Below are 256,414 nucleotides of genomic sequence, written 5' to 3'. Positions count from 1 at the left end.
TCCCCATGAGGGAGAGAGGGGGTTGGGTCAAAGATGATTAAGAACTGGGGGTGAGGAGGACAGATTCTGTAAAAACTATGGTCATGGCTTCCTCCACTATCTTTGTGGCAGTCTAGCTGGGGACTTTACCCCAGTACCTTTGAGCTTTCTTCAAAAGCCAAGGGGTGTGGACAAGGGATTTCTTTTCCCTTCCTTCACAACAAAACCCCCGTGAGGCAACAGATGCAAAAGAGACTTAAGAAATTCATGGAAGCTCAATCTACACTTTCGTAGTCAAGCTTGAGACAGCACTTCAAGTCCTTGGTTGCTCTCTTCTGCCATTTTCCATCCCTCAAATGACCAGAACACTAAGAAATAGCTATTCTCCTTCCTTTTTAAGCATGGAAGGACATGCCCTGGCTGTCACTTAATCCCTATTTGCCTCAGTTTCCTCAACTGTAAAACGGGAAGAATAATAGTATCTACCTCACAGGGTGGTTCTGAGGATCAAATGAGATATTTGTAAAATGCTTTACATGGTAAATGGTGCATAGTGGGCACTTAAAAATGTTTTTTCCATCCCCCTTTTCTCCCCTCAATGACTAGGGACTGGATCCCACTAATTTTTGTACACTCTACTGTCTAGCACATAGGAAACACCTAATAATATCCATTGAGTCAAATGTTCTCAGCTAATGAATAAATCTATTTATATTTACAGAAATGGGAAATTCAGAATTTCTAGAAGCCCAGAATTCAAAGCAACCTCCAAGGCCATCTAGTTAACCCACATCTGACTGAGAATCTCCTCTCCAATGTCCCCCTCATACAGCCTTTGCCTGAAGACCTTGAAGAAAGGAAGATGAATGGCACTTCCCAGATTTTGCATTTTTTACAAATTGAAGGTTTGTGGCAACCCTGTGTGAGCAAGTCTATGGGTGCCATTTTTCCAACAGCATGTGCTCACTTTGCATCTGTATCACATTTTGGTAATCTGCCCAACATTTCAGACTTTTTCATTATTATTATGGTGATCTGTGATCCTTGACGCTACTATTAAACTCATTTTGGGGTGGCACCAACCACACCTATATCTGTCAGGGAACTTAGTCAATAAATGCTAAATGTGTTCTGACTGCTCCATCACCACCACCCCTATCCTTTCTGTCTTCTCCTTCTTCACAGACCTTCCTATTCCCTGGGACAGAACAATATTGAAATTAGGCCAGTCAGTAACCCTACAATGGCCTCTAAGTATTCAGATGAAAGAAAAAGTCAATCTGATGAAGCAAACTGGATTGTTGTCTTATTTTAAGAAACTGCCACAGCCACTCCAACCTCCAGCAACCACTGCCCTGATCAGCCAGTGGCATCAAGGCAAGACTCCTCACCTGCGAAAAGATTACAACTCACTGAAGCTCAGATGATAGCATTTCTTTTAGCAATGAATTCTTTTTTAATTAAGGTATATATGTTGTTTTATTTTTTTAGATACAGTCCTTTTGCACACTTAATAGAGTACAGTATAGTGCAGGGGTGGGGAACCTGCCATCTTGAGGCCACACATGGTCCTTGGGTGAGGCCTTTTGACTGTGTCCAAGTCTTACAAAACAAATTCTTTAATTAAGGGGATTTCTTCTGTGAAGTTGGGATTCAGTCAAAGGGCTGCTCTTGAGGACTTAGAGGGCCCCACCTAGAGGTTCCCCACCCCTGATATAGTATTATCATAACTTTTATATGCACTGGGAAAACAAAAAAAAATTGTGTGATTTGCTTTATCAAAATATTCACTTTATTGCTTTGGTCTAGAACTAAACCCACGATACCTTCCAGATATGCCTGTTTCTCCCTCAACAACCTCTTTCATTCTGGATTATCTCTCATTGGTAGGAAGCTTTTCCTTATGTCAAGCCTACATCTGTCTCACGGCAACTTCTGCCCATGGTTCTTGGTTGGGGCCTCTGGGGCCAAGCAGAAAAGGCTCATTTCCCTTCAGTGCCTTCCTCGATGGATGAAAGAGAAACCACTTCATCTTTGGCCCTGAAAGAACTGAAAAGTTGCCTGCGCAGCCATCCCTCTGCTCAGTCATGGAGTAGGTGTGCTTGCTTGGCCCTGTCTTGGAGAACTCAGTTTTGACAGCCTACATGTTGCTTTATTTAATTTGTTCTAAATTGGTGGTTGGGCTGGTTGTCTTTGTTATTGCTCTTAAATTGGGCCAAGATATAGAGTTCGGTTGCAGACGGCACAGGAGATGCATTCAGTAGCTCTTTAATCAGCATCATGGGATCATGGATTTAAAGATGGGTAGGCTAAAGAGATCATCCAGTTCAACTCACTCATTTTACAAAAGAGAAAACGGAGCGCCAGACAGGCAAGGACTTGTCCAGGCTCATGCAAATAGTAAGTAGGTGGCGCCACATTTTGCTAAAGACATTGATAAGATAGAGCACAGCCAGAGTGAGAAAGAAGTATGGGCCCAGGACACTGGGGCACTGTACCCCCTCCCTTCTATGCTAAGGAATCCCTCTGTTCTGAAGAAGGTTCAGTCTTAGAGGAGCCTGCCCTCTAATGAGAGGAGGGATAGTCTACTTTTTCTCTTATTTTGGGGGTCATCAATCCCCCATCCTGGAACACCAGGGAGAAATTATTTAAAACTTAGACTATAGTTCGTGTCTAGGTTTCTCCAAAGTGGAGAGTAAAAAAGTATTCATTGCTCAATATGAATCAGGCATGGGACAGTTATTTATTTTCGACACAAAGACAAAAAATTCCCAGGCCTCATTGACAAAACAATTTAAGATGAGATTTAGTAACTTAACTGGTCCAGTCTCTCAGAATACCGATGCCTCAAAGTCATCAGAGCTTAAAACAGTTTTCAGAACTGCTGTTTAAATATTTTAAATCTCACCTAATTTCTGCACCGTATCCCTCAAAATCCATGTCTTCTAGCAAGCCAGGCTAATGTCTGGGCCCATTCTGTCGCTCGTGGTCATTTTCTCCAAGAATACTGGAGTAGGTTCTAGGGATTCTTTTCCATGCTACCAATCTACTCCTACCAAAGGACCCAGACCTCTGAATTCATGAGGTTACCACCAAGGCTAGACATAGCCATATTGGGAGAGAGAGTTGTTCACAAGATTAGGAAAAGAGATACCCAAACCCAGAGTCAACCTTGCCTAGACAGGACTTGTATTTTATCTGCAGTGTCCTCCCAGCCACATGGTGGCAATGGTGGGAGATAGGGCAAAGGGCCCCACTCTCATCCTACATACTAGAAATTATCCTGACCTGAGCCATAGCCAAGAGGGAAAAGAGCAGTGAGGGGAAGGTCACTCACTTTTAAATATCCATTGAGTTATCGGCTCTCTCTATTCACCAACCAATGAGGGGACTGCCTCGTCATTTCAAAGTCCAGGTCCCTCAATACCAAGTCGCATATTGGGAGAAGTCAATGGGTCATTATCTGAAAGCACCAATTCCCCAGAGGGCTTAGTCATGCACATGGAATTGGACAGAAGCAGGCAAAGAATCTGCACACGCTCTATACATCCCTGATTATATAAGATTTTGGTTAAAGAAGTGGGGGTGTTCAGATCTGAACAAAGACAATTTCAGAGAAGCGTGATAGCTGCCTTGCAAAGCCTTGAAGCAGTGCATCAGTGTTAGCTGTTATCATTATCATATGCTTTACATATATTAAATTGCTATGTTGTCGTTCAGTTGAATCTGACTTTTCATGATCCCATTTGGGGTTTTCTTGGCAAAGATACTGGAATGGTTTGCCATTTCTTTCTCCAGATTATTTGATAGACAGAAATTGAGACAAACAGGGTTAAGTGACTTGTCCAGGGTCACACAACTAGCGAGTGTCCAAAACCAGATTAGAACTCAGGTATTCTTGACTCCAGGTCCAGCATTCTATCCACTGTGACACCTAGCTGGCAGAGATGCTAACTTGTTATATAAATGTCAATTATTGTTCTGATGGTGATGAGTCAAAGTTCTGTGTTCCTAGGGGGTAAACCTGAATGGAGTTTTGAGTTAAAGAGATAATTATTAAGAAAATTTCAAAGATTAAAGTAGGTCCTTGGCAGTTCAGGGCTATGGTTTTAAGTCACTAGTTTCAAATAAAATACAAAAAAGCTTGGACTAGAGACATCTCCAAGTTCCTCTGACTCTAAGATGGTAAGATTCCTGGATAAAGTTATTTTGGATTTTAACTATCAGTCTCTGAATTTTGGGGCTTTTTTGTTTGAAATTCACCTTTGTAAACCACCAGCTGCCTTTCTGATTCAACAGCTAAAAATAGTAAGGAGAAGGATTCTCTGGGGCTGGGGTGAGCAGCCCTAAAGAAGGCCAGAGGCATTTAAAAATTATAAATGCTGTTTAAATGACCAAGGCATGCATTATGGGAACATAGGGCAGGAACCTCATTAAAAGCTGACTTAGAGGGAGAAGAAAATTGTTCAGAGAATCTGTTGACCCTTCCTTCCACTGCCCAAAGGGTAGGCTCCCCCAGCAAGAGTCCAATCTTACAAATTATCATGTCTCTATATGCCTAAGGCTCAGAGGAAAGAAGTCAAAGTCGTTTTAAAATAACTCTTACTAAACTCTGCCTCCCCTTAAAAGCAAAACAAAACAAACAAAAATAGCCACTAGGATTTTTGTGGGAGTTAGTGGGTAAGTTTCTGCTTCTATATACTCCATAATTATGTCTTGTATTAAGGTTTACAAGTTATCTCATCTGATCCAACCTCACTGGACCTCAGTTTCCTCATCTGTAAAATTAGAAGGTGGAACTAAATGTCTTCTAAAGTCCCTTCCAGCTCAAAATCTATGACCCCATGGGTGACTTTAGACAAGACACTTCATAAAGTTGGGTCTATTTATTCAAATATAACATGAGGTTCTAGATGACCTTTGAGGTCCCTTATAGCTTTAGATCCAGGAGAATATGGGCCTCATTATAACCCTGTGTATTACAGATACTACTATTTCTCTAGTTTTCTATGCCCATGTTGTCTCTCCCTTCCCCCTAATAGGATGCAAATTTCTTGAGGGTAGACCCAGTATATTTTTCTCTTGGTGTACCCAACACCAAACACAGTGCCTGATCCAGAGTAGGTGATTAATAAATGCTTGTTGAATGAATGAATTTTTGTGCTAAAGACCAAAAGGTCTTTAACCAAGGGTGGGGGGTGGTTAGGGGATTTTTCCATGGTCCCACAGCTAAGGTCAGAGATGGAAGTAAGGCCAAGTAACTCCTGAGTCTAGTCCTCTTTGTATGCTATGTCAGACCACATTTGCCACAATGAGGACCATGAAATTGCCACCTCCTCCAAAGATAGGAACAGGCAATTTGGGGAAGAATAATCACAAATGATCAATTGTCAAAAGAAGAATTCAGAGAAATTCAAATTTCTTGTTTTCTTCTTGTTGCCTATGCCAAGGATAATGTCCTTTGGCTTAGAGTGAAAATGGCTACTGAGTAGTTGGTACCCAGGATAAGTAAAGAGAGAGTAAGAAAATTCTTTTGATGATTCTACTCACTTGGCTCAGATGTGCAGCAGTGGGTACCTGGACCCTGTTGCCTGAAGGTCTGGTGTGTTTCACTTCATCTCCCCTACAGGATTCTTGGAACCTTTAAGAGGGTGGGTGAGTATCTAGGCTCTCTCTCCACCAAGGTGCTATCCTAATTATAAGAAGCCCTCTGCACCCCATTTCCACTTAACACTGAACAGTCGAATTAGTTTTTACAGAGTAAGATTTGCTTCAAAAGTCCAATTACAAATATGCAAATATACTCCCCCAACATATGAGACATAGCCCCCACCCCCATCTTCTGCACTACCTCATGCTCTGGAGAGATGAAGGATATTAAGTTCCCAACTTATCTTGGTTCCTATATAGCAGAGTCCTAAATTCCAAGTCCAAAACTTGCTTTGGGCTCAAGCCCCAAATATTCTGGTTTCTCCTGGGCTGGTTAGCTATACATCCATTCTAGGATGGTGACTTTGAATGCCTCCAAAGTCCCAGGTCTAGTTTGAGTTCCATTATTTGTACTTGTAAAATAAACCAAAACGGAAACCCTAGGTCCATTTCTTCGCACCACCCAGAGACTAAAAGGGGAGAGGGGAGGAAGGAAGCTCTTTTCCTCATGCATTCAATTCCTGGTGGCTGTGCTATTGGTGATCTTGTATCCTTGCCCTTTCTGGATCACAGAGTGGGGAAAAGAAAGTGAGACTGTCCCATTCTGGGAGTCTTCAAGATGCAGCCTATTCTGGCTCTGTAGTCCATGGAAAGAGGTCCCTCCTATCACCTGGAAGGAGAATCTTCTCTCAGAAGCAGGAAGCCTCCATGTTAGGTGACCTGGGCACGGACAAATGCCCTTGTTACAAATAAAATACATCCTTGGGTAACTGAAGAACCCGGTGAATATGATTTCTAAGCCATTGTCCGTAATCTTTGAAAGACAACAACAAAAAGGCCATAGATTGGGAGAAGGACAAATGCTATAGCGGAATTGATTCCAAAATCATATGTCAATGAGCTTGACAGAGATCCTTGAGGACGTTCCAGAACACACTATTAAGGAAATGGTTGGTGAACCACTATAAAGAAAAGCAGTGGTGACAAGGAGCCAGCATGGCTTCGTCAAGAGCAGGATGTCCTAGGCTTACCATGTTTCCTTTTCTAACAGGATTACTAGACTAGTAGATCAGGGAAATGCTGTAACTATAGCTTGGCATTATCTCAGGGCAAAGACTCTCATGCTATTCTTGTGGATGAGATGTGGGTTGGATGGTAGTACAATTAGGTGAATTCAAAGTTGGTTGAATATCTGAATCCAACAAATAATTATTGGTTCAATATCAGCTTGAAAGGAGATCTCCAGGGACCTGTGTGTGACCTGCTGGCATTTGTCATCAATTTTATCATCAATCACCTAGGGGCAACTAAGTGGCACCATAGTGCAAAGAGTACCAGGGCTGAAGTCAGGAAGACTCATCTTCCCAAGTTCAAATCCGGTCTCAGACACTTACTAGCTGAATGACCCTGGGCAAGTCACTTCACCCTGTTTGCCTCAGTTTCCTCACTTGTAAAGTATGAGAAGGACATGGCAAACCACTCCAGTAGCTTTGCCAAGAAAACCCCAAATGGGGTCTTGATGAGTCAGAATCTAGAACACAAAAACAAAATACATGGCATACTTACCAAATTCGCAAACGACATAAACCTAAGAGGGATTGTGAGCACACTAGGTAACAGAGGCAAGATCCAAAAATACCTCAGCAGGCTAAAACATTAGGTCAGATCTAATAAGGTGAAATTAAATGTAGATAAATATAGTCTCAGGTTAAAAAATTGATGTCATTACTACAAAGTGGAGCATGGGTAAATATTAGCTTGTCTGAAAAAGATCTGGGGATTTTAGTGGTCCACAAGCTCAATTTGAGTTAACACTGTGATACAGGGTGGTATGGTAGCCATAAGCTTCCTGAAGAGAGGCACAGAGTTCACAAAGAACACAGTCTTGCTGCGTTCAGCTGGTCCAACTACACCTGAAGTATTCTTATCAATTCTGGGTTCCATTGTTGAGCGAGGGCATTGGTAAGCTGGAAATGACAAATGGGAGGTAACCAGGGTAAAGGAAAGATCCTGAGTTCATGATCTTCTGCTGTTGCATTCTCAAAGAGGATCAATGACATCACAGGGAAATGTTTTGATCTGCACACAAATGGATTTAAGTGGGGCAGAGTCATCAGCCTCACTTTCTCTTCCAGTCATAGGAAGATGACAGATGGCATTTAAGAGTCAGTTGAAGAAACTGGGGATAAATTGGGAGAAGAAAACAGTGAGAGGTCATGTGCCAGCTCTCTTCTAGGATTTGAAAAGTTATCACATGAAAAAAATAATGAGCCTTGTCCTATTTGGATACACATTGCAGAAAAATAGATGACAGTTTCGAAAATACAAATGTAACCTTCCTATCAGTAAAAATTCCTAAGAACTGTTGGTCAGTCATTCAGTCATGTCCAACTCTTTGTGATCCCATAGATTACCATCCATCTTGGCAAAGATGCTGGATTCCTTCTCTAGCTCATTTTTACAGAAAAGAACTGAGGCAAACAAGGTTAAATCATTTGCCCAGGATCAAAAAGCTAATAAGTATCTGAGGCCAGATTTGAACTTGGATCTTTCTGACTCCAAGCCTCGTGCTCTAGCCACTGCACGACCTAACTTCCTCCTAAGTACTAGAGTCATCCTAAAGTGGAATGGGTGACCTGAGGAGCTAGTGGCTTTCCCTCTCGTTGGCTGTCTTCAGGGAAAAGTAGGCTGAGTCTTTGCGGGGGGAGGTCTTGTGGAAGAGATTCCTATTCAGGGATAGGTTAGACGAGATGAGCTCTGGGGCACCTCCAGACTCCAAGGCTCTGTGAAATTAAAACAACTCTGCATATTAAAACAACCCCTTTCCATCCTTTTGATTGACAAAGACACAGAAAAACACTCCAAATCAACTCTGGTGGAACTGAAGAAATCTATTATGCTGCTGGAGGGGTTCTGAATGGTATCATCTTTTTGCAAAACAATCTAGTAATATTCAAGGAAGTTCCAAGTTTCTTCACATCCTTCAGCCTACTGATTCCACTATGGGGACTATATCCAGGGAATGTGCTGGAAGGAGAAGACCAAGACCCTAATTGTGCAAAAAATAGTCAGAGCAGCATTATTTGTAATGGCAAAAACACAACACAGCAAACAGCCCAAATTTCCAGTGGTGAGGGAACAGCTGGACAAACTGCGATATGTGAGCACAATGGATTGGTATAGTACTATAAGAGCGATAAATATGAAGACTACGAAGCAATATGGCATCCCTTGTAGAAGCAATGTAGAAGGGAGAAAGGAAAATCAGAACAACCTTATAAATGCCCATTCTAATTATGGAAGCAATCATGATGATGACTGATGAAGATGATGAAGATGATGGTGATGATCCTGGAAGCTCTGGGAATTCTTGCTCCAATTCTCACTCTTACAGATGAGTTGGGTCCCCTAGGACTAGACTAGGATACATCTTCCCCTCAAGGTGCTAGGAGTATTCTGAAGGGTATGAATGGGGTCCTTTCTTTAATACAATTAACTTGAGCACTCATTCTGGTGTATTCTCTCCAAGATTAATCGCCAGTGATTGCTGCAATGGTTTCACTTGACCTCATAACATTAATTACCTTCTTTAAAAGAATATGTATGGAGGAGATGACTCTTGTCCTGCCTCTGGATTTCGATGACTCTGGAGGAAAGGGAGAGTCTGATGATTTTGTGCAGGTCTGCCTCACTTAAATCCAAATCATGCACAAGTCAAGACATCACTGCTGAAGTCATCTGCCCTCTTTAAAACAAAGGAAGAATAATGTCTAAGAAGATATGTATGGCAAGAAAAAAAGTACAAAGATTTCCCTCAAAAACCAAAATGTACCTAGACCATCTTGGTCCCCAGAAGCAATACAGTTTCTGCTGTCCTACCAAGTTTGCATCTGAACCGAGGACAGTTGATGGACCCAGTTGCTCTCTTAATTGTAGGGCATGGCATTTTAGATTTGAGGGGTGGGGGCAGCTAGGTGGTACTAACTAGTGGATAGAGTGCTGGGCCTGGCGTCAGGGAGATCTCAGTTCAAATCCAGCCTTAGACATGTACTAGCTATGTGATCCTGGGCAAGTCACTTAACCCTGTTTGCCTTGGTTTCCTCATTTGTAAAATGAGCTAGAGAAGGAAATGGTAAATCACTCCAGTATCTTTGCCAAGAAAATCCTAAATGGGATCACAAAGAACTGGACACAATTGAAAAATGACTAAACATCCCATACCATGCTGTGCTTTTGCCCTAGATTTGGCATCAATCCTAGTTCCAGGCTTTAAGTAGCTCATCATTACAGTCTTTCAAAGATCACAAGGTCCTAGCTTTCTCTAATACTCCTTCCCCTAAATTCCAGAAAGAACAAACAACAAAGGCCACATTTTGGGCCTGGGTTGGCAGGAAGGAACAATGTCCTCTCTCCATCCAGAGGCTTAAAGGACATATCTGTCATCTGAACAAAACCAGGCAAAAAAGAAGGCTGGCCTGGGCCAACTAGTGCTTTTGAATGCATTCTCAATTCTGGTTCAGCAGCCCATTAAAAAGCTTGCCTTTTCACTACTACCTGGGTAGCAGACCACAAAGAGAATGCCTGAGAATGCTCTGAACTGGGGAGCAGTGCCCTCTAATTATACGTCATCACACCTTTTTGGAAGCAAGCTCCCCAGCATCTTCCACATGGGTTCACAGCAGGAAAAAGATGGGACACCACTAGCTATTATCTTCATTATACATAATAACAGTAGCAAAGTCTGAAAAAAATTCACAGAAGAAAAATGGTTTAGTATCAATCAATCAGAAGTAATTAAACAAACACCTGCTAGATGCTGAGCATACAAAAGTAAAAACAGTCCTTACCCTTAGGAATCTTCTATTCTAATGAATGAGATAACATAGAAAGATGATAGATAAATGGAGATATAGATAGAGAGATAGACAGAAAGATAGATGATAGATAGATGGAAATATGAAGATAGATAGGAAAATAGAGGGATATAGACGACAGGTAGACAGATGGATGGACAAAAATAGAGATGTCTAGACATAGGCATAGGCATAGACATAAACATAGACATAGACATAGACAAATATAGATATATAGCTATAGATATAGAGGAGCTAAGTGGCCCAGTGGAAAGAGCACCAAGATTGGAATCAGGAAGACCCATCTTCCTGAGTTGATCTTGGGCAAGTCACTTCACCCTGTTTGCCTCAGTTTCCTCATCTGTAAAATGGACTGGAGAAGGAAATGGCAAATACTTTAGTATCTCTGCCAAGAAAACCCAAAATGGGGTCATAAAGAGTTGGACATGATTGAAAGATGACTGAACAACAACAAGATAAATACAGATATAGAAATATACACAAGGCATTCTGTGATGGGAAAATGCCAGAGCCTGTCGGGTTTGGGGGGAGGGCAAGGACGAGCAAAGTTTTCCTGTAGAAGGTAGCACTTGAGCTGAGTCTTGAACAAAATTAGATAGTCCAAGAAGTGGAGGTGAATTCCAGGCTTTGAAGGAAGCCACCACAAAGGTCCAGAGATGGGATATGGAGAATTAGTGTGAGGAACCACAAGTGGGCCAGGATGATAGGTCCATAGCCAAGGTGTGGCTTTAATGTGTATCCAGACTAGAAAGATAAGAATGGACTAGGTTGCAGAGATCTTTTAATACCTAGCAGAGGAGCTTATTTTTTATCCTAAAGGATGATACGGAGTCCCTGGAGTTTATTGAGTAGGGAAATGAATGGTCAGACCCACATTTTAGGAAAATCACTTTAGAGGTGACATGGAGGATGGACTGGAGAGGGAAGAGACTTGAGGCAGGAAGATCAGTCAGGAGGCTATTGTCTGGAGAAGAGGTGATGAGGATACTCGCCATGTAGCCTGGGTTTGGGGCTTTCCTCTGACCCATATACTGGTTGTGAGATCCTGGACTAATTGCTTTGGACAAAGTGATCTTGGATCCTGGACAAACCTTTCAGGGCTCTCTCTAGGCATCTCACTAAGACCATAGCTTGCAGAAAAGGTGCAGCTCTGTTTAACAGGTAGAATCTCTCCACAGGTTAAGTCAAAAAACAAAATAATTATGGTTTTTTAAATTAATTCCATTAAATAATGATTTCTTCAATGTTTCGAGGGACCTGTGATTCCTTCAACATACAAGGGGGTTGAGAAGAGATTGAGAAGAGTGGAATTCAACCTGGCCTCCTCATCCTAACTTGCAGAGTCAACCAGGATCTCAGTACTGGAAAGGAGGTTGGAGTTCAGCCTATCACTGAGTCACAGGTCTCTTGATAATGTCCCTTCTCCCTTACACTATTGCTCTAGACTCCTCACCGCTCCCTCTGCATCTGGTCTCTCTGTGTTTCATACTCTGCTTCCTCTAGCTGCCAGTACAATGTTCCTAAATCATGGGCCTGCCTACATTACTCCCCGTCTCAAGAAGCTTGTGGTTCCTTATTGCTTCAAGGATCAAATACAAACTTGTCTCTTTATTAGCTCAGTGGCTGGAGGGCTGGACTTGGAGTCAGAAAGACCTGAGTTCAAATCCAGCCTCAGACACTTACTAGTTGTGTGACCCTGGGCAAGTCACTTAACCCTGATTGCCTCCAAAAGGAAATCAACCTCAACTCAAGCTCTATCCCCTACATGAGGTCTTTCTTTCCTCTAGCTGCTAATGATACCACCCTATCTCAAAACACTTTGTATATGCTTGGTTTTCTTTGTCACCTTACGTATCTTATTTAATGCATTTAAAAACATTTTTTCTGAGAGTGGATCCTGTGTTTTACCAGTCTGATTAAGGAGTCTATGACACCAAAGAAAAAATTAAGACTCTCTTGATTGTGGGGATGCCAAGTGGGCATGCAGTCTGTCCACTGGCTCTCCCATTGCTCTTGCCAGATGGCTGGCCCGCTTCCTTCACTAGTCATGCATGCCTCGGATGAGATCCTCTATACCATTTGTCCTACACAATTGCTAATATGCTCCAGCCTACTCACACCTACTGCGTGCCTTTCTATCGCCCTTTGAGTGACATTCTAAGAAGACAAGTAGGTTGATCCAATCACTGCCTGCACTCAAGACTGTCTCAAGTCCTGAATCATACAACTGACTATGGAACACAAAGGCATCGCTTGATTTGCTAACGGGTTTCTTACTGACAGTAGTCAAAACAAGAATGAGTTTTGCTTCTTTCTAACTCGAGAAGCACAGTGTTCGTGATTCAGTTCCAGAGAGAGAGATCGCCTACCTTCCTATGGTTAACTATCTCCTAAATTGCTCCTAGCCCAATGATCCAGTTGGTGGAATGATCTGCTTCTAGTCTCTGGCTTTTCTTCCTATGCCCACTGCTGCCCAGGTTGTCGCCATTGATTCCTCAGAGGCAGCTCCAAAATAAGATGGTAAGAGTAAGGGAAGGAAACAGAAACTAATTCTGGGGCCAGCTTTCTGCTCACTACATCATATTGCCTCTCTTCTAGACATTAATGCACAAAGCTGACCAAGTTGAACAGCTGAACAATATATTGAAAAAAAATGTATTTATTGAATGTTTACTTCATGCAAAGCACTGTACTATGGATACAAATACAAAAGGAAAGACAATGCCTGCCCTCAAAGAGCTTATAGTCTAACAAGAAAAGATTATATATAATATGTATACACACACATATGTATGTGTGTTAGTTCTCAAAGAGAACCAAGACATCAAGAAAGTGATGTCGTGACCTACAAATGAGTTGGATTTAAGTGAGGGTGGGCTCCGCAAAGTCACCATTTTCACTTTCTCCTCCAGAGTCATCTTGATTCAGCATGAGATACAGGTCAGGACAACTGGAGATGATATGTGTGTGTGTGTGTGTGTGTGTGTGTGTGTGTGTGTGTGTGTATGCCCGGGGATGGCATATATATATATATATATATATATATATATATATATATATATATATATATATATATATATATATATATATATATATATATATATATATATATATATATATATATATATATATAAATATATATATATATATATATATATATATATATACATATATATATATATATGCTATTGTTAATTAGAATATTTTTTGTCCCAGAGCTAGAGGAGAGACTACATAGATTGTGAGTGAGACTGCGTGGTGAACCTCACTTGGGCTAGAAATTCCATTCCAACCCAGAAGTGGCACATGGCAAATCCAGCTCATTAGAATAAGACCACAACTGCTTGTTGTTCTTTCTGTAGATGGCAAGGAGCAGGTAATTGGACACCTAGAATAGACATTGCTCTCCCCTGCCCCTTGACTGATGAGGAGATGGTACCAAATCCTTAGAATTAACATGATAGAACTTAAATTGTAATCCTGGTCACTAACTGTGTGACCTTGGACAAAACGTTTAACTACCTCAGTCATTAGTTTTCCTTATCTAAAAAATGCATGGGTTGGATTACAATCTAATCTAATCATTTGTTCCTTCAAAGGTCTCTGCAGATTAGTTTTTATAGTACTATGATTCCATAGGTCACCATCTTCCTGAGCCTGAGTTTCCTCCTTTATAGGATGAGGGGGTTGGATCAGATAGCCTATAAAACACTTCCAACCCTAGATGTATGACCCTGTAATCTGCACCTGTGCTCTGGATGAATGGAGGGAATTCACACATCAGAATGTGGATCCAGGGGGGCAGAGCCAAGATAGTGAAGTAGAAATACAGACTTGCTCTAGCTCTCCCCCCATAGCCTATAAAATACCTGTAAAAAAATGACCAAACAAATTCTTGAGCAGCAGAAGTCACAAAATGACAAAGTGAAAGAGATTTCCAGCCTAAGACAGCCTGGAAGGCTGACAGGAAAGGTCTATCACACCAGGCTTGGAGCAGAGAACAGCCCAGCCTTGGCCACACAGCATAACATGGACAGGACTGGAGCAAGTTTCAGGCCATGGAATCATGGGTAGTAGCTGTGGTTCCCAGATTTCTCAACCCACAAATGCCAAAGGCAGCTTCAGAGGTCAATGAGAAAGCTCTTTCACCTGGGTGAGAGGAGTGTGCAGTCTGGCCCCAGCTCCAGCCCCAGGGCAGCAGCAGTCACTGTGACAGTAGTGTTCACTTTTGGAACCCTTGGCCTAAAGACCCTGGGGGAATCAAGCAGCCAATCTGGGTCTCAGTTCTGACTGGCAGTCCTGGGGTGAGGAGGAGCACTGGAGTGGTGAAGCTGGTGGGGGCTGTGGAGAGGGACTCCTACTTGCAGATTCTGGGCAGATAAGAGTGCTTGTGGTTGCTCCCAGACCAGAGTGCAGGCCAGGAGAGGAGTAAACTCCTCTCCCTTGATTGTGCCACCTTGGAGGAACTGAGAACTTACAGGTCCCTAGAGTATACTCTCCACTTAATAAAGGACTCAAAAGTCAAGTAATTGGCTGGGGAAAATGTCCAAAAAATGGAAAAAAATAAGACTAGAGAAGTTTATGTTCTTGGTGAAAAGACATTTTCTTTCGTTCTTTCGAATGAGGAAGAACAAAGCATACCATCAGAGGAAGACATAAAAGTCAAGGTTTCTATATCCAGAACCTCCAAAAAAAAATATGCAGTGGTCTCAGGCCATGGAAGAGGTCAAAAAGGATTTTGAAAATCAAGTAAGAGAGGTGGAGGAAAAATTGAGAAGAGAAATGAGAGAAATGCAAGAAAATCATGAAAAGCTAGTCAACAGCTTGCTAAAGGAGACCTCAAAAATGCTGAAGCAAATAACACCTTTAAACAGAGACTAACCCAAATGGCAAAAGAGGTCCAAAAAGCCAATGAGAAGAATGCTTTAAAAAGAAGAATAGGCCAAATGAAAAAGGAGGTTCAAAAGCTCACTGAAAAAAATAGCTCTTTAAAAATTAGAATGGAACAGATGCAGGCTAATGACTTTATGAGAAACCAAGAAATTATAAAACAAAACCAAAAGAATGAAAAAATAGAAGACAATGTGAAATATCTCATTGAAAAAACAACTGATCTGGAAAATATATCCAGGAGAGATAATTTAAAAATTATTGGACTACCTGAAAACCATGATCAAAAAAAGAGCCTAGACATCATCTTCCAAGAAATTATCAAGGAAAACTGCCCTGATATTCTAGAACCAGAGGGTAAAATAGAAATGAAAAGAATTCACCAATCACCTCCTGAAAGAGATCCCAAAAGGAAAACTCCTAGGAATATTGTAGCCAAATTCCAGAGTTCCCAGATCAAGGAGAAAATATTACAAGCGGCCAGAAAGAAAAAAATTCAAGTATTGTGGAAATACAATCAGGATAACACAGGATTTAGCAGCTTCTACACTAAGGAATTGAAGGGCTTGGAATATGATATTCCAGAGGTCAAAGGAGATAGGATAAAAACCAAGAATCACCTACCCAGCAAAACTGAGTATAATACTTCAGGGGGAAAAATGGAGTTTTAATGAAATAGAGAACTTCCAAGCATTCTTGTTGAAAAGACCAGAGCTGAATAGAAAATTTGGCTTTCAAATGCAAGAATAAAGAGAAACATGAAAAGGTAAACAGGAAAGAGAAGTCTTAAAGAACTCATTAAAGTTGAACTGTTTACATTCCTACATGGAAAGATGTCATTTGTAATTCATGAGACCCTTTTCAGTACTAGGGTAGTTAGAGGGAATATATGTGTGTGTGTGTATATATATATATATATATATATATATATATATATATATATATATATATATATATATGTAGGAGTATGTGGGTGTGCATGTATGTGCATATTATATGTGTTTAGGTACATATATGTACATGTGTATGTGTACATATATGTGTGTGTATATGTATAGACAGAAAGCACAGGGTGAGCTGAATATGAGGGGAGAATATCTAAAAAAAATTTACTGTTGAATGGAATGTACTAGGAGTAAGAGAAAGGGAGATGTAGAATGTAGCAAATCATCTCACATACAAGAGGGAAGAAAGAACTTTTACAATGGAGAAGAAGAGAGGGGAGATGAAAGAAAATAATTGAACCTTATGGGATTTGGCTTAAGGAGGAAATAACACACACTCCATTGGATATAAAAATCTATTTTACCCTGCAGGAAGGCAAGGGGAAAGGGGATAGGAGAGGGAAGATAATAGAAGGGACAGCAAATTGGGGATAATCAAAAGGAAACGCTATTGTGGGAGGACAGGTCAAGGGAGAGAATGAAATAAATGGAGGGCAGGATAGGACAGAGGGAAATGTGGTTAGTCTTTTACAACATAAATATTATGGAAGTGCTTTGCATTGTTATGCATATATGACCTATATTGAATTGCTTGTTTTCTCAATGAGGATGGGTGGGAAGGGAGGGAGAAAATATGGAATTCAAAACTTTAAGAATGAATGTTAAAAATTGCTTTAGCCTGCGACTAGAAATTAAGCTATATAGACAAAGGTATAGAAATCTATTTTGCCCTACATGAAATAGAGGGGAAGGGGAATGGAAGGAGGGTTAGTAATAGAAGGGAGGACAGACTAGAGGAAGGGGTGGATGGGGTGTATGCTGTCCTGGGGTTGGGGGTGGGGAGAGAGGAGAGAAAATTTTGAATTTAAATTCTCATGGAAATGAAAGTTAAGAACTGAAAAATAAATAAATAATATATATATTTACACACACACACACACACACACACACACACACACACACACACACACATATATATGTAAAGAATATGGATCCCTTGAAACATTTTACCTAAAAAATGACTCAGTCCTCTGCATCTCATCCCCATCTCTCAGGCCATTGGCTAGAGAGAGCAAAATTGTTCTGTGAGAAGCCTTCCTTTATTCTGAAGTTGGCCAGTGGTCATGAAGGGTGGAAATGAATGACCTTGGTGAAGCCAACATGGAAAAAACCATCATAGCCTATGATGAATTCTCCCTTGAAAGCCCAGCTCTGGAAGTCATGAGAAGGCTCCAGGGGAAACTTGCTCTTTGCTGCCATCTGGTGGTCAGGATGGCAGAATTGCCCAAATCCCTAGATGTGGTTTCTTTTTAGTGGGTGGTGGACACCGCCCCCGCTTCAGTTAGGCATTCTGGTAAAGCCTATGGAACCCTTCTCAGAATCATATCTTTAAATGTATCGAATAAAATCACAGGACTACACAGGAAACAAATTATGTTGAAATACAGTTTATATATGTATATACACACACTTTATAAGCATACACACACAAATATATATATACACACACACATATATATACAGGTGCGTATACACATACGTGTACACCTATATCACACACAGATATATACATACATGTGTATGCACACATATGTATATGCACACATGTGTGTTGTGTACATACTTTCTAATACACAAGTTCTCAGGACTTCTGTACCCAGACTAAGAAATGAGGGAGCTGGTCCTACTCTCTATTATAAATCCAATAGGGAGAATTTGTTAAGCACCTATTGTGTCTGGGGATATTAGTACAAAGAATGAATCAATCCCTACTTGCAGGGAGTTTACAATCTAAGAGAAGACAATCATGTATGTATATATTATATGCAGAATTAATATAAAGAGAATAAATGCAAGGTATTTTTGGAAAGAAATGCTAGCTGTTGAGGTAATCAGGAAAGGATTTATGTAGATCATATTACTTGGGTCATGTCTGGAAGAGAGGGATTCTGTGAGTTGGAAGAGAGGAGGGCATGAATTCCAGGCACGAGGACTGCTAGTGTAAAGGCAGAGATGAGAAATGGAGTGTTGTGCAAAGGGGAAAAAGGGAAAACTAGTTTGCCTAGACCATAGAGTGGGGGAAGGAGAGAAATAAACAGTGAGGTTAGAAAGGTAGTTTGGGGCCAGGTTGGGAAGAATTTTAAAAGTCCATCGAGTGGTCTTATCAGGGGTGTGCTAGTGAATGGCGGGGCGAGGGGAGTATGAGCAATATACTTTTAAGTTTAAACTGTAGTAATATTTTCTGCTGCTTCTGTTATTTGTCCTCGGTTCTTGAAGAGGACCATGACATCAAGAAGGTGATGCCATGACATGCAAGTGAATTGGATTTAAGTGAGGCAGGGCTGTGCAAGGTCACCAGCCTCACTTTCTCCTCTAAAGCCATCTGAGACCAGTGGCCAGATATATATATATATATCTCAGGATGTCTGGAGATGGCCCCCCAACATTTTCTAGACAATCAACAAAACAATAAGTTAGGCTCTGATTTGTGTAAATGCTCACACTGAAAATTTAATTTGTCCTTGTGAGCCAGTCTGAGCTGGCTCCAGCACATACCTGGTCTTGCTTCACTCTTGCTTTTCAGGATAGGGTACACATAACTTACTGTGGATCCTGCTTCTGGACAGCACCTTCAGTATCTCTTTTTTCCCTCAAACACACAGACACAGATGGACAAATGAAACAGAATCATCTATAAAATGAGAAGGTTGGAACAGACATTCTCTAAGTCCACTTCTAGCTTTTTACCAATAAATATTGTCACTGGAGGCCATCTAGTCTAACCTCTTTATTTTACATATGAAGGAAAATGAGGCTTAGAGAGGGAGACATATTGACTTGCCCAAGGTCACAAAGGTAGTGAGAGTAAACCTGGAATTCAAACTCCAGATCTCTTGATTCCAAGTATTGTGTTCTTTCCATTGTAGAAAGAAGGCAGCTCAGCTGGTCATCAGGATAACTGACCAACCAACAAAGATTTAATTATTTTAAAACAATTAATTAATTTTTAGTTTACAAAATTCAGTTCCACAAGTTTTTGAGTTCCAAATTTTCTCCCCCTCCTTACCTTCCCCCTTCCCAAGATGGTATGCAATCTGTTATAGGCTCTACATATACATTCATATTAAACTTATTTTCACATTAGTCATGTTGCAAAGAAGAATTATAACCAATGGAATGAACCATGAGAAAGAAAAAGACAAAACAAAAAAGAGAGAGGGCAAATAGTACGCTTCAATCTGAATTCAGATTCTGTAATTCTTTCTCTGGATGTGGATAGCATTTTCCATCATGAGTGAGCCCTTTGGAGTTGTCTTAGAATCTTGAATTGCTGAGAAGAATCAAGTCTATCAAAGTTAGTCTTTGTACAATGTGACTGTAACTGTGTGCAATGTTCTCCTTTTAACAAGCATTTATTAAGCACTCACTATGTGCCATGCAGTTTGGTAAGAGCTGGCCATACAAAGACAAAAAAAGAAAATTAAACAATCTCTCCCTTGAATGAAACCTTGTGAGCAGGAAAGATCAGAGCACCTAGGGCCCACAGTCAAGGTCAACTGCCTGTGGGAGTTGCCCCCTGCATCCCTGGCAGCACTTCTTGGAGAAGAAAGTGACCAGCAGAAAGTGAGCCCTGGCTTTTCAGAAGACATGGATGTGGAGGAAATGATTTGGACAGTGCAGAGGAGAGGTGAAATGCCAAATGCCTATTCAGCAGTTCTGCAGGAGAGTATAAAAATAGTTGTAAGTTACTGTCTTTCTGTCAATGTGTTCTTCTGACAGACAGCCTTTTGTGTTTAATATTTCTTTGGTGTGTAGGAAATAAATAGCTGTCCCATACCTAACCTGGATGGTGTATTGAGAATCTTTCCACTCTTTCTTTGCTGAGTACTTTGACTCCAACATAGTGATGTCATTTTGGTCTTCTTCAAGAACAAAGGACAACTCTGCCTGCCTGCCTGCCTGTCTGTCTGTCTGTCTGTCTGTCTGTCTGTCTCTCTCTCTCTCTCTCTCTCTCTCTCTCTCTCTCTCTCTCTCTCTGTCTCTCACACACACACTTTTAGGAGGTATTACACATGAGTCAAACCTAAGCTTTAATTAATTTCACCCAAGGTTTCTTGGTATAGGAAGGGGAGAGGGATATAATATGCCAAAAAGTCTGACAAAGAGTTTGACCCTTCTTTCTGATGTCTCTTGGGGTCTAGGGTCTCCCAGGACGATAATCAGTTCATGCCCACTTACATCCGGAGCAGAGGCATCCCTTAATGGAATTTCTGACTTCACTTTACTTCTGCTGACCTGTCTGGTTTCAACTTCATGGAAAAAGATACCGGCTACACCCCTAGTGTCCAGTCCCTCCTCCTCCTCCTTCCTTTCCTGCCTTCTTTTGTGTGTTTAGATTATAAACTCCTTGAGGGCAGGGACTGTCTTTCTTTTTATTACATGTACCCCCAGTTTAGCATAGATCCTGGCAGGTTGTAGATGTTTAATACATGTCTGTTGGATTGGATGGGTAGAATTACCCCAGCCCCTTAATTTGTCAGTGACTTCTATTGTTAGACAAAAATGTAACAGAATAGTCCCTGACTTCAAGGTGCTTCCAATCCACATAGAGAAGAAAATGAGTTAACTATTTTGCACATTTTAATTTATCTTAAATAAAGCTTCAGACTAAAAAACAAAAAAGTGGGAAACAAATCATGTGTCCACAATGGGCACCTTCTGGTAGAAAAGGTAAAAAAAATAAGGACAGGAGACGGGGCTGAACACAAACCTTTTTTTCATATTTTGCAACTTGACCAATTTTTCTGGTCCTGCTAATAAATACTTAATCACACACCACAACCTGCTAACCACGGCTTGTGCCATTACTTTCCGAATGTCAAAATACAAATGAAGCAAAGGTTGGAGGCCTGCCCATTAAATCTTCAAGAGGCACAGATTCTTATTTTCTAAAGCCATTCAGATGTCACCCTGAGACAAATTGTTCTATTACCTAGAATAGTCAGTCCTCAGAAGGTTCCACCTGGGCACGCTGGCAGCCCTTACCTGCTACATTTCATGCCAACAGAGATGGGAAGTCAGGCCCCCCCAGGTAAGGATGCCAAGATAATCTACAGTACTCCTTGCCTAATTTCCTTCATCCTGTGTTTTTATGGATTACATAACCACCTCCACCATCTCCTTTACAGCCCCAACACAGTGCAGAGCTTTGCCTCTGAGGGTACAAGGGGCCTTTAATCCAACATGCAATCAGAATGCCTACAGTTGCTACCTCAAGGGAACACAGATTTATGGAACTGCTGAAATTGTGTTTTCCTGAACAAATTTGCTCTGAAACTCTGAGATTATTGTTAGAATATCTTTTACTTGTTCCATCAATTCAACTAGATACAAACTAGAATGTTCCAGCTTTTCAGTAAAATGAAATTCTTCCCACTGAAGTAGAACTGAAATTCAGAAAAACTGACTCAGTCAACAAGCATTTATTAAGCACCTACTGTGTGTCCCAGTGGAAAGAATGCCCACTGTGAATCTCAGAGGGAGGCAGCTAGGGGGCATAGTAGATAGTACTGAGAGCCTGGAGCTAGGAACACTCATCTTCCTGAGTTCAAATCTGGCTTCAGGCACTTACGAGCTGCATGACCCTGGGCGAGTCACTTCATCTCTGTCTGCCTCAGTTTGATCTGTAAAATGGGAATCATAATAACCCACTTTCTTGCTTCCTTTTGTATGTTGTCTCTTCCTTAGGATTGTAAGATCATTGAAGACAAGGACTCTTTCTTTTTTTTAATCGTATCACTAATGCTTAGCACAGCGCCAGACATGTCATTGTAGAAGCCTAATAAATGTTTATTAGGATGTCAGAGCTGAAAAGAGAATGTTAGACCTGAAAAGAACCTCAGAACATAGAATGTCAGAGCTGAGAACATAGAACATACTCTGTTAAAACACTGGAAAGGACCCGCTCTAGTCCCTTCTCATTTTAGAGGTGAGGAAATGGAGAGGACCCCACTGCAAAATGAAAACAAACATTCTGGAAAATAAGATGCACGAAAATGAAGAGTTTTGATGATTCATCCCTAAAATGGATGCCTTCCAGGTTGGATTTACCCAGGCAAAGAGAAGATGATCATTTTTGCAATTACCCGAAACAGTAAGTAAAATATTAACTTTTGCATTGCCAAAAAAGTAAAATTACCCTGCAAGCAGATAGATGTACATGCTTCTAAATTATTTCTTCACACCCAAGCATGACCCTTAAGAAATGTCAAAAGCTACCACTGCCTTTGCCTATTAAAAGATATATGAGTAAACAGCAGCAATAAATATAATATCATAAAAAATAAAGATAATATCTTAATGTATTCAGTTTCTTTCTACTTTTCCAAACACTTTCACACATATATTATCTTATTTAATTCCCATAAAATCTCATGTTGCTCCCAGCATCATCCTCTGACATAGAAGGTGAGTGTCTTAACAAATGGATCCACAACCACTAAAACCATAGCTCATGAGCCCCCACCAATGTGTTTAGTCAATCAGAGGACAAGATTAGTTAAGATAATAAGAAAAGTAGCAAAAAAAATTCCCCTATAAACCTGAAGGAGACTCTCCCCAAAGTAGATGTAGTATCAGTGGTGAGAGTAGACATGTTTAAGGAGCCCATAGGGAGAGGCATGTATGTATAGAACACATAAGGTCAGGGTATATACATATGGAGGCAGGTATACACACACACACACACACACACATATATCTGTAGGGAACACATGTGACCAGGACACACGAAGGGCGAACTCACACCTCTGACACTGAGGATGTCTTCTAACGATTCATCATGCTACTGTCATCAGCAGCTAGAGTTTCCACTAACTTTAGTTTCTGTCAGATGACCTTGTTGGCTATCTGGTTCTTCCTCAGAGAAGAATGGGTATTGCCAAAGTTGTTTAGCTTAAGGCCTATGGGTTTTCTCTTAATACTTTGAGAAAAAAGGTAGAAAGCCTTGCCTGGGTACCACCTAAAAGCCTCCCTTGTCTTGTTGTTCCAGATTCTGGACCACAAGGGCCTTCTCCCCTAAGATTCCCCTCTAAAGGCACCAACTCTTTAGAACAGAGAACAGGAGCAACATCCTTCCAGTTCTCCAATGCCCTTAGACTTACTCTTTGGTTTAGACTTGTCCCAGACCAATGGGCTTCTTTCCATTTCTCAGAGAACACACCCTTGTTTATGGTGATCATTGCATATATCACCCAGTTTTCAGTCCCTAAAGCCCGGACTATAACACAGATAGTAATTTGCCCATTAACTACCCAGCAACTCAGGGGTTCAGAGATCTGAAGTTTTCAAACTCAAAAGCTCTTTGTCTTGTTCACAGCAATGACTAACTGAAGAAAAACACCTAGAAAATTAGACTTGCTTTTCTTGGGCTCAAATGGCAGAAGTCAGAACAATGGGTAGCGATTATAAAGGGATAGATTTAGACTCAAAGAAGGTATAAAATTGCCTCACAATTTGAGCTGTCCATAAGTAGAGTGGGCTGCCTGCAGAAACAGTGCTTTCATTCATTCATTCATTCAGTGAGCATTTGTGAAAGACTTACTATGCACCAGGCAAGAGACAGCAAGATGTAAAGTTTAAAGAGCTAGCCTCAGTGTGAGGGAGTCTTGGGTTCAAATCCCATCTCTGGCTAGGTAACCCTGGGCAAGTTACTTCATCTCCACCAGGCACCAGGCAACACTCTGGGACTCTAAATTGCCAAAAAGATGTTGATCTTTACGTTGGTAGATGGAATTTCCTCACTGGAATGTCCCAACACCAGTGAAAGCACATCTAGTCCAAAGAATTTTGGCCAGAAGTGGCTCTGAACACTTGGGCACACAAAGACAAATGAAACTGACCTTGGATTATTTTCAGTCCCTTCTAATTGGTCTCCGGGCCTCAAGCCTCTCCCCTCTCCACAAAGTGATGTTTCTAAAGATGGTTCTGATCTTGCCACTAAACTTCAGTGGTTCCCCGACATTCCTTATGCTTGGTATATAAAATCTTCCCCACCTGGTGCAACCTGACTTCAAGACTTTTTTCTGTATGACTTCTTGTTCCTCATACATGACCCTCTATCTCTCATGTTTGTGCCCTTGTGCTGGCTGCCCAGGCCTCCTCTTCCCACTTTCCTACTCTCTTGATTATAATATACTCCCTCATCACCTTTACCTCTTATAATTCCTGGCTTCCTTCAAGAATCAGCTCGAGCGTTTTTTTCTTCGGGAAGCCTTTCCTGGCCTCCTCCCATCCTACCCCTGCACCTATTAGTGCATTTTCCCACTTCCAAATTACCTTGTATTTATTTTGCATATTATTGTCTCAAATAGTAGGTAGCTAGTTACTATTTGGCTGAGGTGAAGGTGGGGGGAGGGGGCTGGTGACCTGGCTCCAATGTCTGTCTTTGACCTTATTTGCTCTGGATTCGTTTTTCTGGAGTTGTCTTAACTCCTTAGAAGAGGAAATGGATTCCCCAATTCTCACATTCATTGACTCTTTAACACCCACCCTGGCTACTCTTAGGAAAGTTGCTATTTATAGATCACTAATTGTAGAAATGGTTATGGTCCTTTGAAGAAATCCATGAAAACATCCATGTTACCCCAAGGAGAGCAATACAAGCTCACCTGAGTCTTCACTCACCTCCTCTATCATTCAAGAACTGCTGGCCCTTTTAGAAAAGGCCTGATTTAGTTCTAAAGACCATGGATTTATAGCTGGAAGGTCATTTATTCCAACCCCTTCTCCCACTTTACAAATGAGGAAACTGAGGCACAGAGAGGTTAAAGGAACTTGCCAAAGGTCATACACATAACAAATGAGAAAACTGGGATTTGAACCCAAGGCATTTGATGACAAATCCAGTGTTCTTTGCACCAACTACTGGCCTTTCCAACATCTTACATCCAACAAGCCCTTCAGGCTTTCTCTCTTAAAATTTCTATCATCTATACCAAGGATTGTTAACATTTTTGTGTGTTAGAGACTACACTGGCAATCTGGTGAAGTCTATGGACCCTTCTCAGAATAATCTTTTTAAATGCATAAAATAAATACACAGAGTTACAAAGGAAATCAATTATATTGTCTCTCCTGCTATCTCATCCTAGAACTTCCCTCCCAGACTAGGACCTCTTTACCTGGGTACATCCTACCTTCTCTTGTGGCCTTTGCAACATGAAACATCTCTCTGCAAGATCCACTTCCTTCTCCCTCCTGTGGGTGAGTTCCTCTTAGGGCCTCCATTTTGTACACCCCCTTTCACTCCCTCCTCAGCCCTTTTCCCAGCTTCCAGATTTCAAAATCACTTTTCCCCCTCTTGCTGGACACTTTTATTCCATCCATCCCACCCTCTATTTCTACTTTTCAACTTCCTTTAGAATATAAGATGTCTGGTACACAGTAAGTGCTTGATATATGCCTGTTTGCTTCCTTCCTTAAACTGAAACACAGTTATCAAAATGTATTTTTTTTGAGTTAAGTGACTTACCCAGGGTCATACAACTAGTAAGTGACTGAGGCTGCATTTGAATTCAGGTCGTCCTTACTCCAGAGCCAGTGCTCTATCCATTCTACCACCTAGCTGCCCCTTCAAAATATGCACTTTTTAAGTTCACTGACTGCAGATTAAGAGCTCCCTTCTATACCTTTAGATTACCTGTTGGTATATTATTAAAGACAATCCTTGAACTCTTCCCCTAAGAATCATGTTATAGGGGGAGAATATAAACACCTGCCTGTGGCAACCACTGAAAGAACAGTCTTCTTGCTTCATAGGATGCACAAGTTTCTTAGTTTCCAGCATCCAAAGATTCATTTGGGAATCTATTCCTGACACCTGTTCATTTTTTCCTTTTAGGCATGTTATTAAGAGAAGTATAACTAGACACCTGAAAGCAAAAATGAGCTTCATAAACAGACTCATCATCAGGGATTGTCTTTAAATAGTCCTAGACTCATCCCACCAGCCATAATCATCTTTAAGGTTTCCAGCTACCCAGGAAGATCACAAGATGCTAGAATCTCAGACTTGGACAGCTCCTCAAAGTCATATCTATCAGCCCAGACAGAACACTAGAATCTCCACTTCAACATCCCTGGCAAATGTGCATCCAGTCTCTGTTTGAAGACTTCCCATGGGGTGGAACTCATCACCTCCCAATACAGCTCATTCCACCTTCAATAGTTTGAATTGTAAGGAAATGTTGACTTTACCTCAAGTCGAACTTTGTTTCTGGTCAACTTCTATTCATTGCAACCAAGATGGTAAAGGATGCCTCAAGTTTATGCTACTCAAGACTCTATTAACAGAACAAGGCTGCTCATCTTTAATTTTCATTTTTAATAAAATATTTGTAATATTTTTTATTTTCCCCAATTATATCTAAAAAACCATTTTAAATATTTTTTTTTTAAAAAATTTGAGTTCCAAACTCTCTCCCTTCTTCCCCTTCTTCCTCATTGAGAAGGCAAGCAATTTGAGATGGATTAGATATGTGCAGTCATGCAAGACACATTTCTGCATTAGTCATGTTGTGAAAGAAAACACAGATCAAAAAAACAAAAACCAAGAAAAAAAAGAAAGTAAAGAAAAAATATGCTTCCATCTGCATTCAGACTCTATCAGTTCTTACTCTGGAGATGGATAGCATCTTTCATCTTTGGAATTGTCTTGGATCATTGTATTCCTGAGAGTAGCTAAGTCATTAATAGTTGGTCATGTATTGCTGTTTCTGTGTATAATGTTCTTCTGGTTCTGCTCATTTCACTTTGCATCAGTTCATGGAAATCTTTTCAGATTTTTCTGAAAGCATCCTGCTCATCATTTCTTACAGCACAATAGTATTCCATCACAATCATATACAACAACTTGTTCAGACATTACCCAATTGATGGATAATCCCCTCAATTTCCAATTCTTTGCCATCACTAGAAGAGCAGCTATAACAATTTTTATACATATAGATCCTTTTCCTTTTTGTTTTTTATCTCTTTGGGATACAGACCTAGTACTGGTATTTCTTGGGCAAAGAGTATGCATGGTTTTATAGCCCTTTGGGCATGGTTCCAAATTACTCTATAGAATGGTTGAATCAATATACAACTCAACTTAATAGTGCATTAGTGTCTTATTTTCCTCCAGTCCCTCCAACATTTCTCATTTTCCTTTTCTGTCACATTAGCCAATTTGATAGGTGTGGGGTGGTAGCTCAGAGTTGTTTTAATTTGCATTTCTTTAAATCGCACAGATTCTGTTTTTGATTTTCTTTGTATCACAGGTGCTTAGCACAAAGCCTGGCCCACAGCAGATGTCAAACAATGTTTACTGACTGACTGATGACTCAGATTCTCTGACCAGTTCTCCTGGCTCTTCCATCAGGCTGCCTCTCTCCTCCTGGCCCTTGGCTGTGTTCTGGATGGTGGAAGTTACCTGACAAGGGAAGTATGTTACGCTAACCCCAAAGTAACACCCACTTGTTTGCATATCCTGTTTCAGAACATTTGCCCTGTTCTGTGTAATGCTAAGAGGTGGTAGTTGTGACATGCCTTCGAGGTGAACAGTAGAAAATTATTGAAACACCACCTGGGTGTTGCAAAAATGTCATATCTCCATTTCTCACTGAGTAACAGCATTAGGCTGCAACTGTTCACATGGTTAACCCATCTTGGGCAACAGATTGTGAGGTTAGGTGGGTTTCTAAGTGTGCTGTGCTGATTTAATGACATTTCCAAAGAGCAGGATTTAGCAGGAAAGTTTGTGATATATCCATTCAAGAGCATATGGTTTCAGGCATCTCCCTTGTACCCTTATTCCCACTCAGAGTCAGACAGAAGGTGCCCTCATGCAGATTAGGTAGCATAGTGAAGAGGAATGAGCACTGAATTAGGAGTCAGAGGCCCTGGGTTCAAATTCTATCTTTGTAACTCACACTATATGACCTTAGACAAGTCATTTTTCTAGGTATGACTCTATTTCATTATTTTCAGGACACTGTATACCATCTACTGTGGTCCCTTCCAGCTCAAAATGACACAATCCTCATTCTAGTGGGCATTTTCTTGGAAACAGAAGATAGAAAGATCTTTGAACCTCAGCAGACTTTTTTTCTGATGGACCAGAGTTACCAAGGACCCATGACATTTGAACTTGGAGCTGCATAAAAGGACTCAGAGAAAATATTTTGGCCAAACAAGTGGAGAAGCAGGGGTGACCTGAGAATGGGAGTAATGCATCTGTCACTAGTAACCCAGTGCCTTCTCCCTCAGGACTCTTCTGGGTTGCTGTTGAAAATGATAGTAATTGGAGGTGAGAGGCCCAACCAGAGAGATTGCCAAGAGGTGGTTGGGTGGGAGTAGTGAGACAAGAGAAGAACCAGGGTGGGCATGGTGGAGTGTAACCCAAGAAATACACTGGTAGGAAATGAAGAGTTGGTGACCCCAAAGCCTTCTTGCAATGGAGGCTTTGCTCTGCCCTTTAGCCCTGCAATTAAGAAGTATAGAGATATTCAGGAGGACTCTGGGTGTGATGACTTGCTGAGCCCTTTTCAGGGCTGCTCATCCACTTTTCATGTCTACCTGTAACCCAACTCTCACCTGTAACTACAAGAAACTGCAGCATGAATGGCGGTCACATTCCAGCAAACCACCTTGGCAAACAAGCTAAATCAGGTTGAGGGCAACCAATAGGCCTCAAACTTATTGGTGAGTTATAGGGATGTTTACCCCAAGCATGGGAAGACTTCCCCGCATTGAATAGGTGGATGAGAACAATGAAGGTGGCTGAAGAACACTGTGGAACTCTTAGAGCTTGGTTAAATGCTCAAAATGCCAAGGTCATCCACTTCATCTCCAACCATCACCAGTCATCTTGACTTTTGTCTTGCCACTGAACTTCAGTGACTCAAAAAAAGAGAGGGAGGCTGACAACTTTGTGCAAATCTGCCTCAAGTTCATGTGCAAGTCAAGACATCACCCTGTGATGTCATTGTTCTTCTTTAAAAGCTAAGAACTCATAACAACTGCCCTATAATCATAGCTCCTAGAAAGGTGTAAATACCAAAACTGATATAATCTCATAGGATGGTGTGTTTCCTGGTGCTGAAGTTTACTGGGAATATCATCGTGATGGGATATAGTCCAAGGAGTTCATTTAACTGCCTTGGCTTTATCTGTGAAAATAAATACTTTTTTATTTTATATAATCAAAATTGTCTACTTTACCTCCTGTGAATCTCTCTATCTCTTGTGTGGTCACAAACACTTCTTGATCTTTGATTTGACAGATAATTTCTTCCATGTTCCTCTAACTTGTCTATGGCATCACCCTTTATTTCTAAATCATGTATCTATTTGGAAATAAGCATTTGTATAGCTTTTACTACAAGCCAGACTCTAGACTAACACTTTACAAATATTCTCCCATTTGATCCTCACAACAACTCTTCAGTGTAGGTGTTATTTTTACCCCCATTTTACAGTTGAGGAAACTGAGGAAAACCAGGGTTACACAGTTAATAAATGCCTGAAGTCCAATTTTAACTCAAGTCTTCCTGACTCCAGGCATAGTGCCCTATTCACTGCACCACCTAGCTTCCTTTTAGAACTTGTCTTCATATGTGGTGTGAGCATTCAAACTATGTTTCAGAGAGCACAACTCTGATGGACTGGCCATGTTGTTCGAACACAAAATATACGCTTGCCAAAAAGACTATTTTATGGAGAACTCACATGGAACAGGTGATCACATGGTGGTCAGAAGAAATGATACAAAGACACTCTCAAGGTTTTTCTCGAGAACTTTGAATTTGACTGTGCAACATGGAAGACACTGGCACGGGACCACTCAGCATGGCATGCCCACATCAAAAAGGGTACTGTGCTCTATCAGCAAAGCAAAATTGAGACAGCCCAAACAAACATAGGATGCACAAATTTAAAGTATCCACCCCAAATATTCACACAGACTATCTGTGCCCAACCTGTGGTAGAGCATTCCAAGCTCATATTGGTCTGATCAACCACAGTTGGACACATTAAAATTTCACTTTATCATGGTGATGTCATTTTGGTCCTCTTCGAAAATGGACAACAACCATATGGTGTGAGATATAGTTTTTTGCTAAATTTACTTTACAATTTTCCCAATAATTTTTGTGAAATAGTGCATTTTGGCTGCAATAATTAAGGTTTTTTTGTTGACTACTGCTTCTGAATGTTTTATACCAAATCTATTCCACTGATCAACCTCTTTATTTCTTACTCAATATCAAATTGTTTTTATGATTATGATTTTGTGGTATAGTTTGTTTTTTTATTTCAATTATGTTAATCTCTCCTTTGATTTTCAGGATTACTATTTTTGTTTTTAATTAAGGTTTTAAAAAAATTTGTTGTCTTTCTAGCTTTTGTTGCTGTTGTTGCATGCCAAATTCATTAATCTGCTTTTTCTTACTTTTATTGATAAATGAGTTTAGACATGAAATTCCCCCACCCCAAGTACTTCTTTGACTGCATCCTGCATTTTGGTATGTTGTCTCATTTTAATGGAATTTTTATGAAGTTTATGAAACTTTAATCAAACTATTGATTGTTCCTGTGATTTTTTTCTTTGACCTACCCATTCTTTAGAATTAAGTTGTTTACCTATCAGATTGGCTAACATGACAAAAAAGTAAGATGATAAATGTCGGAGAAGATATGATAGAGTTGGAACACTAACCCATTGTTGGTGGAACTGTGAGCTGATCCAACCATTCTGGAGAACAATTTGGAACTATGCCCAAAGGGCTACAAAAATGTGCACACCCTTTGACCCAGAAATACCACTTCTAGGACTGTATCTCCAAGAGATCATCAAAATAGGAAAGGGTCCCATGTGTACAAAAATATTTATAGCAGCTCTCTTTGTGACAGCCAAAAACTGGAAATCAAGGAGATGCCCATTAATTGGGGAATGGCTGAACAAGTTGTTGTATATGAATGTAATGGAATGCTATTGTGGTATAAAAAATGATGAACAGGAAAACTTCAGAGAGACCTGGAAAGATTTATATGAACTGATGCTGAGTGAAAGGAGCAAAACCAAGAGAACTTTGTACACAGAAACAACCACAGTGTGCAAGGAATTGTTCTGGTAGACTTAGTCATTCACAGTAATGCAAGAAACTAAAAAATTTCCAATGGACTTTTGAGGCAAAACGCCTTCCACATCCAGAGAAAGAACTATGGAATTGGATTGCAGAATGAAGTAGACCATTTTCTTCTGTATTATGTTTTGTTTTGTTTTATGGTTTCTCCCATTCATTTTAATTCTCCTATTCAACATGACTAAGGTGAAAATGTATTTAATAGGAATATATGTGTAGAACTTATACAGTATTGCATGCCATCTCAGGGAGGGAGTGGGGAAGGGGAAAGGAGGGAAAAGGAGGGGGAAAAAATCTAAGATGTATGGAAGTGATTGTAGAGCACTGAAAACAAATAAAGTAAAAAAAAATAAATAAATTGTAAAGGAAGAATTAAGTTGTTTAGTTTCTAATTAAATTTTAGTCTTAGCTCTGAATGTCTTTTATTGAATGAAATTTTATTCCATTATGATCAATAAAAATGCATTTTAATATTTCTTCTTTTCATAATTTGTGTATTTGTGTGCTAGTACATGATCAATTTTTATATAGGTTCCATGCATATAAATATGCATATTCCTTTCTATTCTTATTCAATATTATTAAAAAGTCTATCATATCTAACTTTTCTTTAAAAATTTTCAGGTCTTTAACTCCTTTCTCATTTATTTTTGGTTGGATTTATCTAGGTCTGAAAGGGATAAATTGAGGCTTTTACTACTATATTTTTACTGTCTATTTCTCTAGGTAACTTATTTAACTTTTCCTTTAAGAATTGAGATGTTTACAACACCCACTCCTATGAAAAATGCTGGAGAACATAGGAATAAAGGGAACTTTCCATAAAATAATAAACAGTATCTACCTTAAACCTTCAGCAAGCATTATATGCAATGGAGATAAGCTAGATGCATTTCCAGTAAGATCAGGGGTGTGTTGGGGGTGTAAGCTCAGTTCCATGTGGACAGTCTCAGGAGGGTAAAGGTGAGAACTTCTAAACCTTAGAGTTCTCATGAGGCCCCCCAGGAAACAGCAGGGAATTGAGGAGTGATATCTCGTGCATTTCCGCCTCTTCCCGTGAGAAAAGTGCTGGGAGAGAGCATCCCTGCCCTCGAGACTGGCCCAGATCTGGGCACACCTATTGTAATCTAACAGGCACGGTATTCAGGTGCAAACTATGCGGCAGGAGAGCTTAAGTAGGGTCAGGAAAGCCTGAAGGCGCTCTTAGCGCTGAGGGGCCCTTACAGGACAGAAGGCCCCTCTTCCTTCTCTCCTCTCTTCTTTCTTCCCTCTCCCCTCTCTCCCCACTTCCACTTCTGCTTTCATTCTCTTACTGTAAGATCTTTGCCTCCTTGGGAGACCCCTCTCTCCTAAGGAAGAGTTCCCCCTGCACATGTAACCAAGACCCTGAATAAAGCCTAACCCTTGTTTGACTCTGGAAAGTCTCTTCTCTCATACGTTTATCTGGTTTGGCCAGCCGAAGACCTGCGATAGGTAAGGTAAGACTCGGGTAGCCCTCAGGCCTCTAGGCCTGCCAGGGGTGAAACAAGGATGTCCATTAACACCACTATTATTCAATATGGCACTAGAAATGTTAGCTGTAGCAATTAGACAAGATAAAGAAATTGAAGGAATAAGAATAGGCAAAGAAGAAACTAAGTTATCACTCTTTGCAGATGATATGATGATATACTTAGAGAATTCCAGAGATTCAAGTAAAAAACTACTTGAAATGATAAGCAACTTTGGCAAAGTTGCAGGTTACAAAATAAATGTGCACAAATCTTCTGCATTCCTATATATTAGTAACAAAGTTCAACAGCAAGAGATAGAAAGAGAAATCCCATTTAAAGTTAGGGTAGATACTGTAAAATATTTGGGAGTTTACCTGCCAAAACAAACCCAGGGACTATATGAACACAATTACAAGACACTTTTTGCACAAATAAAGTCAGATCTAAGTAAGTGGAAAAACATCAGTTTCTCATGGGTAGGCCGAGCCAATATAATGAAAATGACAATTCTACCTAAATTAATTTACTTATTTAGTGCCATAGCAATTAAACTATCAGGTAATTGTTTTCTAGAGCTGGATAAATTAATATCAAAATTTATCTGGAAGAACAAAAGGTCCAGAATTATCAAAGGGACTAATGAAAAGAAATGTTAGGGAAGGTGGCCTAGTGCTACCAGATCTCAAACTGTATCATAAAGCAGCAATTATCAAAACCACTTGGTACTGGCTAAGAAACAGAAAGATAGACAAGTGGAATATGCTACGTACTCAAGACACACTAAGCAAAGAATATAGCAATCTCCTGTTTGACAAATCCGAGGACCCCAGCTTCTGGGATAAGAACTCACTGTTCAACAAAAATTGCTCAGAAAACTGGATAACAGTGTGGTGGAAACTAGGCATAGACCCATGCCTGACACCATACACAAGAGTAAATTCCAAATGGGTACATGACCTAGGTATAAAGATTGATACCATAGACAAAGTAGAGGAGCAAGGAATGGTGTATTTATCAGATTTATGGAGAAGGGAAGAATTTTTGAATAAAGAAGAGATAGAAAGCATTATGAAGTGCAAGATGGATAATTTTGATTACATTAAACTGAAAAGTTTTTGCGCAACCAAACCCAATGCAACTAAAATTAGGAGGGATGTAGTATATTGGGAAAGAATTTTTACAGCTAATCTCAGGGATAAAGGCCTCATTTCTAGAATACATAGAGAACTGAGTCAAATGTACAACAATACAAGTCATTCCTCAATTGATAAATGGTCAAAGGATATGAACAAGCAATTTTCAGGGGGAGAAATTAAGGATATCTATAATCATATAAAAAATGCTCTAAATCACTTTTGATTAGAGAGAAGCAAATCAAAACAACTCTGAAGTACCACATCACACCTATTATATTGACAAACATGACAGAACAGGAAAATGATAAATGTTGGAGAGGATGTGGGAGAGTTGGAACACTAATTCATTGTTAGTGAATGTGAGCTCATCCAATCATTCTGGAAAGCAATTTGGAACTATGCCCAAAGGGCTAAAAAAATGTGCACACCCTTTGACCCAGCAATATTGCTTCTAGGACTGTATCCCCAAGAGATCATAAAAATGGGAAATGGTCCCACACGTACAAAAATATTTATAGCAGCACTCTTTGTAGTCGTCAAAAACTGGAAATCAAGGGGATGCCCATCAATTGGAGAAGGGCTGAATAAATTATGGTATATGAATGTAATGGAGTACTATTGCGCTATAAGAAATGATGAAGAAGAAGACTTCAGAGAGGCCTGGAAAGACTTATATGATCTGATGCTGAGCAAAAGCAACAGAACCAGGAGAGCTTTGTGCACAGCAATGACCACAATGTGCAAGAGTTTTTTCTGGTAGACTTGGATCTTTATAGCAATGCAAGGACATAAAAAAAAAAAATTCCCAGTGGTCTTCTAAGGCAAAATGCCTTCCACATCTGGAGAAAGAACTATGGAATTCAATCGCAGAATGTAGCAGATCATTGTTTGTGTGTGCGTGTGTGTGTGTGTGTGCATATGTGCATGTGTGTGTGTGTGTATTATGTTTTGGTTTGTTATATGATTTCTCCCACTTATTTTAGTTCTTCTACACAGCATGACCATAGTGAAAATGTATCCAATAGGAATGTATGTGTAGATCCTGTATAGAATTGTATGCTGTCTTGGGGAGGGAGGGGGGTGGTGGGGGATAAGTAGGGGGGGAAAATCTAAGTTTTATGGTAATGATTGTAGAATATTAAAAATAAATAAAATGAATATATATATGTGTGTGTGTATATACATACATATATATATATAAGTAAAAATTCACCAAACCTTCATTTCATCTACCTTTGGGTTTGCTGTTCATACAACAATTCTATTTTCTTTAAATAAAATATAAATTCTGCATTCCTCAAAAAAAATTGAGATATTATGCCACTTGGCACACATATGTTTAGTACTGATATTAATTTATTGTCTGGAAACTTTTGGTTGATTGGTTGTTATCCATTGTTCTTGAAGAGGACCAAAATGACATCACTACGACAGAGTCAAGTTACAGTGTGTCAACTGTGACTGCTCAGACCAGTATGAGCTACTGTTCTACCACAGATCAGGCACAAATAGTCCATGTGGACATTTTGGGTGGATCCTCCAAATATGCTCATCTTGCATTTCTTTTGAGCTACTGCAATTCTGCTTTGCTCATAGAGCACAGTACCTTCTCTGATGTGGGCACTCCATGCTGAGAGTCCCTTGCCAGTGTCTCCCATGTCACAAATCAATTCCAAAGTTCTTAAGAGAGACCTTGAGAGTGTCCTTGTATCACTTCTTCTGATCACTATGTGAACACTTGTCCAGTGTGGATGCTCCATAAAATAGTCTTTTTGGCAAGTTTAAGTTTTACATTCAAACAGTATGGTCATCTCATCAGAATTGTGCTCTCTGGACTACAGTTTGAATGCTTGGCAGTTTAAATTGAGAAAGGACCTCAATGTCTGGTACCTTATCCAGCCAAGTGACCTTCAGAATCTTCCTAAGACAATTCATATGGAAGTAATTCAGTGTCCTGGCATGGCACTGGTATGCTGTCCAGGTTTCATAGGCATATAACAATGATGTCAGCACGATGGCTCTGGTAGTCAGTCTAATGCCTCTTCTCTCTCATACTTTCCTTTGGAGCCTCCCAAACACTCAACTAGCTCTGGTAATATGTGCATCAACTTCATTATCAATGTGTACATCCCTGGAAAGTACACTACCAAGATAAGGGAACTTATCCACAGCATTCAAAATTTCTTAGGAGTGGAGCCAAGATGGTGGAGTAAAACCAGGGGTTTGATTGAGCTCTCCCTCAAATCCCTCCAAATACCTGTAAAAATGACTCTAAACAAATTCTAGAACAGCAGAACCCACAAAATGACAGAGTGAAATAAATTGCCAGTCCAAGACAACCTGGAAGGTCAACAGGAAAGATCTATTTCACCAGGCTGTGATAGGAGTGCAGTTCAGTGTGGGCCACACTGGCACAGACAGGATAGAGCAGGTCCCAGTGCACTGAATCACTGGCAGCTGTGGAGGTTTCCTGATGTCTCACCCCACAAACACCAAATAAAACTTAGAAGGTCAGTAAGAAAGGTCTGCTGGACCTGGGTGAGAGAGGAACACAGTCTGGCCCCAGTGGTGGAAATAGAGATGGTAGCAATGGCAACAGAAGGTTCTTCTGGAGCTCTTGGCCCACAGACAGTGGGGGCATCAAGCAACTGAACAGAGGAGGATTGCAGAGATCTCTTGGCTGGCGCTGGCAGGATTCTCTTGCTTTGCCTATGGCTGGATCTGGGTTGCAATTCTGGGCAGCAGTCCTGAGGTTAGGAGGGGTGCTGGTGTGGTGAAGCTTGTGGCAGTGGTGGAGAGGGAATCCTCCTCACAGTTCCAAGGCAGAAAAGAGTGCTTGTGGTCACTCACAGACCAGGAGAGGAGTAAAAACTTCTCCTTTGATCATACCCCCTTAGAAGAACTGAAAATTTACAGGTCTATAGAAGTAGCTCTGAAAACAACTGCACAAAACCCCTGAAGCTTGGGACAATATACCATCCATACTGGAAGCAGAGTTCTACCTTAACAAATAGTTAAAAAGTCAAGTAATTGGCTGGGAAAAGAGCAAATCACAGGAAAAAAAAACCTCAGACTATAGAATCTTACTTTGGTGACAAAAAAGATCAAAACTTACAATCAGAAAAGGACAACAAAGTTAAAGTATCTACATCCAAAGCCTTCAAGAAAAATATGAATTGGTTACAGATCATAGAAGAGCTGAAAAAGGATTTTGAAAGTCAAATAAGAGAAGTAGAGCAAAAATTGGGAAGATAAATGAGAGTGATGCAAGAAAATCATGAAAAATGAGTCAATAGCTTGCTAAAGAAGACCCCCAAATATTGAAGAAAATAGCATCTTAAAAAATAGACTAACCCAAATAGCAAAAGAGTTCCAAAAAGCCAATAAGAAGAATGCCTTAAAGATCAGAATTGGCCAAATGAAAAAGGAGGTCCAAAAGTTCACTGAGGAAAATAATTCCTTAAAAATTAGAATGGAGTAAATGGAAGCTAATGACTCTATGAGAAATCAAGAAATTATAAAACAAAACCAAAAAAATGAAAAAATAGAAAATAATGAGAAACATCTCATTGGAGAAACAACTGAAAAAGAGATCTGGAAAAGAGATCCAGGAGAGATAATTTTAAAATTATTGGACTACCTGAAAGCCAGGGACAAAAAAAAAGAGCCTAGACATCATCTTTCAAGAAATTATCAAGGAAAATTGCTCTGATATTCTAGAACCCAGAGGGGAAAATAGAAATTGAAAGAATCTACCAATCACCTCCTGAAAGAAATCCCAAAAGGAAAATTCCTAGGAATATTGTAGCTAAATTCCAGAGTTTTCAGGTCAAGGAGAGAATATTGCAAACAGTCAGAAAGGAACAATTCAAGTATTATGGAAACAATCAGGATAACACAGGATTTAGCAGCTTCAACATTAAGAGCTCAGAGGGCTTGGCATCAGATATTCTGGAGATCAAAGGAGCCAGGATTACAACCAAGAATCACCTACCCAGCAAAACTGAGTGTAATCCTTCAGGGTAAAAGATGGATATTTGATGAAATAGAGTACTTTCAAGCATTCTTGGTGAAAAGACAAGAGCTGAATAGAAAATCTGACTTTCAAATATAAGACTCAAGAGAAGCATGAAAAGATAAACAGGAAAGAGAAATGATAAGGGACTTATTAAAGTTGAACTGTTTATATTCCTAAATGGAAAGATGATATTTGTAACTCATGAGACTTTTCTCAGTATTAGGGTAGTTGTAGAGAATATATATATATATATATATATATATATATATATATATATACAAAGGACATAGGGTAAGTTGAATATGAAGGGGTGGTATCCCAAAAATAAAATTAAGCAGTGAGAGAGGAATGTACTGGGAGATGGGAAAAGGGAGAGGTAGAATGGAATAAATTATCTTCCATAAAAGAGGCAACAAAAAGCTTTTACAGTGGAGGGAAAGAGGGGGAGGTGAGAGGGAATTAGTGAACATTACTAATTGGGTTTAGTTTAAGAAGGGAGTAGCATACACACTCAATTGGATATGGAAATCTATTTTACCCTACAGGAAAGTAAGGGGAAAGGAGATAAGAGAGGGGGATGACAAAAGGAAGAGCAGATTGGGGGAGGGGTAATCAGAAGCAAACACTTTTGAGGACAGATAGGGTCAAAGAAGAGAATAGAATAAATGGGGGGGCAGGATAGGATGGAGGGAAATATAATTAGTCTTCCACAACATGACTGTTATGGAAGTGTTTTTCATGACTACACATGTATACTCTATCAAATTTCTTGCTTCTCAATTGGGGTGTGTGGGGAGGGAGGAAGGGAAAGAATTTGGAACTCAAAGTTTTAGAAGCGAATGTTGGAAGTTGTTTTTATATGCAACTGGGAAATTAGATATACAGGCAATGGGGTATACAAATCTTCTTACCCTACAGGAAAATAGAAGAGGAGGGGTAAAAAAAGAGAGGGTGATAGAAGGAAGGGCAGACTGGGGGAAGAAGTTATCAGAATGCACATCATCTTGAGGTGTGAGGAGGGGAGAGATGGGGAGAAAAACTGGAACTCAAAATCTTGTGAAAGTGAATGTTTAAAACTAAAAATTAATTGATAAAATAATTAAGTACCATTTCTGAGAAAAATAAAAGGTGAAAACAATATATCTGATATAATCTGATATAAATCAGTTAGTAAGGCAGAAACTTATTAAGAAATGAGGCTGACAAGAAAGAATAAATACAACAAATCAGACTGACTTTTTAAAAGTTGTATTGAGGGAAAAGGGAATGACCATATGTTGGGGGTGTAAGCTCAGTTCCATGTGGACAGTCTCAGGCGGGTAAAGGTGAGAACTTCTAAACCTTAGAGTTCTCATGAGGCCCCCCAGGGAACAGCGGGGAGTTGAGGTGTGAGACCGGGATATCTCGTGCATTTCCGCCTCTTCCCGTGAGAAAAATGCTGGGAGAGAGCATCCCCGCCCTCGAGATTGGCCCAGATCTGGGCACACCTATTGTTATCTAACAGGCACGGTATTCAGGTGCAAACTATGTGGCAGGAGAGCTTAAGTAGGGTCAGGAAAGCCTGAAGGCGCTTTTAGCGCTGAGGGGCCATTACAGTACAGAAGGCCCCTCTTCCCTCTTTCCTCTCTTCGCTTTTCCCTCTCCCCTCTCTCCCCACTTCCACTTCTGCTTTCATTCTCTTACTGTAAGATCTTTGCCTCCTTGGGAGATTTTCCTCACTCCCCAGGAAGAGTTCCCCCTGCATATGTAACCAAGACCCTGAATAAAGCCTAACCCTCGTTCGACTCTGGAAAGTCTCTTCTCTCATACGTTTATCTGGTTTGGCCAGCCGAAGACCTGCGACAAGTAAGGTAAGACTCAGGTAGCCCTCAGGCCTCTAGGCCTGGCAGTTGGCGCATCCAAACAGGGACAGGCGCAGATATCCTGGGTGGTTGGGACACCCGGAAGGGGCTGTGAAAGACGCGAGTCCCGAATCCTAGATTCGGAAGGAGAGAAAGAGTGAGTAGCTTCCCACACCCTTGGGAAAAGGGCAGGGATGGGGAATCAATTGCCAGTAATAAAGCCAGAGGAACAGGAGGTCTGGGCTGAGATACTTTACAGGGAATGCAGGGAGGAGGGGGTCACTATAGAGTTAAACGACCTCCGAGAATTTTGTAAAAGGATTTGGAAGGTCTCTCCCTGGCTCGAGCAGACCGGAATATCAAGAGAAAGATGGGGAGCGGTCGGAGAACAAATGACCGCTTATGAACAACAATGCCCCAGGGAGCTGGAGGATTTAGATTTCCTGATATTCGGTGTGATTAAAAGTCTTTTGGAAGGCCCGGAGAGACCAGGGCGGGATTGGAATGAGAGTGGAAGCGGAGAGAGGGGAGGGGAGAACCCTGGCAAGCAGAAAGTTAAGAAGTGTAGAGAAAAAATAGGTTCGGAGCTCCATCTAGCAGATGGGAAAGGCGAGGCAGGAGAGCATATACCGTGTCTTCCCTCTGCGCCTCCTTATAGCACGCTCCATACTGGAGCTGATAGGACCTGCCTTAGAGGTCGCTCAGTACCCCGGCACTGGAAGCTCAAAGAAAGCCAGAGACCAGTGTGGGGAATAGGAGGGTGCCAAAATACCTTAGAAATAAAGACAGATAACGGTCCTGCCTACACTTCTCAAACCCTTACACACTTCCTCCACGATCTAGGGATTCGACATGTTACAGGAATCCCCTACAATCCACAAGGCCAGGCCATAGTGGAAAGGGCCAACTTCACCATAAAGGCGATCCTCGCTAAACAAAAAAGGGGAAGAGGTCGCCTAACACAATCAGAGCTTGATACAGCTGTGTATACACACAATTTTTTGCATATCTCAAAAAACTCACATACTACTCCAGCTATGAGACATTTTGTGACTATTCCACGACAACCCCGCAAGGAAAGTAATACCCAGGCTGGAAATAAGGAAACATGGGCCATGGTAAAGGATATGGCCTCAGGGAAATGGCAAGGTCCATATAAGATACTAATATGGGGTCCAGGGTATGTTTGTGTCTCCACAGGAAAAGGGAATGCGTGGATTCCCATTAGAAGGATCCGTAGGTGGAAACCGGTGTCGGAGACGACCGAGACGCCGGAAGCGACGAGCCCGGAGACCCCGGAGAAGGACCATGCACCACCTGAGTCTGCTACTGACAGCTTTGACCCTGCTGCCCAGAGAGGAAGCAGCACTCATCCCAACCACTGACATTGCTGCCCACTCCATCTAGGCATCTCCTTTAAGCTCAGTTCCATGTGGACAGTCTCGGGCGGGTAAAGGTGAGAACTCTAAGGTTTAGAAGTTCTCACCTTTACCCGCCCGAGACTGTCCACATGGAACTGAGCTTACACCCCCAACAACCATATATTTCTGATTGGAGATGATGTAATAGAAAAAAATAAATTATAGAAATAAAGCTCAAAAAATGTAAAAAACAAAGAGAAAACATCTCCATTTGCTATAACCAATGGTTCTATGTATGGATGGTGTGGTGGTGGTTGATGGAGCACCTGTATTTTCTTGGTGTTGGAAACCTTTAGCAAATTATAGTTTCCCTGTTAGTCTTTTTAAATTCAGTCTATTTTTGTACTGCTGTCTTTCTCATCATCGTGTTCTCACATTTTTCTTTTTCATTTTTCTTCATCCATTCTTTGCATTCATTTTGCTTCTGACCAATGCCTCCTTTTATCTCTTCCTTATTCCCTTCCTTTTCTTTATTCCCTTTCTCTCCTATTTCCTTTTTGGATTAGATGGATTTGCTTTTGGAACTCATTTCTTGTTCAGTATCCATCCAGGGCTCATTCTCTGGACTGCTCTTTTCCACCATGGATCTGTGACACATAACTGGGCACTGAGTATGGAGCTGCCAGAGCAATGAAGCACACATTTCTACATCCTGCACTAGTTCAGAGATCCTTTAGGGCCTCTTTCTGCCTCAGTGCTTCCCATCCTTTCCCAAGTCTCAGTTTTTGTTCATTAAATGGGTGTTGGAATACTCCACCTTCACCATGCTCCTGGCTAAACCCTGTGCCCAGTGTCTAGAAGAACTCTCTGTCTCCCTAAGCCACTCTTGTCTGGAAAAATGACTCACTGTGACTTTATCTTGACTTTCGAGATCAGAATTTAGTCTGGTGTATATTGCAGGTCTTTGTGAAGGAAGCTTGGTGTGGAGGCTATACTGTTTCCTCCCACTCTACCATATTGACTCTGCCCCTTTCAAAATAAAAAATCTTAAGAATAAACATCTCAGAGCAATGAGGTGAATAAATGAAATGACTAAATGAAAAAGCATTTATTAAACACTTATGATGTACCAGGTTCCATGCTAACAACTGAAGAGAAAATAACCCATAAAGCAGTGGTGGGCATGAAATTAGAGAGTCCTGTGATAACATCTGCTACTTGGTAGGTATATGACCTTAGGGAAGTTACTTATTCTCCTGGGGCTTTGACTTCCTCATATACAAATTAAGGATTTTGATTGGATGTTCTCTAAAGTCTCTCCTTGTCTGTTTTCAAATGAGATAATGTATAAAAAGCGTAATTCTCTTAGTGGCTAGTGCTTGCCTAGTGCTTTAAGGTTTTCAAAGCACTTTTACATATGTTAACTTGCAAAACACTTTGTAATGCTTAAAGAACTATGAAAATTATAGCCACCACCACCTTCTTCTTTTTCTCCTTCTCCTTCTCCTTCAGCCTTATCATTATTCCAGTTTCTGAGCAAGACAGTAAAAACTATTCCCCAAAGTTTCATTTAATCTTTCCTTTAAATTTAAAAATCTTATTGTAGGATTTTGGATTTAGATCTGGAAGAGACTTTAGAGGCCATTGAGTCCAACTGCAACATTTATAGGTAGGACAAGCTGAGGCTGAGATTGAGGAGACTTGCTTAGGCTCACCCAACTTGTGTCTGAGGCTGGATTTGAACTCAGATCTTCCTGTCTCCAAGTCTAGTATTCTCCTCTCTTTCCACTATCACAACGCTGATATCTCTTATGCCTCAGAATATATCTCAATATATCTTACCTAAATTCCACCTCTTTGCTTTTCATTTCAATCTAACAAGTATTTATTAAGTACCTACTGTGTGTATATCACCATGCTAATAGTTAGGGATGTAAAGGGGAAAAAAAGGAAAATAATCCCAGCCTTTAAGGAGCTTACATTTTTTACATACACAGTTGTAAACCTTTAAAAGACCAGGGAAATATGAGCTATCACAGGCAAGTACAAGGGACATAGTACAAAGTCACGTAAAGTCATTTCAGAAGAAGATCATGAAAACTGAGGGATCAAGAAAGGTGTTCAAGGGAGGCAGGGCTTCAAAGAGATGGAGAGAGGGGCAGGAGGAGGACATTCCAAACATGGGCACAAGCCATGCCAAGGCAAGAGAAGGTCATGTCCAGGGAACAGCAAGTCAGCCAGTTTGGCTGGGACATGGAGTGCGTGCAGACGATTATTGCAGATGCTGTGTGGATGATGAATTGGAGAGGGAAGAGATTAGACGCAGGCAGGGAATATTTTGATGATCATTTTCCTCTGATGTTTTGTTGCCTTAGATAACATTTATTATTTTAAGAGGGCCATTTATCATGAAATTTCTCTTTAACATTTTCAGTGTTATCTGGATTCATCCCAGTCTGATCATACACTTTATAGATTAAATTGGCCTTCAGGTACTCCTTTCCCCCCTCCTCCTCCTTGTCCTCCATTTCTTCTCCCTTCTCTTCTTTCTTTCCCTCCTCCTATTTTTTTTCCTCTTCCTCCTTTCCTCCTCTTCTTTTCCCCTTCCCATTTCTCTTACAGTTCCTTCCCCTCCTCCTTCTCCATCTCTCGCTTCCTGCTGCCCATCTTGGGACTATTTGGATATTTTTGTACCTTCATCTTAGAACAGGTGATGTGGAGGAAGAAAAGGGAATGAAGCTTGGGCAATGGTTCTGCTTTTCCCCTGTCTTGTTTAATTCTCTTTGGTAAGGAAGAACACTCAGATCTTTCTTAAAGTTCTTATGACTTGTTCAAATTGTAGCATGCTCCCTGATCGAGGGCCAAGTGATTTGATCATAACAATGATAGTTAGCATGTATATAGCTCTTTAAGCAGCATTTTACAAATTTTATCTTATTTGTTCCTCACAACAATCTTGTGATGCATTATTATTTATTCATCATTCATCCATGTCAGACCCCACATGCACTAGCACCCTGATCCTTCCTTCTCTTGATGGGCACAGTGTGTCCCCTGAGGAAAATGCTGGTAGGGGCCAGCCTAAGTATCTTCCATCTGCCCCAAAGCAACCACTTTCATCTGGGCAAGCGCAAGGCATCTTCTTCCTCCTGCTACTAGCCCAGTTTCCCAACTGGGATGTAGAAAGTCTCCAGTGCAAAGAACAGCCCTCCTTTCAACTTCAAGCCTCCATTCCCTGCTGAATCTGTCCTTTAAAGGTAGAGGAGTAATGTCTTCTTTTCAAGAATGAACATTCTCATGGCTGATTATACATTCACATCTGAACTCCCATAGATCATCATCCAGACCCTATTCCACACCCTCTATCATCTGATTCCTCATTTCCATTCCTCTTAACCCTCCTACCCCAAAGTTTCATACTAACTTCATCAAGTCCTTCCACTGTGCCCTCTGGAATGCCTTGTTCATTGGCAACCAATTTCCTTTCATCTTTTCTTCTCCAACTCCTTTATTCTAGTAGCTCTTACTGAAACCTGGCTTCCCCCAATGATATAGCCTTCCTGGCCACCCTTTCCAGTACTGTCTGCACTTTAACTCATTCTCCTCAGCAAACTTGTCAAGCTGGGAAAATTGGAGCACTCCTTGCTCCCCATGGCCAATTTAAAGTTCTCACTCTTCTTTTAAGGTTCATGTTATTCATATCTACCACCCAATCACGATCCTGGTAGCTATGGTCTACAGACCCTGAGTCACTCCCCTTCCTTCTTCAATGAGTTTAATATCTAGCTTACAATTTTTGTCTCCTCCTTAAATGTGCCCTCATACTATGGGATTTCAGCATACATGTTGATTCTTCCTCAAATACCCTACCTATTCAGTTCTTCAACCTATTTACTTCCCATAAACTTCTCTTCTAACCTTCAGCCACACTGAGATACTCTTATTCTTGTCATCACCTGCAAATGTACTACCTCTATATTAAGAATTCTGAAGACCCTTTTTCCATAACCTATTGACTTTTCACTTCTCCCTCCGCCTTCCTTCATATAATCCTGTTCTTTATTTTTACTATGATCTCCAATCCCTTGACCCCTCACTTCTCTTTCAGGCCATCTACCCTGCATTAGTCACTCTTTCCTCTTTTCCCCATACTAATTCCTTGGTGAGCCAATTCAACTCTACACTGCCTTCCTCTCTTGAATGCCTAGCCATCTTGTCCCACCACCAATTATGCATAGGCAAGCCTCAGCCTTGGATCCCTCCCGCCATTTGTCACTGTCACTCCTACATACATGTTATTGAATGAAGGTGGAGAAAATCATGCAACCATTCTGACTGGGTCCACTGTGAATTTATGTCACATAACCTCTGCTGAGCCTTCGTTGCAGCTATTATACCTCCCTTGTGAACTCAGCCCCAGCCACCCTTCCAAACCTTTCCAGCCCTCTTCAAACTTCTGATGGCTCAGTCAAAAACATTGCCTTGATATTTTATGGAATAAAATGAGGGCATTTGCTGTGAACTCCTTCTTCCTTATCTCCTATCACTCAGATCCTCTCTCTCTTCCTTCACCCCTGTTTCACATAATGAAGTAGCTTTATTCCTTACTGAGGCCAACTTGTTCAAGTGATCCCATTCTACCCTGTCTCCTCCTACAGACTGCTCCCTCTGTCATTTCCAATCTTTCATTTATTTTCAATTTCTGCCTGTCCACTGACTCATTTATACTTCCTACAAACATTCCCATGTCTTCCCCCATCTTGACAAAAACCTCACTTCCATCCCCGCCTTCTTTTATCTCCCTTACCCTTTATAGCTAAATTCAAAAAGGCCACCTACAATAGGTACTTTCACTTTCTCTCCTCTCTCTTTCTTCTTAACCTTTTACAATCTGGCTTCCAATCTTATCATTCCACTGAAATTACTCTCTTTAAATTGCTAATGATCTCGTAGCTGCCAAATCCAATGGCCCTTTCTTAATTCTCATTCTCCTTGATCTCTGCAGTCTCTGACTCTGTGGATCACTCTCTGCTCCTCGATACCCGTTTTTTCTCTAGGTTTTCAAGACATGACTCTCAGTTTTCCTTCTACCTTTCTGACCATGAGGTGCAAGTGAATTGGATTTAAGTGAAAGAGGGCTGTGCAAAGTCACCAGCCTCACTTTCTTCTCCAGAGCCATCTGGGTCCCCAGGATGTAAAGGGGGACCTTGACCTTTTGAAACTAAGCTCTTTAACAGATCTCAGTTTGACTGAGACAGCGCCCTTTCAGTGACTGAGGCCCAAAACAGAAGATCTGGGAGGGGAAGACTCTCAGGGTTTCTGTTTGATCCAGAAGGACACAGGGCAAGAGTTCACATGGTAATCAGAAGAGGTGATACAAGGACACTCTCAAGGTCTCTCTCAAGAACTTTTGATTTGATTGTGCAACATAGGAGACACTGGCACAGGACTGCTCAGCATGGCGTGCCCACATCAGAAAAGGTGCTGTGCTCAGTGAGCAAAGCAGAATTGAGGCAGCACAAAGGAAATGTAGGATGCGCAAATTTAGAGTATCCTCCCCAAATGTTCACACAGGCTGTCTGTGCCCAATCTGTGATAGAGCATTCCGAGCTCGTACTGTTCTGATCAGTCACAGTCTGACACATCGAAACTTGACCTTATCACAGTGATGTCATTTTGGTCCTCTTGGAGAATGAAAGACAACAACCAATCAGCCTTAATGTGGATATTTCTATAAGGCTTACCCCATTAGAGTGTGAGCTTGGGAGGACAAGGATTGTGTTTGTTTTTTGTTTTTGTTTTTGTTTTTTTTGTATCCCCAGAACTTAGCATGGTGCCTGGAACATAGAAAGTCCATAATAAATATTTATTGAATGATTGATTGATTGATTTAAATATCGTAGTATGAAGTGATCTGCAAACTTTAAAATGCTACATAAATATTAGCTATTATTATTTTCAGCTTCTTATGGTTTCTTCATCTGTTAAATGAGGGGTTCAGATTAAAAAATCTCTAAGGTCCTTCCCAGTTCTAACTCAAATCTCCTAACCTTCTGTCTAACACAAGGGTGAGGACTGTTTTTGTGACATGAATGAATGAACGAACCTGCTAAGTGGCAGGCACTGTACTAGACACTAGGGATGTAAACACAAAGGGGAGATGGTTACTGACCTCAAGGAGTTTATATTCTGATAAGGGTGATAATACAGACTATGAATAGTGTCTAGGGAAGAGAGTTTGGGTCCAGAGAGTTACAGGGATGAGGGTGGTGGAGCCATAGATAATGAGATAATATTTATAAAACATATAGCACAGTGCCTAGCATACAGTAGGTGCTTACTAAATGCTTATTCAATTCCATTCCAAATTATTTTATTTGATATGATAGACCAGAGGAAAGTTGAACAAGTGAATATTGGTGGACTAGAAAGTTGAATGCAGTAGCAAAAATAAAACCACTGTTGCCCCTAGGAAAAACACTTTTTTTGGCCTTTAAAACCCTTCACTGTCAGGCTTAATTTCCAGGTTAGCTATATGTTATCCCTCCTGACTCTTTATTCCAGCTAAACCAGTCAACTTCATATTCCCTGTACAAGATCCCTCTAGCTCTCCCAGCTGACCTTCGGAGAGTCAAAGTACTATCATGGATCGAGTGTTGGGGCTGGACAATCATCATGGAAGCCAAGAAATCAGGCCAATTTCCTTCTTTTACATATGAGGAAACTGAGGACCAGAGAGGCAAAACCCAGAGTCATATAGAAAGCAGGGGTCTAAAACAGGACTGAAGCTCCTGTCTTTCCACGTGACCTTGGACATATCACTTCACTTGGTTCAGCCTCAGTTTCCTTATCTCTAAAATGAGTATAAGAATAGCACCTTCCTCCTACGGCTATTGTGAGCACCCACTGAGATCGTATAGGTAAAGCTTAATGGAAATACGAACTAGTCTCACTGCTCAGGGCACAGTTGGGCAGGGATAGGAATAACTCCTATCTTTATATAGGCTTTTTCTTTTATAAAGTCAAGCTTTTAAGGAAGAAAGCAAGTGTTTATTAAGCATCTGCTATGTGCCAGGGACTTGTGGCAAGTCCATTACAAATATTTCATTTGATCTTCACCCCAAACCTGTAAGGGAGATGATGTTATCCTCATTTTACAATTGAGGAAACAGAGAGATGATAGAAGTTAAGTGACTTGCCCAGGGTCACACAACTAGTAAGTGTCTGAGGCTACATTTGAACTCAGGTCTCCCTGACTACAGGTTGAGTTCTCTATCCACTGCATCACACAACAGCTTCAGATATTAGGGTTAGAAACAGAATTAAGGTTACAGTAAGGATTTTGCATACATTCTGAGTCTATATTGGTGGTGGTGGTTGTTGTTGCCAAGGAAGACTCTCTGGGTTGGTAGGTGGGTGACTGGGGTGGTGGGGTATATATTTAGAAATGTCTGTGAAATAAAAGCAGAACTTTTTGTTTAAAGGATGATAGGAGGACATGTTCTTTTAATTCATTAAAACAGATCAAAGCTTTCTGGACCAGTATGTAAATATTGTTATGGAACTATTCCCCTTTAATGGATATTTATGCAAATACTGGAAGGATCTGTGATTTTATTCTGCCTGGGGAATTCCTGGTCTTCATCATCTCCAGAAACTCATCATGCTGCAAGATGAAATCAACCTGGAAACCCACACCTCCTCAGATCATTACCCACACGATTTTATCATGTCATCCTTCCTCCCTTTGCTGGGTAACCTCCTTCACCTGGGTAACTCATCCAGTTTTTCAGCTTTTGCATATTGTCTCCTTCATTAGATTGTGAGCCCTTGAGGGTGGGGACTGGCTTATGTCTTTCTTTGCATCCCCAGTGTTTATCAGAGTGCCTGGCACATAGCAGGCTTTAATAAATATTTATTAACTCTATTGATTGAGGAGCTCTTGGTGTGGCAACATCCTCCACCAATGCAGATCTCTCCTCTGCCTATGACTCAGTAATTAAGTTCAGGGAGTTGGCTGACTGATTTGGTGAGGATCACACAGCTAATAAGCAGCCAGAAGGCAGGATCTGAACCTAGGTCTTAATGACTCTGAGCCCAGCACTCTATCTATTATACTGCACTTATTTCCAGTACTTGGTTCTAATTAAATCCCAAACTGAATGATGCTAACTAAGGAGGTAGATAGCACCAGGTGTCTCAGGAGCCTCATTTCATCCCAGACTGCCAGGCAGAACCTGCAAAAGATGAAAGCAAATTTCAAGGGCAAAAATCTGTTTTTCTCAAGAAACTTAAGCCTCTGAAATTCACCCACACAGAGCTGTGTACAGGCAGATAATTGATACTGAATACAATAAGAAACCTGCTTCATAAAAATAGCAAGAGAAGTCCAGGTTGGCAGGGGAAGACCCTTTAAGAGATGCAGCAGGGGAAAATTACAAAGGCCAATCTAGTACTAAGCCTTTATTGTTGGTCATCATGACCCAGGCCCTTAATGAGAGTTCCTGACTGCAGTCACAGAATCCTCAAAGGAAATCAGTCTAACAATCCACATAGAAAAATCTGAATGGATGAAAAATGCTATTTAATGAGACAATGACATGCAGCAGGAAGTCCAGTCTATGGGTGTATGTGAGTCCATGTATCAGGGACAATGTGGCAGTCTGGGAAAATCTTAGTCTAATAAATTGTCTATGTGCTAATCCACATTCAGGGAGATGAGCAGGGGACCAGACACTGAGAGAGTACTGAATGGCAAAGGATGGAAGCAGCTGAGTTTAATGATAATAACAAGAATGGAAGGAGATTTTTGTTGGAGAAGTAAATCACCTGATCATCTCTGATCCTGGACCAGTCTCAACCCTCAAGTTGTCCTAAACCCAGAACTGACTAAGCTGCCCTGAAGTGTAGACCAAGAGTCCCAGCATAAGGTTGGTTTAGCCATGTTACCAAGTTCTGGGCACAGCTTCTATTAAGAATATCATATCATAAGCGTTGAAACTATTCTCCAGACTGAGATAGTCTATGAGAGTAAGACCATGACCAACTTCCTGATGGTCTTCCTAAATTGAAAAGCTAAGACATGAGGAGTTAAGGTCCCTCCTTCAGGCTTCTGAAGACCAGCAGGCCAGCTTCAACACAGAAGCAGGAAATCCGTGCTGAAATGTATCAATACTGTATCCTTGCTGAATATCCTTTCCATGCTAAATAAACTTCTCTTTGTTAATTGTTAGATGGTGTATATGGGGTGTTCAGGGAAGACTAGCACCTCTGGTGTGAGGACTTGCTAAGCCCTTTCAGGTCTACTTATCCATCTTTTGTGTCCACCTCTCACTCAGCTCTCACCTGTGGCTCCGGAAAGTTGTAGAATGCACAACAGCCACACCCTGGTAAACTGTCCTGGCAGAAGGCCTAAACCAGGGTGAGGGTAACCCAAAGGTCTCACACCCATCAGTGAGTTAGGGGAATGTCTACCCCAAGCATGTCAAGACTTCCCCCAGCAAAATGGGCAGATGAGAATAATTTGTTCCAAAGCTGAAGTAGATGCTATGGAGTGCTTAGAGTTTGATCAGACAGAAGACCCCAAGGTCTTCCCCACTGCATTTTGGGCCATCATCCATTGTCCTGACTTTTGTCTTGTCACTGGACTTTGATGACTGAGAGAGTGAGGCTGATGACTGTACAGCTCTGCCACACTGATGTCCAGTTCACACACAAGTCAAGACATAACCCCATGATGTCATTGATCCTTTTCAAAATGAAGAATGAATGATGTGAAATGGTCTGTAAGTGTCTCAACATATTCCATCCACCAGTCATGCCTGAATTAGGTCTGGCTTCCAACATGCCACCCCCCATTGCATAACCCTATCTTGTTAAGATAAATGTCCCCCTGGTGCTGTAGGGTTACAATTCTTAAAACATCATTATCTCCAAAGAATCAAAATTGCAAGAGGACCTAAGGCCACATGGAGAGTGCAAGTTTAGCATATTCAAATGATAACTGAGGAGAATTGTAGCTGAGGGAATTAGAACAGCAAGTGGTCATGGGGATTGAGTGAATAATAGTGACTCCATCTTGTGACTCAACTCTGGATCTAGCTCACTTTCTTTTCTGTACAATTATGGGTCTAGTCCAATTTCTGTCTTGTGAGAAAACTGTATTCAGTTGTGGGAATTGTGAGAGGACTTTGTCACATTATTTGCCCCATGTGGCTGGGAAGCTGGACCACCTCTACCTGTTGCTTAGAGACCCTTAACTAAGGACCTAGGTACTGCTGATCAGAAACCCAGTCATATCCAAAGATTGATACAAGGAGTTTTCTCAGAATTGTACATCTCAAGAAACCCATATGTCTTATCTGAAAACTGGCCTGGTATTGGTCAAAGTTATGGTTTCCAAGTTCCTTTAGTTGAATAATGACACTTGGTGGGGGAAGGAGTGGGACACTTCTTCTTCTGACTTCAGGGAATCGCACCTGTTTGCTCTCCCCTACCCAACTTGGGAAACCCCTAATCTTTCCTCCAATTAGACATCAGATTACCTAATTTGTATCCGGGTTAATTGTTTTCTTTTACTCAGTTGGTCTTATTTAATTAATTGTTCTTCACATGTAAAAATCCATCCCTGTGTTCAGGGTCCAGCTCTCAACTGAGGAAGGTTACTGGTCCCAATTTGTTATGCAATTGGCATGCATGGTTAATAAATCGATATACTTGGAAGTATAAACCTTTGTTTCCTCAGTTATTTCATCTTTTACCTGCCATATGATCTAAGCATAAGAAGGGAAGTAAGGGACATTATTCAGAAAATGGGTGACCAGAAGAAGAGGTAAGTCTTGACTATCCCTGATTTCTCCTGTCTCTCCCTTGTTTGTCCTGAGTTCTCTCCCTCATTAGATTGTGAGCTCCTTGAGGGCAGGAACTGTCTTTTGCATTTTATATCTCCCCAGCACTCAGCACAGTCACTAGCATAGAGTAGGTCCTAATAAACGCTGTTGACTACTATTGGGAAACCAATGGATAACCAATGGACAGCCTCTGTGCACCTCTGGTCCTTATGTAGAAGAGAAGATTCAAAGAGTGAAGACTCCAGAAACTGCCGGAAGTGGCTCTGCTACCCCAGAATTTTAACAAGCTATTGGTTTAACGACCAATAACTTTCAGTTTCACTTCAGCAAATGTACTTTAATCTCTATGTGAATGAGTGGCTCTTTTGAGTGGCAACACAGTGAAAGGGGAAAGTTAGAGATTAGAACCTGAAAGAAATGGGTCAAAACAGACTAGGCAATTAAACATTTTGAGGAAAATAATTCATAGGGAGGAGGCAGTATGATGCAGTGGTAAAAACAAGGGAACTGGCTTCAATCCCTGAGTTCAGATCCCACCTCTGATATTTACAATCTTTGTGGCTTTGGGCAAGTCACCCAACATCCCTGGCCTCAGTTTCCTCATCTGTAAAATGAGTTGGAGAAGGAAAGATCAACCACTCCAGTATCTTTGCCTAGAAAACCCCAATGGAACCACAAAGAGCTGGACATGATTGAAACGACTGAACAAAGAACAATGATACAGTGGAGTCAGAGGACCTGGGTTCCAAGCCCATCACTGCTGTTACTTATGTGACTTTAGGTAAGAAGATCCCTTAACTTCCTAGAGCCTCAGTTTCCTCATTTGTAAACTAAGGGGGTTATACTAATTCATTCTGAGATTCCTTTCAATTCTAAATCTATGATCCTACAAATGTTGTGTTTATTTCGTGTCAATGTTAAATCTCCCCCACTCTGATATAATATACTCTAAGCTCTTTCATTAATGTCTTTATGTTCCTGCCACATAAGTACTTAATAAATTATTGATTGATTAAATGCAAGCTCCTTGAAGTTAGGGACAATTCCATTTTGTTTTCTGTATGTCCCGCACCTTGAACAGAGTCCAGGTGTCATCTCTTGGTCACTCGATAATAAATGCTTGTTGAATGAATAAACCTTTCTGACCCGATTTCATCTATAATTTTAGTCTAATGAACAGATCTGTCTGCTAATACTAACTCCGAGCCTAGAGAGACCTCTGTTTTCCTCTTTTTCTTGAAGATAGATAAATTCCTTTCCTATGCCAATGAAGTCACTGGCATGATTTTATTTTTTTCTCTCTAAGGTTTAATTTGCCTTTGTTATGCAACTGTATCTTTCACTTCTTTCACTTTCAAAACTTCACTTTGCAACACAAGAGAGCCAGATCTGTTTTTAGCTACTTTGTAGAAGCTCTGTTCCCATAACAACTCGATTGTTCAATGGCTGGGACCCAGAGCTGCTCATGATTGAGAGACAGCATAAACAATCTTCAAAGAGTGAATGAGATGGTGTCAACCTAGGCCTTGCTTTTTATCCACTGGGTAGAATTGGAAGCTGGAAGGGACCATAAAAGGGACCTCCGTTCTTTCATTCATAAAGTCATTGAATGCTGGTGGCAATGAAAACTTGGGCATCCTTTCTGTTTAGCAACCTTTGAAAGGTAACACTTGAAAAGAAAATGAAGTTGGAAAGATTCTGTGATAGGGAGATTAGAGGGGTTCCATGGTTTTAGGAAGGACATTGATAAGTCAGAGGGTATCCCCAGCAGAACAAACAAAATGATTCACACTAGAGATGGGGGTGAAAGAACTTGGAATGTTTGGAAAGAGAAGAGTTAAGGCGCAACTCCTCTGGGTTTGTTTCCTTATCTACAGATGGCCTCTAAGGTTCTTTGGACAAATCCGTGATCCTATGAATCTTTGACATGACAGTTGTCATGTAGTCAGGTAGTATGTAAAGGACTGTCTCAGGGAAGGACTTCTGCTAGGTCCCAAAGGGTGAAACTATTAACAATGTAAATTGAAGCTTGATGTAAAGAAAAGAATTCCTAATCCATTTATCAGCCAGACATTCCACAAGCATTTAAGTGTCTCCTGTGGGCTACTCACTGGGGATTCATATAAAAGTCAGGGTCCACTCTCAACTGAGGAAGGTTACTGCGCCCAATTTATTATGCAATTGGCATTCATGGTTAATAAATTGATATACCTGGAAGCATAAACCTTTGCTTCTCCTGTCATTTCATCTTTTACCTGCCACTTGATCTAGGCATAAGAAAGCAAGTAAGGGACATTATTCAGGAAATTGGTGGCATAATCACATAAGTAGTAGCAGTGATGGGATTGCCATCCAGGTCCTCTAACTCCACTGTATCATTATTCTTGAGTATCTTTGGTCATGTGCAACTCTTCATGACCCCATTTGGAGCTTTCTTGGCAAAGATACTGGAATGATTGCCATTTCCTTCTCCAGCTCATTTTATAGATGAGGAAACTGAGGCCCAGGGATGTTAGTTGACTTGTCCCTCCAAAAATACCTTACTGGGGATTCATATAAAAATATGAAAGAATACCTACCCTCAAAGAATTTTCATTCTATCCAGGGACTAAACAATGAGAGCTGTCCAAAAGTGGAATGACAACCTCAGGAGGTAATGACTGGAGGTCTCCAGGCAAAGCCTTGGATGTCTATTTGTCAGGTACATTATAAAATTAATTTTTATTTAGGGAAGGGTTATATTAGATGTCGTTCCAGCTTTGAGATTCTGTGACCACATTTAGAGAGCACTTTGTATCTCCCTTACACTCTACGTTCTTATCTTCAGTGTTGTTATTGTATGATTATTGTACAGCTGCATCTTCCATTAGAGCCATTATCCTCTGATGCCTCAGTGTGGTATGGATGTGATCCTGGACTCTTAAAAGCCTTAGTGGTGGAGTAAAAGTTCTGGCAAATCTTACTCAGCTGAGAAGGCTTTGTGTAAGGGCTTGGCAGTGGACAGTGTGTCTGTTGCCTGAGGACTAATGTAGCTCAAGTTAGAGAGGCTCATTACCGGGATGGCCATAGGGAGTTGTATTTTTCAGCCATGAAAACTCTCAAGCAGTCTCCCAAATCAGAGAAGACTTGTATCAATGAAACAAATCTCTACACTGATAAAATGACAAATCCTCGAACTACCAAATAATTAGATAATACATAAGATACATGCTACCCATGTAAGATGTATATACCCATGGAGGATATCTATCTATCTACATACATACATACATACATACAGGTGGTTCACAAGGTGGCATAGATAAATAACTCTGGAATCTTGCCCATTCCTCCTGAGAGGAGACTGGAGTTTGTTGAATAGAGTGAGGGGATAAGGGTATTGACATGGTCAGACCTGTGTTTTAGAAAAATTATTGTAGTAGCTGAATGTGATCTTAGGTTGCTGTCAAGGAGAAAGAATCTCCAGGGCCAGGGAGGCTATAGTCCTCTTGACCTCTGCCCTAGTCAGACCACATCCATAGCATTGCATTCACCCAGAAGTACCACAGTGACAAGCTAGAGAGTCCAAGGAGCACAATCACCATGGAGAAGGGGATTGGAGTTCATGTCATATGAGGGTCATCTGAAGGAGTTGAGTACATTTAGCCTGAAGAAGAGAAGAATCATGGATCTTCGCATTCTTGAAGGACTGATTGCCATGAAGAAAAAGAATTGGATTTGTCTGGCTTGGCCCAAGACTCAACTCAAGCACCACTTTCTGATGGAGTCTTCCTGGTCTTCCCTCTCCCACCACCCCACCCCACCCAAGTTGTTAGTGCCTTCTCCTCTAAGCCTGTCACATGGCTGCTTTGTATATGTTTTGCATGAACTTAGGTGAAAGTTGTCTTCCTTTATTAGTGTATAAGGTCCTCACAAGTAGGGACCATTTCATTCAGTCAATTAATAAGGTGGTGCAGTAGATAGAGCACCAGTGCAGGAGTCAGGAGGACCTGAGTTCAAATCTCACCTCAGACACCTGACACTCACTAGCTATGTGACCTTGGGCAAGTCATTTAACCCCTATCTCCTCATCCTGGGTCATCTCCAGTCATCCTGATGAATATCTGGTCATTGGATCCAGATGGCTCTGGAGGAGAAGTGAGGCTAGTGGCCTGCACAACCCTCCCTCACTCTAAACAAAGTCAAGTGCAAGTCATGTCATCATTTCTCTGATGGCATGGTCTTCTTCGGCAACGAAGGATGAACACACACAAAAATTGCCCAGAATTAGGCACATCAAGAAAGGTACAAACAGTTCCCACCTGCAAAGAATTTATATTCTAAAGGGAGAAGGGGAAGAAGACATGTAAATTATGAGGAAATATATATATTCTGAATGGAAGGTAATGTCAGATTGGGGTAGCTAGATGGATAGAGCACCAGGTGCAGTCAGGAAGACTTATCCTGAGTTCAAATCCAGCCCCAGACACTTATTGGCTATGTGACGCTGGGCAAGTCACTTAACCCTGTTTGCCTCAGTTTCCTCATATGTAAAATGAGCCAGAGAAGAAAATAGCAAGCCACTACAGTACCTCTGCCAAGAAAATCCCAGATGGGGTCACAAAGAGCCAGAAGTGACTGAAAATGACTGAAAAACAATGTCAAAGGGAAAGGTATGAGGAGCTGGGATGACAGGGGAAAGACCTCTCAAAGAAGGAGGGACTTGGGAAGATCCAGCAACAGCAGAGTTAAGGGGAACATCATTTCAAGAATGGGAGACAGGTGGCACAAACTCGGAGACAGGAGATAGCATGGCCTGTGGAAGGAGCTCCCAGTACAATAATGTAGCTGGATCATGAAGTGTGTGTAGGGAAGTAAAATATAAGAAGATTGGAAATGTAGGATAGGGCTAGGTTCTGAAAAGCTTTGGATGCCAAACCAAAGAGTTTATATTTGATCCTGGAAATAATAAAGCCCCACTGGAGCTTACTGGAGGTGCAGAGGGAAATTGAAATGATCAAACCTGTGATTTAGAAAAATCCACCATGGCAAGTGAGTGAATAATGAATTGGAGTAAGGAGAGATGGCCTGAACCAAGGAGAAAGCTGTATGAGTGGAGAGAAGGGGATGTATGTGAAAAATGTGGTGAAGCAGAAAAGATAAGATTTGACAATAGATTGGATATATAGGATGTGTGGGAGTAAGGAGTTGAGGATAACACCAGGGTTTTGAATGTAGGCAGCTGAGAAGATGCTGGTGCCTTCCACAGCAACTGGGAAATTAAGAAGAATGGAGTGTTGACAAGGGGGAGGTATAATAAGTTCTGTTTTGGACATTTAAGTTGGCAGTTAGTGATTTATGATTTTGTATGTTTGTCCTTTGTTTTCATAACATCAGAGAAATGATGACATGACTTACAGTTGACTTTGTTTTGAGTGAGGGAGGGCTGTGCAGGTCACCAGCCTCACCTCCTCCAGAGCCACCTGAATCCAGTGACCAGATATTCATCAGGATGACTGGAGATGACCCAGGATTCAATGAGAGACCTTGGTCTGTTAGGCTAAGACCTTTTCAGGTACTCACTTAAAGTGAAGTAATGCCCATTTAATGAATAGGCCTCTTTAAGAAGTAGTCAGGGGGTGGCCCTTTAAATAGAAAAGAAAATAAATAAATAAACAAACAAATAAATAAAGCTGGAGGGGGGGTGGGGGGGTGGGGGGGGTGGAGTGCGTAGCCTGAGGACCCTCAGGGTTGCTGTTTCAAAGAGAAACAGTTACTATTGACATTCACTCTAAGCCAGGAGGATCCAAAAAACAGCCATTGAGTGGAGCCTGGGCAGGGACCCATGGAAGAAAGGAAAGAAGGAAAGAAGGAAAGAAGGAAGGAAGGAAGGAAGGAAGGAAGGAAGGAAGGAAGGAAGGAAGGAAGGAAGGAAGGAAGGAAGGAAGGAAGGAAGGAAGGAAGGAAGGAAGGAAGGAAAGGAGGGAGGGAGGGAGGGAGGAAGACATATGACTAGAGCTCAGGAAAGATGTAGGGCTAGATACATAGATCTGGTATTATCATTCCCATAGAGAAAACAACTAAACCCATGGGAGCTGATGAGATTAGCAAGTGAGATGGTAGAACTGATGCAAAATGAATTGAGCAGAACCAGAACATTGTACATAGTAACACTGTGTGATGATCAACTGTGAATGACTTAGCTCTTCTCAGAAATACAATGATCCAATTTCAAAGAACTCGTGACAGAAAATGCTATCTGCTGCCAAAGAACTGGTGGAGTCTGAATGCAGATCAAAGCGTTTTATTTTCACTTTCTCTATTTTTTCATGGTTTTTTCCTTTTGACCTTCTTCCATAGTATGACTAATATGGAAATGTTTTACATGATTGCATATATGTAACCTATATCAAATTGCTTACCATTTTAGTAAGGGGGGAGAAAAATTTGGAATTTAAAAAAAATTTTAATGAATTAAAAAATGTCTTAACATGTAATTGGAAAAAATAAAATGTTACTTTTTTTAGTGAGATAGTATAGAGTGAAAAGGGACGAAAGTGCAGGGTAGAGGTTTGGGAGATGTTCGATTGTTTTAGTCATATATGACTCTGGGGATGACTCTAGGTCTGGTGTTATATCCACTGTACCACCTACAGTGAGTGAACCTGACATAAATAAAGATCCAACAAAGGAAACTGAGAGGGAACAGTCAGAGAGGTAGGAGGAGAACCAGGAGAAATCAGGTTCACAAAAGCCTAGGTAAGAGAAAGTTCACAGGAGAAGGAAGTCATCAACAAGTGTCCAAAGTTTCAGAGAAGTCAAGAAGGTTGAAGACTGAGAAAAGATAAGGAGTCAAAGAAGCATAGGAAGACACATGAATTGATGTGGCAGTGAGAAGAGAGAAGACTTGTGTCAATGCAGTTGGTGTCCAAAGCAGGTCCTTGCCAAACAAGAAGCAGGAAAACTATGTCCTCAAAGACTACAGTGATGTAAATAAGTAGAGAAAGCTTGGCCCCCCAAAAGAAATCCAAAAATGTTCCTTTCTTCTTTCTTTGCAGAGGAGAGGGGACTATGGTGGAAATAGAATTCATGCACAAAATTTTGTAGTTTTGAAATAAACACTTAATTGGTTTTTATTATAAAGGTTACTTTTTTAAATGAGGTTTTCAATGCCTTTAAAGAGCAGTTTTAGTTAGATGATGAGGTCTGAAGCCAGATTACAGAGGGAATAAGAGAAAATAACAGCAGAAGTGGAGGTGACTGGTGTAATTGACTTTCTCAAGGAGTTTAGTCACTTGTGACTAAACGAGAGGTGAAATGACAGGGTGAGAGCTGGTAGGTTTCAAGTGAAAGGCAATGTGGTTCCCCAACCTCTCTCTTCGATTGATGGAATCACAAAATCAATCAACCAATCAATCAATATAATCTCAAAGTGCAAAGTAAGTGTTAGGGAATTTTTTATGTGAATAAATCCTTAATCAGTTTTACAATTGGTTTTTTTTTCAGTCATATCTGACTCTTTTTGACCCAATTTGGGGTTTCCTTTGCAAAGATCCTGGAGCAGGTTGTCATTTCCTTCTCCAGTTCATTTTACAGATGAGAAAACCGAGGCAAACAAGGTTAAGTGATATGTCCAGGGTCACATAGCTAGTAAGTGTCTAAGGCTGGATTTGAAACCAGGTCTTCCTGACACTAGGCATGGTGTTCTATCTACTGCATCACTCATCTGCCTTAGTTTTAGCTGCTTATAACACTATAACCTCTTTCCCCTCTTTCCTCCTTTTTCTTCCCCTGTCCTGCCTTATATTTAATACCTTCTGATGATATTTCTTGGTTTTCTATGATTACGTTAATTAAGAGGGTGGAGCCTTCTCCCTTACACATATACAGAAATAAACATGCCAGGTTAATGCAGATCTAGATGAATGGTCTAGGGCAAAGTAAGTGGCAGCTTAATATAATGCAAAAGACACTGGACTAGGAATCAGGAAGACCTAGACACAAATCACAGTCAGATATTTACTCTGCTTGTGTCCCTGGGACAGTCACTTAACCAATCTGTATCTCAGTTTCCTCATCTCTAAAATGAGCTCTAAGGTCCCCCCTAGCTCTAAATTGATGGTCCTATGAAGATCACTTTCAGATTTGGTGTGGGGATGGAAGATATTTCAGGAAGAACCAAGGTTACAGAGTAGATGGAAGTGAGGTTTGAAGGAAGAGGATTTTGAAATGATAAGGTGAAAGTCTGTTCCAGGCACAGAGGTAAGAGAAGGCAAGGGTAAGGATGGAAATCTGTCTTGTTCTGCTGTATCCTAGAAGGCGAGACTAAAAACAAAGAATGAAAGTTAGATTTCATCTCAAAAGAAGGAAAAATTTCCCTAAGACTTCAATCCATCCCAAAGTGGAATAGATTTCACTGAGACTAACAGGTTCTCCCTTAATGGAGGTCTTCAAACAGGGGCTAGAACCCTCTGTCAAGTGTGATCAAGGGAATTCTCTTATAAGTAGAGGTTGGACTACTCCAAGACAGCCTTGGAGGTCCTTCCCAACTCTAAGATCTTGCAATTCTAGCACATACATAATCACAAGGATGAGAAAAGGTAATAGCGTGAGTTCCTTGAGAGGAGGGATTGTGTGTGTGAGTGTGTATGTTCTTGTTTTGTCTTGCCTTTCTTTGTATTCCCACAGCACTCAGCAAGAAAGGCAACAAGTATTTGTTAAGTACCTACTATGCTCCAAGTACTGTGCTAAGCAATTTACAAATATTATCTCATTTGATCCCACAAAATGCCTGGGAGGTAAATGCTATTATTTTCTCCATTTTACAGTTGGGGAAACTGAGGCAGAAAGCGGTTAAGTGACTTGCTCAGTGTCATACAGCTAGTAAGTATCAGAGATCAGATATGAACCCAGTTCTTCCTGACTTCAGATCTAGCACTTATCCAGTTAATAAATGCTTGTTAACTGACCGGTGACATAAGTAGTCAAGGATGGTAGTACCTATAGTTTATTTTTTCTGGAAAAGTTAATCCAATACATTTTTTAAAAAATCAAGGTCACAGAACCCAAGATCTGGAAGTAACCTTAAAGATGAAGACTTCTCACTCTCCACCCCCACCTCTGCCTCCCTCCCTGGCCCCACCACTGCATACATGGCAGGTGGCAGTCTGTCCTATTTTTATACAGTGGAAAAGAAAATTCCATAACTTTAGCAAGCTATTCCAAACACTGGCACCTGTCATTGTGGGGACTTAACTGAAATCCCTCATGCCTGTACTTGGTGCAATTGGAGACTAGCTGGTGGGTACCTTCTGGAAAGTAATCTGAAGACTCTTTTGAAATAGCCCTGGATTTGGATTCCAAAGACCCAGCTTCAAGTGCTATTGAGCATTGACAATTTGGGTGATCTTGGGCAAATCATTTCATCTGCCTCCATCAATAAAATGAGGGGGTTGGGCTTTACAGTCTCTAGCAAATAATCAATAAGCATTGACTACACACCAGACACTTGGGGTGCAAAGACAAAATGAAATAGTCTCTGACCTCAAATTGCTTATAGTCTGAAGGGACTTGGGGACCATTGTGCCCAACCTGCTCATTTTACAGATGAAGAAACTGAGGCACAGAGGAACTAAGTGACTTGTCCAGGGTCACACAGCTAGTGTCTAAAATGGGCTTTAAGTCCAGGTCTTTCTCACTCCAAGCCCAGTTCTCTATCCACTGTTCCATACTGACAGCTTATATTCTGCAGAGGAGAGCCTTACCCAGGGTAAGATAATGAGGGAATTGAAATATAGAAGGCATAAAGTATAGTTATTGTTGTAATGGATTCCCCATCCTACTCAACTGAAATCAGCTTATCCTTTATTATATTCTAGCAGTGGATTCAAATCAACAAGCATTTTTTTAATGTCTGCTATGTGCCAGCTCTACACTAATCACTAGGAATGTAAAAGCAGAGATAGAAGCAGAGAGAAAGAGGACAATACACAAAAGGAAGTTGAAAAGGATGAGGAGGAAAGAAGGGAAGGGGGCAGGGTCATAGCCTTGGCAAAGCCTGGTAAAGAAAGTCTGGAGGGTAACTGGAGAGGGACAAAGACACGGCAGGTCTAAGCATCCTCCTTGGAATGGAAATTCTGGAAGGAACCAGCCAATCAGAGGAAGAGGCCTAGGGGCAGAGGGTAATTCCAGCGTGAGAAGTACAGAGATAAAGTAAATTTCCATGGTGAAGAAGTTTCTGTGCCTTGGTAGTAGAGAAAGTTCAGAGAGTCAAGAGAGCAGCTGGGAGTGGAGTAAAGATATGGCAGCCTGGGTGCCCTCTTTGAAATGGATGTTTTAATGCAGAGTAATGAATGGTGGTCCCCAAAGCGTGTTTGTTATATATTATTTTCACATAATGATTTCTGTAATTAAGGTGAAAAAGCCTTTTATGCTATTTGTCACAGATACTAAAATTACTAGGTTAGACTGATTTCTGAGGTCTCTTCCATCTCTAAATCTGTGGTAAGGTTAGCTCTTTGGGACTCAATTTTTTTATCTGTGAAATGAGGGGACCAGAATAGTTGACCTCTAAGATCATTTCAACAGAGGAGCTAGGGATACCATAGTGCACAGAGTGCCTGACCTGGAGTCAGTAGCATTCACTTTCCCAAGTTCAAATCTGACCTTAGACACTTCCCAGTGGTGCGACCTTGAGCAAGTCACTCAACTCTGTTAGCCTCAGTTTCCTCATCTGCAAAATGAGCTAGAGAAGGAAATGGCAAACTACCACTGTATCATTTTTAAATAATGTTTTATTTTTTCCCCCAATTACAGGTAAAATAATTTTAATATTCATTTTTTAAGTTTTGAGTTCCAAATTCAATCTTCCACCCCAGTATCTTTGCCAAGAAAACTCCAAATGGGGTCACAGAGAGTCGGACAAGACTCAACTAGGTCACTTCAAGCTTTAGGTCTATGATTTTATAAACCTTCTCCATGTTCCATCACCCTATTCCTTTGAAGATGAGGATGAGAAAGAAGCTCTGTTTTCTAATCACTTATTCATCTTTTATGGCTCTTCTCTGGACCCATTCTGAGTTGTTATGTCCATTTTGACTCATGGTGCCAAGAACTGGGGGAAAGTGAAATGCTGAACAACAAATCCAGTAAAAAAGATTCTCGCCACTCCTTCACCCTGAGCCTTTCCAATAGGTCAATCTCAGACACAGGAAGTTTGACTCTCCCATACCTCACAAGCCATCAAGTCCATCCACCAGGACATTAGAACCCATCCAGCCAAGGTATGCCCAGCCATGACACATATAATGCCATAGAACAGCTCCCTATTTCACCCACTTTCTTCTGCTTACTCTTGCTCTACGAAAAACAATCAATTCAGTAGTGCTATACTACATACTATCAGGCCAATGGACCTAGATGGCTCAGGAGAAGAAAGTGAGGCTGGTGACCTTGCACAGCCGTCCCTCACTCAAATCAAAGTCAACTGCAAGTCATGTCATCATCTTAATGTCATGGTTCTTTTCGAAAATGAAGGACAAACACAAAGGGCAAGATAATCAATCAAAATGCATTTATTTCAGTTTCTACCATGTGCCAGGCTTTGTTCCAAGAAGTAGGGATACAATGATCTCAACCCTCAAAGAGTTTATTTTCTGTCAGTCTATTGACTCATGGCAACACTCACCATTAGCATTCCACATGGAGACAATGGGGATTTGAGTTAAATGCCAGAGCATGAATGGTATTGTAGGCTGGCATGTTTTATTTAGGCTGCAGCATTATTTTTTTACACTGTTTAAAAATAGGATAGATGAGACCAATGGCCCAAAGAGTAGGTTACATTCTACGTGGGCAAGACATGACATGTGACGTGAAAGGGCCCCTACTCAAGGCTGTCCTTGTTGGTCAATGTCACTGTTTGAAGTGGCATCATTTGAGAGTCATCTTTTGGGGTTATGGCATTGCATTGACCAAATTTCCTTCTTAACTATAAGGAAGCTTTCACCAAGTTATTCAGATGAATTGATGAATTGAATAAGATGACATTCAACATGGGCAAATGTAAAGTCTTATACTTGGGTTCAAGAATTCAATTCATGGTGGCAAAAAAAAAACTAGGAACAGAGTAAGTGCCCATTGTTTGGGGTGGTGGTGATGGCTGGACTAGTTAATTCTAGTATATAAATGCAATGATTATAATTACCTCATAAGAAATGATGAAGAGAAGGATTTCACAGAAACATGGGAAGACTTTATGAACTGATGCAAAGTAAAGTAGGAAACAGGAGAACAAAATACCTGATGACTACAATGACGAAAATGAACGTTACACAAAAGGCAGTCAAACTCTAATTAATTTTAGGGACAAATATTGATCTTAGAAAACATTTCTCACCTCTCAACAAAGAGGTGGGGGGACTATAGGTGCAGAATGTTAGATACACTGCGAGAGAGTTATCTTTTTTTAATTAATTAATTAATTTGTTTTCATTTTTCTACAATCACTTCCATGTATCATAGATATTTTCCCTTCCCTCCTCCACCTTCCCCCGCTTCCTCCCTAAGATGGCCTGCAATCTTATATAGGTTCTACACATACATTCTTATTACATACATTTTCACCTTAGTCATGTTTCATAGAGGAATTAAAATGAATGGGAGAAACCATGAAAACAAAACAAAACGTAACACAAGAGAAAATGGTCTGCTTCATTCTGCAATCCAATTCTATAGTTCTTTCTCTGGATGTGGAAGGCCTTTTGCCTCAGGAGCTCATTAGGAATTTTTTTAGGCCCTTGCATTGCTGTGAAAGGTTAAGTCTACCAAAAAAATTCCTTGCACATGTGGTTGTTGGTGTGTACAAAGTTTTCCTGGTTCTGCTCCCTTCACTCAGCATCATTTCATTTAGGCGACAGTTCTGGTGAGCTGTTTTTCTTTTTCACAATAGAGGGTTCACTTGATGGGAAGGTCTGTCAGGTCATGACTGTGATATCAAAAATACATCAGTAAAACTTATAAAAATCAGTTTCACAAATTCAGAAAGGGGAGATGTGGCTACTTGATTGAATGGTAAGACCTATAGGATCATAGATTTAGAGTTGGCTTTGGAGGCATTGAGGCTAACCTCCCTCATGTTCCAGAAGCTGAGAGGTGAAGGGACTCATAAGATTTAAGCTCATTGAAGGCAGGGACTGTTTTTTGCCTCTTTTTGTATCCCCAGTTCCTTTGCGCAGTGCCTAGCACAGAGTAGGTGCTTTCTTTATTGAACTGAATTGACATGAAAGTCAATAAAATGTTCAAAACTCAGGTCTTCTTGACTCCAAGTCAGGCAATCATTCTATCCATTGTTTCTACACTAGGAAATAAAGGAATGAAGAAAGAAAATAAAATGAGGGAGGGAGAGAGGGAGAAAAGGAAATTGAGGGGGAAAGGGAGGGAAAAAGATAAGAACCCAAGTATGGCTTCCATGGAGCAGCCAGGTGGTATAGTAGATAGAGAGCCAAGCCTGGAGTCAGGAAGGCTCATCTTCCAGATTTCAAACCTGGCTTCTAGCTACATGACCCTGGACAAGTCACTGAACCCTGTTTGTCTCAGTTTCCTCATCTGTAAAATGAGATGGAGAAGGAAATGGTGAACCACTCTGGTATCTTTGTCAAGAAAACCCCCAAAGGAGTCACAGAGAGTCAGGCATGACTGAAATGACTGAACAACAATGTCTTCCATGTAATAAAAACAAGGCAGTTCAGTTTTGCTCAGTCTTCACTTTGAGGTCTTCTAACTTGCATCCCCCTTGTTTTCCAGCTCTGCGTGAACAGTGTCTGCCAGCTGAGAGAAGTCTAATAAGATCATTACAGGATTAGCAGTTTTCTGACCCATTTACTAAAAAAAGCTGAATCACTCAATTCACTTCCTCTTGAAACCCCGGGGGAACAGCATCTTCTGCCTTTTCTTCTCTCCTTAGTAATTTTTTCTTCCCTTTTCTTTTAACTGGGTGATTTTCATTAGTTCTTTTTGCATTTCTTGCTCATTAGGGGAAATGGAAATATATACTTGATGGTCTCTTCAACTAATGGCCAAACATATCCATCCCAACACCCAGCTCTCACCAACCCCCAGCACCATGCCCATTAGCACTGGGGAGCTGTCCTAAAGAGAAAACAGAATACCATGAGTCTATTGGGATGGGATGGAGAAAGGGAGACTATGACTGGCAGGAAAAAATCTGGCTAGAGGGAGATAAGGGACAGCTTTTCAGTCCCCCCATTGCCATGAGGACATGTAGCCAGATTTCATTTTCTGGCCTCAAAGTATTTACTTAAGCTGTGCCACCTGCAGAGAATAACCTCCCCCTGTGTGTGGGTTCCTTGTCCACCAGGAAGCAGAATCTAGAAGTCATATAAAGGACAATTAGGAGAGTGTCAGAAGTTGAAGGCAATAAGTCTGGTAGTTTAAAAAAAAACAACCTCTCAGTTTTGGGGCTTCTTTGAGAGATATGAGGCTCATGTGTGAAAGGCTGCCCTACTCTTCCTTGTGCTTCTCCATCCATGCCCTGCCCCTTTTCCAGAACTCTCCATACCAGGAGCCTCTATACTAGAAACTCCAAGCCTTGGATGGGCTGGATTCTGGGGTAGTCCTTAGCCAATGCTCTGGGTTTCTTTGCCTGTGGCATCAGCAATTGGAACCCAAGTGAGCTCTTGCTACAGAATCCCCTTCCAAACCCTCCTACCCCTCATTCTGCATTGATGAGGAGCCCTGATGTGTGAGAGATGGAACCCAGGTATTCCCATACCCAATCAGAAGAAATAAGAAGGGCCCAGGGCAACCCGGATGATTCAGGTACAGAGACAACCTCTCAAAGGAGCATCTGTTCTTTTTTTCCTCCTGTGGCCTCAAGACCATCACACCCAAGATTCACCATTTCTTCTTTGCCAACTGAGTTGTACATAGATCTCTGGTGACTCCATTGTCTCTGGAACCTGAGCTAAGTGTGATGCCAAGTTCAGAGGGCTGAAATAGAATCACAGGACAGGAGTTCAAATCTCAGCTCTGATACTTAGCACTTGTATGATCTTGGACAAGTCCCTTCACTTTGTGAAGTAGATAACCTCTAAGCTCCCTTTGTGATGCTGTTATCTCTTGCCTCCTTCCCTGCCTCTCTGTGTCCCCTGCATGTCCCATTTTGGGTCATCTGCCTTTCCATGTGGGAGGTAAAATGCACCAGTAATAAAAGACTATTGCTCTAGGTCCCCAAACTACTACAGGACTGGGACATCTCTACCTAAAATAGAGCAGAGGCCAGGTTAACAAAAAGGAGAGGTTAGCTAAAATATATTGCAAAGGACAAGTCTCCATTTCATCATCTGTAAAATGAATATGTTAAACTAGGTGGCCACTCCTAAGCTCTAAATGCTTTGCACCTCTAAAATATGACTTGATGACTGTGGCAGGCGTAGAGAAAGAGGGAGGGAGAGGAGTAGGAAAGAGGGGAGAGGGGAGAGAGAAAGACACAGAGAGACAGACAGAGAGAGAGGGCGGTGGGGAGAGCTCCTAGATTATAGGCTGGGAGATAGGGAGAAACGGTGGGGCCATTGACAGAAATGGGGAAGTTGGGAAGAGGGAACCTAGCCAAGGGTAAGCTTCCTTGCCTTGGCTCTAACAATGGCCATCTGGCCTGAATGGGAATCTAGGACAAACATGTAATCCAAATAAATACAGTAATTACAAGAGTGAGTTGATAGGAGTGGTTGGCCAGGGATCATGTCATAACAGAAAGCTGTCCTCAAGTTGGGAAATTAATGGGAATGGGAAGGGGAGTGTGACTCATAGATCATAGGCAGTTTGGCATAGTGAATTAAATGCCATCTTGGAGTCAGGAAAACCTGAGTTCAAATCCTGCCTCTGACGCTACCTGTGTGAAGATCTGAAAGTCACTTAGTCCCACCTTTAGGAGAGAGAAGGGATGAGAGTCAAGGTTGTAAAGAACTGATTTTGTGCAATCCAATTCAGGACATACAAGCAGGAGACAAAGTCAGGCCAGGCAAGATCAACAATTCCTTGCCAAAAGTTCAGCCTTGTTTTGATCTATAGAGGAGGATACCTTATCATCATCAATAAATAAGGGTCCCCTTTTTTCCTCTTTGGATTATCTGAGAGTTTCCAGGTTGCTCCTACACGAGGAATCACATCGTAGAGGATGAAAAGGTTACAGGGGAGAATTGAGTTTTCTGGACAGATAAATGATCAACAAACAACGTTACTAGGGGGTCTACTCTCATCAGAATAGTTAGTGTTTATAGGATTAACTAGAGTTAGTAGCACTGACTATGGCTGTGTTCTTGGCAATCCTGTAAAAGATGTTGGTGACACTAGCCTTGTTCCATGAATAAGATGTAGCATCTCTCAGCTCCAGGCATTTTCTCTGGCAGTCCCCCAGGCCTGGGATACTCTCCCTCCTCTGCTCTAACTTTTGACCTCCTTGGCTTTCTTTAAGTCCTAACTTAATTACTGGAAGCCTTCCTCAACTCCTTTCCATTTCAGGTCCTTCCATCTATTAATTATTGCCTATTTATCCTTTTAGCTTACTTTATATGTAATTCATCTGCAAGTTGTCTCTCCTATTAAACTGTAAGCTCCTTGAAGGTAAGGACTTCTTGCCTTTTTGTATCCCTAGCACTTAGCACTGTGGCTTAGGTCATTGATTGATCTCTCGGAGTCTCACTTCATCTGTGAAATGAGAAGATTGGACTTGGTGATCTCTAAGGGACCCCATTCAATCCCCTCATTTTACACATGAGGAAACTGAGGCCCAGAGAAATGAAATTACTTCCTCAAAGTTATACAGGTCTCAATTGTAGAGACCAAATTCACACTCAGATCTCCTGGCCACCAATCTAAAGAGGGTCCTATCTGGTTTCTTACTGAGAAGCATCAGGTACTGGCAGTGATGCTGCCCGATCCCACCAAAAATAAAATCAGGACAGTTTATCCATTTACCAGTCACATTTTCAATCCTCCAAAGTTTTCAGTTGCCCCAGCAACCAGAGGATGTGCTATTTCCATAACTGATTTAGTGAACACTTAACCTGATGGAGTGCGACAGTGTGATAATATTAATCTCTTGTATTTATGGAGTCCTTTATGGTTTAATGAACGCTTTCGTGCACATTATCTCCTTGGCTTCTCATAGCCACCCTAAGGGGTAGGCAGGTAGGCAGGGCAGGTGAAATGAACCGTGCTTTATTGAGGAGGAAAACAAAGATGCTTGGAGAATTGTTTTGATTTGGCTAAGATATGCCAGCCATTAGGATTATATGATCATAGATTTAGAGCTACAAGGGACCTCAGTAGCTACCTAGTACAACCCCTTCATTTTACAGATGAATCAGCAGAGAGAGACTCAGAACCATAGGCTGCTGTTGCCGTTGAGTTGTTTCAGTCGTGTTCGACTCTTCGTGATCCCATTTGGGGTTTTCTTGGTAGAGATCCTGGAGTGACTTGCCCAGGGTCTCTCAGCTGGTAAGGGTCTGAGGTCAGATTTGAACTCATGAGAAGGAGTCTTCTTCACTCTAGGCCAGGTACTGTGCCCTCAGCTGTCCTTCACTGCTACTTAGGGAAATGAAAATTAAAACATCTCTTCTACACCATCTCACACCTATCGGACTGACTCCAGGCCTGGCACACTCTTCACTTCACCACCTAGCTGCACAGGGATCATAGGATCTTGCCCCAAATTTCATGATAATAGATTCAGACCTAGATGCCAAGTCAGTAAGTATTTTTTAAGTACTTGCCATGTACCAGGCATTGTGCTAAGTGTTTGGGGATAAAGAGAAAGGCAAGAAGTATCCTTACTCTCAAGAAATTCATAATCTAATGATGGACACGACATGGAAAGCCCTCAGCACAAGCAACACATAGACAGGGTAAATTGGAGGCAATCTCAGAGGGAGCCACAACCATTGTGGAAGTCTGGGAAAGGCCTCTCACAGGAAGTAGGGTTTTAGCTGAGACTTGAAGGGATCCAGGGAAGCCAAGAGACTGAGTCAAGGAGGTAGAGCATTGCAGGCACAGAGCACAGCCAGTGTAAATGCTTATAGAGTTGGGAGATGGAGCGTCTTGTGTGAGTGCTTGCAACGAAGCCAGTGTTGTTAGGTTATGGAGTACAAAACGTTGTTGTGGTATGTCCTTCATTCTCAAAGAGCACCATGACATCAGGGAGGTGATGCCATGACATGCGGGTGAATTGGATTTAAGTGAGGCAAGGCTGTGCAAGGTCACCAGCCTCACTTTCTCCTCCAGAGCCATCTGGGTCCAGTGGCAAGATATAGATCAGGATGACTGCAGATAGTCAGCGATGCAGTGGGAGACCTTGGCCTTTTTAAGCTAAGGTCTTTAACAGGACTGAGGCAGCGCCCATTCGGTGATCAAGTCTTAATAAGAAATGAGGCAGAGAATGACCTTTACCTAGTAAAAAAAAATCCATCTGGGTTCATAATGAATACCCAGATGAGTAAGAGATAAGAAGACTAAAAAGGTAGGTAGGTAGAAAGGAAATAAACATTTATTAAGTACCTACTATGTACCAGGTACTCTTTTAAAGAAGTAAATATTATCTCATTTGATCCTCACAATAACACTGTAAGGTAAGCTCCACTATTATTCTCATTTTATAGTTGAGGAAACTGAGGCAAACAGACTTGCCCAGGGTCACATGGCTAATAAGTATTTGAATCCAGATTTGAACTCAAGGCTTCATGACTCAAGGCCCAGCACTCTATAATCTAAATCACCCACCTGCCTCTAGGGGCCAAGTTGTAAAGATTTTCTGTTTGACTCTAGAGCTAACAGGGAGATGCCAGGGTTTAATAAGGAGGAGGAGGATGTGACCAGAGTTGCACTTTGAGATAAATACTTTAACAACTGAGTGGAAAATGGACCACAGTGAGAAGAGACTGAAGCTTGGATACCAACAAGACAACTTTAAATAGTCCAGGCATGAGGCCATAAGGACCTGCACCAGGAGGACAGTCAACAAGTAGCTATCATGGGTCAGGCACTGTGCTAAATGTTAGTGGCACAAAGATAGGCAAAAAACAGTCCCTGCCTCAAGAAACTCACAGTCTTATGGGGGAGGCAAGATGTAATCAATCAGGAACAAACAAGATTTTGATGGTGTAAATTAGAGACAATCAATAGAGAGAAGGTACTAGCATTAAGGGGAATCAGGAAGGGCTTTTTGTAGAAGGTGGGAAGCCAAGAGGTGGAGATGAGGAGGTAGAGCATTTCGGGCACGGGGGATGGCCGGTTCATGGGAGATGCATTGTTTTACTTAAAATGGCAGCTGTGGCAGAGGAGAGAAGGAGAGTTGGGAGACGTGAGGAGATATATTGTAAAGGCAACAGAAAGCAACAGTGTGAATATGTGTGTCAAACATGAGGAGTCAAGGACGACTCCTACATTGTGAACTTGAGTGACTGGAAGGTACAGTAGTAGGGCACAGCAAAGAAGCTTGGAATGGGGAAAGACTGAGGGAAAAGATGATGAGGTTAGTTTTGGAAATATCTATGGGACATTCCATTTGAGATATCCAATAGCCAATGACGCAAGACTGGAGGTCAGAAGACAGATTAAAGCTAGCTAAATAATCTGAGAATTATTGAATCCATGCAAGGGACTTCCAGTCTGACCCTTCCATTCTACAGCTGAGGAAACTGAAGCCCACCATTTTAAAATATTTTTCCAAGATCAAAGGATCACGGATTTAGCAGGAAGGGAGTCCAAATTCTTTAGTTTACAGATGAGAAAACCAAGACATGGAGAGGTTAAGTGATTTTCTCCAAGACATAGAACCAGAGGGGACTATAGGGCCTATCAAGTCTAAATAACTCATTTTATAAATGAGAAAACCAAGGCATAGAAATGGTAAGTGTTTCTCATGGTTTCTCCTATTCATTTTAATTCTTCTATGCAACATGACTAATGTGAAAATGTCTTTAGTAGGAATGTATGTGTGGAGCCCATATAAGATTGCATGCCATCTTGGGGTGGGAGAGGGAGAGGGAGAAGGAAAAAATTTAGAACTTATGGAAGTGATTGCTGAAAACTGAAAACAAATAAATTAATAAATTGGGGGGGGGGAAGAAATGTTAAGTGACTTGCCACAGTTAGTGAGGGGAGAAGGCAGGATTTGAACACAGGTTTTCCTGGTTCCATGTCCGATTCAGAATCTACTATATCACACTGACTTTCACAGGTACCTAGGACTTTTCAAGTCCAACCAAATGTTGAAGAAGAACCAAAAGGCACAAACAACAAACTCACGAAGAGATTGACTCGCAGACTTGTAAAATCTCAGACTTGGGGGAAACTCCAGCTAGTTCTACTTGAGCCTTGGTGATAGGAATGTCTCCAAAGATACATCAAACAAGCAGTCACTTTTCCTTTTCTTGGAGACAGCTGATGGAGGGACCCTCTACCTCCTGAGGCAGCCTCTTATTCCACTTTGGAATCGAACTCTTTAAAAAGACTTTTCTTATGTCGATGCTAATCTGCCTCTTTGCAACTTCCATGCATTATTCCTAGTTTGATCCTTTGAGGCTTAGAATAATATATTTAACTCCCTCATCTATAGGACAGCCCTTCAAATTCTTGAAGTTTTGAGTTCCAAATTTTTCTCCCTCTCTCCCTCTCCTTCCCCTTCCCCAAGCAATCCAATATAGGTTATACATTAACATTCATTTTTTAAAACTTTGATGTTCCAAATCCTCTCCTTCCCTCCCAACCCTTCCTACCCACTCAGAACACAAACAATATATCAATTATACATGGGAAGTCATGCAAAATATATTTCCATTTTAGCCACATTGCAAAAAAAAAGGCAATAAACTTGAAAAAATGAAAAAAAATATGCTTCAATCTGTGCTCAGAGTTCATCAGATTTCTCTCTGGAGGTGGATGACATTTGTCATCATGGATCCTTTGGAATTATCTTGGATCACTGTTCTGATTAGAGTAGCTAAGTCAAATCTCGTCTCAGATACTTACTAGCTGCGTGACCCTGCAAGTCACTTAATCCTGTTTGCCTCAGTTTTCTCATCTGTCAAATGAGTTGGTGAAGGACATGGCAAATCACTCAGTATCTCTGCCAAGAAAACCCCAAATGGGGTCACAGAGAACCGGATGTGAGTGAAAAGCAACTTAACAAACTCAACTGTGATTTAGAGCATTTTTTCATGTGATTATTGATAGCTTCCATTTCCTCTTCTGAAAACTGTATGGCATGATCTTAAGATCCTCCTCCATCTTGTTTGTCCTCCTCTGGATGTTCCATTGCTTATCAACATGTCTCCCAAAATGCCATGCCCAGAACTGAATGGAATACTCCAGATATGGTCTAGCCAGGGTGGAATACAAGACTATGATCTCTTCCTTCTGGACCAGTGGGATCACCTAATCCATCCTAAAAGTTCATTATCTTCTTTGTCTGGGCCACAGTGCTGTTGAGTCATATTGAGTTAGCAGGTTACTGAAAGCTTCAAATCTTTTTTAGACAAGCTATTATCTAGCGATACCTCCCCACCTTGTGTTTTTGAAGCTATTTTTTTTCAACCCAAGCATTGGACTTTTCATTGACCCCTTATTTAATTTCTCCTTCTTAGATTCAACCCAACATTGAAGTTTTTCAAAGAGCTTTTGGGATCCTCATGCTGTCATGTCATGTGATAACCAGTCCTTCTAGTATAACGGGGATAACCACGGGAGTTCTGATTTGCTAGGGTACCTCCCATCTCAGTGGGAATTGTACTCTGGTCCTTTGGTGAAAAATATGCACCTTGTGGAGATGATACAGCAGTTCCTTACTGGCTCCCATGACTAGAGGGTTGTACCAACAAAGATGATTTCTCATTAAGTCTGGAGAAATGGCCAACTTTGGAGACTATAGTTCTGCCTCTTTGGGGACTCATCTCTTTTAGGACAAATCTACATTTTTCTGTCCTTACACTTCCAGCAAGATGAGTAATCCCCTCTCCTCCTCCCCAGCAGTCAATCAGTCAACCAGTAAACATCTATTAAGCATTTACTAAGTGCCAGGACCTGTGCTAAGTACAATACAATAATAAGTACAGTACAAACATTAGCAAAAATGAACAGTCCTTGCCTTCAAGGAGCTTACTAATGGAGAAATTCATACAGAAAAGGAAGTTGAAAAGTTGGGTGGGCGGCGGGGAGAGAGAAGGTAGCTGGCATAGCAGAAGAATCCCCAGAAGTGCATTCTGTGGGAAATGGGATGGCTGTCTTAGGCACCCTCCATAAAATGTGCAGTAATCATGACTGTAAGCATGGCAGCAAGGAGACCTGTGGGCAAACTTGAGGTCCCCATCATCTTTTTCTGCTCTCCATTTTTTCTTTTTGTTCTTCCTGAGCACAGGTGAGTGATTAGCAATCCTGAGAAAAAGGACGTTTCTGCCTTTTCAGTAACATAGTAGGTAAAGCGTTCTGGAGCCAGTTTCTAACAATCAAGCAGGAGGTGATTTCTGCAACTGCACTGCTTCCTGGAGGAGAAGAGTAGCCCTACCAGGAGGATCCTGTGTCATGCCTGAAGAAAGGACCAGAGAAAGCCAAAGTCATACCCCAAATGTGTAGGGGAACTGGACTTCACAAGGTGGTCAGGTAATGTAGTGTGGGTCTAAGGTGAAGGTGAAATAGATGTTCAGCAATTGCATAGTGTCTTTACTTCTCTCTCTCTCTCTCTCTCTCTCTCTCTCTCTCTCTCTCTCTCTCTCTCCCTTTTCCTCCCTCTCTCCTCTGTCTCTGTATCTCTTTGTCTCTGTCTCCCCCTTCTCTCTCTGTCTCTGTCTCTGTCTCTTTCTCTCTGGGGTACAGGGAGTATAAGGAACAGAATGAGTATAATGAGATATTTTATATATTTAGTAATTCAGGATTTTGAGTCATTTGTACTTTAAACATTTTCAGTAGTGGAGGAAATGAACAACTGTCCCATCCCTAACATTAATTGTATACATTGAGTTCCCTTTCTAGAAAGGTTATCCCCAACTGTGCATACCTTTTGATCTAGCAATACCACTAATAGGTCTATATCCCAAAGAGATTATTAAAAAGGGAAAAGGACCTTACAAAAATATTTACAGCAGTTCATTTTGTGGTGTCCAAGAATTAAAAATTAAGGGGATATCCATCAATTGGGGTATGGCTGAACAAGTTGTGGATATGAAGGTAACTGAATACTATTGTGCTGTAAGAAATGATGAACAAGCAGATTTCAGAAAAACCTGGAAAGACATATGAACTGATGCTGAATGAAATAAGCAGAACCAGGACAACACTGTACACAGTAAGAGCAACAATGTGTGATGATCAACTGTGATAGACTTAGCTCTTCTCAGCAAAGACTCATGATAGAAAATGCTATCCACATCAGAGAAAGAACTGTGGAATCTGAATGCAGATTGAAGTATATTATTTTCACTTTGATTTCTGTTTTTCTTTATCATGGTTTTTCACTTTTGTTCTAATTCTTCTTTCACAGGATGACTAATGTGGAAATATATTTAACATGACTGTACATGTCTAACCTATATCAGATTGTTTGCTGTCTTAGAGAAGGGGGAGGGGAAGGAGGGAGAAAATTTGGAACTCAAAATCTTACAGAAATGAATGTTGAAAACTATCTTTACATGTAATTTGAAAAAATAAAATACTATTAAGCACAAAAAGATAAATAACTAGAACAGAAAAGTTACCCACTTTGAAGGGGCAGTCTTAGACATGAGCAGAGACTCTGGGCTTTGTATTAGACATATTTTCCAAAATTATTCTAGTGTGGGGGCATGCCAAGCCAATGAAAGAATAGAAATCCTGACCACTATCCCAGGAAGGAATAAAGCTTCCCCAAGGTGAATGAGTCCATGTGAATTCAGAGCTAGAACCCTTTGTGGGAGGGGACCAGCTGGATCTAATATCATCCTAGAAATGTCATTTACACGTTTGATAAACATTCCTTCCATGCTTTCTTCAATGTGACTAGTAAAAATGGAACAAGCACAGATCCCTAGTGCCCGATAGTCCTTCTTCCAATTTGATTCTTTGGGCCTGGGGATTCACCCAGTTTTATATCTAATTGTACTACACTGTTCCATTCCTCCTCTCCTCCTCTCCTTCCCCACCCCACTGCCCTCCAGAAATAGAGTGGCTTGACTTGCCTTAAAGAAAATGTCATCCTTCAAAAGATGGAGGACTGAATGAAGGCAAATTCCATTCCAGATCTGATTCTCACTAACAGGAAGGACCTGCAGGGGGGAAATAAAACTCTGGAGAAAAATAACTATACCATTTCAGAATTTTTGATAGAAAAGAAGAGAAAATCTGGGCACAATCTGACATGTACCCTAGATTTGGGGAAAGCAGATTTCAAAGCGTCAAGAGGAAAAACAAGTAGCATACCATGGACCAAAATGCTACAGAGGAAGCCAAGAAGGGATGGAAGACACTCAAGAATGAAATTCTGAAGACAGAAAGAGAAAGAATTCCAATTAGGAGGAAAAAAATGAATTTTGGGGGGAATTTACCAACTACTTTGTTTTTAAAAAGTAATATACAGGGGCAGCTAGGTAGTACAATGGATAGAGCACAAGCCCTGAAGTCAGGATGACCTGAGTTCAAATCCAGCCTCAGACACTTACTAGCTATGTGACTGGGCAAATCACTTAACCCCTACTGAAAACAAAAAAAGAACAATGTACAAAAAATGGGATATCAGGTAACAGAAGGATAGCAAGGTCACGTAAAAATAGTGTTAGGAATGCTAAAGCTCCGAGTGTGCTGGAGTTGGTGGGAGAAGCTAAGGAAAGCTTGGAGTCATTAGGTCTGGGTTTGAATGGGTTCAGGTTTTTATTTTTAGCTCTATTTAAAGAGAAAGGAGGATCAAAGAAGGGATGGCATCTTTACTCGGAATGTTTGAGCAGTGAGCACTGACAGGAGAAGGATGGCAGAGTGGCTGGATGTTGCTTCAGGGTTCTCTGCCCAAGAGAATGGTCCTGGCCCTGAAAACAACAAAAGTGACCGACAGAAATTTGATACTAAGATAAATAAGGGAATAGAAAGCACCTAACTGGAGAAATTGACTTGATCAATTCAAACCAAAAGGAACTACATCCTCAAGTGCTGAAAGATCTTGGAACGTGGCAGAAGTGCCAAAAGATCGGAGAAGGGCATGCGTATTGTCTCTGTTTTGTTTCCTTTTTTTTTTTTTTTTTCAAAAAAGGGAGGAGGAGGAAGAGAACAGAATCTGTAAATTATAGGCCAGTGATGTTTCCTGGGGAAATTCTTGAAAAGATCTTCATGGGGAGGATTAACAGACACCTAGAAAGAAAGTGATTACAAAGAGCCAGCACGGCTTCCTCAAGGATGGGTCATACCAGACTAATCTCATTTTCTTTGCTAACAGGATTGCTGAACTAGTAGATGAGGGAAATTCCGTACATATAATTGACCTCAATTTTAGGAAAACTTTTGATAAAGTATTCCATATTCTTCTTGGAACGTGGACAGGTATGGATGCAATGACAATACAATTGTCATTTGACTTTGTCAACTGACAATACCATTCTATCTAATTAGATAGAATCAGACTTAGTTCGATAGCAAGATTCAAAAAGCATCGGTTGTTCAATGACAGCATGTCAGAAAGTCTGCAGTGGAGACAACTGCCAACCAGCCACAGGATAGGCAATACCAGATGCAACAGGGTGCCATGAGGGAGAGACAGGAGCTGACAGGTGCCAATCCAATCTAATCCAATAAACATTTATTACGTGCCTACTAGTGGCCAGGCACTGTGCTGAGCACAGTCCCTGCCTGCAAGAAGCTTACAATCTAATGCAGAGAGATAGCACACAGGAAACAGGAAAAGGGAAGAGTGACACCAGGGAGTACATTGTTCCATGGAGTCCAAACCAGGCTGAGGAGCCGATGCAAAGTAGAATATGTCAAGTCCAGTTTCTGCTCTTTATAAAGAAGACACTGGGAGGAGTTTGGTACTCTGCCCTCCAGACCTCCAATCAGAAGGGAAAGGGGGCTAAGGGAGGTGGTAGCAATCAACACTTGAGTTAGCAGCATTGATGACATTAGAAGTGATGGGAGTACACTGGGAGGTGCCAGGCAAACCTCAACACCACCTCAACCCAGCTTCTGAGCCCTGTTTCTAGCCCAGCCCCTGAAGCATCCAGGGACTCCACCCTTGTGGAGATGCAGCCTGGTGACTGTACTACAGCTTCTGAAGACCAGGAAAAGAGCTTGTTCATCTGCAAAGTCCTTGGCAAAGGGTTCGACATCAGAAACGAATATGGCTAATCAGTGGAAATGATGTGAAGGAATGTGAATTATCATGTTGCACCCTAAGGATCATGGAGCCTTTCTATCTCTCTGCAGTCACTGGTTCGTGTTACCTCCCCCTAAGTGAATATGACCTCTTTGAGAGCAGGGACTGGCCCCAGTACACAACACAGTTCTATGGACATATATTAAGTGTTTGATAAATGATTTTTCTTTCATTCATTCAGAAATCTAGAAGGGAAAACTAACACTGGATGGCAAGATCAGCATCTGTGAAGATAAAGTATTATACTTGGATACCAAAAATCCATTTCACAAGCATGGTTAGACAACAGTTATTCTGAAAAAGATTCAGGGGTTTTAGTGGGCTGCAAACTCCATAGGAGTCAGCAAAATGAGGTCACCAAAAAAAAGCCAGTGTCATCTTGAGTTACAATAAGAAAACCATTGCTTCCAGGAATAAAGGAGCAATAGTTCCCCTGGAGCTTGCTCTACTCAGACTTCCCTTGGAGTGTTGGGTTCAGTTCTGGCACCATAGTGGAAGAAAGATACTGATATGCTGGAAAGGGTCCCAGAGGAAGGCAATTAGGATGTCGAAGGGTCTTAAGCCTATGATATATGAGGATGGTTTGGAAGAACTGCACTTGTTTCACCTGGAGAAGTCTCAGGGGGACATGATAGCTATCTTCAAGTCTTTAAAGGGCTGTGTTATGAGGTGTGGATTAGTATGGTGCTGTTTGGCTTTAGAGAGCAGCTCCAGGAGCAATGGGTGGCATTGTGGAAAGGCAAATTTAAACCTGATATCAGAAAAAAAAAATTCCTAAGGACAATATCCCAAAACAGAAAGGGATGCCTCATGAGGGGGTGGGTTTCCCTTCCTTGGACATCTCACTGGAGGCTGCTGAGGTCCCTTCCAGCTCCCAGTTTCTGGGACTCTGTGATTTTTGTGATTAGTTTCCCTTCCACCTTTCTGACCTTTCTTTCTCACTCTCTTTGCTGCATCTTCATCTATGTCATGCCCACTAACTTTAGTGCCCCTTAATACTCTGTCCTGGGCCCTCTTTTATTTCTACACTCTCTTATCTGGTGATCTCATCAGCTCCCATGGGTTCAATTATCATGTCTATGCTGATAATTTCCAGACCTATATACCCATCCCTAACCTCTCTCCTAATTGTCAATCCTGCATCATGAACTGCTTCATTTGAACAGTTCAAATTGAACATCTCATAGGCACATCAAACTCATCATGTCCAAAACAGACCTCATTATCCTTCCCTCCATCCCCATCCCTCCTTGAATTTTCCTTTTACTCCCAAGAGCACCCACATTCCCATAATGCTTATGAGATCACCAATCCATTTGAATGAGATTCGGGTTATAGTTTCTTGAGCCTGATCAGTCCATCAATAACACCCACTTTGTGCCAGGCATTGTGCTAAGGACTGAGGATACAAGGATAGATATGAAATGATGCCTGCCATGAAGAATGTTTAGAAATTTACATTCTATAGGATCCGAACTCACCAAATTAAAAAATCCCATTTGCAGAGCAGTTCAAGATTTACAAAACAGCTCCAAGAAGTAAAAGGCATTAATAATACTACTCCTGTTTGACAAAGAAAGAAACTGAAACTCAGGTGAATTGAAGCGGTTATGGTCTTACAGCTCATATACTGTGGCATCAAGCTTTGAACCCTAGCCCTTGATTCTAAGTCCCCTGCTCTTTCTAGTATACCATAATGCCTCTTCTCATTGATAAAATAAAGAACTTGGGGACATTTAGTGAATATGGTCACATCTTATGACAAAGGCTTGATCCCCCTTTATAAGTGTGTCATGGTAGGGATTCTTTTTCAGATCTGGGTTAAACTAGACAATTTGTAAGGTCCCTTCCTACTCTGAAATTCTGTGATCTGAAACTTCCTGTGGGACAGATATTCCAACCAGCATTCTGGTGAAAAACTTCTTTTTGGTCTTTGTTCAATGTATAGTCTATACGTGAAAACATGAATGAGTTACCATGCCAGGTAGCAACCTGCCCATTATCATAGGTGAACTAACAAGTTAGAACACCAATGGGGCAGGCAGTGATATAAAAAAGATTTCTATCTAATTCATAGGATCATAGATTCCGATCTGTAAGAAATCTTAGAGGTCACCTAGCCTAAACCTCTCATTTTAGAGATGGGAAAAGGAATAAAGGTAGACAGCACATTGGATAGAGCACTGGGCCTGTAATCAAGAAGATGAGTTTGAATCCAGCTTTAGACATAGCTGTGTGATCCTGGATAAGGCACAGAACTGTTCTCTGCCTCAGTTTCCTCCACCATAAAAAAGGATAATAACAGCACCTACTTCCCAGGGTTATTGTCAGAATCAAATGAGATATTTGGAAAGAGCTTAAGAGAGTTCCTGGCATATAAGAGGTGCTTACTAAATGCTTGTTTTCTTTCTTTCTAAAATGACCTGAGGGCACTTCTCCCATTTAGGACTTGGGCTATTGATTGGTCAAACTATAGCCTATCAGTTTGTATTTATTCCTATTGGATTTTATCTTACAATATTTGGCCTAATGGCTATTGATTGGTTATTGACTGGCCTAAGAGTTTGTATTTATTCCTATTGGATTTTATCTTATAAGATTTGGCCTAATACCTTTCAGGCTCTTTGGGGAACCTGATCCTGTCTTCCAATAAATGAATTATTCCCTCCAGCTTTATGCTATCTGTAAAATACAAGGCACAAAGTATAAGTGACTGAGTGTCATGGCCAATCCCCCAAAGTTCTTCCTTATGGAAGACAAGCAGTGCTTGTCTTCTCCACATTCTGAGATGGGAATTGCCAACCAGAAACACCAAGGATTTTCCCAATACTCTGTAGTTATCAGAGTGAAACTTGATGGGTGCTTAGATAGTTAGATCCTGCATTAATGCCATTATCTTCCTTCTGTATCAGTTTTATAATGTGTATCAGGAATTCTTCATCCATTTCCTCCATCTGGCTGAGTGACCTAAAATATATTACAACAATGATACAACTCTGTTCTGTTCTGCTTGTGTCCTCATCCAAATACTTTCCACCATGCTCATCCTTCAAGTGTATGAATTTCAGATATGTGTAGATCTCCTTGACATTCATTTCTGCTCTCTGAAGCGCCTATACTTATCCATTATCTTATTTCAATAATGCACCCCATTCTGCTAAATCTCAGTGACACATTGGTCTTCTGGCATTAAAATCTCAAGTAACTCCAAACTTCAATTTGAAGAAAACTTTGTTTATTCTACATAACTCAAGGCACAGATATTAATCCCTAATGATTTAGAATGACTCTAGATGATATTCCAATTTTGGATCTACCCCCCTCTGGCCATTCCTACAGACATCAATGGGCAAATAAGACAAATTTCTGAACTTGGGTCATAACAGATATATAAGGTCAAAGTAGGAGAGAATGGCTTAGTGACATAAATTTTGTCAGTGACTAACTAGGAAAGATCTCTGCTTCATGGTAGAGTGAGGCTAGAAGGCTATGAAGTTTAGCTAGGACCTGTCTAGCTAATTTGGAAACGTTTGCCACCAGATTGACCAAAGAAAATGAAACGTTAGCTGGCTTCCATTAGTGTTGTGCAGCTATAGATCATGGAAACCTAGAGTTTCCCAAGAACTGAAATTGCAGATCACTCAAAAGGCAAAGGAGAAGCTCATGACCAGGTCTGAAGCACATACCAGCTTATGTAAGAAAAGCTGTGTAAAGGATATCATAGAAGAAATGTGTGGCAGAAAGAAAAAATTGAATATGAGAAGGAAGGAAAAGAGGAAGGGAGAGAGGGAGGGAAGAAGGAAAGAAGGAGGAAGGGAGAGAAGGAAGGATAGAAAGAGGGAGGGAAAGAAGAAGGGAGGGAGAGGTCTGGGCACTTAGCAAGAGCAACAGACAGCTGATGGGCAGCCCACATGTTCCATGGACATCCCTTTCACTTTGGTGGATCCCCTACAGTGAATTTAGAGGAAGATATGGATCAGAGTGGCATGGGATGATGAAGCCTGGATGGGTTGTGAGGGGAATATCCATATCAACGAAATAGTGGGTCCAGTGGAGTTTTAGAAATAACTCCTCAGTCCCACCTCCTAAGTCAGAGGGCGCTCGCAGTTTGTGATTCTGATGCTCAATAACTTAATGGTCTATCCAAAAAGCACATATTTGAGATATGCAGTAAGGGGATTAAAGAAGCATGGAGAATTTCCCACCTTGGGAATTCCACTTGGCAGGGCCAGGATGGGAAAATGTCCCTTTGTAGGGCCAGAAGGGGGCAGAACTCAATAGTTTGAATAGAACGTGAACTCCTTAAGAGGAGAAATTGTCAGTTGGTTTTTGGACGCTCATCCCCAGTACCTGGTACATGAAATATAGATAGTGACTCAGCTTGTGATTTTATTGCTAGAGCAAACTCCCAGATGAGGAAATTACTTCTACTCATACAGGACACCACTTTCGTTGTAACTTACAGGCTTTTTTTTTTTCAAAACATTCATTAATCACATTCATTTTTTTAAATTTGAGTTCCAAATTCTCTCCCTCCCTCCTGTCCCTCTCCCACCCAATGAGAAGGCAATCAATATATAGATTATACACGTGAAATCATGCAAAATATATTTCCATATTAGCCATGTTGCAAAATAAATGAAAAAACAAATAACAAGAAACAAAACATGTAAAAAAAAATCTGCTTCAATCTGTATTCAGAGTTAATCAATTGTGTCCCTGAGACGGTTAGCATTTTTCATCATGGGTCCTTTGGAATTATCTCAGATCACTGTCTCAATCAGAATAGCTAAGTCTTCCACAACTGATTTATTGTGTAACTTTTACAGTTTTTGAGAGTTGCCTAGAGAAGAGTTAAGTGACTTGGTCAGGATCAAATAGCCACTATATGTTATAGACAGGAATTGAACTCAGATCCTCCTGATCCCAGTGGTAGGGAAGGGAATAAACGTTTATATAGTACTCACTATGGGCTAGGTGCTACACTTTAATATAAATATTATCTTATTTAATTTCCATAGCAATTCTTCGAGGTAGGTGCTATTATCATTCCCAATTTACAACTGAGGAAACTGAGACAAGAAGGTGAAGTGACTTGCCTAGGGTGACACAGCTAGTGTCTGAGGCCAGATTTGAACTCCTCTTTCAGAATACAGGCCCAGTGCTCTACCCACTATGCCATCCTACCTCTTTATGCCTAATACATAGAAGATTGGTATCTCTATATAGCTGGTACAGAGTAGGTCCTTAATAAATACTTGTTGAATTGAACTGATTTGACCTGAATCTACTATGCCATTCAGTCCATTCTCAGACTGGCAGCAGAGGCTTCTTCTATGCCACCTTCTGAGCTACCATTTGTTTCAGCCTCTCATACTCAAAGTCTAATTATGATTCATCTCTCTACTATTCCTCTTTGGCTAGGAGGGTGGGGGTAGAGCACAACAATTTTTTCCCTTACTATGACAGAAGATAGCCCATGATTGAGTTGTGTCTGTCATCCAAAACCAGCCAAGCTAAGTTCAGAGAGACTTATAACCAGAATGTTGGCCTCCAGGTGAAAAATTTTTCCTAGCTATGGCAACTCTGGAAACCAGTTTCCATATCATAAAGAAATTGCCATCTATATTGGCAATTTCTATCAAGTATCTTTGAAATATTGATGGAAACATGGTGGAATGGAAATAGGTTTGGATTTGGACCATCATGAGACTTACAGCTGGAAGGGATATTTGAAAACTATCCAATCCAACCTCCTCAGTTGTTTTTTTTATCTTATAGAGAAGAAAATTGAGGCATAGAGCAAAATAATTTGCTGCAAAAGTCAAACGAGTAATAATAGTAACAATTATATCATGCTTCAAGGTTTGCAAAGCACTTTATATATGTTCTGTCACTTGAAAGTCACAATAATTCTGAGTGAGACTCTACAGATAAGGAAGGGAGGAGGAAGGGCACTAGTATTGATATAGTGCTTACTATGTACAAGGGGCAGCTAGGTGGCAAAGTGGATAAAGTGTCCAGCCTGGTGTCAGGAAGACTTATCTTTCTGAGTTCAAATCTGGTTTCAGACATTTGCTAGCTGTGTGACCCTGGGCAAGTCACTTCACCCTATTTGCCTCAGTTTCCTCATTTGTAAAATGAGCTGGAGCAGGGAAACGGCAAACCACTCCAATATCTCTGCCAAGAAAACCCCAAATGGGGTCATGGAGAGTCAGACACAACTGAACAACAACAGCGACTCTGTGCCCAATACTGTGTTAAGGGCTTGTTTACAAAATGAAATAACAACACAACAACCCTGGGAGGTACAGAGGCAAACGGAGAGTAAGACTTGCCCAAGATCACACAACTAGTAAGTTTCTAAGGCAAGATTTGACCTTCCTGATTTCAGGCCCAATACTCTTTATCTACTGTGCCGTAAGCTGTCTGCAACGTATTGTTGTGTACCCATTTTACAGATGGATAAAAGAGGTTCAGAGAAGTTATGACCTGCCCATGATCACTCCTTTAGTAAGGGACGGGATAGGAGCCTATATCTTTCTGACTCCAAGTACTCTATACAATACACTATGGACACCTCATATCATAAGATCACAGGTGGAGAAGTGGAAGGATCCCTGAGACAATCCAGTCCAACCACTTCATTTTATAGATGAGGAAACTGAAACTCAGATTAGTTAAGTGACTTGCCCTAGGTGAAACAGATAGTAATCCTCAGAGGCAGGATTTGAACACAACTCCTGTAGTTCTAGAACAAGTGCTTTCCCCACTGCCCCAGGCTGCCTTCCCGTACCTCATGTAATAAGTATCAGAGGTAGGGTCTGAAATTGAGGTCTTCTGACTTTGAATTTAGTTCTCTCTCCACTATGTCACAAGACCTCGGGGTACGTTGGTTTCCACCTCCAGCTCTAACTTTTAGGAGCTTGCCTCATCTTTAAAATGAGTATAATAAACAGAAGGGATGTTTGTTTTGTTTTGAAATATGGGGGGAGGGAAAGGGGCGATTATGAACACCTCCACCCACCCTCACAAATACCCACTTTCTGTCTTGGCTGTTTCCCTTCGAAGTTCACCCTCATAATCGCATGTGTGTCATTCAAAGACAAAAGACATAGATTCTTGATGTATTCCTTCTACATGATGCATACAATCCATGGCACGAAGTCCTGAACCTCGCTCTACAGCTCCCCGAGGTGCCCAGGAGAAGCTTCCTCCACCATCCGTCAATTTTAGGGTTGAGATTTAGTGGCAAATACTACCGTCACCCACTTTTAGCACACACGCGCACAGAAACACGCGTGCACATACGCACGTCGTTCCGTTCCATTTCCTCTTTAGAACTCAGGGCAAAGACTCTGAACCTAATTATCAGTTGGCCTCCAGGGAATGTGGGAAGGGAGGAGAGCTTAGTAGAGCGAAAGGCTGGGACGGGGTTAAGCTAAGCTACGCAGAGGCCACAACAAAGCCCTAGGTCCAGGAGCTGAGACCCCAGGCGGCTGAGGCAAATGGAAGAGTCCCTGGGGAACAGGTGGCCCAAATAGTGCGGAGCCGCGCGTGTCAGGCGCCTAGGGGCGCGGCCGGAAGAACGAGGTGGGCAGGGCTGCGTGCGCGGCTGGCGCCGGGGTGGGGCCGCCGGGCAGTACTGGGCCTAGCCGGGTCTGAGAGGGAGGGAGGGAAGGACATTCCCTTTAGCCGGACTGAGGGGAGAGGAGGTGGCCGAGAGAGGAGGACGAGTGCCAGGCGTCCGCGCCGCACCATGTGCCACAATCGCGGCCAGGGTAGCCGCCTCCAACGCCGGGTCTGGCCAGCTGAAGGCCATGGAAAGGGGCTGCACAACCCGGGGGCCGCCTCTAGCAGCTGCACCAGTCCCAGCAGCAGAGCGCAGCCCAGCCCGTGAGGTCCTGCCGGGTGGCGAGCTGCAGCAACAGCAGCGGCAGAGAGGCGGCTGAGCCCGAGCACCCCTGCACCCAGCGCGGCTGCGGCTCCTCCTCCTCCCCATCTCCTCCGATCTCCTCCTCTCCCCCCCGCCCCACCTCGCCGCGTTCCTCCCTCCCTCCTCTCCGCCTTCTTTGCTCCCTTCCCTCCACCTCCTCCACCAACACCTCCTCCTCCTCCCCTGCGCGCACCGAGCAGCCAAGCCCGGGGGCGGGGAGGGGGAGGGGAGGGAGGGGAGGCAGGGCGCGCGTGCCGCCGGGCGCGAGGCGGGCGGGGGAGAGCTCCCGGGGACCGGCCCGGCTCACGCCGGTGTAAAGGCTACCAGGGGGGCAGCGCAGCGGGGGGAGGAAGGGGGGGAAGGGCTGTAGGAGCGGAAGCGGGGCGCGTGCAGCGGCGCAAGACCGGGGGGCCCCTTCCTCCCTCCCCCACCTCCCCAAACTACCTCCACCCCCACCCCCACCCACCCCCCCTGCAGCCTGGCGCGCGCCGAGGGCCCGCACAGCAGCGGGCTCTCCCCCGGGCCATGTCCGCCTACTGCCTGGGCTTGGCCAGCAGCGTTTCAGCACCCGCCGAGGCGGACAGCGCCTCCTGCATGGAGCTGCCGGGGCCCGGCGGGGACGCAGTCGAGAGCCCAGCCGCAGCCGCCGCCGCTTTAGTGTCCTTCCCGGGTGGCCCGGGGGAACTGGAACTGGCGCTCGAGGAGGAGCTGGCGCTGCTGGCGGCTGGGGAGAGGCCACCGGACCCGGGAGAATTTTCCCAGGCCGAGCCGGGACTTCTCGACGCCTCCGAGGCCCCGGGCCCCGGGCAGCTGCTGCAGCCTTCCTCGCCCCCGCAGGAACCCGAGCTACTGTCGGTAATCCGACAGAAGGAAAAGGACCTGGTGCTGGCTGCCCGGCTAGGCAAGGCGCTGCTGGAGAGGAACCAGGACATGAGCCGGCAGTACGAGCAGATGCATAAGGAGCTGACAGACAAGCTGGAGGTGAGGAAGCTTCAGCCTAGGGCGGGGCCCCTTGGGGATGGGGGGGGGGAATCCTGGGCACCTGCTCAGCCCGGGAGTTACCTTCCTCCTCCCCTCCCTCTTTGCCCAGAGGACCAACCCATAGACCACTGAAGGGTGTGTGCACATGATTGGGGGGGGGGGGGGTTCTCCTGAGTCTCCCACCTCCACCCCAGAAACCTAGGCAGGGCCCAGTTAATAATTTAGACTGACATTTAGAATTTACATATAGTATCGAATTTGAGACCCTCAAAACCCTGTAAAGTCGGTGGCTTCCGCAGTTTTATTTTACAGAGAGAGAAAATGAGTCTCATCCCTGACCCAATGAGGTAGAAGCTCATTTTTCAGATGAGAAAACTAAGTCTGAAAAAGGTAAAATGGTTTGCCTGTGGCAACACAGCTAATGTCAGAGGTGAGATTTGAAGCCAGGTCTGTGTGGTATTCCAAGTCTAGCATTTTAGTACCCTGTGCTGCATCTCAGATAGAGATTCTGAGGGTTTTTCTGTAGAGCCCTCCCTTGAGACAGGACACATAATCACGGCCCTCACCGGTGTGAGGGAATTCATTCTGCACCATGACTGAGAGAACCTGTACACTCCCACAGAGAGAGCAGGAGAAAGTCACACCATATTTGAAAATCTGTGGTCTGGCCTGCTGAGGAGCTATTAGTGTTCATCCAAGGTGGGCTTGACGAAAGGTAACTGGGGCATTCAAAACTCTGACATGCTGTCACCCAAAGCTATGGGAAAAGAGAAAGTAAGAAGGAGCATGACACATAAAATAGCCAATGCCCAGATGATCACATAGTGTAGCAGGTTCCAGTGAACCGGGGCTAGCTTATATGACAGGACTAACCACGTGACTGCCAGGCATGGATTTCATTTGGGGCTTAGCATTTAGCAGATTTGGAAGGGCACTTCTCTAGGTGTTCTCTGCAGCTACTCGTGCAGTTGGCTGGGACATGTGGGTACCACATGCCTGGCTGCATTTGGATTTATTCCTCATATTGATTGTAATGTTTCCTGTGTGCCATTGGTTGGTCTTTTTTGGAAAGCAATGGTTGTACTCCATCAAATCCTACATGATGGGAAAAAGGGCTCTGTAAGATCATTTCAATACTAGACTTCTCCCCGCCCCCCAAAAAATATTTTAAAAATGTTTGTCCAGAACACTTAATTTTGTTGCATTTTCTGAGGATGAAAATGGCTCATTCTCTTTCTCCAAAATTAAGTGAACCCTGCCTTTAACCTAGGGCTAATTTATACTCTCAGTTTCTCCAGATATGCATTTGTTGATTCTGTCCATATATTTTAAATCCCAGTATGTTTCATGGCCTTACCAGTTGGGGGATACTATCCTCCATCACCACCACTCCCAATCACTTCAACTAATCATAATAGTTGGTATACATGTAGCACATTAAAGTTTGCAAAGAACTTTACATATGGGAAAGCCTGGAATGGAGCACTTATTCACAATTTCTAGCTAGCAACAGAGAAAACTTCCTGAAAAATTAGGTCCCTGGCAGTGGAGAAGAGAATACATACACATATGCAATGTATCTATGATACACATATGTGTCTATACATACATATAACATGTGTGTTGTATTGATTGTGTAAGCATGCTTGAATACATACTCATATACAATTATATATATAATACGTATAATGTGTGTATGCTATTTTATTGTAATCTGGATGCCATCTGTGCCATGTGTGTATCATAAGACTAGAGCCTAGTATGATCCTGTGTTGTCAGTGTCATATGGGCACACAGTTGAAATATACAAACAACTTTAAATTCAGAAACTTTCCTAAAATGAGAGTTTAAGTTGTTAAGTAGTATGCAATATAAAAAACCACAATAGATTTGGAGTCTTAAAGTCTTGGGTTCAAAATCTGGCTCTGCCAGTTACTGCCTGTATGACTTTGGATTTCCCTCATGGGATCTTAGTTGCCTTATCTGCAAAATGAGGGTTCTTCTTAGCTCTGTGCAAGACACATACTGAACACTTAATAAATGCTTTAGATATCTATTGTTGTCAATATATTGCCTGCAAGATCCCTTTCAGGTCTATATCTACAGTCCTGTGAATTGTGGAAATATGAAAGGAAGCTGCATTTTCGATCCTTTTTAATGAAAAAAAAAGGTAGCATGGCCGTAGAGACAAAAATAATAATAGCAATAATTAATAACAGCTTACATTAGATAACATTATAATTCATTACATACAATTACATTACATCACAAAAGCACCTGTGACCCTGCGCAAATCACTTAAAACTCTCAGAACAAAAAGCTACTCTAAATCAACTTTTTTAAGAGTATGAAATGTCAGGAAAGGTGCTGATCTGCATTGGTAAAAGGAATTTCCTCACCTGTGAAATCATAGATGTAGGTTTCGATAGCCATGGAAATAAAGGTCTGACCATCTCCCTTTATAAGTTATTTTTTTAAATCAACATTAAAAAGCAATTAAACAAGTTAACAATAATATTCACATAGGACTCTGAAAATACAAGAACAGTTTATAAACACCTCATTTTAAACTTCATGTAGGTTCTGTAGGTAATGAGGGTCGATGAGTAAACTGAGGCTTGGAAAGGTTCATAGACTCAGATATAGAGTTGACAAGGGACTTTAGATCATCTAGTCCACTGCCTTCATTTTATAAATGAATCTGAGGATCATTACAGTTAACCCACTTTCTGAGATTATACAAGTGAAGGAACTTGCCTAGTCATTCAGCCAAAAAGTTTCAGAATTTGATTCCAGATTTTCCTGCACTGCTTTCCAGAGCATATATGAGGCATGACCTGATGAAAACAAGAGCTAGTCAGTGCCCCAGAACACAATTGTTTCATATTCTATGGTCAGAAAATGAACCCATAGTGTCTCTGAAAAGTGATTGAGAGCACCTCTGAACCACTGCCAAAGAAACGCCCCATTTGTAAGGAACTCAGTGGATGGAATCCTGTATTGATTTCCATCTAAAATGGTGGAACAGAAATAACAGATAGTCTCTCTTGAGTGATTCAGGAACACAATCCCAGAAAGAATTACTGCCATACCAGGTCCTTACTCAGAGATTTACAGTTGATGTTTCTAACTCCACTAGTGAGGGATCTGGTTGAAAAGACAGACAGCTAATATGGAAAGAACATCATGTCTAAGTCAGTTCAAGTAGTAATGGATTTCACATTCGAATGTTGTATAGCAACTCCCAGTGGGCAACTCCCTGAAGAGTCTATTCATTCCTTTACCTGTGAACAGATTTTTCTTTTTAAAGGCTCATCATAAGCAAGAAAGGCCCTGCATTTTGATGCCTTAATTTCCTTTGAATTTAATGGACAAACCTAGTTGGATGAAGCTAGTTAATTCAACTCAACATTTATTTGTTTAAAATTTTTGCTTCTTCAATTTACAAGCATTTGTTTTCTCTCCCTCCCACTTCTATAAGTGAAAAAATAAAAATAAAATCCTTGTAACAAGTATCTCTAGTGAAGCAAAAAAAAAAAAATCTGTATTCTCCGTATCCAAAAATGTATGTCTGATTCTGGATCTCACCTGCCTTTTTGGTAGCATTTTCATCTTTTCTTCTCTGGAATTGTTGTTGGTCACAGGATGGATCAGGGTTAAGTCAAAGCCTAAACAAGCATTTACTAAGAGCCTACTATCTACTAAGCACCCTATTAGCACTGGGGATAGAAAACAAAATACAAAAACAAAGCAGACTCTGCCCTCAATAATAATGGTTCACATGTATTTTAGCAGTTTAAGTTTACAAAGTACTTCGCATTTCTTATCTCATGTGATCCTTGATGATCCTGTGAGGTGGGTGCTATCATTATTATTTCTGTTTTACAGAGGAGGAAACTGAGGCAGATAACAGTGAAATGACTTTCATAGGGTTACCTAACTAGTGAGTGTCTGAGGTTGAATTAGAACTCAGGCCTTCCTGAATCCAAGTCCAGTTCTATCCATTTTACCACCTAGAGGCACTTTCATGGAGTTTACAATCTTCTGAATACATATGATGAGTGCACAGCTCAGTAAATCCCGAATAACATCATTTCAGGACGGTGTGAGCTCTAATAACTGGAGGAATCAGGAAAGATCACAGAAAGTGCCACAGAGCTGTTCTCTGAAGGAAAATGAATTCTAAGTGGTAGAGGTGAAGAGGGGTACATCCCAGACATTGGGGGCTAGGGATGGAGAGAAGCCACAGTCTGGAGATGAATTGTCACATACAGAGAATGGCTGGTGACCCAATTGAGCTAGAATGGGGACCACATGAAAGAGTTTGTTTTTAATACTAGAAGCAATAATGATTTTTGAGTAGGGGAGTGATGGGATCAGGTGCAGCCTTTTAGGAAATTTTATTTGGCAGCTTTGTGGAAGATGAATTGGGAAGGGGAGAGACAGGAAGCAGGATGACCAGGAAGAGACCATTGTAGTAATAGAAGGAAAAGGTGATGAGGTTCTGACTTATAGAACTTTAGGACAGTGGTTCTGTGAGTTAAGAGAAGGGAATGTAACATATTATGGAAGCTGATTTGACAAGACTTGGCAGCTGATTGGATACAAGGAATGAGGAAGAGGAAAGAGTAGATTGTATCTTCTTAATCTACAGTGCTGCTTGGCCCCACCTCCATTTACCTATCCTTTTCATCTCCAATAAGATATGACCTCCCAGAGTCAATTCCAGTCATTGATCCTAGGTCAGCAGGTCTCAGTGGTATCTGTGAGGTCAAATTTGCCTTCTGACTTGCAGGTCTCTAGTTTACCTAGATTATTATAAATACCCAAGGTTATAGGTCTTATTGCTGGCTCTTTTCATTGATTCTGTCCCCTATGAACCTCTGAGCATCTATAGAGTTCTTTTCCGTTTCTGTTTTGTAGCTGTTCTCCATGATGTCTAGCTTGGTCAACATGCATGGGAACTTTTCTCTCTCTCCCTTTATTTTCTCAGCAAGATGAAATCAGGCCCTGGGTTAGTCATTGTTCTTGGGGGGAAAAGTGTTTAAACCTAAAAGCACCATAAAATAGCACCAGTCTCTGTCCTTCTGAGGATCAGCACTTGACATTTATATACAAAGATCTACAACTGTGCTGGATTTTTAAATATCTTTTCCTATAAAGATGGTACCTCCATGAATTCTTTCAGGGACACAATGATTTTTTTAACAGATGATTTTGTTGGTATAAGGGACCCCTAGTAAGGAAAATTCCTCTAACGATACTAGATGGCACCTTCTCAACAACTCAGAGCATTGGTGGAGGGGGGTGGTGCTGTTTTGTCTTTCCCAAGATTATACATAGCCAGTGTATTTCAGAGACTGGATGGAAGAACTCAAAATTTCCTGACTCTAAGCTTCTATCTCCATCCTCTCTTTGCCTCTCAAAGTGATAATATAGGAGTGAAAAACAAGATTTGACAGAAGAGACCTTTATATAACACTTAGTGAAAAGTCCAGAAATATAATTTTAGATGAGCAATTTAAATTGGAAAATCTTTCACCAAGTAGCTTCTAACATCCAATATCATCAGTCTATTTCAATTAGCTTTAAAATTTAAAATATGAATGTTTCCTTTTACTTTTTGGATTAAAAATAAATAAGTCCATGTCACAAAATTGTGCATTGGAAAGGCATCTCAGAAACTGTTTACCATCTGGGCCTTTACAACCTACCCAGCAAATGGCCACCCATCTTTTGCTTAAAGATCTACAGTGCTCTCCAAGCAGCCCATCCTATTGGGGCATCACTCAAGTTAGGGAGCTTTGTTCTTTCTGGGCATCCTCCACCCACTGCTCCTGTTTTGGCCCTGTGGAGCCAAGCAGAAACAGGGCATATCCTGGTTTTTCCTGTCAGACCTTCAGGTGTTGCTCAGTCATTTCAATTGTGTCCAACTCTTCGTGATTTCTTTTGGGGTTTTCCTGGTAAAGATACTGAAGTGGTTTTCCATTTCCTTCTCCAGATCATTTTACAGATGAGGAAACTGAGGTAAACAGGGTTAAGGGACTTGCTCAGGGTCATACAGCTGGTAAGTGCCTGAGGCCATATTTGAAAGCAGGTCTTCCAGACTGCACCACCTAGATGCCCCTCAGGGATGAAAAAACAAATATCTGGTCACTCAGTTCTTCAGAGTAAATATGCCCAGTGCATTTCATTACTCCTACAGTGGCACAACCATGAGTCTCTTTGTTGTCCTCTGGATGTCTTCCAGCTTATCAATACCCTTCCTAAAATCTGGCACCGAGATTTGGTGCCACAAAGACAATTGATTCCAATGAAGCCAGTAGCCAGTCATAAAGGAGACTGAGGATATCTCCAGGTTCTGAAAGAAGGGGGAGATATCAGTAATAGGCCAGGCTACTGACTTAGACCCTGAGGACTGGGGGGCAGGCCTCATTTCACACAGCATGGGCACACTGGCCATGGCTCTCTTCACACTCCCTACCTCTCCTCAACTTTCAGTAAGGACCAACAAGTAACCTATCTAAACTGCTCAGGCTGTTCTGCAGGGAATATACCAGTTTCACTCCTCCTTCTTTAGTCAGTCAGAAAGCATTTATTAAGTGCTTACTGTGTGCCAGACACTGTGCCAAATTCTGGGTGTACAAACGCAAGCAAAAAAGAAAACATTCTCTGCTCCCAACAAACTTACATTCTAATGGGGGAAAGACCATACACAAAAGGAAACTGAAGGGGGATGGGGAGAAAAGTGGGAGCAAGGAGTAGAAAAAAAGTCAGGAGAGGAGCCCAGAGAGTGGGCACTTTTCAAAATGGAAGCTGGTCTATTTGCTTAAAATGCTTGTGTTCCAGTTTTGGCTTTGCTACTAAGTAATTGTAGGACTGTAAGTAAGGCTTTTCTACTCTATGAACCTCATTTTCTTCCTCTGTTGAAAGAGGGGGTTGAACTAGATATTCTCTCAGGTCCCTCCCAGCTCTAACATTCTCTGTTCTAAGACCCTTCTTCAGTTTTTGCATTCTCAATTCTAAGACCCCTCCCAGTTCTAACATTTTATGTTTTAAGATTCCACTGAGATCTGAGTCCCTCCCTGTTCTGACATTCTGTGCTCTAAGATCCTTCCCAACCCTGACATTGTCTATTCTAAGATCCTTCCCCATATTCTGGTCTATAATCTAGCGTCCCTCCCAACTCCTACAATGTTCTATGTTCTAAAGTACCTCCTACTTCTGACATACTTTGTTCTAAAGCCCCTCTTAGCTTTCACATTTTACAATTCTAAAATGTGTTCAGACCCCAAGGTTGTCTTCTTGGCTTTTGAAAAATACAACCAGCCTGAATACCCCAAAGCCTGTAGACACCAGACAGAGGCAAAGTCCTTCACCTTCAGAGGGAGTCAGCTGGGACTTTCCAGCTCCATGTCTCTCCAGAGTTCCAAGCAACTGCAAGGGAGTTGGACATAATCTTATTTCCCTACCACTTATTGATTCCTCAGCTCTGTAACTCACTCTCTGAATCAGAGATTTTATTATTCAGAAGGTAACAGGCCTACAGGCATTTCTCCCCTATTCTTTCTGCATTTGCAGTTCGTCTCCCTGCTCATTTTTGAAACATTGAAGCATGTTTTTCTATTTCCCCAGGAGTCACTTTAAAAATTAGCATAAGGTACACTACAGTTGCTGAGATGTATTTTTCAAACAATGGCTACATCTTGAGCTTTTCTTTTCTGCAGGTTTGTAATATTTGAGATGCTCTCCAGCTGCTAGTATCTAGTGAAAGTACACTTAGAGATTTGGAGCCTCAGGAACTGGGTTTGAATCCTACTTCTGCCACCTACTCTCTGGGTGGCCTCTGGCAGGTCCCTTTTTCCTGGGCCTCAAGTTTCCTCAGCTATAAAATGAACAGACTGGACTAGGTGACCAGCGAGGTCCCTTCCAACTCTAAAATCATAATCTTATGATCTTTTGGTCCCTTGGGCTTATTTAGGTAATTCAGTTCAACATCTGTTAAGCACTTAGAGTATTCCGCTCTTTGTGCTCTGACATTCTGTGTTCTGAGACCCCTCCCAGCTCTAATATGAGCTCTAACGCCCCCCCACCCCAGTTCTGATAGTCCAGAAAGGGGACATAAAAATATCTATCACACCAATCTAGTGTTGTTCAGTCTTTTTTTGTCATTTTATGTCACCTGACTTTTTGTAACTCCATTTGGATTTTCTTAGCAAAGATACTTTAGCAGTTTGCCATTTCCTACTCCAGTTCATTTTACAGATGAGGAAACCAAGGCAACAGGGGTTAAGTGACTTGCCCAGGGTCACATAACTAGCAAGTGTCCGAGGCCAGATTTGAACTCAGAAAAACGAGTTTTCTTGATTTCAAGTCTGGTACTCTATCCACTGTACCACCTAGCTCTCCACCTCTTAGCCCTTCAAGGCATGACTCAGGAGGCACCTTCCCCACAAAGCATTTCCTCATTTCCCACCCACTCCTAGGTGTTAGTGCTTTCGTCCTCATTTAAAAATCACTTTCTGTTTACTTGTATGTGTACAAGTAAATGTTCCCCCACTCCAAGAAAAACATAAGGCAATAAATTGTATTGTTTTTGTCTTTGTAGACCTAGAGCCTAGTAGTCCTCTACTTGAGAGGCAGCTAATAAGTGCTTTTTGAATTTTATTTTAGGATATGAAAGGCTATCGGATTAAACGATAAGGAGATTTTGCTTAGGATCATCAATCTGGAACTTCAAGGACCCTCAGAGGTCATCTATTCAGGTTTGGGAAAATTAGTGACTTGCCCAAAGTCAGGTAGTGCTTTTGGAGAGAGTTACTTCAGTAGCGTGGTTGGGATGAAAGCCAGTGGCAAGATGTTGAGATGTGAGAGTGTGGACCAAATACAGCGACTCTTCAGAAGTTTATGAGCTTGACTTCACAGGCATAATCAGTATTATATTGTTCACCTTTTCCTGGGGTGATGGAGGGGCAGGACGAAAAGAATTTTAAACTGGACTTTTAAAAAATTAATAATTTAAGTTCAAAATAAATTTTTAAAATTTTAAAAATAAAACATGTTTAAAAATTTAAATGTAAATGGGAAATATTTAACGAAATAAATAAAAATATATTCTTTTTGTAAAAAAGAAGTTTATGATGCTTTAAGAGTTACCTCTATGCCTTTAACCACTTCCTGCCTTTCTTAAAGAGAAAGGATGAAATGATTATCCGATGGTAAAGTGGGAAACTTAAACCCAGGCATTCAGATATTTGAGATTTGGGTTTGGTCCATTTACTAGCAGCCAATGGGCTGACCTACTCAGAATAAATGAAAAACTCAGGTTCTCCTTTTAGTCCTTCAAGGAAATTAGATGGCATTTTTCCTTTCTTTGCTTCATGTGTTTCTGAAAATTGTGCCTAAATGTAGGTTAATATCAACATTAACTTTGCCAAATCTGTGAAAACCCACAGCATAACAGAGGGCCTAACCCTGTATCTGCTGACTACAAGGCCCTGAGCTCACGACAAATTTAGCATCTAATTGACCAGACAAGTCTGAGCCAGATATTTCTTTTGGAAATGTTTCCAAACATGATTCCTAGTGTAAGAAGTCAGAGAGTGTGGATACATTAATAAGAAAAATGGCTGGAGGCTGGGAAGTAGGGTGCTTGTCCCACAGCCAAAAAACAGAAGCCCCAGGATGAAACGGCAACCCTTGTGCTCCCTTACCTAAAGAGGTAGGTTCGTTTTAGTTTGGGGGCTTTGCTCTTTAGGGAGTAGGTGTTCCTTGAAACTGGCTCAAGTCAATCTGTTCTTCAGGACACAGACTTAGTGTCTCTGGCTTCTTACTGAACAAGGGACACTGCCTTCTAAGTCTTTGCTGCCTCCATTTCAAGCTACTCAGTGGAATAAACAGTATTTTAAAATAGGCCCTTTTACAAAGCGTTTTCATTTCTTGCATTCAAGTTTCTCAGGCCAAAAGTCCCAAATCTCATTTTCTTTTTTCTGCTCCCTTCATTCTGAATTGACGGAGACCAGAGATCTGAAGATTAGTTAATCATCTCCTTTTCATGCAGACCACACCTTTTTGCATACTCTGAAGTGAAAAAGTACTGGGTGTGCCCAGAAATCGAGGAAACTGGTTTGGGGCTTCAGTTTCCTCACCCATGAAATCTGGAGGTTGAACCAGAAAGATGTCTAAGGCCCTTCCCATCTCTTTATTCGTTTTTTTTTTAAGGAAGACCTTCCCAGCCCTGACTTTCTGTTGTAAGACTCCTTCCCAGCTGTGACATTCTCTGTTCTAGGTTCTTCTCCATCGCTACCATTCACTGTTCTAAGACCCCTTCCAGGTCTGACTTGCCGCACCTGTGATTGTAAATAATTGTTGTCCCCTTCAAAGCTTTCTCCTTGGGAGGTCAGACACTTCTATATCCATTGCAGGAGAAATATTTTAGGACAGCCTCTCTTTACCATTGCCGTCAGAAGAGATAGTATGTTCTTTTGAATTTACTCAACAATGGGAAGCCTTCATCCTTTGTGGGTGGATTTGAATTTTGGAGTCATTCAAAGCTGTCAAAAGAATATGGGTATATGACTATCCTGGACAGTGCCTATATCAGTCACAGGAACCATTCAAGTGGTACCAGATGGAAACTACTGTGTAACCCTGGACAAACTGCTCACCCTCTCCAGGCTTTACTTTCCCCATCTGTAAAAATAAGTAGGAAACAATTAGTTATGATGAAGAAATATCTTTTAAAAAAACACCCTAGTAAGGGTGGATTGGATGATTTCTAGGGAGACTTCTATAGCACCTGTATTTCCATGATTCTGTGATTTTCATGTGTGATTCAAACAGGCTCTGAAGGCACTTCCCAGGCAGCTTTGTACTTAAAGAATCTCTGAGTTCATCCATGCAGGTACTCCACCACCAGCACAGATTGCAACCCCTCTGACTTAATCAATATTCACTGACCAAAAAAACACTCCTTCTCCCATATTCTCCCCTCCCTCTGCCAGCCGAATAATGAGTTTCTTAAGAACATGACTGGACTGGTCCTTGGACAACAAATGTACAGTTAGTCTATCATGACCCAGGGCTGCTTGGGAGGACCTGGTAGAACTGTCTGGAATGCTTTTCAAGAACATGGGATCACCATTAGCCCCACATGGCAGCTTCAAAATATTTCAAAAAAGAGTTCAAGAAGTGTCCGAAGGGTGACAGCAGGTGGTGTATAACTAGCACTCCAATAGATCTGTGGTCTCCTCAATGGGGGCATCCCCTTTGAAGATAGACGTCACAGCCCATCCATTCCTGCCCATCCTGGGCAACTTTTCGCCTTGTCTTCTCATCATTTCAGGGCATGGAGTCCACACAATGTGCTCAAAGTCTTCCTCGATTTCTCTGAAATTGTGTAGATGCCATTAGAACAGGAAGATCATTCACTGCTTATTCCCCTGCCCCCCCAAATTCTCTTTAATTTATTTCATATGTATTTATTAATACACATATCTCTTCCAATGGAATATAAGCTCTCTGAAATTTTTGCCTGTATTTCCAGTACAGTGTCTAGAATGGTGCAGGTGTCTAATAAATGCAGCTGGTTGTATGATTGTCCCTTACTCTTGCTATGTGACCACCGCATTTTTTTCCCTATCACATACCTCTTTCATGACCCTCTTTACCAGGTGTGTGTTGGAGCCAGTTCTGATTGTTAAAGTTTCAACCTAAGCATACTTACCTAAGAAATCAGCAGTGGCTACAAATCAGCGCTTAAGTTATTGTTTTATTGATTGTCTAGACTTAAGAAAGTGTGAAGAATGCAGATTAAACTTTAAAATGTGGGTATATACTTTCCTCCCACCTCCCCCCCAGCCTGGTTGTTAAACATTTACCATCACACCCCTATATATATTTAGAACCATTCCTAGCTCTCAGGCCATACCAAAAAAGGAGGGTGGGAGTGTGTGCTGGATTTCGCCAGTAGATTATAGGTTGCTGAGCCCAGCCAACTCTTTTAGCATCCTAAGTCTCAGAACAGATGCTAACCAGGAGAAGTGGAGGGACTTTTGTCAACTGAGACTTCCTTATACTAACGAATAACAAATTGGGCCTGTATTCTAGTCACCTCGATTTTTATAATTGGAGATTACTGAGCAAATTTATTCCTATTGCTATATTTTTCTAGAAATCTTATCCACTTTTTGCCTTATGTATGAGACACCATGATGGAGGGGAGCCTTCAAGGCTACAGATCAAATGCCTTTTAATAATCAGGAAACAATAATCACAGTAGGAGCCTGTGTTCATGATAGTTCTTGTTCAATCTTGGAAGGGCACAGGTGGCCTACAATGGAATGTCACTGTGGAAAGCCTGTCCCGATTCCTTCTAATACCTTCATTAAGGATGCCCCAAGTACATAGACATTTTGGAAAGGTAGGAAAGTAGATGTAAATAGGCTGCTTAAATTAACAACTATAAATTCTCTTTCTTTTATAGCCTTGCCTCATATTTCTCCCCCAGTAATAGTTAGAGCCATTTAAAAAATTGTCTTAATTATTTCTTTTAAACCACTAAAAAGAAAATGGGCTTTATCTTATAAAAAAGCTGTTCACTAGAGACAGTATTGTTATAATAGGGATAGATTGAAATCAGAAGATATTCTCCATCCTTTCAGTCCAGAGAAATCTCTTTCCATCAAACTGCCTTTGGAGACAGGCTAATCTAGATGAGGGGGAAGGCTATGGTTTTCAATGAGGCTGTTCCTGGACTGGCTCAGTGCTTTTGGTTTTTCAGACGTTCTGTTTGGCCTCAGAGGACAGAACTGGGAACGATGAAGGGGAAAGTGATTGAGGTCAGGGGAAAACTTCTTAATGAAGCAGCTAGGTGCATAGAAGATAGAGTACTTGGAATCCAGAAGAGCTGAGTTCAAATCAGGCACCCTCATTGGCAAACATTTGCTGAATACCTCTCAGTACCATGTGCTAAGCACTTTTCCAGACAGCTGAAGAAACACAGATATGGTATCAATCCTAGCCATCAAGGAATTTAGTGTTGCTGAGGGTCAGTCAGTCAACAAGCATTTATCAAGGGCCTATAATAAAGCAGCTAGGCAATTCGGTAAGTGTGCTATGGATGACCACTTGTTTGGGGTATGGAGGAGAGAAGACTCTTAAACCATCTAACTCCTCTGATACTTGTTACCTGTGTAATCTTGGGCAACTCATAGAGGTGATATGCCCACTATGCCCTTCTCTGGTCAAACTATTGTCTTCCATTCTGGATGCCATATTTTAGGAAGTTAATGGGCAGGTAGGTGGTGAAGTAGAGAGAGGGTTGAGCTTAAAGTCAGGAAGATTCATCTTCCTGAGTTCAAATCTGACTTCAAACACTTACCAACTACGTAACCCTGGGCAAGTCACTTAACCCTGTTTGCCTCAGTTAAGAAAAAGGAAATGGCAAACCACTCCAGTAACTTTGCTGAACAGACTCCAAACAGGGTCAAGAAGAGTTGTACACAACTGAAAAATGACTGAAATTGTCAGACCAAAGAGGATCACAGAACAGTTTGGATTCAGTCAAAGGGCAGCACTTGAGAACCTAGAGGCCGCATGTGGCCTCGAGGCCATCCTTAAACTAGAGGCAAGGATTCTTAGCTTGTGTGTCTCAGACACCTCTGGAAGCTTTTCAGAATTATTATTTTTAACCACATAAAATAAAATCCTCCGGATCCCAAAGGAAACCAATTCTATTGAAATACCATTATCAAAAATATTTTTAAAGAATAAGTTCATGGCCCCAGTTAACCCTTGAACTAGATGATCCCTCCGGTCACTGACATCCTAGGAGCCCACGATTCTATGGTTTCAGGAAGGGGCAGAGTTCAACAGTTGGCGTTAGGCTTCCCAGATTGAGGTACATCTGGAAGTCTATTCTGGGAGGATAAGATTTAACTGGGAAGGAAAAAGAGGCATGGAATTAGCAGGAGCCAAAGGATGGAGGCAGCAACGACGAGGGTATGTATAAGGGACGGAGAGGAAACCAGGCATTCATTTCCGAATACCCCTAAATCCTCTCATGTCTATTTCTTATCTTACTTTTGCAAGCTCCAGGTAGTAGACATGATTATGGATTCCAGGTCCTATTTGAGATCAAGAAACTAAGGTACAGACATGAATGAAATTACTTCAGTAACAAGCTTAAGATTAGATCTCAAACCTTCTGACTCTTAACCAAGAAGCCTGTGCATGTGATACAAAATCGTTGATAAAATTGGCCTGTGTAAAAAATGTCCTTTAATTTTTTTTTCAAGTAACAAGGAAAAGGGAGATAGGAGGTGGAGAGGGAAAGAAATAGGCATTAAGTGTTTGCTATGTGCCAAACACTGTGCTAAGTACCTTGTATATTTATTATCTCATTTGATCCTCACAACAGCCTTGGGAGATGGGTGCTATTATTATCCATCCCCATTTTACAGTTGGGAAAACTGAGGCAAAGACAGAATCACAGAATGCTCAGAATCGCACAACTACTAAATGTCTGAACCTGGTTAAACTCTGGTCTTCCTGAATCCAGACCCAGTGTTTTCCACTGTTTCCCTTAGCTGGTATAGTGGAAGGAGGACATGTCTAAGAGTCATAACACCTAGCTCGGAGCCTCCACTTTGTTGCAAACCAACTGTGTGACCTTGGGCCAGTTACTTTTCCTCTATGGACCTCAGTTTCCAAATTTTTGAAAAAGGAGTATTGGTGATGATTTTCCTTCCTTCAAAGATCCATTCCAGCTCTGACATGCTGTGTTCTAGGGTCACTTCCAAGTCTGATCTAACTTTGTTACAAGAATTTCCCCAGCTCTGATATCCTCTCTTCTAAGGACTCTTTCATCTCTGATCTCCTCTATTCTAAGGTTATTCCCAGCTCCAGAATTCTGTATTCTATGCCTGAAGGTCACTCTGGGCTTCCTTCTGAGGGTGATGATTGCCTGGTTGTTCCCATCCTCCCCTACTCTAATGTTCTATAATAGGAAGAGGCATGTTGAGGATAGGAAAAGTTCCATTTGGTTCTCTAAATTTATGTTCTTCCTAATTGCCTTGTAGTCCCAATAAAACTCCTGTCTGTGTGCCAAAATTCTAGCTATGTCCACAAGGGCAGGGCCCAAACTGCAAGGAGATGTTAGCAGGATCCTTGTTCTGTTTGTGAAGCATGCTCCTTGTTGGCATGGCTTCAGAGCAAACTGTTTGAAAAGGGAATATTTCTGTAGGTGCTTTGAATGTCATCTGGGGCATATAGATGCACTATATTGGCTCAGTGAAGAAAGGACATGCCAAGAGACCTTGATACTGGGAGGAAAAGGGGAACATCATGGAATTGCCCACTTTTTAAAGACCTGTCTCTCTCCTTTCCCAGCACCTAGAACAAGAGAAACATGAGTTAAGAAGAAGATTCGAGAACCGAGAAGGCGAGTGGGAAGGTAGAGTATCGGAACTAGAGAGCGATGTGAGACAGCTGCAGGTTGAGCTGGAGAAGCAACAGGTTCACCTCCGAGAAGCCGACAGGGAAAAGACCAGGGCGGTCCAGGAACTCTCCGAACAGAACCAAAGACTTTTGGATCAGCTCAGCAGGGTAAGTTGCCAGGAATTAAGGAATAAAGTGGATGGGAAGCGATCTGAATGCTGGAGAAAGGGGCTGCCATGGAATGTCTCTTTGTAAAGTTCTTGGTGGGAGAAGTCACATGCCTGAAACTGACTAATTTCACCTTTGGATGATGAGGGTTTTTACAGATGACTTTTGATTTTTCAGCCTGGAAAGATTTAAGGGAGTTGGTAAGACACTGAACTGGGAGCTGAGGATTTCGTTTGTTTAAGTAGAGGTGGTTGTGTAGGCCACCTGTGATTTCTTCATCATGGGAAATTTCCAGTGTGGAAATTCCCTCTACAGATCAGCAACTGATCTGGAATTTATAGTCTTAGAAATTTTCCTGGGACACAGAGAGTAAGTGATTTGTTCATATCCACTGAGCTCTGGAGACACAAAGATGAAACTGAATCGCCCTTGCCTTGAAGATTATACCCCATTTGATGTAAGGAAAGCCCTTTGTAAACCTCATTGTTTTTATTGTTAAAGTCATTCAATTGTGTCCAGCCCTTCATGATCCCATGGGCAAATGGGGCTTTCTTGGCAAGGATGCTGCAGTGATTTGTCACTTCCTTCTCCAGGGTGTCCCATTTTTACAGATGGGGAAACTAAAGTGAAAAGGATTAAGTGACTTGTCCAGTGTCACACAACTAGTGTCTATTTTGAACTCTGCTGTTTCTGATTCCAAACCAGGTGCTCTATCCAGTGCACCACCTAGTTGACCCTTGTAAACTTTAAAATTATATATCAGTGTGACTTTGTATTACGACTTCCCCATAGTCACACAGCTACAAGTCCTATATTCCTCCAATTCTTCGTTGTTATTAATATTTCTGTTATACTCCATTGACTCTTCCACTAGCTGAGCTAGACATGACCATCAGGCAAAAGAGAAGGACCAGGCTTCACTTGGGTCATCAGGTGGCTTCCTATCTTACCTATTTAATCTTACCAAGTAGGTACTAAGTGCAGTTGCTTCTGAATTCAGGGAGTACAAGTGTCAATGCCTTCTAAATTTCAGCACCCTGTGACAAAGTCCCTTTTGCCTCACCCTCGGTCATGGCATTGTAGGTATAGAAGACAGGCTGTGTGAGTATCTGCATTTATAATTTGTTTCCACTTAACTTATCTGTTCATCAGTTTCCTAACTGGAGCTTAAAATTAAGGAATTGGTTCCCAAAGTCTAGAATCCCTTTCTGGATCCAACATCCTAAGATTCCTGCATGTTTATTGAGGTACTCCATTGGGAGAAATGGAATGAATATATTTCATTCACATTTTAAAAGATGCTATTTTAGAATAAAGACAGACATTGTCATTTGGAAGAGATATAGCCTCTGATGATGCTGCAGCTGAGAATTTCCTGCTCTCATGAGCTAGCAATAGCTAGCAATTCCACAATCTGGGGAAAGGAGTTCAAAAGATACACTCAGATCAGCTCTTTAAAACAAATTCAGTCATGTGTTGGGGAGAAAGACCTTGGACCTCAAGACACAGAACCCTGTGTGAGGAAGAGACAGAGAGCCTGGGATACTCACCCAAGGAGGAGCTAACCTAGATAGACCTTCTGGTGGCTTCCTAGTCTGATTATTCTTTCTGGGGCAGCTAGGTGGTACAGTGGATAGAGCACCAGTGCAGGAGTCAGGAGGACCTGAGTTCAAATCTCACCTCAGACACTTCACATTCACTAGCTGTGTGACCTTGGGCAAGTCACTTAACCCCAATTGCCTCATCCTGGGTCATCTCCAGTCATCCTGATGAATATCTGGTCACTGGATTCAGATGGCTCTGGAGAAGAAGTGAGGCTGGTGACCTGCACAGCCGTCCCTCACTCAAAACAAAGTCAAGTGCAAGTCATGTCATCATCTTGATGTCATGGTCCTCTTTGAGAACGAAGGACAAACATAACAACAGCATGTTATCCTGTATATAGAGCACTGGGCTTGAAATCAGGAAGACTCATCTTCCTGAGTTCAGATCTGGCCTCAGATACTTACCACCTGTGTGACTCTGGTTAAGTTACTTTACCGTGTTTGCCTCAGTTTCCTTATCTGCAAAATGAACCGGAGAGGGAAATGGCAAACCACTTTAGTATCTTTGCTAAGAAAACCTCAAAACAGGTCACGAAGAGTTGGATAAGACTGAAAATAAACAAATTTATCCTGCAGATAGCTTGTTTTGTATGTATTTGTTTGTATGTCGTCTCCCCCATTAGATTGTAAGCTCCTTGAGAAAAGAGTGCCCTCTTTTGCCTTTTTTTTGTCTTAGCACTTAGTACAGTACCTGGCACACAGTTGGCACTTAATAAATACTTATTGAGTGATTAGTTGCCCTCTAAATTTCAGGACCCTGAGAGCAAGTCCCTTTTGACCCACCCTAGTTACAACTCTGTAGGTACATAAGGCAGGTTGTATGTGTATTCATAGTTCCTTTTCATTGTGGTCACATAATTTATTGAACATAATAATGAAAAATAAAATTAAGCATTATTACACAGAGTCCTTTTCCTCTAGCCATCTCCCAAAGCTGTCCCCACATTAGCAGAAAGTGAAAATGGGACAAAGGAGAGCCCTGTATTCCTACTCTTAATATGGTGGGAAGGATGCTGGTGCTCAAATCAGACACCTGCATTCAAATCTCATCTCTATTACTTTATATGTGTGTGTTTACACACACACACACACATACACATGTGTGCATACATACATATATGTGTATACATACATGTGCATGTATACTAACCTTTTACTTGTGTGACCTTGGGCAAATCATGTAACTTTCCCAGGCCTCAGTTTCCTTCATTACAAAATGAGGGAAAAGACTGGATGATCTCTGAGGTTCCTTCCAGTTTCAGATCTACCATTCCATGGCCTGTGTGACCTTAGGAAAGCTGCTTAAACTCTCTGGGCCTCCGTTTACTCCTCTGAGCACCTTTCCAGCTCTAGATCTCTATCAATCTAGTATTCTATGAAATCAGAATCATCAGAAGAGCTAGGTATCCATATTTACCATTTATTTTCTTCCTTTCTACATTAAATCAGTCTTTTATTTCTTATGGTTTGCAGTATGTTATAGAAATATTACTTTATTAGTTAATTAAGGCTCAGCTTACAAAGTCATTAAATGGAGGAAGGTTGAGAAAAAGAAAATGTGATCTAAATATAGTGCAGGCCTTTTAAACAAAAGCAGGCGTGCAATAGATGCCCCAGTCCCAGAATCCCCTGCTCCTGACAATCAAAAGTTGAAATTAATGCCAGTCCTCTCATGTGTTGAAGACAAAATTGAATTCTAACTCATTAGTTATAATTTATACATATATATTATGTACAATGCAATATAATTTGTATTATATGTGTGTGTGTATGTATATATAATTTCAGCTGTGGTTCTCTCTTTGCCCCCTATTGTCCCCATGAAAACCTAGCATGGGCTGTAAAGGACCTGGGGTGCTTTGCTCATAGAGAAGGCTTAGGGGAGGGTGTAAGAGCTGCTTTTACAATTTCGAAAGCCTGTCATGCCAGACTTTCTCTGCTTGGCCCCAGAGGGCAGAACCTGAAAGTGGCAGAGATAGATTTAATCAGTCCCTCAATAAACAATCAAACAATTAGTAAGGACCTACTGAATTGGGGGGGGAGGGGGGAGAGGTACAAAGACAAAGAATAAAACAAACTCTGTCCTCAAATAATTAACATTCTAACAGAGGAGACAATGAATGTAAATAAATAAAGAGAATAAATACAAGGTAACTTAAATTTTCGCCCCAGCAGTGAAAGCCATCCCAAAGTGTGATGGGCTGTCTCAGAGGTAGTGGATTCCCCTTCTGTAGATGTCTTCAGGCAAAGACTAGATGACCACTTGTTGAATATGTTGGATGGGTCATTCTTGTTAAGGAACTGCTTGAGCTCGATGGCCTCTAGGGTCTCTGAAATGCTTTGAGTTCATGAATTAGAGTCAGAAGACCTGGGTTCAAATGCTCGTTCTACCACTTACTAGCAGCATGTCTTTGAGCAAATAGGACAATGCCACCTGCCCAGCCTACCTCTCTGGGATGCTGTGAGAATCAAACAATATAATATGTATAAAAACCCTTGTAAATGTCATGCACTAAATAAAAGTCATTGTAAGGGTGTGCGCCATCTAGACCAGCAGAATTCTTGTAAGGGTGTGCCCTGTTTAGACTTCAGCAAAGTTGAAAGTTAGAAGGAGTAATGAAATATAAAAGTGAAGCCTTTGCAGGTGCAAATGAAACATTCTACACCTTGGGAGGCTGGGGTCTGAGGTGTTGACTAGCTGAACTGAATAGGAAAAGACCCATAAAGACAATTAACTTGCCCTCGAACACAAGTGATCTCCATACTTTTGGTCCTTCCTCACTGTATTTACACAAGGCCTGAACGGGAATCTGGGAATTGTAACTCACAGGTCACCATAAGTAATAATGGGGTCCTTCATTGAGGGAACCCAACTCCTAATCAGAAATAATAGTCAAATAAGAGACTTTTCTCACTTTCTGCCTAGTGACAGAGCTAATGCCCTAAGGGAGTCAAAGGCATCCCTTAGAGAGGTCCTCAAACTAAAGGTCTTTCCCCTTTCTGAAAAAGCATAAAAACACTCCTGCAGAAAAGAGCATTGTAGTACCTCAGGAAAAAAGAGTATGTTAACACATAGCCAAGTCAGAGGTTCATTGAAGGCAGTAGGTAGAGACTGGACTTGCCCAGAGATTCCAGCAGATTAACATTGTTGTGCCCTGTGTAAGGGAAGCCTTGTGGGCAATTGTATCCCATAGCCAAACAACCTCCCCAACCAAGCACAGCGTCTGCCATGCCCAATGATGAGCCAGCCAGGAGACTAAATAATCTCCTTGGCACAATCCAGTGATGTGCCAGTCAGGCAGCTGAGAGATCTGCTTGACCCAACCCAAGCAGCAGATTGACCCATCCGGCAAATACTCCATCCTCTGTGAGGAGCCAACTAAACCTCCTGATCAATTGAAATATCATGCCTTGTGAAGAGCCAGCCACCTGAGTGGTGGAGAAACTCAGCCATCGCCAACACCATGCCTACTAATGAGCATCATGAGGATTCTCTAGGAAAAGAAAGGACATTATATTCCCTTTGTACCAGTCATGAGTTGTCTTAGCCACGTGTATGTTCCCTCCATGTGTGCTTCACTATTATTGTACTTTAAGTTTGTGTCTACTCTCCCCACTTCCCAGTCTGTGTGTATAGTTACAGGAAAGTATGCCACAAGTTTGGATGGGAAATATTTTAGCCCTACTCTTCTTGTATGCTGTATGAGAAAATGTCTTTTCTAAGACTAACTGAAATCTACTGACTGATTGCTGTGAGGAAGCACACTGGTGGGGGCTCATAACCTATAGTGTTAGGAGGACAACCAACCATAATTTTACCCCCTATAACCCAAGGTAGCAGCTATCCCCAGGAAAGTCAATCTGCCAAGGCAAGTATGAGTGTGAATTGGGTGAATGACTCAAGAGGAATGCTGCCACAAGTATTATTGTTTTGAGGATCACAAGAACTTGTGCAACAAGAAAGGCGAAACTTTGGGGTTAAGGTCTTTTAGTAAAATGTGTATGCAAAACAACTCTTAAGCTACAAGTTCAATTCCTGGCTCTTCTCACTCTATTAATAACGAGTTTGTGTCAAACTATCCTGCCAGCTCAGTATCAGGGGATTTATTGCACAAACATTTCTTACATGCCAGATGTTGTGCTAAGGCTCTTAAGAATACAAAGGTAGAAATTAAATAGTTCCTGCTCCCAAGGAGCTTACACTCTGCTTACTAGGAGAGATAACAAGCACACAGAAAAGTAAATATAAGTAAGTAAATATAGCATATAGAAAGCAGTAAAGTAAGTATAAAGTTTATAATACATTATAAAAAAAAAAATCAAGAGTCGGCATGAACATTAGAAAAGGCCTTGTGAAAAAGGCAACAGCTGAGTTGCATCTTAAAAGAATCTAGGAATTGCAAGGGGCAGGGCCGGGGATGGAGAGCATTCCAGGCATAGGAAACAGTCTGTACAAAAGCAGAGAAGTGGGAGAGAGAGCACATGCCAGGAACAGCCACCCGGCCAGTTTGGCAGGAATGGAGAATGTGTGAAGGGGAGTGATAGCAAATGGCTGGATAGGTAGGTCAGAAGCAGATTGTGGCAGGTTTTAAGGACCAGGCTAAATATTTTATATTTTATTATAGAGGCATTAAAGAAAGCTATAGAGGTTCTCGAAGAGGACCATGACATCAAGATGAAAACATGACTTGCAAATTGACTTTCCTTTTGAAGGAGGAAGGGCTGTGCAAGGTCACCAACCTCACTTTCTTCTCCTGAGCCATCGGAGTCCAGTGGCCTGATATTCATCAGGATGACTGGAGATGGCCCAGGATGCAATGGGAGACCAGAGGATGATACAGCACAAAGATGACTGGTCTTAGAGTTAGGAGACTTGGGTTCAAATCCTGTCTCCAACACTGACTCTGTGACCACAGGTAAATTGAACCACGTCTTTGTGCCTCAGTTTCCTTGTCTGTAAAATGGGAATAATGAAAATCTATAGCACATATTTTAAATGGTTGCGATACAAAGTAATTTGAAGAAGGAGAATCTTTGCAACTTGGAGGATTAGGGAAGGCTTCTTGTAGGAGATGAACCTGAGCTGTTTTTGAAGGAAGGTTAGGGTCCTTGTAGGTAAAGGTGAAGGGAGAGTGTGTTCCCTGAATCTGAAGACAGAGGATCTGAGTTTAAATCCTAACTCTTTGGTTCTTGTTTACTTGTTTCCAATGATGCCTGACTCTTCCCTTTGGGAGTTTTCTTCACAAAAATACTGGAGTGGTTGATCATTTCCTTCTCCAGTCTTATCTCTGGCTCTTATTATAATTAGTTACCTATAATTATTGCACAAGTCATGGATCATACATTATATTTAACATCATAGATTTAGAACTAAGAGGAACCTAAGAGAGTATCTAGGTCAGCAGTATGCTAGTAAACATTTAACAACCAACTCTCAAAAAATAAAACTGTACACGTCCCATGACATTCTTTTAAATTTAATCTGCATTAACATTTTTTCCTCTTTCTGAAGAATAAGCAATCCACTAAACAATAAATCAAGCCTTCATTGATAGCATTTGCCAATTTCCAAGATATGAATGCTCACCTTGAAATTTTAACAATTGACTCTCCAGAGCCAGTTCAAGGTGGCTCCAATGTACCACTGATATAGGCAGTCCTTCCATGTTACAGGTGAGGAAACTGAGTCCCAGAGAAGTGGAACAATTTATTCATAGTCATGTAGGTAGTTAAGGAGCAAAGCAGAGATTCCAGCCTAAGGACTTCTGATCTCAAATTTCAGTCTCTTTCCATCATGCCATGTTTAACCTCTCTGGGCCTCAGTTTCTTCATTTTCAAAATTTGAACGAAGTGACCTTCCAGGTCCATTCTAGCTGTAAATCTATAATCCTTATATGTAAGATGAAGGAGTTGTACCAGATGAAATCTAACTTCCAACTTGAAATCCATGATCTCATGACTTCTTCCAGCTCCCCAGTAGAAGGTAAGTCAGTCAGTTCATTAATGTTCCCTATCAGAATGTCTTTTTTATTTTTGGAGGCAATTGGGGTTAAGTGACTTGCCCAGGGCCACACAGCTAGTAACTATCTGAGACTAGATTTGAACTCAGGTCCTCCTGACTCCAAGCTCTATCCATTGTACCACCTACCAGCCCCTTCTTTATTATCCCCTTCAGTTATGACATAATTAAATACTGTACACTGTGCATTGGGAATAGAAAGAAAGGTAAAGCATTGACAACAGCAGTCCCTTCATTCTAGAAACTTCAGGCTAATCATGGAACTCACTGTGTGAAGGTAGGAACTGTCTTGTTTGCTTATGTTATTATCTGTGGTACTTTGCACAGTGTCTGGCAAATAGTAAGCTTCTTACTAAAAGCTCTGTTTATCTAAGCCTGTTTCTCTGTCTCTAATGTGGCAATAACACTAGCCTTACCCATCCTGCATGATGGTGGGTAGGAAGCTTTTTGTAAATCATCATCATGACCCTTCTCCTGCCATTGGACTTCAATGACTCTGGAGGAGAGAGTGAGGCTGATGACTTTGGACAGCTCTGTCTCACTTATACCCAATTCATGGGAAAGTCAAGACATCATCCCATTATTTACCCCCACTTTGTGATGTCATTGGTCCTCTTTGGGGACAAATAAGGAGCAGCAGCAACCATTTAACTGCAAACAATGATTTGTAAGTTGAAGTAACCAGTTGAGTCTGTAGGTGGAAATATGAAATTCATTGATTCAACAGATATTTATTGAATGACTCCATCTAGAGTTGTAATCACATAGAACTTTCCCTTTACAATGGTGTATCCAGTGGGAAGTAGATCAAGGGAAATATGTCACCAGAAAGAGTGAGCTCAAGCTCCAAATGGATGTGGAGCCATAGCAGACTCACACCTGCTTTTTGGCTTGGTGAAATGGGGGTCATTATGAAACTCTCTAAGACAGAGAGAGGAAGCAAATCTACTAAAGGCATGTCTTATGTATTGAGAGTCTTCTACATAAACGTTTGGTAGGGAAAAAGAAGAGTTGGAGAGTTTCCCAGAGAGGATTTTCAAAGATCAGATTTCTTGAGTGATGCCCAAACTTTAAAGAGGTGGGTCATCTCTAGTTGTGCTGACTGCCCCTGGTACAACTCTTGCTAAGTCAGATGGATTCTATGGTGTGTCTCTTCTTTTGAAACAGGATGAGCTCCTTAAGGGTCTTCTAATAGTTGGTAAAGCTGTAACTTAAGAGCACTTTGGTCACAAAAGACTCAATGAATTCCATGCAGATTACTGGATAGGATTCAATTATCTAAGGGCAGCTAGGTGGTGCAGTAAATAGAGTGTCAGTCGTGGACTCAGGAGGATCTGAGTTCAAATGTGGTCTTAGATACTTACTAGCTGTGTGAACCTGTTTACCTCTGTTTTCTTGTCTGTAAAATGGGCTGGAAAAGGAATGACAAATCACTCCAAGAAAACCCCACATGGGGTCATGAAGAGTTGGATACAACTGAAAATGAGTGAATAACAAATTCAATTAACTGTTCAGTGAGTGGTTCAGTGAGCTGGAGGGAGAGGACAGGGAGGAAGGAGGGAGTGTCCCTGTGATATAGAAGCCAGAAGAACTAATGAGATCTTAGCCTTCTATCTAAGAGAGATATCACGTCCAGGACCAAAATGGTATTTTCATTTGGCCATATTCAGTCCTGGCCAGACTGCATCTGGAGTCTTGTGCTGAGTTCTAAGCACCACTTTTTACACAGGACATTCATAAGCTTGAGAGAGCAACCAGAGAAGAGTTGGAATAAGTATTGGATTCAGAGTCCTGGATTTGGAGACCTGGGTTCAAATTCTGCTAAGCCACATATTCCCCTTGGGCAAGTCTCACCTCATAGCCTTAATTTCCTTATCTGTAAAATGAAAGGGTTTAATTAGTTCATTTCTAAGGTCTCTTCTAGCTTGAAGTATACAATCCTACGATGATGAAAGGGCTTTGAGATCATGCCCAAAGGGAAGACAACGTAGACAGGCTAGTCATCGTCAAGTATCTAAAGGACTTGCCCTTGATAGAAAGATTAGACTGGTTCTCTTGGGCCCAGAGAGAAGAACCAGTTGTAGGAGGTGGGGGGAGAGCACTGCAAAGAGGCAGATTTAGGTGGGATGTCACCTAATCTTCCTGACATCCATCAGGATCTACAAGGCGATTGGGGAGGCAGTTGGTTTCCCTTCTCTGGGACAGATTGTTTATCTGGTAGGCTGTAGAGAGAATTGTGATCATTACAGTAATAGCAACAACATTTTTGAAGCACTTGGAGATTTGCAGGACATTTTACACACATTATCTCATTTGGTCCTCATAATAAGCCTCCATTTTACAAATGAAGAAACTGAGGCAGACAGAGGTTAGGCATCTTTGCCCAAGGTCACAAAGGCAGGATTCAAACTCAGATCTTCTGGATTCCAAGTCCTGAATTGTATCCACTTCTCCCCCCTCCCTTCCCCACCCCACTTTTCCCCCTTATCTTCCCCCTCTCCCCCCACACCCCCCTGCACACCTTATTCAGGTATGGATCAGACTAGGTGCCTCAGCAGTCTCTGTCCAACTCTGAAATCCTGTGAAAATGTAGCATGCAATGGAGTTAGCCAGAGGCTGGCTCTTATTCCAACACCGTATACAAAATTTCTCCGATACTTTTACTTCTAAAACGTGTGCTGGGAAGCTGACTGTGTGTTAGAATGGAAATGATAGTAATAAATGACATTTATGTGGCACTTTAAGGCTTACAAAATTATTACCATGCTGTGCATTAAGGGGCTTCGGATGCTTTCACAATCTGCCTCTCACCTACCTTTCATGCTAAATACATATTTACCGTCCTCGCAGTCTGTGATCCATCCAAATTGGTCTATTTACTGTTACTCATACTTGTCACTCATCTCATCTCCAATCTCTTTGACTTTGCATAGTCTGTCTCCCATACCTGTAACCCTTCCTTCTTATTCCTGCCCTTTTCGGGGCATCAGTAGGTGTTCTCAAAGGCTAGCTCAAATACCACCTCTTACCTTGCAACCCTTCGGTAGTGTAGTAGATGAGGTTCCAGAATTGGAGTCAAGAAGACCTGAGTTCAGATCCAGCCTCAGATATTTACCTAGCTGTGTGACCCTGAACAAGTCAGCTAGCCTCTGTCAGCCTCAGTTTCTTCATCTGTAGAATGGGATAATAATAGCACCTACCTCTATAGGGCATTGTAAAGAGCAAAAGAGATCCTACACTAGTATGGGGAGGGAGGGAGGCAGTTTAGAACTTAAAATCTAACCAAAATAATTTATTTTTTTTAAAAAAGGCAAAGGAGATCATATATGTACAGTGCTTTCAATAAAAAGGTTAGGTATTATTATTATAAGACTTCCTAATCCCCTGAGCTGCTATCACCTTGCCACCAGATTACCCTACCTTTATTTCTTATTAAATGGGTGTCCCAGAAGTCTTAGTGTGATTTTAAGCTATCAGAGCTTAGCTATCTTAAATAACTTGTCATTTGGATCTACCTTCATGTGTAATACTTTGTTTCCCTCAAGAAAATATAAGCATTTTCAGGGCAGGGACTATTTCCTTTTTGTCCCTTCAAGGTCAGTTTCTCCAGTGCGTGGACTGGATGAGGGGGAGTTATTTGAAAACTATCAGGTAAGGTGGGAAATTGCCAGTTCATGAAGGTTTTAAGTGATAAACAGGAAATTGTATTTTCCCTTCGAGGCACTTGATCAGGGGAAATAAAATGGTCAGATTTGTTCTTTAGGAATATGAATGCAGATAAGACCAGTACCATGTAGGGAGAGGAGACAGAAGGGAGATATTAACTCTGGAAATAGTCCAGAGGGGAGAAAGCAATAATGGGGAAGTGGGGGAGGAATAAAGGCAGGGGATAGCACCCGACCTGAACCTGGGAGAAAGCAAAGGATTCTGGGTTTGGGTCTATGGGACTGAGCCGTCCTGTGCTGCTGTGGTTTAGCTGTGACCCTCTGTTTCCTGCCTGTGTGAGGGCTCAGACCTCAGCCTTTAATGTTCATGTTTGCTTTGCACATGTAGATGCAGAAAGGATGTGAGCGTCAGTGGAGGATGAACTCCCCTCTTGTGCATATATTCCAAATGTTCCCCAAGCCAAGAAGTCTCTTGGCTTAAATGACTAAACAAAAAAGCTTTTATTAAGTATTTACTGCGTGACTGAGGATTGGATGGAAGTGGAGGGAAGTAGAGTAGACCTAGGTTTTCACCAGTATAGGAAACTTCTCAATGAAGGAGCTCCCTTTATCAACACAGGTCGACATCTATTTTGTAACCTTGTGACTTAACCGGGGTCATACATGACATAATGTATGCGTCAGAGGCAAAACAAATTCAGGTCTTCCTCTCTCTAGTGCCTTCCTTCTGTTGTTTTTTTCCGGTTTATCCTACGTATAGTTTGCTTGTACATAGCTGTTTGTCTTTTGTTTCCTTGTGCTCCTGGGGAGACAAGGACTGTCTTTTCCCTTTCTTTGTATCCTCAGTACTTAGTACGGTGACTGACTGATGATAAGGCTCAGTTTGCGTCCTCTGTGTCCCACTGCCTCTGAGGCATTAGGATATAAGTATAAAAACTAAGGCATGGTCCCAGACTAGAGAAACTTACATTCTGATATGGGAAAACAGCACAAGGTGGGATAGCCAGGGAGGGGTGTTTTTATCAGAGATGTCACAGGTATAAGGAGTGGTACCACAGGGCAGATGGATTGACTCCTTTCCAAGAATGTTTGTGAGGCCTTGATTTATCTTGTCAGAGCAGAAGTAGCACAGCAAGAAGATGGTTGGAGGGCACACCTAGAGATGGTGACCTTTCACTATTCCCAGTATAGGAGGTGGAGAACTGGGTAGGAGGCTTGGCAGGAAGGCCTGGGTGGCTCTCAGCAGCTCAGCATTCCATGATATCATGGATGCATCATCTCCCATGACCCCACCCTCCCACCTCCAGGCTGGTACTCCCATGGGTGTGTTTCAGGCAATGACCAGCCATCTGTTTGAAAGCCACTTTCTCCAAGCTCATGCAAGTTGTCCCAGCTGCTCCCATGAGAAGGGGCCTCAGGCTGCTTTGAAATCAGGGTCTCTACTATCTTCTGGACTTCCAGCCCCATTTCTCTGAGCCCGGGGCCTCTGGAGCTCTCCCTGGGGGGCTGTTCTCTCCTCAGAAATGCTGCCGAGGCTCTGGTTGCTCTGTCTGACGACTGCCACTAACATGGCAGAGACGTCAGAACCATCAGTGGGTTGCAGTTACAAAAACCATCCTGTGCTGTTAACTCAATACTGACTTCACAGCCACCGTATAAGCTGGGGCTGCCTTAGCCTTTATTGTGGTGAACACCTCCCGCTACTCCTTAATTCCTTCTTCCCTTCTCGTATTACTGGAGGCTTTTCTCTGTCTTCCCAGCTCCTATTTCCCCCTCCCAAATTACGCTGTATTTACTTCCAGTCGATCAGTCAATATTTAATAAATATATTTGCCAACTGCTTTTCCCCCCTCCCAAATTTTCTTGTATTTACTTACAATCAATCATTCACCATTTATTAAATATCTACTAATCACCAAGCATTGTGCTAGGCACCAGAGATACAAAGAGAAAAAAAGCAGCACCTCTCCTCAAGGGGCTTCCAATCTCTTGATCTATAGAGTCTGATATCAAATGTTGAATGAGAAGGAACCTTATAGATTGTTTAGTCTTTTGGTGTCCTTTAGGCAGCATCTGGCAGAATCTAGGAACTCCTCAGAATAATATTTTTAAATGTAAAGCTACGTAGCATTACAAAGAAAAACAATTATATTAAAAGTTATCCAAATTTTTAAAATATTTTATTTTCCCCAATTACATATAAAGACAATTTTAACATTCATTTTTTAAAACGTTTTTAATTGTTTAAAACAGTATTTTATTTTTTTCCAATTACATGTAAAGACAATTTTAACATTCATTTTTTAAAACAACGTTTTTAATTGTTTAAAACAGTATTTTATTTTTTTCCAATTACATGTAAAGACAATTTTAACATTTATTTCTAAAACATTTAAAAAATGTTAAATAGTGTTTTATTTTCTCCAATTACATGTAACAACAATTTTAATAATTCATTTTCTAAAACATTTTTTATTGTTTAAAATAGTATTTTATTTTTTTCCAGTTACATTAAAGACAATTTTTAACATTCATTTTTTTCTAAGATTTTGAAGTCCAAATTTTTCTGCCTCTCTCTCTCCCTGCCCTTCTTCCTAAAATGGTAAGCAATTTGATGTAGGATATACATGTGCAACCATGTAAAACGTATTTTCATAAGTCATGTTATGAAAGGAGAAACAGAACGAAAGAAAAATCTATGAAAAAATAAAGTGAAAATAGTATGCTTCAGTCTGTAGTCAGACTCCAGAGTTCTTTCTCTGGATGTAGATAGCATTTTCCATCATGAGTCTTTTGGAATTGCCTTGGATCATTGAATTGCTAAGAAGAGCTAGTTCAATCATGGTTACACAATGAAAACAACCTTAAAAAAAAATCCAAAAAACAAGTTCACTATCTCTTGGTTAAGAGCCCATGGTCTGATTCAGCTTCTCCATTTGACACCTAGCAGAGCTAGGTTCTGAAGAGGAGAAAGGACTTGGCCAAGGTCACATAGGCAGTCCAGGCTCTTCCTTTTATGTGATGGAAAGGATCAAAGAAAACAGAATAAGGAAGATGTGACACCGGAAGTGGAGAAAGGAGAGGAAGGAGCCTTCTTTAACTGTCAGGAACCCTGGCCTACCATGTGCCAGGCATTGTGCCAAGTGCTGGGGATACAGAGAGGTAAAAGACAGCCCCTGCTCTCAAGGAGCTCCTAGTCTAAGTTGGGAGATGACATGCAAACAGCTGGGTACAACTAAGATAGAGGCAGGACAAATTGGAGATAATTAACAGAGGGAAGGCACCAGTACTAAGCCTCATTCAGTGGCTCCAGCCCCTGGGTAGGCTTTTGACCTGCAGAACAGAGATCCACAGTCTTAAAAGAGGCTTTCCAAAAAATGTGTCAGATTGAACAAAAAATATTCAATATCTCATTAAACAGCTGGGCTATGACCACCCTCTATCACCGTGGGTGCTGTTCTCGCTTACCTACCCACCCAGCCAAGGTCATAGAGGCTCATCACCAGGTTGGGTGTGTGATAGAGAGTTCTTTGGGTCACAGCATAGACCGCCTTGTAAGGAGGAGAGGTCACAGTGTCCTGTCCCCTTCTCTACCCTCACATGGCCACCGTATTGGTTCTGACCAACTCAGTTTCAATAATTGCCTCTTAGTCACTTTGCCTGCGTCTCTCCCCACTCCTATCCATCCTTCCCACAGAAAAGTGATGGTCTGATTATGTCAATCCCCTGCTCAGTAAACTCCAGTGGCTCCCTATTCCCACTAAGAGAAAACATAATCATCTCTGTTACTGAAGGCCCTTTACAACCTATCCCCAGCTTATTCCCATTCCCTCACTCTACAGCCCAGCCAAACTGGTCTTTTTGCTGCTCTCCAATTCCCACCTCCAAACATTTGCACTGCCTGTCCCTCATGCCTGGGACACTTTCTTGCCTCTGACACTGACTTTCTTTACTCTCCTTCAAGACAGCTCAAGAGCTTCCTTCTACATGAGGCCTTTTCTGATTCCTCATGATGTTAGTGCCCCCCCCCCAGTTACATTGGGCTTATTGTGTATGTAATGTATGCATGTATATGTATATATATGTCTACATGTGTGTGCATATATTTATGTATACACTTTTATATGTCCATGTTTTCTTCCATGATGAACTAGAAGATCCTTAAAGACAGGACTGGCTTCATCTTGGCATTTGTGTCTCTAATGTCTAGCATAGTTCTCGGTATATAGTAATTGATCAAGAAATGCTTTTTGTATCAAAAGGAATGGACTGACATTGGAGGGGAGAGTTCTAACACCTGGGGAAGGAGGGGGGTCGTCAGAGGAGATCATGGAAGAGTGTCTGTCATTTAAATGGTGCTTTGAAAAAGGCTAGGAATATGATTACTTGTCCTTGAGAAGGGAGTAGGCAGATAGGTGGCACAGTGGATAGTGTGCTAGACCTGGAGTCAGGAAGACTGACAGGAAATAAACCGGAAAGATAGATGGGAGCCAGATTGTAGGGGGCTTTGAATGCCAGACTAAGGAATTTGTAACTTATCCAAGAAGCAGCAAGGAGCCATGGAGTACATTTGAGGAGAGAATGACGTGGTTGGACCTATCTTCCTGAGTTCAAATCTGCCCTCAGACACTTATTAGCTGTATGACCCTGGGAAGTCATGTAACCCTGTTTGCCTCAATTTCCTTATCTGTTTAATGAGCTGGAGAAGGAAATGGTCAAGTACTCTAGTATATTTGCCAAAAAAAAACAAAACAAAAAAAAAAAAACCAAGTCATAAAACCCAAATAGGTTCACGGGGAAATAGGACACGACTGAATAACAATGAGGAGAGAGTATGTATCAGGTGTGGGAGGCAGTCTATGCAAAGGCAAGAAGTGAGAACTGGAATCTCCAGTCCACTGAACAGTATGGAAAGCAGGCTCATTTGAATGGAACAGACAGTATGTGAAGGGAAGCGATAGGAAATAAACCTGGAAAGAGAGATGGGAGTCAGAGCATGGAGAACTTGGAACGCCAGGCTGGGGAGTTTGTAACTGGTCCAAGAAGGCGCAGGAAGCTACTGAGCACATCTGAACAGAGATGACATGGTCAGACTTGTCTTTTGGGAATACCGCTCTGTCAGCTGTGTGGAGGACAGGTTGGAGAGGGCAGAGACTGGAGCAGGGAGGCCAGGGAGCAGGGGAAGGTGGGCTAAAGGCCATGTGAATGATGGGATGAGGGACTGAGGAGAGGGAGCCCTGCTACAGATGGCAATGGTGAGGGCTTACTGTCCTCTGAAAGATGCCAGCACCAGAACACTCACTGACTCGGGAGCTGTTGGTTTTTGCTTTTGTGATAATGCAGATTTGACTCCAGCTTGAGTCTCTGTGTATTGTTACTTAAAAGGAACATAACAGTGTAACTCCAAGGTCGGCACTCCATTCACTGCGCCACTAGGGGCCCCACCCCCTCCCCTGTTTGTCTGCATTATCATAGTGAAATTCCACCTGTGATTTCACTGGTGTGAGGAAAGTCCCTTTACCAATGCAGGGGAGCACCTTCTCTACAGCTTATAACAGCTAGAATTCATGGAGCGTGTCAAGGGTTGCTTTACAGAAATCGCATTTTATCCTCACAGTGACCCTGTGCTGTGATTATCCCCATTTCTAAATGAAGAAACTAAGGCAGACAGAGGTTAAGTGACTCGACCAGGGTCACACAGTTAGTAAATATCTGAGGCTGGAGTTGAACCCAGGTCTTCCTGACTTCAGGTACAACACTTTGCATGTGGCATAACCACCATGGTGTCATTATGTGCTATGACCCAGGAAGGTGGGTCCATGGTCTCCTTCTTAGCCTGAACAGAGGGAAGGTCTTTGGCCCCATTTGTACCAGGGCAACATTGCTAATCTTCGTGATGTGTGGTCAGGCGTCTCAGAAATCTAGACATGACCAAGAACCAGAACAGGAAGAAAGGGATCTCTTTCGGATGGATTAAACGCAGACCCAAGCATGTGAAGGGAGCCCCAATGGTCTAATGAAAAAAAGGCAGCGTTATAGACTGTCTAAACTGGAGGGGCCTCTGAGGTCATTTAGCCCCAGACAAGTGCAGCCCAACAAGAGTGGTCATCCACCCTTCACCTGAAGACCTCTGGTGAGGGTGAACATTCTGAAACATCTCAGTCTACTTTTGGACAGCCCTCCTGGTTAGGAATCATTTCCTGACATCCTGACACCTGCCTCTTAGTAAATTCTCTCCATAGCTTCTGGTTCCTCCCTCTGCATGGCTAAACATTGCTGCTTTCTGCAATTGATCCTTACATGGCATGGACTCAAGGCCCTTCACCTGGTCACCTGCCTTTCGCCACTTGCCAGCTTTTCAATATCCTTCCTAAAAATGGGGCCCCCAGAAGTGAACAGGATAATCCACATGTGGTCTGATCAGGGAAGAGAACAGTGGATCCATCACTCCATCCCCACCCCCAGTCCTAGATTCTATGCCTCTCAAACATTATGTTTGGGCAGCGAGGTGGCACAGTGGAGAGAGTGCTAAGTTTGAAATCAGGAAGATCAAAGTTCAAATCCAGCCTCAGACATGCACCAGCTGAGTGACTCTGGGCAACTCACTTGCCCTGTTTCCCTCAGTTTCCTCTTCTGTAAAATGAGTTGGAGAAGGAAATGGCAAGCCACTCCAGTATCTTTGCCAAGGAAACCCCACATGGAGCCACAAAGAGTCAGACTCGATTGGATAACAAACAGCATCACATCCACTTTTTTAGTAGTTCCCTATCAGCTTCCAGGCCTCTAAATTCTTAATCCTTTCCACATCAGCTGTGTCACCAGAATGGTGGCTAAGAGATGTGAGCTGGCTCAGGGTCAGTCAAACCATAAGCATTTCCATAAATATGAAAATGAGACAGGTCCTGCTGTTAAGAAATTTATATCATACTGGCAGCATATATTTGCAACCAGTAAATAAGGAAGATCCTTGAGGGCAGGAACATTTCATTTTTGTGTTGACATTGATTGATTGCTGTATACAAAATTAATAGAAAGTAAGAGGGGGAACTCTAACTCAAGAAAGGTCTCTGAAAGAAGTGGAAACTTGGGCTGATAAGAGAAAAAGCATGCAAGGCCTGAGGGACAATCTGTGCAAAGATGTGGAGGTGGAAAGGAGGCCTTTTCAAAGCTGAGTGGGATCTGTCCTGGGAGGAATAGTTTTTCAAAGGGAAAATTCTCCTGGCATGAGTTGCTTTGAGGATGCTGCAAGTCTTAAAATGTTTGCAGCTATGTTCAATATTTATTCCCTACCCTGGAGCTTGGAGAATCTTCCCTTCCTATCCCTATTCTCTCTCTTTCTGAATAGCTAACTGCTGAGGAAGATTGAGGCATTCGGTGCCCCGCTGAGTAAAATTCATTTTTCTGTTTCAAGCATGACACACAGGATTCCTCCTCTGCACACGACTGATGGAGGCAGGAACCACGGTGGGGGGAGGTGGAGAGTTATGTGCTTTCCCCATTAGAATTTAGGCACAAATGCGGCAAGATTTCACACAGTCAATATTATTCCCCAGGTCTCTGCAAACAAACCCAATTTCTCACCTCCCTCCCAACATCACCCGAATAAACCAATCTCAGCCTGAGCTGCCCATTTGTCATTGATGGAGCAGCCTAGAATCCTCATCAGAGGTTGCTAGGTTACGGTATATTACATGGTCCCGGTCTGGTGGTGTTGCTATGGGAACAGGTTGCTATCCCTCCACTCACGACACTGTTCTGGTCAGGCTCAGAGAGGAGGCAAGATGCAGCTATGATGTCAGGGGTCCTTAGAAATCACAGTTTTTTATACCTTCGTTATTATAAGCATCAAAATGGGAAATCATCCTTGATGGGTTATGGGTTATTCTTGATGGGAATATATGGAAACATCTTTGATGGGTGATATCCATCCTTGATGGGTGATACAATGGAGTGGGGAGAGAATGCCTCCCCAGGCTATCTATGGATCCTTGCACAAATCACTCTGGGACTCAGTTTCCTCCTCTACAAAAATAAGGGATTAGATAAGACAATCCCTAAGGTTCCCACGGTGAAATGATGATTGAGTGTTAGACTTGGAGTCAGAAAAACCTGAGTTCAAGTCCAGCTTCTGACAGTGTGACCCCAGGGAGTCCACTTCCCTAAGCCTTACTTTCTCTGTCTGTAAAGTGGGATCATTATAGCATCTACTTCTTAGGGTTGTTGTGAGGGCCAAATGAGATAATGGACCTAAGGTACTATGTAAATATTAGCCTTTATTAATATTTTATCACCCCACATCTGTAAAACTATGCCTCAACCCTCTCTTCCTTGAAGAAATAAGCTTCTTTTGTCTGTTTCTGAACTGTGACTATCTTGAAATTGTAATGTCTATCCAAAACTCATTCTTTGATATTCCAAGGCTCTGTCATGCCATGCCCACACCAAGACAGGCCTCAGATCTGCAGCAGATGGTCTTTGAGAATTGCTACTGCTGCTGAAAAATGGATTTCCCTGAGGCTGATGTAGCAATGAGCCTCTCCCAGATTAACAAGGCTGGTCCTCAGAAAACAGGCATTGATGGTCTATCATCAGCTCATTGACTGCTTCATTTTCTTTTTTTTGGCCAACCAAAAGAGAATCCTTTAATAAAGATACTAAAACAAGATACACAAAACAGCCCCCTAAGCAGTACTGCCCACAACACGTGGTTCTGGCCTCATAAGCCAGATGGATACAATGGTTTTCTAAAAAGGGACAGTTTGCCACTTGAAATGTGTCTCCCCAAGGGTATAGGTAAAGGGAAGATGTTGGTTTTTCTTAAACATAGCTGTTACTTGTTTACTTTGCAGTAAGTGGGATCTGGGGGATTCATGGGCTACTTCTAATGCCTAGAGACAGCTAGGTGGCTGAGTGGATAGAACACCAGGTCCAGAGTCAGGAAGACCTGAGTTCAAATACAGCCTCAGGGACTTACCACCCTGTGACTCTGGACCAGCATTTAACCTCCACCTGCCTCAGTTTCCACATCCATAAAATGGGGATAATAGTAGCACCAAACTGACAAGGTTATTGGAAGGACTGAATGAGATAATATGTATAAAGTGCTTGGCACAATGCCTGGCACGTAATACACAGTAGGCACTTAATAAAGTTTATTTTCTTCCATCCTATGGCAAGCCTCTCCTGATTCCCCCAATTGTTATTGCTCTCTCCCTCCATTATCATATTTTTACTTATATGTTTACATGGTGGTGCCTGCTTCCCACTTAACCAGTTGGATGTAAGTACCTTGGTGGACTGGGACTGTTTTTAATTTTTTTCTTTGCACTTAGTACACAGTAGGTTCTTAACAGTTGCTTGTTGGATTGCCTTGCCTTGCATTGCATTGAATTAGGCTGCATTGGGAGCCTTTCCAGAGGACCAGTGCCCTCTCCTTCCTCATGTTGTATTTACTTATAACTATATATGTCGATGTTGTCTTTCCTAATAGAACATAAGAGTCTTGAGGGCAGAGACCTCAAGTTCCCTTTGTAGCCATAGCTAGAGTTAGCACCATAACTGGCACATTAGAGGTGTGTGATAAATGCTTGTTGATTGGTTGGTTGGTTGGTTGGTTATTATCTCTTGAGATGTCCTATCCCCTCTTCCCATGTCCATTTCTGGAAGACAGGCTCTGTTTTCACTTTTATCTCCTATCACTGCACGAAGCTCAGAGTAGGTATTTAATAAATGTTTCTTGGATTGAGTTGTCCCCTGTGATGCTCCAACACCTCCAAGATGTGGGATTTGAATTAGAAGCAGCATCTTTTATATCCATATTTTCCCCAGTTGTCACAGGCTGTGCCTCAAGATTGGCATAAAAAAGGCCTAACCCATGGGAAATTCCTAGTTCAAAGCAAAAGGCAGATAGAATAGTAGGAGTGTTTCAAGTCCTACAGATAAGGCTTTGACCAGCATCCTGCTCCAGTGAAGGCCCTGAAAAGATGGCCACTCATCTCCTCTGCTTTTTTTTCCAAGCCTATACCTCATGCCCCAGTTATTAAAAGTATGTCTTTTCTCATGAAACAATTGATTCCCCCAACATCTTCCCTAGAGTGCTGTCTAGTAATATTTGAAATGGGCCCCAGAGGACCCATCAGGAGATACTTTTAGCGATTTTAATCCCAGATGAAAGATGACACCATTATTGCTAATTAATGGATCTGTTTACCTTTAAGATGCAGTTGTAATGTGCCATGGTTGAGGTAGCCAGAAGATTCTAGCTCTAAGGCCTTCATATATCAATAGTAGTATTCCCCCATTAATGAGTTTCTTTTAAGTTAAAGTTTTGATGTAGGTGGTTGTTGGATATTCGTTCAGTTAAATTCAATCCACTCAACAGCTACTGAATCCCTCTGTGTGCCAGGCTCTGTACTTTGTTCTGGGAAAAGATACAAAACAGAATAGTCCTTGCCCTCAAGGGAGACAACATGCACTTGAGTAAGTAAACTCCAAGTAAATATAATAAATACATTAAGTAAATAATAATACATAAAGTCATTTCAGGAGGGGGAGATATTGATAACTGGAAGTATAAGAAAAGATCTCACATTGGAGGGGACACAGGAAAGAATAGTCTCACTGTTCAATCACTCAGTCAGCAAGCATGTATGAAGCACCTACTGTATATCTGGCACTATGCAAGATAATGGGGGATACAGATACAGAAACGAAATAGTCTCTACCCTCAAGAAGTTTGCATTCTAAGGCACAGATGGGTCTGTAGAGAATGAATACAAGGTAATTTTCTGTTCCTTTTCACCAAGAGGCAATGGAGACTGAAGAGACTGCAGAATTGGAACCTGAAGCCAAGAAAACTATAGTTCCAATCGTACCTCTGACACAAACTAGGTGTGAAACTGTGGGCAAGTCACTTGACCTCTGAGCTACAGGAAACTCCCTAATTGTTGTCCTTCGGTTGTTTTTGGTCATGTCTGACTCTCTGTGACCCCATTTGGGGTTTCCTTGGCAAAGATACTGGAGTGGTTTGCCATTTCCTTCTCTGACTCATTTTACAGTTGAGGAAACTGAGGCAAATAAGTTGAAGTGACTTGCCTGGAGTCACCTAGCTAATAAGTGTCCTCACTAAGAGGAGTCTTCCATTCTCCAGGCCAGAAGCTCTGTGCACCAAGGCACCACCTAGATGCCTACATATAGCTGCTAAACTCCATGATATAAAGTTATAACTCTATTTAGGTTGTTGCTGTGTTTGTCCTTTGTTCTTGAAGAGGACCATGACATCAAGATGATGACACGACTTGCAGTTGACTTTGATTTGAGTGAGGGAGGGCTGCGCAAGGTCACCAACCTCACTCTCTCCTCCTGAGCCATCTGGGTCCAGTGACCTGATTCATCAGGATATCTGGAGATGGCCCAGGATGCAATGGGAGACCCTAGCTCTTTCAAGCTAAGGTCTTAGAGCATTCTCACTTTGAGTAAGGAATACCCATTCAATGAATAGGCTTCTTTAAGTAGTTGCTTGAGGGATGGTACCTTTATAATAAAAAAAAAATAATCAAACTAGGAGAAGGAGACCCTCAGGTTTCCTGGGTAAAAGGGAAACAATTATCATTTAATATTTAAATCTACTCTGTGCTAGGTGGGTGGGGACTTGTTGTCCAGTCTACAAGCTCCAGAGTGAATTGGGTTTAAGGCTTGATCTTTGAGCAAGAAATGTAGCCAGTAAACCCAAAGGAAAAAAGACAGTTTTGGGCCATGGAGTTTACTTTCCCCTGGCAGAACACCAGAGGAGAGGGAAGGGGAGGAGAGCGAGGGGAGGGGAGAGAAGGGAAGGGAAAAGGAGAGAAGGGGAGGGGAGGGGAGGGGAGGGAAAAGGAGAGAAGGGGAGGGGAGAGGAGCTGCTACTCACGGATTTTGTTTGTCCTTCATTCTCGAAGGGTACCATAACATTAAGATGATGACATGACTTGCAGTTGACTTTGATTTGCGTGAAGGAGGGCTGTGCAACGTCACCAACCTCACTTTCTTCTCCTGAGCCATCTGGGTCCAGTGAGATGATATTCATCAATTTAGGGATAGATCTCCTTGAGATACTCTCTTTAGGAGAATCAACTTGGAGGTCAAATTCTCCCTTCCCCAAAGCTATCACAGATGCTTATCCCATACCTCTGCCCTGAGAGACACCAGAATTCATCAATAAATTGGCTCTGTTTTAAAGGGGGATGATATTTGAAAGGCAGCATGGAGGAGTAGTTAAAGTGGTAATAAAGTAGTAGTCAGGTGTGGTATTGGAATTGAGGAGGCCTAGGTTCAAATCCAGCCACTATAACCCAAAACAAGTCACATCACCCTTCTTGGCTTCAGTTTTCTCATCCGTAAAGTGGGGATGATAATATCTGTAGTACCTAGTTCAAACTTTTTATGAGTCTGAAATGAGATAATGTATGATTATTCTGCTTTGTAACTTGCTCAACAAATTTCAGCTATTTTTGTTAAGCAGTTTTATGTCAAGTGATCGGGTCATGAAGCCTGAGCATCTCACAAAAGCCTCAGTCTCTTTACCTAATAAAATGGAGTTAATGATGCTGACTGCCCCTGCAATGCATTGTGGTCTATGGTCCTGTGGTCCCATTAAAGTACTTTGTAAACCTTAAAGCACTGTAGAAAGAGTAGCTATTATTGTCATGGGTACTTATAATCAGACAGAGATAGATCTGTCTCTGACAGGCACTTAATAAAAGTACGTTGATATCTAGGCCAATCCCAAAAGACTCATGGTGAACAATGCTGTCCACCTCCAGAGAGAGAACTGATAAATTCGGAGTGCAGATTAAAGCAGACTTTTTTCTCCTTTTTTTGGTTTGTTTTTGTAACATGGCTAATATGGAAATATGTTTTGCATGACTTGTGTATAATTGATATATTTTCTTGCCTTCTCAATGGATGGAGGAGGGGCTGGAGGGAGAAAATTGGAAGCTCATATTTTTTTTTTAAAAAAAGGAATGTTAGAAATAAATTTTAAAAAAGAAAAAGACAAAAAATGCACATTAAACTTTTAAATCAATTTTGTCAACACTATGGAAAATGGCCCTACTCTACAGAATTTATAGCTTAGGACATATAACCAATAATTTTAATGAAGAAGCTAAAAATTAAGAAAATTATAAAAATTAAGAATAAAAGGGAAAGCCTGACTCTTCCTGTCTCCCTTGCCAAGCTGAAAGGCTTTGTTAAGACCCATTCGCTGGCAGTCACCCAGGGATAGGACTCAATCCAAGTTTATGTTGAAACTTAAGAATCCCAAGAGTGGTGATGGTGGTGAGTGGTTGAGGCTAGCAAGCAAAAGATCAAGACTGGCAGTTGAGAAATTGGGTCCAGGGAAGTCTGTTGAGATGGAAAGGAAGGGACTCTGTGTTGAGAACAATGAGATCCAGAGTCTAGGAGATCAGAAAACATGAGCAAGAGGGAGACCAGAAGGAAGCCCCAGCAAAGACAAGCACTGGTTCCAGTGTAGACACTGTATGCCACCCGAATTTATACTGTCTGCTGGGTGTGAGCAGCCTTGGACCCATAGGTGTTAACAGAGGCAAAAGCAGGTGAATCTTGTCCCAGATGGATGGAGGCACAGAGATGTCAGGCTCCCAGGGCTTCCAATCTTGGAGTGAAAAAACCTGATATTTTGAGTCTGATGTCACCATTTGGACTAGTCATTCCATTTCTCTTGTCTCCTCACCTATAAAATGGAGCTAATAATGCTGACACCCCCTGCATTGTAGAATTGTTGTGGGTCTCATTAAAGTGCTCTGCAAATCTTCAAGTTCTAGAAAGTTCTAGGAAGACCTAGGAAGCCAGCTAATCCAATCCACTTATTTCATAGATGAAGCAACAGACACTCAGGCAGGAGGTGACAGACCCAAAGTCCTACCGTGGTTTGTGATGAACAGGATTCCAAACCTAGTCCTCTGATTCTAAAATCCAGAGCTATTAATTCTCTTTCTGGGCCTGGCTAAATTCAGGATGACTCAGGTTAGCTTCAGGAAGATGGATGGGGAGAGGAGAGGGCCTCAGTAACTCATGTAGGTCTAAAAGAGCCGCAACCTGAATTTGTGGATTGAACATTCACATTAATGGACTTACAGATTCATACAACATGGAAGTCTTATTATTTCTGTCATTATCCTTCATGAAATAGTAGGATATTACCATCTGGTATGTTGACTCTCCCAACATATCCACATCTATAACTTCTTCCTATCATGCATAAAGAACCCTGCCCCCCCCCCAAAAAAAATTGTCAGGATTGCCTCTTCCCTGAAATAGAATCTTTGTTGAGAGAAACTCTTCTCTAATATTTTAATGGAAAGGTCTGTCTATTCCCTTTTTGCTGCTAGGGATGGATCAGATGTCCTAGGAGTAACAAGGTGCAACTGGCAGATAAATGGCATCAACCCTTTAAGAACATTTGACAGCCAAGCTCCTTTGGGGCCCTGCCAAACTGTCCTCTGCCCTAAGGTGTCACCATCAGGCTGTTTGGTCTTTGTGATGAGTGAATGACTTCACTCCCACCTTTCCGACTCCTGCCCATCCATCAGGGTCTGGTTGTAGACCCATCTCCTTGAGAAAGTTTCCTCTGACCATTCTGGACCATCATTATCCTCTCTGTCCTCCCCTCTTCCCTGCCCAGTTTTCATGCTGTGAGCTCCTAGAGTATCCCAATCATGGTGGTTACTTAGCCTTTTTCTTATAACCAAAGGCAGTGAACTGGGCACTCAATTTCAACTCATATGATCATAGATTTTAGGCCATCTGAAGTCCCCCATTTTATAGAGGAGGAAACTGAGAACCAGAGAACAAAGTACATTGCCCAACATCAGGCAGAAAGATTTATGTGTAACAGTTAGGATTTGACCTGAGTTCAAATCCCTCTCTGCCGTTCCCTTCTACCTGTACAACCTCAGACAAGCTACTTTCTCTCTCTCAGCCTTTGCTTCAGTTGTAAAATTGGGGGGTTAGAATATGCTCAGAGGTACCTTCCAGCTCTGGGCCTATGATCCTATGAGAACATTCTCAGCAGAGGTCTATGGACATAGCAGGTGACCATGAAATATTTGTTGAATGAATAGATAGACAGAGGAACTCCCCTCTAGCTCTTAGACTAGTATGGAAGGAACTGAGGTTATTGGAGGAAATCCAATTAGCAAATTGGATTTGGAGTCTAGAAGACGTGGAATCAAATCCTCACCCTGCCCTGTATCATATTCATGACCTTCATCAAGTTGCTTACTCTCTCTGGGTCTCTGCTTTTTCATCTGTGAAATGAGGGGTTTGGGGCAGCCATTTCTCATGGGTAATAGGATCTGAAATCAGCTCACATTATGTCTAGTTGTACAAAGTATTTGTTTCAAGCACTATCTAATTTGTTTTAAAATGTCAAAAAAAAATTGTAGAGGTTAGACCAAACGATCTCTAAAGTCTCTTCCAGTTTTAAATCTGTGATCCTGTGACAGTTTATAGCTGGAGTTTTCATAACTGAAAGAACCATGGAATCGTAAATTTAGGGCTGGAAAGAACTTTGGAGGTCATCTGGTCTAACCCCCTTATTTTATAGCTAGCTCCCATTCATATAGCATTTTAAGGTGTGCAAAGGCCTCTGCATTTATTATCTCAGGGAATGATGATCAGAGAGGAGGTGCCTTAGACTTTATAATTGGGCTTTAACTAGGACACCCTTTTCCCTCTGTTCTTTCATCTTCTAGCTCTGTCTTCTGATTTCTAGAATGCAAACTCTCAGAGCTGGAAGAGGCTTTGGAGGACTGAACCTTAGTTTAATCCATGTCCAAAGAAGCCCCTGTCCAACCAATACAACAAGCAAACATGCACCCTCTAATTAAAGTCCACCAATGACAGGAAACTCACTCCCTGACAAGGCAGCCTATTCACTTTTGAATAGGTCTAATTATTAGGAGGAAAGCTAGGTGGTTCAGTGGTTAGAGTGCTGGGCCTGAAGTCAGGATAGACTGGAGTTCAAATCTGGCTGTGTCACCCTGGGCAAGTCATCTAACCCTGTTTGCCTCAGTTTCCTCATCTGTAAAATGACCTAGAGAAAGAAAGAGCAAACCACTCCAGTTTCTTTGCCAAGAAAAATTCAAGGGAAAAAGGAAATGGAAAACCACTCCAGGCTCTGCCAAGAAAACCCCAAATGGGGTCACAGAGTCAGATACAACTGAACAACCGCAGTTATCAGAAAACTTCTTTTTTGGCATCAAACCTAATTCCACTCATTACTCCTAGCTTGTTCATTCATTCAGCAAGTACTTATTAAGCACCGATAGTATACTGAGTACTATGCTAGGAAACGAGAGATATAAGGACAAGAATGAAATGGTCTCTACACTCCAGGAATTTAGTTCTTCCCTCGGAGTCTGAGCAAAGCAATTCTAAATCCTTTCCTACCTAACAGTCCTGGAATATTTGAAAATAATTCTCATGCCCACCTGAGTCTTCTCTTGCTAAATGTCTCCAGTTCCTTCTATTGTATGCATTCAAAGTCATTTACCATCTCAGTCAGTCTGCACTCCATTTTAGCAGTCACTTTCCTAACGTGCCCAGAACTAAACACAGTACACCTGATGGGGGCCTAGCAGAGCAGAAGACAGCTCCCCAGTCCTGCCCATTTCCTCTCTCAATGCAGCAAGGGAGCACATTCTCTCTTTGGTAGATCAAAATAATAAGAAGAGCTAATATTTATATAGCTTTAAGATATAAGGTGAAAGAATTTGTCCCATTTTTTCTAATTTCACAATCACAATAACTCTGTGAAATAGGAGTGGTTATTATTATTGCCATTTTAGAGAGAACGAAACTGATGTTGGGAGAGGTCAAGTGACTTGCCCAGGGTCAACCAGTTAGGATTTTATTCCACATCCAGCACTATACCACCTAGGTGCCTCTAAAATCTGTCCATAAAAAGGAGCAAGTTAAACGCTTGAGGGAAGACACAGGCCATTAGAAGTAGGAATACCAGGCAATTTCCAACACCAGTCACTGCTCGCTATTCCCAAATTATCATTAGGATTTCTGGTAACTCTCCTTCCCCAGAGGTCTTTTTTTGATGGCTGTGGCTGGGCATTCCAGCCTGGCTCTCTTACTGCCTGGCATGGTTCCCCTGGCATTTCACTAGGCCCTGGGCAGAGGAACTGGGAATCCGCATTTCTCTTTTTCTCTCTTTCCCTTATTCAGAGAATTCTCAGGCTTGTAAATGTACAGTGGATGAAAACTCTGCCTCATGGTATCTTTATTAGCTATGCAGGTCCCGTATTGTAGGCAGCCATCTCAGGAGGGGGAGAAGCACGGGTTTAAAGATTGTAAGACTTCGACCCAGCACAGACATTAGCTAAGCAATCCAATGGAGAAGGAGGAAATGGACATTTTATGCATTTAATTGCTGAGAAAATGAAATACATGTTTAATCTCTTAACTCTGCCTGAGAGATCGGAGGGATTTTTCATTTTGGAAGTTCTAGGTGGTGGCAGGCTTATCTTTAATGTATTTGTCTAATTCCCCACCAGTCACCCCCTCACCCCCTGCAAATGACAAAGACGTGCCCTCAGGCTACTTAGTGTTTCTCTCCAAACTGGTCTGAGGCTTTTAGAGGTTTGTCCTCTCCATTTGCATTTTTATAGGCAGGTTGGACTTCAAAGTCATCTACAAAGTCAGCTACAGATGGGCAGATTTCCTTGATGTCTGGCCATAAGACAGGCTTGCCAGGAGCCCCTGGGCCTCAGCTGTTGCCTCCCCACCGTGGGGGAAATGAGACATTAGTGCAGGCTACAGGCAGATGCCCCTTTTGCCCACCAAAGTGGCAATGCTACCCTGGAACATAGGTGGTTTGTTGCATGTTTTTAAGGTCAGAAGAAATGGAAGTCCAGAGAACTTACATACATTTCTCATTCACAGGGTCATAGACATAGAGCTAAAAGGGAGCTCAGAGGACCCCTTTGTTTTGCAGATGAGGAAACTGAGGCCCAGTGAAGTGACTCCCTGAATGTAGTAAATTTCAGAGCTACGAGACCTTCTTGAGAGCTAGAAGGGACATTCAAAGTCATCTGGTTCAACTCCCTCTTTTACAAATGAATCTCAGAGGTTCAGTGATTTGCCCAAGATCCCACAGCAAGTAAAGGTGCTCTGACTCCAAATCCACTTCTCTTTCCTATTTCTATACTGCCCCAATCCAATCCAGTTCAGCATTCATTAAGCATTGGAGTTAGGCCATCTTTCTGAATTAAAATCTGGCCTCAGCTGTGTGACTTGGGGCAAGTCACTTAACTTGTTTGCCTCAGTTTCCTCATCTGTAAAATGTTCTAGAAAAGGAAATTGGCCCGGTAGACAATATACTTATACAACATATGCATCCTGAAAGTCAGCGAAAATTCCAGAAAATTCCAAGGCCCCTGACCCTCAGCACCATTCTCTCTCCCCCAGTCCAGGCTATCACTGTTCTACATCCCTGTATGTATTCCCCAGCACATTTCAAGGCATTGCTTTGGTTTGCAGAATGTTATGGCTGCCTCCATCCTGCTTTTCTAGGCTTGCTAGAGCAGCACCCAGTGGGCTGTGTGTGCGAGCACCAACATGGTTACAAATGTTTCTACGGCAGTTTTGCTCTGAATTGAATCTGCAAGGAAGGAAAAACAGTAGAGATGTGTTTGCACAGACAGTGAGAAAAATGGCTTCTGCAGAGAACAAAGGGATGCCTGGTCAGTCAGTTGTGAAACTTGCTTGAAAATTCCTACTTTGTGACATGTAAGAGGCAACATGGACTAACCAGAAGACTGGCCTTGGGTTCAAATCCTGCCTGTAACACATTGTGTGACCCTGGGCAAGTCTTTTAACCTTTTGTGTTCCAGGCAACTCTAAGACTGAGTTGTGCATGTATGTATACATACATACATACATGTATACTATGTACCCAGAAAAACACATACATACAGAGTACATATTATTTACTAAATAATAATAATAGGTAGCATTTATATAGTGTGTGGAAAGTGCTTTACATAATAATAATCATAGCGTTTTATTGTTCAGTCATGTCTGACTCTCTTTGACCCCACTTGGGGTTTTCTTGACAAACATACTGGAGTGGTTTGCCATTTCCTTCTCCAGCTCATTTTCCAGATGATGAAACTGAGGCAGAGTTAAATGACTTGCCCAAAGTTACACAGCTAGTTAAGTGTCTGAGGTCACATTTGAACTCAGGAAGATGAGTCTTCCTGCCTCCAGGTTTCCGCTCTGTGCACTATGGTGCCACCTAGCTGTTCTAAGGTTCTGGGAGTAAATTAGCACCAAATTGTGGAGGGCTTTATTTAAAAGGGAAACAAGTTTGGACTTGAAATGCTAGTCAATAATGAACCAGCAACACATTCATCAGCAATGTCATATCGAGGTTCTGATTCTTAGTGGCCATGTGACCTTAAGTAAGTCATTCTCTCCATTTTTCAGTTTCAATAATGGAACAGCAACATGGTGACCTTCGAGGTTCTCTCTGGCTCGAAGTCTATGAACCTGGGAATTGTTGAGCTAATAGAAAAGATGGGGAGAGGAAGGAGGTTGTCAATCCTTTGTAACAGAGAATTGAAATTTTCTCTCAGCACCACAGTTAACTTAAGATCATGACTAAGGAGGTAAATATATCATGATCTGACATGATAACTTAATAGAGTTGGTTTTAAAATAAAGATTTTTCTGTTCCCCCTACGTAGCATCCTGCCCCTGGTGCTTTTGTGTAGACAGTTCCCGGTGCCTGGAACCACTCTCTCTTTTCCTCCACCTCATAAAACCTTGAGCTTCCTTCAGAGAACATCTCACATTTCACTTCCTACACAAGACCCTCCCTTCTCAGCTGCTACAGTTCTTTCTCTTTTGAAATGATTTGATAATACTTTGTACATCCTTTGTGGTTACTGATTTATGTACATCTTGTATCTTTCCCTCTTAAAGTTACTTTGTATCTACTTACCTGGGTCCTCATTGTTTCCCCCAAAATAGAATGATTCTTGAGGACCTGGCTATGGAGGCTTTTTTCCTTTCAAAGTCTGCAGTGCCTAAGAGCCTGGCACATAGCAGGTTCTTAATGAATGCTTGTTGAATTGAATGATGGACCTGATTTTAAAATAAAGATTTCCTGTTCAAACAGACAAATATTTATTTAGTTACTATACTCTGCCTGGCTCCTGTCCTAGGAGTTGGTGTGTATGTTGTGTGTATTGGGGGAAGGGGGGGGGGGGGAATGCAAATCTCCCTTGAAGAGATTAGGAGCTTAGGGAAAAGTTGCTGAGGTGTGCGATAAAGTTCTAAATTGGGAGCTAATGACTGTGTGGTACTGTCGGAATTCAGAGAGGAGAGAGTGGGGAGGGAAGGCTTCTGGGGAGAGCTGGGATTTTGGATCATAGACTTTCAGGCATAGAAGGGACTTCATTTTCTGGATGAGAAAACTAAATTATTCTCCCCTCCTCTCCCCCCCCCCCATCTATATGTGAAGATCATTCTCAAACTCCTTTTTATAAGATTTAAAAGTTTTCTCCCTCCCTCCCCAAGATGGCATGCAATCTGATATAGGCAATACATGTACAATCATGCTAAATGTATTTCCATATTAATCATGTAAAAGGAGAATCAGAACAAAGAGGAAAACCCATGAAAAATAAAAAAGAGGGAGAGAGAAAATAGTACACTTCAATTTGCATTCAAAGTGCTTTCTCTGGATGTGGATGGCATTATCTTGGATCATTATATTGCTGATCATGGAACAATGTTAATGTTACAATGTATAGTTTTCTCCTGGTTCTGCTCAATTCACTCAGCATCAGTTCATGTAAGTCTTTCCAGTCCTTTTCTGAAGTCATCATTTCCTATAGCACATTCCATTACATCCATACATTAGAAGTTGTCCAGCCATTCCCCAACTGATGGGCATCCCCTCAATTTCCAATTCTTTACCACCACAAAAAGAGCTGCTATAAATATTTTTGTACATGTGAGGAGGAAACTGAGTCCTGAAGAAATTATGTGACTTGCCTAAGAAAACAGTTAATAAGTGGAAAGGATACTGTATCTGGACCCATGGACTTGTGTGACTTTTGGCAGATTGTCTGAATCCTCTTTGGACCTATTTTCTCATCTGGAAAATGAAGGGATTGGACTAGATGAGAACAGTTTCATTTGTCTGTAGTCTTCTGGGAATTGTAGGATAAATGTGGGAAGGGACCTCAGAGGCCTTCTTTTTACATATGAGGAAACTGAGTTCCAGAGAACTCAAGTACCCTAGCCAAGGTCATGCTGGTAATAAGTACAAAAGACAGATCTCAAACCCAGGTCTTCTGACTCCAAAGCGAATACTTGCCTCCTCCCGAGATGTATGTGTGGAGGGGGAAAGAGACCAGAAATCAGATAATCCCAGGATAATAGAATTAAACTCAAGTCAAAGAATTAGGTTTATCTGATATAATTCAGTAGAATTAAACCCACATTCAAACCCAATTCAAAAAATTGCAGGATAATGGAATTAGGACTGGCAGAGTCTTCTGACACTATCTAGTTCAACTCCCTCATTTTATAAATGAAGAAACAGAGACCTAGAAGGGTAAAGGTGACTTTTCCAAGGTCACACAGGGAGCAAATGATTGAGGTAGAATTTGATTTCATTTCCCCTAACTCCAAATCCAGCACTATTTCTTCCTACTATCACACACATTTTTTGAGACTTAGCTTTGAAGAATAAGTTAGACCTTGAACAGGTTGCATCACATTCCTGTTTCTGCTACCCAGTTTCAATGGTTGGCACAGAGTTGGTGTTTAATAAATGTTTATTGATTTGTTGTTTGATTTGCAAAATGAGGGAGTGGTTTAGAGAAGGGCTTTAGAGAAGGAACCTGCAGCCTTGAGGCCACATGTAAATTCTTTCTCATTCAGACCTTCCTACTGACCAGTCAATAAGCATGGACCAGCTTTAGACCTCAGATCCTATGATCTCATGACCTGGATTAGCAAGCTAAGAGATGCCAAAGCCAGGAAGCAGGGCTAGAACACTGCATGCCACAGAGAATCTGGGTTCTCTCTGTCCCCTTGTTGATGGGAAGTTTCCTCCCAGCATCGCTTTGCTCTCCATGTTTCATCCTCACCTAGAAGCCATGTTATTTCCCCAGTGATTTCAATACACCAGAACCAGGCTCCCTGTTGTAAAGCCCTTGGGGGCTAAGCTTTGTTAGTATTGCTTCTATCTCCATGACAACCATCAGATGATACCTAATCTGTGGGAAGCAAAATGTGAGATGGGTATTTATGTACAATTGCCCGATATTACTGGTAGACTGAACCACAAGGGGATTACCAGGCTATTGAGCAGCTTTCTGAGCAAACTAAGCTCTTTTTTTCCATGTTGAATTCCTCTGACTTACTTCAGCCCAGCAGGGACAAGAGGGAGGGGATTCCTTTTCCAACTATTACTGTGTGGTACAGGGGAAAGAGGGCAGAGTTTGGACTCAGAGAACCTGGGTTCAAAGCCAGGCCCACCTAACTTTGGACAAGTCAGTCTCTGCAGACCTCAGTTTTGTCCCCTGTAAAATGAGGTCAAAACAGACCACCGGGAAATTCCTTCCCAGCTCTAAACCGCTAATCTTGTGAGCAATAGGGCTAGGCTTCTGTATAATCCAGGTTTAATGGAAATTCCAGTTACACAGAGTCAAAATTCAACATGCCATCAATTTCAAGAAGCATTTTTTTAAGTACCTGCTATAATCCAGGCACCATGTTAGGTACCAGAGACTCAAAATAAAAATGAAAGCAGACTCTGTTCTCAAGAAACTTCCCACATTCTACTGAAACCACAAAGAAGTGCCTTCCCAAGGGTGGAAAGGGAGGAATTATCTTGTATTTATTTTGTGAGAAGCAGTGTGACTTAGTGGAGAGCAAGAGCTTGTTTGGATTCAAGCTCCACCTCAAACTCCACCTACACACCAGTTGTGTGACCCTGGACAAGTTATTTAACCACAAAATGCCCTTGGCAGCTCTCCAAGACCATAAGTTGCAAATACTGATCTGTATTGGTGAATAGTTTCCTCATCTGGAGTTTTGTAGATCAATAAAATCGCAGTATTGTCTGAAACAAATGCTTTGCACATATTTTATATGCATACATACGTGTGTGTGTGTGTGTGTCCTCCATTAGAGTATAGACTCTTCAAAGGAAAATATTCTTTCATTTCTGTCTTTGTATCCCCAGGGACCACCCAGCACAATAACAGGTACATGGTAGGCACTTAATACATATCTATTGCTTGGTCAATAGGAAGGTCTGAATGATGTTTTAATATATTTTTTATGTATGCCGTTTCTGTAGGGGAGAAAGAATATACATCTTTTCTGATCATTTTCTTTACAAAAATATAGTGTAGTAGCTTGGTTGAATTTTCTAACCTCAATTCTTCAGAGACTGAAATTTGTTTGATTCTCAGGTTCTGCATTTATCATCTGGATTCTGGTCTCAGGTGCTAGTCGTGTGACCTCATGATAACTAGACATGCCCTCAGTTTTTCATCTGCAAAATGGGGTTAATAGTACCTGCCCTGTCCAATTTACCAGACTGTGTAAGGATTAAACAACAGTGACTAGGAAAGCTCTTTGAAATCTTACCTGGGACCAGAGGAGGGAGGAGTAGACTGAATCTGGTGCTGGGTTTGGGGCACTCGGAGCGACAGAATGTCCCTCACCACTGAAGGTTGGCACTTACTCGGAAGGTTACAATCTTGATGAGTTTTCTAGGACTCTGAGACTTTAAGTCATACAAACCAGTGTCATTGCAACAACAGCTAGTAGGACTCAAACCCCAGCCTTCCTGCCTCCAAGGCAGGCTCAAATCTACTGCACCATCCTGCTCTCACACTTGTTGTCTAGAAAAAGCTCTGTAAACCTTTCACATAACAGATAGTAGATATTTTGTAACTTCTGGCGCTTAGGAGATATATAGTTTTATGGCATTGGACAGCATTCAGAGAATAAGTGGGAAGAAATACTTCTCTTAGCTAAAATGCCAAAAGAAACAAATGCTGAGTTCTTTAAGGAAAAAAAAAAAAAAGAGGGATCTCAATTTCATCTCCAGAATGAGGAGCTTGGACCAATCAGTCAGTCATGGTGCTAAGTTCTGGGAATACAGCTAAAGGCAAAATAATTGTCCCTAACCTCAGAGAGTTTACGTTTTAATAATGGGAGAGACACCACGTAAAGAGCTGTTTTTGTTGTTCAGTTGTTTCAGTCATGTCCAACTCTTCATGATCACATCTGAGGTTTTCTCGGTAAAGATCCTCGAGTGATTTGCCATTTCCTTCTCCAATTCATTTTACTGATGGGGAAATGGAGGCAAACAGTTAAGTGACTTGCCCAGGGCCACACAGCCAGCAAGTGTCTAGGGCCAGATCTAAACTTAGGAAGATGAGTCATCCCGACTCCAAAGCTGGGCACTCTAGCCATTGTACCTAGCTATCCCTTTGGAAAGAGTTAGGTACATCTAAGATACAGTATGTGTAAGGATGGTCATCTTTTCATCTCTATCAATGGTGTCAAATTCATATAGAAATTACTTCCTGCAGACCACATATTGACTTAGAAAACCACAGATTAACATTGTCTATATTGTTCTATATTTATATTCATTTTGTTAATCATTTTCCAATTATAGTTTTATTTGCTTGGGCTACACTGAGGAAGTGAATTTGACACCCCTTATCTATACAGTCTTTGATTCTTCTCTCTCCTACGCTAAAAGCAAATTCACCCTTTCTTCATGGATTTGGTGAAAGTTCTGGATAAAGCTACAAAGGAAACTTAAGTCTATTTCTTTTCATGTACTATCTTCATTCCAACTGAACTGACCCACCTGCTAGATGTTCCCTGCACATATCACTCCTTCTCCTACATCTCTGTACCTTTGTGCTGACTCTCCCATGTCTGGAATGTTCTCTCTTCTCACCTCTGTCTCCCAGAATCCCTTGCTTCCTTCAAAGCACAACTCTGATACTCCTCTCCTGTATAAGACCTTTCTAAATCCCACCTCCAGCCCCCCAATTATTAGTACTCTCTCAGACTGTTATATTTTTCTCTTTGTGTGCTTAATGCCTAGCATCGTGTGCCTGGCACGTTTTAAGCACTTGATAAATGTATAGATTGAATTAAATTGATCTGAAGGCTGGTGAGTGCCCCTATAGATTCAGAACAAGGAAGAAACCTGTTGGACTATATCCATCAAACTGATCAGTCAAATATAATCACCTCATTTTAAAAAGGCCTCAAACAGCATCATTACTGAAAGTATAATGAAAGAAACTCTGAGTATTAAAAGATTCTACCCTTGTCCTCCTAAAGAAGTAAGGTAGGGGTGTTGGGAGGAGCGCCCAAGCAGTTGGTCTGTCACAAGTAATTTACATAAACGTCTTCCTCAATCACATTAAGTAGCACTGATGGCTAGAACACCCTATTCTCCTGTGGGATGATGCTTTAAAGACAGGAAATTAGCTTGTTAATCCCCTGAGACAGGAGGAGCTTTGATAAAAGTTCAGGTCAAGCATTTAGCTCTTAATTCCAGTTCTATCCTCTGGTAACATGTCTTGACGACCTTACAGTCTTCACTTAAGAAGTTCTGACTTACCAGTTTGGACAAAAAAAGGCAGTTTTAAAAGTCAGACTCTTCATAACCTTGCTATATAGTGTTTCATTTTCTTGCCCTTTTCAGGGCTGCTTTTCACCTTTGGTGTCTACCTGCCACCCAACCCTCACCTGTGGCACCAAGAAACTGTAGCAAGTACCCCAGTAAAACTGCAGACAGGCTAAAGCAGGTTGAGAGTAACTGATGGATCTCAAACCCGTTGGTGAGTTAGGGGGTATGAAGGCTTCCCTGGGTGGAATGGGCAGATGAGAACAGTTTGTTCCAGTGGTCATCAAGGTAGTGGAAGCAGGCCCTATGGAGCACATAAAGCTTGGTTAGACAGCAAAGACACCAAGGTCATCCACTGCTGTCTGAGCTATTGCCAATCTTTGACTTTTGTCTTACTACTGAACTCCAGTGACTCTGGAAGAGAATGTGAAGCTGTCTCACTTAATTCCAGTTCACACATGAATTTTCTTTCATTTTTGCTCCAGAGAATTTTATTTCCCAACTCGTCTGAACCTGTACGTAGATACACATTAAAGTTCTTATCCCTTTTAACACTTCAGGGAAGGTCAGAAAGCCCAGTTAGACCATGATGACAGCTGAATTTATATAGCTCTTTGATTTGCCAAGCACTTAATAAAATTATTTCATTTGATTCTTTGGAATGCAGGCATGAATCTGCTGGAGTCAGCTAAAACCAATTCATGAGAGGCAGTCATTAAATTTTCAATATGATCATTTATACCTCAGAAATTGGAAAATGCTACAGATCAGGGCTTTTATTTTTTATTGTTTAATTGATTGTTTAAGTCTAAGAAAGTGATGGGAAAAACATTCATAATGCAAATTAAACTTACATGTGTGTTCTGCTTTTGAGGGAGCCAGTTGTTGTACATTTACCCACACACCACTAAAAGCAAGAACGGTTTCATTTCTGTCTTCTTGGTGCCTAGCTAAGTGTCTGGCACAAAACAGGTTATTAATAAGTGCTTGTTGATTGGTTGGGCCTCACGGTAGCCCTGTGAGGTAGGCACTATTATTATACCCATTTAACGGATAAGGAATCGAAGGCCCAGTGATAAGCAGCCCAGGGTCACACAGTTGTGATTAAAACAGACCCCAGACTCAAGCCTTTTTAATCCCATGTTCAGGAATCTACTCACTAAATCATGCCGAAGCCAGAGAAAAGCTTTCAAAGGAAAGAATATTACTGGTTAGTAAAATTTTACTATTTTACTATTATACTATTTACTATTACACTATTCCATTATTTTACTATTATACTATTTTACAAAACAAATAGCGTAAAATTTACAGAGCACTGTATTGAATCATTTCATTTGAGTCTCATGGAAATTCTATGAAATAAGGTCAACATTTGTCCCCATTTTACAGAGAAAGGCAAAATGGTGTAATAGATAAATATCTGCCCCTGAAATCAGTGTTAAAACATGCTGGCTGTCAGACCCTTGGCAACTGCCTCAGCCTCTCAAGGCTCTAAGCATTTCTGAAAGTTTCGGAGAAGGCACCAGCCTGCATTGATAGAGGAAATTCTCTATCTCTGAAACCACAGGTCCTGTTCTCATTCCTGTTTTATAGATAAGAAGCTGAGACATGTAAAATGACTTGTCTACAGTCACACAGTAATAGCTAACATTTAGGTAGCACTTGTGTTCAGGGAGGACTAGCATCTCTAGTGGGAGGGTTGCCCATCCATCTTTACCAGGGTCTACCTGTCACTCAACTCTCATCTGAGACTCCAGGAAGTTATAGTAATAGGTAACCAACAGGCCTCAAATGTATTAGTGAGTTAGCAAAGTGTGTACCCCAAGTATGTAAAGACTTCCCCTGCTGGAATGGGCAGATGAAAACAATGTGTTCCAGTAGCCATGAAGGTGGCTAAAGCAGAGGCTGTGGAGGGCTTAGAGCTTAGTCAGACTTCAAAGACACCAAAGCCATCCAACTGCATCCTGGGCCATCCCCAGTGGTCTTGACTTTTATCCTGCCACTGGGCAATGATGAAGAGAGAGCAAGGCTGACGACTTTGTGCAGCTCTGCCTCACTGAAATCCAATTCGCTTTGGAGTCAAGACGTCACCCCGTGACGTCCCTGGTCCTCTTCAAAAGCTAAGGATGAATGTGTGCGATAAGAAATGTTGAACAGGCAGACTTCAGAAAAACCTAGAAAGACTTGTATGAACTGATGCTGAGTGAAATGAGCAGAACCAAGAAAACATTATACATAGTAACAGTCACAGTGTTTGAGGACTGACTTTGATAGACTTGGCCCTTCACAGCAATGCAAGGACCTAAAACATTTCCAAAGGACTCTTGATGCAAAATGCCATCCACATCCAAAGAAAGAACTATGGAATTGGAACACAGAGTGAAGCAGACTCTTTTCTCTTGTATTATGTTTTGTTTTGACTTTTCTCATGGTTTCTCCCATTCATTTTAATTCTATGCAGCATGACTAATGTGAAAATGTGTTTAATAAGAATGTATGTGTAGAATCCATACAAGATTGCATGTCATCTGGGAGAGGGGAGGGAGGGGAAAAAAATTTAAAACTGATAGAAGTGATTATTGAAAACTGAAAACAAATTAATTAATTAAATTTTTAAAAAAACTAAGGATGATCCCCAACCACAGCCCTTAAAGGCTTGTGAATCCTCATAATAGCCCTGGGAAGCAGATGCTATTATTATTGCCATTGTATGGATAAGGAAACTGAAACATAAGGAGGCAAAAGGTCACACAGTTAATAAGTATCCAAGGCAGGATTTGAACTCATGTCTTCCTTACTCAGGTCCAATTCCCTATCTACTGCACCACACTAATTTTTGACTATAGCCAGTCAACTAGCCAAGGACTAGATTCATCGACCTCTGCTTCTTAGAGTTCTATATGGAAATCATTTTCTCTGGCATCTTGATTCTAGTGAAAGCATTCTGTGTTCTGATACGGGAGGAGGAGTCTTGGAAGTTGTGCCTGGCCCTTCTCTGTCTGCCCTAAATTTAAACTAGTTCCTGAGAACTTCATCGCCAATTCCCACCTGTCCTCATACTTCCTTGCATGGGAGGAAAAATCAGCTCAGTGTAGTTTTTCCAGTGACCTTGGTACTGCCTGGCTTTGAAAACAGAAATATTTGGAATTCCAGGAAGACTAGAGTTCAGCATGGCATTTCCAAAGCTTTACATGGGGAAAGGAGAATGTCCTTGAGAAGCTCTAAGAGGGCATGTTCTTGGGAAACTGGGCACTGCCTTGATTCAACTTTCCCATGATTCATTAGCTTGAATACTTAACAGCAATCAATCGATATTTATTAAGTGCCTACTTTGTGCCAGGGCACAAAAGCACCAAAGATTCAAAAAATGAGGCAAAAGACAGTCCTTGCCCTCAAGGCAGGGACTTCTTACAATCTAATGGTGGAGACAGCATGCAAACAAACATACAAAACAAGCTATATACGGGATAAATTGTTGCTATTGTTAGCATGTTCCAGTCATGTCTGACTCTTTCTGACCCCATTTGGGGTTTTCTTGGCAAAGATACTAGAGTGGCTTACCATTTCTCTATTTTTTTTACCATACCTTTTTTAGTTTACCATACCTTTCAGCTCCTTTTACAGATGCGGAAACTGAGGCAAACAGGGTTAAGTGTTGCCCAGGATCACACAGCTAGTAAGTATCTGAGGCCAGATTCGGACTCATGAAGATGAGTCTTCCTTATTCCAAGCCCAGTGCTCTGTCCACTGGGCCATCTAGTTGCCCCATAGAAGATTAATAGTAAATGATTAACAGAGGGAAGGCAGTGGAATTAAGAGGGCTAGGAAAGGCTTCCTGTAGAAAGTGATGTTTTCATTAGGACTTAAAGGAAGCCAGAGAGATGCATAGGTTGAGTGGAGGAGGGGGAGTAACAGCCAGTGAGAATGTCCAGAGTGGAAAGAGGGAGTGTCTAGTTTATGGAATAACCCTCCTGGCTGTCATTGGATGGAAGAATGCAGGTCAAGAAGGTGTAAGAAGACTGGAAAGGTAAGAGGGGACTAAGCTATAAAGGGCTGTGATATCGAACAGGGCATTTTGTGTTTGATCCCCGAGGCCATAGGGAGCCACTGGAGTTTATTAAGGGTTGGTGGTAACACAATCAGACCTGCCCTTTAGGAAAATCACTTTAGTGGCTAAAGAATGGAGTAGAGTAAGGAGAGACTTGAGGCAGACAGACCAGCTATTACAATAGTCCAGGTGTGAGGGAATGAGGGCCTGCACCAGGGAGGTGGCAGTGTCAGAGGAGAAAAGGAGGAATATTTGAGAAACGCTACAAAGGGAAAATCAACAGACCTTGGCAACAGATTGTTTACAAGGGATGAGAGAGAGTGAAAAGTCTATCCTAGTCCTGAGAGACTGGGAGGATAGTGGTGCCCTCAGTAGTAATAGGAAACGAGGTAGAAAGGGAGTAAGAGTTTAGGGGGAAAGATAACGAATTCTGTTTTCAACATAGTGAGTTTAAGATGTCTACTGGACATCCAGTCAAGACGTCTTAAATGGAGTTGAAGATGTAAGATTGGAAGTCAGCGGAGAGATAGGGGTAGGACCCCACTTAGGGGGTGTCTCTGATGTTACCTTTCTTAGACAAAGAAACTCTAGTACCTTTGTCCTTTGAGAATGTCAGATCTAGGTCTAGAAGGGACTTCCGGAGTCATCTTGTCTAACTTTACAGGTAGGGAAACTGAGTCCCAGGGAACTTGTAGGACCCTCAAGCTATTGTCTTATATCTCTCCTACCTTTCTTAACTAAACTTCTTGAAAAGTTGTCTACACTCTTTGCCTCAACTTCCTCTCCTCTCATGTACCCAATCCTTTGCAATCTGACTTCTGATCTCATCACTCAGTTGCAGTTGTGCTCTCTAGGGAATCCTCTGTGACTTGCCAAATCTCATGGTCTTTTCTCAGTTTTCAAACTTCTCAGCCATCTCCTGCATTTCCCATCGTTTTCCACCCTCTCTGGATCCTCTTTGTTCTCCTCCTACCTGTCTCATTACACCTTCTAACTTTCCTTTGCTGTCTCGTGATTCATGTTATGCCTACCACTAGGGGTTATTTCCCAAGATTCTGTCCCAGACCATCCTCCCCTTTTTAACATCATCTGCTCTCATGGATTTAACTATCAGCTCTCCAAGGATGACTCCTAGGAATTTCTTTTCTTTATGTGTATTCCTGTTACCTAGCACAGTGCTTGGCACATTGTAGGCACATATTAACTGATTGACTGTAAGGCCACAACCTAGATTTGGGCAGGGTGGGGAAAGGGTTCTCCTACCATGCAGCCACTAATAGGAACAAGCTGTCTGATAGCTCCCCTTATAACTGATTATTCTTCCTAATCTGGTGCTGAGTTCAGTTGTTTCTGCACTGCTCAGGCCTTCTATATTTCAGCGCCTTGGGACAAAGCCCCAGCTGCCCATACTTTCTTATAGCTCTTTTCCTAATAGGTGATGAGGTCCAAAGTATGTCCCCTTGCTTGGATAGTGGGAAAGCTGACTCTGTCTGTAACTTCTCTGGATAACCATGGAAGAAACTGAAATAGATGGTCCAAAGATCAAGCAGCCTCCCTACCCTGGCCAATGGCCAGCCTCCTTTTCCCAGTCTTCGTAGTTACTCTGGTAGTAGAATCAATGTTATTTCTTCTAATCATTTTTTTCTCTCATTGAAAGGAAGTTTTAAGACTAGAAACTGACACATTTCTGCAGAAAAGAAAACCTTAAAGACATTTTTTATTGCTAGCTTTTGTTTTTGTGTGACCTCAAATTACATATCCCTATATAGAGAACCTTCCTTCGTAAATAAAGAGCAATGCCTTTTAAAAAAATATTTTATTTTTCCCCAATTATACTTAAAGACAATTTTTAACATTTTTTAAATTTTAAAAAAAATTTGAGTTCCAAATTTTCTCTCTCTCTCCTTCACCTTCCCTCTCCCTGATACGGTAATACAGGTTATACATGTTAATCATGCAACAATATTATCATATCAGCCATGTTGTGAGAGAAGACACAAACCCAAGGGAAAAACCATGAAAATAAAAAAAAATACAGAAAATGAAAAATAGTATGCTTCAATCTGCATTCTGACTCCATCAGATCTTTTTCTGGAGATGGATAGCATTTTTCATCATGAGTCCTTCAGAATTGTCTTAGATCATTGTATTAAGTCATTCACATTAAGCCATTCACAGTTGATCATTATACAATACTGCTGTTACTGTGTAAAAGCTTCTCCTGGTTCTGCTCACTTCACTTCGCATCAGTTCATATAAGTCTTCTCAGATTTTTCTGAAATCAGCCTAGAGCAATGGCTGTGTAAGAAAGTGTGATATGTCTAAGAGGTAGCTAGAACTGGAGCTCCAGCCTTGAAGAGACCTGGGTTCAAGTCTTGCCTCTGACATACAGTCACTGAACATCTCAGTGCTCCAGGCAACTTTGTAAGACTGTAAGTGGCAGAGTAATTGTTGGGCAGTATTGGGGGATTGATTGGGGATTTCCTGCAAAGTTTGGATTCAGTCAAAGGGCTGTACTTGAGGACCTAGAGGGCCACATGTGCCCTCAAAGCTACAGGTTCCCCACCCCTGCATCTGTACCAATGAAAACACAGGTTCTTTTACAAAAAACACTCTAATTATTCATTCCCTATATGCATTCATTCAGTGAGCATTTATTACATATATGTCTTTTATTAACAGATGCTGTGCTAGGTACTAAGATACTACCTTCAAGAAGCTTAAATTTTATTAATTAACAAAAATTTATTAAGCTCTTATAATGTATCAGGTCCAGTGGATAGTGCTGGAGATACAAAGGAAAAAACAGAAAATTGGACTAGAAATTCTATCAATCAACACATTTTTTTTCTTGTTGTTATTCAGTCATGTCTGACTCTTTGTGACCCCATTTAGGGTTTTTTTGACAAAGATACTGGAGTAGTTTGCCATGTCCCTCTTTAACTCAGTTTACAGAGGAGGAAACTGAGGTGATTAGGGTTAAGTGACTCACCCAGGTTTGTATAGCTAGTACATGTCTGAAGCCAGATTTGAACTTACCAAGAAGAGTCTTCCTGACTCCAGGCCCAGCACTTTACCCACTGAGCCATCTAGCTGTCTCTAAAGATTTATTAAGCTCTTACACTGTGTCAGGCCCAAAGGATAGTGCTAGAGATACAAAGAAAAAGCCAAAACAAGCCCTATTCTAAAGAAGCTTACATTTTATCAGTCAACAAAATTTTGTGTTGTTCAGTTGTGTCTGACTTTTCGAGACTCCATTTGGGGTTTTCTAGGCAAAAGTACTGGAGTGGTTTACCATTTCCTTCTCTAGCTCATTTTGCAGGTGAGAAAACCAAGCAAACAGGGTGAAGTGACTTGCTCAGGGTCACCCAACTAGGAAATGTCTGGGGCAAGATTTGAACTCAGGAGAAGGAATTTGTTAAAGACTTTCCTAATAATAGCAAGGTCTGGTGCAGTGGATAGAGCACTGGGCTTTGGAATCAGGAAGGTTTGTCTTCATGAGTTCAGATCCAGCCTCAGACACTTACTAGCTATGTGACCCTGGGCAAGTCACTTAACCCTGTTTGCCTCAGTTTCCTCATCTGTAAAATGAGCTGGAAAAGGAAATGGCAAACCTCAGTATCTCTGCCAAGAAAACCCCAAATGGAGTCACAAAGAGTCAGGCACAACTGAAACAACTATTCAATAACAAAAATAGTAGTAGGCATTTATATGGCTCTTCAAGGTTTACAAAATGCTTTCCAAATACCTCCTCTGGTCCTCACAATAGCCTCGGGAGGTTGGTGCTACTATTAGCTTCATTTTACAGATGAGTAAACTGAGGCGGAGATTAAGTGACCTGCCCAGGGTCACACAGCTAATAAGTATCTGAGTCTACATTTGAACTCAGGTTTTTCTAACTCTAGACCCAGCAAAGGCAAATCCATTCTACTTTGGGGGCCACTGTAATCTAGTATGTTTTTCCTTTTTTTCAGTCCTAAATTGGACTCTCTACAATGTCCACCCTTCCACAACTTCCACTCCTTGTGTTGCTCTGGGAAGGAGGGGGAAGGGGGAAAGGGACCTAGAACAAGTTAATTCTTCCCAATAGCTCCTCAGCCACTTGAAGCCATCTGAAAAGTCCCCGTGAGTCTTCTTTTCTCCAAGCTAAGCAGACTTAGTTTCTTCAAGTGCAGTTCATATGTGCCTGAGGACCTTTATCACCCTACACTTTTAGTATAACACATTAGCATTAAGCACATAGTAGGTACTTAGCATTAAGCGCATAGTAAGTGCATAATAAATACTAGTTGACTGCTTGACCTTCATTCATCCTGGTTACTCCTCTCTGGATACTCCTTACTTACCCTCTCTGGCCTCAGTTTCTTCATCTGTAAAATGAGAGGATTAGGCTAGATAATCTTCAAGATCCCTTTTAGCTCTAAGTCTGTGATCTTATGATTTACCTTGTCTAAACCCGAGAAGGCTTTAATAGCATTCCAGTTAGTTGAATGATGTGTTAGTATTGACCCAACCTGCTTCCCTCAAAAGCTTTTTTTTAAATTCTCAAAACAAAAGATAGATACTGGTTACCTTAAACGTTAGTGGGTCTGTGAACCATAGCCCACACTTGGTGTAGTCACATGTCTCAATAACCTGGCCCTACATACCAGTGAAATCCATTTGAAATGACAGATTAATGATCTCATTCATTCAATAAACATTTCTTTGAAAACTTATCGGCCATTCCATTAAGCCACAAATTGCTGAGGTGCGGATCTCATTACTTTTTTAGTAGGACTATGTGCCAAGGACCGAGAAGACACTAAGCCAATTCTATTGTGTCAGTCCTTGAGAACCCTGAAAGCCTCTATTCCCCCTGGACCTTTTCTAAGAGTTTTTTATTAGACCGGCATGGGCATCTGACATTCCAATGTAACCTTGTCTCTCCGAAATGAGAGTAGTTAACGTTGGTCCTTTTTTTGCTCTTTTCAATTAAAATCAGTGATTCTGGGGAGGTCAGTCTTTGATGTCTGTATTTGTATCAGTATCTAGAATAACAATTGTTTTTTAAAGTTTAGCAAGTTCTCATTCATTTTTTCTTGCAGCAAACATTTCGTAAGTTCCTGCCATATACAGTACTCCATGATGATGAAGGTGATGGTGATACATTATGGTGTGATGGCTACAGGGCCAACCTTAGAGTCTGGAAGACCTGGGTACAAGTCCTACTTCTTGGTAGAACTCTCAGATGTGTGACCATCAGCAGTTCACTTAACCTTTCCGTGCCCTGAGTCAACTCTCTATGACTTTTTGTTGCAGAGAATTTGCTGTTAGAAAAAGTTTCCATACCAAAGAGTTCCCCATGATGATGTCTGGCAATCATAGTCCTCTCTTCCAGGAAACTCTCTAACTTGGCATTAGAAATTCCCAAGATCCTCTCTTTGTTAGCTTGCCAATGAATTTGAACCAGGACAAAATGGAAGGGAAAGAATCACGGTCATTGCTGTGTGTGTGTGTGTGTGTGTGTGTGTGTGTGTGTGTGTCATATTTTCATATATAATATTTACAAGTATATTACATATATATGTATTGTATATATATATATACATATACTTATATACATGTGTGTGGTGATGTCAGAAGAACCTGAGATAAGAAAAGGAAAAGGGGGAACATTTTGGTTCTAATTTCCTTTTTAGCGCCATGATTGAAATGTTCCCCATGAAAAGCACATGTACTAACTTCAGTACTCAGCTAGGTAGCTCTGTGGTTAGTGTGTGGGACCTGGAGTCAGGAAGACTCATCTTGCTTGGTTCCAATTTGGCCACAGATACTTACTAGCTGTGTGCTAGTGTGACCCTGTGCAAGTCACTTAACCCTGTTTGCCTCAGTTTCTTCATATGCAAAATGAGCTAGAGAAGGAGATGGCAAGCCACTCTAGTATCTTTGCCAATAAAACCCCAAATGGGGTCCCGGAGAGTCAGGCACAACTGCAAAAGGACTAAAAATAAAATATTCAGCCAGCAGAGTGGATTTCACCTGTCTGTGTCTGTCTGATACTTGGGGTCCACTTTATCATTCAAAAGTTTGTCTTCCAGAAATTCAATTGACTCCACACTTTTCCTCTTAATTTATTGGGAGAGGAGAGCTAACACAGAAAACTAGGTGGTGAAATGGCTAGAGCTCCAGGCTTGGAGTCAAGAGGACCTGAATTCAAATCTAACCTCAGATACTTACTAGCTATGTGGCCCTGGGCTAGCCACTTAACTTCTGCTTGCCTCAGTTTCCTCATCTGTAAAATGAGGATGATAATAGCTTCTACCTCCCAGGATTGTTATGAGGAACAAGTGGGAATAATTCTGAAGAGCTTAGCATAGTGCCTGGTATACAGTGAGTTCTATATAAATGTAGTTAATAATAGGCCCTGCCAGAAAGTCCTAGAAGGACACAAAGTCAGAACTGGGAGAACAGGGGATGTCAGAGGTGGGAGGGGCCTTAGAACAGGGGATGTCAGAGCTGGGACAGGTCTCAGGAGAGAGAATGCCAGGGTTGCGGGGATCCTTGGAAAGCAGAATGCCATCTCTGGAAGGAAACTTAGATCTAGAATGTCAGAATCAGAAGAAACCTTGAGGCAGAGCATCTAGTTTGATTTCCTTATTTTAAGCAGCTCGGACAAACTTGCCAGGCAGCTCAATCACTAATCCCATGGTGTCTGGCAGACGTGGGCCTTCCCAGACCATGCACATTGGGCTGTTCCCAAGTCAGCAGCATCTCATTAAGCTCTGGTCCAAAATGAAAAGCCTGGGAACAGGATGAAATGTATCTGCTTCATCTGGAGAAATTCTCGGAATTCTCACTTAAATCACTTGTTCGGTGTGAGCTCCACGGGTGATTTGGCCAAGAGGTATTTTTCAGCTGTTAGTACAAGATGTTCTCTGACTTGCAGTGAGCTCAGTGTGGTGGGTGAAAAGCTCTTGTCATAGGACCCTAAGGGGGAACTGACTTGTTCAGCCAGGAACAAAGGACCTCCGGGAGGAACAGCACCTTTCAGAGCATGAAATGAACCACCTTCCCACCAAGATCTCAATTTGGGGAACCTTCTTTTTTGTACCTCTGTATTAATAATAATGATGATAATATTGAGAGACCTAACTAGAAGCTATCAAAATGATCGTCTGTGACCTTGGGGAGAACGTTTTCTGTTGAGTGGTGGGTACCAAAGCCAGATTTAAAGGGATTGGGAGGGGTAAGGAAAAGTAAGTGGAAAAAAGGAGTACAGATTTCTTTTTCTAGAAGTTTGACTCTGAAAGGGAAGATAGTGATGGAATAATACTACAGGGAAAAAGAAGGACTTTTAGGGGGAAGAGATAGGGAGAGATTTGGGCATGTTTGTAGTCAGCAGGGAAGGAACCAGAGGATAAGGGGAGGTAAAAAACCAAACTGGGGAGAAGGAGGGATGATTGAATGAATGGGATCCTGGAGGAGATGAAATCTCACCTCCTATACTTACTAGTTGTGTTGTTCTGGGCCAGTCACTCTCTCACTGCCTCAGTTTCCTCATCTGCAAAATAATGACGTGGACAAGGCTTAATGACCTCTAAAGTCTTTTCCAGCTTTAAAACTATGTTCCTATGTATCTAATAAATGCCATGAGAGGTACGAAGTATTGGTGAAGGCATAGAAGAAAGACTAGTATCCTTTTCTAAGCTTCCATCTGCTCATCTTATATAAATAGATCATATATTCAAGCATGTGTATGTATATATTCACATATGTACATGTATACATACATACACATGTTTATATATGCATATATATACACACATATGCAAAACATACTTGACACTGCTTCCTTACAGAATTGTTACCAAAATTAAATCATATAATATGTGTGAACATTTTCTTCAAATTTCCTCTAAGGTCCCTTTCAGCTCTAAATCTATGAAACTAATCTAGCCTCCCCTCTGGGCTATTTCCCAGCTTGCACTCATTCTCACAGGTTGAGTCCCCAAATGGTAGCTTCTAGTGGTCACCCTGAGGAGTTGTGCTTCTAGAACTGAAGTTCTTGAGCCCCTACTGGTGTGCTTCTTATCAACAATCAGTCAGTTAATTCAGCTAGCTTTTAGAAAAGGCTGTATAAGAACAGTTGATACAAAACATTGTCCCCAAAAGCCTAGTATGCACACTTCTAAATATGTACACAAAGTCCATGGGGGGAAGAGAAATGGGCACAAACATAGAGTACATTGGTAGTCAGGTACATGTATAGAAATCACATGTGGCAAAGGAGAACCTTCTAACTCCTGGCCCTAGCCATAATTTTCTCTCGGTGTATTCCTTCCATAGCTTCTCTCTACTAGGTTCTAGAAGCCTATGACTCTAGATTCAGTAGCCTTTGCTTGAAGGATCATGCCTCCTGAAGCTGTTATCATCCTTCAATTACTGCCTTTACACAGTCACATGCCTTAATGTATGTCTCTGTTCCTGATACAGAGAATTCCTCTGCCATCAGCTCCTGAAACACTAGTAGATACTGCTACTACCACCATACTCGTAAAAGTCATACATTTTCTGCCTAGACAATGCCATCTCAATCAGGAAAGCAAGAATACAAAAAAAGATGGAGACAGCCATATATTCATAGACCCACAGGAGCCAGGTGGGAGATTAGGCAGCCCCCATTCTTCCACCCAGTTCTCTGAATGCAGCTCAAAATCAGTCCTCATGTTTTCAAGTCAAAAGAAGAGAGGGGGAGAGGGGATGGAAGGAAGGGGCGTCGCTCTTTTTGTATATCCACTAAGCAACAGCTCAGCAGCCTGTTAGAGAACTCTTCAAATCCCTGGGTTTCTCCTTTGACTCAGCAGTCGATAGAGGAATCTTCGTCGACAGCCAGTACAAGCCCACATGTCAAGCCTGGTATAAGGAGCCTCCGCAAGTTTCAAGTGGACCTAGAGCCAGGCAAGGGACTATCCTTGTAGAACCCATTGTAGAATCAGAGCATGCTCTGTGTCTAGTACTCACATATACTTGCTGCTGGCATCCCTTTATATACTGAATACTTTCTATTCCGCAGGCCTTTCTTTGCCTATGGAACTCCCATCAACTCTAATCAATGTACTCTGTAAAGGGGAGAGAAAGGAGGCTTTTATCCACAGGAGGTCTACTAAAATAAGACCCTTCTGCTGACCTTGAACATTTTAGGCATTCTTTGAAAAATGAGCTTTTTACTAATAGAAACATCGTAGCTCAAACTGAGAGTGATGGATCTGCAGTCAAAAACCCTAAGTACAGATCTTAGCTCTTTAATCTCTTATCTGTGTGATTTTTCCCAAGCCATTTAATCTTCCTGAGACTCAGTTTCTTAATTTGTAAAATGAGAGGGATGTACTTAATGGCCTAAATTAAGGTCCCTTCCACTCTGATATTCTGCATTTCACTTCTAGCCACCCACCAGGACACAAAGCTAGCAAAGACATTTCACCTGCCCTCAAAAGTCTTGCAGTTTATTAAAGGGATGTGATGGTGTGGGAGAGTGCTGAACTTTTCCATCAGGATAGACCAGAGTTCAAATCCTCCCTTAAATTCTTACCAGCTATGTAACCCTAGGTAAGTCACTTCACCTCTGTTTGCCTCAGTTTCCTTATCTGGAAAATGGGGAGAATAATAGCTCCTACCTTCCCAGGGCTGCTATGAGGACCCAGTGAGATAATATTTGTAAAGCACTTTGCACACCTTAAGTTGCTATATAAATGCTTATCATCATTATCATTAGTTATGTGATCATTGGCAAGTCCTTTAACCTCTGTCCAACTCGATTTCTTCATCTGTAAAATATCTCCTAGGGCTCTTGGTAGGATCCAATGAAAATAACGTGTGTTAAGTAGTACTTGCAACCTTAAGATGCTGTGTAAGTGCTAACTATTGCTGCTGTCCTTGTCAACACCAGTAAGTCAAGCAAAACATGATAGGGATAAAGTAGAAGTCAAGGGACTCCGGGAATATTTGAGGAGACAGAAATTATTTTCAGTTGGGGGAGTTATCGGAGAGGGACTTCCTGGAAGACCTGGCTTGGGCCTTGTAGAAAGAGAAGGATGTCAGCCAGTGGTATAGTAAATGTAGATTTGTGGACTGGGGTGCAGGGGGGAGATGTTCAAGTCCTTTATGAATCTCTTCTGGCCCCCTGTGTCACCTTTACAGGAGCCAGCAATGATCCAAGCAGGGCCAAAAGAGGACAGACCTCCCCCTTCTCTCCTGGGAATGTTGGTTGATTTGGAGGCCAGGTGCATTAAATTTATTTTCAGGTGTAACGGATGCCTTTTTATGTCTGCCATAAGACTAGCAATAAATCAATAAACATTTGTTATGTGCCTACTATATGCCAGGCACTGTGCTAAGGGCTAGAGATATAAAAAGAGGAAAAAACAGTCCCTCCAAGCATCTGAGCAGCCAACACGTCTGAAGAGGGCATTTGAAAGTACTTCGATTTAAATATCCCAGGCTGGAGAAATGATCCCACGTCATTAATGATGTTAAATGACTAAAGCTCCATCCAAGGGAGAGGAAGGAAACTGGCCAGTGCTGGCAATTGGGCCAAACCGAGTATGGAACATGTCAGGGATGGAGAAACACTTGGCGGTCTGTTTTGCCAGTAGGAGGCTTGATTGTTTGATCTTATGAAAGAATAAGACGGAGTCAGAGAGGTAGAGAACAAGTAATCGGTCATAACTCATGGGTTTATAATAATTTAAAATCTGAAAAAGACTTTCTGCATTATCTCAGAAAAACTTTTGGCGTGCACTTCGTATTTCACTTCTTTTGATAATTTTAATAAATGCTTGTGAATTTGACAATATCCCTTAACTTAAATGACAAGCGTTCTATTTAATTTGACCAGTTCTACCTCCTTTTCCTACAAGAGAAGTCAGGATGTTTGACAGGCCACATTTTCTGGCAGAACCTAGAGGTGGCCTGGGGACAGAATCCCGCTGCTGGCACCAACTTACTAGTTTTAGCACAGAGAGAACCTTGAGCCTCTGGGGGTCTCCTCACAAGCCCAGCCCTATCACTGGCCCTTCACCCTACCCAACAACAACCAGCGGACTGGAGAAACATTTCTGTCTTCCTCTCCCATCTCCCCTAGTCCAATTAGTCATTTAAGCAGCTGGCAGCCTTGCTGCAGGAAAACAACTGCTTCAGGCTCCTTTATGATCAGGCTTGTTTGACCTCACTTCCTTCAGAAGATACCACAGCCCTTAAAAGGAAGGACATGAGCATTTATTAAGTTTATTCTGGACACTGTGCTAAGCACTATACATAATAATGTGTATTTGATCTCATTTGATCCTCACAACAATCCTGAGAAGTGCTATTAGGTTGAGTGACTTGCCCAGGGTCACACACCTAGGAAGTAACTGAGGCTGGATTTAAACTCAAGTGTTCCTGACTCCAAACCCAGGGCTCTGTCCTCTGTACCACCTAGCTGCTTGTGTATGTGTTTGTCTTTCTTTTGCCGCAGAAGACTATACCATCAGAGAAATGATGACATGACTTGCGCTTGACTTTTTTTTGACGGAGGGAGGGCTGTGCAGGTCACCAGCCTCACTTCTCTCCAGAGCCATCTGGATCCAGTGACCAGATATTCATCAGGATGACTGGAGATGCCCCAGGATGAGGCAATTGGGGTTAAGTGACTTGCCCAAGGTCACACAGCTAGTGAGTGTCAAGTGTCTGAGGTGAGATTTGAACTCAGGTCCTCCTGACTCCTGCTCTGGTGCTCTGTCCACTGCACCACCTAGCTGCCCCCTGTGCTATCTAGCTAAAATACCAGTAAGGGCCCACAAGACTCCTGATTTTTAAGCAAAGTGAAGAAGCTTATTGGTGTTGTCAAGTTTGTACTTCTAATGGGGGAAAACCACTCGTAAAAAGAAACTGAAAAGGGGAGTTAAGGAATACCCAATGTGAGGGAGTTGGCAAAAAGAGTTGGGAGAGTCTGGAATGCAGTCTGGGGAAGGATGAAAACCCAGCTAGCCCAGGCATCTCCCTTCAAGTGGAGATTCTGGAAGGAGCCAGCCAATCAGAGAAAGAGGCAATAGAAGGAGAAGGTGATTCTAGTGAAGGAGAACCAGGAGTAAAGAGAACTTCCAGGGGGAAAAGAGAAAAGGCTTCTGGGACCTAACAGAGAAACTCAAGAATGTCAGGAGAACAGCCTTCAGAGAAACAGCCATTGGACAGTGGCTTATGGGTCGATTTTTGGCCACAGCACTCATCCTTTCTCAGAAGCTGATTCGCTTTACAACTTTTCTCTGTGGCCCTGACCCACTTTGCTGCAGGGCATTTATTCCGGCAGGGGACCCACTTCTAGCTGAGGGAGGCCCAGAAGAGCTACAATCATCTGCTAAATCACAGAGGACTCTGTGAGCTCAATATGATTCAACAGCACGATGTGGCTGCCAGGAAAGCTAATAGACAAGACTCTGTCTCCCCAGGGCCCCTATCTCCGTGTCTATAAAATGAGATTGGACCAGATGACCTCTTTCAGCTCTAATTCTACAGCCTTTTAATGCAGGTCTTGACCTGATGTATTTGTATTTAATTTTTTAATTTTTAATGTTATTTAATTAATTTATTTAACCTGATGTCTGTGTATTTAATTTTTAAAATTATTTAATTAATTTATTTAACTGATATCTATGTATTTAATTTATAATTATTTTTTAATGTTATTTAATTAATTTAACCTGTCTGTGTATTTAGTTTTTAATTATTTTAATATTGTTTAATTTTTTAAATAATTTAATTCTATTTAATATTTTGATATACTGCTATTTAATGCTTTTGTTACAATATTAATAAGTATAAAATTTTAATATTTTATAGATGGCATACTTTTCATATGATTAATAAATATAAAAATATTTAATATGTTAATAATTACATTTCAATATAATTGATTTCCTTTGCAATCCTCTTCGTTTTATTTTATGCATTTAAAAACTTTGTTCTGAGAAGAGATCCTTAGACCAGAGGCGCCCGTGACACACAAAAAAATGTCTAAGAACTCCTGCTATAAATTCTTCAACCTAACCTTGTAAGGCATGGCCTTAGAACCTGACAGTCTTCTATCACATCAACATCTAATTAAGCTTAGCAAAAAAATTATGGGAGGTACAAACTGGTCTGGGGAGGGAGAATCAAGGCCCCACCCCACTGTCTCTCTCTCTCTTAAAATCCTTGTGGTCTCTTTTGTTTCCAGGCATCAGAAGTGGAGCGCCAGCTCTCCATGCAAGTCCACGCCCTCCGAGAAGACTTCCGAGAGAAAAATTCCTCATCCAACCAACACATCATCCGACTGGAGAGTCTCCAGGCTGAAGTGAGTCTCCCACAGGGAGGGCTTTTTACCAGTTAAACATGTTTCTCTGGTCTCGGGCAATATGGCAGGTCTTTGGGTAGGGATCCTTCTGAATGACGAAGCAAAACCAGTTTTATGAAAATGACCAAACCCATCCTCCAAAGATACCCAAAGTAATGGGGAATGAGTGGGAAGGAAACTCTTGGATTTCATCCTTCTAGCTAGCCACTTATCTAGAGACCAGGCTCTGCCCAGAGAGATGGCTCAGAATGATCATTTGTGGCTTATAATCAGGAAGGTTTTTCTCCTTTAATAATATTCTCCTCCTAAAATTCTGCCTGCAGATCCAGGACACAATATTTTTGTATCCTAGGAAAGATTTGAATATTGCCTTCCCCTCCCTGGACTTAATTGAGGAATTGAGCCCCTTATAATCTATAGTCAATATAATCCATCAATAAGATAATATTTGTAAGAACACGGTGCAGTTTCTGGTACATAGTAGGTACTATATAAATGCTTATTCCCTTACTCCCTTCTTTCTCCCTTTCTTTCCCTCCCTTCAATGGGAAAGTATTTATTAATTTACCTACTATGTGCCAGGTACTGTGCTATATCCTGGGGATACAAAATGAAACTAGCCCTGCCCTCAGGGCACTTACATTCTATTAGAGGAAAGAATATGTGTGCACATAAATATAGTCAAAATAAAACAAGGTAATCAGGGAGAGGGAAAAACCCTGGTAAGCTGGGAAGATTTGGAAAGTTTACATGTATAGGCTTTCAGCGTATCCACAAACATCTACAAGTCATGAAAAGGGGAATTTTCTGGCATCAAAACTGTCTATTTAAAAAAAAAAGAATATTCTGAAATGATTCCTATATGCCCCCGCATGTTGCACATGCCCTAGGAAGCAGCCTCATTTGTGACTGCCTATCAGAAAACTCTCATGAAAACTGGGTAACAATGATTTTCTCCGTCCCTTTTCTGTTCAGTTCTGTTCACATTAATCAAGTGTACAGGAAAGGCCACAATATACCAAGTTCCCCCAAGTCAATAAGCAAGTATTTAGTAAGTATTTACTATGTGTCAAGCATTATGCTAAGTGCTAGGGCTACAAAGAGAGGCAAAAACAGACTCTTCCCTCAGGAAGTTTATATTCTAAAGGAGGGGGAGGGACAAGCTGTAAAAAATTAGGCATATATAAGATATATGTGGAGTAGAAGGAAAACAATTTGAGGATGTAAAGGATAAGCAGCTTGGGGGTGGGGAGAGACTAGAAAAGACCTCTTGGAATAAGTGGGATTGAAACTAAGACTTGAAGGGAGTCAGAAGAATGAAGAAACCCAGCATTCCAGACAAAGGATACAGGCAGAGCCGGGTCCCTAGGTGGTGCAGTAGATAGAGCACCAGTGCAGGAATCAGGAGAACCTGAGTTCAAATCTCACCTCAGACACTTGACCTTGGGCAAGTCACTTAACCCCATTGCCTCATCCTGGGTCATCTCCAGTCATCTTGATGCATATCTGGTCCCTGGATTCGGATGGCTCTGGAGAAGTGAGGCTGGTGACCTGCACAGCCCTCTCTCACTCAAAACATAGTTAAGTGCAAGTCATGTCATCATTTCTCTGATGGCATGGTCTTCTGCGGCAAAAGAAGGACAAACGTACAGGCAGTGCAAAGGCATGGAGAAAGGAAATGAAGCAGTATGTTCAAGGAACTGCAGAGAGGCCAGTAATCGGGTATGTAGAGTATATGGGAAAGAGTAAGTTGTTAAAAAAAAAACCAAATAAACCTAGAAGGAACTTTCAAAAGAAAGGAGTCAAGTTAGGAGAGCTTTAATTCCCAAACGGAGGTATTTCTCTTTTAACCTAGAGGTGATAGGGAGCCACCGGAGCTCATAGAACAGAAGGGACATGATGAAAACCTATATTTTGGAAACCTAACTTGGGCAGCGGAGCTGGGGATAGATTTTCATGGGGAGAGACATCAGGCAGACACTATATCCACTTCGTATGTGTCACATAAACTGTAACTGCTTCATGTTGTCTCTCCCATTAGAAGGTAAGCTCCTTCAGGGCAGAGATGTCCTTGAATCTCTAGCACAATACCCGGCACATAGTAGGCACTTAATAGATGTTTTTGCATGATTGATAGATAATTATAAAATAATGAAATTATCAGATCTTGCATGGAAGTGTCTCCTGAGCCAACAGAAGAGTCTTCATTGAAGATTTTCCCCTTTTTTTCTTCCAATCAAATGGGCAGCTCTCTGAACAGTGATCCTTTTATTTAATGCGTACAAAAAAGAGCTAAGTGTGGTACCAAGGAGAGAGCGCCAGATTTGGAACCCAAGGACCTGAATTCAAATCCTGAGTCAACCGCATGTTTTGTAACCTTGAATAAATTATTTCATCTTTCTGGGGCTCAGTTTACTCACCTGTAAAAGGAAAGGGTTGGATTCAGTGACCTTCGAGCTCCTAGCTCAAAATCGATGCCAATGTGGGTGATAACTTTGCATTATTGGGGAGAAGAGGGAGAGAGAGAGAGTTGGTGTGACCTTCTACTTTCCCTCAGCTCTGACAGTGGGGTTGAGGCTTCCTAAGGGAAGGATTATTGGAGCTGGCCCCCAAAGAAGCCCCTTAATGTACAGTGGAATGAACACTGGATTTTCTAGTTTCAGATCCCAACTCTGCCACTCACAGCCTTGGGCAAATCATGTCACTTTCCTAGGCCTCAGTTTCCTTCTCTGTAAAATGAGGCAGTTGGACTTAGCTCCAGAGGTGTGATCCAGAGTGCTCCTCCCCTTTTGAGAATGGCTTGAAGGTGGGGTTTTTTCTCCCCTAAGGTCTGTCAAACTCGTCTTTTTTCTTCTTTTTCCTCTCATCCTCTTCCTTCCTCCTTTCCCCCCTTCCCATGGTCCCAAGCAGCAGGTACTTGAAGTAAGTAGAGTTTTTCTCTCGGGATTTCACACGCCCATCTGTGATCATCTGTGTGCATGCCTGGTGCTCAAGCTGCTTCTGGGTCCTTCTGCCTTCAGAGCCCCCCATCCTCCTGCTCCCCCCTTCCTCCTCCTCCTTCTCCCGCTTTCTCGGGCCTCTCATTGGGCAAGGTCATTCTCAGGGAATCTCATGACTGGGTTTGATCCCATTTCTAGGGTTCAAGGTGAGGGACTCGAGTGCTTCGTGCGTGCTGTTTCTTTCATCTCCATCACATTCAACTCTCAAGGCCATGGTGCTGGGCTAATTATTTTGTCTTTGTAAAGCCAAATTTCATTTTACTACCATTGTGACCTTGGGTAAGTTGTTCCACCTCTCCAGGTGTTTCCTCACCTGTAAACTGAGGCAGTTGGAGCAGATTACTTCTCTAAGGTCCTTTCTGGCTCTAAACATAGGAACCTATGATCATACCATGTACTAGACTTGGAGTCAGGAAGACCCAAGTTCAAAGCCTGTCCCAGATGCTTCTCAGCTGAGTGACCCTGGGCAAGTCACTTCCCCTGCTCTAGTTTTCAGTTTTCTCACCTGTGAAATGAAAGGATTCAATTCAATGGCCTTTAAGGTTTCTTCTTGTTGTTCAGTCATATCCAACTCTTCATGACCCCTTTGGGAGTTTTCTTGGCAAAGATACTGGAGTGATTTGCCATTTCCTTCTCCACTTCATTTCACAGATGAGGAAACTGAGGCACACAGGGTGAAGTGACTTGCCCAGGGTCACACAGCTCATAAAGTGCCTGAGGCTGGATTTGAGTTCCGGAAGATAAGTCCTGATGACTAAAGGCTTTGTGCTTTGTGCACTATTTATAACCCCTAGCTGCCTAAGGTCTCAGCTAGCTCAAAATCTATGATCCCTTAACCTCAAGGAAAACCCCAGCTTACTCAGTATGTGACCAAGTCACAAGTCTCTTTCTCTGGGTCTCAGTTTCTCCCTCAGTAAAATGAGCATGTTAGACTAGCTATTCCTTTAAAATCTCTTTATAGGAACTTTATAGGGCAGTTGGTGGTGCAGTGAGTAGAGTGCCAGCTCTGGAATCAGAAGGACCCAAGTTCAAATCTGACCTCAGACTCTTACTAACTATGTGACCCTGAACAAGTCATTCAACACTATTTACCTCAGTTTCCTCATTTGCAAGAAGAGCTAGAGAAGGAAATGGACAACTTCGGCATCTTTGCCAAGAAAACCCCCAATGGGGTCACAGAGAGTCAGGCACAATTGAAACAACCAAACAATATAAAGTCTCTTCTGGCTTTCAAGTTATGATTCTCTTTAAGCTATTTCATAGGTTTGGGGGTGGCTAGGAATCATTTTACCTGATGGGGCACTGGCTGGGACATGGGAAATCAAGATGATCCATGAGAGAAAAATTTCAAAAGGGCAGGAGGGTATTTCAATGATGACCCACTCAAAGAAGAATGTTCTTCATACAGGCAGCCTTGCCCTCCATCCATGTGTGGAATAGTGGCTTCATTCATGAAAGGGACTGAGGCCACCGACCTGCACATGCACTCCAGAGACGTGATTCCTTTGTATACAGTATTCCTTTGTTGGTGCCAGATACCTGATCTCCTTGTGCTGAGGTCACATGTTTCTCTTTCCTAGGACATCAGCTGGGGAGCAGGATCGTAATGCTATATTCAGGGGTGCAGGAAAGGAACTGAAAGTAAAGGGAAGGATGCTTCTGGGAGGGCTTCAAGTCCTTAAAAGCTCAGGTTAAAATCTCCCTCTGGAAAAATTACACAATCAAACCATAAGACATTACATGTTGCCTAAAGTAGGAGATCTCTGAAAGCCACAAGAAATTAGGAGAAGCATGTAAGGTTGGAGTACATCTCGCCTAGAGTCCAGAGAGCATTAATGTTCTAGCTAAAGCAGTGGGTTCCCCACCCCTGGGTTAGAATCTAGACAACTGGCAGAAAGGACATCTCTGTAAGGTTGGAGGAGTGGATGTACCAGCATCCCTGTGGGTCATATCTGGGGAGAAGTTTGTTGGAAGGGCCAGGTTAATCCCCAGAAGAGCCACTAGGAAGCTGGAGGGTCCAGAGGAGTTGGAGGGCCAGATATCTAAGTAGAGAGCAGCTGAGACCCTGGAAAGAGCCTTAAGAAAACCAGTCTGCCTCTGCCACTTGAACATTCAACCCCAAGCTTTAAGGCAGTTCACCGACCTCCCCTCACCTGTCCCCAGCCAGAATGTCCATGGGACAGAATGGTCTGGCCACCATCTTTCAGTTTCTACCCCCCACCAATGCCTTCCTCCAGTCAGAGCCCCAGAAATTAATCTGTCTAGACTGGCTTGGGCAGGGATGGAGAGGGGGTTTGGGATTCTGACCAGTAGAAAGAAGTTGCATTCTAGAGAGTGTCTGGGAGCTTCTCCAACCTGGCACCTGGAGAAGGAAGGAAGTGCCCATCAGCCCAGCTTGGGGTCTCTCTTTGGAGCAGTCTGGGACCAGGGCAGAGCTGCAAGGCAAGGAAAGATGAAATCATGCCTGGCCTTATCTTTAGAAATTCCCAAGCACTCTGGCCTTCCCCGCCTTGCTTTTGCCTGGCAACCTGCATTCCAGCTTGCTAGGAGCTCAACTCCCACCTTCCACGCCAAGTTTCATCAAGGGAGGGGTTTCCTTTCCAGCCTGGAGTTGCCTGGTTGTTTCTCTTCCAGGTACAGACACACACAACCTGGTACAGGCAGATACAGGCACAAACAGTTGGGTTCATGTCTGGAGTCTCTTCTTTCCCACCCATTGGCCTGGGCATTACCCCAAAGCACCCATACGTGCACGCGCTTGCATACACCCAGACACACACACACACACACACACACACACACACACACACGCCATGTGATTCTCTGTCCTTTCAGATCAAGATGCTGTCAGATCGGAAGCGAGAGCTGGAACATCGTCTCAGCGCCACCATGGAGGAGAATGATCTACTCCAAGGGACGGTGGAAGAGCTACAGGACCGGGTCCTAATCCTGGAGAGGCAGAGTCACGACAAGGACCTCCAGGTGAGAGGAGCAGAAAGGGGCTAATATTTGAGCCTCAGCACCTGGGGAAGGGAGCACTTAGCTGCTGTAGGGAAATGAGAGCTAAGCGGCCTGGTGTAGTGGAAGGAAACAGCCTTGGAGTCTAGGAGATTCTGGTTCTAGGCCTGTCTCTGACATGTTCTACTAGGTGACCCATGGGTCTTAGACCCTGGGCCTCCATTTTCTCAACTGCAGAATGAGGGGATGTCAAAGTACTTATAGTGCTGGACTTGGAGTGAGTCAGGAAGCCATGGTGGGCATATCACTTATCTTCCCTGGGCTTCCATTTTCTAATCTATAAAATGAGGGGGTATTGTAGTGGTCAGAGTGCTGAACTTGGAGTCTGAAAGGCCTGAGTTTGACTCCTACCTCCAACAATTACTAGCTGTGTGACCTTAGGCAAGTCACTTAACCTCAGTCTATCTCAGTTTTCTCATGTATAAAATGAGGGAGGGGAGTGGGTTGGACTTCTAAGGTCTCTTCCAGCTCTAAACCAATTATCTTAGACCTAGACTGTCTCTGAGATCCCTGCAGTTCTAAATATATACTTATGCACCTTTTAGTCCCTGAGGCAATTCTCTAAGATGGAGGTTCATCATCTTTTTTGCAACCTGGACAACTAAGGTAGTCTGGTGAAAACTGTAGACCCCTTCTCAGAACAGTGCTTTTAAATGCACAAAATAAGATACAGACCATTACCAAGGAAACCAATTATGTTGAAATGTAGTTATCAAAATATTTTTTTTTAAACCAAGTCTTTGAACCACAGCCCTAAGTCTAAATAATGGGCAAGTTACCAATTTGTATGAGAAGAGACACGTTCCATAATGGGAATTTCCCACACAAGTTAAACTGCAAGTTCAGACCCCCAGAAATGACCAGAAAAGAAGGGAAGGTACAGGAGACAGGAAGAGAAAGAGAGGGAGACCAGTGCCTCTCCAGGTGATGCAGGGAAGTGTGGACGGGTCCTCCTTGGCCCTGTGACCAGACCAGTCCCTGGGGAGCAGGAGCAGTCTCCACAAACCCTCCACTTCCTTAGCCAAGCCACTCTCCCCCGCCCTCCCCATGGTCCCTGGGCCAATGGCCTGGTTACATGGAGTTATGGGGAGGAAACTCTTGGGGCCAGAATGCCATGCATGAAATTCCATCCTCCCCAAGCTGATGGAGCTTACCTAAAGGCTAGATGGAAGCTGCAGGCCTCTCTGGGGGCACCACACTCTCTATTGATACTTTCCAGAGACTGCCAGGCTATTGGCCTTGGTTATTAATGGAGCCAACCATCAAGCATGATAAAAAATTAACTTATCCTACCCCCATCCCTCACCCCAGCTCAGAAGAAATATGGTACAGTGGAAAGGTTCTGGAATCAGAAGGCCTGGGTTCAAGTCCCTCTGTTGACACAGCCTCCATAACTTTGAACAGATTATACGTCTCTGGGCCTCAGTTTCGTCATCTGTAAAATGAACAGATTTGACTAGATGACCCATAAAGCCCCTTCCAGCTCTAGAGAGATGGTCTTCTGTGTGTCCTCGAACAAGCTATTAAACCCTTCTGGGCCCCAGTTTCCCCATCTGTAAAGTGAGCAGTTTGGACGAGCTGACCCATAAAGACTCCTTCTGACTCTAGATAGATGATCTTCTGTGTGACTTTGGGCAGGTCACTTAACTTTTCTGGGTTTCACTTTCCCCATCATGGCCTCTAAAGTCTCTTCTGCCTCTAGCTCATGGTGGTCTGATCCCTGCCCATTTTCTAGAATGAAATCAGAATCAGAGTTTGGAGCCAATTAAGAGGCTGAGTGTGGAGTCAGGCGATGGGTTCAAAACCCATCTCTTACACTCACCAGCTATGTAACAGGCCTCAGTTCCCTCGTCAATAAAAAGAGGGGGTTGGAATCAGTGATCCCTGAAGTCTCTTCCAACCCCAAATCTGGGACCTTGTGATTGTATGCTCCTAAGTGTGCCTACCTCCCACAGTAGCTAGAGCTTCCATTCACCTTTTGTCTGTATCCTCAGACTTCTAGGAAAGGTGTAAAATCGTGCCCATGTGTCTTACATTCAGGAGATGCCCAAACTACAGATCAATCAACCAGTATTTAGAAAATGTTTTATTAATATTTTCCATTTTCCTATCACCTTCATTTCCAAATATAGCTCTCCCCACTCCCCATATCCAGAGAGCCATCTCCAGAACAAAGAATTTTTAAAGAGATAAAAAAAGCAGGTCAACCAAACTATCCATCAAGCAAGCATGATAGTATATGTAGCATTCCACACCCATAGTCCCCTACCTCTGCAAAGAAGGAAAACACATTTTCTCATCACTTCTTATGTCAAGCATCGTTATTATCATGCCATTCATCACTCATCAAGCTTTTATTAAAGACCTAGATATGAGCCAGTACAAGAAGGCTATATTCTATTTTAGATATATACACATATATATATAGAAAGAGAGAGCTATACACACACACACACACACACACACACACACACACACACACACACACACACACACACACATGGGACCATCTAGGTGGTGCAGTAGATAGGTTGCCAAGCCTGTAGACAAAAAGACTCATCTTACTGAATTCAAATCTGCCCTCACACACTTCTTAGCTATGTGACCCTGGGCAAGTCTCTTAACCCTATTTGCCTCAGTTTCCTCATCTGTAAAATGAGCTGGAGAAGGAAATGGCAAACCACTCTAGTATCTCTGCCAAGAAAACCCCAATGGGGTCATGGAGAGTCAGACCCGACTGAAACGACTGAACAGCAACGAAGACACAAATACATACATGCATGCATGTGTGTGTGTGTGTGTGTGTGTGTGTATGAATACAAAATTGATGCAAATAAGGAAATTTGGGGAGAGATAGCACCAGAAGCTGGGGGATAGGAATCAGAAGAGTCTTCAAGTGCAAGGCGATTTGTGAGCTGACCTTTGGAGGGACAGGATGAGTCTAGGGTCAGAAGATCTGATGACCAGTGACCCTGCTCTGACTGGAGCAGTCGTTCAGGGAAGTTGGTAGCAAGAGTCCTGAGGATGAGGATGAGGATGGTGACCCTGAGTCTCAGAACAGAGTTCCACTACTTTATTAGCACAAACCCCTAAGCTGCCAGTCTAACATGACTAGTTACTAATATAGTGTCACTGATTCAAACTTCATGACATTCCCCCAGCTGGGAAAAAGAAGATATTTTCACCATTTTTTTTGTGGTTTGGTTTTTTATCAAGGTGGAATAAGAAGTCTAGAGAGGGCAGCAGTTTGTCCAAGGTCCCAGAGCGAATGGCAAGTCTTGCGCTAGAATGATTATAATTGAGCATTATATAACTCTTCCAAGTTTACAAAATGATTTGCAGGCATTATTTCATTGGAGCCCTGTAACAACTTTGCAAGGTAGGTCCTGTAGGGATTGTTATCCCCATTTTACAGGTGAAAAAACTGAGGTCAAGAAGTTAAGTGACTGCAGAACATTTGGATAAGGGCTTTTACAGGAAACCAAACCAGCCATCTACTTTCTTGGCTATTTGTTGTTGTTGTTGTTCAGAGAGCCTGACATTAAAGAAGAGGTATAAATTTGCTAAAGAAATAGAAATAAATAAATAAATGAGTGGATAGATAAATAAATAAAAGTTAAATGACTCATCCAAGGTCACAAAGCTAATATGCAGCAGAGGTGAAATTTGAACTCGAAACCTCCCAACTCTAAGTCTACCACTTTAATCAGTACATTATAGGTCTCTATTTTTAATTAGATCTTCCATGGTTATATTTATTTCATTCCCAAATAGATCTCTGCCCGCTCCTTTGCTCAAGCATGCCACCTTTTGTAACAGAACTTTTTAAAAGGCAGGGGGTGGGAGGAATTGGCACAAAACCAATTAATGCAACAACTCTTTGATAGTGTATACAATATTTCACATTCATAGTCCCCTCAGCTCTTCAAAGAAGGGAGAAAAATACATTTTATCAACTTTTCTTGGTCTTTATATTGCAATTCATTTTTGTCTCGTTCTGTCCATGTTCATTGCTATGGCTGCTAGTTTTATTATCCTTATTCTTTTTAGTCATCATTTTCTTAGTTCTTTCTTCACTTTGCATCAGTTTTAAGTCTGCCCAGGCTTCTGTGAATTCTTCATAGTCATCATTTTTTTAATTTAATTAATTTATTTGTTTTCAGTTTTCAACAATCACTTCTATAAGTTTTAAATTTTCTCTCCCTCCTTTCTTCCTCCTTCCCTGAGATGGCCTACAATTTTATATGAGTTCTACACATACATTCTTATTAAATACATTTTCACCTTAGTCATGTTGCATGGAAGAATTAAAATGAATGGGAGAAACCATAAAAAAAAAAAAACACAATACAAGAGAAAATGTCTGCTTCATTCTGCGATCCAGTTCCATAGTTCTGTCTCTGAATGTGGAAGTCGTTTTGTCTCAAGAATCCATTAGGAATTTTTAAAGTCTTTGCATTTCACTGAAGTACTACATCTACCAGAAAAATTTCTCACACACTGTAGTTATTGCTGTGTACAAAGTTGTCCTGGTCCTGCTTCTTTCACTCAGCATCAGTTCATATAAGTCCTTATAGACCTCTCTAAAGTCTTCCTCTTCATCATTTCTTATAGCACAAGAGTATTCCATTACATTCATATACCACAACTTGTTCAACCATTCCCCAATTGATGGGCATCGCTTCCATTTCCAGTTCTTGGCCACCACAAAAAGAGTTGCCATAAATATTTTTGTATATGTAATACCTTTTCCCATTTTAATAATCTCTTTGGGATACAGCCCTAGAAGCAACATTAGTGGATCAAAGGATATGCACATTTTTGTAGCCCTTTGGACATAGTTCCAAGTTGCTCTCCAGAATGGTTGAATCAGCTCACAGCTCCACCAACAATGAATTAGTGTTCCAACTCTCCCACATATTCTCCAACATTTATCATCTTCCTGCTTTGTCACATTAGCCAGTCTGATAGGTGTGAAATAGTACCTCAGAGTTGTTTTGATTTGCAACTCTCTAATTAATAGTGATTTGGAGCATTTTTTCATGTGACTATAGATAGCTTTAATTCCTCTGAAAGCTGCCTGTTCATATTCTTTGACCATTTATCAATGACTTGTATTCTTATCAATTTGACTCAGTTCTCTATATATTTTAGAAATGAAACCTTTATCAGAGACACTGGTTATAAAAAAATTCTTTCCCAGTTTTCTGCTTCCCTCCTAATCTTGGTTGCATTGGCTTTGTTTGTGCAAAAACTTTTCAGCTTAATGTAATCAAAATTATCCATTTTGCCCTTCATAATGTTCTCTATCTCTTGGTTGGTCATAAATTTCTCCATTCTCACATAGTTATCATTTCTTACAACCTAGTAATATTCCATGACTTTCATATGTCACAATTTGTTTAGCCATTCCCTGATCAATGAGCATCTATTTTATTTCTAGTGCTTGGCTATAAATACTTGATTTCTCTCTTTTTAAATTTTTTATTAATATCTTTCATTTTTACATCATCAAAATTCCCAGCATATTCCTCTTGCTCCCAGAAAACTGAGGACAGCTAGGTGACACAGTGGAGAGAGTGTCAGACCTAGAGTCAGGAAGTCTCATCTTCCTGAGTTTAGATCTGGCCTCAGACACTGTGTGACCCTGAGTAAGTTACTTAACTTGGTTTGCCTCAGTTTTCCCATCTGTAAAATGAGCTGGAGAAGGAAATGGCAAATAATTCTCATATCTTTGCCAAGAAAACCCCATGAAGAGTCAGACAACTGAACAACAACAAATCGGTTCCCATTATAACACCCAAGTAGTGGTCATCCAGTCCCTGCATGAAGACCTCAAAGGACGGGAAGCTCAGTGCCTCTCAAGACAGATCTGATTGGTGGGAAGTATTTCCTGACCTCCAGCCTCAGTTACATTCTTTGCAACTTTCACCTACTCTCCCTCACACCTGTATCTTCCATTGGACCTCACTTCCCTCCTCTGTAAAATGAGGGAGCTGAACTAATTGGCCAATAAATTTTCTCCCAACTCTGAATCTTTGATCTGCCCTCAAGGGCCAAACAGAACAAGTCTATTCTCCTACATGATAATTCTTCAAATACTTGAATGTATATTGTCCTTCCCATCTCTCTACCCCATCTTCAACTGATTTTCACATGGCGTGTTCTTGAGGTCTTTCATCAGTCTATTTGACCTCCTATGGATTCGTTCCATCCTATCAATATGGGACCCAGTGAGGCTGCCCAGTGGCAGACTGCCTGCCTGTTGTCCATGGGCCTCCTTAGCCAAGTCTGGAGGGGCTCATCCTCAAGGGGTTAGCTTGAATCCATTATTTCCTGAAGACTGTCATCCATGGCATATATAATGGGGTGTACCCTCCATCAATGGAGAGAGGACCCACCCTGAGAAAACTGTGACACCTGGAAGTGCTGAAATATCAAGGGTGCTACAGATACACAAAGTGCATCAATTATAGAACAAGGAACCTGAATATGCCCAGTTCTAGACCTGGAAGATTCAAGGAACATGGGGAATTCCAGGTATAAAAACTCCCACCATCAATGCAGAGTGAAAACTCCCCTGGGGCTTCAGGTCTTTACTCATATCAATAGCAGAGGACAGCATTTTAGATTTGAATCAGGAAGACATGGATTCTGGGTTCCAATTTTCCTCAAATACTTCCTAGCTCTGTAGCCCTGAGAAAATCATTGAGGCTCACTCACCAGGCCTTAGTCTCATCATCCATAAAATGAGGAGGTTGGATTTCATGGCCTCTAAGGTCACTTCTAATTCAGTGCTTCTGCTTGCTGTCTTCTCACACTTCTCTCTCCCACCAGTCAATCCCTCCAAGGATTTCCATTTTGAGCATGTGCCCATGCCAAGCAAGGCTTCACTGCTGACTCCCCTTCCTTTGCCACTGTCCCCTCACCTGGATACCTTCTCCTTCCCATCCCTCTGTTTCTTTTTGCTTGATTTGTAACCACACATTGCTTGAATGAATTATTCACCTGTGTCACACACATATATACTTACACATACACATACATAACATACATATAAAATATATGTATTGGTATGTATATATATTTACACACGTAAACCCATATATCACATATCTGGTATACCTATATATATAATGTGAGGATGTTTATATGTAGTATTAAAATATCATTGTATGTTAAAATATTATATATATTTATATTATATATCAAATTTATTATATATGATATTTATAATTATATATTACATTAATTAAATATTACATATAAATATTATATATTTGTATCCATATTAAAATATTCTACACACCAGGGATCAGCAAATTAGAAGATCAGATTTGGCTCAAGGTCATGGTTTGCTAACCCCTGAAATATACAATACACGTAATATATTAATCTATGTATGTGTATGTATATGTTTATGTATGTATACATGTGTGTGCGTATAAATGCATGTACACATATACATACACATATGTATATTTTATGTGTACGTGTATATATGCATGCATATGTGTGTATACATACACACACACACACACACACACACACACACACACACACACACACTGTACTTGGTGGAAGGAAGTGGAGGGTGGAGGGAAGAGCTCTCTCCTTGTAGTCAGAATCTCATATCAGGTGTTTATAAGCTGAATGACGTTGGGTAAACCACTTCCCCTTCTCTGAGGCTCAGGTTCCTCATCTGTAAAATGGGGGTAATACTTGCCCTGTTTGCCTCAAAGCATTACCTTTGTAAACCTTAAAGAACTCTAGAAAAGGAAGTAATTACTGTCCTATTACCCCATTTTGCACAATACGGAAATTTAGGTCCTGGTTTTTTCATTTTTTTTTAGCTTAGGGAGTATTGGGGGAAGGTTGGCTTATAGCCATTGAGTTAGTGAATCATTTCTTGACCCCTAGCTGCTATGGTCTTTTCTCCCTTCACGTCAACATTAATTAATCACCTTCTGGCATGAATGAATAATTGAATTAATTCCTTCCAGGGTGGAAGGCCTTGAGTTTGTCTGCCTTGAACCTCACCTGCTGAGAAAATATGTGGATTTCTCCTGAAAAAAAAACGAGCAAGCATGTGCTGATGCCCCATGCTGCCCACAGGGCTGCTCATTGAGCCTGGGAAATACTTCCCAAGAACATCATTTTTCTCGATTCTTTTTGAAGCACCTCAGAACAGTGACTTGGGGAACCCTCTCAGAGACAGTGGGTACTGCCAGAGCCATTCTGAGGTGGTGACCCTGCTGGGAGCCTTTGGTCATGTGGGGTACCCTTCAAGGTTCCCAGGGTATTAAGGTACTGAATGATGGTCCTGCTGGGTATCCTTGGTCATGTGGGTACACCCTTCAAGGCCTCCTTCCCCCAGGGCACTAGGGCAATTGACTGCTTAGAATTCTCCCCCCATTGCTCAGTCTGGCTTGGAGGGAAGCAAAGCTAACCTGCTACTTTGAGAACTGTCTAAAAGCCCTAGCACTGGGCCTGTGGCTTACCATTTGGACAACACAGCAGGAGGATGGGAGGGGCTGTGGATTGTTCTGAGAAGCCTTAAGGAAAGACATTGAGAAGTTGGAGGGCATCTTGTGGAGTGCAACCAGGATAGTGAAGTGCCACCCCCTCCCCATCTATACCATACCAGGGCCACTTGAAAGAATTAAGGGTATTAGCAGGGAAAAGAGAAGGCTTGGAGGGAACATGAAGGTCACCTCTTAAAGGTCAGAATCATAAAGGAGATGGGCCCAGAGGGCAGAAGGAAGAAGAACAGGGGCAGTTGTTGAAAGGCAGATGTAGATGGAGGCATTTAGTTAGTACTGCCATCAATAAGCATTTATTAATCACCTACTTTGTACAGGTCAATAAGCGTTTATTAATCAGCTATTTTGTACCCAGCATTGTGCTAAGTGCTGGGGAAACAAAGGCATCACAGTGTCTGCCCTCACAGAACTCCCAGTCTAATGGGGCAGACAACGTGCAAATAATTATGTCCGAGCTATAGACTGCTAAGTTGGGATAATCAATGGAAGGAAGACAGAATTAAGGGATATGAGGAAAGGTGAGGGTGGCACAGTATATAGAATGTTAGACCTAGAGTCAAGAAGGCCCTAGTTCAAATTTGACCTTGGACATTCATGGGGTGACTTTAGACAAGTCACTTGACCTCTTTCTGCCTCAGTTTTCTTCTCTATAAAATGAGTATAATAGCCCCTACCTCCTAGGGTTTGCTGTGAGATTAAATGAGATAATATTTGTAAAGCACTTTGCAAACTTTAATATGATACATAAGCACTGGTTAATACTAGTATTATTATTATTAATTAGATCTGATATAAGAAAAACCTCCCTAACAATCAGCTTTACAGAAGTGGGAAGCAGTGTAGCTTAGTGGATAATGCCCTGAATTTTCTTAGGAAAACCTGAGTTCAATTCCTACCCCTGATTCTTACTAGCTGTGTGACCCTGGACAACTCACCTGACCTCTCTGAACCTGTTTCCCCTTCTGTAACGTAGACATGGTAATAATATTTTTGTATTACCACTCGCTGGGTTGTTAGAGGGCTCAGGCATTAAAATGTATTTAAAACATTTTGCAAGATTTTTATATGTTCTATAAACAACATAGTAGATAGAGCTTAGAATCAAGAAGACCTGAGTTCAAAACCTACCTTAGACCTTAACAGCTTATGATCTTATTGCTGTCAGCCTCAGTCTCCTCATCTGCAAAATGGATATGACAGTGTCAAAGGCCTTTGCCAGCTGGAAGTCTATGTCAGTTCTTCTTATTAAACACAGAATGGGCTGGCTTGGAAAGTAGTGAGTTCCCTGTCATTGAAAGTCCCCAAGCACAAGTTGGATGAGCTGTAAAGGATATTGCAGAAGGGATATAGACAGCCCTTGGGGTCTTATCCAATTTGGTGACCCTTAGCTGGCACCTCCAAGAAAAGGCTACTTACTGTCCACTCATCCTGGAGATGGAGGAAGGTTAAGATAGTAACTAAATTTTTTAGATGGGAGAATTTTAAGAACTTGGAAGGGGCAACTCTAGAAACTAATGATCCCTGAGTTTAATTTTACTCAAGAAAATCAAATTTACGAACAACTAAATAAAAGCAAGATTTTTTCCTGACCTAAGAGTTGTTCAGTTATTTTTCAGTTGTGCCTGACTCTTTGTGACCTCTTTTAGGGTTTTCTTGACAGAGACATTGGAGAGGTTTGCCATTTTCTTCTCCAGCTCATTTTACAGGTGAGAAAACTGAGGCAAACAAGGTAAAGTGACTTGCCCAGGGTCACACAGCTAGTAGCTAGCTAAGGCCAAATTTGAACTCAGGAAGACAAGTCTTTCTGACTCCAGAAAGTACTCTATCCAATATGGTGCCACCTAGCTGCCCAACCTAAAAATAACCACTGTTCTAAAATGGCATCCAAAAGATCGATCAATAAATAAGGATTTATTAAGTGCCTACCATATGCCAGGCACTGTGGTAAGCTCTGCGGACACAAGGGGAAGCAAAGGGCAGTCCCTGCCCTCAAGGAGCTCACAGACACCATTCAAACAAATAAATACAAAGGAATCTATAGACAGAAGAGCTAGGAAATAATTAACAGAGGGAAGGAAACAAAGACTGGTCCTCCCATGGGTCCTAGACACATTGGACTCTGCCAGTTTCCTCCTACCTCAGTCTTGGTCCTACCCAACCATTCTTTCTTCCTGTCTTTTTGAAAGCTCCACCAGAGTCAGCTGGAGCTCCAAGATGTCCGGCTCTCCTACCGACAGCTCCAGGTAAAGGTGGAAGAGCTCAGCGATGAGAGGAGTCTGCAGAGTTTTAATGCCACTAGCACGTCTCTCCTGTCTGAAATCGAGCAGAGCATGGAGGCTGAGGAGCTGGAGCAAGAGCGAGAACAGGTGTGACTCCTGGGGAGGATGGACCAAAATTACATGGGTGTGCTCAGGTTTGGTTCCTGGGAGGGGAAGGTGGGTGGAGGATCAGAACATGTGACATTGTGTACCAAGAGGAAAAAAGATCTGGAGAGGGGAAAGGTTAGTGGACCACGAGCTCAATATGAATCAATGGTGAGATATGGCAGCCAAAAACAATGTCATCTTGGGCTGCATTAAGAGATACAAAGTATCCAGAACTAGTGTTGTTGATGATGATAATAGCCAACATGTATCCATGAACAGCTAGGTGGTACAATGGATAGAGTACTGGTCCTGGAGCCAGGAAGATCTGAGTTCAAGTTCGGGCTCAGACATTTGCTAACTCTGCCTCAGTTTCCTCATCTGTAAAATGAACTAGAGAAGGAAATGGCAAACCACTCCTATCTTTGCCAAGAAAACCCCAAATGAAGTCACAAATAATCATATACTTGTTGCTGTGTTTGTCCTTCATTCTCGAAGAGGACCATGACATCAAGATGGTGACATGACTTGCAGTTGACTTTGATTTGCGTGAGGGAGGGCTGTGCAAGGTCACCAGCCTCACTTTCTTCTCCTGAGCCATCCGGATCCAGCGGCCTGATATTATTCATCAGGACAGCTGGAGATGGCCCAGGATGCAATGGGAGACCCTGGCCCTTTCAGGCTAAGGTCTTATCACATTCTCACTTTGAGTGAGTTACACTCATTCCATGAATAGGTTTCTTTAACTTACTTAAGGGATGATCCCATTAATAAAAAAAAAAAAAAGCAAACTGGGAGAGGAAGAACCTCAGGGTTCCTGGGTAAAAGAGAAACGATTACTGTTTGAATGACACAGTCAGGGAGAAAAGGTGAGCCAGCCAAAAAATAATAATAACAATCAGATACTACTGAACGTGACTATACAACAAACATTTATATAGCATTTTAAAATCTGCAAATGGTTTCCATATGTTATCAGATTTGATGATCGTACCACACTGTACTCTATGCTGATCAGTCAACTTATAAAATATTGCGCTAAATTTTAGGCAGCACATTTTAGGGATGACTTTGGCAGTCTGTAGAGCATTCAGAAAAAGGAAGTCAGGATGGTGAAAGGACTGGGCACTTGGGGGGGAAATTTTTTTTTCAGTTAAGCAGTGGAAGAAATGCTGGTTTGAAGTCAAATGACATGCATTCAAATCCTGACTCGGCCACTTACTGCCCTGGATGACCTTGGGCAAATTCTTTAAATCTTCCTGGGCCTCAGTTTACCTGTCTGGCTGTGTCATAAGTGGATTGGTTGAAGGAGGTAGGGCTGGATTGGAAAATTAGAAAATGAAAGATATAAGGGGTGGCTTACATGATGATGCTCTTTTATTTGGTGAGGCAATTAAGGGTAAGTGCCTTGCCCAGGGTCACACAGATAGGAAGAGGTTGGATTTGAACTCAGGTCCTCCTGACTCCGGGGCCAGTGCTCTATGAACTGCCTCACCTAGCTGCCCCATGATGATGTTTTCGAACAAAGAACACTGGCCTCTGAAGTCAGAGGACCTGGGTTTAAATCCTTACTTCCTGTGTGACTTTAGACAACTCCCTTCACTCCTTAGAGCCTGTTTTCTCATTTCTAGTATGAGAGGGTTCACCTTGGGGGTTTCTAAGGCTCCTTTAAGGTCTAAGCCTGGGGTCCTAAGATAGAGAACTTGTGGAGAAAAGATTTTGTGATGGACTTTTCCTCCTTGGCCAAGCCAGCAGCAAATAGATGGGGAAACATTGTAGAGGGACAGATTTCAGCCCTACAGAAAAATGTCATGATCCATCCTTCCAATGAGCTCACATGTTACTCAAGGGAGGAGCCATTCATACAAACAAAGTGACTTTACTACAAGGGAGAGTCAGCAGAACATTCACGGGAAGTTTAAGGGCAGGGGGAGATGACTTTGAGAAGGGAGGTGGGCAGAGGAGCAGGAGAGCTCAAGCTAGCAGAGCCTTGAAGGAAGAGACCAAGATTGGACTGGGTGCCAAGGAAGCGGGCATGTGTGCCCAGTCCAGAGGAAGGAAACAGCAGACTCAGACTGGAGACCTATCTTGGACAGAGTGGGCAGCCTTGGGAACCTCCTGACAAGTGAGGCTAAGGCCTAAATTAGAATTAAGTGCCGTGGGTTTCCCTTCCCTGGAGGTTTTCAGTATGCATTTATTAAATGTCTCCCATACGCCGGGTCCCTGGGGGAAGTCACTTCAACACCCAGGGCCCTGGACAACTTTATAAGATTGTACGTTGCCAAGTAAGTCCTGATTTATGCTGATAAGAGAATTTCCTTAGTGGGAGTTCTGGAGGCCAATACAGTTGCACGTCTGGTCTCCTACTAAAATGAATGGAGCTTACATTCTATCATCACTCAATCAATAAGCATTTATTAAGTGCCTACTGAGTGCCAGGCACTATACATGAGGCTTGGACACAAAGACAAGAGTGACAAAGTCCTTGCTCTCAAGGTGCTCACCTTCTATCATCATTCAATCAATAAGTATTTATTGAATGCCTACTAAATGCCAGGCACTAGGAATCTAAAAACAGAATTGGACATCTTGGGGTAGCTAAGGTGGTGCAGGGGTGCAGCCCTGGAGTCAGGAGGACCTGAGTTCAAATCGAGCCTCAGACACTTGACACTTATTAACTTTGGGCAAGTCACTTAACCCCAGTTGTCTCCCACCTCCAAAAACAAACAAACAAAAAAGAATGTCCCTGTCTTCAAGAAGCATAGATTCTGGGGCAGCTAGGGATGCAACGGATAGAATATTGGCCCTAGAGTCAGGAGGATCTGAGTTTAAATCCATCCTCAGGCCCCTACTGGTTGTGTGATCCTAGGTAATTCACTTAACCCTGATTGCCTCCAAAAAAAAAAAAAAAGAAACATACATTCTATTGGATGGTGACAAATATGTACACAGAAAAACAAATACAAAAATACATACATACATATTTGTGTACATACATATGTGTATAGATACGACAGACAAGAAAATATTCATTTATTCATAGACTGTATTAAGAGTGGGATGGGGATCAATGCTGGGGAGGGGAGCCCCACTCTCCTCCCGGGACAGACCAGACCTACAGTTTGGGGTTCAGTTCTGAGCAGCATATTTTAGGAAAGATGAACATAAATAGGAGGGTGCCCAGAATGACAAAGGGTCTTGAGTCTGTGTCATATGAGGATGTGTTGAAGAAAGTAGACCATTTGACCTGGAGTGAGACTCAGCCAGAGACATGCTAGCTGTCTCCAAGGATTTTCAGGGATTTAAAGAGCTGCCCTTTGGAAGAAGGATTTAGCTACGCTGTACTGGCTCTGAGCAATCAGAACCAGGAGCAGGGGTGGGAAGCTACAACAGGCAAATCTAAGCTGTGGAAAGAGCCCCTGACCTCCAAGTCTGGCTCTGCCATGTGCGGCCAATGTGGTGACCTTGCACAGGTCACCTCATTTCTCTCTAGGCTTCAGTTTCTGCAACTATAAAATGAGGGGGTTGGACCTCAGAGGTCCCTTCCAGCCCTGCCTTGATCCTGAGATCCTTCCTGAATGTCCCAGAATGGAACGGGCTGCCTCAGGAGTCTGTTAACTATCAGCCAACAAGCATTTATTAAGTGCCTACTGTGTGCCAGGCACCAGAGTGAGTTTCCCATCCCTGGAGATAGTCAAGTGGAGAGTGGATGATAACATTTTGGGGATGTGGTGGGTAGGATGCTCTCTCAGGCCAGGTTAGGTTAGATGACCACCTGCCTCTAGGATTCTGTCAGAGCATAGGTGACTTTTATCCCTTACTTCTCCCAGATCCTCCCACTTAAATTCTTGTGAATTGATTGTGGACTGAGCTGCCCTAGTTTTGTAGCCCTGGGCGTTGGCACCTGAGAACCAGTGACCTTCAGCCTGCCAACTATTTTCCCACACCCCCCTACCTTCCCAAGTGCCCCTAACCTTTTCCTCACCCCTCCACATGACTTTCCAGTTTATGCACTCATGCGTGAACATCCTGAAAAACCACAGGGGGAAGGGCAAGCGTGGACCTGTCCCGATGGGATGAGAACAGCTCAGGGCACGATGGCAGGGTTTCATGGAAGGGGTGGTTAAGGAAGCAGGGGAGATCTGGTGTCCTAGGTGCGAAAGGGCAGGGAAGGCTCCGAGGTGGCAGGTGTGGGATGGGTTGGCAGCCTCTTCTCTGGCCTGCATTCCAATGTAATTTCTTCCCCGGGCCAGCTGAGGCTGCAGCTTTGGGAAGCTTATTGCCAGGTCCGATATCTATGCTCCCACCTCCGGGGAAATGACAGCGCCGACTCAGCCGTCTCCACAGACTCCTCGATGGACGAGTCGTCAGAAACCTCGTCGGCCAAGGACGTGCCAGCCGGCAGCTTACGCACAGCTCTCAGTGAGCTCAAGAGACTTATTCAGAGCATAGTGGATGGAATGGAGCCCACGGTAAGAGGCCCTGCTGGGGGACTTCTTGGGCAGTGGCCAGAACACTGTTCTAGGAGTCTGAGGGCCGACTCTGCCCTTCATTAGTAGGGTGAAGGTGGGCAAGTCACTGGGCCTCAGTTTACTCATCCTTAAAATGAGAAGGTTGGACTAGATGACCTCCAAGGTCCCTCCCAATGCCAAAGCTATGGTCCTACTCTTCTCTAGGGCCCTGCCGAGGGTGAGGCCAACATGACCATAGGTATGAAGTAAGTGGAAGGAATCATAATAGAGAGGCTGGCATCTTTTAATTTACCTAGTCTAGTTCAGGCTGCAGAATAAGACACTTCTTGTAAACAGACATAGCCAATATAAGTATTTGTTTTGCTTAACTGTACAAATTTGTATGAGTTTTCTTTTTCTTTTTCCCCCTCAATGGTCAGGGAATGATGGGGGAGAGATTGAAAGGAAAGAAAATGGATTTTTTTATTCATTGAAAAATGTAAAATTAAATTTTTAAAAATAGAATATTTGGACCAAGTCTCTAGTCAGCTCACCTGAAAGCACTGAAGGCATGGAACAGAAGTCAGGGTTAAGAGAGAGCATGATGGCATTGTAGATAGAACTCTGGATTTTGAGTAAAAAGATCTGGGCTCAAATCTCGGCTCTACCGCTTGTGTGACCTTGAGTGAATCACCTACCCTTTCTGGGTCTTAATTTTCTAATCTGAAAAATTAAAGTTGGACTACATGACCACTAAGATGCCATCTAGCAAATTAAAGAAGGAAACTAAGATTGTGGGGTTGAGGAAATAGAACATTCCAGGTGTGGAGGGAAACCCGTGCCAAGAGATGAAGTTGGGAGATGGAATGTCTGTATGGGGAAATTGCAAGTAGGATTATTTGGAATTCAGTAGGATCTATTTGTCTGGAAGATTGAATATATAAGGGAGAAAATTCCTACCCAGAGAAATTGTGAATGAATGAATGGGGGAAAAGTCAGTTGTGAGGGGCTCTTAATATGCCCAGTTTGACTCTTGTGCATTAGAGGGAGAGGTACTGTTCAAATGTGTTTTCTGGACCCACTGCTTCCTTGACTTGTCCCTTCAGCCAACATGGCAGATTCCTGCTTTGTTGACTCTCAGACTCTCAGTCCTTCAGTTATTATTTATTTTCAGTTTTCTTCCTCCCTCTGCGTATCAGAATCTGACTGTGCCAGGTGAGATGAAACAGTAGAATAGCTGTCCCTGCCTGTGTTGGGTATTGGCCATGTTCATTTGGTGCTTTATTTGTGGCTGTCTCGGGCCTCTGTGGATCAGTAGAATCCCTTAGTAAAATGTCAGTTCCTTGAAGGCGGGGACTGGTTCATTTCTGTCTTTACAGGTACTTAATAAATGCTTGTTGTTTTATCAATCTGGGGGAAGAAGGAATGGTGTCAAACTGGGAAATATGATGGATTATACCAATTAAATGACTTCCCCCGCCCCTTCCCCGAATACTAATGAATACTGGTTATTCGCGATTAAAAGCTAAGCAAAGGATCTCTCTGTGTCTCTTTGTTTCTGTCTCTGTCTTTCTCTCTCTATCAGTCTATCTCTCTCTATCTCTGTCTTTCTGTTCTCATCTTTCAGTGTCTCTCTGTCTCTGCCTCTATCTCTCTGTCTCTCTCTCTCTCCCTCCCTCTCCCTAACTCTCTGTCTCTGTCTCTCTCTCTGTCTCTCCTGCTTCTCTGTCTCTGCCTCTATCTCTCTCTCTCCCTCCCTCTCCCTAACTCTCTGTCTCTGTCTCTCTCTCTGTCTCTCCTGCTTCTCTGTCTCTGCCTCTATCTCTCTCTCTCTCCCTCCCTCTCCCTGACTCTCTGTCTCTGTCTCTCTCTGTCTCTCTCTCTCCCTAACTCTCTGTCTCTGCCTCTATCTCTCTCTCTCTCCCTCCCTCTCCCTAACTCTCTGTCTCTGTCTCTCTCTGTCTCTCTCTTTCTCCCTCCCTCTCCCTAACTCTCTGTCTCTGCCTCTATCTCTCTCTCTCCCTCCCTCTCCCTAACTCTCTATCTCTGTCTCTCTCTCTGTCTCTCTCTCTCCCTCCCTCTCCCTAACTCTCTGTCTCTGTCTTTCTCTCTGTCTCTCTCTCTCCCTCCCTCTCCCTAACTCTCTGTCTCTGTCTCTCTCTCTGTCTCTCCTGCTTCTCTATCTCTGCCTTTCTCTTCCCCCACTCCCTCTCCTTATGTCTGACTGGTTGATGTCTCTTTTTCTGCCAGAGCTCCCGGAGAATTGATGATGATGCCTTAGAAGAGCAAATAAGACAAACCAATGAGGACTCGAGAGCACTAAGGGAACTGATGGAAGGAGAAAGAGGGAAACTGAGGCAGAGCCTAGAAGAATTACAACGACTTCACAGCCAGGTTAGTGCCTCCTCAGCTGCAAAGGAAAGGGATTAGCAGCCTTACTGGGCCATCTCACTACCTCAGGCATGAGAATTTACCAGGAGGCAGGGTGTCAAATTGACTAGAGAGCTGGATTTGGCGGGAACCTGGGGTGGAATCTTACCTCTGATACTTATGTGCTGTGTGACCACGGACTTGTCATGCCTCCTTTCTCAACCCTAGTTTCCTCCTCTGGAAGAAAGAGATCAGACTGGTAGCACCCACTACACAGTGTTGTTTTAAGGTTCAAATGAAAGAATGGATGTCAATCACATTTTTTGAACTTTTAAGTCATTTAAATTTTGGTGATTATTCTTCTTAGAAATGACTGCCTTTATCACAGGCAATGTGGTGTCTTGGAAGAGCCACTGAATTTGAAGTCAGAGGACCTGGGTTCTAATTCTGGCTATGTCAGTGACTTTGCAAAGGTCATTTCCTCTCAGTTTCCTCCTCTATGAGTGAGAGGGTTGGAATAGATAGCTTCTTGGAAGCCACAAAAGGGGTCTCTTGCATCTTTAGAACTCTGGTCCTGGGATCCAATGAGTGGATGGCTTCCGAGATCCCTGCTACCTCTCAGTCTCTGATCCTTGGGGGACCTCTGCTGTTTGCCAAGCTGGAGAAGAGGGGGAGGGACTGGGGCTTAGCACTGAGTGAAATTGGCCGGGGCAAAACTGCCTGATGCGCCACTATATGGCATGCTGCCTTCTGCGTGGCTTAATAAATCTGCTGGATGCCAGTATCTGCAGTGTCCATTTTCCCGGAACACTTGAGTAAGTGGATAATGTTGGTGAGTTTCCAAAGGCTATTTAGCAAGAAAGTCTGCACACAAAAGGACAATTAATTTTTCACAGGTCTCCTCCTGCACCAGCCTGCTTATAAAAAACAAAGAAACAAACAAACACCAATTGCCAGCCAATTTATCCTCAGCAAAATTTAGGAGGGGTGGGGAACCTGCTGCCTCAGGGCCACATGTGGCCCTCTAGGTCCTCAAGCACGGCCCTTTGACTATTCAGTGATCTTGAGGCCGCAGTTTCCACCAGAGGGCTGCGCTTGAGGACCTAGAAGACCACATATAGCCTCGAGGCAGCTAGTTCTCCACCCCTGGCGCTAGCCCCAGGTCCTTTGCACTAGGTTGTAGTTTCCTCTGGGGCTACTAGGTGGCACAGTGCATAGAACCCTAGACCTGGAGTCTAGAAGTGTGGCTTCAGACACTTATTCCCTGTGTGACCCTGGGCAACTTCTTTAACCTCTCTCACTCTCAGTTTCTTCATCCGCAAAATGGAGGCAACGATAGCACCCATTTCGCCAGGTTGTTATAAGGATCGAATGAGATCGTATTTATAAAACACTTTGCACACCTTCATGTGATATATCCATGTTTACTGTTATTCTCCAGGCATTTAGGTGGTGCAGTAGAGAGAGTTCTGGGCCTGGAATCAGGAAGCGTCATCTCCCTGAGTTCAAAGCTGTGTAACCTTGGGCAAGTCACTTCACCCTATTTGCCTCAGTTTCCTCCTTTGTCAAATGAACTGGAGAAGGTCATGACAAACCACTCTAGTATCTTTGTCAAGAAAACCCCAAATGGGGTCATGAAAAGTCAGACACTACTGGAAAATGGCTGAAAAATTATTATTCTGTCTCCTTTGGACAACAGAGAAGGAATGGATATGGAAGCAGAGCCACAATTAGGGTGGGACAACTGGGGCTTTATAACAGGGTGCAGAAATGTACATGTCACTGACAGTACTTGGACTCCTGCAGCAGATAAAACATAGATGAGCTTTTTTTTTAAACCAGTCATGGTTTCATTGAGGTAAAGAGCTACCTGTAAGGAATTCCTTCTACCAAGTAAATCAGTATCTGCTCTGTAACTTGTGGTCTTAGAGCTGCTTGAGGGCCCTGAGAGGTGGAAGAACTTGCCAAGGATCACACAGCCAGTATGTTTGAGAGGCAGGACTTAAACCTAAGTCTTCCCGACTCTGGGGATGACTATGCCTTTTGCCAAGCCACCCCTCGAATCAGTTAAAATAAGATGGTGCCATCTTATTTTAACACACAATAAATGTGTGCTTCCTTTCATCCCCCGCCCCATCCTACCTGGTAGGATCCTGGATCCTAGGTGATCTTCTCCCCTACCTCATCTTAGCTGGTGGCAGCTAGCAGCGGCCTCACACCAGTGTCCAAGGTTTATTCTCCATCTTTCCAGCACAGATGGAGAGACATTCCAACCTTGTCTGAATCGCTTCAGGGTCAGGGAGCCCATGACCTCTGAAGGCAGCTCATACCATATTAGGGTAGCTCTCTTTGTTAGCAAGTTTTTTCTGACATCCAGCTGAATATGCCTCCCTGTGGCTTCTTAATGACCGCCTTTCTTCTTAATTCTCATTTCTGGGGCCAAGCAGACTAAGTCTAATCCCCTGTATTCAGCGAAGTAATGTGAGGATAGAACCCTAAACTTGAAGTCCAGAGGGCCTGAATTCACATCTGGCCTCAGACACTTTACAAAGTGTGTGACCCTGGGCAAGCCACTTAACCTAAGTTTCTCCATCTGTAAAATGGGAATGATAATAGCGTCTACCTCCCAGAGTTGTTACGAAGATCAAATGAAATTGGTTGGAATAAATGATTCCCTAAGGTCATCTCTAGTTTTAAATATATGATCTTGTGAGACAGCTAGGTGCCTCAGTGGCTAGAACAGCCAGACCTGGAATCAAGAAGACTTACTTACTAGCTGTGTGACCTTGGATAAGTCACTTCATCTCTGTTTGCCTTAATCCACTGGAGAAAGAAATGGCACACCACTCCAGTATCTTTTCCAAGAAAACTCCATATGGTGTCCCATGGAATCAGATATTCCTGAGTGACGGAAAACCAACAGTGACCTAAGATGATGCAGGGAGTTTCTTATACCAGTGAGATACCCAGGTGACACAATGAATAGAACTGGGCCTGCAGTCAAGAAAACCTGAGCTCAAATTCAGCCTCAGACTTTTCTTAACTGTGTGACCCTGAGCACCTCATTTCACCTCTGTTTGCCTCAGTTTCCTCACCTGTAAAATGAAGATGACAGCACCCACCTCTCAGGGTTGTTATGAGGATCAAAAGGGATAATATTTGTAAAGCACTTAGCACTATGTGCCTTCACATAGTAGGTGTTTAATAAATGCTTTTTTTCCTTCCTGCCTATATGGTCTAACCAGGGGGTAGTAGAGTGGAGGTATGACCTCCTCAGTCCTGGACATCAGACAACCTACACATTCCCATTCTTTTTTTTTGGCTGCCAAGACAAGCTGTTGATGCCACTAAAATAATACCGTACTTAAAGTCAATTGTACAGGCCTTTATGTGCTGCTAGGTACCAGAGACGGCACTAGCCACCAAGTGGACAAAGACAAAAGCCAAAGTCTCCCTGCCCTCAAGAAACATTCATTCTCTTCATGAAAGGAGTTCCAAGATAAATAACAAGAGATCCATAGAAGGAATTTTCATACCCATTTGGCAGAGAGGGAAAACTGAGGCTCAGGGAAAGAATTTGATTTATCCATGGGCACACAATTAGCAAGTCTTAAACAAGGCTTCTTAATGTTTTTATTTTTATTTCTTCTGCTTGGGCCCCTTCTCAGAGTATGGATCCTTCTACTACTAAAAACTGAAAATGAAAGTCCACAGGCTTTGCAAACTAACTCCAAACATACAGTAAAAAAATAAAATACATACAGTAAAATACATAGGATTACAAAGAATATCAATTATATTGAAATACAGTTATCAAAAACTACTTCCAAAGCCCAGGGTAAGAACCTCTGCCTGATGCAGGGTTCTCCTGAGTATAAGCCCATTGTATTAAGACCAAGATGATGTACAGAATGTCCCTGTTGGGGATATGGTACCCCTCTTCTCGATCCATTGTACTGTAACTTAGAACTGAAATCACTATGCCATGGAGACCAGGGCTTTGTCCCAGGGCACCAAATAAAGAAGGCTGCTCTTGAAGACCAGGGTGCGCCTCTCTTACTCTCCCAGCTCCTAAGGGGGCCTGCCCAGGAGCAGCCTCAAGCTAGTGACCTTGGGAGTCCTCACCCCTGGCAGGTAGGCTGCCCCCCACTCCAGCTTCAGTACCTACCTCAAAAGGCTGAAGAGACTTTCTCGTCCAAACGCCTTCTTTTAACTGATGAGGAAACTGAGACCCAGAGAAGTATGGCTTGTCCTGGATTATTCAGTTGGTAAATTACATTTTTGGGGGGGTGGGGAGGCAATCAAGTTAAGTGACTTGCCCAGGGTCACACAGCTAGTAAGTGTCTGAGGTCAGATTTGAACTCAGGTCCTCCTGATTCCAGCGTCAGTACTCTGTCCACTTCACCACCTAGCTGCCCCTGGTCAATTGCCCATAGAAGTTCTTTTTTGATTTTTTGTTGTGTTTTTACTTTTTCTCCACTTTTTATTTTTTGCAATTACATGTAAAGATAGTTTTCAACATTCACTTTTATAAGATTTTAAGTTCCAGATTTTTTTTCTCTCTCCCTCTCTCCTTTCCCCTCTCCCCAAGGCAGCATGCAATCTGACAGAGGCTACACACGTATGATCATATTAAACATATCTCCACATTAGTCATGTGAAAGAAAAATCAGAACAAAAGGGAAAAACCACGAGAAAGAAAAAAAATAGCGTCCTTGCATCTGTACTCAGACTCCCTAGTTCTTTCTCTGGATGCGGACAGCATGATAAGTCTTTTGGAACTGTCTTAGATCACTGCATTGCTAAGAAAAGCTAAGTCAGGCATAACTGATCATTGTACATGGCTGCTGTAGACCAGGCCTTTGAGGCTCACCAGAGATGATATAGAGAAAGGGCTTTCCAGACACAGTGAAAAGAATGTTGGATTTGGAGTCCAAGGACTTGGGTTGAAATCCTGGCTCAGCCATATACTTCCTATCTGAGTGACCTTAAGTAGAACATTCCCTTTCTCTGGGCCTCGGTTTCCTTTTCTATAACATGAGGAAGTCTGTGACACTGTGACACCATGCTCTTCCTATCTATGTGACCTTAGCCTCTCTGGCCTCTGTTAGATGAGGAAATTGGCAGAGACACTGTAGAGAACAAGATAAAATGCTGGAATTTGAACCCCCCTTTTTTTTTAGACTGTTATTGATCACAGTTTATTTTGAAGTTATGAATTATCAACCAGAGAACAGACTGAGTCAGCAGGTCAGGCTGGATTGGAGCCATGTTTCCATGGGCTATGGCAGGTGGTGCCCTAAACACTTAGCAGCTGAAAATGAAAGGGTTGGATCAGACAACCTCTGAGATCCTTTCTAGCCCTCTATCCATGACATGCTATGATTTGGAAGATAGATGATACTAGAGGTCTCTTTTAGCTCCAGACCTAGAATCTTCTGACCTCCCCGAGCCTAATGTCCTCATCAGTAAAGTGGGGGGATTGGGTTAGATGACCCCTAAGGTCCCTTCCCACTCTGGATCTAGGATTTTATGATGTTATTTGACCTCCCCGAGCCTCGGTTTCCTCATGAGTAATATGAGAGGGTTGGACTGGATGACCTCTAAAGATGACCTTCAGGCTCTGGATCTAAGACCCTGTGATGCCTGAAATCCTTGCTGGCCCCCCCTCCTCTACTCCCAGCTGTTTTCTGGCCACCCCAATTCCTTTGGAGCCCAATCTTCCAACCTGCCAGGACAAAATGGAGGAGAAGATGGGGTCCATTTTCTGGTATTAGGAAGAGTTCGGCACTGATTTGGAAGCCTAATTAACATTCTGAGGCTCAGCTTAAGAGCAAAGCTTGGTGCTTTCTGCCTGTCAGCTCATAAAAATACATTTGCTCTGGAGTATCTCAGTAAAGCAAAACAGGGGGTACTTCTTACTGAAGAGCAAAAACAGAGTGGGGAGCTAGGGGTACATTCAGACTGGTTAAGAACCCACATCCACAGGGGTGGTTTAGAGGGCAGTATGGCATAATGGTTAGTACACAGGACCAAGAATCAGGAGATCTAAGTGGGTTCAGATCCCACTGGAGACAGAGGATCAGAGGCTCACAGATTTAGAACTGAAGGGAGCTTAGAGACTTATGCATCCAGAGCCATTTCAGGCAATCTAGTCCAATGCCCTCATTTTGCAGAAAAGGAAACTGAGGTTTGGAGAGATTTAATGACTTGCTTAGAGTTGTTTAGCTAGTGTTTAAGGTGGGATCTGAAGCCAGTTCTTCCTGACTCGGAGTCTAATGCCCCATCTATGACATAATGTTGTTACTAGCTGTGTGATCCTGAACAAGTCACTCAACCTCTCTGTGCCTCAGTTTCCTTACCTGTAAAATGGAGAGGGGAAGTAAACTCCATAGCCCTTAAGCTCCCTTTCAGCTCAGTAGTTATGATCAACTGGTCATCAGCTGGGCTCATTACTATGACACCATACCGTTCTCTTACTAGCTGGGTGACCTTTGCAACTAGAATGGCCAGCTACTGTGCCCTCCAGCACGGAGCAGGAGGGTTGTGTCTAGCCTGGGAGATGGAACTTGGTTAGGCTCACCAACACAGCTGCTTCCCTCCCTGCTCCGCATGCCATAGCAGATAGAACGCTCAAGCTAGCAGCCACAATACCTGGCTTTATCTCTCTGGTTCTCAGTTTCCCCATCAGGATCACAAATTGAGAGCCAGAAAGGACCTCCAAAGTCACCTGGTTCAACTTCCTTATTTTACAGATGATGAAACTGAGGTCCCGGGATGAGTGACTTGCTCAAGGTCACAGGGTAGTAACTGGCAGTGGTGGGACTTGAATCTAGACCCTTTGATGCCAACTGCAACGCGCTTTCCACTACTCCAAGCTGCCACCCCAGATAATAACACCTGAGGCAATCACCTCAGAGCATGGGAGTGAGGCTCCAATATGATGGTGTATGGAAAATATTTTGCAAACTAAAACATCATATAAAATGAGTTACCAATCAACAAGCATTTGTTAACTTACCTCATCTGTGTCAAGCCCTGAGCTGGGTGCTGGGGATGCAGCAACAAAGAGGAAACAGTCCCTGCTCTCAGGGAACTTCATTCTCCGTGGAAAGGGAAGAGGGGTTACAACATATATGCCGTCATCTAAAGTCCAAGCTCATCGGAGGAGTCAGAAAACATCGAGTGGAGAAATGATCAGGGGGGGCTTCCAAGAGCTCCCTTCTAACTTGGAACCTCTAGGGAAGATCAATCAATCAATGAGCATTTCTTGAGTTCATACTCTGCCAGACTGTGCCAGGCATTAAGAATAGAAAGACCAAGAAAGGGAAGAGTCCCTGCCTTTGGGGTACATTCCATGCCCCCAGATAAAACAGAGTTTTTAGGACCATAGAGTTAGAGCTGGAAGGGCTCATCTAGTCCAATTTTCTCATTTTACAGATGAGGAAACTGAGGCCCAGGATCAGAAAGCAACTTGTCCAAGGTTATTTTTTTTAATTTACTATGTGTATTTTGTATGACTACACATGTATAGCCTTGCTTTCTCATGGGAAGGGATAGGGAGGGAGGGAAAGAAATCGGAACTCAAAAATTGAAAAAAATATTAAAATTGTTTTCATATGTAATTAGGGAAAAATAAAATATTAAATTTTAAAAATTACTATAAAATTGACAAACATCAATGAGCACAAACATTTCCATATAAGAAGAAAATCAGAAAAAGAGGATTCTATATGAAATTTTAATTTCACATGGTAGTACACCACTTTGTTTATCATAGGTAGGTGCTATTATTATCCCATTTTACAGATGGGGAAACTGAGTGGTGAAGTGATTTGCCCAGGGTCACATGGCTTGTAAGCATCTGAGGCTAGATTTTAACTTAAGTCTTCCCGAGTCTTTAGGTGTCCCCTTCTGAATTTCCTTCTCTTCTCTTCTTTGTAGTTTTTTTTTTTAATAAATCAATAATGTTCTTTTTTTATTTTGGCTTTTCTATCACTACACCTGACTCTCCTCTCCCCCAAAAAATATTTAAGCCCTCTCATATAATAACTGTCGTCAAGAAAAATCACTTCCCACATTGGTCTTGTGCTCTTGTCTGAAATGAGATTAATGGCGCACCAGCAGCCAATCAGGTACCTGCTAGGAGGGTATGGGGCATGTTTCGTCATTGGTCCTTCCATGTGGAGAATTGGTTCTTGCATGAACCAGAGTTCTGATGTGTCTCAAACTTATTAAGCCCATGGTTGTTAGGAGATCCAGGTGTAGGTGGTATGACATCTTGGACAAAGTCCTGGACTTGGAATCAGCAACACCTGCGTTTGAATGCTACCTCTGACACATACTAGCTGTGTAAATGTATCGTACCTGAGGTCCAGGGACCTGAGTTCAGTTCCTACCAAATATTTTCAGTGAGCTGTGTGATCACAGTCAAGTGATTAACCTCACAGAGCCTGTGCTTATCCATCTATAAAATACGGATAGTTTTACTTAAAATCTCCTTCTCAGAAGGTAATCTTTTGTTATGTTATCAGGAAGAGGTCTAATGATATTAAGAGCTAGCTAGCATTTGTATAGCACCTACTATGTGCTAGGCACTGTGCTAACCAAGCATTTTGCAAATATTATCTCATTGGATCCTCACAACAAGTCTGGGAGGTAGGTACTATTATTATCCCCATTTTACAGATGGGGAAACTGAGGTAGACAGAGGTTAAGAGTCCTGCCCAGGGTCACATAGCTAGTGTCTGAGGCTAGATTTGAACTCACATCTTCCTGACTCCAGGTCCAGAGTTCTTTCCAGTATGCCAACTTGCCTTCTATATGAAAGAAAATCTTTTTGTGAATCTCTGTAGCCCTTTATGAAATCTTTGTAGTCTAAGAACTTAGGTGAATCTGATTTTTTTTTTTTGGACTGCATCTGAGAGTGCGCTTGCTCTGGAATCAGAGGGCATGGGTTCAAATGCTGCTTCCAGCACTTGGAGCCTGTGTGATCTTTAGCAAATCCTTAACTCCCTGGATCGCCAGTTCCTCACCTTTAAAACAATATGATTGCTAAGTTCCTTTCTAGTTCTCAACTTGTGATCCCATGCTGGACATCAGTCCTCAAGTAGCAAACGTGTAGTAAGCAGTTAGGTGGCACAGTGGATAGAGTGTCAGGTCTGAAGTCAGAAGGACCCGAGTTCAAATTTGGCCTCAGACACTTCCTAGCTGTGTAACCCTGGGCAAGTTATTTAATGCTGTTTGTCTGAATTTTCTCATCTGTAAAATGAGCTAGAGAAGAAAATGGCAAACCACTCCAGTATCTCTGCCAAGAAAACCCCAAATGGAGTCACAGAGTCAGATATAACTGGAAAGACTGAACCACAACAAATTAAGCACTAACTATGTGCCAAATTAGGCACCAATTCTGCAAAGCCCTGGAGACACAAAACCCAACAAGAAATAGTGCCTATCCTCTATTGGGAGGATACAGCATCATATATACCAGTATATACACAATAAATACTTAGCAATTTGGGGGGAGGGTAGGCATGAGCAGCTGGAGTATTAGAAGATGCCACATGTAGAAGCTGGCACTTGAACTGAGTCTAAAGGAAACAGGATTCTGAGAGGCAGTTTTGAGGAGAGAGGGCATTCCAGACATGGGGGACAGCAAGTACAAAGGCATGGAGATAGGAGATGAAAGTAGTATGTGTGGATAATAATGACTGCTGTTGTTAATAACAATAATAGCTAACATTTAAATAGCATTTTTAAGATTTTCAAGACCTTTACATGGAAGGAAATGGGATATAGTAGAAAAAGTAGATAAAGGCCAAGGTTCAACTCTTGAGGTAATGTCCAACACTTCCTGGGTGTTCTTGGTCAAGTCAGCTTCCCTGGGCCTCAGTTTCCTTGTCTGTAAAATGAGGAGGTTGGATTAAATGGCCTCTGAGATCCCTTTCATCTCTAGACCTATGACTGATCCAATATTATTTCATTGGATCAGCAGTTAAAGAACCAGTTGGGCCAGCTCGAAGAGTGCGTGTGAAGGGGCATGATATGTGATAGTACTAGAGTGGCAGATTGGAGCCACTCCAATAAATAGAAGTTTCTATTTGCTCCTAGAGGCAATAAGGAGCCAGTGGAGCTTCTTGAGCAAAGGAGTGACGAATTAGTTACACTTTAGGAAAATCATTTTGTATCAGGTAGGGAGACAACAAGCATTTCTTAAATATTCACTATGTGCCAGGCACCAAGTGGGCACTGGGAACCCAGTGAAAGGCAAAGATAGTGCTGTCAAACTCAATAGAAGCAGATCTCTGTGGGCTGCATATTGATACAGAAACCACAAATTAACCTTATCTATGTTATTTAGTATTTTTGTTTTACTAAACATTTCCCAATTTTATTTTTTTATCTTTGAATCTCTAGAGAGTTAGCTTGGCATAGAAAATACAGAGCCCACCTCTGCAATAGGAAGTCCTTTCTAAAAAAAAATCTTATCTAATATTTTTTTACAATTATATGCAAAAAAATTTAAAAAATTTATTTTTGAATTTTGAGTTCCAAATTCTCTCCCTTTCTCCCCTCCCTCCCACTGGGAAGGCAGGCAATTTGATATAGGTTATACATGTGTAGTCATGCAACCACAATTCCATGTAAGTCAGTCTGTGACTATGTTATTGCCCTCCATCCTCTTGTCCCGGTTTATTCTATCCACTCTCTCCCTTTACCTTGTCCATTTTTAAAAACGTTTCATGTGCTCTCCTCCCCACTTCCTCCATTTTCCCCTCCACTGTAAAAAATGATTAATATCATAGCTGACGTTTCTATAGCACTCCAGAGTTTTCGAAGCACTTTACATACATTTCCTCTTTGAAGATTCAGAACAACTTTATGAGAAGTGTTATGATTTTTCCCATTTTACAGGTGAATAAACCAAGTCTCAGAGAGTTTAAGCAACTTGCTAAGGTAACAGAGCTAAGTGTCCCAGTTGCAGTTTGAGTCTAGTTCTTGAATCCAAGACAATGAGGTCAGGTTCCCATGCCTCCCCATTGATCATATCACCTAGAGGACTTAAGAGGCAACATGAGCTAGTGGATAGAGTAGTAGATGTCAAGTCAGGAAGTCTGCAGATCAAATGCCATCTCTCCCACTTTATCTAAGCCTCACTTTACTCATCTGTAAAATGGAGAGGCAGGAGGAAAAATACTGTAAGTAACCAAAATTTCAGAACTGTCATAAGGTTCAGATAAGATAATGTATATAGAGTATAAAAAAATGCAATAATCAATTTTGAAGGAGTCATAAAAAGATAGGTACACTCATGAATTGTTGGTGGAGCTGCGAACTGACCTATTCTGAAAGTGACTAAAATGTCAATATAATTTGACCCACAGAGTCCACCACTAGGCATATCCTCCCACAGAAGTCAATGACAAAAATGTATATCATATCATACTTTTTGGTTATGTTGTATGATTTTGGTGAATTTATTTTTTTGCCTTGATTTTATTATGAATTATGACTTCCTGGAAAGGGGAAGAAGGACACTTCAAAAAATAAAAATGAAAAATGCATTTTTAAAAGTGCTTTGTAAACCTTAAAGAGTTATTTATGGAAACGCCAGTTGTTATCCAAAGAACATTTATTAACCACATTGTGGTAACGTGGTCAGTGTAATACTACAGTGTCTAAATCATACTACTATGCGGAATATAAAAGCCTACAATCTCATCAGAAACAATAATAGTAATTGACATACAAAGCACTCTTATGTATGTATCTCATTTATGTATGTATGTCATATCCTCATAACATCCCTCAGAAGTAAGTGCTACTATTATACCCATTTTACAGATGAAGAAACTGAAGTTCAGAGAGGTTGTGACTTGTTCAGGAGCACACAGATAGTAAAGGTCGAGGAAGGATTTGTACCTAGATTTTCCAGAGTTCCAGACTAGTGTTCTACCCACTATGCATGATTGCCTCTCCTGATCTCATTGGAACATCACAACAATCCTGTGAGGCAGGGACTACAGATACTATTGTTGTTATTTTCCCCATTTTACCAGTGGGAAAACTGAGGCTCAAGGAGAGTAAATGACCTGTCCATGATCACGCAGCTAGTATGTGTCAGAGATGAGATTTGAACCCAAGGCCTTTCTGAGCCCAAGCACTAGACCAGTGCTGACCTTCTACCTGAGGAAAATAGATTTAGAGTTGAAAGTTACCACAGAGGACATCAAGCCCAACTTTTTACAGATGAAGAAAAAGAGTCCCCAAAAGATTAATGACTTACCCAGTGTCATGCAGCTTGTAAGTGTCTGAAGCAAGATTTGATCCCAGGTTTTTCTTAGTCCAGATCCAGTGCTCCATCTACCAGACAGCTGTTTTCCTCTACATTGAATGTTGAGAGGACTTTAAGCTGGAAGGACTTTAAAGACATCTGGTCCAACCCTCTCTACATCCCCACCTTAACTCCAGTGTTAAACAGGAGAAAATTAAGGCCCAGAGTAGTGATGGGAATTGCCTAGGATTACCCTGGTAGTAAGCAGTAGAGTCTGAGAAGATGCAGAGCTCAGGGAAAAGAAATTAGATCATAAGTCATCTGGGACCCAGCTTTGGACATTTGCCAGTCCTGTGGTACAGGGAAGTCTTTTAGCCTCCTAAGAGCTTCAGTTTCCTTATCTGTTAAGTGGGAGACGATACCTACGTAACTCACCAAGATGCTTATAAAGAAATTGTAAACTTTAAAATTTGAGAGAAACATGAATTAAACCTCTTCCTTGGCCCCTTTAGGCTGCTGAAGGAAGGAACATGATATTTTAGCCACTGATCTCAAACTCACTGTAGGATTCCTCTCTCTCTCTCCTTCTCTCTCTCTCTCCTTCTCTCTCTCTCTCTCCTTCTTTCTCTCTCTCTCTTTCTCCTCTTTGTGTGTTTCTCTCTCTTCCCTCTCTTTCTGCCTCTCTTTTTCTATCTCTCCTTTCTCTCCCTCCCCTTCCCTTTTTCCCTTCCCTTCCCCCTCCCTCCACATTCTCTTTACTCTCTCCCCCTTTCTACCTCACCAAAGGGGCCCAGGCATTGTAGTGAAAAGGACATTGGCTTTAGGTTCAGAGGACCTAGGTTTCCATCCCACCTGTCATGCTCAGGGTGTGCCATTGAGTCAATCACTTGGTGTCCTTCAGTCTCAGTTGCATCACCTATAAAATGGGGGGCGGGTGGATTAGCTGACTTCTGACATCCCTTGAAGCTATAAATCTACAGCCAGCCTCAGCTGAGGTAATCACAGGTGGTATGAAATAGACTGATGCTCATAGAGTCAGAAAGACCTGAGTTCAAGGTCTGCCTCAAATACTGGTTGTGTGACCCTAGAAAAGTCACTTCACCTTTGTGTGCCTCAGTTTCTTTATCTGTAAAATGAGAGGCTTACCTCACAGTTTTATTTTGAGAATCATTGTGATCATGTATTTAAAGTGCTTTGTAAACTTTGAAGCATTAAATAAATGTTAATTAACATTTGATCCTACACAGGTCCCTTTGGTAGCTTCCATTATTATCCTGTTTTACTAATAAGGAAAATGAGACTGATGGAGGTTAGGTGACTTGCCCAGGGCCACACAGCTAGTGAATGGCTGAGACTGGATTTGAACACAGGCTTTCCCGATTCCATATCCTAGCACTCTATCCACTGCGCCACCTAGGTTTAATGATGTTTATCGTTGGACAGCTAGATGGTGCACTGAGCTTGGGGTCAAGAAGACCTGATTTCAAATTTGACCTCAGATAATTTACTGACTGTATGATTCTGGACAAGTCGCTTGTCCTCTGTTTGCCTCGATTTCCCCAACTATAAAATGAAGCTAGTTAACTCTGTCTACCTCCCCGGGCTGTGACAATCAAATGAGATGTTTGTGGGGTTTTTTTTAAAGAGGAGAGGAGGTTTAGCACAATGCCTGACACATAGTAGGTGCTATATAAATGCTTATTCCCCCCCTCCCCATCATCATCATCATTTCCTCTTGAAGCAGAGCCATGGGAGAGAGCTCTCACTTACCTGTTCTGGCCTCTACCAGGTGACGATGCTGAGCGTGGAGATGACAGCACTCAAGGAAGAGAGAGATCGCCTTCGAGTGACGTCCGAGGAGAAAGAAGCCAGAGAGCAGCTTCTCAAAGCCATCAGGGACCGCGATGAGGCCATTGCAAAGTAAGATGCTGCTCCAGTCATTCATCCCATGCGCACTGATATTTTGGAACAGAAGTTCCATTTTGAATTTCATCGATTGCATTCGAAAGCAAATGCATTTCTAGGTTGTGTTAAAAGAGGGATAGCATCCAGGATCAGGGAACTGAGAGTGCTGCTGTCCTCCACCCCAGAAACTCCACATCAGAAATATTGTGTTCAGTTCTAAGTAACTCATTTTAGGAAGTAAAACAATAAGCTGGAGAGGCCATAGATTTAGAGCCAAGGTGATCTTCCTAAAATACGGATCTGACCATGTCACTATGCCCACACACATGCACACATATGTACACATGCGCGCACACACACACACACACACACACACACTAAACTCCAGTGGCTCCAGGAACAAATATAAAATCTTGTGTTGGTCATTCCACATCCTTTATAACCTAGCACCACCCCACACCCATTTTCCAGTCTTCTTACACTATATATCCCTCCAAAAAAATCTCCTGTCCAGTAACATTGGTTTCCTTTCTGTTTCACAAATAAAAAAGTCCATCCCCTTATTCTAGGCATTTTCACTGGCTGTCACCCATGCCTGGAATACTCTCCCTTTTCATCTCTACTCCAATCAAATAAACATTCATTAAACACCTACTGTGTGCCTGGAACTATGTGCTAAGCACAGAGGATACAAGTCTCAGCTAAAATACCACCTTTTCTGATTTCTTCAACTTCTAATGCCTCCACTTTTTCCTGTATATAACCTGTTTGTTCATGGTTGTTTAGACGTTGCCTTCCCCATTAGATTGGGAGTTCCTTGAGGGCAAGTGCAGTCTTTTGCCTTTCTTTATATGGACTGACTGAGGAAGAGAATTCAGAAGACTAGTCCAATCCTCATTTTACAAATGAAGAAACTGAGTCGCTGTGATGAAGTAATTTCAAGCCAAGTCGATTCAAGAGACATTTAAAGACATCCTGTGTACTGGACATTGTGCCAAGTTCTGGAGTTACAAAGAAAGGCAAATGAAAAATCCCTGTTTACCTATTGTCACACAGGAATTCAATGACATTGGATTAGACATATAACCTAGCACTGTACACGTAGGATCCCAGATTCAGCAAATTTCAAAGGCCATCCAGTCCAATGATTTTAATTTAGAGATATAAAACATAAGATGGAAAGAGCTTGTGATTTGCCTGCAGCCTCACAGCAGCATTGGACTATAAATAGAAAATCTATCATTAGATCTATACACACAGGATTAGAGATCTAGAGCTAGAAGAGACTTTTGAGGTCATCTAGGCTGACCCTCATTTGACAGATAAGGAAATAAAGGCACAGAGTGTTCAATGACTCACCCAGGGTCACCATCAGTAAGTGTCAGAGATCTTCCTGCCTCTAAGCCCAGAATTGTAACCACTACCTGTCTCTACCGAAAGCCTTTCCATCTCGGTAGGACCTGTCAACATAGTCTTTGAGAACCCAGGGTTCTCTCCTTGCCTCAAGGAAGCATCAGAGTATGGTCTTAACAGATGTTTTTCGCAAGCACTATTCTTAAAAAGAAATAAATTCTTTATTTCTTAAAAATAATGATTTTCTCTCTCATAAACAAAATTAGAATATTTTTAAGGTGTATTTCATGCCCATTGATCATGAAGGACATGAATCTCTAACTAGGATACTGTCAGAAAAAATGCCAGCTAGGTGGTGCATTGGATAGAGAGGGCTAGGGCTGGAGTCAGGGAGAACTGAGTTCAAATCCAGACTCAGATGGCAAGTTGCTTTACATCTGTCTGCCTCAGTTTCCTCATCTGTAAAATAGGGATAAGAATAGCCCCTATCTCCCAGGTTTGTTGTGAGGATAAAGTGAGATGATATTTGCAAAGCACTTTGCAAACCTTAAAGGGCTATGAAGATTCTAGCTATTGTTAGGATCACTTCATTGGGTCAAGGTGAGAAAGGGCTTAAGTGTATGGCATATAACAATGGTGCTAACCTGGAAGACTGAGGCAGGGGGAGACACATGAGAGCTGCCTTCAAGTATTTGAAGGGCTGTAGTACAGAAAGGAAAAGGAAAGGAAACAAGCATCTATTAAGCACCAACTATGTGCCAGGCACTGTGTTCAATGAAAAAGGTTTAGACTAGCTCTTTTTGGCTCCAGAGACAGAACCAGGATCAGTGACTGAATGTTGCAAATGATGGGCCACCTCAAGTAGTCATGGGCTTCTCTTCATTGGTGGTGTTTAGCAAAGCTTGAATTCCCATCCATCAGAAAAGTGATAGAGTGTATTCTTATTTAAGAATGGCTAAAATTAGATGGGTTCTGAATTCCCCTCACCTTTGAAATTATGTCATTCTGTAGCAAGTGCCAGCAGCCAGATGTATGAACAAAACCACAGAGATAGGGACCTGGGATTTTCTTGGTATAAAGAACTCCCAGGTGAACAATCTCTCTCTACCAATGCAACTCAGCATCTTATCTGCAACTTACAGCCTTAAAAAATCATGTGGAGCATATGTATCATAGTCTCAGAGTACGTGTCCCTCAAAATACTCAAAGGCATCTGAAAATATTTAACAAAATAAGCACAAGTGCAACACAACATAGGTAATGTCAACTTGTGGTTTTCTAGTCCAATATGCAGTTCTTTTTGAGTTTCACACTATCACTGAGCCACTAAGTAATATGTCCAAGGCTACATAACTAATATGTATGTCTGAGATAGATCATGAACGCAGGTCTTCCTGACTTCCCTGAATCATAAAAGAAAAAATAAGAAAAAACACACAGCTGAAAGTAACTGACAACCCCAAAAGCCCCAAGATTATAAATGATTGTTCATGTATCTGTAACTTTGATTACTACTTGTTGTTATGTTGCGTCTGACTCTTCGTGATCCCATTTGGGGTTTTCTTGGCAAAGATACTGGAGTAGTTTGCCATTTCCTTCTCCAGCTCATTTTACAGATGAGGAAACTGAGGCAAACTTGGTGAAGTGACTTACTCAGGGTCACATACCTAGGAAGTATCTGAGATTGGTTGAACTCAGGAAGATGAGTCTGCCACACTCCAGGCCTGGCGCTCTGGGCATTATGGTGCCACCCAGCAGCCTGCCTGTTATTAACCCCACCCCAAAAGATGTGTAGTCTCACTTCCAGAGTAATGCCCACATCATCCTGTTCTCTTTTTCAGTTTCTCCTTTGTTCCTGCGTTAACTGATCTTGTCAACTCTAACGACATCGTTGTCATCAATGTTTATACTCTTTTTTGAGTTCTGCTTTCTTCCTTCTGAGTTGTTTCATCCAAGAATACTCATATTTCTTAAAATCCTTCCTATCCATCATTCATCTTCTGGCTGGATGACATTAGATTACATTTACCACATATTCTAGTCTGCTTAGTTATCATGCTCCAGATGATAGATTCTTCACTTGTTTCCACTTTTTTGTTTGTGGGGTGTTTTTGTTTCATTTTAGTTTTGCCATTACAGTATAGTACTTCTGGGAACATTGTCATGGAGTCATTTTTCAGTCATGTTCAACTCTTCGTGACCCCATTTAGGGTTTTCTTGGCAAAGATACTTGAAGTGGTTTGCCATTTCCTTCTCCAGCTCATTTTACAGATAAGGAAACTGAGGCAAATAGGGTAAACTGACTTGCCCAGAGTCACACAGCTAGTATGTTATCTGAGGTCAGATTTGAACTTAGGTCTTCCTGACTCCAAGACTGGCACTCTATCTACTGCACCACCTATTTTTTTCCCCAGGTTTGGGACTATAGCCAAAGAGTAAACCCAGTTTTGTAATTATTGAATAATTCCATCTCAAAGAGTGTTTGTTGAAAGTCTATCCCTCTGCTGTGTGATATGGGGAACAAAATAAAGATGAGATGTTGTTCATCTCCCTAAGTGTTTACAATCCCATTGGAGAGACAGGACAAGCAGAGACCCAGGAGACATGATTCTGTCCTTCTGAAAAGGGAGATTGAATTCAGAGTCAGTGTGACCAGCATACCTTTGGTAAATCCCTTCCCCTCTCTGGACCTTAGTCCCCTCATCTGTAAAATGGAGGGGCTGAGCTCAATGATCTCTGAGATCTTTCCATGACTGAATTATGCTCCTATGCCCATGATCCTTCATCAGCCTGGAAATCCTCCATAAAAAAAACCTACCCCAATTGCTGGCAGCTTTTCTGTGGGTTTCTTATGATCATTATCTCTAATAACAATATTATGAACATCATTATTAATAATAACACTATTGAAGTTAATAATAACAGCTAGCATTTATATGCTTTAAGATGTGAAAGGTGCTTTACAAATATTAGTAAACTTTCATTAAGCACCTACTATGTGCCAGGCTTTGTGCTAAGTGCTGGCAATATAAATACAAAAAGAAGACCACCATTCATGCCCTCAAGAAGCTTATAATCTACTGGGGAGGGGGACAGAACTGAAAAGGAAGCTGAAAGGGAGGGAAGGTAGCCAGAGTAGGAGCCTATTGGAGTCCAGTCCTAAAGAGGACATCTGGTGGGAAATGAAGATATGGCTGATCTGGGAGTCCACTTTATCTCATTTGATCTTTAAAATAATCTTGTAAAGTAGGTGCTCTTATCAGCCCATTTTACAGATGAGGGTCCTGAAGTAGAAAGAGGTTAATTGCCTTACTTAAAGTCACATAGTTAAGTGTCTGAGACAGGATTTGAACTCTGGCTTTCCTGATGCCATGTCCAGTGCTCTCTCCATTGTGCCACCTAATACACCAGAGCATTGAGTAGGCTATCAGCCTGTCTCCCTGCCCACCCTACCCCCACCCTTTATTTCTTGCTCTTCTATACAATAAGTAAACCATCTTAAACCATCTTAATGTCTTTTTCTCATTCAGGAAAAGGTTAGCATATTAGTCCACATGCCAGTCTCTTTCTGTCTCTCAATTCAGCAATCCAGTAAGCATTTATGAAGCACTTACATGTGCCAAGCTCTATGTTAGGCACTGAAGGATACAGTGACAAAAGTGAGACAGTCCCTACCCTCCAGTTACTTATCCCATCGATTGATAAGTCTCTACACTTATACCAGTCTTCCTGCCTGGTTGCCTTATCACACTAGACCTGTACTGCCATGGAAGTCAGAAAGTCCTGCCTGAGAAGCCTACTAGATACATAACCCAAGCAAGTCACTTAACCTTTCTTAACCTCAGTTTTCTCATCCATTAAATTTCAGTCATTTTTCAGTCATGTCCAACTCTTCATGACCCTATTTAGGTTTTTCTTGGAAGAGATACTAGAGTGGTTTGCCATTTCCTTTGCCAGCTCATTTTTCAGTTGAGGAAACTGAGGCAAGCAGGGTTAAGTGTCTTGCCCAGAATCACGAAGCTAGTGTCTGAGGACAGATTTGAACATAGGATGACATGTCTTTCTGACTCCAGGCCCTGCACTTGATTCACCATGGTGCCACCTAAGCTGCCCTATTCATAAAATGGAAATACTAATATCCGTCACCTCCCAGTGATGTTGTGAGAATTAAACAAGATAATATATGCGTGGCCCTTTGCCAGCCTTAAAGCTCTGTGTACAAAAGACACAATAGTATTGGTCATTTTGGGGCCCCCAGTGCCCAGCATGGTGCTTCCTATGTCTTTTTCAATGTCTACTGAACTTGAGAGGGGAAAGAGTTAAGTAAATGCTTACTATGGTATTATTGTTATCCTGTGGGCAAATTTATGGAAACAAGCCCACTGCAAGTAATTGCTTCCCTTCCCCTTCCCCTCCACTATGCCTGTCGTCTCCTGTCGTTCTGAGCTGAGCCTTAGACACATGCCTCCCTCTAATCAAGAGATGGTTTTGTGAGAAGCTGTGTGGAAAATGAATTGGTTTTAATTAAATGATTTCTCTATTAAAACTGTCCCAAGGTCCCTTAGTGGTAGGAGGGAAGATTATTTTCTCTTTTAAAAGGAACCCATCCAGCAGCATTGATTAGTATGAAGGCACTGGAGAAGCAAAAAGAGGCAAAAAACAATCCCTACCCTCAAGGACCTTACATTCCAATGGAGGAGACAACGTGTCCATAACGAGGTGTATACAAGATACATACATGTCTACAAGGAGGGGAAGCTAGGTGACACAGGGGATAGAGCACCAGCCCTGGAGTCAGGAAGACGCGTTCAAATTCAACTTCAGACACTTAATAATTGTGTGATCCTGAGCAAGTCCATTCACCCTGTTTGCCTCAGTTTCCTCATCTGTAAAAAGAGCTATAGAAGGAAATAGCAAACCACTCCAGTATCTTTGCCAAGAAGACCCCAAATGGGTCATCAGGAAGGTTTGGACTCAACTAAAATGACTCAGCAACGACAGCTGGAAATTGACCTTGGAGGGGAAGACACTAGCAGCTGAGACACCAGGAAAGGCATCCTCCAGCCTAAAACATGACTTTAACTAGGAAGCTAGTCATTTAGAATATGTTAAGTTTAGCAAGTCACTAGATCAGGCAACAAGTATTTCTCAAGCACCTACTATGTGCCAGGCATTGAAGAAAGCAAAGATAATCCTGAAATATCCCTGGGAGGCTTAGTAAAGAGAGACAACATGGACATAAATAGACACGTGGAAAGGATACAAGGTGGTGTGGAGGGGGAAACATAACTATTTGAGGGAACTAGGAAAAGCCTCACATAAAAGGCGATGCTTCTGAGGGGATGACATGGTCAGATCTCTATTTTAGAGACATCGGTTTGACAATCAATCAGTCACATTTATAAAGCACCTGCTATGTTCCAGGAACTATGCTAAGCTATAAAAATATAAAAAGAGCAGAAGACAGCCCCTGCCCTTAAGGAGCTTATGATCCAATTGGCAATCAATCAATAAACTTTTATTAAGCATCTACTGTGTGCCAGGAACTGTGCTAAGCTCTAAAAATATAAAAAGAGACAAAAGACGACCTGAAGCTTATTCTTCATAGACAGTAGCTTGATTGTGATCTGTCTGTCTCTGCCCTGCTACCTGTCTGCCTGTCTTTCTGTGTCCTGTCTGTATTCTGTCTGTTCCTTGCCTGCCTTTCATGTTCTACTTGCCCTGATCGTACCATCTGTCCTGAACATCTGGCCTGCCTCGATCAGTCAGACTGTTTTCTTCCTGTCTGTCTCTGCTCCACTGGTCAAGCTATGCCCTGTCTGTCTGCCTGTCTATGTCCTGACTATATGTCTGAGTTTTGCCTGCTTATCTATGCCTGATTGATAAGGTTGTAACCTATTTGTCTGTCCCTAAGGACCCTGGTTCTGCCTGTCCCCACCCCTACCCAAGAAAGTACCTAAGATCAGAGGACTGAAGGTACCCCTTCTGTGGCTCTCCTCCAGATTTCACATAGGGCCTGCAGGTGCTCTGGGGGGCAGGTAGCTGCACCAGGACCCTGCTTCTATGTAAAAGGCTCCCTTGGGCAGCTCCCAACCCAGTCAGTGGCTCTTCTCCCATCATTAGTCCCCAGGTTCTCCTCCCTGGCCAGGGAGTCTGAGCTAAGGAGACCTCAGGGAGCCCCAGCAGCAGCTCCGTCTGTCAGACGAGGCAGAGATGCTAGTTGAGGCCGCTGGGAGGTGTAAAAGATTTGTTCTCATACAGAATAACCTGGTGGGCTGATGCTGATGCTGAGAGGTAACCATGGCAACCAGAAGCCTTCATCTTCCTTCCTGGCAGGGATGGGAAGCAGAAGCTAGAAGCAGCACGCCAATGGTAGCCTATGGGACAAGATGCAGCTGTCTTCAGCAGATCTGGACCATCAGTAAACCAGTGGAGATGGGGTAGGGGGGAGAGCAGAAGAGACCTCAAGAAGCAGGGCAAAGCCAGGACAGGGAGCCAAGAGATGCCTCCCAGACATAGTGGTGGCTGGAAGGGATCTCAGAGGCCATCTGATGCACCCAATAAGAATGCCTCAACAACATGCCCAATAAAGAGTCATCCACTCAGTCACCATCATTTATGAAACACCTACTAGGTACCAGCAGCTGTGCCAAGTGCTAGGAGTACAAAGAAAAACAAAAACGCTGTCATGTGTAGAGAAAGTGCTAATTTGTATCCAGAGAGAATGGTTCCAAGAGCTCCCTGTGCTGATTTACTGATGAAATCACCGGGCCAATCAAAAAAATTCAGTGTATCCACTTCCTTGTCTGCCACCATACTCTTGGTTTACTTTGAGCTTGCAGCCCACTACAACCCCCAGATCCTTTTCTAAACATGTCTCTCCCATCATATTGTGAAGTGATTTATGAACTGAAGTATAAGAATGTATCAGGCCTCCAGGCTGAAGGAGGGTCTGGAGTCCAACGTGCCCTTCCCCTTTAAATTCAGCCCTGGCTTGTCTGTTTCAGGAAGAACGCAGTGGAGATGGAATTGGCCAAATGTAAGATGGATATGATGTCCCTGAACAACCAGCTCCTGGATGCCATTCAACAGAAACTGAACCTCTCCCAACAGCTTGAGGCCTGGCAGGTAAAGGGGGAGGGCTGGGGATGAGGCCAGCCACTGGGGCAGGGTCTGCAGAGTAGCATTAGCCCCCAGAGACTGAGATGGATACAGGGCATTGAATGGTGACATCAGCAACCTGCAGGAATCCTAAGAAGGCCTCAGAGAGGATCCCAAGGCTACTTGATGCTCATAGGGCTGGTATCTTTGCAGACAGGAGTTAGAGCATCTCCTAGCAATTCCTCTCGCTCACAGAATCTCAGGGCTGGAAGGAACCTCAGAGGCTATCTAGCCCCACCCATGTCTGAACAAGAGGTCCCCCTATTGGAAAAGTGGTCATCCACCTTCTGCTTAAAAACAGATTATGGGGTCTTCGTAAGGAAGACAAGGAGAATGGACCTCATAATGTAACACCTAACACTAGCACTTCAGAGGTGACTGAGACTTTCCTCACAGCAACCACAAGAAGCAGACAGTGCAAGTGGCCATAACCCCATTGTGCAGATAAGGAGACTGAGGCCCTGAGAATTTAAGTAGCTGAAAGAGCCTCTGGCCACACATTCAAGCTAAGTAGAAAGAAAACGCTGTGCCTACAATGGAGGAACAGAAAAGTCAAAGTGAAATTTGACTTAAATATAGCTGACAATGACTCACTGACCCTTTTCCAAAGGCTGGCTTCCTCTTTTCTAACTAAGTTTGGAGACTAGCTTCACCAGATTCACAGAATGTCAGATAGAGAGAGAGATGATAGAAAAATAGATGGATGGGTGGGTGAGTAGATAGAAGGATAGGAAGGAAGGAAGGAAGGAAGGAAGGAAGGAAGGAAGGAAGGAAGGAAGGAAGGAAGGAAGGAAGAAAGGAAGAAAGGAAGAAAGGAAGGAAGGAGGGAAGGAGGGAAGGAAGAAAGGAGGGAAGGAGGGAAGGAAGAAAGGAAGAAAGAAAGGAAGGAAGAAAGAAAGAAAGAAAGGCACACAGATAGATATGGAGATAGATACATGGATAGATAGAAAAATAGATGAGTGAATGGATAGGATAGAGAAATAGAAATAGAAATAGGCAGATAGAAATGGAAATAGAGATGGATGGATGGATGGATGGATGGATGGATGGATAGGTAGATGGATGGATGGATGGATGGAGATAGATAGATAAATAGATAGATATATGGGTAGATGGGTAGATAGGTAGATGGACGGACAGATAGGTAGATAGGTGGGTAGGTAGATATGAAGGTAGATATAAACAGAAGCAATCAAGATAGTTGTTACCCTCAAGGAGTTTATAGTCTAATAAGAGGGGGAAGAAGGGACCTCAGGGTCCTTCCTCAATGGGAATCCCCTATACAATATGCCCAACAAGAGAGCATCCAGCCTTTGCTTAAAGCCCCCAGCGAGGGGGAGCCCACTACCTTTAGGAGCTGCTAACTGGGACCATCCAAGGTGGATTGATCCCTGACTCAGATTGGTCGTTCCTTGAAGTCTGTCTTCCAGACCCACCTTTTCCCCATCTGAGATCCAAAACCCAACATTTTCCTAGCCAAGCTAAGCCCCTCACACGCTTTCAAGTCAGCATGGCTCCCTACTGAACCAAGGCCATCCTTAGATTTTGTTAACATCGGAAAGACACAATTTCAGGATGTGGGTGGAAACATAAACATTTCTTCCCAAGCCATTTTGAGCGGGAGAAATAGCTAACCTGAAAAGCCTGCTCTCCCTTGGAGGAGAAACTTGAAACAGTTGGTTGTCTAGTGATTTTGGACTTGAGATTCGGAGTCTGAGTCCAGATCCACTGTGTAGGGACCGAGGTTTGTTTTGGCTAAAGTAGTGGTAAGAATATGAGAATAAGAAAACAATATTAATTAGCATTTCTATTGAGATTTAAGATTTACAAAGTGCTTTATAGATACCAACTCACTTGATCTAGAAAATAACCCTGAGAGAAGTGCTATAATTATCCCCATTTTACAAATGGGGAAACTGAGACCCAGAGAGGGTAAGTGACTTTCCCAGGGTTATACAGCCAGTAAGGATTCAGACTCAGGTCTTCCTCACTCCAAAGCCAGCAGCAGTCTTCAGTTCACCATGCTGTCTTGCCAAGAGCTGCCTCCAATGCTGGAAGGGTTGGCACATCCTCCATGAACCCCACTTCTGGTCAGAAGGGCCCTGTCTCAATTCTGCTGTGTTTTCCTTTCTCTTTTTCTCTCCTCCTTACAGTTTGCTTCCTCAGGGCTTTTTACTATCTGGCTCCTTTGGTTTCTGATCTAGTGGCCTTTCTCAGTTCCCGTATCAACAGCTTTAGTAGTACACCCCTCCTGCCTTTGAGGTGAGACCGGGCTCTCCATCTCTGTCCAGTGACCTATCCACTCATCACATCATAGTCAGTTGTCCTGTGTTGGTCCCGCATCTGGGGAAGGGCCCATCCCTGCACTCCCTTCTGCCTCTCTACCATGTCCATTCATTCTATGTACCATACCATGAACTCATCTCTGTGTGAAGTACAATCCCCACCCTAGACATCCTCCTCATTTTCATCATCAGTGTTAACAGAACTGTAAATAAGGTGGGACAATTGGGTCTTGTTCCCAGGAGGCCAAAATTTAGAGGATGTTAATAACACTTAAATAATCTTTCACTACTTGTAGTATGTCTAGGAGCTTTGCACCTACTTATCAAGAATAATTAGTTAATACAGGAAGCAACCTGATGGAGTATTTTCTGGTTATCAAATGCTAGGTGAGCTCCAAAGTGTGCCAGCTGGTCCATGCACCCCCATTGCTCTGCCCCAGCCTCGCCAACTGCATTTGAGAACATTCTTCAAACCACTTGCCATCACCATAAAAATTGCTGGTTATAACCCTGTTCATTCATTCGTTAATTCATTCTACAAATTAAGTGCCAACTACATGCCTAATACCAGTCCCAGGTACTAGTGATACAAAGACAAAAAAATAGTCTCTGCACTCAAGGAGTGATGACATTGAATATAATTAATATTGATAACAACGAATATGGAATATTTGCCCGACCGGTAGATAAACAGCATTGCTCTAGGCTCTGTCCATGCCAGTGTTAATTTCCCTGGTTTGAGGTTCATGTAAATGGATTATTCAGTTGTGGGCATTCAGACCATGATGATGGTAAGCGTGTGTTCAATCAATTCTATACATATAGGTCATGGAGTAAGGAAGTAAGTCGGCTCATAAGCTTTTATTTCATGGAGTATGAATGTGAAATTGAATGATAAAGACCACCTGCCAGAGAGGAGGCATTACACAGTAGGTAGGATTTCTAGGGGGATTTCAAGTTTGCAAAATATTTGATAATACCTCTATCTTACCTGACCCCTGTTTAGGTGCCTTCTGTGAGAAACCTTCTCTGATTGCTATACACACACACACACACACACACACACACACATACACACACACACGCACTCACATGGCCAGGCCCTCAAATTATGTTGTATATCTGTGTTACATCTACTGCCCACCACCACCACCAAAGCAATAATCAGTCAGCAAGCATTTTAAGTAAATTTTAAGTAAAATTAATGTATTCATAATAAAAATATCAAATGATACTAAAATACATAATTTTATTAATTTATTAAACATCTCCTGAGTGCTGAGTACTCTGTGGGGCTCTGGAAAAACATGGGCAAAAACAAAACAGCCCCTGCCATGGAGGAGCTTATGTTCTTCAGAGGAGGAAACTGAGGCACAGAGAGCAGAAAATGACTTGGCCGCACAGGTGGTAAATAGTAGGGCCTGCTGCATTTGAACTTGAGTCCCCCTGACTCTAAGTCCAACAGTCTTTCCAGTGTTTGTCAATCCACAAATGTTTATTGAATGCCTCCTATGTACCAGGCATTGTGCCAAGTGCCAAAGATACAAAGACTAGCTTGAGATAGTGGCTGCCCTCCAGGACCTTACATTCTCAAAAACTGTTTCCTTTTTGTCTTTGTATCTCTGTGGCCTAAAGGTATACAGTAGGTACTTAAGAAATGTTCACTCAATTTAAAGTCCACTTTACTTATTTAGCATGGATGTGACTGAAGTCAAGACAGATTATGGAGGATCGACTGAAAAGTTGGTAGAATTAATGGGAAATTTTAGGAAGCTTAAAATTCTGTTGCATTTACCTTGGTGAGCACCAGTGAGTGGGCCAAAAGCCTCTCTTTTCCCAGGGTGTATTCCCAGTCAGTCTCCTTTAGGTCTGGCCATGGATCTAGGCCTTTGCTGGACCTTGGGCCATGTGGCAGGATCAGAGGCACAGCCAGTATATGGGGGAGTGGGTCTTCAACCAAAAAATCATACCATCAGACGATAAAGTCATAAAAAGTACAAGATAGACTCTATTAGCCAACAAGCATTTATTAAGTAAGTGTACTATGTGCCAGGCCCTGTGCTAAGGACTGGGGATACAAAGAAAGACAAAAACCCCAAAGACCCTGCCCTCAAAGACCTTAAACTGAATCCTCTTGGACCATTTGATCCAAAGTTCACTGAAGGCGTGGTCAAGGAATTCTTCTCAACTCTACTGTCCCCTTCCAATCCAATAAAGGAAAATGAATCCATATTTTGTAAAGGAATCAGGACACATGGCCTCATCCTTACTTAGTTACGCCTTATTATGGGCCTTGGCTTTTATGATGAGATCCCAGGCTGGGGAGAGTAGGTTTGGTCAGAGACTAACTCCCCTCCATGAAATAGAGCAGCTAGCACGTCTGCAGTGGGTACAGACACAATGAGGGGAACATAGGGTCCCCCCACCCTGCTCCGGGGTCTGAGACCATTGCTGTCCTCATTCACTTTGATACATTCTACTTGGAGAGGGCAGAGGGATTAACTCATGCACAGAATCATGGAAAAAACAAGATTCTTGGAAGAGCCTAAGAGCAGGAGGAACAATCAGGAAAGACTTCCTGGAGTCTGCACCTCAGCTTAAGCCTCTAGGGAAGACCGACAATCAATCAAGAAACATCTATTAAGTAAGCCTACTATGTGCCAGATACTGTACTAGATGCTGGGGATATGAAGAGAAAAAAAAAAAAATGATCCCTGCCTGCCAAGAGGTTACCTTCTACTATGAGGGTGAGGGGAAGGTGGGATTCTGAAAGGCAGAGCTGAGGGGAGATTGTTGTCCAGGAATGGGAACAACCTTCCTGGATGCAGAGTTGGAAATGGAATGTGGAATTCTGAGAACAGCCAGCAATGCCTTTTGGCTGAAAACGATAGAGTGCATGACAGGGAGTGATGTGGAATTTCTGCTCTCTTGGAAGGTCTTAAATGCCTCGCTGAGGAAGTGTTTCATAGTAGGAACAATTGTTGTTCGTCCCTCATTTTCTAAGAGGACTGATGATATGAGTCAGAAAGGGCAGGGAGAGATGAGAAAGAGGACAAGGGGCCCAGAAGAGGGCAGCCACCATTGTTGGGGGACAGCGAGGATGAGTGTGGGGGACAGATCTACTGGGCTTACCAATGAATGGTTACTATCATTTCCTGTCATCACCAGAGTTTGTATAGACTCTTTAAAATTAGAGAATTGTAAGCCCAGAAGGGAAGCTGAATAATCCCCTGAGATGAAAGGTGGTGCAGTCATCATCATTAAATACCAACAGGCATTTTATTAAGCACCTACTTTGTGCCAGGCACTCTTCTAAATGCTAGGGATATGGAAAGAGATCTGGGTTTGAAGCCAAAGGATTTCAGTTTGAATCTGGTCTCTGTCACTCATTTTCTGTGACCTTGAACAAATCCCTTTTCTTCCCTCAGTTTACTCATCTACAAAATGAGGGAATTGAACTAGAGGTTCCCTCTAATTCTAGAACTATGATCTTATGAAATGACCCTCTGAGTGAAGGTTCTTGGTGATTTCTTTGTCATGAGCCCCTTTGGCAGTCCAGTAAAGCCACAGACTCTGCAGAATCAGGGTTTTAAGAAATTGAAGGAAATGTGATGTTTCAGTTAGAGGCTAAGAGCATTTAGACTAAATGATCATCTGATTTGTGCTTGGACCTTCAATAAGGAGGAACTCATTCCCTCCTGAGATAGCTCATTCTGTCTACGGATGGCTGCCATCCCTAGGAAGAAATTGAGCAAGGTTGTCCAGGGGTGGGGAACCTGAGGCCACACGTGGCCCTCTAGGTCTTCAAGTGTGGCTTTTGTTCTATGAAGTTTGGATTCCAGCAAAGGGACACACTTGAGACCCCAAGGCTGCAGGTTCCCCATTTCTGAAAAATGTAGATTTGGCTTGACCAGCAGGCACTGTCCTTTAGAAACCAGACTGGGATACATTCCATGGTAGGGACATTGGGGCTAGGGTTACTTCCCCTCCTCCACCTACTCAACATACCCACTCACACACATACACACACACACACATACTCACATGCTCACTCACATTTATGCTAAACTGGTTTACATCTGAGGGCAACATGATTTTTCTCTTCAAACTATTGGAGACATAGTTAGTGAACAACTTTTTAAGAAAGCTCTGAATTTAGAGAGAAGCCAGAAAAGCTAAATTTATTCACAGAAGTTCAGACAAATCCCCTCTCCATTATCAGAATCTGCTTGCACACTACACTTCAGAGATGTCTGTCCAGCATAAATCTGCCCCATGACCTTGACCTCTTTCTGACTTCTGGAGTCAAACAGACCCAATCCCTCTTCCACATCCCAGTCCCTCAAATCCTTGAAAATATCTCACGTGCCCTTTCATTCTCCAGGATGACCATCCTGGGTTCCTTTAGCCAGGCCTCCTGTAGCGTGGCCTCCTTTTCCTAGAGGCTTGCTGAAATCAGGGCAGTCATGTCAGTTCATGGATACGCTTGTAGCTGTTTGGAGACCCTGGTAGTCCTAAAGTCATTAGGCAATTCTCAATACCTGGGGTAATTCTGTAATCTGAGAGCCAATCTAGCTGGCATTTTCATAGCACTCTCTCTAAAGTATATAAAAGTTCTTTACACATGTTGGAGAGATGTGTCTTCTCATCTGAGCCTCAGGAATCCTTTGAGGCAGATAATACAAATGAGATCCCCCACCACCCTTCGCAGACAGTCATAGGCCCATTGCTCTCAAGCTGGAAGGGAACCTAGAATTCACCAAGTCCAAACCCCCTCCTTTGACAGAAGAGAAAAGAGAGTTGCAGAGAAGGTTCCTCATGGTGATGGTGTCAGACTCAGGCTTGGAAGCCAGGTCTCTCTCATTCCTGCACCCTATCCTCTAAGTCACACTGAACCTAGGCCCTTCCAGTCAGTCTCTAGACCACAACAGCAGAGCCACCCAGATCAAGGAACATAGTAGGATGATAATTGTCCTTATTACAGTGAGGTTTGGGGTGCCTTGGAATCAAGGAATCATAGACCACAAAGAGTCCTGAGGGGTCACCTGGGCCAACCTTCTCAGTTAAGAATACTGAGACTCAGAAAGACTTACCCAAGGTTACACAGCTAGTTGGTGGCAGAGCCTGAAGAACCTAGGTCTTCTACAGCCCCTTCATTAGTAATTATTCTACTGTCTATTAGTTTATTTACTCAGAAGAACAAATGGAGAAATGAGATGAAAGCTTGTGCTTCAAGGCCGTGGAAGGGTTAACTTTCTCTGAAACATCCCCATTTAGAATGGCAAGGATTCTTAGTATTATCCAAGAGGAAAGTACAGCCAGGACAACACTTGGCTCTGGCTTCCCTCTCCCTACACTGACACTATCAAGTAAGTCTATTTCCTGTTTCATTCACTCAGTGGGCATTGAGAGTCTCTTGTGTGTCCAGCCGGCACAGAGACGGATGTGAGTCACCACTGTCCCATAACAGCCAGAAAAAAAAAAAAAAAAGCTGGGCTGCCATAAGAAAAGTCTAGTGTCCAGAACAAGGGTGGCAATGGTCCCACTGTCCTCTGGCCTAAACAGATCTCGTCTTGAGTACTGTGCTCAATACTGGGAACCATATATTAGGAAGGACATGTTCAAGCTGGAGAGAATCCAGAGGAGAGTGACCAGGATGTAAAAGGACCATGCCATAGAGCAATGAGTCTCAACTTGTCACCCCCCCAGGAGTCCCCAAGTCCCTTTCATTAGTAATAGTAATAATAGCTAACGTTTACATAGAAGCTACCATGTGTCAGGCATTGTGCTAAGCATTTTACAAATTTTATCTCATTTGACCTTCACAACAATCTTGGACAATGGGAAGACAGGAGATTAGATGCTATTATTATCCCCATTTTACAGATGAGGAAACTGAGGCAGGTGAAGTGACTTGCCCAGGATCACACGGGTAGTAAGCAACTAAGACCAGATTTGAACCCAGGTCTCCCTGACTCCAGGCCAGCTGTCTCCCCACTGCACTACCTACCTTGAGGTTAGAATTTGTTCAGTCGTTTCAGTCTATCCAACTCTTTGCGATCCCATTTTGGGGTTTTCTTGGCAAAGGTAGTAGAGTGCTTTGCCCATTTCCTTCTCTAGCTCATTTTACAGATGAGGAAAACTGAGATAAACAGGGTTAAATGACTTGCCCAGGGTCAAGTTAAGTGTCCAAGGCCAGATTTGAACTCAAGAAGATGAGTCTTCCTGATTCCAAGCCCAGGACTCTATCCACCACACCACCTAGCTGCCCCAAGGTTAGAACTACTTTCATAATAATACTAAGGCATTTTAATTTCGAATACAGTAAATATCAATCGATATAACCCACATAAACAAAAGGTCTTGGGATGGGGGTCCTCAGTTATTTTTAAGAGTATAATGGGGTCCTGAGGCCAATATGTTTGAGAACCATTGCCATAGAGGATCAGCTGGAGAAACTGAGGTTTGTTGGGTTGTTTTTTTTCTGGAAGGAGACTTTGAGTATCTGAAGGACAGTCCTGTCTTAAAAGGGTTAGGACAGATGTAGGAGCCCTGGCAGGGGAGAAAACAGTGGGCAGAGAACTCAAAGCAAGGAAAAATTCATCAACAATTAGAGCCCAGCAAATGTGGAGTGGGTCGATGGGGAGATAGGTAAAGGCTTCCCCTTCATCAGAAGTCTTCAGTTAATCTACAAGCATTTATATCTACTGCGTGCTGGGCACTGTACTAAAAGAAAGGCAAAAGGCAGTCCTGCTTACATTCTAACGAGAAGACAACATGCAAAAACTATGAAGTTGGTAAGCAGAGACAGCATAAATAAGAGGGAGGCCGTAGCAGGAGGGGCTTCCCCTGCAGGCTTCTTGCACAAGGTGGGATCTGAGTTGTCTTGAAGGAAACCAGGGAATTCAGGGAAAGAGGGAGAGTATTCCAGGCACGAGGTTGAGGAAGGGAAAGAGTAAAGATTTAGGGGATGAATTGTCACATGCAAGAAATAGCAAGTGCACCAGAGTTGCTGGATCCTGGAAGTGCATGTCGGGAAGGAAGGTGTAAGAAGGCTAGAAAGGTAGGAAGATGCCAGATCATAAAGGACTTTAAAAGCCAAATAGGGATTTTATTTTTGAACTCGAAAGTAATAAAGGGTCATGGGATTTATTAAAGGGAGAGGAGGAAGGAGCCACCATGATCAGATCTGCAATTTGAGATAACTCTGGCAACCACATGGAAAACAGATTGGAATAGAGAGACTTTGAGGCAGAGAATCCCACCATAAGGCTCTGGCACAAATAGTCTGGGTGTGAGGTGATGGCAGTGTCAGAGGAAGGGAGCGTATCTGAAAGATTTTGAAAAAATAGAAATAATAGAACTTGGCAAGAAGCATCTCTCAGCTCTGGGAATTAGCTCTGGCTATTCCCTGTCTGGAATGCTCTCCCTCCTTATCTTTTCTTCTTGGCTTCTCTGGTTTCTTTTAAGTCCCAACTAAAATCCCACTTTCTACAGGAACCCAACCCCCATTAATTCCATGTCTTGTCTCCTTCAGTTATCCCCTATTTATCCTGTACTGAGCTGAGGACAGAGACTGTCTTCTTCCTCTTTTTGTGTACCCAGGGTCTGGCACTTAATAAATGTTTATTGAACGAATCAATCAACGAATTTGGGGAGCAGGTTGAAGATGACGCTTAGATTGTGAACCTGGCAAGTGAGAGTATGGTGCTGTCCTTGCCAATAATAGAGGAGTTGTGTTTGGAGGGAAAGATGGTGACTTCCATTTTGGACCCATTGAGGACATCCACTTCTGGACATCCACTAGGCACCTAGTGACTTGAGACTAGAACTCAGAAGAGAAGTTAGGGCTATATTTAGATGTGCACTTTGAAGAGATCACTTGTTGGGTGCTTAATCAAACGAGATTCTCATTCAAGTATGAGCTGGCTTAGATTAGATGGCTCTGAGGTCTCTTCCAACTCTGGAAATCTGTGACATGTCAGCTAGAGAATCCATTGACCTGGCCTCCAGCTCTATGTGACGTACTGAATTTTTTTCCCTCAGTCCTTCAGTAACTTTTCCAGCAAGATTTAAAAAGGGCTATGCAAACTCTGACTAGCCATTTCTGAACCCAGGCCAAGCAGCCCAAGGGTGCCCTTAGTCAATGACAAAGAGAAATTCTGCTCAGCAGGAAAGGGAAGAAACAGTTGTCTGGAACCGAATGGAGAAGCATCCACCTGGAGCCTCCATACCCATCATCCGAAAGTTTCCTATTTTAACTAATTATTTTGCCAACAAAGTACCAGGTTAGTTCTTTCTAAGATGCTTGGAGGACTAGCTGTCAAGTGCTTCCAGAGGTCTGGAAATGTCAATGCCCTGGGGCAAAGCCGTGTTCACAGTGGTGTGGACAAAGCAAAGAAGATGGACCTCAATGAAAGCCAGAGGAGATGGGGACCACGAGAAATGAGCACAGGACTGAGACTGGGGTGTTAGAAGAATCATAATAACTGCCATTTATATGCATTCACATATGGGGCCTTACTGGGTCTCCTTCCTTGAGAGTTCTAAGGACAAGCTAGACAGCCATCAGAGTAGAGAGAGATGGATGAATCTCCTCCAGAGACAAAAGCATGACAGAAAACAAAGCAACCGCCACCAAAAAAAACCCTTTGTTTCTATTTTCTAGTCTACGATTTGCTGTTGCTTGTCATGGACCCCTTTGGCAAGCTGGTGAAGTCTAGGAAGCCCTTCTCAAAATAACATTTTTAGGGACTTAAAAGTATTTTTTTTAGTGTTTAGTTGTTTTTCAGTTATGTCTGACCCTTCATGTCCCCTTTGGGGCTTTTCTTGGCAAAAATACTGGAGTGGTTTTCCATTTCCTTCTTCAGTTCATTTTACAGATGAGGAAACTGAGGCAAACAGGGTCAAATGACTTGCCCAGAGTCACACAGCTAGTAAGTATCTGAGGTTGGATGTGAATTCAGGTGTTTCTGACTCGAGGCCTGGTGCTTTATCCATCTACCTAAATTATAGATGATATGTATAAAAATATTATCATATATGTATATAGAGAGATGATTACATATTTGATTATGTAGAAATAAAAATGTAATTTTTCTCATCTAAGTTCACGGACCCCCTGAAATCTATTTAAGGTCTCCTTCAACCCCAGGTTAAGAATTGACTTAGCCTGGGTTAGATGAAGCTATGCCAGAGTCAGGGGCATGACCTCAAAGATCTCTGTTCCTGCTCTCTTCAGCTAAGCCTGTCACCCACAGATCATCTGCTTTGAAGGGTACAATTAGGGGTCCACCATTGCCAAGATGATGGAGGTCAAGGTTGCATCTCCCTACCTCCTTGGCAAACAAGCCCCATCTGCACCAGACCCGCCCAAGCCCCGAGTAATCGTGTGCCCAGGAACGTTGTGTTTCATGACTATGTGAGGGTTGGCAGTAGCAGCACTGGCACAGGCTTAGGGCACAGAGGAAAAAAGGAAGGAGGCAGAAAAGAAACACATCCATCTTGCACTCAACTTGGCTGCTATGACGCTGGAGAACCAGCCTACCCAGTAGAAGTTTAGGGTTTGTGGAAAGACCAGGAGGCTCGCTGAACCTTGGCAGGAGGGTGAGCCCCACAGGCCAGCATGTTGTCTCTTTGGCTAAGGGCAAAACCAGAGAAATTGCGCAGTGTCTCTTAGGTGAAGGAGGAGAGAGATGGCTTGGGGCATAAGGGGGAGAAGTACATTGTGGAATCCAGAGGAAAAAGAAAACAGACCCATTCAGGAAAAAGCAGGGTGAATGAGGTTTGGAGAGAATGGGCAGAGACCAGAGAGCCGGGAAGGGTCCCAGCAAGATCTGCTAGGGGTCAAGGAAGCTGCAAATGGCGCCAGTCTTCATGTGACTATCTCCAAGGAGGAATCCACTGGCTGAGCTGTAGGCCTGTTGTCAGGAATGGCTTGTGCTTGGGTCTGAGGGAGTTATAACACCCAGCAATTCTGTGGGTTTTACAAAGCACTTTACCCCATATCTCATTTAATCTCACAACCCTGGGAGGTAGGTGCTACTATTATTCAGATGAGGAAACTGAGGCCCAGAAAGGCAAGATTCCAAGTCCAGGGCTTTCCACTGAGAATGACTCTGAACTTGGAGTGGAAAAGTCACCCCACCTTTTGTCCTCATTCTCCCAACCACAGCCTCCTTACCGCTCCCCACCCCCTGCAGGGCCAGGTCACCAACTCATAGCCACCTTCTCTTCCCTCTTCCACAGGATGACATGCACAGGGTCATTGACCAGCAGCTGATGGATAAACATCAGAAGGAAAGGAGCCGGTCTGCTTCATCCTTCTCCAGTGGCCACAGAACAGGGCGGGGGGACGAGCCCAGTGGGGCAGAAGGCAAAGGGCTCTTCTCATTTTTCAGGAAAATTTAAATTGAAAGAAAGCATGGGGAGGCAAACAGAGCCTGAAGGAGGGGGCAAGCAGCTGGGCATGGCCACACAACACTACTACTCAGCCCACCAACCTGGCTTGACCATCCCTGGGTGGGGCGGAGTGGGCATCTAACTTGGACACACACACACACACACACACACACACACACACACACACACACACAAGCCCTGGGTGGGGCGGAGTGGGCATCTAACTTGGACACACACACACAGACACACACACACACAGACACACACAGACACACACACGCACGCACGCACGCACACGCGCGCTGCTGAACCCCGGGGAGAAAATCAAGTCCTCTGGAGGAGCAAGGTCCAAGTGATAGGCAGAGACTTAGTAGTTCTTGCTCCTCAGTTTACCCCAAGTTCAGGAGCCTTTTTGCTTCTGCTGAGGCCCATAGGAGTCCCTCTAAGCCTAGGGTGGCTATCTGAGAAGGGAAGGTGGCCTCTGTAATCCTCAGGCAGGGAGTGAGCTGTCAGATATGTGGCCTGGGCTGCTCCCCCAGGAGCTGGGAAAGACTGATTACCCACTGTTGCCTGTGCACAGAGCAGCTCCCCTCCTACGTGACCTCCCACCCACCCCACTGTGGGAACCTTGGGGGGGTGGGAGTGGGAAGGACCTTCTCTGTATGTCACAGGACCACATTCAGAAGCCCTGTCCTGCCTTTCCATGTCACCCAGTACCAGGACCTGAGCCTTGACTCCCTAAACTGTCTCCTCCACTGGCAGAGGCACCAAGGTTGTAGTAGGAAGTGGCCCCCTGCCGTACCACTGCTGTTGAGTGTGTATCAGCTGAGCCCAAGGGACAGAGATTGAGATATGCTAAACATCTCTCTCTGGCTGGAACCAGCTCATCCTGCGCCCCAGCAGCCAAGCTCCTGATCCTGCAAAAGAGAACGGTTGATAGGCAAGCTTGCGATCAGAGCTCCCAATCCTACCAACCCAAGCATGGAGGGGCCAGTTTTCTTCCTTCATCAGTCAATGCACACACATGCACTCACTTTGTTTCAAAGCTCTACCTAGGTCTCAGCTCAGGCTCACTGTGTTTGTGGCTCCAGGCCCTGGGGGACCACTCTGTTCCTTCCTCCTATCGGCTGATCCATCCCTCTCCAACCTCAGCCATGGTACTCACCCTAACCGAGAGGGTCAGATTTAGGGCCAGAAAGCAACCCCGGTGTTCTCTTGTTCCTACTTCCAGGGGGATACTGGGCCTCCCCTGGCCATGGGTGCATCTAGCCCTTTCCTCCACACAGGATAGGCCCCAGGGCCAGGGCCAGATGAGTCCTTCCCCAATCACCAAGCAAGCTTCCCTGGGCAGGAACACTCCAGTGTGAGGCCCTCAGCCTGATACCACCCAATGTGCCCAGCTGGCTGCTGGGGTGGAGGGGAAGGTCCTAGGGCCCCCCAGACCCCGAGAGTTTGAGGGTAAAGGGTTCTTAGCAACTCTTCCTTCATCCTCTACCCCATCCAACCAGCTGCTTCTGCTCCCTCTGCTGCACAGACCCAAGTCTGCATTCAGAGAGGTTTAGGCCAAAGGTCTGCAAGCTGCTATTGGATTCGTTCTCTATAGAGATGCTACTGGGGGGAGGGGGGGAGAAACACAGAAGAACGTATCTATAGATGTGTACATATCACAGGACTGGAATTTTTGTATGTAGCAATCATGTAAATACATGTATGAATTTTATAATATACATATTATATATATAAATCTATAAAGGCATATTTTTAGAAAAAAAATGATCCATGACTTTTGTAAATAGTCCAAATCAGAATAAAATGAATTTCTACAAAGTTTCATTGGCCGTGGTTATTCTGGACTTTGGGCTCAATATCACTCCTCCGCAACCGCCCTAGTGAGTTCACAAGACAAATACTCCATCCCACATCCACTGAGTCACAGGACTGAAGAGGAAGGCTAAGCTGGAGAGATCGGTGCAAGCCAGGCCTCCAGAGCGAGAAGGGGCTCCAGAAGTGGGCTACTCCAACCTCACTTTGTAGATGAGGAAACCAAAGGTCACATGTTGAGCATATTTCAACCCAGGTCTTCCAACTCCAAAACCAGGGTTCTTTTTACTGTATAAATCAGTAAGGAAAACAGAGAAAGACTTGAGTGTGTTGTGAGGGGGCACTCCCCTTCTGATAAATGACTCCAATATGAAGACCTGAAGAAGGAATGGCTCCCTGAACCCTCCCTCCCAGGCTCCGCTTTTTGGTACAGTTGAGGGAGTCATCACTGGATCACAGCCAATGTGAACACGCTCTTCTGGCCAGCTGGGAGGCTAAACCCAGGCTTATAGCATCCCCTAATGAGCAAGATGGGAAAAATCAGCTCCTGGACCCACAACCTCAGAGCTGAGTCCCTCCAGCAAATCTACTGCACACAAAGGCTCTTGATTCTACCTTGTCTTTCTCAGTGGATGGCACCCCTCCCATCTCCCAGCTGGGAAAGTGATACCAAGCACCAACCTTCCACTGGACAGAGCTGATTTCAAGCAGTTCCCAGGGTGGGAGGCATCTGCACCTGCACCAGCCAACCCTTCAAGTCCATTCATTCCCCCTGCAGAGAACAGACAAGGGCTGGGTGTGTATACAATAGGATGGGAAGGAGCCAGGTCCAGCCCAGAGCACAGCTGGAGTAGAGGAAACAGACCCTGGAAGGATTTGGCAGCTTATAACCTTTATTTTTAGTATTTTTTTTAAAAAGCATAATTAGAAACTTTCCATACAGAAATAATCCTAGCAGACCACTGAAACGTTCCATTGTTTGACAGGAAATTTCACATTGCATCTCCTAGGGCTGCAGCCCCTCCCCACACCCCACCTCCCCTTCCCACCCAGCCCCCTCCCAGCCCCCCCCATCCATGTGACCGAGCTGGCCCCTCCACCAAAACACAGCCCACCACCAGGCCTGGGAAGGTTCTCTCCTCTCTCAGGCAGGGCCCTCACCTTCTCAGCTGGCACGTTTCAAAGCTCGGATACTGATTAACTTTCACATCAAGAGGAAACAACAGGGTCCAGTACTTGGGATGGAGCAGGATTCACACTGGGGCCCCTTCAGCCCCATCTCCAGCACAGCCCTAAGCAGCAGTGAGCCAGCTCCAGCCCAAAAGCCACCCCTGGGGGGACGTGAGCAGGGAGAACGTGGGATGGCTGCCTGGTGGGGCTGGGCTCCTCCCCCCCTCTAATTCAACAGTTCAAGTCTTCTCCTTTCCAGAGCACTTTCCTTCATTAGCCCACTTCCCCTCCCCACCCAAGCCCCAGCCCAGTCCCTCCCCCTCCACTGCCTGAAGCGAAGGCCCAGAGAGAAGCAAAGCAGCTTTGGGCAGCTCTGGGACAGGAGCCCGGTAGGCGGGAGGCGACATCCCCAGCTTTTATTGATTAAAAGCCCGCCCAACAGTGTTGACATGGAAAATCTGCAGTGACTGATCCGCGAGGTGATTGTCCAATCAAAACTCTATGGAAATCATTTAGGAAAAAAAATCTATTAAAGTTGCAGCAAGAACATAAATTACTCCCATGTTACGTGATCATTTTTAGGGGGGCGTTAAGGAGGTAGGGGATTCCAGTGCAGAGGACCTTGGCCAGAGTCCCAAGGGGCCCATGGGACTGTGCTAGTTAGGCTCAGCAGCCCCCTGCTCAGCGTCGGCGGCCCTTCCACCTCCCCTACAAGCTGCGATTGCTGCCTGGCCCCATTCTCCTCTGAACCAAGGAACCGGACTGTCAGTGATCTCATCTGAGCCTACCCAACTTCAGCTGGGTAACTGCCCAACTGAAGAGGGTCCTCTTCCTAGGGTCTCCTCTCTCCTGCAGCCCCACATCCCCTCCTCAAACTACCTAAAACGACGGAGTGCTGGGGAAACTGAAGGCCAGCATCTGAAATCGTTCCATCCCTGCCCTGTGGACCAACAGTCCCGAAGGTTGTTCTAGGGCATGAAGAACCCAGGCCTCAGTATTTCTAACTTGTTTCAGTCCTCCCAACCTTAGGGCCACTGAAGGGGTGGCTCACTGCCGCTCCTGCTGCAGTTGATCCCCTGAGGTTCCAAGGGACAGGACCAAGGGATTTTTTCAAATGATTTGATTTGGCTTCATTTTCTTTATAAAAAACCTGTCACCCTTGCCCTCCCCCCAGACCCCCAATCTCGACCAACACACACACATTCACCTCTGGCTTTCTGTTGCAATTTCAACATTTTGGTACAAACTTAAGAGCCCAAACACTCCTGTGCCTGCAGTTCAGAGAACTGAGGAGGAGGAGGCTAGGAGGCAAAAAGCAATATCCATTGGCCAAAGGACAGGACTCAAGTTCACAGAGAGAAGTGAGAGGATCTGACTGGGGAAGAGCCAAGAGGTTCCCCGGCTGCCAGGAAGGGGCAGGAGGCAGGGCAGAGGAGGAGAGGAGGGCAGGAGGGCAAGTCTGGGTCTGGCAGACAAAGGCCCATCCGGGATCCAGTCCACAGTGCATGGGGTGGGGGTGCTGAATACAACAGGGACAGAATCTAAAAAGCCATGAGGGGGGTGACGTTGTCGCCTGAGCAATGAACAGTCCAAGGGGGCAAGAGAGAAGCCTAGGACCTGATCCTGACATCTGGGGGAGCTACTTGTGCCTGGGAACAAGGAAAGAGAGGAGGGACAAAGGAGAGAGTCCTGGTGGGTTGGCATTAAGGAGGCTAAAGCCCGAGCGAAACAAGGATGGCGCAGCTGGTTAAAGCAATATACATTATGTACAAACTCTGGGTTAATCAGTCCGCTCGGCTGGCAGCGTCCGCACCTGTGCTGTGGGCGCCTTGGCCCCAGGACAAAGGGGGAGCACGGAGGAGAGAGTGGGTTCATCCGACACCTTCTTGGCACTCCAAGGGGAGGAAAGAGTGCCCATGGCACCTCCCAATAGAAAACGTGGAGAAAAACATCTTTAAATAACGGCACGAAACTGAGAATGTTCCCCCCAGGCCCATGGCAGGTGGCAGGTGGGCAGGCAGAGGGGCCACAGCGCAGTCTCTGCAGCAGCGCGGGCAGGACATCAGCAGCACCGCTTCTTCCGTTTACTGTTCTTCGTGAGCTTGACCACATCGTTCTGTTGCTGCTGCTGCTGCTTTGCTAGGTTTTCTTTCTTTGCTCGGAGAACCAGTTCTGTGATGCAGTTGAACATCTGCAAGACAGGGGATGCCCAGAGGTCCATAAGAATATCATTTAAAGGGGGGTCGGGCAAAGACAACAGCAGCCAACAGCTCATCGTCTGCGTGCTAGAAGCAGCCACCTCTGCAGAGTGCGATCAGGGCCAGGCTATATGAAAGCCCCCAAAGCTCTGACCCATGTGCAGTGGGTGAGAATCCAGACCCCCTTCTTCTGCCCTCTTTCTACTAGGCCCCCTCACATCTACTCCCAAGGTCCCACTCCACAGGCCCCCTTCCTTTGTCTGCTTCTTCTAGGCCCCCTCATATCTACCCCCAAGATCCCACTCCACAGACCCCCTTCCTTGGTCACGTCTTCCACTAGGCCCCCAGCATCTATCCCCAAAGGCCCACTCCTTGCTTCTCCCTTTGGAAAAGGAACCCTATCCAACAGGAAGAAACAATGCTCCAGGGCCAGCAGAGGACTTGTGGACTCCTAGATTTCTTGTGATTCTTGGGAAATGAGACCAGGAGAGAGCACAGGATGAATGGTCATGGCTCTCCACAATCTTCTCAAAGCTCACAAGGAGCCCATCTAGACTTCAGAGGAAGGGTCTGAGAAATCTATTTTTGCAGGAGGTTGAGGCCCCCATGAGGCTCACCCTCCACTGTTGCCACTTTGGGTCACCATCAGCCACCCAATATCTTCTGCATCACTTCCCCCAAACCTTGCAGCCAAGCAAAACACACCACTGTCTCCCCATGAGATGGCACCTGGAAAACTTCAAGGCCTTGGGAACACTCAAGAGGCCACCAACCTCCCCTAATCTTGATTCTGCCTGCTGGTCGAAGTTCATTTTAATGACTTGGGCAACCTCGTCCAACATCAGCCCCAGTGACAGCTAGAATGGGGGTAAACGAGATCTGGGGAGCACTGCCCCATGCTAAGCTAGAGGCAAGGCACCCAGGGAGTGTTTGAGAAATGGGCACCAAGGGGAGACCTCCCAGTCTCAAATGCTAACTGTTCTCTCTCAGGACTTTACCTCTTCCACATTAACGTTCTCTTTGGCGCTGGTCTCAAACAGCTGGATCCCCATCTGCCCAGCAAACTTGTAGGCATCTTCCATCTCCACCACCTTCCGTTCTGGGTCATCATTCTTGTTCCCCACTGTAGGGCAAGTCAGGATGAGAAGAGTCCCAGGGCAGAGAAGCCAGCCCTGCCACCCCACCCTGCCCAGTCCCACCTCACCTAATATCCGACACACATCATCACAGTTCTGGTTGATTTCATGGAGCCACCGCTTGACATTGACGAAAGACTCAGCGCTGGTGACATCGTACACCACAATGACCCCATGGGTCCCTCGGTAATACCTGGAAGGCAGAAGGGGCTGCATCGGTGTTTGCCTGAGACATCGAGAACCATGCTCCTACCAAGAGGAAGAGGAACAACGGCCAAACATTCTTGAAGAGAACAGGGATGCAGGCCAGAAGAAGAGTGGTCACTCAGCCCCCCAAGTTCATCGCACCCAGCTGCAAAAAAGTCCTCAGAGGCTTAACAAGTCACACTCTCCTCGTGGGCTGCTCTCCTGTGCTTTCAGCCTAACCTCCATCCCAAACAACCTTATGTCAGGTCAGACTTAAGACAGCAGGACCTTCCCAGAAGCAAGCAGGGCTCCCTGGGCTAGCACCTACATCCCTCTTCAAAAAGCAAACAGGAGCTTTCCTTCCCCATTGTTCCCTGGCCCTGCTATGGACCTTCCAAGCATACCTGGGCACTGAGGATGCAATGAAAGAAGGACACCTGGGCCTGCCACCCACACTGACTATCAAGTCCCTAGGCCCTCAGATACCAGTAGAAAACAGGAGGGGCAAATCTCCTTTGATAAAATGCTTTAAGATCCCCAACCAAAAGATGCTTCCATGAAGCCTTCATTTAAGCGTCACAACAAGCCTGGGAAGGAGGGGCTTACAGGTATTATTATCCCCATTTTATAGATGAGTAAAAACGTGACTTGCCCAGAGTCACAGCTAGTAAATTTCAGAGGCAATTTTTGAACCCAGGTCTTCCTGACTCCAAGTCCAACACTCAATCCATTAGGCCAGACAACATCCCTGTAGGATGAAATAAAGAACCTAGGGATCCTGGTTCGATGGTGAAAATCCCAGGACTGTCCTTCTCCCCTGCAGTCTTCATACAGCCCAGGGCTGGCTACGCCTCTCAGAGCTCAGCTGGAATGGCTCCTTCCTGGGCAGACGCTGCAGTCACTCCCTGACACATAGAAGGCCTCCTGCCAACCAGAGAAATCCAGGCACTTGCTGCTGCTCCTTAATAATGCTACAGGCCAATCTAAGCTCTCAACAAAGCCCCAGGAAAAGGACCAGGGTCATTTGGGGAATGGCTGAACAAACTAGGGCATGAATGTCATGGAGTATTCCTATCCTGTAAGAAATGACAAAAGGAACAGTTTCTAAGAAATCTGGGAAGACTTATATGGACTGATACAAACCGATACAAACTGAACTAAGAAGAACCAGGGTGGGAAAAAAAGATATAACAACACTGTAAAAATAAACAACTTTGAAAGACTTAAGAACTGTGTGAAATGACCAGCTAGGACTCCAGAGGGGAAAGATTTGAGCTTCAGGATAAGACAAAGAAATCTCAGCAGGAAAGAGAAAATAAGCTCGCTTTTCTGAAAACTTTTTTAAAAAAATGTAAGTAAAAAAATGAAAAACAAAGGAATGAGGGATAAGACCCTCAGCAGCCTCAAGGGGGTCTGCTCTGCTGCTGTCAGGTTCTCACTCACCCACACTGGCAATCGAGCTAGTCCCAAGGCTCAGTAAAGAGGCTGAGAGCTTCAGGCTCTGGGGCTGTATTGAGAACATCTCCCCCGCAGCAGAAGGCACCCAGGGCTTATCAGGGACAGCAGCCAGCCAGCCTGGGAAGGCAGCAGAGCTCTCCTCCCTCTTGCTGACAAGGGGCTACTCCCCCAGACCTTTACTTGGTGGTGGCGGCAAGAAGCCAAGCAAAGCAGCCACTTTTTCTCAGGAGATCAGACTCCCTCTTACTGGGAAAGGAAGAGACAGAGATGGGCACCATGTAAACAATTCCCCAGAGGTTGCTTTTCTTGGGAAAGGGAACAAGCATTTAAGAGCCTACTATGTGCCAAGCACCATGTTAAGCACTTTACAACTATTATCTCAATGAATGAGCTCCTTCGAGCCTTGTCTATCAGCTTATAGAACAAGGCACCAATGCATCTGTGGGCTCAGCCAAGGCTGGGAATAAGACAAAGTCAGCAGCCCCACTACTCTGAGGCTACATAGTCTTTGTCAGGGGTCCAGTGTCACCCTTCTCTAGACACTTGGCTGGCATCCACTTTGCTGCTCCCCTCAGGGCCACCCAAGGGTGGAAGGACCTGGTATGGAAATCAGTTCACTCATAACCTGGCTGTGCACATGGCTCCTAAGGCTCCAAGCCCTTCCCCAGCCCTGTTCACTGTCCCTTTCCAGACCATGCCTCCATTTCTGGGGCAAAACTCAAACACACAGTGTGGAGAAGAGCAAGGTATGCTTTCAGGGGACTGGGAACAGAGGAAGAGAGCTAAGAAGTCTCAGCCAATGTGACAGATTTAACTATCCTTGTGCCAGGAGAGGAAACATTCAAAGAAATGAAGTTTTAAAATTCTTGGCTGAAGAATGCCAACAAAGTCTTTGTCACGATGAGTCTCCAGCTCCAAGTCCCTGGACTCCAAAAGGAAATCTTCCCCACTGCCTCACTCTCAAACCATCCCAGGTGTGGGGAAACTGTGGCCTTGAAGCCAAATATGGCCCTCTGGGTCCTCAAGTGTGGCCCTTTGACTGAATCCAAATTTCACAGAACAAATCTCCTTCCTAAAAGGATTTGTTCTATAAAACTTGGACCAGTCAAAAGGCCACACCCAAAGTCCTAGAAGGCCACATGTGGCCACAAGGCCGAAGGCTCCCCACGTCTGCACCCTCTCTCCAGCGACATGTCCTTTCTATGTCTCTCTTGTGCTTCTGTCCTCAGGGAATCATGGAATAGTAGAGCTGCAAAGTGCTTCAGGCATTGGCTAGTCTAACCAATACATTTTAGAGATGAGGAAAACAAGGCACAGAGAGGTAAATTAACTTGCCTAAGGTCCCAGAGGAGTTAGAGACAGAACTCCAGCTCTTCACTCCTAGAATCCAATGCTCCTTCCAAGATGCTCAGCTGTCTGTCATCCTGGAAGCTCAGCTTCCTGAGAGATAGTTCTTCCACTCACCTAGTCATAGTGGACATAACTGGGCTGAGCTAAAGGCAAAGAAAGACCTTGGCCTCTTATCTCAGGGAAGCATGGGGCATTCAGAGAGAACAGGAGGACCAGGCAGTCAGAATCCTGCTTCTTATCACCTCTTGTGTAACCATCCCTGAGGCTATTCAGCCAACCTCACAACAAGGAGTTTAACCGTGTGGGGCAGCAAGTCCAGGTCACCAAAGGGGAGATACCAGAAGTTGGTACACTGATCTCTTGCTTAGTAAAGACTTCATTTCTTAGTTAATTCCTGTGAATCAGAGAAATTGCCTCTTTTCTTAGAGCCGAGAATACCAATTTTATCTCCCAGACACCACCCCCACACATGCATACACTCAGAGACAGAGTGTGTGTGTGTGTGTGTGTGTGTGTGTGTGTGTGTGTGTGTGTGTGTGTGTGTGTGTGTGTGTGTGTGTGTGTGTGTGTGCATGTCTCTCTCTCTCAAAGTGAACTCCAGAAATACTTCAATTCCTGGGATATCTTCTGGGCAGCTGGAGCGGAGTCCCTAACTTCTCTGGCCCAGCCTGCTGCACTACTGCCCTACTGCACCCCAGGAAAACAGAAGGGTAGAGTTTCAGGCTCTTCCTCAGCCAACACAGATAATTCAGTGGCCAAGGCGCGTGTGGTCACTGACTGCACGGAGCTCTCTTCTCCCGAAAAGTGAGCAGCAAGGTTTCCCTTTAGCCTCATCTTTCCCCTCCTCTCAACAACCCTCAACTCCCTCCACAGATACCCATTTAGCAGCTCAGCAAAACAAGGAGAGGAGCATGAAGAGGAAGAATGAGAGAGGTTCCCTTTTGGTCCACCTCCCAGACCAGATCAGCACCACTGAAGGAAAGAGGCACATTTCAAGAGAGCTGAGGGGAGCTGGGAGTTTCTGAGTCTCAGCCTCCCTACCTGTAAAATGAGGAAGCTAAGTTATATCAGGAGTTCTTAACCCGGGGTCCATGAGGTCCACAAAGGACCCCAAGATGTCCACCAGTAGAACTTGGATGGGGGAAGAAAATCTATATTTTTACTAACCTCTAAACAAAATTTAGCATTTCCTTCAAATATGAATTTAAAAAGAAAAACAACTTCATTCTGAGCAAGGACCCATCCCATGGCTGCTGCCAAAGGGGTCTGGGCATAAAAATGGTTAAGAAGCCAGCTGGAAGCCAAGGCTCCTCTGATGGCAAATCCGAGACACCTGGATTTCATTGGACAGCCTTGGAACTCCAAGCGATCCACTTCCAAGACCCCATCAACCCCTCACAGCCTTTTCTCTGCAATTCACTCCCAGGGGCTTCTGATTCTGTGTGCTTGACAGCCTTGCCTGGAGCCACTACATCTTAAGAAGAGAAACCCTCAAACACAGCTGCCTAGCCAATGCAATCAGAGGAAGCATTCAGGGCATTCTGCCCAAGTGGTAGCAGCCTTTGATGCCAATGTCCCGGGCACCTCAGTGACTTCAATGACAAGTTCCACTCTAGCCACAAGTAGGCTGCCCCCCTCACACACAGGTAAGCCCTGCCAACAGCCCGGTCAACATTTGCCCTTAGCTTCTTATTGACATTCATCTACCACCCCCCAACCGAGCCCCCAGGCCTTTGAGTACATACACAGAAGGGCAGGAAGCCCGGCTTCCGGGGGGCCACATGAGGAGCAATGATCTCAGTAGAGATCTGAAGAAAAGGGACCTAACTATTCCCAACTGAGGAGCTGTGAGGCTGTCTTGGATCTTACTTAACAATCCTAAGAAGCACAAATCCCCCAGACATCCTGCCATGTGGGAATCAGGTTGGATTTCGCCCCTTACTTGCAGCTGAGAACAGGAAAGATGCTATTTGAGGACAGCTCCGCAGCAGTAAGTTGTCTGACAGGCCCAGCTGAAGAGCTCTAGGCGATGGCTCCGCCCCTGCTGCCCCAAACCACTTCCTGTCTAAGGTGGCTCCCAGATGAGAGTGAAATCAGACCTGGACAGGCCTGGAGAAGCCCCAGCTCCCTGGACAAATGGCTCTGGGCAAATAATACAAATGTCTCGGAGCCTCAGGAAAAGAATCAGGGTCCTAATGAGGAAATATCTGCAGGGACTCCCAGCTAAAGACATGGCCACTCAGACAAGTGCTAAAGGCCAAAGGAAAAGCATACTGCATGTGGGATGGCCAGACAGAAGCCATTCCCCAACCACCCTAACAGGCCTGCAGCCAGTTCTCCTACAGTGATTGATGGTCAGGATGTGGGGCTTCAGAAACTGGAAAAACTCTGAGGACGACAACAGCCAAACAACTCGACCTCGAGTCAAATTTACCTTCTCCCCACAAGACAGTCTCTCACTGTTGCTCCCTTCCAGGTGGCCACACAGACACCATCCAGACAGGGTGTGAATGGTCAGCAGGCATGAAGGTGAGGAAGGGGACACAGCAGCCCGCTCTGCCCCCAGACCCTGGAGAGTCATGCACAGCCCACACCTGCCAGACTTACGTGGAGGTGATGGTGCGGAAGCGTTCTTGCCCGGCTGTGTCCCAGATCTGTAATTTGACTTTTTCCCCATTGATCTCCACAGTCCGGATTTTGAAGTCCACCCCAATTGTGGTAATGTAGCTGCCTGTACAAAAAGACCACATTACGGAGGCTCCAACAGCTAAAAACTGGCCCTAGCATTCCTAGGGAAGCAGCTGACCGCACACGGGCTAGGCTCTCCCTTCCCAGAGTTCACTGAGCTCTGCTTCATCCAGCTGGAGGACCAGCAGAAGCCAAGGACACAGTAGGAGCTAGAAGACAGAAGTCAACAACTTCTTCTCCCAAAGCCCAGAAGCAACGGCAGACAAGTCAAACCATCTCCCCGCCACAGCGCTTACCCATCTTTGCAAGGACAATCACATCCAAGTTCCTTATTGATGCAAACCAAGCCACCACTGCCAATGGAGGCCTTTCAGGCACTCGCTCTGGGGCTGCCTTGGTCTGGGAGGGTTCACTCTACCATCACAAGCTCCTCCCAACCCAACTCCTTCCTCCTGTCCCTTTCCCCTTTCCCTTTCCCTCCTCCGGTAAAAGCCTAGAGCAGACTGAGAGGCCAATGTTCTTAGATTCCAGGAAAAGGAAATTCCAAGGACAAAGAGCCTGGCAGGCCCTCTGGCATTGCTCACCTGAGAAAGTGTTGTCTGCAAATCGTAACAGCAAGCTGCTCTTGCCCACGCCTGCAAAAGAAGAAAAAATGCTAAGGGTTCATAGGCCACCAAGAGGACAGGTCATGGTGGGACTTCCACCCAAAGCTGAGGCTCTTCCTACTGGAGGCAGAGGAGCCAAAGATGGGAGTGACCAGTAGGTCCATTCCATTTTAAAGAGGGGTGGAGAGTGGGAAGCAGTGTGAGAGTCTGACTCGGAATCAGGGGCCCTGGATCTGAATCCCAACTGCCTCTTTCCATCTCTCCTGTAAAAGGGACCTAACAACCCACACCATCTCCCCCTCAGGGTGGGCACTGGGAACCACACCAGACTAAGGAAATGTCAACTACAGGTCAACAGGTCAGAGATCCATGTGTTCCTCAGAGCCCTTGCATGGACTTAGAAGAGAGATCTTAGGGAGGAGGAGTTCAATGACTAACCCATGGTCACACAGCTATGTAAGTCAGGTCTTATTCACTATGACTTTTCACTGCTAGGCCTAAACCCAGCTCTTCCTGACTCAAAGACCAGCACTATATAAGCCAGGCTATCTCTTTTTATTTATCAGTATTAATTTGTGATGATTATAAAGGTACCCAAGTAGCACACTAGGGTAACCCAATCCCATTCAATCACCTGCCTTTCCCCTGGTCCCTGAGCCACCCAGTGGCTGATTCAATTTCCTGACGATACCTAAGAGTAAAGTCAAGAAAGTAAAGAGAAAGAAAAGTCTCTTCACTCTTGGAATCGTCTCGGAGGGTACGATCCAGATTCTCGCACTTAGGAGCCTCCTGCAGCAGCCCAAAGGATGCAATTAGCTCGAGAGGGTTCAAGGGAAGGGGGTCAAGTCAATCAGGCAATATTCAATACTACTGCTACCGGCACTTGTTATTGTATGTATCCCTTTCATGTTTATAAAATGTTTTGCATATGTTATTCAACTGGGGTCTCAAAACAAACCCATGAGGCAGGAACTCTTAAAATTACTCCCATTTTGTAGGCTCAGGAAGTGAAGAGACTTGCTCAGGGTTACAAGGCAAGTGTTCTATCCGCAGCACAGCTAGGACTTTGGGGGACAGAATTCATAGCTCTCCATGGGCTGCCAAAAGTTCAAAACCACACCACCTAGATGCAGGGGCAAGGAGCCTGTCAGGGCCTAGAGGCCATGTGTGGCCTAGAGCTAGAAGAGATGTCAGAGAACCTCTACCTCAGGGATTCTTAACCTGTTTGTGTTAGGGATCCCTTTATGAGTCTGCTGAATCCTACAGATCCTCTAAAGGGAGGTAGGTGGATTAAAGCACTGGGTCTTGAGTCAAGAAGACCTGAGTTCAAATCTGGCTTCTGACAGTTACTAGCAGGGTGACCCTGTGCCAGTCACTTAACCTGTCTGCCTCAGCTTCCTCATCTGCAAAATGGAGATAATCACAGCCCCTCCCTCCCAGGGATATTGTGAAGATCAAATGAGATAACATTTGTAAAGTGCTCAGTACGGTGCCTGGTACACAGTGGTCACTTAATAAATGTGTGCTTTCTGTGTTCTCAGAATCCTGTTTTTAGATACATAACATAAAACCAGAATTTCAATTCTACTTAAAGACAACAGTAATAGCAGTTAGCACCTATACAGTGCTCCACGTTTTGCTAAGCAGTTCCCAGCATTATCACTTCATCCTAACAACCCTGGGAGGCAGGTGCTGTTACTATCCCCATTTTTATAGATGAGGAACCTGAGGCAGACAGAGGTTAAGTGACTTGCCCAAGGTCACATAGCTAATAAGTGTCTGAGGCCGGATTTGAACTCAGGTCTTGTTGATCTAGTCCAACCTCCTCAATTTACTGATTAAAAAACAACAAAAATCTGACACCCATCGAGGTTTCTCCACTGTCACACAGTAAATGAATGGCAGTCATGTTGGCACTTGAGGGTCCTAACGCCCAGGCCCAGCATACCTTCTACAAACGCCACATTAGCCTACTATTCTTGCTTCTGTTATTGGAAATTCTCAGTGAGGGAGCTACTGGCCCATGATGCCGACACATCCACATCACAAGCGAGAAGCCCTACAAAGGCGTATTCACACACTCACTGAGCTCAGCACCCCCAGGCATGTTCACATGCCCACAGACAGTCCAGGAACACCCAAGTCTCCCCACCCTGGTCCAACAGGCGACATCGTTGGCAATGGTCCTAGCATGAAGCTGAGAAAAATACCCTGGATTCTCCTAAGTCTAACCCTGTCAACAAATCCCTGGAATTAGACCCTGGCCAGAGAATGGGAATCACAAACCCTTAAGAACAGTCACACTAGGTCTTTCAGGTCAAATGTGTATGTGCAAATGCTATGGAACTCCAAGATTAACTAACCTGTTCAAGACTTAACAAATGAAACCTCAAAACCATTTGCTGGTTAGTAAATGCCCCACCTGGCCCACTATTCCTGACAGGCACCAGCGAGGCTTCACTTCCCTACTTCTCTGAGATCTCACTAACTGCCGTGCCCTCGACCCCTCCAGTTGTGGAACCAAGATCAAAGCCACTCGGCCAGAGCTCCTAATGGGGAGATAGCACACTGTGTGGAGTGGGGCCTAGGAGGGCCACTTTGATCCTCACACTGCAGGGATGCTGAGTGGGCATGAAGACCAGGAGACAAACCCTGTCGCCCAGGAGCTCTGAGGGGAGAAACTAACTTTGCTTTGTGCTTACATCCTCAGTGCTTGGCACAGAGTTTCATCAATGCTATTTCACTCATTCATTCATTCAGACATTTCTCAGGACACTTTAAAGACTCCTTCCAAGTATTTCTTTAGCTGACTAATATCACACTGACCCAGCATCCCAAAGGGGTGCTAGCCAGCATAATCAAGGAAGAAAAGAACAACCTCTCAAATGCTACACCCAGAGTACCTGTGGCTCAGCCCTTCGGCCTGAAGCCTAGAGCTTGGTCACTTCCTCGTTGAAATCTCAGATCCTCCCAGACTCGGAGAAGTTTCCTGCTGTGAGCAGCCCTTGCAAGGCTCCTGGGCTGGGTCTCCCAATAGGCTCTGCCCAAGGCCCAGCTGTCTTGTTAGCTTCCTCCCCTCTCCCACAATCTCTAGCTAGCTCATTCAGCAGAAGCTAGGAGGGTCTGACTCTCAGAAAATCCCAGTACTATGGCCAGATCCCAAGCTTTCTTATGATCCCCACACTGCCAAAGCAGAGGCCACAAGCAGAACAAAACCCGAGGCCCCTGGAGTTAATCGTTACTCCTGACACCACACTGGAGACTCGATTAGGAAGGAAAGCACTCTACTGGGAGAGAGAGCTCCTCCTGAACTCCTCAAAGGAAGGCCTCGAGTAAACACCATTTATCCAACAGCTCCCTGCCAAAGGAAGGAAGTGAAGGTACCAATTTACCTTAGCCACAGAGAAAATAAAAGGTCAACAACAGCTGGTGTGAAACCAACTGACCATAGCCCTCACAACTGACATTAGCAGAGCAAGCTTCTGAGACTACACATCTTGGCAGTTGATGCTTTCCTGTGGTTTGAGCAGTTAATCTACACTGCAAATTGAAGGATGGGAGTGGTCAGTGGCCACCATGCCCTGGTAAATCCCAAATGTAGCATTCTTAATTCAGAGTCTAAACTAAGACACCCTCAAAGGAGCAGTACTGCACTTGAGGCATGAAGAGCTTAAGTCTGTGTGGAGGGAATGAGCTCCCTGGTCAGTTAATGCTCCCAGCCCCAACTCTGCAGACAATTTAGGGCCTCTCAGACCAGAATAATGTGTGAAGTTAGGCTACTCACATTCAGCCTCCCCTCCCAAACATGCTCAGGGCTGAGGAGCACCAGAGGCCCCACAACACAAGTCACTACACACAAAGCCAGACCAGAACTTCTCTTACTTCCACTTCCACACACCTTGGCCAGAAAATGTTCATAGACTGTTATATGAGCAAAACTACATAAATCATGACCTAAAGAGGCCTACCACACACCACACACAATGTCAAGAAGTATTGTGGGAAACAAGGTCAAAACTACTTCCTGGACTTTAGAAAGGGGGGGGAATCAGATTTACGAGTCAGCTTTTCATTTTAAGATCTCAAAGTACAACAAGCCTTTCCACTCAAAATCCAGATGTCCTCCTGAGGAACAAGGCCCATAACCACAACAACTGAGTACACTAATTCTTTGGAAAGGGAAATCACCTTCAGTCGTAGAACTCTGCCTTTCCCCATTCCTTTGCCCCATCTGGAACTAAAATATAACCCCTGAAAAGGCATATGGTGCACTGAGTATACAAATAAATTCTAAAGGCCACTCATCTTCAAAAGAAAGGCAGCATAATTATATTCTACTCAGGAAGGAAAAAAGAGAAACCGAGGAAAGGATCCCTCAGCCCCAGCAGCCTCTATCTTTTTAATCCCCTAAACCTCAAAGAGATCTTGCCTTTCACTTTCCAACTGTGCCCATAAAAGCTCACCACTGTTTGACCTATCCAAACCACTGCACCAGCCCATATCCATCCCAACAACCAGGTAGCACTGCTCTCCCGGCTCCCTCCCCACAACAGACTTACTCCCTTGTCCCCTACTGCCTCAGTCTATAACCAATTTTGTTAAATCCTTTCATCCTCCCGGCACCATCCCCAACATAAGCTTTTTATAACACCCAATATGCTCCACTTTCAACCTTGCTTCTGCCACCAATCACATGACAGCCTCTTCCACACTGGGCCCTGACCATCGCCTAGAGCTGCCATGCTCCCAAGCCTCCTCCCCTTTCCTCCTAATCCTCGAACACCTGCCACACTGCCCTCCTCAGCCCTTCTGACCCCGTCACCCCGTGACCCTTTTCACCCTTGGGCTCCCCACCCGAACCACACGAAGGGCCCCTCTGCAGCCCTCAGAGGAACCTGCCCCGCTGAAACAGAAACCCAGCAGGGCTCCATCTCTGCACAAGTGCCCGGGAAAGTGGCTACACTTGGAGCCCGGGGCCTGGGTTCAAATCCCACTCTTGTCACTTGCAAACTGGACAAATCGCTCCTCCCGGCCTCAGTTTCCTGAGTGACTGCATGATCGCTCGGGTCCTTGGTGTGTGGTGCTCAGCCCACCTCCCCTGCTTCCTTTGGGGGAGGGGGGCGAGGAGGGAGGGAGGGAAGGGCGTGGGAAAAGCGCCTTCAGCAAGGTCACAAGTCGGGGACGACCCCCCAGGGCTCTCCTCCCCCCTCCCCATCCACAGCGCCAACACTGGAGCCCCGACAGACACACACACCCCCCTGCTCCCCCCAAATCGTGCCCGATCCTCACCGCGCCCCAATCCCCAATCCCTGCCCGCAGCCTCCCTTTCCGGGCCGGGGTCGCCGCCCCAACGACCCCTGCCCTCTTCCACCCTCCTCTCCGGAAAGGGGTCACGGGCCTCCGCAACCGCTCCCCAACCCGGGGTCACCCGCCCCGCCCCCCAGCCCAGGCCGAGGTCACGGCTTCCCACGGCCTCTGCCCTCCCCTGCGGACGGGGTCACGGGGGCCGGCGCCCCGGCCCCGCTCGGCCGCGCGCCCCTCCCCCGACCGTCCCCTCCCCCGGGCACCGCCCTCCCTCCCTCCCGCCCAGGGGTCCGGGCCCGGCCGCCGCCCTGGCCCCTCGCTCACCGCTGTCGCCGATGATGAGCAGCTTGAAGAGATGGTCGTAGTCCCGGGCCATGGCGGGCGGCGGGCCGGGCCGGGCCAGGCCGGGCGGGCCGGAGAGGAGGGAGGGAGGAAGGGAGGGAGGGAGGGCCGCAGGGCGGGGGCGGGCGGCGGGCGGCGGGCGGGTGGGCCTGGCGAGCCGCGGCAGCTCCGGGCCCCGGCGGATCCACTTCCCGAACAAACAGCCGGAACTGACAGAAACGCCTCCCTCCGCCCCTCGCCCCCCCCGCCCCCACGCCCTCCCTCCTAGCCTCCCGGCTTCCCGCCCCGCCCCGTTCGTCGCCACTGCGCACGCGCCTGCGGCACCGCCCCGCCCTCGCCCACTTCTGCGCACGCGCTCCAGGCACAATCCCGCCCTCACTCGCTTTTGCGCAGGCGCCTGACTTTCCCCCACCCACCCACCCCCACCCTCCTCTCTCGGTCCGTCCGGCTCTGGGCGAACGGACGCCGCCACCGCTGCCGCTAACGCCGCCGCCCCGCCTCCCCCGCTCCCCTCACTCCCTGCGACGGGCTCTGCGCAGCCGCAGCCGCAGCCACCGCCTCTAGGACGGGCTGCTCCGTTACTGCGCATGCGTGACGGGCCCATCGCACCGCCCTCGCGCGGTGCGCAGGCGTGGAGAGGAGGCCTTTCGCGCGCTGCTCTTCCTCCCTTCGGGCTAGTACCCACCTCCGGGCCGAGGCCAGACGCGGTGGCCGCGGGCGGGAAGGGCCGGAGGGCTTCCTCGTGCGCCGATAGCAGGCACCTCTGTAGCTCCTCTCCTCCCTGCAGCGTCCCGGCCACCCCACGAGGTAGGTGCCGCAGTGTCCCCTCTTTGCGGACCCCGAGAGTTTGAGAGGCCGCGGAACCTGGAGTGGGGCCGACCCGTCTGCCGCCGCCCTGGACCGAGGGAGGACTCGAACCCAGCGCTTGCGGCTCCACTTCCTTCCCCTCTCCCCTACCCAGTGTTTCGGAAAGGTGCCGGGTGAGCGGGGGCGAGCCCTGGCTTAGGATCAGCTAGGTAACCTTTATTAAGCGCCTGCTGTATGCAGGAGATGGGACTTTGACTTGGGAGAGCGCCCCTGTCTTCTTTTACTGATTAATTAATAACTGGTTGTTATTGATTATCAGATCTTATTCATTAATTAATGATTGTTAATTACTCAGAAAAAGACGCCGCGGACAGGTCTTTGGCTTAGTAGAGCACCACTGGCTTCTTTTACTAATTACTTAATTAATAACTTATGGATTATCAAATCTTATTAATTAATAAGTGATTGTTAATTAACTAGAAAAAAGAGGCCAAAGACGGTGGGATCTTAGTTCAGAATCAGAGAAAATAGGCTAGAACTGTGAATTCCAGGCCTGCTCTCTGCCCCTGACATGAGTCTGGGCATACCACCAGCTTCAGGGTTGTTACCACCCAGGCCTGAAACTCCCTTTCCCCTGCTCCATGCCTCAGCCAGAGTGGCCTCTCCCGTGGACCATGGCCAGAAGATGCAGGTCCAGCACTGGCCACCCTCCCTCCCTGGGTAACCTCTCATTTGGTCTCTTTTTTACATGCGCATATATACTGCTTGTGACTGCATATATGTGTGTGACTACTTAGATAAGAGTTTCCTCTGCTAGCATAAAAGCACCTAGAGAAGAGAGATTATTTCATTTTCTTTGTTTTCACAGCATTGAGGACACTGCCTGCTTAACAAATTTTGATTGATAAAGGAGAATTGGCACGATTCTCATCCTAAAATAATAACTAGCGTTTATATAGTGCCTACTGTGTGGCAGGCGCAGTGGTAAGCACTTTACAAGTATCTCATTTGATACTCACAAAACCTTGGGGGTTACTGCCCAGGAGTGACCAGGCCCCTCTGTCCCCATAAAGTTTATGTGGCTTTGCCACTCTGAAGCAAATAGTGCTTATCCCCATTTTACAAATGAGGAAACTTAGGCAAACCAGTTGAGTGACTTGCCCAGGATCACACAGCTATTAAGTGTCCAAGGCAGGATTTGAACTCAGGTCTTCCTGACCCCACCCCCAGTACTCTATGCCTGAAACTTCAAAATCTGCTTGAGGCAGTTTTTAGACTTTTTTGTCTCACTTCTCTGGGCCTTATTTTCCTCATCTCTAAGATGGAAGTAATACTTGGCCTACAAAGGTGAGGAAAGATGGGAATTGTCTGTTTTAGAGTGTTTGTAAAGATAAGAGCACTATTCCGTTGTTGATGGAGACGTGAATTAGCGCAACCTTTCTGAAAAGGAAATTGGAATGGTGCAAATAAAGTGACTAAAGCGACTCTGCGTTTTGATACAGAAATTATTGCCTGTTAAAAGACTTCATATTTCATACACCAAAATAGTAACACTTTTAGGGGTAGCAAAGAATTAGAAACAAAGTATATATCCATTTTGTGATGAATAAAAAGTGTGGAAAGATTTACATGAACTGATGCACAGTGAAGTAACCAGAGCTAAGGAAACAATATGCACAATGTCTACAAGGTAAACAAAAATGATACCCACAAAATAGAATTCAATAGAATTGAATATTGCTGAGCTACAAAGAAGCAGCTCAGCCCAAAAGAGGAGATACGAGAAGAAACCTTCCCGCTCTTTTGCTCGGAGGGTGGGGAGGGAAGGTGTCGATAGGTTTGGAACATTAAATATAGTACCATGAATTTTCATGCATTTGTTTTTCACTTTTTAAAAATTCTTTAATGAATGACTCTCTGGGAAGGAGGAGAAATATAGGGAAATCTAGATGATGTAAAAACAAAAGATATAAATAAAAGTCTTTAAAGTAATAATTATACTTGTCTTACTTTCTCTGGGTTATGAGGAAGTTTACAACCTCCAAGAGGGATAGAAACACAAGCCACTGTTATCTGAGAGGTGACATGCCTTGTAAAAAGCAGTGAATTTGGAATCAGGACCTGGCCTCAGTCTTGGCTTTGCTACTCACTCCATAACCTCAAAGGTCCTTTCTAGCACCAGCTCTTTAGTGCTAGGTTACCAGATTTTTTGGTAACCTAAAGGATTTAGGCTTTATATAGCATTTAAACAATGTGAGTACTCACCCCACTAATACGGATTGCAATCATTCTACACTTTAGTAGCCAAACTTTCAGAACCCTAACTCCACCTGATGAGTCTCTCCAGGGTCAGCTGAGCTAGTTTTCAGGCAACAACCATCAGTAGGTATATCTCAGAAGCTTCTGTAGCCTGGTAGGACCTGCTAGAGTTTGTTCTCTCTTGGCAGAGAATGTAGAACCTAAAGCTACCTCCATTCCAGGATAAGCGTCAGAATTCTGAGATGGGACTAAGAGAGAGCACCTAGGTATTCTAGGTTCTTTTAAACCTCCAGGCCAACTAGTTCTGCCCCCTTATTTTACACATGAGAAAACAGACCGAGAAAGGTTAAATTAATTACACAAGTAATAAGGAATTAGAAGTTGGAGGAGGACTTAGTGGGGTGCATATGCACATGTGCAAAGTAGAGTGTGGTAGGAGCAAAGAAGAGATCGGGAAAAGGTAAAGTGCTCCAGAAAATTGGAGAAGGCAAATAACAGGGAAGACGTCAAAGAGCTGAACCTTGAGGAAGGACCAGCGTTCAAAGACACGCCTGTGAGGAGAGAAGGCATCTGGGCCTGCGTAAAAGTTTGTGCAAATGTACAATGGAAAGAAACGTAGTGTAGAGTTTGTAACTGAAAGGAGAGTAATGAGACTGTACTGGAAAGGTAGTTTGGAATCAGATTGTGGAGGGCCTGGAAGGGCAGGCTAATGAGTTGGTATTTTATGGGGGAGAGGAGGAGGCACATCAGGGAACAGGGAGTCATCAAAGGTTTTTGAGCAAGAGAAAGTGATGTAGTCAGACTTATGCATTAGGGAGATTATTTGGCACTTGTATAAAAGCTGGGTTGTAGAAGGAGGAGACAAGGCAGGAAACTGTATCTTGTGCACCCTGTGGCTCATCCTCATCCACAAGTGGTATGACCTTGTGGTTGTAGACAAAATTGTTAAGTCATCCCTCTCTGCCCTTTTCAGAAATTGTCCCCAGCTTTCTGCCCCTTACGTGAGAGGTGCTTCCCCGGTCAGAGCTCCTTCCTTCCCTAAGGAAATACCACTGACCCAGCGCCTTGCCTGACTCATTCTACTTCACCAGAGCCAGACTTCTCTGCCTCTCCTTACTGCCTGAGGTCACTGCTAACTAATAGCTCCTATAAAAATAGAAATAGTGTCATACATCACTTACAGTTCTGGGGCACTCCTCTTATTTCACAGTTGAGAAAATTGAGGCTCAGAGAGGTCAAATCAACATTGCTCATATAATAAGGAGCAGAGCCAGAATTCACATCTAAATCTTTTAGTCTATACTCCATATGCTCATTACACCATGCATTTGCTCAATTTCTCTTGGACTCAACTACATCCAAAGGGAATATTGTTGTCTACCACTTCTAGAAACTGCTTCATGTCCAGATGTTCTAAGAATGGGTTCAATCTGCTTCGACAAGTTAGTCCCATCTGAGAGAGGCACTCCCCAGAAGCTACCTGGCCTCTATACCAGGCTTCACATTCAGCCATCTAGCCATGAGGTTGCTAGCCCCTCTCTTTCAGACTAAGGAAGGTGAATCCTGCCTAGGAGATAGGATGACAATAGTAGTTTAGGAATCTTTTCTGTAACATTCCTGCATGTTTCCTGCAAGGTCTTGGGCAGGGACTTCACAGACATTTTTGGCCTTGTTCCCTCTTTCTCCTCTCCCCATTAAATGCTTTAAAGTTTATAAAAGGCTTGCCACTCTGAAGCAAATAATGCCACAGTCATTATCCCTGTTTTACAAATGTGGAAACAGGCTTGGCTAGTGAAGGTTGGAAGCCAGATTCATGCTCAGGCAATCTTGACTCCAAATCCAGGGCTGTTTCTACCTTAGGATGTTGTCTCTGTGATCAGATAAACTGAAGTTTGCTGCAGTATTAATGGCTTCATGATTGTGTGAAAGGGACTCAGTATGAGTCAGGAGTGTGATGGGAGTCAAAAATGATAATTCAGCCTTTGACTGGATGAAGAGATAGCATCTAGTACAAGGGAGGTGACCATTCCTTTGTCCCGTGGGAAGACTTTACATGTCTCCCTGTAGCTCAGTTCCATACACATACAGGTGAGAGAAAAGCTTGTGGTAAAAAGAGCCAGATCTGCTGATGGGGCTCTCCTTTCACCTATCATTCTCTCATTCAAGGAACAATGTGCGAGACCAGGGGTGGGGAATCTGTGATCTCAAGGCCAAACACTTGGGAGGATACAAAGACAAAAATGAAATAGTCTCTGCCTTCAAGGAGGTAACATGGGAAACAACATATACACATCAAAATAAACACATATACATAGGATTTTCACAGGGTGGGGAACCAGCCTAGGCATTCTATAGGATATGGCTTTTGAACTGAGTTTTGAAGGAAACTGGGAATTCCATGAAGCCAAGAATTGCGAGTGTCTCAGTCTGCATGAAGCCTCTGACCACTCCATTTGAGAGGGATCCCTCTGTCTGAACCACTCACACACTGAGCACAATCATACACTTCCTTGTGAATTTATCACTCGTGTTGTTTGTCTTTATACTGTTCTTTATCACAATAATCCAAGGTGGACAGCTTCAGTTACTTTCTGAGTAAGGAAAACAAATCAACAGTTCCACCATCCTCCATTACCACTACCACCAAAAGCTGCCTCTTGAAAAGAGTACTGACATTCCACCACTCCCTGCTTTCCCAAATTCCCACTCTAGGGATTCCTACTTTCCTGCCTTCCCAGTCCCAGTCTTACTCCTATGGTTAACCAATTCAACTATACACTGTCCTCTTTACTTAGCCTCTTGTCTTAGTGATGCATGCCTTGATAAACACTAATCCTGAGTTACTTCCACTGTCAACTATGACTCCAGCTCATGTGCTGCCAGTTGTTTATTGAAGTAACACAACTGCCGCTTGAGTATTATCAGATCTCAACTGGACACTCACTGCTTCGGAGTAATCTTTTTATTCTCTAATTGACTCTCTGTAGTTCATTTTCTGCTGTTCCAAAATCTTCTCTTAGGTACAGTATTGTGGGAAAAGTACTGATTCCAGATTTGTTTTGCCTCTGACATTTACTATATTGGTGTGACACCCTCCTTGAGCCCCACCTTCGTCATCTACCAGATAAAGGAATTGGTCTCAGAAATCCTTCCAGCTACTAGTCTTTAAGTCTATGATCCCTTCCTCAAGAGTCTCTTCTTAGTTCTTTCTTACCTTTTAGCAGAGAACCTAACATTCCTTGCAAGAAGGTAAAATTTCTCTTTTCCCCTATTCTACACTTCAAGATCACTGTACATCAATCCCACCCTCCCCTATTTTCTCCTTTGCTGCAGTGTGATGATGTATCCCTTCTTGTGACGGCCTATTCCTCTGTTTGTGTCCTGAGACCATCCCCTCCCCTCTTGTGTCCTCCACAGCTTTGCTACTTAAAGGATCCTCTTTTTTGTCTCTCCTGAAATTCTCCTTATTTATCATCTACTCTTAGCTCTTCCATCCTTAAAAAATCTTCACCTGATCCTGCCATTCCTGTTAAACTATCATCCTCCTTTTACAAACTCCTAGAAAAAGAATTTTTGCTTCTGCTTCTTCATTTTCCACTCAGTTCTTAACTCCTTTGCCAGTTTGGCTTCTGACTATCACACAATTGAAAGTGCTCTCTCCAGTTACCGGTGATCTCTTTCTTGTAGAAACGATGACCCCTTTTTTAGTTCTTAGACTTCCTGACATCTTTGCAGCCTTTGGCATTGTTGATTGTCTCTTGGATACTCTCTTTGCCATCAGCTTCCATGACACTGCTTTCTTCTCTGTCTACCTGTTTCTCATTCTCACCTGAAATCCCCTGTATGTCATTCCTCATCGTCTCCTCTGTTCACTCATAGTTGGCCCTTCTTGCAAAGGCTAACCTCTCTATTCTCTTGATCCTATCCCTTCCCATCTTTTCCAGACGATTGCCCCTTCAGTCATCCCCTTTCTCTTTCCTAATCTTCAGTCGTTATCTGCTGGTTCCTTCCCTACTACCTTCAAACATGCCTGTCTTCCCTATCCTAAAAGTTCCACGTCTGATTCTTCAAAGTCATCATCCTATATCTTTCCTCCCTTTCCTAAGCAAACTCCTAAAAAAAAATTGTCCACTTTCATCACCTTTGCAGTAAATATTTGTTAAGTACCTGCTATGCAACAAGCTTTGTGCTAAGTGCTAGAGGTACAAAGAGGCAAAAGATGGCCCTGCCCTCAAGTAACTTACAATCTAACAAGGGAGACAGCATGCAAACAATTACATACAGAGCAAACTCTGTACAGGATAAGTAGCAAACAGTTAACAGAGGGAAGACTCTAGAACTCACTCCCTAGCCTTTCCACAACACACCACTGAAATTGCTCCCTCCAGAATTGTTCAGTTGAGTCTAACTCTTCATGATCCCATGCATGCCAGGCCCTTCTATCCTATACTATCTCTCAAAGTCTGTCCAAGTTTTTGTTCATTGTTTCCATGATGTTATCTATCCATCTTATCTTCTACTGCTCCCTTTTCTTTTTGCCTTCAATCTTCCTCAACATCAAGGTCTTTTTCAGTGAGTCCCAACTTCTCATATGTGACCAGAGTATTAAAGTTTCAGCTTCAGTATTTGACTTTCCAGGGAGTAGCCTGAATTAATTTCTTTAAGAATTAACTGATTTGATCTCCTTGCTGAACAAGGAATTCTCAAGCGTTTTCTCCAAGTACCACAATTCTAAAGTGTCAATTCTGTGGCACTCAGTTTTTCTTACAGTCCAATTCTCACAGCCATACATTGCTCCTGGAAAAACCATAGCTTTGATTATATGAACCATTGTCAGCAAGATTATAACTGATCTATAGTATCCTATCCACATTTGCCATAGCTTTCCTTCCAAGGAGCAAGTGTCTTTTGATTTCATGGCTGCAGTCGTAATATGCAGTGATCTCTGACCCCAAGAATATAAAATCTGACGCTGCTTCCATTTTTTTCTCTCTCTATTTGCCAGGAAGTGATGGGGCCAGTTGCCAAGATCTCAGTTTTTTTGATGTTAAGCTTCAAGCCAGTTTTTACACTTTCATCCTCATTAAGAGGCTTCTTAATTCATCTTCCCTTTCTACCATCAGAGCAGTATTAACTGCATGTTGGAGATTGTTGTTATTTCTCGTAGTAACCTTAATTCTAGCTTTTGATTTATCCAGCCTGGCATTTCACATGATATGCTCTACATATAAATTCAGTAAATAAGGTAACAGTGCACAACCTACTTTTCCAATCTTAAACCAATCAGTTTTTCCATGTTTAGTTCTAATTGTTGCTTCTTGGCCTGCGTACAAGATATCACCCTCCTGACATTACTGGTCCTCTTCAAGAGCAAAGGACAAACAAGAACCTGTGAGGAGTAGTAGCTGCCCCATTGGAAATCCAACTGTCCAGTTCCATTTGGACAATGCTGCTCCTTCCTTCCTTCCTTCCCTCCTTCCTCCCTCCCTCTCCCCCTCTCTCTCTCCTCCTCCTCTCCCTCTCCCCACATGGAGAATCATACCCTTACATGTGGGTTCTCTGCCCAAAAAAATACAAATTTTGATTGCTTAAACCTCAAAAGTTACCTTGGTAATTAGGGACTAGATTTTTTTTTTCTTTTCACTTCCCTACTTATTTATTCTATCTTCTTTTTTAAAACTGGGACAATTAACTCTCCTGTCCATGTAGTTTTATTTATGATTTCTTGAAATAGAGCTCTAGAAAACCTGGCTTTGCTAAATCCTGTTTGGGATTCAAATGGAGTAACTTGATTATGCCTTAAACCCATATCACTCTGGATCTCCTATAACAAGTTAGCCCAAGCCCTATTTCATCATTATTTGAGTTTTGATGACTCTGTGTAAGCGTAAATAGCAGTTGTTTTGATTTTGCCAGAAACTGTGAGGGTCTTCCACTGATTTTTTTGATGGCGAAGTAGGCCATCTCTTTCCTCATTTCTTACCTAGCCTTAAATCACTGAATGGGTGTTGCCTAGGCAAACTGAGACCTGCAAAGACCTTAGCCTAAAAAGGCTCCCACTGCATCTGGGGCTATCTCCAGTTGTCCTGATCTATGTCTTGCCACTGGACTCAGATGACTCTTGGAGGAGAGTGAGGTAGAGGACTTTGCACAGCCCTGCCTCACTTAAATCTAATTCACTTGCAAGTCAAGACATCATCCTCCTGATGGATGAATAACAGCAACAGGTTCCTCAGGAGACATAGAAAATCTTGTACTTCCATCTCTTTGAGGACTTACTACATTTTGTTGTGATCCACACAGTCAGAGGCTTTAGTGTGGTCAATGAAGCAGAAGTAAATGTTTTTTTCTGAAATACTCTTGTTTCTCCATAATGCAGTGAATGTTGGTAATTTGGTCTCTAGTTCCTCTGCCTCTTTGGAAACCAGCCTGCTCTTCTGGTAATTCTTGGTTCACATATTGCTGAGACCTAGCTTCCAGAATCTTCAGTATAACATACTTGAATACAGTCGTTCCATAATTTGAACAGTCCTTGGCATTGCCCTTCTTTCAGATTGGCATGTAAACTGATCTTTTCCAATCCAGTGGCCACTGTTGAGTTCTCCCAATTGGTGGGCATATTTAGTGCAGCACTTTAAGTGCATCATCTTTTAAAGATTTTAAATAGCCCAGCTGGAATCCCATCACCTCCACCAGCTTTATTGTTAACCTTGCTTTCTAAGGCCTACTTGACCTCATTCTCCAGGATGTCTGGCTCTTCCAGTAACCACATCATCATGGTGATCAGTGATGCTAAGTTCTTTCTTGTTTAGTTCTTTTGTGTATTCTTACCACCTCTTCTTAATCTCTTCTGCTTCTATTAAATCCCTGCCATTTTATTATGCCCATTTTTGCTGGAAACTTTCCCTTGTGTCTCTGATTTTCTCAAAGAAATTTTTTGTCTTTCCCATATTATATTTTTCTTCTATTTCTTTGTATTGTGCATTTAAGAAAACCTTGTCTTTTCCTACGATTCCCAGCAATTCTGCATTCAGATGGGTATATCTTTCCTTTCTTCTCTGCCTTTTTCTTTCCTTCTTTGCTCAGCTATTTAAAGACTCATCAGACACTCATTTTGCTTTTTGTTATTTTTCTTTGGAATATTTTTTGTGGCTGCCTCCCATACAGTATTGCAAACTCTTGTCCATAGTTCTTCAAGTACTATATGTACCAGATCTAATTCCATATATCTATTCATTATCTCCATTTCATATTCATAAAAGATGTTGTTTATATCATACCTATATGGTCTGATGGTTTTCCCTGCTCTCTTCTATTTAAGTCTGAATTTTGCAATAAGCAGCTTACTGCAGGTCTTGTTTTAATTGACTGTAGAGAACTTTGGCTGCAAAGTATATAATCCCTCTGATTTCTGTATTAACCATTAGGTGATGTCCATATGGAAAGCTGCCTTTTGGATTATTGAAAAAGAATGTTATGACCAGTGAGTTATCTTGATAAAACTTTATTAGTCTCTGCCCTGCTTCATTTTGTATTCAGGGCCAAACTTACCTGTTATGCCACTTATGTTTTGATTTTCTTCTTTACTTTTCCAGTCTTCTATGATGAATTTGGCATCTTTTTTTTGGTGTTATTTCTAGAAGATATTGTCGGTCTTCATAGAACTGATCAGCTTTGGCCTCTTAGCATCAGTGGTTGGTACATAGACTTCCATTACTGTGATGCTGAATAGTTTACCTTGGATTCAAACAGATATCATTCTTTCATTTTTGAGATTCTACCCCAGGATGACTTTTCTTGCCCTTTTATTGACTATGAGAGTGTAACACCAATGCAATACCTACAGCAGCTGCTATGGATATATATGTGTATTTCCAGAGTAAATTCGCAAAATATAAACTCTCTTCTCAAAGATAAAACCAACATGTTTATTCAGATACCAGAAAGCCAGTTCCACAATGGTAACAAAGGAGTTTATGCACATTACCAATATAGGAAGCACCAACATCCCCAAGCCTTCCCTCCATTAGGACTCCCAACAAACAAGCTCCCCTAGACAAAATTCCTCCCTCTCTCATTCACGCTAGCTGCTCTGCTTCAGCTCTGCCTCACTCTCTCCCAGCTCCACTCTTTCTTTTCCACCCATTTGACAAACTCCTCCCACCATCAGTCCTTGTGGCTTGAGCTGTGGGCTGGGCCAGAGCTCAAAGCAGGTCCCATGGGCCTATTAAGGGGCAGGGAAGATCTTCACATCCCCTTAACATTACGAAGGGCTACTCCAGTTCTTCTAAGAGACTCTTGCCCACAATACTATGTGTCGTAATCATCTGAATTAAATTCATTCATTTTTGTCCATTTACATTAACTGACACCCAAGATGTCAATGTTTAATCTTTCCATCTCCCATATGAACATATCCAGCTTACCTTAATTCATAGAGCTTACATTCCATATTCCTATGCAATACTGATCTTTACAGTATCAGACTTTCCTTTTGTCACCAAACACAGCTGAACTTCCTTTCATCTTCTCCCAGCCTCTTCTTAAATACTGGAGCTCCAAGTAGTTGTTACCTGCACTTCCCTGGTAGCGTATTAGACACCTTCCAACCTGAGGGGCTCATCTTCCAGTGTCATCTCTTTTATCAGCTTACTACTGTCCATGGGGTTTTCTTGGCAAAGACACTGGAGTAGTTTGCCATTTCCATTGTCTAATCAATGACCTTTTATTTGCTATTTTATTATTTCCTTAGATCTCATCCTTCTCAACCTATTGGCTGCATTTGACACTGTTAGCCACTGTTTCTCTCTGGGCTTTTGTAATACTTTTCTCTCCTGGATCTCTTCCTACCTAGCCAACCACTCCTTAGTCTCCTTTGCTGGCTCATCATATCTCCTTTGCTGACTCATGTCTCAGTCTCCTTTGCTAACTCATCATATCTCCTGAATGCGTATCTTCCTCAAGGTTTTGTTTTGGGCAGTCTTTTCTCTCTGCACTGTCTCTTGGTAACCTCATCAGTTCCCATGGACTTAATTATTACCTTCTGGTAGATAACATACAGCTATGGTATCCATCCACAGTCCATCACCCAAGCATTCAGTCCTTCATCACCACTTTTCAAACTGAATGTTCTGGGAACATCTCCAACTCAGTGTGTCCAAAAGAGAACTCCTCATCTTTCCCCAGAACCCATCACTCTTCCAAACTTGCCTATTTCTTCCAAAAGCACCACCATACTTCTAGTCTCACAGGTTCATAACATCAGCTTACCCTTACTCTTCTTCACTCCACACATTTACTCAGTTACCAAATCTTGGTATGTCAACCTCCACAGCATCTCCCAAATCTGACCCCTTCTCTCTGTTTACACACCTCATCGTCTCTCACCTCTATTGTTGCAATTGCCTCCTAAGTTATCTCCTTGCTTCACATCGCTTCCTACTCCAGTGCATCCTCCGCAAAGCTGACAAAGTCTAACTCTAACCATTTCACTTAGTGAACTCCAGTGGCTCCCTTTAAGCTCTTTTTTTTTAAACTTTTCAGTAATGTTAAAAAAAAAAAAAAAAGCTTCACAACTTGGTTCTAACATTACTTTTATTCTTCCTGAACTCTGTGTTTCAGTCACCTTGGCCTTCTCTTTGTTCCTCACACTCACTGCTCCATCTCTCATCTCTGTGCCTTTGCATTGGCCTTCTTCCATGCCTGAGATGCCCTTTCTGCCCACTGCCGCCTCTTAGAATTCTTAGTGATTTCATCAGCTCATTTTTTTCTGTGCTGATGACTCCCAGACATATTTGTTAGACACCCCCACCTGAATCTTCTATAAGCATTTCAAACTCAACATATCCAAAACAGAACTTACTATCTTTCTCCGTCAACCCACCCTTCCTTCAAACATTTCCTATTTCTATTGCAGGTACCACCATCTTTACAGTCACCCATGTTTGTACCTTTGGAGTCCTATCCAGCTCTACCTTCTCCCTCACCCCCACATAGTGAATCAGTTGTCATGTGCTGTTGGCTGTCCTTTCACCATAGTCTCCTAATTGGACTTCCTGCTTCCCTTCTCCAATCTGTCCGTACAAATGCCAGCATGATTTTCCTAAAGCACAAGTCTGACCCTATCACTCTTCTTAAAAATATACTGTGGCTTCCTATTATAGCCTCTTGGATATAATACAGGCTGCTCAACTTGACATTTAATGTTCTTGGTAATCTGGTTCTAGCCTGCCTTTCCAAATGTACTTCATATCATTCCTCCCCTTCATGCCCTCCACATTCCAACCTCACTGGCCTACTTGCTAGTCCCTTAATTCAGCATTCTGTCTCCACCTCCATGATTTTGCACAAGTCCTATTCCATTCCTAACATTCTTCCTCCTGATCTCTGAGTCTTAGAATCCTCTGGTTTCCTTCAAGGATCACTTTTGTTGCCGCTTCCAATAGAAGCCTTTCCTGACCCAGCCTCCTAATTGCTAATGCTTTGTCTGTTTCCTTATCTGCATTCCCAGAGTAGGATGTAAGCTTTCCTGAGGGCAGATACAACCTTTCACATCTGTATTTGTATCCCCAACTGACCTAGTACAGAGCTGTATCTTGCTCTAGACACTTATTGAATTGAAACTAGATAGTGATCATTAATATTTATATGACACTTCAAGGTATATGAAGTGATTTGTGGGTAGGATTTCATTTGGTCTTCACAACCACCCTGTAAGATGGGAAGTACAGCTGTTATCATCCCCAATTTATATTTGTAGAAACCCAAACTAATAGGCCCACAGTCACATAGTCCATAATGGTGGAATGGGGGATTCAAACCCTCACTCCAAGTGGAAAGAGTCAAGACATGAATTCAGATCCTACCTCTGGTGCTTGTTACACGTGATCCAATTCAAATCACTCAGTCTCCCTGTGAATCAGTTTCCTCATCTATAAAATGAGGGTAGTAGACCAGATGGGCTGTTCTATGCCAATGTTGTTCAAACTATGAGGAATTTTGCAGTACCCTAAGATTGTTGGGGATTTTTATGAACATTTTTATTCCAGTTTTACTAACGTTTTATTTTTATATTACAGTTACAGATTATTCCCACTTCATAAGAAATCTCCCATAATAAAGTAAAACAGTTATGTAAAACTAATAATGTAGTGACCTCATCTGAAAGAATATCCAACAATTCACATTTGTAGCACCCCTACTTCTCTGTTTCTTTTAAATGAACAGAAACCTTTTTTTCCTCTCTAAATCCCACTCCACTGAAAGAAAAAGAAAAGAAAAACAAATTTCTTGTAACAAATATGCATAATTGAGCCAAATTAATTCACTTAATGCATATTCTCATTCTACACCCTAAGTCATGTCTCTATAAGGGCTAGCATGTTCCATTATTGGTCCTCTGAAGTCATAAATGATCATCTTACAGCTTTCAAAGCTGTTTTGTTACAGTATTATTATTTATAAAGTATTCTACTGGTTCTACTCACATCACTCTTCATCAGTTTATAAAAGTCCTCAGAATTGTTCATTTTTATAATATGGATGTTATATAAATTACTCTTTTAGGTCTCCTTCATGCTGCATCAGTTTTTTCATGTCTTTTTGAAATCACATATTTCCTCATTTCTTACGTGTAAAAGATATTTTTCTGTTTCTTTTCTCTTTCTTTGACCTATGTCCAGTGGTCATATAGCTGTGTATAGTTACTGTATAGTAACTTTTTTATCCTTTCCCCCTACTCAGTAGCTTCTTCCTCTTACCTCTGTAATCAAATATAAAATCCCCTGGTTATCTTTCAAAGAATTTATAACTGTTTCCACACCCACCCACACACAAACCCCTTTTCCGGTCTTTTTACACCTTACATCCTCCCCACCACCACTACTTACTCTTTGATGTAGTGACAATGGCCTCCCAAGGTTGACCTCCATCCCCCAGCTTCAGACATTTTCACTGGCTGTCCCCCAAGACTAGAATGCTCTTCCTGGTCACCTAGCTTCCTAGCTTCCCTAACTTCCTTCAAGTTCCAGCTCAAAATCGCACCCGCTACAGAAAGCCTTTGACAACCTTTTTTAATTCCAATATCTATCCTCTGTTAATTATTCTAATTGATTTATCTTGTATAGGGTGTGTTTGTATATGGTTGTTTAAATGTTGACTCCCCCATAAGATTACGAGCTCCAGAGCAGATACTGTCTTTTGCCTTTCATTGTATCCCCAGCATTTAGCATAGTGCCTGCCACACAGTAGGTGCTTAATAAATGTTTGTTGACTGACTTTTTCAGTATAATTCCATATGCTTTCCAGAGTGGTTGTACCTATTCACAGGTCCACCAACAGTGTATTCATGTACCTGTTTTCCCATAGTCTTTCCAGAATTTGTCATTTTCTTCTTTTGTCATCTTTGCCAGTCTGATGAGTGTGAGGTGGAATCTCAGAATTAGTTGCCTATTTAGTAGACATTAAAAATAAGCATTTGGATTCTAGCAGTGTTTTGTTTAATCTGAAGGGTAAAAGAGGTTGTGTAGCCTGTCACTTCCCTACAGACATAGTCTTGTGTATCCCCCCAGAATGCAGGGCATTGAGGGGATCACTGGATGCCCACCAGAGTGCTGTACATGCAATAAGTACTCGATAAACATTTGTTGACTGGATGGATACCACTTTCAGTAATTTCCCATTGGTTCCTAAGTAGCATGAGTTCCTTATCCTGACATTTATTCAGGGCCCTTCACAAACCAGCTCTGACCTATTAGTCACCTCACCCGTTTCCTCCACAATGCTTTCCTGTCATTTGCCTATGTCTCAGCCAAACTGGATTACTCATTAAGCTTTCCAATTTGTTGTTTCCCTCTTCACTGTGCCCATACCTGGAATGAACCCCATCCCTGTCCCTACACCATTCTCCACCTACTGAAATTCATCCTTTTCCTCCAGGCCCAATTTAGATCTCATCTATGGAGCCTTCCCTATTTTCTCCAAGTATAAATAGTCCCTCTCAAATTTCTTATAGCAATTTGAACCTTTCTTTTACAATTTACCATGTTCTGCCTTGAATCATAGTTATTTGAGTCAGTTATTTGTGTTATCTTAGTCCCACCCTGATTCAGAAAGAAGCCTTTCGAGAGCAAGATTTGTCATATTTTGAACTTTGTCCCACGTGCCCAGCACATACCCTGTATTGTGTGTTTCATCAGCCAAGGGGAACTGGAAAACCCCAACCTCTTTTTAACTTAGTTGACAAGTTCCTAGGAAGCTGCCTGGGACACAGAGAAGTCAAGGATTTGCCCAGTACCACAAAGAAAGTGTCAGAGACTAGATTCACATCCAGGATTTCCTAACTCCAAGTCTGACACTAGCCACTATAATTAAGAACACATTTTTAAAATGAATCAACAGTCACTACTATCCCCTCTGTCGCATATTTGTATGATCAGGTACTTTATAAAAATAATTTAGAGTTAAGTGTTGACTTTATGTGCCTCACAAAAAAAAAAATCACAGAATCATGGCATTTTAGACCTGAGATGGCACTCTTTACACATCATCTCATTCAGCTCCTTTTATGGATGGTGAAGGAACCAAGGCCTGAATATGGTGCAAGATCATAGATTTAGAGTTGAAAGGAACCCTTAGGGACCTTTGGGTCCTACCCCCTCATTTGACAAGAAAGGTTGTGACTTGCCCAAGGTGACTCAGCCAGGGATTGTTCAAGTTGGGATCTGAAACCTAGTCTTCTTGACTCCAAGTTCAGAATCCTATCCACTACTCCAAGCTGCCTTCAAGTTTATTTACTCACAAATGGTATGGGCCAAAGTTGAGACACTCCCCACCCCTCTCGGGCACAACTTTAGTTCACAACCACATACCAGGAGATTTATTTATTAGAAGGATGCTAGGACTACTTGTCTACTGACTTTCTTGTCCTTTATTCTCAAAGAGGACCATGACATCAAGGAGGTGATGCCATGTAAATTAGATTTAAGTGAGGCGGGGCTGTGCAAGGTCACTAGCCTCACTTTCTCCCCCCAAGCCATCTGGGTCCAGTGGCCAGATATAGGTCAGGATGACTAAAGATGGCCCTTCAAGTGGATCAGAAAATTCTTAAATGCATCTCTTCTAGAAGGTCCTGAGGTTGGCATCCAAACCATGAAAAAGAGAAAATCAAGTATTGCCAAGTCCAAGTCCATCTTTCAAGATGGAAGCATGACCCACTCAGCCCTCTGAGCTCTGTTTCCCATATGCCTGACCCTCTTTGTCAGACTGCCATCCTGGGGTGGGGGTGAGGGGTAAGAAAAGAAAAGGTAAAATGCCCCAGGAAGAATGGTAGTAGATGACAGTGACCAATATGGTCACAATTTGTGTGTACCCAGGAATATAGTCATTCAGAAATGCCACCAAGCTCATCTTGGGACCAGTTTTTCCAGTTCATGAGCTTTCCTTGACATAAGCAGCTCCCATCCTCTATCCAGGGCAGGCAGGATCCCTCAGAGCTGAACTGAGCAGCAATGGTTCAGAGGCCAGTTAGTCTAACAGCTGGGTTCCACCTTTCCTGAAAACTGAAATCCACAATGCCTTCTTTGCAGGATTACAGGCTGAAAATCCAACACATTTCTCTCCTTCAACATTTCTTGCAAATGATTGTTTAGGAACATTGGGGCTTGTTGACTAGAGAATAAAGAAATCTGGATTCTTTCCAACTTCTGAGTATATGACCTTGAACAAGTCCCTTGCTTTCTCTGTGACTCAAGTGTTCTAGCTCTAAAATGAGGACAAGGTCCCAATAACCTCTCCCATGGGAGGCTCTGAAGCATTTCATTCACCAGTAATTAAAGTGCTTTAGCTACAGTAACTAAACCCTTATCAGTCACATAAAACCTCATTGGTTCAGAAGATCTTAATTTGGAACTTGTGATAAGTCAGCCACAAATTTTTATAAAGAAAAAAAAAAGTTTCAGGGAAACCCAATTTTAGAAACAGCTCAGGAAATTAAGGATTTGTTCAATAGATTTTCAACTCATGGGTCCAAGAATTAATTTTTAAAGCCACTTATTAAATGTATCTACATACAGGGTACTTTGCTAGCTGCTAGGGAAGACAGTTTTTTAAAGATACAATGTCGTGATCAGCACCAGGGAAAACAGCTCCGCAGCATCCTATGGCAGAGGGACTTGCATACCAACTGGATGAATCTGATTTGACTGAATAAGGAATAGGGAGCTGTGACAGGTTGTCACAGGAGTGATGTGACCAGATCTTCCAGAAAAACATCATCCAAGTGGCATGAAGGCTAGAATGGAGGCAGGAAGGAGTCCAGCCAGCAGGCAGTTCTCCCTATTGTCATCTATGTCTAGGGTGGATTTGTTTTTTTATTTTCTTATTTCCCTTTGTTCATTTTTCTCCATTTATATCTCCATTTACTATATAAACTTAAAAGAGACAGTAACTATTCCAATTCTTTTGGCTGTGGAAAGAGTACTGGAATTGGAGTGGAAGGACTTTGGGATGTCACAGGACTGTGTGTGACCTGGTCAAGTCATCTACCCTTTCAAAGCCTCAGTGTCCCTATCTATGAAATGAGAAGTTGGATTAAATGACTTGGAAGGTCCCCTATAGCTCTAAACCTATGATCCCAGAGTCCCATTAGCAGCTTTGCCCTGACCGTTTGGGTTTTTTTTTTCTCAAAGTCTAGACCTGTGATTTCATTTGTGCCAGGGTAGGAAATTCTCTCCACCAGATGCAGATTGACGTTCATCAGGAACTTGTGGTCTTAGAGCTCTCTGGGAGCACAAAGACATTAAGTAACTTGCCCAAAGTCACAAAGCCGATATGTATTGGGGCTTAGATAGGTCTTGCCTAGTCTAAGGCCAGTCTCTTTATCCACTATATTTTATTGAGGCTTAAAATGTGTAACTATCCTTGCTTTTTTAAAAATAAGTTTTTATTGAATAGCTTTTGTTTTTTCATCACCTGCATTTTCCAGTAAATCCTCCCTTTACCCAGAGAGCCACCCTCTAAAATGAAAAATAAGAGGGGAGAGGGGGGAGAATCCAGCAAAACTAACCAAAACATCAAAAAAGTCTGACATACACAGTGTTCCGTACCCATAGTCCCCCACCTCCACAAAGAAGACTAAAGAGATAAGAGGTTTTATTAAACAATAAAATTATTTGATCCACAAGAGAGAAGCACATGAATTGAAGTTAAGGGGAGAAATCTATTGTCCATTCTTATTTCAGCATTTTCACTTTGTATATCTTAAAGCACTGTATGCCAGTTATCATCATCATCATTATAAAAACGTAACACTACCCATCCAGATGACTGCAGTCTTGTCTTTACACCTTGCCTAACAGTGCTACAAAGCCTTCTCCCTTCATAGGGTCTTACCTGTATCCCTAGCTTCCCACGTGTGTTATTCTGGAGTGTCTCTGACAGCCTGGTTCCTGCCATCTCTAAGAAGTCGTTCATGACTTCAGGGCTTCTGCTTAATCCCTTCCCACCACCCAGAAAGTTCCTCAGCTCTGTCATCTGCTTCTGACACTTAACTGATCCTGTTTCTATGAGCCAGCAGTGGCCCTGCCTCTTCTCCAGAGATGCCTTAGCAAGATCCCCTAGACTCAAGCAGAAGAAAGGTCCTTTGTCTCACAAACAGCAGCTCCTGTGTCACACTGGCTCCCTTAGGAGTTGGCCGGGTGAGGTCACCACTGAAAGTTAGCCTAGGCTACGTTAAGACACAACTTCTAGAACTGGAGAAGCGGCAGTCCCAACGGACAGTCGATATCTGTTCTGGGCATTCACAGGCTGGAGGGTGTCAAGAGGAGGGCCACAAGGACGGTGAAGGGCCTCAAGATGATGCCATGAGAGGAACTGAGTTAAGGGAAGTGGGAGTGTTTAGTCTGGAGGAGACAGAAAGGCAGAAGACACGGTAGCTGTCTGAAGGGGTGTCCTGTGGACAGTCGGCACCACTGCAGAATGAAATGAACTGCCTGGGAAGGCAATGAGCTCCCCCTCCCTGGAAGTCACCAGCATTTACATAGTACCTACTGTGTGCCAGCACAGTGCTAAATGCTTTAGAAATATCCTCATTTGATCCTCATAACCCTGAGAGGTAGGTGCAGTTGTTTATACCCATTTTACAGATGAGGAAACTGAGGAAAATAGAGGCCAAGTGATAGACCCAGATATTGTCTGAGGCCAAATTTGAACTTAGCCCTTCTTGACTCCAGGCCCAGGACACTATTGTTGTCAATTGTTGAATTGTTTCAGTCATATCCAACTCTTTTTGACCCCATTGGGGGTTTCTTGGCAAAGGTACTGGAGTGGTTTGCCATTTCCTTTTCCAGCTCATTTTATGGATGAGGAAACTGAGGCAAACAGGGTGAAGTGACTTGCCCAGGGTTATACACAATAAGTGTATGAGGCTGAACTTGGAACTCGTCTTCCCAATTCCAGGTCTGGTGCTCTATCCACTGTGCCACCTAGCCATCCCTAGTTTCCTCGACAATAGCTGATCACTTGTCAAATATATAGTAAAGGAGATCTTGTTCAGGTAGAAGCTGGATTAGATGATTTCTGAGGTCCCTTTCAACTCCTGAGATTTGGTAACAGGAAAGAAAACTGTAAATCATGACTGTCAGTCAGTAAACATTAGGCACCTTGTATGTATGTGCCAGACAGCGTACAGAGTGCTAGAGATACACAAAAGACAGTCCCAAACAGAAGAACCAGGAGGCAATGATGTTCTGAAAACCTAGAGAAAAGAGTGATCAGTAGTGTCCGAGGCAAGAAAAATGAGGACTGAGAAATCCATTAGGTTTGGCAGTTAAGAGAGCATTTGTAACTTTAGAGAGAGCAGTTTCAGTGCAATGATTAGGTCAGAAGCTGGGTTGTACGGGGTTAAGAGAGAGGAAAGTGGAGGTACCTATTGTAGATGATCTTTTTGAGGAGTGTAGCTACAAAAGGCCAAAGAGAATAGGATGATAATGAATGAGAAAGGCAAGATCAAGTGAGGTTCTTTTTCAGGATAGGAGTAAAATGGGCATGTTTATAGACAGTAGGGAAGGAGCCAGTAGAAAGGGAGAGATTGGAGAGAACAGTCACAGTCAGAATGACAGAAGCAGTCTGTTGGAAGAGATCACTTGTGCATGAAGACGGGTTAGCCTTGGTAAGGAGTAAGGCCCCTTCTTCATGTGAGAAAGGTGAAGGAGAAGAGAGTGACAGAAGGCACCTGAGTGACAGATGAAGAAAGAAGAAACGGGAGAAATGGCCTCATTTTTTTTTTGTAAAACAAAAGGTGAGATTCTCAGCTAAGAAGGGAGGAGGAAGGGAAGCCATGGGAGGTTTGAAGAGGGATGAGGTCTGGAAGAGCCTCGGTAGTGGCAGAGTGAGCTGACAAGGGAGATACAGGATTGCCGAGCAGCAGTGAGGGCCCAGTGGAGGTAGGGTAACAT

At 42.9% G+C, this 256,414-nt stretch overlaps 2 protein-coding genes across 4 annotated transcripts; one reads left to right on the top strand and one right to left on the bottom strand.

The window, feature by feature from the left end:
- The first annotated feature begins 86,997 nt into the window (after positions 1–86,997).
- Positions 86,998–218,465, top strand: BICDL1 (BICD family like cargo adaptor 1). Of its 2 annotated transcripts, XM_072600290.1 has the most exons (10): positions 87,000–87,517; positions 102,908–103,123; positions 157,399–157,515; positions 163,350–163,496; positions 174,262–174,441; positions 178,692–178,910; positions 181,140–181,283; positions 195,323–195,453; positions 203,799–203,919; positions 216,486–218,465. In XM_072600290.1, exons 1-10 carry the CDS (start codon positions 87,062–87,064, stop codon positions 216,645–216,647), a joined length of 1,893 nt encoding a protein of 630 aa, XP_072456391.1. In that variant the 5' UTR covers positions 87,000–87,061; the 3' UTR covers positions 216,648–218,465. The 2 variants fall into 2 exon arrangements, with proteins under 2 accessions (XP_072456392.1, XP_072456391.1); XM_072600291.1 differs by lacking the exon at positions 178,692–178,910 and having other exon boundaries at positions 86,998–87,517.
- Positions 218,466–219,334: 869 nt separating this feature from the next.
- Positions 219,335–235,088, bottom strand: RAB35 (RAB35, member RAS oncogene family). Of its 2 annotated transcripts, XM_072600292.1 has the most exons (6): positions 234,879–235,065; positions 229,230–229,280; positions 228,565–228,688; positions 223,032–223,156; positions 222,826–222,950; positions 219,335–221,820 (listed from the first exon to the last, which is right to left on the bottom strand). In XM_072600292.1, the coding sequence occupies exons 1-6, from the start codon at positions 234,928–234,930 to the stop codon at positions 221,692–221,694; spliced, it is 606 nt and encodes a 201-aa protein (XP_072456393.1). In that variant the 5' UTR covers positions 234,931–235,065; the 3' UTR covers positions 219,335–221,691. The 2 variants fall into 2 exon arrangements, with proteins under 2 accessions (XP_072456393.1, XP_072456395.1); XM_072600294.1 differs by lacking the exon at positions 222,826–222,950 and having other exon boundaries at positions 234,879–235,088.
- Positions 235,089–256,414: the final 21,326 nt, after the last annotated feature.

This window comes from Notamacropus eugenii, chromosome 4 (assembly GCF_028372415.1).
Source record: "Notamacropus eugenii isolate mMacEug1 chromosome 4, mMacEug1.pri_v2, whole genome shotgun sequence".
Taxonomy (NCBI): domain Eukaryota; kingdom Metazoa; phylum Chordata; class Mammalia; order Diprotodontia; family Macropodidae; genus Notamacropus; species Notamacropus eugenii.
Note: the sequence above shows the minus strand (reverse complement) of the source record. Positions and strands in the feature narration are given on the sequence as shown.

Excerpts from the sequence above, each read along its gene's own strand:
- BICDL1 (XM_072600290.1), top strand. The coding sequence starts at position 87,062 with ATGTCCGCCTACTGCCTGGGCTTGGCCAGCAGCGTTTCAGCACCCGCC. Across the intron at positions 174,442-178,691 it reads TGGAGCAAGAGCGAGAACAG|CTGAGGCTGCAGCTTTGGGA; the intron begins GTGTGACTCCTG and ends TCCCCGGGCCAG. Across the intron at positions 203,920-216,485 it reads AACAGCTTGAGGCCTGGCAG|GATGACATGCACAGGGTCAT; the intron begins GTAAAGGGGGAG and ends CCTCTTCCACAG.
- RAB35 (XM_072600292.1), bottom strand. The coding sequence starts at position 234,930 with ATGGCCCGGGACTACGACCATCTCTTCAAGCTGCTCATCATCGGCGAC. Across the intron at positions 228,689-229,229 it reads TGCAGACAACACTTTCTCAG|GCAGCTACATTACCACAATT; the intron begins GTGAGCAATGCC and ends CTTTTTGTACAG. Across the intron at positions 223,157-228,564 it reads TTCCGCACCATCACCTCCAC|GTATTACCGAGGGACCCATG; the intron begins GTAAGTCTGGCA and ends TCTGCCTTCCAG.